The sequence below is a fragment of the Protomyctophum parallelum genome (genome assembly GCF_964188405.1).
Source record: "Protomyctophum parallelum genome assembly, chromosome: 22".
In the NCBI taxonomy this organism is placed as follows: domain Eukaryota; kingdom Metazoa; phylum Chordata; class Actinopteri; order Myctophiformes; family Myctophidae; genus Protomyctophum; species Protomyctophum parallelum.
Genome location: NC_139714.1, coordinates 18,223,339 through 18,511,696, shown reverse-complemented (window position 1 = coordinate 18,511,696; position 288,358 = coordinate 18,223,339). Strand labels below are relative to the sequence as shown.

The following is a 288,358-nucleotide window of genomic DNA, read 5'->3' as shown; positions in this document are numbered from 1 at the left end:
TAAAAGAAAAAAGAAAAATAAATGAAAATGAATGTCATAAAACCTTTAATAATATTTCTGCTCCGTTCATTGCGTGTATTAATTGTACTGCGTCTTATCCTCGATTTAGTACGTCACTGCTAGCTCTGGTCCATAGCCGCTAATAGGACTTTAAGGCTACGTTACTCTCTCCACTTCCTGCTTTTTTTTCCTTCCGGTGGAAAACAAAAATCAAGAAGACCTTAATTAAGGCTATATGGACCAGAGCTACATCACTGCATTTTAGTTTAGTAGAAATTATAGTAGAACGGTTTTCTATTTGTCTACCTCTGCACATACAGTACCTATTCCAATTCCAACAACATGTGCATAATAGTATGTACGGCCTGTATATCATATTCAATAAGAGTATTATTGTGTGGTTATTTTTGTTGTTTGATGTGCTGGCAATCTGTTTGTTTTTCCTCCCCCGTAGTACCAGAGGTACTTTCACACTCATCTGCAAGTATATTTCTCGTGTTTATTGCCTTTGTAATGTTATTGACTAATTGATTAACATATTAATATTGCAGATTATTCTCTCCGTTTTTTAAATGTTATTTTCACTACCACTGCAATAAAGTTAGTTTTTTTTTTCTATGACAAAACACGCCGTCTCTCAAGCTTATTATGTGTGGTTCTTTCTCAAAAGGGCCATTTTAAACAATGCCATGTCATATAGCGGTGGGCCAAGTGGTGGTCCGGGGACCGCAGTGGTCCTTGAGGGGGTTATGGTGGTCCTCCATGTGCAGCTAAAGGATGGAGAGTTGGTAACCAATGATTAACCTTTGAGAGTGTAAAATGTTACGCTCCCAAAAGTTAAATTATTGTTAAACATCAGTACAGCATGGAATTGTGGACAAAATCTTGCCCAACCACAACAACAAGAAATCTTTAGTTTTGGGTCTGAGAGGCTATAAACTCATCAAATGGTGCATGAACCGTGGCTCAAATGCCAAATAAATTATAATGGGCCTTGATTAGCTCTGGTCCATGGCCTTCTTCTGCTTCGATTCTGACCAGAATCGAAGCAGAAGAAGGCCATGGACCAGAGCTAGGCCTTGATATGAAAAAGGTTGAAAACCACTGAGTTATGCCATAGAGCAGGGGTCCCCAAACTTTTTCCTGTGAGGGCCACATAACTTTTCCCTTCTCTGATGGGGGCCGGGGTCAGTTTGTAACAGAAAAAGTGTGACGATCGCAGGGGTGCCTAAACGTAAACATTTATTTTTTTCCAGAAAGCCACACATAACCAAATATTAATAACCAGTGCACGTACTGTACATGCAGCACTACAGGGCTGCATAGTGCATGTACTGTACATGCAGCAGTGCCAGGGTTTCCTGGACAATGTTGTTGGCATGGCGCTGCGCCATGCTTGAAATAAATTGTGTGTGTGTGATATGAAATGTCCAGTACCTCCCCAGTGCCTCCCCAAGTGCCACCCCAGTGTCTGCCCTGCAGTGTCTGCAAAGTGCCTCCCCAGTGTCCCCCTGAGTGCCTCCCCAGTGCCTCCCCAATGTCTCCCAGTGCCTCCCCAGTGTCTCCCCAGTGTCCCCCCGAGTGCCTCCCCAGTGTCTCCCCAGTGCCTCCCCAGTGTCTCCCAGTGCCTCCCAGTGTCCCCCTGAGTGCCTCCCCAGTGTCCCCCTGAGTGCCTCCCCAGTGTCCCCCTGAGTGTCTCCCCAGTGCCTCCCAGTGTCTCCCCACTCCCCAGTGCCTCCCCAGTGTCTCCCCAGTGCCTCCCCAGTGTCCCCCTGAGTGCCTCCCCAGTGCCTCCCCTGTCTCCCCAGTGCCTCCCCAGTGTCTCCCCAGTGTCCCCCCCGAGTGCCTCCCCAGTGCCTCCCTAGTGTCTCCCCAGTGCCTCCCCAGTGTCTCCCCAGTGCCTCCCCAGTGTCTCCCCAGTGCCTCCCCAGTGTCTCCCCAGTGCCTCCCCATTGTCTCCCAGTGCCTCCCAGTGTCCCCCTGAGTGCCTCCCCAGTGTCCCCCTGAGTGTCTCCCCAGTGCCTCCCAGTGTCTCCCCAGTGCCTCCCCAGTGTCTCCCCAGTGCCTCCCCAGTGTCTCCCCAGTGCCTCCCCACTGTCCCAGTGTCCCCCTGAGTGTCTCCCCAGTGCCTCCCCAGTGCCTCCCAGTGTCCCCCTGAGTGCCTCCCCAGTGCCTCCCTAGTGTCTCCCCAGTGCCTCCCTGAGTGCCTCCCCAGTGTCTCCCCAGTGCCTCCCCAGTGTCCCCTCAGTGCCTTCCCAGTGTCCCCTCAGTGCCTCCCCAGTGTCCCCCTGAGTGCCTCCCCAGTGTCTCCCCAGTGCCTCCCCAGTGCCTGCCCAGTGTCCCCCAGTGTCCCCCCAGTGCCTCCCCAGTGTCTCCAATAGCAATACAAGAGCAATAATACAAATTAATCTTAATTTATTAATCTAATTATTTGCTCTCATCCAGTGCTAATGAAAAATAAAAAATAAAATCCTATATTTTGGCTATTTTTCTTTTTTTTTGCATGAGGCAGGCGGGCCACATAAAATGACATGGCCGTAGTTTGGGGACCCCTGCCATAGAGCCACAATTATACCATTGTAAACACAACCCACCCACCCAACATTTTATTGTTGAGGCCATAAAAACTACATTATGTACTACAAATAAAGGTCTTCGCTGCACAGTCAATGGGCCAATGGGAATGAGAGTAGCCGGTGATTGACGTTGGGACTAGCCAATAGAAGGGCTCAGGGGAGGAAATATGTTTATAACCCACCTTTCCTGCGTGGTGGAAGCAGTGTTGCCACGTCGGCGTGATTTTGGGCTTCTCTTTCTGTTAAGTAGATTGAATATAAATATTGGTGGTTGTGTTGTTATTATTATTATTTTTTTTTTTTTATTATTAACTTTTTCCCAAGATTTTTTTGATTGAAAATTTAGATTTAAATAGCTCATTTTTAAATGGAGTGGCTTATTATATTTGCTTGTTTTCATATTCCTGGTCGCTTGTTCTGTCGCAAAATCTGGCAACGCTGGATGGAAAGACAGACAGACAGACAGGACTGTTTTGTTTTGGTGAGTTCCAAAAAAAAAAAGAAAAGTTCATTGAAAAATCTTTTAAGACTTAAAAAGACGTTACATTTAGTAAGTTTAGGAACGTTTAATTGCTTGCCCCCAAAACCCAAAGGATGACAGTCCGCTCGAGACGTGACAGCGCGTGCATTTAGTTGTAGATTTATTTGCCAGCCGTTCGAAATGACATTTTTTCCATTGTTGACGTTTTGTTCCAACAGCTGCTTTTCTTTATTGCGCAAGAAGAATCGTTCGTTTAATTCGTGTGCGTTTATTGTTTTATAGTTTCAACATGGCAGCAGCGTAAACAACAACGACAGCAACATTTGACAATGGATTGATTGAAACTTGTATTCACAGTTTGTGTAGTTATGGGTTCATTTCAACGAAACTACAGGATAAAACCGATCTGACTTGTTTACATCAGCTGTCCTCCATTTTCGACAACATAACAACAACAGGCAAGTGGGTTTTTTTTCCGTCGACGTGCAACATCGATTTGTACAATACATTTGCGAGCTGTGTGTGTGTGTGTGTGTGTGTGTGTGTGTGCGTACTTTCATTGTTTTCGTGACAACAACATGATGTTTATATATATATGCTTTCTTTCGCGTATGTTTTATTGTCGAGTATTATTATTGCGAAGAAGCATTATTGTCAATGTTGTCATTCCTGCGAAATGACAGCAAAAGAGAGCCACGATACAATGCATTAAATAGTCTATAATTTTGGTAAAACATGTTTTTTTTGTACAACTTGAATTGTTGTGGCTTCGCTTCTTCTTTCTTTAGTATTGAATGAATGGGGATTCTAAGTGCGCATGCGCGCCAGATCCCAGTAAAGTTTATAAACAAGGCCTGCCATGCAACCAGAGTATTATGCAACAGACCATGATGATCACATGACGCATGCTGTTGCGAAATATATCTCATATTTATATTTATACACAGACTGAGACTGGTGCATATTTATTAATAATCCATGTTTTTTTTTTACATTTAAATGTTTCCAATGTCATTTTATACACATTCCAGTTATTCCACATAATATGGGGCAGTAGGCTAATACAGTGTCCACTAGAAAATTCGCAATTTTAAAAAATTGCAGAGTGTGGTTGCCGCAGTGGCTTACATATGCCCCTCCCACTAGTATTGCCAGCCAATTACAATTTCAAGTCACGCCTTAGATCATGCGTAAGTCATTCGGAGGGGATTTAACCCCCGAAATTCATGTTTTTGCGACAAACGGTTACATTTCTCGCATTTGCGGCGCCCCCTATGGATGAAAATGGAATTGCTTTTAGAACTTGGTTGATTGAACCACCCCGGACATGTGATTCAAATTTGGGATGGATTGGACATTCCGTTCGTGATTTATGGCATTTTTGTGATATAGGCCCCTCCTACTAACTTCGGAAGACGATTACGGCCGAACGATACGCACTACCAAAATTCTGCATCTGGTGTTTTAATCGGATATGTCCAGAGATCATGTGTGCCGATTTCTGTGAGATTTGGACGAAATATGTAGGAGGAAAAGCAAAAAGTTTGTTTTGGACAAAATTCAAAATGGCGGAAAATCCATCATGGCGGAAATGGGCGTGGCCTATATGGGGAGATGCGTCATGACCCAAGGAATCCAGGGAAAAAATTATTTTGATTTTACGAACTACGGTTCAAGAGTTATAAGCCAAAAGGTAAAGTGGGCTGTTATAGCGCCACCATGAGGCCGACCTATACAATTATAATTTTAATTAATTTTAGTCATAATTAAGAAATATCCCTAAAAGTTTTGTAACTATAGTGATTACAGTCTCCGAGGAAAAAATACTTGAATGTGATTTTTTGCCTTTTCCCATTCATGTCAATGGGGAAATTTAATTCACTAATAAATTCATATCAATTAAACTATACAACATTTCTCTTAACAAAATACAAGCACACGATTCCCGATTTTTCCGGTCAATTTGACATATGGCTCAAGTGCGTACAGCGTACAGTGTGGGAGGTATAAAGCGACAAAAAAAAGACTACTGTGAAATAATAATAAAAATAATAATAATAATAATAAAGTGTTACAATTACTAGAGTCTGGTTGCCCCTTTTGGGGCAACCACACTAATTAGTGACCCGTGTCGTGTCCCTATGCAACCCTGCCCTTGGGGGTGAGGGGTTGTAATTTAGCTGCATGTGGTGGGTTGCATCAGCCATGTATTTAGGCTATAGCTATGTTATTATTAAGAGTTGAGATTGATTGAAAACTTTATTAATTAGCAGTAGAATAATAATCACAAGAAAGCACTAAGACTGTTTCCATTGGGGCCCTTCAATCATTTTCAATTCATCAGAACATTATTTAATGACATTAACATATTTTGCTCTTTGAGAGCACTTTTGAAGGATATTCATAATCTATGTCATTATAAATTGGTGGAGCGGTGCCTGCTGGGCACTGGCCTACTTGGAACGATGCAAGTTGGAAATGGATGCCCCACCCCAGTTATTATGTTTGTGTCCCTTTTATGCCCATATATGGAGTTATTTGTCAGGCATGCCCAATAATGGACTCTGGAGTCTATATATGCAGATGTCAGAACATCATTGTGATGTCAGAACAACCATTGTGATGTCAGAACAGGCCAGCTCCATATATGGAGATATAGGGGTGATCAGGTCCAGAGCCCGGGCAGAGGCTTTTGTGCTGGTTCTGGACAACCGGCTATCCGCCGGACTCGATGCCGGGCACTGCATTACATGGAGGATTACAGACATAATTATGTTGGACTCCTGTAACATCTGTTTAAATTCTTAATATTCAATCAAAAATGTGCGTGTGTGTGTGTGTGTGTGTGTGTGTGTGTGTGTGTGTGTGTGTGCGTGTGCGTGTGACTATGCATGTGTGCGTGTGTTTCCTGCACCATGTTCAGAAAGCTCAGAGTTGCCATCTTGTGGAGGCCTTGACCATGGTGTGGGAGGTCGTGACGCCATCCGCTGACCCCAACCGCCGCGACCTTACACGTCCAGACAGTGAACACTCTGCAGGTATTATATAATATGCAACATCCTTAACCCATTTTGGGTTGGAACCCCTTTTGTTGTTTTAAGCATTATGTTATGCTTTAGCTGTTGAAAAATACATTAACATTAACATTTTCAGATGTGGGTCGGCGGCCAATTGCACATATTTTTGGGGGTCCTTGACATGAAAATGTTTAAGAACCACTGACATAGAAACATGGGTTTTTCAGAAAAGGATTTAGAAGACATTTGTAGAATGGTCCTCAGGTCTAAATGGGTAAGGTCTTTTCATACTGAGGTGAGCACCAAAACAGCGGTCACCTCATCACCTATGAATAGGCCTGCAGCGGTTCTTAACAGGCCAGTGGTTCTCATCAACAGCCATTACACATTTCAGTTGACGATTAATTGCGATTATCAATTTAATTGTGTGTTTGTTTGTTTTTTTAGAACATAATTATGATGTCAATGCTAAATGTGGATTATAAAATATTTTCTAAAGCACTCGCACTAAGAATGGACCCTGTGATGTCTCACTTAATCCACGAGGATCAGACAGGTTTTATTCAGCAGCGACAGGGTTCTGACAATATCAGAAAACTTTTTCATATCATTGAACTCTCTAAACAAATGAATGACTCAAGATTTGTAATCTCGATGGATGCTCGAAAAGCCTTTGATACAATAGAATTTGAATATCTTTTTTATACTCTGAAGCAGATGAATTTTGGTAATGTCTTTATTAATTATATTAAGATGCTCTATTGCTCTCCGAAGGCACAAGTGTTGACAAATGGTATACTTTCCAAACCCTTCCAATTGGGACGTGGAGTACGACAGGGGTGCCCACTCTCCGTATATCTGTTCGCCGTGGCCATTGAACCGCTGGCGGTGGCAATACGGAACAACAGCAATGTAAGTGGCATAAAGACTGGAACAAACGAATCCAAACTCTCACTATATTGTGATGATTTACTAATTTATATTACCCAACCAGATAAATCCTTGCCGCAATTACTCAGCATATTAGAGGCATACAGTGCCATATCTGGTTACACGATAAATTATGACAAGAGTGAAATAATGCCACTCAATAGTGTTACCACTCACAATACCCACCCATTGGTTACCCATTTTAAATGGGCACCAAAAAGCTTCAAATACCTGGGAATCCAAATATCTAACGATCTGACCCAAATATACCAAAATAACTATTTACCTATTATGGAAAAAATCAAAACCGACCTATACAAATGGAAAGACCTACCAATTTCTTTGATAGGACGTGTTAATGTGGTTAAGATGAATGTACTGCCCAAACTAATTTATTTGTTCCAGTCAATCCCACTTAGTTGCCCACCAAGCTTGTTTACATCACTGAACAAAATCATCTCAATGTTTTTGTGGTCCCAGAAACGGGCCAGGATCAGACTAAAAGCACTACAGGCACCCCTGAATAAAGGGGGCTTAAACCTCCCCAACTTCAGACTGTATTACCTAGCCTGTCAATCACGTGTTATTTGGTGTTGGCTCAACAGTGAGAGCCTGCCCACACCAGCATGGGTTAAACTGGAAGAAAACATAATCCATCCTATTCCACCACAGGTAATCCCCTATATAGACACGCAAAAAACCCTTAACTCTATCACTAAAAACCAGATTATACATCACACCTTTGCATGTTGGAAAGAAACTATTAAACTAATGGGAAAACAAAACAACTTGTTAATGAGCATGCCTCTGTGGAACAACCCTTGTGTCCCCAAAATTATTAGTGATGGAATATCTGAAAACTGGAGAACCAAGGGAATCAGTGAAATAAGAGACTTGTATAACCAAAGCATCTTTTCTGATTTTAATTCCCTGAGAACGAAATATAATTTACCTTCATCCAACTTTTTTAAATACCTACAGATACGGAATTGGATAAAAAATAACAGTTATAGCTATCCCCATATGTCTGAAACACCAATTGAGAAACTGTTTAACACAACAAAATCATCAAAGGGCCTCGTATCTAAAATTTACACACTGATGAACACTGAGCAGAAAGATGATAAAATGCTACAACAAAAAAATAAATGGGAAAAAGACATTAAACACAAATATACCTTGAAAGAATGGCAGTCATTGCTCCAGAACTCCCAAACAACTTTAACAAACTCCAACCATAGGTTAATTCAATTTAACATAATACACAGAATTTATTATACACCTCACAGATTATATCAATTTAGCCACGAGACATCACCCAATTGTCTTCGATGTCAACACGTTAAAGGAGACCTAATCCACACGTTCTGGAATTGCCGGAAGCTAAATTATTATTGGAAATTCATATTTGAACAACTTTCAAAAATTATTGGAAAAACTGTGACTCCTGACGCACGAATAGCTATTCTGGGTGATGTCTCTATGCTGAGTAACCTTGACACCTTTGAGAAGAAATTTACTCTGTTAGCAATGTCTGCTGCAAAAAAATGTATTCTTTGTCATTGGAAATCTGAACCCCCTCCCCCGACTAAACAATGGTGGGCAGAACTACTATCCTATTGCACACCAGAAAAAATCATGTATAACGTGAAAGGAAAATTATTACACTTTCAGAAGATCTGGGGTCGGGCAATGGATTACATACCAAATATGGGACATGAACTGGAGAGAAATATTTGAAGCATAACAGAGATTGTTGTTGACTTTTTGTCTGCTTGTCTTTTTCTTTTTGTTGTCACGTTTATTTTATTCATGTGGTAGCACATAACCATGGTCATGAAGTAAAACATGCATTTGATAGTTTTCTTGTACTAGGAAGGGTCGGGGAAGGGTTTGTAAATGTTTCAGTTAGGGAATGTATTTAACTTGCATTTTACAACTGTATGTAAATGAAATGTCAAAAGCAAAAAAAAAATAATAATAAAAAAAAAAAATAATAATAATTATGAATGAAAAATACATTTCTGTTTGCCTCGTAATCAAAGAAATGCACAGGGCATATGACAAATAACTGAAATATACAAAGAAATTACTGATATTGATTTATTTTATACTTAAAAAAGGTAAAAAAAAACAACAACAAAAAACAAAGCGACACATTGTAAGCTTGTAGATGTCTGCTTTTTTATTTATGAACATTTATTCAACATGCAAACATTGTTGCGATTATCTCAAGTAATTGTGATTAGACGATTATGTAATAGAGAGGTTATGGGCATGCATAAAGTGAGTGGAGAATCAAATGGCAAAGTGAGTTCAATGTCGTTTGACGTTGTTTAATACAATCAGATAGGGCTTTTCTGTTTGGATGTATGGGCTGTCAAGGCCAGAAAGTCGTTTTTTTGCCACTCAGTAGGCATTCCCGCATAACTTCCGGGTATGATGATGATGTCACGCGCATACCCTCTATAATTGTGACAGGCCTAATTTCAAGAACTCCGTTAAACCACAGACCTCCCCATAACTCTGAAAGTGTGCAAATGGTACACAAATTGTGTACATTACTGTACTCGAGTAAAATAAATAAATATCAACCATTTAGCTGTCATTTAACAGTTATAATAGGCAATAGTTCAATACTGGCCAAGTACCACCGTGTACTCCATCCTTACGGGCGGCTGTGGCTCAGGAAGTAGAGCAGGCCGTCAAATGATTCCTGGGTCGGCGGTTCGAATCCCTGCTCCTCCTGTCCACATGTGGAAGTGTCCTTTGGCAAGACACTGAACCTTACATTACCTCCAATGAGTTGGTCGGTGTGAGCTCGCCACCATTGGTGTGTGAATGTGGGAAGTGAGGATGCTGGCGTCGACTGTTCGCCGCTTCACCTCCCAATGTATGAATGAATGAACCATTGTAAAGCGCTTTGAGCACTTGGAAAAATGCAATTCATTACGTATGGTCCCAACGATCCTCCATTTGGACTTCCAGGTGTGATGCTGTAATGTGATGATGTAATGATGATGTAATATGCTGTGTTCCAGGTATGATGATGGACACAGATGGAGATGAAGGGCTTCGCTGTGACGAGCACCTGGCCTCCTCGCCCGGACGTCCTACCAGTGACAGTCACATGGAATTCGGTACAGATTGTATATACAGTCACATGGAATAATACAGAATATAATATATACCAGTGACAGTCACAATGAATACGGTACAGAATGTACATACAGTCACATGGAATATGCTACAGAATATGTCCATACATCATGGATAGTACAGTGTTTGATTTCGCCGACCAAAACTATGACGAAAAATGTTTGTTAAAAAAATAGTTTTCAGTCATATGGAGGGCAGGGTTCATGTGGTTAATGGAACAGTCCATTTGGTTACATACATCCGTACACTCTGCGTTACAAAGAGATAAATGAACACTGAGTATTCTACCGTGTTGGCTTATTTCAGAGCTGGGGGTTAGTTCCCGTTATGCTTATGCTAAAGAAGGGCCACTGTGGGTTGGTTAGTAGCCTGGACCCAGCCCAAAGACCCCGCCGACTCTCGAGTGGACAAGTGTAATGGGAATTTTAGAATGCCAACTACAGTGCCAGATATATGCATTATTGTGTATTTATCTTCCTTCCATTAAGTCTCTTTGCTCACCAATGTGCTCAGTCCAATTCATGCAGCTGTCAATCTAACAGCTGACCTGACTCCTCCACGCTGTCAGCAAAGGTATACTTATTTGTGTGTCGCCCTTATGTTTAGCACAGATCCGTATATGGACATTCAGTGTGGCATCTCTGTTAGGACAAGACTATAAGGACTGTCTGAGAATGGGGTTGAGGGGGCTGATGAGAGAGGCTGATGGAATAGGCAAGGAGGCCTGTTCCTCACTCTCTGTATGTTGTTACTCTGCTGAATCTTCTTAATACATTTTCAACACTTCACTTCGTCATTCCTTCATCTTTGCAATTATTTAATCGACAACACAAGAAAGCTACAGTCTGATAATCAGGCTAGGTTGGTAGTACCCTCACAAAAAACAGTAATCCTGGTCTCTATACTGCCTCCCCCTGGCCAGCCGGGGCGCCTGATGGAGGGGAAAGGAACTTGTTGGAATAACGTGTTCCACGTCCTACCGTGGAAACTCCCTCCTGTCAGGTGAAAAGAAGCATGAGGTTAGTCCGTTGCTCCCCCCAGGTTGGCAGAGGGAGTGTAACGCCCAGGATTACTTTAGATAATTGAGACTGGGTAAAAAAAAACTGGGTTACAAAATTGTGGGATAAAACAATGTACACTGCCTCATTATAGAAAACATTACAGAAAATAAAGGAGTGTGACTTAAAACTTGAAGGACCATAGGCTATACCGTGCTGGTCTGGCATGTCTTATAGCCCATTGAGTATGACTTGAGTGATTTAAAATGCAGACATCTGTAACGTTTGGCCTACAGTGACTCATTCAGGTTAGGTAAATTGGGTTACATGATTGTAGAGAAACTGTAAAGGCAAGCAAAATTTACAATATTTAAACAGGAAAATGGTGTGTTTATGTAAGAGATACGACTGAGCCGTGAATAGACCATGATGGTATTAGGGTCCTTTTTTTTAGGACTTTTCTCAGCCAGCCATGTCTGCTCACAGGGAACGCTTGACTTCAAAGAAAACACTGAATCATGTTCTACTAATTGGATTCAAGGTATTTCTTTGGATTATTGCTATTTACCTTGCCTGCACTATTAATCCTTTATTTCTTTTTTTTTACACAACTACAGCTTACCATACCGTATGTGAAGGATTTAGCAATACAAGAGAATCACTAGAAACCCGATGGCCTTGTTTGTATGATCTCGTGGGGCAATTCAGTATTTAAGTCTGACGTCATTTTGTAGTAGCGTTACGTCCGGGTCCAAGTGGTACCAGCTCCCGTCCGCATCTCATTGTAAATAGAATATCTAAACACGTGAATCTTTTTTCAGAAAGGAAGCCATTGAGGGTTAAAATGGGTCTTAATGCTTTCAACTCGAGTAGAATTATTAATGTTTTGTACCATGACAACAAAAATATATGATGTGGAGACAATAAAGACTATTATTATCATTATTATTGATTTGCTCGGTAAAATATTTCGGGGGCATGTTTAGAATGTGTGCAGGCTTGAGTATGTTGAATCTAGTTTGCATTAATGAGAATTTAGTTGACACAATAAAATAAAATGGCGATAGTATTCCGTGTGGGGCAGACGGCCTGTCACAGCCAGATTTGGGAGAGCAGCGCAGCTTTGTTGTTGCGAGGAAAGCGGTAAAATTAGACTTTCGTGGTTGTTTTCGTCTCAGATTTAGTCAGACGGAGCGTCACAGTATAACTCTATAACTCTACACAAAAGCGACACAAAAGTAGGACCCGGAAGTATCTCAGGAGGGGGCGCTCACGTCACAGCTAAAATACTGAATGGCTCAGGGGTAGAGGGACTCCTCCAGAGTAGCCTGGCCCAGCCAGCGTGCTTTCTGGTCTAGAGGGGTGGGTGTGCTTTCTGGTCTAGAGGGGTGGGTGTGCTTTCTGGTCTAGAGGGGTGGGTGCGCATGGAGCAAGCGCTGGAGAATATTGGTTCACTGATCCATATTTAATATCCTGGCACACTGGCGCCCCACACAACACACTTGAACTGTACGTCGCCGCTTCACGTTGAAAGTCTTGCACTCATCAGGGAGTCAAAGAAATGAATCATTTATTGTTTTTACAATTACTTATTTGAAATGACAGTATGTTGAGAATTGGTTTCATGGTCTTCTAACATGCTTTTAAAACGGAACATTAAAAGCCCATAATCGGCTGCCATAAAATCCTACGACTTGTATGCTACTGTAAAACTATAAACGTGGTTGTGAGAGACGGTGGTTCTCCACCTTTTCTGGAACATGTCAGATTGGGTCGACCACCCGGGCTGCTGTGTTAAGTGGTCAGATGGGTGGACCACTATGGCTGCCGTGTTAACCCATTCGGGGCGGGAACCCCTTTTGGTGTATTAAGCATTATGTTATGCTTTAGCTGTTGAAAAATAGCAGATCTAGTCGCGCTATGAGCTTGTACTGTAGATCTGCTATTTTTGAAAAATCGTGAATATGTGTCGCAAATCTTTGAATATATATTATTTCACACCGAAAGTTTTTAACTCAAAAATAGCAGACCTACAAGAGCTTGTAGATCTGCTATCTTTCAATAACTAAAGCATAACATAATGCTAACACCAAAATGGGTTAAATATCTATTAGGGATGTCCCGATACACTTTTTTCGTTTCTGATACCACAATTTCTGTGTTAGCCGATACCGATACTGAATACAGTGTTGTGATCTTGTGTTGTGTTTATAGCTATCTAGCTATATATCTTGTGTTGTGTTTATAGCTATCTAGCTATATATCTCGTGTTGTGTTTATAGCTATATATCTTGTGTTGTGTTTATAGCTATCTAGCTATATATCTTGTGTTGTGTTTATAGCTATCTAGCTATATATCTCGTGTTGTGTTTATAGCTATATATCTCGTGTTGTGTTTATAGCAGACTCCAGCTCACTCAAATGTGCACTTGCAGTTTGGGCAACTCCAAAGCAAACTCCACATGCCCCAACATTTTATTTATTGTCAACCCCTTACCCCTGTGTCGTATCGGTGGTTAGACAGCCATAGTGTCAACCCCTTACCCCTGTGTCGGATCTGTGGTTAGACAGCCATAGTGTCAACCCCTTACCCCTGTGTCGGATCGGTGATTAGACTGGCATATTCGCCGATTCCGATATGATCCCGATATGACAAATAAGGGCCGATACCGATACTTTTCCGATACCCGATACAGTATCGGGACATCGCTAATATCTATGGTTCCCCCCCCCCCCCCCCCCCCCCCCCAGACGACCTCCCTGAGCTGCAGGAGGTGCAGGAGGAGGAGGAGCACCGCGCCGCGCCTCCTCTCTACCAGCTGGCGGTGGGCGTGTCCCACCACCACGCCCCCAGCCCCGCCCCCTCCTCCTCCCTCCCAGAAGACACGCGCTGGCTCACGCAGCTGGCTCACATCGCCACCGGACCCCAGAGCCCCCTGCTGGTGGGGTCTCCCAACAGCAGGTCAGTGTATGTATGCACATTGATTGATGGATCGATTGAATACTTTATTGGCAGAAATGTTACACAGTAACAGAGTACGGTCAAACACTCGGTCCAAAAGGATATCACCTCCCAAAAAAAAAGGTTTATGGATGATCTGTGTTTTCTGCTGCAAGCTGTACATTATTGTCTGCTTTTGCTTTTAACTGTGTTTTGTGTCAACTGTTTTTAACTGACCTTGAGTGCCCTGAAAGGCGCCTTATAAATAAAATGTATTATTATTATTATTATTATTATTATTATTATTATTATAGAGATGTTTGAGAACCAAGTGGTCCAAGCATAGTCAAAGGAGGGCTCAATTAGGGCTCCAGCTAGAGTCCTGACTTTTGTTGACAAAAGAGGAAATTCTGCCCAGATCACACACACACACACACACACACACACACACACACACACACACACACACACACACACACACACACACACACAGTACGCCATATACATTCACACATTATATCTAGGGCTGTCACAATTACAAATTTGGGGTCTTTTTCAGGTCCTCTCCGCTGCATATCTTCGGCACCAGCAGTAATCTGCATTCATACGCTCGCCCCCCTCCCACCACTCTGTCCAGCAGCGCTCCACTGCCCTCTAGAGGCTATGGCAGGGGCCGCAGGCGTTGCAGGGTATGTATGGCCACGTTATCTCTCTCTCCCTCTGTCTCTGTCTCTCTCTCTCTCTCTCTCTCTCTGTCTCTCTCTCGTTTAATAACACACAAACAAACAAACAAATCTAAGAAACTTCATGAATTAAAAATGTAATAATAATGATGAGGAACTTCCTCATTGAGATAGAATTAGAACGTCCACATTCCATTCTTACAATGGGAGTCTGACCCATTTTGGTTATGTTATGCTTTAGCTATTGAAAAATAGCAGATCTACAAGCTCAGTGGCGCGCTACGAGCTTGTAGGTCTGCTATTTTTGAAAAATCGAATGAACGACTGACATGGAAACATAGCTTTTTCAGAAAACTGTCAGGATGTAGAAGACATTTTTAGAATCTGATCTCAGGTCAGAATGGGCTAATAGTCTATGCTAGTGACGAAGGTTTCCACGGCGATGCCAATGAGTAAATCCCATGTTTTTAACCCGTTCCATGCTGTGTACGTAGACGTCCAGTGAGTAAATCCCATGCTTTTAACCCGTTCCATGCTGTGTACGTAGACGACCAATGAGTAAATCCCATGCTTTTAACCCGTTCCATGCTGTGTACGTAGACGACCAGTGAGTGTGGCTCAGCGGTGTCCACCAGGTCCTCCCTGTCGGACGACGAAGACATGGGCTGGAGCCACAGCTGGCCTGCCACGGCCTGGCACTGCTTTCTGAAAGGTAAAGACTGGCCTGGCACTGCTTTCTGAAAGGTAAAGACTGGCCTGGCACTGCTTTCTGAAAGGTAAAGACTGGCCTGCCACTGCTTTCTGAAAGGTAAAGATTGGCCTGCCGTGCAGTGTTGTTTTCGTGAAAATAGCTGATCTACAAGCTCACAACGCGTCGCGCTGCGACGCGCTGTGGGCTTGTAGATCAGCTATTTTCAGCAAGCGGGAAAAAAGGCATTCATCCGTCATTACGACGGCATCAAGGCCCGCCAAAATACATTTTGTTCGACTAAATCAACTGTAGATTTAGTCGACTAAAATCGTATGATATTTAGTTGACTAAAACAAGACTAACACCAAGACATTCCAGGTGACTAAAATGTGACTAAAACTAAATGAAAACTATTCGAGAGACTATGACTAAAACTAAAATAGAAATTTGCTGCCAAAAACAACACTGGCACTGTTTTCTGAAAGGTGCACTAGTACATACACAGAATGTAATTTGTGTCAATTCATTGATATTATGAGAAATTAATTCAAAAGACAAAAAAACCACACTTCAACATTATTTGATTAAAACGAAAAAGTACGATAGAGTAATAACTCATAAAATAATGAATATCAACTAGTGTTGTCACGATACTAGATTTTCAACTTCGATACGATATTTGGAAATACCATTTTCGATACCACACAACCAAGGCGATTTCTGAGGGTTTAACATTTATTACAAATAAAAGCTGTGCAGCACTTTTGTTGCAGGTTTTAACATTTTTATTATTTTTATTATTATTAGGCCTATTATTATTATAATAATAATAATTGTTATTATTATTATTATACATAGTAACTATGGATTATAAACCAGTAGGCCTACACATAAAAAGTAAAGTTGTGAAGCACAACAGCATTTAATTTCTTTCTGACCAGTCAACCACATCATCTTGGTTTCTATTCCTTATTTATAACTATACTTATTTATAATCTTTATCATTTATAATTATAAAAAATAAATCTAAATAAATAAAGTTTGATAATCTATTCAGATATTATTCAATGCATCCTGTCTAAGGCCAGCCTACTCAAACTATTATTAATATCCGGAATCACGCACACACACACACACACACCCTCACACACACACACACACACACACACACACACACACACACACACACACACACACACACACACACACACACACACACACACACACACACACACACACACACACACACACACACACAGCTACATGCACTCAATGATGTGTGTGTATGTTTGTTCAGGCACTCGTTCCACAGGGGTCCTAACGTCTGTATTTCTGTTCAGGCACGCGCCTGCGGTTCCACAGGGGTCCTAACGTCTGTATTTCTGTTCAGGCACGCGCCTGCGGTTCCACAGGGGTCCCAACGTGGAGTGGCAGGACGCCGAGGCTCTCGACTCGGACGAGGAAGACTCTGACGTTGGAGAGGAGATGGTGGATTACCGCAAGGTACTGAAGGAACCATTTACTTACATAACATCAGTGATTCTCACTGGTGGTACCTGGTACACTGGTACTAGTACCACTGGTGGTACCTAGTACACTGGTACTAGTACCACTTGTGGTACCTGGTACACTGGTACTAGTACCACTTGTGGTACCTGGTACACTGGTACTAGTACCACTGGTGGTACCTAGTACACTGGTACTAGTACCACTGGTGGTACCTGGTACACTGGTACTAGTACCACTGGTGGTACCTGGTACACTGGTACTAGTACCACTGGTGGTACCTAGTACACTGGTACTAGTACCACTTGTGGTACCTGGTACACTGGTACTAGTACCACTGGTGGTACCTAGTACACTGGTACTAGTACCACTTGTGGTACCTGGTACACTGGTACTAGTACCACTGGTGGTACCTAGTACACTGGTACTAGTACCACTTGTGGTACCTGGTACACTGGTACTAGTACCACTGGTGGTACCTGGTACACTGGTACTAGTACCACTGGTGGTACCTGGTACACTGGTACTAGTACCACTGGTGGTACCTAGTACACTGGTACTAGTACCACTGGTGGTACCTGGTACACTGGTACTAGTACCACTGGTGGTACCTGGTACACTGGTACTAGTACCACTGGTGGTACCTAGTACACTGGTACTAGTACCACTTGTGGTACCTAGTACACTGGTACTAGTACCACTGGTGGTACCTAGTACACTGGTACTAGTACCACTTGTGGTACCTGGTACACTGGTACTAGTACCACTGGTGGTACCTGAGCCTCCCTCTGCTGGTACACAGAGGAGTCGCCCCAAAAAAGGAGAAAAAAGACAAAAGTGGAATGGAATATTTATATTACTACAGTACAGGTAGTTCTCCTGACCAAACAATTGGTTGAAATAGGCTGTCCAGCCGTGCTGAAATGGGTATGACAGCACACCTATAGCCGTTAATAGAAGATTTGATAACGGATTAATCACATTAGAAACATCATCAGTTGTGCTGATTAGTGATTAGACAGAGTTTTGTCAGAGCAGCAGCATTATTGGCTTAGGAATGGATCAATTAAAATGTCCCACCTGTATTAACGGTGCATAGCTGAATAGGATGGGGCAGGTATACGCTCAGGGGGGACACTACTCACAGGGGGTTTCTCCTCTCTACAGGGCTATGGCTCAGAGGGTCTTTACTGTACTGTTTCTCCTCTCTACAGGGCTATGGCTCAGAGGGTCTTTACTGAACTGTTTCTCCTCTCTACAGGGCTATGGCTCAGAGGGTCTTTACTGAACTGTTTCTCCTCTCTACAGGGCTATGGCTCAGAGGGTCTTTACTGTACTGTTTCTCCTCTCTACAGGGCTATGGCTCAGAGGGTCTTTACTGTACTGTTTCTCCTCTCTACAGGGCTATGGCTCAGAGGGTCTTTACTGTACTGTTTCTCCTCTCTACAGGGCTATGGCTCAGAGGGTCTTTACTGTACTGTTTCTCCTCTCTACAGGGCTATGGCTCAGAGGGTCTTTACTGTACTGTTTCTCCTCTCTACAGGGCTATGGCTCAGAGGGTCTTTACTGAACTGTTTCTCCTCTCTACAGGGCTATGGCTCAGAGGGTCTGGGTCTGCTGGAACACACAGAGATCGTCCTGTCGGGTCAGTCGCTGCTACAGCTGAGCTTCGACCCCGGCGCCTTCGGTCACAGCCAGCTCACCGCTCAGTGCCAACTGGACCATCCCTTCTACGTCAAAAACAAAGGTGTGCGTGTGTGTGCGTGTGTGTGTGTGTGTGTGTGTGTGCGCGCGTGTGTCACGATTACAAATTTATGTTGACGATTAAATGTTTGCCTTTTATAGGCTTCGTAATCACAAATTGGAATTGCACAAGGCAGATGATGTAGTTCATTTTCATGCGTTTTCTTTCTGTACGCGCGGAGAAGTCGAGGGGCAACAACGCAAGCGTATTTACGTGGGCGCGGTCCCGTGAAATGGTTGCGCACATGCTCGTTTCGTGCACACGCCGATTATTCCGTTATTTATTATTAGTGTTATGAGCGCATACAGGACACAGTTGATCACCGTAATCAATTGAAGGCGTCAAAAGGCGATCTCGATGCCCGAGGCCATTAGGAAATAGGCGTAAAATACACCGATGGCAGAGGAAACCATGCAAGGCACCAACCTGCTCATCGGGAGCAATTAGGGGTTCAGAGTCTTGCTCAAGGACACTAAAACTCTGGGGGAGCCCACAGGGATCGAACTGGGAACCTTGCAGTTCCCATCCGGCCACTCTACCCCTGAGCCACCGCCGCCACCCCGATCTAGACGCACAGTTAACGATCCGGTTGATGTTGTTCTCCCCAGGCTGGTCATCGTTCTACCCCAGTCTGACAGTGGTGCATTATGGGATACCGTGTTACGAGGTGGAGGTGGGAGACCTGTGTTTACCCCCCGGACACCGGGACGCTGTGCACACCGACGACTCACTGGTGTTTGACACGTTCAGGAGGTGAGGCATAAAATGACTTTGTCTTTTAGGTTCCACTGGAACTCTTTCTCTCCACTAAGTCCCTCCCTGACGTTTTAGTCTAGTTTTTATTTAGTTTAGAGAAAAAGGGTAGTAAACGAACATTTTCCGCCATTGTTTTAGTGACTCAAGTCAACAAAATCTGAATTGTTCAACAAAAGAAATTTGTTATCAAGCTGCCGGTACCAAGCGACGTCTCTCCAGGTGTACACCAGAGAACCAGCCCCCTTAACCCATTTTGGGCGGGAACCCCTTTTGGTGTTTCAAGCATTATGTTATAATTTAGCTATTGAAAAATAGCAGATCTACAAGTTCGTAGCGCGCCACCGAGTGGCGCGCTACGAACTTAATAAACTTAAAGGTCTGCTATTTTTGAAAAATCGTAAAAATGCAGCACAAATCTTTGAATAGGACGGTATATATTCTTTCAGAGCGAACGTTTTTTTTATTTCAACGCCAGGCCTAAATGTTTTAAACCCCCCCCCCCCATGTCATGTGACAGATGTCTGTGTGTTGGTTGGTTCTCAGCTATGACTTCACTCCGCTGGACTCCTCGGCGGTGTACGTGCTGAGCAGCATGGCCAGACAGCGACGTACCTCCCAGTCCAGCGGGGGCGCTGTGTCCCCCGACAGAGACGCACACCAAGGTATTGCTTTTTGGACGAGAGCCTTTTAGAACTATATAAATATCACCTATATGAGCCAGTGGGCTATATTTTGCGTGTCTTAAGTACCAGGTCTTATTACTTAACTTAAGACCTGGAGGCGTGATCAATGCCATTTGGCTATTCTGAGTGGCCAAATAGCATTGACCACGCCTCCAGGTCTTAAGTTAAGTAATAAGACCTGGTACTTAAGACACGCAAAATACAGCCCTCTGTCTCTATTGATTTGAAGTCAGCGCCAAGCCCTAGTGTCATTTATGATGCGGTGTCAACTTTAGATTGGCTTATTTTCGCCGCGCAACACCATCTTAATTAGGTCTTAATTGGTTCCCCTTGCAGACCGCCACAGTCCTGGCCCCGCCTCGCACCGTAAGCCGCCCAAGAGCCAAAATGTCACGCCGGCAGGAAGCAGCAATGCCACGCCCGTAAAGTGCAAGCGGCCAATGAATGCCTTCATGCTTTTTGCCAAGAAGTACCGGGTGGAGTATACGCAGATGTGTCCTGGGAAAGACAACAGGTGTGTGTGTGTGTGTGTGTGTGTGTGTGTGTGTGTGTGTGTGTGTTCCGTGTTCATTAGTAAGAAACCACACCACCTGCTCAAGTTTAACAGTGTTTATTGCACTAGTGAGATGTATGTGTATTGATGAGGAGCCCGAGGTGGGGCGAGACTCAGAGGGGGATTTTGACGGCACAAAGCAGCATCAAACAGGTAAGTGATGCGATAACAGGTGTATTTATACTGGTGGTGATTGGCTATGAGACTATAGAGCGTCGCAGTCCCGCCCCCTACCAGGGCCCAGGAAATGATTCTCCGTTCATTTTCCTCATAGACATTTCAAAAGGTATTTATTTAAAGACGTTTACGCCGCGGACAAAGCCAACTCTTGACAATCATGACAACAAACACAATTTTTTGGGTCGAACAAATAATTAGAACAACAACAACAAATAACGTCACTTTTTTGTTCTTCTTTGTAATTATTTGTTTGGTCCAAAATATTGTGTTTGTTGTCATGAGTTGTCACGACTCGAGTTGGCTTTGTCCGTGGCGTAACCGTCTTTAAATAAATACCTTTTGAAATGTCTTTGGGAAAAATTAATTGGGAATCATTTCCTGGGCCTGGCGTCATCATGAAAGGGGGCAGGACTGCGAGGCTCATGTAGGGACGCAGGTGTATGATAAGGTGATGAATGAGAATGGGAGTTGATCGAGGTAAGCAGAGGGTGGTCTCTACTCCTGAACCTGCGTTGAACACAACCTCATTAATGCCCAAAGTGACTTCCTACTGTAACATGAAAATAATATTCTCGTTTAACCCATTCTGGGCGGGAACCCCTTTTGGTGTTTTAACTAAGCATTATGTAATAGAGCACCGAAGTCCTGACGTAACTCGCTCATCCCTTCGATTCCCCTGGTTCGCGGAAATACTTTCTCTATGGAGAATAACATGGGGTGATCTTAATATCGTCTACTATATATATATATATATTTTTTTTTTGTGGTCCAAAAATAAACAAGCTGTCTCGGCGTTATTGTCAGGGAGGTGTCTCTGTATCGTTTGCAACAGTCAGTCACTCATATATGATACAGTCTGCTTCTAGCGAAAATGTAACTAATTCAGCAGCAGTAACATTAGCGTTTTCTCTCAGTCAGTTGATTCTTCATATCCATATGAGTGAAGCGGCCGGGATGACATGTTCATTTTTCAAACACAGTTCTTATATGAAGCAATCTAAAAATCCTCCTATGGCGATTTCAATGCAACTAAAAAAATACATGAACCTGGGGACTGACGCCCTCTACTGAAAGTGACGTCAGACTTCGGTGCTCTATACTTTAGCTATTGAAAAATAGCAGATCTACAAGCTCATAGCGCGCCACCGAGTGGCGCGCTACGAGCTTGTAGGTCTGCTATCTTTTTGAAAAATCGTGAAAATACGGCACAAATCTTTGAATATATATTCTTTCGTTTTTCGTTTTTTTTAATCTGCGTGTGTGTGTCTCTGTGGCAGAGCGATCAGCGTTCTCCTGGGCGAGCGATGGAAGAAGATGCGAAGTGAGGACCGGAGGCTCTACACCATGGAGGCCAAAGCTCTGGCCGACGAGCAGAAGAGGATCAACCCCGACTGCTGGAAACGCAAGAGAACCAACTCTGTACGAACACACTGTCCTACATTTAGTACACACTGTCCTGCGTCTCATTTAGTACACACTGTCCTACATTTAGTACACACTGTCCTACGTCTCATTTAGTACACACTGTCCTACATTTAGTACACACTGTCCTACGTCTCATTTAGTACACACTGTCCTACATTTAGTACACACTGTCCTACGTCTCATTTAGTACACACTGTCCTACATTTAGTACACACTGTCCTACGTCTCATTTAGTACACACTGTCCTACATTTAGTACACACTGTCCTACGTCTCATTTAGTACACACTGTCCTACATTTAGTACACACTGTCCTACGTCTCATTTAGTACACACTGTCCTACATTTAGTACACACTGTCCTACGTCTCATTTAGTACACAGTGACAGGCTGACAGCTATAGTGATAGTTACTACTTTCTACTGTCTAGTGGGGTGTTGGTGACAGGCTGACAGCTATAGTGATAGTTACTACTGTCTAGTGGGGTGTTGGTGACAGGCTGACAGCTATAGTGATAGTTACTACTTTCTACTGTCTAGTGGGGTGATGGTGACAGGCTGACAGCTATAGTGATAGTTACTACTTTATACTGTCTAGTGGGGTGATGGTGACATTCTGACAGCTATAGTGATAGTTACTACTGTCTACTGTCTAGTGGGGTGATGGTGACAGGCTGACAGCTATAGTGATAGTTACTACTTTATACTGTCTAGTGGGGTGATGGTGACATTCTGACAGCTATAGTGATAGTTACTACTTTCTACTGTCTAGTGGGGTGATGGTGACATGCTGACAGCTATAGTGATAGTTACTACTTTCTACTGTCTAGTGGGGTGATGGTGACAGGCTGACAGCTATAGTGATAGTTACTACTTTCTACTGTCTAGTGGGGTGATGGTGACAGGCTGACAGCTATAGTGATAGTTACTACTTTATACTGTCTAGTGGGGTGATGGTGACAGGCTGACAGCTATAGTGATAGTTACTACTTTCTACTGTCTAGTGGGGTGATGGTGACATTCTGACAGCTATAGTGATAGTTACTACTGTCTACTGTCTAGTGAGGTGTTGGTGACAGGCTGACAGCTATAGTGATAGTTACTACTTTCTACTGTCTAGTGGGGTGATGGTGACAGGCTGACAGCTATAGTGATAGTTACTACTTTATACTGTCTAGTGGGGTGATGGTGACATTCTGACAGCTATAGTGATAGTTACTACTGTCTACTGTCTAGTGAGGTGTTGGTGACAGGCTGACAGCTATAGTGATAGTTACTACTTTCTACTGTCTAGTGGGGTGTTGGTGACAGGCTGACAGCTATAGTGATAGTTACTACTTTATACTGTCTAGTGAGGTGTTGGTGACAGGCTGACAGCTATAGTGATAGTTACTACTTTATACTGTCTAGTGAGGTGTTGGTGACAGGCTGACAGCTATAGTGATAGTTACTACTTTCTACTGTCTAGTGAGGTGTTGGTGACAGGCTGACAGCTATAGTGATAGTTACTACTTTCTACTGTCTAGTGGGGTGATGGTGACATGCTGACAGCTGTAGTGATAGTTACTACTTTATACTGTCTAGTTAGGTGTTGGTGACAGGCTGACAGCTATAGTGATAGTTACTACTGTCTACTGTCTAGTGGGGTGATGGTGACAGGCTGACAGGTATAGTGATAGTTACTACTTTCTACTGTCTAGTGGGGTGATGGTGACAGGCTGACTGCTATAGTGATAGTTACTACTTTATACTGTCTAGTTAGGTGTTGGTGACAGGCTGACAGCTATAGTGATAGTTACTACTTTCTACTGTCTAGTGGGGTGTTAGTGACAGGCTGACAGCTATAGTGATAGTTACTACTTTCTACTGTCTAGTGGGGTGATGGTGACAGGCTGACTGCTATAGTGATAGTTACTACTTTATACTGTCTAGTTAGGTGTTGGTGACAGGCTGACAGCTATAGTGATAGTTACTACTTTCTACTGTCTAGTGGGGTGTTGGTGACAGGCTGACTGCTATAGTGATAGTTACTACTTTCTACTGTCTAGTTAGGTGTTGGTGACAGGCTGACAGCTATAGTGATAGTTACTACTTTCTACTGTCTAGTGGGGTGTTGGTGACAGGCTGACTGCTATAGTGATAGTTACTACTTTATACTGTCTAGTTAGGTGTTGGTGACAGGCTGACAGCTATAGTGATAGTTACTACTTTCTACTGTCTAGTGGGGTGTTGGTGACAGGCTGACAGCTAGTGGTAGCCAAGCCTACTACTATCGGATCCGCAAAACACCGCAGTAAAACCACACCAGTGTGCAACCACCTTTAACTAGAGTTTACGGGTGACCTGAAATAATGTCTTGTGTTTTTCAGGTGTCTAACATCTGTTCTCCATCCAACAGGGTTCTCAGGGAAACTGACGCCTCGGGCTGACAGAAAGACGGCAATTGGATAAAACTACAGGAGTATTCAATCGCACACACACACACACACACACACACACACACAGTTTCCCTACTGCGATGATGTGTACGCTTGCTTTCTGACCAAATGAGAGTAACATACATACATACATACATACATTACACGACATGAAGCACATCAGAAGAGAAATATGCCTAATCTACTAACTGTGCTTGAATATTAAATATATATACCGGTGTATATATATCTATATACATATTTTATTATTCTCTACTTTTAATGACCGACTTGCCTTAATCTTCCAAAGCAAGGATTTTAGTCTTTCAAAGAAGACACACTTTGTAGCATTTCCACCCAAAAGCTAAGCTACTAACTGAAATACAGTGAAACAGTGACCTGTTCCCTGCGAGCAAGTACATCACAGTACAAGTACATCACAGTACAAGTACATCACAGTACAAGTACATCACAGTACAAGTACATCACAGTGCAGTACATGTTCACAGCTTACCTGGTAGGGTGCAACACTTATTTACAGACTTACAAACTAATTGATTTATGATTTTATTTTATTTTAAACAAAAACAATTGCAGATCTATATGCTCTGTAGATCAGCTATTTCATTATTTGTGCATGACACTGTTGTGCAACTTAGTATAAAACAGGGTTTAATTGGTTAACCGATTAATTTATATACAGTACATGTAAGAAAGAAAGAAAAAAAAGAAGTGCTCAATTATTTGATTAAACTGAAAAGTAATGGATAGAATAATGGCTAATAATAACGTATAGTTGCAGCCCTTATTGTTTAGTGCCTAGAAGATAAATTGCTACGTGTGTGACCTTTAAAAAGGATTGAGCAGTTTATTCATTTCAGGTGATCAACGATATCTTATAGGCTTGAAAAGGAGGAAGTTGTGGTGCTTTAGTTTTTAGCAGACGTAGGCGTAGAGAGATGGTGAATACAGAATTATATTTTTACTAATTGAATGGAAAAATAATCTTCTGGCTTTACGTTATGTCTGTAATTGTACTCTGTGTATCGCACAATGATTTGCCTATTATTATATTTTAATACTTTGTTTTGGCTATAGAGGTGAGTTTACTGAAAGCTTTGCCCAACATTACCACCTCAGATTTTGGCCTGTATTCAACAAACTTAATAATGGGACCTTGTTTATTTAAAAAAAGAAAAGACATATTTAAATTATTGTAAAAGGAAAGGTACCATATAACTTATATAACTGCAACTTGTTATGATTGCAAATTAATTGTCCAATTATTATACTGTATAAAAGCCACCAGCATAGTACTATTGGCCCCATGCAAGAAGTTCTTATGAGACCTTTATTAAAAGGTATTACCTTTTTAATCAATCATAGTTATCAGTGGTGGAAAAGAATTTCACAATTTGTACTTAAAAAGTATCAATACGGCAATGTAGAAATACTAGTACATTCAAAATGTACTCTTGAGTAAAAGTACAAAATGTTTAGAAGTGAATTATTGGAAATTGGAAATGCCTCAAGTACAACAGTTCAACTGTACTGTACAGTATGAGTACAGTATTTGGGCAAATGTACTTCATTGTCACATTTATGATCCCACAGACTTGTACAGGGCGGTTGGTAAGCTCACCTCCTAGTGGCTGAATTGACTCATTACAGTATAAACTGCCATTTAATGCGAACAGCATGCCAAGACGTGGGGTGGGGGTGGGGGGGGGGGTGTATTCTCACAGGAATACATCCGATGTTTAATATTTTTTTCTAGTCAGTGCAATTCAATTCAGATGTAATACTTTTCACTCTAGTCTAGCGCTTGATTAAAAGACCAAATCAGGGTGATGTGGTTAAAAGACTAAACAAGAAATGACTTGAAAAGTCATATATCAGCTTCAGGGACGAATAGTTTTCACAATCCTCATGGGGGGCCCCCCGGCCCCCACAGGCTCTTCGTCCCTGAAGTTTGTTTTTGCCGTCCCATTGGCCGCGGGGCTTAGCAACAGTTCATTGGACGTGTAGTGTCAACCATTATTAAAATGAGGGCAGAATTGCGCCAAATGTGCCGATCATTGATCAGCTCTGCAAGCTGATAAAAAAATCAGGGAGTTCTGCAGTCGTTTGAGACGCACAGCAACGTGCACTCATTTACAGACTTAACCCATTCAGGTGTTTTAAGCCTTATATGTCATACTTTAGCTATTGGAAAAGAACAGATCTACAAGCTCATAGCGCGGCACCGCGGCCTATTGTCGGTATCAGCCGGCAACACGCAGGAGTCTATAGACTGCTATTTTTTTTAATCCTGAAAATGTGTCGCAAATGTTTGAATATACTGTATATTCTTTCAGAGCAAACTTTTTTTTAACAACAACATATTTTCAGAGGGGGGTCGTTGGCCAATTACATGTAATTTTTGGGGTCCTTGACATGAAATAGTTTGAGAACCACTGACATAGAAACAGGTTGTTTTTTTTCTGAAAACTGTCATGATAGACATTCTAGAATCTGGTCTCCGGTCTTAACGGGTTAAGTGCATCCCAAGTGCTATTATTAACCCATGTATAAAACTGTCAAACATTCAGCTGTCCACATGTCAATGTGGACAGCGGATGTTGAGTTCAAACATTAACACCACACATACACACACGCTGAATATGTTTTGATGTGTGCGTCAGACCAGAGTTATACAATCTGATCAGTTCTATACGTCTACTAAATCTTGTCTCAAAAGCTTTCCACATGAGGGACATATAAACAGGACTGTCCAGGACACTACAGTATAGTATAGATACTGGACTGGTAGAGTTTTTTATTTTATTCTTTCTTAACTGTGAAAATTAATGAGATTATCTTCTGGGTAATTTTATCACCTTGAACCTGATGATAATTGATTAGCCGCAGGGTGCCTGGATTCATGTTGACCACCACAATAACGTCGACGTTCAATGTATAACTAAGGGGTTCGGTTTATTACAACAACAACAACAACAACCGATGGTTTAGCACAGTGTGTGATATGTATCCAGTGCATAAAGATGCTGGTTTCCTCGTGTGGTGGCATTCGTTTTTGTTTTTTCTACACCTATACCCAACGGTGTTAAAACCCATTTTGGGCGGGAACCCCTTTTGGTGTTAGCATTATGTTATGCTTTAGCTATTGAAAAATAGCAGATCTACAAGCTCATAGCGCGCCACAGAGTGGCGCGCTTACGAGCTTGTAGGTCTGCTATTTTTGAAAAATCGAAGGATGTAGAAGACATTTATAGAATCGTTCCCAGATCAAAATGGGTTAAAAGCCTAAGACTCGAGGCTGGAATGCCAGTCCGTATAAGATCTTTCACCTGCATGCAAATGATTTGATTGCCAGATCGACACATACAGCAATGGATAACCTGCATTATACTCCTAGAATACTGGAGCCGTTTTCCCCTTAATTCACAACATAATTATTGTTGATAATGGCCTGGGTGGAATCTCAGATTCTCACTGCACTTGGAGGGTTGTCTTTATGCACTATATACACTTTATTAAGTTACATGACAGCTATAATATTTTCTGAAAGATAAGTATATATATTTTTTTTCTTCTTCTTTTGACTTGATAACTATTATTTGCATAGATATATATTTTTTTGTTTCTCCTTGCTACACTTATCACATGTGACAAATCCTCTTGAAACTATATGGCACACAATAATGCAATGTATTATAGTATAAATAAATAAAAGCATGAATCTGTTATTTCTCAGTCTGTAATGTCTCATCATATTATGTATAACAACAACAACACATCAACCTTTATCTCACCTTTAAACTATCAACTGATGATTGAAGCCTGCAGATCAGGCTGAGGCTGAGAGATACTCACACACATTATTATTGTGACCTTTCGTCACATTTACTATGAAAACCTGCATCTCGTGCACGGTGGCACAGTTGGTAGTGCTGTCGCCTCACAGCTAGAAGGTCCTGGGTTCGATTTCCGCTCTGTACGCTGTGGGCGCTGTGGGCTCCTCCGCGTTATCAGTGCCCATACCCGAAGGCGGGGTTGGCGAAAGGGCCTTTCTGTGTGGAGTTTGCATGTTCTCCCCGTGTCCCCTAGGGTAGGTACCCTCACAAAAAACATGCAGTAATCCTGGTCTCTAAACTGCCTCCCCCTGGCCAGCCTGGGCGCCTGATGGAGGGGAAAGGAACTGGTTGGAATAACGTGTTCCTTCCACTCGCTACGTCCAACCAGGGAAACTCCCCCCTGTCAGGTGTAAAGGAGCAACTTGGACACACACTCAGGCATGAAGGAAGCATCAGTTCAAGTCCGTTGCTCTCCCCAGGTTGGCGGAGGGTGTGTAGAGCCCAGGATCACATTAGATAATTGACATACAGGGGTGAACAATGGGTTACAAAATCATGGGATAAAAAAAAATATATATATATAAAAAAGAAACTGCATCTCCCGTCCGTCCGTCCGTCCATCAGTTAGTTAGTTAGTCACCCCACATATTTATACATTTCCATACAAGAGAATATTTTTATTACGGTTCTAGCAGATATTCTCAACCATTTTAATTTCAAGCACCCCCAGTTAGACCTGCATTAAGGCTGCATTGAATGGCATTTCTATCTCTGGGACCCCAATTAATATCGTCAAATCAATATTAATTTAACTCTGGGAGGGTACAAATGGAACCAAATGGACTTGTTAGGGTCCATTTGTTTCCATTTGTACACTCTCAGACCCCATTTCCACCAGTTGGTTCCCAATGGGAACCGGTTCAGTTCTTTTTGGTTTTTAGTCCATGAGCCAGAGCTCCAAAATTCGTGGGAAAAACTAGACCTATATAATATTAAATATGTTAAAATGTTTATATGATCAATACAAGTAAATTAATACATGATAACCCTTCCACAGTAGTAGCTTTTTCATATTTTCGATTATTTTGCATATTTCCCCACATAATACCTCATTTGCATATTTAAAAATATAAAATTTGTAATAGAATAAATCATTGTCTTCGTGTAAGTACTCAATTGGGGAAGTTTCATGGTGATAACAATTTAATATATGGTTTTGCACACTCAATTAATAATTAATGGAGTTTTTTTGGAGCTCTGGCTCATGGACTAAGAACCAAAAAGAACTGAACCGGTTCCCATTGGGAACCAACCGGTGGAAAAGGGGCCTCAAAGTTACAGATCCATGGGACCATTTGGTTACTAACTATCCATCACAGCTGGGTGCCGGGTGGGGAGGACCCCCTGGAACTCCCTCAATGACCCCTGGGGGGGTCCCCGGACCCCACTTTGAGAACCACTGGTGCAGTGCACCTGCAGACCTGCGCGCCGCCCCGCCGCCACCTGTCGCAGTGCACTTCCACATAACAGGAAAGTTTAGGCTGATCATGCCCTCCCAACTTTCGGAGTGGGTTGGACTAAACTGCCTGCTGGAAGTCTTTGAGGAAGGAACTTAAAAGCTAGTTCAACAGCTATACCTCCCTGAGGAGTGGAATGCAACTCCACCACCCGGAACAATATCCTCTTTAATCTTAATGATTTCTTTTAGTGATCTTTAATAATAACCTTTCTTTCGTTTTCTGTTGTTTGCTGCCTGTCCTGCATGGAGTGAAATGACAGCAGCAGCAGCGGGCACCCTAAAAAACAACATAACAACGTCTGACCATGATGGGATTTGGCTCGTTTTTTGTTTTAGGTTAGCCCAATAATAATAATAATAATAACAACAATAATAAGATGGCGTCGCAGCAGCAGGTGGGAGAAGAACTTTTTGAAATTGACCAGGAGCAGGAGGAGGGTGAAATCATGGGCTGTTGTTCTGACGACGAGGAGAGCGGAGTGTTCGTCAACTCGTCCGTGCTGTTCTCGGACGGTTTCAGCGCCTTTCAGCAGTGGAGGAGCTCCTTGGATCATAATAACGACGATGACACGCCAACGGTCCCCAACGGTCACGGTCACACCGCTGCCACCGGTCCCGGTGGCACCGTGGGACTGGACGAAGACTCGGACTGGGCGGCACGGATCGTGAACGGTGCCGGTGGCCCGCCGCGCCATGCCTCCATCGTGGACTGCCTGCTGGTGGAGCTCTACGACACGTACAGCGGCGGCGAGGGGGTCCGCGGGGGGTCCGCGAGCGGCCCGGACAGCTCCACGGAGGCGTCCAGCTCCGACGCGCCGTTCCTGGGTCGCTCCAACACGGGCTCCGGGTTCCTGCAGGAGCTGCAGGAGAGACACACCAGGAGGCACCAGATGGACTACCTGGCCAAGAAAGGTAGTGTGTGTGTGTGTGTGTGTGTGTGTGTGTGTGTGTGTGTGTGTGTGTGTGTGTGTGAGAAAAGATGTAGGTACTGTAGGTCAGTGGTTCCCTATGGGTCCTTGAGAGTTGAGAGAGTTCCAGGGGGTCCCCAGCTAAATGATAATTAGTAACCAAATGGACCCTTGTGGGTCTGTAACTCAGAGAGTGTACAAATGGACCCAAATGGACCCTTACAATATAAACTGGGGTCTCAGAGATAGAAATGCCATTGAATGGGAGTCGGTAGCCTGCTGCATATCAAACTGGGGGGTCCTTGAAATTAAAAGGGTTGAGAATCACTGGTAGAGCTGTAAAAATCTTCTCTTATTGGGGTCCCTGGCATAGCTTTTCTAATGGGGGTCATTTTGGGGATCCTTGACATGAAAAAGTTTGGGAACCCCTGCTAGGCTATGGACCATATAGGTATAGCCCAAGTAATGGATATGAATTGGTTCTATTCACTGTATGTAACATATTTGTGTACCTGGTGGTGACGGATAATTAGCCTATATGCATGCATTCTTGTTGCATCATTATCTATATATCCATCATAGATAGCTCTGTCTGCAATTTGCAACACTAGATTTTTTGTATAATTTATAATGGAATGAATCTAGAGTTGCATCATATCCTCCATTGACATCCCATTGATCCAAATAGAAATGTCTCCGATCTGCTAAGCTTATTAAACAATGTTAAACTCACCAACCTTGCAGCTGTAGTCAGTAGTTAGTTGCTGCGAGAGTGAGGTCTAGCCAACTCCAACTCAGGATTCCTGGATCACTTCCCTCCACAATTTCCTATCCAACATCAGGTTCTTGAGCTCTTCAGTGTTGTCAGCCAAGCTGTCGTAGCCGCAGCAGGTCTACATTAGATGGTATACGCTTCTTTCCCCTCCTGGCTCTGCCGGTTGGCTCCCATAGGGTCAATTTACTTGCCTCTAGTTCTGGATGCCTGACGCAGTGCCCTGCCAGCCTCATCCTTCTCTCTCTGACTTTGTCTGTGACCCGTGGTAGGTCCCCATTGAGGTCCACATAAAGGTCTTTGTCCATGACCCGTGGTAGGTCCCCATAGAGGTCCACATTTCTGATGCGGTCCATCCATGTGACTCCTAGTTTAACCCATTCAGATTCTAAAAATGTCTTCTACATCCTGAAAAAGCTATGTCGTTCTTTGATTTTTCAAAAATAGCAGACCTACAAGCTCGAGGGCAGAGCTTGTAGATCTGCTATTTTTCAATAGCTAAAGCATAACATAATGCTAACCCCAAAAGGGGTTAACAACGTTAAACTCACCAACGTTGCAGCTGTGAGGCAAGCTTGAATGATCCTCTTTCAATCTGCAAAGTGTTTGTTTCATAAAGATCCACCGTAGACATGTTATGACTGAGCTACTTTCTGTCAAGAAATTCTTTGCAGGTGATTATTTTTGCAAGTGTTGGAGTTTGGAAGCCATATAGGCGATGCGTACGGCCATTCAGCGACTTCCAACGAGCGCTTTGAAACTCCAAACTCCAAACACCGGCATAGAATTTCTTGACAGAAAGTAGCTCATAACATGTCTATGGTGGATTTCTTTCTGAAACAAACACTTTGCAGATTGAAAGAGGATCTCTCAAGCTTGCCTTACAGCTGCAACGTTGGTGAGTTTAACGTTGTTTAATACAAGCCGATCGGAAATGTCTATTTGGATCAATGGGCTGTCAATGGGCTATCATTGCAACTCTAGATTCAACTCGTAAAATAATCTAGTGTTGCAAAATGTGCTGCAAGTTGGTTAGAAACTAGCTGTCTTTCTGTGGGTCACACCAGGTCACCACCAGGACTATACAATAACAAGACAGCACTATTTGAACATGCAGCTTCACAAGCCTCTCAGACTGACAGTTGACCTTTACGAGTAATTAGTTTACTTAATTAGTTTACACACACACACACACACACACACACACACACACACACACACACACACACACACACACACACACACACACACACACACACACACACACACACACACACACACACACAGTAGGTGGCACGCTCTTCTCATTCATTGCCATTGTCTTCCTCTGCATCTTTTGGAATCCTCCTGTTAAATAAACCTACTGTTTGCCCTCCCACACACACACACTGTGACACACACTGTGACACACACACACACACACACACACACACACACACACAATTCAATTCAATTCAATTCAATTCAAAGGGCTTTATTGGCATGAGAAAACATACGTTTACATTGCCAAAGCAGAAAGAACACTCACACACACACATGCAACGGTTTACTCCAAGTCAAACAACACATGATCAGAACGATCATCGAATAAGTGTTATTTATACTTCCAATTAAACAATTTAATTATTTTGGGGGGGATGTCTGTTTGGAGGTGGTCAAACATACATATACTCTATGAGTATAGTATACTATATACTCAGACATACAGATCACAAAAATGTAGAATATTGCGGAAAGTTCATTTTATAATATAATTCAAAATGTGACACTTTCACATATTCTACATTCATTGTGCATAAAGTGAAACATTTAAAACCCATGTTTTATCTTGATGGCATACAGCTCATGAGAATCAAAAATCCATATCTCTAATGTAACTATGCAGATTTATTTTTCCAGCTGACCTTGGCACCTGCATATGCCATACAGTCACAGTGCCACAACTACTAGTAGTAGTAACCAATGCAGTGACCATGGCATTCCTGTACTGGTCAGCCAATTAAACTGGCCTGACCTGAACCCCACAGAGAATCCGTGTTGTGTTGTCAAGAGGAAGGTGTGAGACACTAGTCAACAATACAAAATAATGATCTTAAGGCCGTTATCAAAGCAAACCTGGGTCTCCATAATAACACCTCAACAGTGCCACAGGCTTATCACCTCCATGCCACGCCCCATTGTTGATGACATCCTTTGTTCAAAAGTAGCCCAGACCAAGTAATGAGTGCATACATTTACACACTTTTCAAATGGTTATACATGTAAGAAAAATAACTTTTCCATATATATGTAGGTAGGCTACTATACTATACTCCCCCTGTTTCTCTGCTCTCTCAGGACAATTTTATCTGTACAATATTTCTTTCCTGGGAGCAGAGAAACCGTGTGCGGACATCCCTTCCTTTTCATTGTACGTACTGTATATTTTTGACCAGCACCTGTAGAATTTCTGGAGATGTGCGTGCTTCCTGTTGGATCCATACTATACTATACTCACATGAGTATGCGGACACACACACACACACACACACACACACACACACACACACACACACACACACACACACACACATGGGGGGTTCTCAGCTTTGTCAGATGTAAGAAGGGGGGGCTCCAAGCAAAAAAGTTGGGAATCAGGGAATACAGGTTTTATTATTACTTTACTCATTGTAATTGTGTAAAGGGAAGTCTTTGACTACAAAGTTTCCATTGTCAGACAGACGTGTAATGTAATGGCTGTGAGAAAATGGAGAAATGGAAAGAGATGGCGAGGAAATAAGACACGATGCCTTAGTATTCAATTACTAAGGAATGTACACGTTGATTTTACTGTTGCACAATCTACCTGTAGTTCATAGTTGGTGCCTGCAGCGTTGGAAATAGTTCTGCTCTGAAGACTGATTATCCCATTCTGTACAGGAACCCCTTTGTGTGTTTCAAGCATTACAGTATGTTATACTTTAGCTATTGAAAAATAGCAGATCTACTACGAGCCTGTAGATCTGCTATTTTTTTTTGGAAATGTGGTGCAAATCTTTAAATAAATATTCTTTCCGAGCGAACGTTTTTAACTAAAAAACAAAAACAAACCCTCCCGCGCACTCAGATCAGCCAACGCAGGGAAGCTGGAGGTACCTTCACTAAAAACGCCGGGACAACGCACCACACGTCCCAAACTCTTCTCCCTTCTGGCTCCGAAACTATGGAATGCACTTCCCATCACAGTCAGAACTGCAGCCTCACTCCCAATCTTCCGCCGTAGTCTGAAAACCCACCTCTTCAGACTCCACCATGGCCCGTAGCACTTGCCCTAGCCTAGCCCCTTAGATAGCACATTATGTAGACTTAGATAGTATTTTAGACAGACTTATAGCTCGTTACGTAGACGGCACTAGAATAGCATTTTATGTAGTCATAGCACTTTATAGTACACATGTATATTGTATAATATATAATATAGTATAGTATGTATAGTTGACATAGATACTCCACTGTTACGTTCTTAGTTTATACATGATTCATGATAACTACTTTTATATATGTGATGTATGCCATGCTTTTGTTTTTGCTTAATGTAAGTCGCTCTGGATCAAGAGCGTCTGCTAAATGCCTAAATTGTGTGTGTGTGCACGAGAGTGACTGCATGTGTGGCAGGTCTATACTTCCTGGATATTATTTGCATGATTTGTGATGAAGAGTTAGTTTTTATTACTGGACTAGACACGTGTGTGTGTGTCTAGTCCAGTCCCTGTACAATTGTTATTTAATCATTCAATCGAGTGTCTGTCTGTCTGTCTGTCTGTCTGTCTGTCTGTCTGTCTGTCTGTCTGTCTGTCTGTCTGTCTGTTTAGACCCAGAGGAGCTGCGTTCCATCATCCAGGAGGTGAAGTATCGCACCGGCCTGCAGTCGGCCAAGCTGCTCCGCCAGCTGCGCAGACGCGACCGGCTGCACCACAAACTGCAGAAGAACTATGACATCATCACTGCGTGCCTTCAAGCCGTTTCCCAGAAACGACGTAAGGGGCCATCTTGTGTTGTGCAATGCATCGAATGAAGGGACACAACATCACGTTTCATGATCCGAGCATTCAATGCTCCGGTAGAAGCATCTACAGTATATTGGCCTACTGTACCGCAACCGTCTTTCTATATCGTGAGGATTTGGAGAAATTCAGCAGGCTGCATTCTGTGTGTTGAACACGGCTACCGCTTTGACAGCAACGCGCAACGTGCAGCGACCTCATATCGGTCTTAACCGGCCACGTAAGTCCCCTAACCTCATATCAGTCTTAACCGGCCACTTAAGTCCCCTAACCTCATATCAGTCTTAACCGGCCACGTAAGTCCCCTAACCTCATATCAGTCTTAACCGGCCACGTAAGTCCCCTAACCTCATATCGGTCTTAACCGGCCACGTAAGTCCCCTAACCTCATATCAGTCTTTTTTTTTTTTTTTTTTTTTTTTTAAGATATTTTTTTGCGGCTTACGCCTTTTATTGATTTTTGAAGGGACAGACAGTAGGCTGACAGGAAACGGGAGAGAGATGGGGGATGACATGCAGTAAAGGCCGTGTCGTGCCGTGTCGAACCCGCGGCACACTGCGACTGGATTACCAGTCCGGTGCCCAGACCGTTACGCTACGGCCTGGGACCTCATATCAGTCTTAACCGGCCACGTAAGTCCCCTAACCTCATATCATTCTTAACCGGCCATGTAAGTCCCCTAACCTCATATCAGTCTTAACCGGCCACGTAAGTCCCCTAACCTCATATCAGTCTTAACCAGCCACGTAAGTCCCCTAACCTCATATCAGTCTTAACCGGCCACGTAAGTCCCCTAACCTCATATCAGTCTTAACCGGCCACGTAAGTCCCCTAACCTCATATCGGTCTTAACCGGCCACGTAAGTCCCCTAACCTCATATCGGTCTTAACCGGCCACGTAAGGCCCCTAACCTCATAATATTTCATATCAAGGACCCCAAAAAATCTATGTAATATGCCTCTGCCCCCCATCTGAAAATATGTTGTTTCAGGGACCTCCCCAGAAGCAAAGATTTGAGTTAAAATGTTCACATGTTAATATATATTCAAAGATTGGTGCCGCATTTTCACGATTTTTCAAAAAATAGCAGACCTACAAGTTCATAGCATGGCACTATGTACCGCGCTATGAGCTTGTAGATCTGCTACAATTTTTCAATAGCTAAAGTATAACATAATGCTTTAAAACACCAAAAGGGGTTCCCGCCCAGAATGAGTTCAACGTGATGTTGTCTCTTTTCAATGCATTGATGGCATTGGAAACGGGTGCTTTTGGGATGTTTCTTATAAACTACTTAATCCATTTTGGTGTTAGCATCATGTTATGCTTTAGCTATTGAAAAATAGCAGATCTACAAGCTCATAGCTCGAGCTTGTAGGTCTGCTATTTTTTTTTAAATCGAAGAACGACTGACATTTTTAGAATCTGATCTCAGGTCAGAATGGGTTTAATCAGACGTGTGTGTGTGTGTGTGTGTGTGTGTGTGTGTGTGTGTGTGTGTGTGTGTGTGTGTGTGTGTGTGTGTGTGTGTGTGTGTGTGTGTGTGTGTGTGTGTGTGTGTGTGTGTGTGTGTGTGTGTGTGTGTGTGTGTGTGTGTGTGTGTGTGTGTGTGTGTGTGTGTGTGTGTGTGTGCGCGCGCAGCAGTAGAACAACAAAAGCGTTATAGGTGAAGGCGTGCTCTACTCAGGGAGTCAAGTTGATAGTCTCTGTAGCTCAGGGTTCCCCAATTAATTTTCCTCAGGGGCCTTTTTTATTGATTTTTGAAGGGACAGACAGTAGGCTGACAGGAAACGGGAGAGAGCTGGGGGGATGACATGCAGTAAAGGCCGTGTCGGGTCCGGGAGTCGAACCCGCGGCACACTGCGACTGGATTACCAGTCCGGTGCCCAGACCGTTACGCTACGGCCTGGGCCAGGGGCCATTATTTTGACCATATTTTTATTAATTCATTAAGCTTATAGAATAGATGTACCAGTTCTCAACCAGTGGTACACTGCCTTAGTGTAAAATGAATTCATTTTCAGGGCAAGACCCCGTTTGAAAAGATATAGCAGGCCAGGGATTCTCATATTTTAATTTGAAGGAGGCCCAGTTTGACATGCATTGGCTACTGACCCCCATTTAATGCCATTTATATGTGGGAGCGCCTATTGTGGAACCCTGCTGTAGCTGATGGGTGCAGATTCTTTAAGATCAATGGAAAAAGGGAATATCCGCACTCTCTTGTATACAGTATGAGTTTCTTTATTTCCTGAAAACACAATCGGCAGCAGTCCACCTAGAGAAACGAATGTTTCGGCGAGCAGGCCTTCCTCAGCGTTTGAAACGAAGGCCTGCGTGCCGAAACGCGTTCGTTTCTCCAGGCACTTTGGAACGGCACAATTGTGTGTTTTTTCTTTATCAAGGTGGTGTTCACAGATATGACAAAGAAAGAGGAACTATTAGTAATGTTATACCAACGAAATAACAAACTTGCAGTACGCCAAGAAGTTTAACTTGAACCAAAATTCTTCAAATGTGCCTCATGGCGGTGTCATACCAGCCCGTTTTACCATTTGACTTTGAACTCTTGAATGTTAGGTTGCACAATTTCACACTTAGACCCATAGGGGGCACCACAAATGCAACAAATGTTCACTGTTTATTGTAGAGATGTGATCATTATATGCCACATACTGTACATATAGGCTATAACACCATCTCCCTCACAGCTTCCTCGGTCCTGTGGCTGCAACCTGCAACCCATGACTTACACAGTCCTGCAGCAGGGTATAGGCCACCTGGTCTGGTGGAGATATGCCCTCCACGGAGCGCAAATTAACAAGCCACGTTAAATTGACTGTCACACACTCATGTTGAGCTTTGACCCATTTTGACCTGAGAAAAAAAATTCTTCTACATCCTGACAGTTTTCTGAAAAAGCTATGTTTCTATGTCAGTCGTTCTTTGATTTTTCAAAAATAGCAGACCTACAAGCTCGTAGCGTGCCACTCAGTGGTGTGCTATGAGCTTGTAGATCTGCAATTTTTCAATAGCTAAAGCATGACATGATGCTAACACCAAAACGGGTTCCCGCCCAGAATGGGTTTTAAAGGCCTACTACACAGATATCAATCCAGATTCTGAGGTGACGAGCTTTGTTGATTTCGTTGATCCCAACCTGCTATACCCTCATATCTGTTCAATATTGTTATGTGTGCTATTGTACATCTGCTTACAGATGTACAATGTCAATCACAGCTTTTCCATTCAAATTGGATCTGTAAACATGTTAATAGTTATTAGTTGATATAGATTTATGCTGATATCTGCTAAATGCAGTGGTGGAAAATGCATTTACTCAAGTACTGTAGCCTACTTAAAGGACAACTTAAATTTTTTTCAACCAAGGTTCATGTTTTAGGATGTTATTAGAGAAAGTAAAATATGAGTGTTAATTTTTTTTCATTTGCTGCTTTCTTTCGTTTTAGGGATTTTAGCTGTTTTTGACAGGGGGGGGGGGCGGGGCATTCGAGCATGGGGCTAAATTTGTATTTATTTTACAAAATCTTATAGCAATTTTTTTTATTTATTATTTACTATAGTCCTACTAGACCCCTGCAAGAAATTACATCTGGCCACGAAGGATCACAGGATCTATACTGTGAAGGTACAGTAGCCTATGGGAAGCCTGCACACTGTGTGTCATAGGCTCAATATGCCAGTTTGACACATTCAGTAGATTGTGTGATCTTTTGAGGCCAGATATAATTTCTTGGAGTCTAGTAGGACTATAGTAAATAATAAAAAAATAAATCGCTATAACATTTTGTAAAGAAATACATATTTAGCCCCATGCTCGAATGCCCCCGCCCCCCTGTCAAAAACAGCTAAAATCCCTAAAAATGAAAATAAATTACTCACCTTTTACTTTCTCTAATAACAACCTAAAACATGAACCTTGGTTGAAAAAAACTAAAGTTGTCCTTTAAGTACAATTTTGAGGTGCTTTTACATTACTGGATTATTTCCAATGTTCATTACATTTACTTCTACTTCATCTCTGAGGCAAATATTGTACTTTTAATCCACCACAATTATATGGAAACTTTAGTTTATAGTTACTTTGGAGATGAATAGCAGATCTAGAAGCTCAATGCATCGCAGCGCAGTGAGCTTGTATAGAGCCTCTAGATCGTTGACAAATCATGACAATAAACACATTGTTTTGGACCGAACAAATAATTGAGTAGCCTACCACAGTCAAAAAACGTCCACGTTTTATTCTGACCCCTCCACGAAAAGGCCTCGTTGTCCTGACCCCTTATCCTCATTTATCCATTATGGAGTCGGACTTAACTGTTTTTCGTCTGTAGTATTAGAAAGAAGACAAAAAATAATAATTTTTTTCCCTCTTTCTAATTATTTGTTCGGCCCCAAGAAATGTGTTTATTGTCATGATTTGTCAACTCGGCTGTTGGCTTTGTCCGTTATACGTTTTGAAACGTCAATGGAAAAATGAATGGGAACCCTGCCTCGTCATGTCATGATGTCATCACCCCATCCTCTATCTCAGGGGGGTTTCAACCCTTTTCATGATGTCATCACCCCATCCTCTATCTCAGGGGGTTTCAACCCTTTTCATGATGTCATCACCCCATCCTCTATCTCAGGGGGTTTCAACCATTTTCATGATGTCATCACCCCATCCTCTATCTCAGGGGGTTTCAACCCTTTTCATGATGTCATCACCCCATCCTCTATCTCAGGGGGTTTCAACCATTTTCATGATGTCATCACCCCATCCTCTATCTCAGGGGGTTTCAACCCTTTTCATATCAAGGTCCATTATTTATTCTGCATTTGATGAGATTTATAGCCTATCAGACCCAAAACTAAAGAAATGTTGGTACCATTAGGAGAGACAGGCAAACGATCAAAATAACATTTTCTTCGACATTCATCGTGTATAGTCTTCTTGTCTTGTAAATTCAGTAATAATAGATGTTTAACTCTTGAGAGTGTATAAATGAAACCAAATGGACCAGTTCATTTTACACTCTCAAGGTGTAAAGATCTAATAAGGGTCCATTTGGTTATACCGGCAACTATCCATCATTTAGCATGGGGGGGGGGGGGGGGGGGCACCTGGAACGAACTCCCTCAAGGACCACTGCTGGTCCCCGGACCACTGTTTGGAAACCACTGCTTCCTATAGAGTATAGCCTATCTCCTCCCCACATCTCTCTCTCTCTCTCTCTCTCTCTCTCTCTCTCTCCATCCATGCTAAATGCACCCTGCCCTGCCTCGTCATGTCATGACTCATGACGCCAGCAGAACGGCGCTGCATGCATGAATGCAGCATCTCGCCATCGTCAACGCGGATGATTTCTGCGGGATTTGATTTACCTTTTTTATTTTTAACGTTCACTTAAATCACATTTAATTTATAGAAGAGCGATACGTTGAAACGTGGCTGCCCGGCTTGCCTTGAGCTGACGTTATTTATCTTCCTGATATTTTTTGAAGCCGGGACTTATGGAAGAAACGGAAGGCGTTTATATTAATTATTTCTGTCAGCGATCGGAGGCAAACACCTAACCAACCATCACCGGGGGAGATTTATTTGAGAGCTCTGCTGCTATCTACGATAATCGATTCAACCGAGTCATTGATTTCCCACAGAGCTTGCTATTTATTGCATATGGCCGGGGGGTTGTCCTTGCAGCCCATTGCGCATATACGGCCGAAGATGCATTACATGTAGCCTATCGCCTGATCATCCAAGTCCAACATTGAGTCTATAGTCCACCACGCGGTGTAGGAGAATCCTTTTCGTTAACTTGGAATCATTTTTGGGACATGATCTTACGGCTTGTGGTGGTCAGTACTCGGTAGGACGCACCGTGGGCCCGGGGCATTAACATGAGGCAGGAGAGGTTCTGTGTCTCCGCTGCGGGCAGGAGGTCGAGGCCGTGCGGCGTCAAGCAGCAGCACCGCCGCTCCGCCGCGGCGGCCCTTCGGGGCTCCGGAGGGTCCGCAGGAGGAGGAGGAGGAGGGGGAGGGGGGGTGGGGAACATCATCAGCAATGTGCTGAGGAAACGCAACGGGATCTCCCGGAGCGCGCCCCGGCTGCTGTGCACGCTGGAGCCAGGTGTGTGTGTGTGTGTGTGTGTGTGTGTGTGTGTGTGTGTGTGTGTGTGTGTGTGTGTGTGTGTGTGTGTGTGTGTCATTTCACAGCTTTCTGTAAAAGTCATGGGTTTAATTCGGTTCCCATATTAAGTGCTTTTTGTGATTTATTTTATTTTATAGGCTGGCTATAGCATTAGTTCTACTACACGACTTTTCCGTGCAGCCTAAATACCAAATCACCTTCATGTCATGCTTCGGATCCATCGAGGTGCAGTTATACTGCGTAGGTTTGCATTTCTAATGCGAATAAAATCGAAATCAGATATTCAATATGCCAAATGTTTGTTGAGTTCTATAGCCCCCCATATGCAGTCTCTATTCGCTCCAGGGGCGCTGTCCATTCGATGGTGCTGAAGAGAACTCAAAAGTCAACAAAAACAAGCAAACTTAATTAATGCTGCCAGAGTAAATGACGACCTCCCCGACATGCGTGTGACGTGACACTCAATCGATATTTAATTATGTTTAACCAAATTAGCTAAAAACCGGAACCCTGTATTATGCATCGGTCATATATTGAGCAGACCTTCCTTTGTGGTTGTGAGTGTGATCTGCATGTGGAAAGGGGAAGTAGGTAGGAGGGCTTAGTTCGTAGATAGATAATCCTTTAGGCTCTAAACGGGCAGATCGCTGCATGCTATGCTGGGAGGCAGACCAATGGCGCTGGACAAAGAGACAGAGACGGACTACTGTGGTGCAGGTGCTGCTATTGTCTATACTTTTAGATAACTAGATTAGCTGTTTATCTATTTACTGTTGGTGTGTGTGTGTGTGTGTGTGTGTGTGTGTGTGTGTGTGTGTGTGTGTGTGTGTGTGTGTGTGTGTGTGTGTGTGTGTGTGTGTGTGAGAGAGAGAGAGAGAGAGATGGTAGCAACCCAGTTGTTGGCGAATGGCCAAGAGATATTTTTTTCCCCTCCGTGTTTTTCCCTTTTTTAAGTTTGGATCAAAAAATAATTTCCATTCGGACGTTTGGCCTATATATATTCTTGTAAATATTCAAAGACATTCTGCTATGGAATGAAGTGTGTACAAGAATCGAATGAGACTGAAATGCAAGGATTTCAGGACCAGATGGAAAAGGACAGCGACATCTGCTCGATCTATGCAGCCACAGGTCGCTTGTTTGGCTAAACGAATTCAGACGAGAATAGGTCATGTCTTCAATCATACTGGAATCAATGCATCTCTTTGTGTTTTACAGGAGTGGACACCAGGCTGAAGTTTACCATTGAACCCTCGGTGGGGAAGAATGGCTTTCAACAGGTGAGATCCGTGGCTAAATAAAAATGGGCTCAAATGGAATCGAAACATTTAAGTGTATATATATATCAGTGTTGTTTTTGGCAGCAAATTTTAGTTTAGTCATAGTCTTTGGACTGAAACTTTAGTTTTAGTCATGTCACCTGGAATGTTTTAGTGTTAGTCTAGTTTTAGTCTTAAAGGACCACTTCACCACTTTTCAACCTCTTCATATAATAGGTCCTCACTAATAATCATGATAAAATGGCACAACTTCTTTCTACTCAGTCTGGGTCTCATAGGACGGCTGTGGGCAGTTTAGAAACCGTCTTCCAGCACTTGACATCATTAGGCAGATTATTTTTTAAACATTTATTTTCATTATCGTGAGAACGATGGCTTCCATTTTCGCATTGCAACTTTTCAGGACTAGAAATCCTGCAGTTTCTATTAGCTTGTATTCCCCATCGATGATGTCACTAGAAGACGGTTTCTGAACTGCCCACAGCCCTCCTATGAGACAGACCGAGTAGAAAAAAGTTGCAATTTTCTTTCATGATTATTAGTGAGGACCTATTATATGAAGATAGGTTGAAAAGTGGTGAAGTGGTCCTTTACATCTACGGTTGATTTAGTCGACTAAAAGGTATTTTGGCGGGCCTTGATGCAGTCGCTATGACTGATTTCCCACTTTTCCACTAGTCCCTTCCTTACATTTTAGTCTAGTTTTTATTTGTTGACAAAATTGTCAATATATTTAGTCTTAGTTTTAGTCATCAGAGCTTACTTTTCATTTAGTTTTCGCCAGTGAAAAAAGGTAGTCGACGAACATTTTTCGTCTTAGTTTTAGTCGACGAAAACAACACTGGTGTATATGTATTTAAAATTATTTTCTTTGCTTGTCACACACTTATAGGCTAGCTATTATATATAAAACATGTTTGGCTACAGACAATAAAGCATGGATCTAGCCAAACATATTGTCATTGGATTTTGGAAGAATGTTTATTTAAAACCAAGGATCATCAAAAAGTAACGACGTAAGGTTCTGTGTTTGTATAGTATCAGTGGCAGGATGCGCTCAAGGGAAACGTTAATGTTAATATTTGTATATCTACAGTGACAGTGTTAATGTACAATGTTAATGTTAATATTTGTATATCTACAGTGGCAGGATGCGCTCAAGGCAGTGGCCAGACTCGCAACTGGCATCCCAAAGGAATGGAGGAAAAGGGTAGGAGATTTGACGCACGCACGCACGCACACAAACACATGCAACACACAGTGTGTGTGTCACACACACATACAACACACACACACACACACACACACACTGCCATTTGAATGGGAACAATTCAGTATTTAAGTCCGACGTCATTTTGTAGTGCTACGTTACGTCCGGGTCCAAGTGGCACCAGCTCCCGTCCGCATCTCATTGTAAATTGAATATCTAAACGCGTGAATCTTTTTACAGTGACGTTATTTTTCAGAAAGGAAGCCATTGAGGGTTAAAATGGGTCTTAATGCTTCCAACTCGAGTGGAATTATTAATTATTAATAATTAATTATTAATTATTAAGTGTCCATGACAACAAAAATATATGATGTGGAGACAATAAAGACTATTATTATCATTATTATTGAAGGTGGCAACAGTCCATTTGATCGGTAAAATATTTCTGGGGTATATTTAGAATGTGTGCAGGCTTGAGTATGTTGAATCTAGTTTGCATTATGAGGATTTATTTGACACAATAAAATAAAATGGCGATAGTATTCCATGTGGGACAGACGGCCTGTCACTGTCAGATTTGGGAGAGCAGCGCAGCTTTGTTGTTGCGAGGAAAGCGGTAAAATTAGACTTTCGTGGTTGTTTTCGTCTCAGATTTAGTCAGACGGAGCGTCACAGTATAACTCCATGGGGACACAAAAGCGACACAAAAGTAGGACCCGGAAGTATCTCAGGAGGGGGCGCTCACGTCACAGCTAAAATACTGGATAGAGGGTATGCGCGTGACATCATCATCAAACCCGGAAGTTATGCAGGAATGCCTACCGAGTGGCAAAAAACTATTTTCTGGCCTTGACAGCCCATACATCCAAACAAAGTCATATCTGATTACATTAAACAATGTTAAACTCACTTTGCTTGTTGCTTTGCCACTCGATGTGCCATTCACTTTAAGCATGCGCATACCCTCTATACAAGGCTCTGGGTGGATCTGTAGCTAATAGTTTTTATGCGTTCCTGTTTTAGTAAACCGGTACCTTTTTTTTATATGATTAACATGGCACTCCTTTAAAGATTGAACTAATAATTAGAAAGAAGAAAAACAACAACAAAGTGTTGTACCCTGCCATTTTATTTATTCTTTCTAATTATTTGTTCGGCCCAAAACATTGTGTTTATTGTCATGAGTTGTCACCGTCCGAGTTGGCTTTGTCCGAGGCTTACAGGTCTTGAAATAAATACTTTCTGAAACGTATATGGGGAAAATATTTATGTGAAATTTTCTCCTGCGTTCGTCGGGGGTGGGACTGCGATGCTCTATAACAGACCAGCAGTGATGTAAATAGGTTTTCAATGTAATGAGTCCCGGGATGCAGGGATGGTCTTTTAGATGTGTCCCAGTTCAACGACGTTAGGAGTCATATTTTGCCATTTTTACAAATTGCAGCATTTAATACAAATTATCTGCATAATCTGCACCTCAGGACATTGTGGTACTGCAGCTAAAACTGTGTTCAAAGTCCAGAAAGAAATGACAAGGACTGGTTATATCAGAGTGGTGATTGAGGCTCAAACCATTAGAAATAACTTTGAGGGACATAGACAATATGATATTAAATATTAAAAGCAGTTTTAAAATGCATGTTATTTGCACTTTAACTATAAACTGCGTTTTGGGATGCAAAATGTACCCTATTTGAATCTCTTGAGACCAGCACCTCCACAGCCCTCATGTATGTGTCTCACCTTTCCCTGCCTCCAGGTGTGGTTGACCCTAGCAGACCAGTACCTCCACAGCATCTCTATAGACTGGGACAAGACGCTACGCTTCGCCTTCAACGAGCGCAGTAACCCGGACGACGACTCCCTGGGCATCCAGATCGTCAAGGTAACGAGGAGAAAGAATGCCGTCGGTGCGACTGCATGGGTCAGCTGGAGCCAGCGGGGGAGGGGAGTCATGGGAGGAGAGGTTGTGTCTCTCTCTCTCTCTCTCTCTCTCTCTCTCTGTGCTCAAGGCAGATGTTATGTGTCGGGGGCAGGTCTCTCTCTCTCTCTCCCTCTCTCTTTCTCTCTCTCTCTCTCTCTCTCTCTCTCTCTCTCTCTCTCTCTCTCATCTCTCTCCTCTCTCTCTCTCTCTCTCTCTCTCTCTCTCTCTCTCTCTCTCTCTCTCTCTCTCTCTCTCTCTCTCTGTGCTCATGGCAGATGTTCTGAGTCAGCAGTGGCTCAATATTCCAGTAGCTTCCCACTGCATACGGCAGTACATTTTACAAATTAATAACAGTAAGCAAGCTAATCTCACGCATTTTAATGAATCAGTGTTTGTTGACCGACCTTTGCTGCAAATCCACCACTCAATTCAGGCTTCTGGGGAAAGGTAGCTTGGTTTCAGCTACCTTGGTGCAAAAACGCCGACCCCCATCAGAAAATATGTTGTTCCAGGGACCCCCCCACCCAGAACCAATGATTCGAGTTAAAAACATTCGCTATGAAAGAATATATATATACAAAGATTTGCACACATTTTCATGATTTATCAAAAATAGCAGATCCTACAAGGTTGTACGCACCGACTCGGTACCACGCTATGAGCTTGTATATCTGCTATTTTGATGTCTGCAGCTATATCTGCTATTAAAATAGCCTGGGGTCCACCTATGCTTTCTATGGCATAGGCAGCTCCCGGCAGGATCCGCCGGGAGAATCTAGACGCAGCTGCGCGACATGAGACTAATTAATTTGAGCGACAGAGAGAGAGAGACGAGTGTGTGTGTGTGTGTGCGCGTCAAATTAACAAAGGTGCAGACGATCAGAAATCAGCAGAGAGTGATCGACGTTTGCTCTACTCTATGCCGAATTGAAGTGGACTCGTTCCCAGAATTATTGTTTTCTCCCTGGAAATAAGAACGTCTGGGTTTCAGAGGCTACTATTAAAATGACGTATGGATGCTTTTTGTTGTAACAGCCTAAGTAAACTAAAACAGTGTCCAGTCAGCGCTGGGTGTTTACCTTCCATGACGCGTCTGAACGGTTTGAGACTCAAACCGTCATGGAAAACCCTCACATGATCGCAGCTCTTTTCTGCTGCTCGGTGACTCGGAACACACCTGCTCAGTGACTCAGAGATTCCACCGAATCATGTGTGGGAGATGGGAGAGCACACAAAAGAAGAGAGGGGGCGCACAAAATATGTTCGCATTCGGGCGGTTTCGGATGTTGTCTCCACCGTATTTAATGTCCGTCGTCAACCCTTATCAACACCATTAAATGCAGCCAGTATGGACATTTCCACATACTGACGTTGTTGTCAGCCATTGTCCGTTGGTTGATTATTATTATCTGCTGACTGTGACGTTATGCATTGCAGGACCTGCACAGGACGGGCTGTAGTTCCTACTGTGGCCAGGAGGGGGAGCAGGACAGGGTGGTGCTGAAGAGGGTGCTGTTGGCCTACGCCCGCTGGAATAAAAGCGTGGGCTACTGCCAGGGATTCAACGTGCTGGCCGCTCTTATTCTGGAGGTGACCGAGGGCAGCGAGAGCGACGCACTCAAAGTACGAGCACACACACATTGTACACGATTGACACACATACAGAACACTCTTGTGGCATGAGACAGACTGTAAACCAGTGGTTCCCAAACTGCGTGCTGACAGTAATGTATTTCTTGAGTGAACAGATCATGCATGTCTCAGAGCGCCAGCTGAATTTAGTCTGCCTCCTCTGTACAGGTGATGATCTATCTGATCGACAAGGTGTTGCCAGAGAGTTATTTTGCCAACAACTTGCGTGCTTTATCAGGTAAATGTACACACATGTACACGCGCACACATACACACACGCATAACCCAACCCGCATACACAAACGCGAACCAACACTTGTCGGCTCAAAATGTGTAACGGTGGGATACCTACAGTACATGCAACTCTGAGTCCTTTCCCACTTTGTCCCCACTCTATTGAACCTTTCTTTCTTTCTTTCTTTCTTTCTTTCTTTCAGTGGACATGGCTGTGTTCAGGGACCTCCTCCGTCTGAAGCTGCCCAGGCTGTCCCAGCACCTCCACCATCTGCAGAAGCTTGCCAACAAGGAGGCTGGAGGTGTGTGTGTGTGTGTGTGTGTGTGTGTGTGCGTGCATTTTGTTCGTATTGTTGGGGAAACCGGTCTACTGACTGGTCTAAATGGTAAACGGTGCATTTATATATAGCGCCTTTGTCTGCTTGTGTGAAGATCATCTGGCTAATCTTTTTAAAATCTGAATCTCATGCTTTGCAACATCCCTCTCTACCCCTCTTCTTTCCCTCTTAACGCTCCCTCCCTCTGCCTCTCTCTCTCTCTCTCTCTCTCTCTCTCTCTCTCTCTCTCTCTCTCTCTCTCTCTCTCCTGACCTCTCTCTCCCTCTCTCTCTCCCTCTCTCCTGTCCTCTCTCTCTCAGGTAACTACGAGCCTCCGCTGACCAACGTGTTCACGATGCAGTGGTTCCTCACCATGTTCGCCACCTGCCTGCCCTCGTCCGTCGTGCTGAAGATCTGGGACTCTGTGTTCTTCGAGGGCTCCGAGGTCCTGCTCAGAGTGGCGCTCGCCATCTGGGAACGACTGGGAGAGTGAGTACTGTAGCACCATGCTCCATCTGGGAGAGTGAGTACTATTAGCACCATGCTCCATCTGGGAACGACTGGGAGAGTGAGTACTGTAGCACCATGCTCCATCTGGGAGAGTGAGTACTATTAGCACCATGCTCCATCTGGGAACGACTGGGAGAGTGAGTACTGTAGCACCATGCTCCATCTGGGAGAGTGAGTACTATTAGCACCATGCTCCATCTGGGAACGACTGGGAGAGTGAGTACTGTAGCACCATGCTCCATCTGGGAGAGTGAGTACTATTAGCACCATGCTCCATCTGGGAACGACTGGGAGAGTGAGTACTGTAGCACCATGCTCCATCTGGGAGAGTGAGTACTATTAGCACCATGCTCCATCTGGGAACGACTGGGAGAGTGAGTACTATTAGAACCATGCTCCATCTGGGAACGACTGGGAGAGTGAGTACTATTAGCACCATGCTCCATCTGGGAACGACTGGGAGAGTGAGTACTAGCAATAGAATACAAAGGGAAGCACGCACATCTCTACAAAATCACACCCGTGTGAACTGAGTGGTGCAGATGAAATACAGAGATGGTTTCTGACTGACGGAGACCACACAACTTACTGTGAATATATGTTTGTCTCGTCCCGTTTTCATCTTCTCTCTCTCTCTCTCTCTCTCTCTCTCTCTCTCCAGGAGGATAGAGTACTGTCATACAGCGGATGAGTTCTACAGCACTATGGGATGTCTGACTCAGGAGATGCTCGAACACAGCCTTATCAACCCCACTCAACTCATGCAGGTACAACACACACACACACACACACACACACACACACACACACCTTTAGGTGTAGGTTTTAGTCGACTAAATATCATACGATTTTAGTCGGCTAACCCTACAGTCTATTTAGTCAACGTTTAGTGAATGTGGGAAGTGAGGACGCTGACGTTGACTGTTCTCCGCTTCACCTCCCAAAGTATGAATGATTGGACCATTGTAAAGCGCTTTGAGTAAAGCATAACCTCGCGTCACCAGGCTTTCCGACTCGGAGGAAAGCCTGGTCTGTGTTCCAAAATGGCCGTGTGAACCGGTCTAGAGCGGTTGGTAAAATACGTCATGTTGTAGTCACTGATTTGTAGTCATCAGGCAGGAAACCACAACTGGAAAAAGAAATACCCCAAATGATTCCCCGCGACCATAATTTTAGGGCCTACCCAATAAAATTGAATTTCCCCTGTGGGATAACACAGTCATTACAAATCATTGACTACAGGTGTATTCTATGGCTGTGTTCCCCTTCCCCCAGCTAACCTCACCTCTCCTCTCCTCTCCTCTCCTCTCCTCTCCTCTCCTCTCCTCTCCTCTCCTCTCCTCTCCTCTCCTCTCCTCTCCTCTCCTCTCCTCTCCTCTCCTCTCCTCTCCTCTCCTCTCCTCTCCTCTCCTCTCCTCTCCTCTCCTCTCCTCTCCTCATAAGGAGGTGTATTCCATGGCAGTCTTCCCCTTCCCCAGCTAACCTCTCCTCTCCTTCCTCTCCTCTCCTCTCCTCTCCTCTCCTCTCCTCTCCTCTCCTCTCCTCTCCTCTCCTCTCCTCTCCTCTCCTCTCCTCTCCTCTCCTCTCCTCTCCTCTCCTCTCCTCTCCTCTCCTCTCCTCTCCTCTCCTCTCCTCTCCTCTCCTCTCCTCATAAGGAGGTGTACTCCATGGCAGTCTTCCCCTTCCCCAGCTAACCTCTCCTCTCCTCCTCTCCTCATATAAGGAGGTGTACTCCATGGCTGTCTTCCCCTTCCCCAGCTAACCTCTCCTCTCCTCTCCTCTCCTCTCCTCTCCTCTCCTCTCCTCTCCTCTCCTCTCCTCTCCTCTCCTCCTCTACTCCTCTACTCCATGGCAGTCTTCCCCTTCCCCCAGCTAACCTCTCCTCTCCTCTCCTCTCCTCATAAGGAGGTGTACTCCATGGCAGTCTTCCCCTTCCCCAGCTAACCTCTCCTCTCCTCCTCTCCTCATATAAGGAGGTGTACTCCATGGCTGTCTTCCCCTTCCCCAGCTAACCTCTCCTCTCCTCTCCTCTCCTCTCCTCTCCTCTCCTCTCCTCTCCTCTCCTCTCCTCTCCTCTCCTCTCCTCCTCTACTCCTCTACTCCATGGCAGTCTTCCCCTTCCCCCAGCTAACCTCTCCTCTCCTCTCCTCTCCTCATAAGGAGGTGTACTCCATGGCAGTCTTCTCCTTCCCCAGCTAACCTCTCCTCTCCTCCTCTCCTCATATAAGGAGGTGTACTCCATGGCTGTCTTCCCCTTCCCCAGCTAACCTCTCCTCTCCTCTCCTCTCCTCATATAAGGAGGTGTACTCCATGGCAGTCTTCTCCTTCCCCCAGCTAACCTCTCCTCTCCTCCTCTCCTCATATAAGGAGGTGTATTCCATGGCAGTCTTCCCCTTCCCCCAGCTGGCAGAGTTGAGGGAGAAGTACACATATAACATCACACCCTTCCCTACCTCCGTCAAGACCAATGGAAGGTTGGTTTAATTCTGCATCACTATAGTACTCACTGCAAATCTATAGTACACGATGCAAATCCATATGCTAACGTGGTCTTATCTGAAGCTGCTATGTGTATATTGGGGGTGTAAGCATACGCTGTGTCAGATCACACAGACGCCACAGGGATGAAACAGGATTGTGTTCGGATGCATTGTTTTTAGGGATGTAACGATTCACTCAACCTGCGATACGATTTCTTATCACGAATACATAGAGAGTTGAAATATGGAGATCCAATTAAGGCTTCTGCACAGCAGCAATGATATGTTTTAAAGATGTTTACTGAGGTTGATTGAGGAACTGAGTGATGATGATGATGATGATGATGATGTCATTCCAGTGCTGGCCTGGGCAGCTGGGAAAGTGATGATGACGCCGACATGGACGATGAAGATGCTGTGGTGACGGCCCTCGGGTGCCTGGGGCCCCTGGGGGGTCTTCTGGCCCCCGAGCTGCAGAAGTACCACAAACAACTCAAAGGTCAGTGATGTGCACAGACACACACACACAGACACACAGACACACACACACACACACACACACACACACACACACACACACACACACACACACACACACACACACACACACACACACACACACACACACACAGCAGTGTTGAATTACCCCATTCTTGTTACTGGAATAAAACAACTGTAGTTTCTCAACACAACTTTATCTGACCTGAGATCAGATTCTAAAAATGTCTTCTACATCCTAACAGTTTTCTGAAAAAGCTATGTTTCTATGTCAGTCGTTCTTCGATTTTTCAAAAATAGCAGACCTGATTTGCTATTTTTCAATAGCTAAAGCATAACATAATGTTAACACCAAAAGGGGTTCCCGCCCAGAATGGGTTAGTCTAATAAAACGATGACCATAAATGTTCGTCGACTACCTTTTTTCACTGAAGGAAAATTAAATCAAAACTAAAATAGGCGATCTACACAAGCTCACAGCGCGGCACGTTGTGAGCTGGTTGATCCACTGTTTTCGGCACACAGCTGAGTAGATGGCACTAAAACACTAAAACTAGGCTAACACTGAAACATTTCAGATGACTAAAACTAAATGAAATTGTATTCAAAAGACTCACCCAAACTATCAGGTTCTGGTTGTGGGGGAAACAATGTGCTGTAAGCCCGACAATATATAATTGGATATACTGGTGGTGATCCTGTAATGTGTGATACTGTGTGCACGTTTAAGATTATCTGATAGAATCGTATATGCTTACGCCGTAGTGTGTGAGGTTACCACATTTCAAAAAAAGATTTAAAAAAAGGTGTGAGTCCAAGCTTTAGAGTCTGTGCATTCCCATGCACAGACTCATGGCTGACTCCATGAAGCAGGGTGTTAGTGACTATATTCTAAAACGGGTAGTCCCAATACTTGATTCTGATTGGCTGGTTACCGTCACGTGACCGGTGTAAATTCCACCGATAACCCACTCCTTCAATCACTTTATCAGCTGATTCCAGCTGAACTGGGGAAGGGGAGCGCTTGATTGCTTTACAAACACATGCCGTGCAGGTGTGTAAGCACCGCCCGGCTCATATGACTGTGAATGTGTGGCTCCCATAGAGTATTAAAAGGATAGAGACTGATCTGGCGCGAAGCTCCGCCCCCTCCGCTATTCATGTCAGTGGAAGTTGCTCAGTGGCGTTTTGAAGCACCCGGAAGGACCATCTATTTCCGCCTTTTTTCGCCGATTCAGCATTTGGGCACCAAGTTTTGGTGCCCAAATGCGGAAGTGCAGCTGGGCTTTAACATTGAGCGCTCGGTTGCACGGGGTTTCCTCGTCTAGAATCCACGGGTACGCCTGCAGTCCTTCCTCTTACCACTAGGGCCCAGCGCTTCAACGTTGGAGTGCCTCACTGGCCCCTTGGTGGCTCCAGGCAGCCACACTGGCCTACGCCCCCAGCCAGTGTAAAATACCCGGTAACCTGAGACCTCTCGTGGCTTATTGCTTAATCGTACAGTCTATTTGGCAGGATAGAATTTTGTGTTATGAGTTAATTGTCAGATGTTGATGAGAATAGCTAGAGCTAAATAAGCGATGTCATCTCGTTGAAAGCCATGCAAAGAATGTCCTTTTTATAATAGACGCTCTGAGGCCTCAAGAGCAAGACATCTTTAGTCTTGCAACTTGGGGAAAAACACAGTAACGACAACGGCAACGCACTGGCCGTAGTGGCACAGCGTAAACAAGACTGCTGGTAGTCCTGATATATAAGCTTAGCTCCATAACTGTAAAGAAATATTAGTCCTTGACTCCTTTACAATAGTTTGTTAGTATAAATATATATATGGAAATAGCGATAAGTACATATATATATTTCACCAACCATAACCATAAAACAACAATACCAGAAATAATAATAACCGTTACACTGATGGAAATCCTGAAACGGCAGCAGATAGTTCTAGATGTTCCAATGCTCCAGATCTTTGAGTTCCAGCCCAGGGTCTGTCCCGTACTGGCACAGTAAGTACACTGTGTCTCTGTTTCCTCCAGACCAATCCCTGCACTTCCTTCTCCGACAATCTCTTCCTGACAAACGGTGGAAAGAGCCAATCAGGCGAGACGTCTGGCTCAAAACATAGTCAGTGTTTCGGACACGCTTCATCAGGCTCTGCCAGAGGAGCAACTCTTTTCTAAAAACTTTAAATTGATTAGGTTGTTCGTTTTATGATTTAATCGGTTAATTTAATAGTATGGTCATCCTTGAAAAGGACAACATCGCTCAGACATTTGTTTTACGAGTATTGATATTTTTTGGGGCCACTTGTACTGTATTCACAACGATCGTACGACATCTCTATTCTGAGCATGTCGTAGTGTGTGTGTGTGTGTGTGTGTGTTTGTGTGTGTGTGTGTGTTGCACAATCTATGCAAAGCGCCTTGGATAATGGCGCTATATAAATGCACCATTTACCATTTGCCCACTTGAGCTAGATATCATAATGTGGGATTGTGGTTAACGGGCGCAGCCAAGAGCATGAACCTAAGCCTCCCTCCCAGTGTTGTTTTCGTCGACTAATGCTCTGACTACCTTTTTTCACTGACAAAAACTACGTAAAAACTAAGCGCGCGGCGAAGCGTTGTGAGCTTGTAGATTGGCTAGTTTCAGCAAGTGAAAAAAACAGTCGGCATCAAGGCCCGCCAAAATACATTTTGTTCGACTAAATCAGCTGTAGTTTTGGTCGACTAAAATCTCACGACATTTAGTCGACTAGAACTAGACTAACACTAACACATTCCATGTGACTAAAATGTGACAAAAACTAAGCTTTTCAAAAAGACTATGACTAAGAACTCAAATAAAAATTTGCTGCCAAAAACAACACTGGGGGCACAGCCACCAGGAGCACGACCCTAAAGCCCTCTCTCCATTGTCTCTCCTTTTGTTTGTCTTCCTGCAGACCAGCGCGGCGAGCAGGGCAACATAGCGGAGCTGAGCCCGGGGGCGGTGGGCGGCGGCGGCGGCGGGGGGGGGCTCGCCGGGGGGGGAGGAGGAGTGGGGGGCCGGGCGGAGCACCAGGCGGCCATCAACAGCATGATGATGGAGAGGATGAGCACGGACATCAACGCCCTGAAGAGGCAGTACGCTCGCATCAAGAGACGCCAGCAGCAGCAGGCCATGCAGCTCTACATACGCACAGGTAGGGGGCGCCAGGCCAGCACGCCATGCAGCTCTTCATACGCACAGGTAGGGGGCGCCAGAACGCCATGCAGCTCTACATACGCACAGGTAGGGGGCGCCAGAACGCCATGCAGCTCTACATACGCACAGGTAGGGGGCGCCAGAACGCCATGCAGCTCTACATACGCACAGGTAGGGGGCGCCAGAACGCCATGCAGCTCTACATACGCACAGGTAGAACAATATGTACATCCAAATTTGACTTGAGGGACTGCCATTGGATTTTTTCATGGCATATCATGAAAGCAGGGAATCATAGCTTCAAATTGACATATTGGTTGTTCAGTTTGACCCACCAGATTTGGAGATGTGGCTTATAGAGTAATGTCTTGCAGAGAAACAGCGAGTTGAGAAAACAGGCTTGAAAAGGTTCACTTCTGTGGACTCTAACATTACACCTAGCTACATGTTTAAGCATTTATTTCATATTTACTTGTCTTCTGTGGACTCTAACATTACACCTGACTACATGTTTAAGCATTTATTTCATATTTACATGTATTCTGTGGTCTCTAACATTACACCTAGCTACATGTTTAAGCATTTATTTCATATGTACATGTCTTCTGTGGTCTCTAACATTACACCTATAGCTACATGTTTAAGCATTTATTTCATATTTACATGTCTTCTGTGGTCTCTAACATTACACCTAGCTACATGTTTAAGCATTTATTTCATATTTACATGTCAATTTCAGCTCTGACACTTATTTCAGACTTGCTCTAGTATGTGAATGTGAAGAGTCTGCCTTTGCTATTAACTCATTTTGAAAAAATGGTGAAAAGCTGTCATTTGCGCGATGGCAGTCTCTCAGTCAAATCTAGTCATAAATGTCTCTGACTCTCTAGTTGTCTCCTCCATACAGATAAATGTCCCGCCACCAGCGTCCTGCCCTCTCAGCTCAACCCGTCCACTCCCGTGGTCAACCACCTCCTGCTGGGACGTAAGCCTCGCAGCGGCGGAGCCCCCCCACGGGGGGGCTCCAGGCTCTCCTCGGCCGGGACCCCCAACCCCGGGGCCCCTCTGCCCCAGAGCCCCCCGAGGGCCTCCTCCCCGGCAAGGTTAGAATAGTTTGGGATTTTACATTATAGTTTAGTTTGAGTTGTAATTAGTTTTTAGAGCGGGATTGCTAGTTTTATTTATTATTAATTTTTTTGTTTTATTAACGCTTTATAGTTTTAGTTTAGTTTGTATTAGTTTTAGTTTTTTTTCACAATTTGGGTTATTTGTCAGGTGTAGGATTAAAAAAGGTCCGACCTATTGTGAAATAAAAACTCAACAAAAGATACAATGTAATTAATTATATATTCAGTTTCTGTTGGTAACGAGGAAAAACTAAAACTAAGGGCATTTTGTCTATAATTTCAGTTTGTTATCATTTTGTTTTGTTTTTCCATTATAGTTTTTATTTAGTTCAGTTAACGTAAATGTTTTTTTTAATCAATTGTAGTTTTCGATATTTCGTGAGTTTTCGTTAACTATAACCCATTTTGGGTGGGAACCCCTTTTGGTGTTTTAAACATTATGTTATAATTTAGCTATTGAAAAATAGCAGATCTACAAGCTCATAGCGCGCCACCGAGTGGTGGGCTACGAGCTTGTAGCTTGTAGCTTGTCCTATTTTTGGGAGGATTTAGAAGATTTTTTTTAAATTTCGAGGTCGGGCCTAAATGGGATAATAATCTTGTCTCTCCCCCTGTCCGCCCGGCCAGGCTCCGCTGCAGCTCTCTGCCCACGGGCGACGTGGCCTCGCCCTGGCGCACGCACGTGCGCGTCCAGCGCAGGAACCTGGCGCGGGCACGCACACACCTGGGCCTCGACGACTCCGAGGAGAGAGAGGAGGAGGAGGAGGAGGAGGAGGAAGAGGGAGGTGGAGGAGGAGATGAGATGGAGGGAACGGAGAGAAGAGAGGAGGAGGGAGGAGGAGGAGGAGAAGAGAGGAGGAGCGAGGAGGAAAAAGACGGAGAGATGGCCGACGAAAAGACGAGCGAATCCCCCGCGGACGCTAGCGAGACGCACGGCATCGTGGGAGAGGTGGAGGACCGACTGGCCTCCTTGGACCTGGAGGGTCCGAACCCAGACCCCCCCTCCACCACCACCACCACCACGCCGCCACTGCAGTGTCGCCCCCCAGAGGCGGCTGTTCCCGTTCTCCTCCCCCCTCCTCCCCCGGCGGCATCGCGCCGTCACCATCATCATCATCGCAGAGAGTCCGACTGTAGGAGCGCCGCCTCGGGCTCCGTGGCTCCTCTCCTCCCCCCTCCTCCTCCTTCTTCCTCTCGCCGCCGGTCGCCCTCCCCGCTCCCCCCTAACCCCCCCTCTCCCATCCACCCCTCCTCCCCCCCGCTCCCCCCTAACCCTCCCTCTCCCATCCACCCCTCCTCCCCCCCGCTATCTCCCTCCCCCTCTCCCTCCTCCTCCTTCCATAATATGACCTCCTCCCCGTCCACTCCCTCTCTCTCCTCCTCCTCCCTCTCCAGGCCTCCTCCTCGCGTCGCCCTCCTCCCCTCGTCCCCGTCGAGCCCCTCCCTCTCCTCCCTCTCCTCCCCCTCCCCCAAACAGGCCCCGGGCTCCGGCGCCGCCTTCTCTCCCTTCCCGTCAGTCAAGCAGCCCCGGAGGTCCGCGGCAGCCAGGAACCTGGGCCTGTATGGTCCCACGGCCCGAACGCCCGCCGTCCACTTCCCTCAGCTCAACCTCAACCTGAACCGTGACCGCGTCACCGCCGCCACCACCAGGAGGCGATGATGATGATGATGATGATGAGGAGGAGGAGGAGGAACTCCTGTGTCGGTTGCCGAGCACCGCGGCGTATAGTCGAACAACTAGATTTGGGACTCTGGGGAACCACAGAGTTCTTTTTCAGAAACCCGGTTTCCGAGATTGATTGAAAAACCTGGAATCGTGTCCATCGTATTTTGGAACCGTTTTTTGGTCACACTGTTGGAGCTGATTATGTGGACTTGACGTCTGCTACAGTTAGTACAATATGTACTAATTGCGAATATGAATATGGTTCTCAAACGTTTTAATTTCACTCTTGAGAGATTACAAATGGTCCATTCGGTTCCATTTGCACACTGTCAGAGTTACAGTCCTGTAAGGGTCCATTTGGCACCCCCCCCCCTATAGGAATAGTCAAAGGGAATCGTTTAGGAATCGGACCGTTAAGAAGAGGGAATCGTTAAGGAATTGGAAACGTTTAAAAATCCTAAAGGTTCCCAACCCTAGTCGTATATAACGGACACGCATGGCTATCGTTCCACAGTGTCACCATGTTGCCTGCCCATCCGCCACGGAACACGACCTAGTCAGTTGTTAAACTTTGTGCCACGGTACCCCCCCCCCCCCCTTTCTGAAAAAGCTATGTTTCTATGTCAGTCTTTCTTCGATTTTTCAAAAATAGCAGAGCTACAAGCTCGTAGCGCGCCACTCGGTGGCGCGCTACGAGCTTGTAGATCTGCTATTTTTCAATAGCTAAAGCATGACATGATGCGAACACCAAAAGGGGTTCCCGCCCCAAAATGGGTTAATGTGTAGAGAAAAGCCTTCGCAAAAAAAAGAAAAATGCTTTTCACAACTTAACGACATTGATTCGCAGTCTTGACTCATTTCTGAGAATGTAAAAATTGTATTTACTTAAATTATAAGGTGAGAACACACCTGTCTCAAACACTGGTAAATGGGAATATATGATAATATATAAGAAAGGAACCATGTTTCTCTCTCTTTAAAGCAGCCTATCGCAGACCTCCCTTGGCTCTAATAGAGAAACATGATGAGTTTAAAAGATACATTTCTATTGCAAGACACGTGATTCATTCTAGACAAAAAGCCATCCATAAGATTGTGGTGCCAAGATGTTTTATTTTGTAATTATTGCTATTTTGACCCATTGTTATTATCCAAAAGTCCAGATTGCAGGTTCATCCTGTGGTCTTCTGTGTCTGAAAGAAGCCGTCTTAAAAGTCACTGTTCTGTTGAAGCACTTGTCCGCTTTAAGGACGTAAAGGTCTGTGTATTTACCATTTGATCCCAAGTGGTCTGCTTTATCTTGTAGTCTCGCGTTGCCAGACTGTTGCCTCTCGCAATTTTCGAACGCTTCCGTCATACAGTCTGGAGCAACGGATGCTCTGATCAGGAGTCAGATATAAAATGGAAGTGAAGCCTCCCTCCGTCCCACTTCTGTTTCGTCTTTATAGTTTGAATCGAAATCATCTAAGCATATATAGCTTGCTGCTTAAATGCTGCAGAAATGGAAATAACAACATAAGATGTAAACATAATTTAAGATATATTTTCGTGAACGGGTAATGCCAGCTTCCTTACTTAGATTTCGGGAGCTGTAGTTCCAGACTATATAGAATTTGGAGATTGTGGAATAGTTGTCTAGCTACGCGAGACTACTTATCTTGTCTGTCTGTCTGTCTGTCTGTCTGTCTGTCTGCCTGCCTGCCTGCCTGTCTGTCTGTCTGTCTGTGTGTGTGTCTGTCTGACTCAAGTGTTGAACACAAAGAATGAAGGAATGTAAATGTACCGGCCAGTAATTTAAGACGCTGTAAATGGAACTAAGAGCAGCTCAACCGTCAAGCCATGGCGCTTTGTGTGTACTATGGTGGGCCCTGAAATATACTTGCATAATAATATATAAAGAATGAATTCAGCATTCCGATGCTAAAGGAAAATTAAAAAGAAATATCATTATCAAACGTATACAGATCGCCATAGAGTTGCAGAGCAGAATTATGGATCGAATTTGGCCAATCTGGTCTCGCCTCAAGACTCCCAGCTGGTTTTGAAACCTTTATTTTTCTTTCTTTCTTTTTTACCTGTTTTTTACCTATTTCCATGGCAACACAATCTTCATGCCCTATGCCAGTGGTTTTCAACCTTTTTTCATGCCAAGACCCATTATTTATTCTCCATCTGAGCTACGGACCACCATGAGATTTAGCCTCGCAGACACAAGTGTGTGTTTTTTTTTTTTTTTTAATCGTTGAATAACATTGTGTCCACAGTTCCATGCTGTACCACCATAAAATAACATTTCTTCTACATTCTCTAATTGTGTAGACAATGATTAACAATAATGTAACTCTTAAGAGCAATAGAGCACTCCATTTGGTTTCATATTACGCTCTCACGAGTTAAAGATCTAATAAGGGTCAGTTTGGTTACCAATTGTCCATCATTTAGCTGCGGAACACCTGGAACTCTGTCGAGGCCCACTGGTTGTCCCCGGTTAGGTCTGATGTCAAAATGTACAGTTTTCTGAAATACCTATATGTTTCTATGCTCAATATTTCATGTCAAGGACCCCAAAAATGATATTGTAATTGGCCACCGACCCCCATCTGAAAATATGTTATTCCAGGAACCCCACAGAAGCAAAGAGTTGAGTTAAAACGTTCGCTGTGAAAGAATATACATTCAAAGATTTGCGTGAAATTTTCAAGATTTTTCAAAAATAGCAGACCTAAACCTATAGCTAAAGTATAACATAATGCTTAAAACACCAGAAGGGGTTCCCGCCCAGAATGGGTTAAGCATTGCTGCTGGATCTTAACTGGTACATTCATGATGATGAACGCTCCCTGGCTGCAGTGCTGTGTGTGTGTGAGAGAGAGCATTGTGAGAAAACACGGTATCTGTTATTATTCATCACTGAACATAACGTTCTAATTTTAGTTTTTATTTATTTATCATTTTGTATTGATTTTCTTTTTGACATCAAGTGTCTTCTGCTGTCCCAACATTGGGTCAGCCCGTAGCATGCCAAAAACAGATATAGACGACATTCAAATCGGCACCAGAAGAATAACTAAAAAGTAAAAACATAAAAAAATAAAAAAAAATGCTAAGGAAATAACAAACAGAATCCACAAAAACAGAGAAAGAAAGAAGAAAAGTAAAAATAAAAGGGGGGGTCCTTGGGTTTATTAACGGAAATACATTTTTGTTTTGTTTATGTTTTTACACCGTATAACGTATAATTGATGTCGGACAACATTATTGTCACTCCAACAACAACTGAACATCTCTGGTGTTTTCTATACACACGGAAAACAAATATTGTTGTTCATTAACATCAACATTTCAGTTGAAAGCACCTGCGAAGCTGGCATGTACAGTACATTATATACAGTATACTGTATGTCTGTAAAACGACTCCACGTCTATGTGTCTGGATGAAGAATGAAGTCACGTTACACCAAATTATTCTTGGTTAACCAACTATAGCTGGAATGACGTCACAAATTATGGCACTCTAAATAAAAAATGACCTCGAGGAAAACTACACATGACTCATTATGTCTCATTTGCATGTTCTTTTCTTTGTATACAGAATGACATTTTATTTAGTTTTCATGTGTTCTCTCTTTTTTAAATTCTAGTCGTGGCGGCATTTTCTCTGTCCACATGAGCGGTGTTGTTTTTGGCAGCACATTTTTATTTTAGTTTTAGTCATGGTCTCTTGAATAGTACATTATACAGTATACATTTTAGTCACCTGGAATGTTTTAGTGTTAGTCTAGTTTTAGTCGGCTAAATAAACTGTAGATTTAGTCGACTAAAATCTCATATTTAGTCTAGTCCTAGACTAAAATGTATTTTGGCGGGCCTGAAATGGCTGATTTTAGTTTTACACTTGCTGAAAATAGCCGATCTACAAGCTCACAACGTGTCACAGTGCGAAGCGTTGTTAGTTTGTAGATCAGCTATTTGTCCACTATAGTCCCTTCCTAACATGTTAGTCTAGTTTTTAATTGACAAAATTGTCAGTATATTTAGTCCTAGTTTTAGTCATCATAGCTTATTTTGTTTGTTTGTTTTGTTGTTTTTTCGTCTTAGTTTTAGTCGACGGCCTGTACAAAGTATTTCATGTCTGTGTGTATCACACATTATGGTTTAAAAAAACATTGTTCTGCCTGAGCAAAACATATTGAGTTTTTAGAATGACAAATAGTGCAAATTGTTGACAATAACCGATAATGTTTACAGATTATATATCTGGGTAATACAAACCATTATAATGTTCTTATTTTGATCATGGGCCTATAAGACCCAATTACTGAATGTCAAGTCTCCAGGTTATCTTATGACACTTATTTACTATGACATCATTGACATGACATATTACGAGTCCAACTAGTAGGAGCGGCGGTGGGTCAGCGGTAGAGTGGCCGGATGGTAACCCCAAGGTTGCCAGTTTGAACCCGGGCTCCCCCAGAGTTAGTGTCGAAGTGTCCTTGAGCAAGACACTGAACCCCTAATTGCTCCTGATGTGCTGGTTGGTGCCTTATAAATAATAATAATAATATATTTTATTTATAACGCACTTTACATTTGAAACAAATCTCAAAGTGCTGCCTACATCAAGAGAAGAAGCATAAAATAAAATAATGCATAAGTATATAAAAGGACTAAAATAAGGGCAATTCATGCATTTCGTGGTCAAGTATACTGCTAAAAGGTTGCATGGTTTTCTCTGTCATCGGTGTATCAATGTGTGTGTGAATGGGTGAATGTAATGCACAATCTATGTATAGTGCCTTGGATAAAGGCGCTATATAAATGCACCTTTTAGTAGGCCTACTAGTGGTTCTCAATCTCAAATGTTTTATTTGCAAGAACCCCCTTAACCGGCCATTTCTACCTGAGCTCGATTCGACAAAAGTCTTCTACATCCTGACAGTTTTCTGAAAAAGCTATGTTTCTATGTCAGTGGTTCTTCGATTTTGCAAAAATAGCAGACCTACAAGCTCGTAGCGCCGTGCGCCACTCGGTGGCGCGCTATGAGCTTGTAGATCTGCTATTTTTCAATAGCTATAAATATAACATAATGCTTAGTTAAAACACCAAAACGGGTTCCCGTCCAGAATGGGTTAACTCAGAGTATACAAATTGGAAGCAATGGATCTAAAAAATATATGTTTTATCTATTAAAACATCTAGACAAAATGACTGAATCTAACTGGTTACATTGTTGTTATTATCTTTCCTCAAACCCAGGTCCAGTCCACCATATGACCTTCTATTCTGATCAGTGTTGATTTCGTCGACTTAAACTAAGACAAAGAATATTCGTCGACTACCTTTTTCCACTGACGAAAACTAAATGGAAACTAAATTAAAACTAAGCTACGATGACTAAAACTATAAGACTAAATATAGTCAACAAATAAAAACTGGACGAAAATAAGATCCAGTATAAGTAAAAGACACTTGAAGTCATTTTACACTTATGGTTGCATGAAAATAGCCGATCTACAAGCTCCCAACCTGTTACCTCAGGGGTTTTCAACAGGTGGTCCAGGTATTGCATGTGGTCCCTGAAAATGGATTTAGTAATGTAGCAAAGTGAAGATTTTGTATTTTCTTCCATGGAACAGTGCACTAAACGTCTGTGCACTGTTCTGTGGAACAGTGCACTAAACGTCTGTGCACTGCTCCGTGGAAGTGTGTCAATGTTATCAGAATTACTGGGAAGTCTGAGGTTAGGAAATTCCACAGAAAAGGCAGTTAGAATCTGTACCAGCTTGCCTGATTGAGTCATCATTATTAGGAAATGTTAATGTGCCCATATAATCATGTCATCATGTGCTATATCTTGCACGTAATTGTCATTTTTACTATATATATATATAGTACTATTACTATTATTGCTATTATTAAAATAGTTAAAATAGCCGATAATAGCATAATGTATGGATGTAGATCTGCTAGTTTAACAATTTTAAAATATTTTTCAAGATAGTAAAATATGGGGAAAAAAAGTTTAGGGATAAAGGTTAAGGCCCAAGATAGGGCCACTTGTGTCCGTGGACCATCGTTTGAGAAATAGTATAAGACATGGGATGCATTCCATAACAAGTGTTACGAAAGCACTAATCTTAGCCCATATCCCATTACAACACAACAGTGGTCCCCAGGTTGATCCTTAGTCAAGGTGGTGGTCCCTGGTTCACAATCAGTTAAACCCCTGTGTTTACCTTCTTTATAGTTTATAGGGTCTGCGAGGCAAAATGTCATCAAACGGTGGTCCGTATACTGTTATTACTGTACGTGGCTCAAATGCCGAATAAATAATGGACGTTATGGACCGTTATAATAAATTATTATTATAGCTGCGATGATGATGACATCATTATACTGACTCATGTGCGTCTTACTCTTTCTTCACATGGTCAGCTGACTGTGGGGCTTCCGTAGGCAGACAGCACATGACCAGGAACACAGCTACACAGGGCAGTGCTGCTGCTGCTTAATTGTTTTTTAAGGAAAGCAAAAAGGCCGTCCTTCTTCTCAGGGACTGTTTCACAACATTATTCTGTCTGATCAGTCCTTTATTAAGAGCCGAGAACAACAAAAACGTCAGACAGTTGTTGTTTCTGATCCAGTGAAGATGGTTTCGGCTGATCGGCGCTTGTTCTTTCCGCCGAGGACGTCGTTGCAGCTTTCATCAGTTTTCTCCTTCATCTGCGTCACTTTGTTGTTGCTGCTGGTCGACCTGAGGGCTGTGGAGTCCTATCACAGACCCAACATAGTTCTGATTCTCACCGATGACTTGGATATCGCCATCGGAGGTCTGGTAAGTCAGTGAAAACGGATTTATAATGTAGCTCTTAATTGTTTAATCTGGTGCACGTACGGCGCAGGATCCTGGTGTAAACAAGTCTTTATAAAACTGTTAATAAAATGTCCAGGTCAATCAATCAATGAATCAATCAATCAGTCAGTTGGACTCAGTCAGTCAGTCTCTAATGCTTTTTGGGGGTGTTACATCAGTGGTTTTCAACCCTTTTCATATTAAGGTGCATTATTTTGTTTTCGGAATTTGAGCCATGCAGGCATGCACGGACCACCATCTGATGACATTTAGCCTCTCAGACCCAAGACTAAAGAATATATGTCCACAATTCTTCTACATTCTCTAATTGTGTAGACTTATTGCAAATTGAGTAATGCAGATGTTTAACAATAATATCACTCTTGAGAGTGTAAAATGAAACCATTACGCTCTCAAGAGTTAAATATCTATTAAGGGTCCATTTGGTTTTTCCAACTCTCCATCATTTATCTGGGGACCACCTGGAACCCCCTCCCTGAAGGACCACTGGTGGTCCCCACCTGGAACCCCCTCCCTGAAGGACCACTGGTGGTCCCCGGACCACTGGTTTACATCATCTGATAGATTGATCTCTCCTGTCACACAATCCACTGTGATTTGTTTGAGGGAATAGATTTCAACATTATGTTTCTTGGATGTATGTTTATTAAGATTAAACATGTTATCTCTATGTATTGATCTTCTTTATTTTATTTCAGTCTCCAATGACCAAGACAAAAAGACTAATCGGGGATGCAGGGATATCATTCACCAACGCTGTAAGTACTATTATTTATATATATATATATATATATATATATATATATATATATATATATATATATATATATACACCATCACCTTACTCAACATTCTCCCTGTTATCAATGCTCAACCACTGAGACAGGCTAAAGACAAGAGAATATTGATCCTACTTTTCTGGTGACATAACCGATTTTCTGCAGTGCCTTATCTGCAAAAGACGGCAGGAGTTCAGCTATACCTGCAGTCTGTTCTTGGACTTTGACAGAAAGTAATAGGTGTGTGTCGACTGTGTGAAAACAGTTTGTTTTTTTAATTACCCATTAGCCTACAACCGTACATGCTGTATCTCATAAAATATGCATTCATTCATTCACTCTGTTATGCTTCGCTCTCTGTCCCAACTAAGGAGGAGGAGGCAGGCAGTACCTAAGATAAGAAACTATTAATCCTGGGTGCGTTACAGGATCCAGTTTAAGATTTTAATGTTTGCTTTTAAGGCTGTAAATGGGTTGGCACCTATGGAGTTACATTTGTCTCTTTATTAACCAAACAAAAGAAAAATTAACCAAACAAAAGAAAATATGGAGTTACATTTGTCTCTTTATTAACCAAACAAAAGAAAAATTAACCAAACAAAAGAAAAACATTTGAGAGAGAAAAAATCTAAACAGAACAAAAAACTATTTTTAATTCAAACAAATTAAAAACGCAATCAAAAAATATATTTGCAAGCAAAAAAAAAAAAGATTTGAAAGAAAAGAAAAAATAATTGAGAACAAAACTTTTAAAAATTAAAAAAAAATTAAATTAAAAAAATTTAAAAATTAAAAATTAAACTACATAAAACAAAATACTTACTAAATGTTTGGGTAATAATAATATGTGTTGTGCTAAATAAAATGTTTTTAATGTTTTTTTTCCTTCGTTTGCGAATGAAAGTTTTTTTTTTCTCATTGCAAAACGCCTTCTCTCTCTAAACCTATGTCTTTGGTCTCGATTTTTTTTTTCTCTCTCAAAACCTATGTCTTTGGTCTCGATTTTTTTTTTTTCTCTCTTGGATTATTTGTGTGAGGGGTGAAAGTTCAGAAGGCGGGTCCTACGCTGAAAAGATGTAAGACACCTCTCCATTGGCCACTGTCTTAAACCCTTGCTTAGGGTGCAAATCTCAACTGTTTTGGACGGGGGTGGGCTCGTTGGAATCGTGTCGCCCCCCTGGGGGCGTCTTTGGGGGGCTCAAGGTTCAGGGACCCCCAGGGACCCCCTGGGACCCCCCAGGGACCCCCAAATGGTAACTCTGTCATTTCTCAACCGTTTTTGACGGGGGTGGGCTTGTTGTGATTGTGTCGCCCCCCTGGGGGCGTCTTTGTGGGTCTCAAGGTTCAGGGACCCCCAGGGACCCCCCAGGGACCCCCAAATGGTAACTGTCATTTCTCAAATGTTTTGGACCGGGGTGGGCTCGTTGGAATCGTGTCGCCCCCCTGGGGGCGTCTTTAGGGGGCTCAAGGTTCAGGGACCCCGAGGGACCCCCAGGGACCCCCAAATGGTAACTCTGTCATTTCTCAACCGTTTTTGACGGGGGTGGGCTTGTTGTGATTGTGTCGCCCCCCTGGGGGCGTCTTTGTGGGTCTCAAGGTTCAGGGACCCCCAGGGACCCCCAAATGGTAACTCTGTCATTTCTCAACCGTTTTGGACGGCGGTGGGCTCGTTGGAATCGTGTCGCCCCCCTGGGGGCGTCTTTAGGGGGCTCAAGGTTCAGGGACCCCGAGGGACCCCCTGGGACCCCCCAGGGACCCCCAAATGGTAACTCTGTCATTTCTCAACCGTTTTTGACGGGGGTGGGCTTGTTGTGATTGTGTCGCCCCCCTGGGGGCGTCTTTGTGGGTCTCAAGGTTCAGGGACCCCCAGGGACCCCCCAGGGACCCCCAAATGGTAACTGTCATTTCTCAAATGTTTTGGACCGGGGTGGGCTCGTTGGAATCGTGTCGCCCCCCTGGGGGCGTCTTTAGGGGGCTCAAGGTTCAGGGACCCCGAGGGACCCCCCGGGACCCCCCAGGGACCCCCAAATGGTAACTCTGTCATTTCTCAACCGTTTTTGACGGGGGTGGGCTTGTTGTGATTGTGTCGCCCCCCTGGGGGCGTCTTTGTGGGTCTCAAGGTTCAGGGACCCCCAGGGACCCCCAAATGGTAACTCTGTCATTTCTCAACCGTTTTGGACGGCGGTGGGCTCGTTGGAATCGTGTCGCCCCCCTGGGGGCGTCTTTAGGGGGCTCAAGGTTCAGGGACCCCGAGGGACCCCCTGGGACCCCCCAGGGACCCCCAAATGGTAACTCTGTCATTTCTCAACCGTTTTGGACGGCGGTGGGCTCGTTGTGATTGTGTCGCCCCCCTGGGGGCGTCTTTATGGGGCTCAAGGTTCAGGGACCCCGAGGGACCCCCCAGGGACCCCCAAATGGTAACTGTCATTTCTCAACTGTTTTGGACGGCGGTGGGCTCTTTGGAATCGTGTCGCCCCCCCCTGGTGGCGTTCTCAAGGTTTTGGAGGTTCGGGGACCCCCCGGGACCCCCCAGGCACCCCCAAATGGTAACTCTGTCATTTCTCAACCGTTTTGGACGGCTCGTTGTTATTGTGTCGCCCCCCTGGGGGCGTCTTTGGGGGTCTCAAGGTTCAGGGACCACCCAGGGACCCCCAAATGGTAACTCTGTCATTTCTCAACCGTTTTGGACGGCGGTGGGCTCGTTGTGATTGTGTCGCGATTGTGTCGCCCCCCCGGGACCCCCCAGGGACCCCCAAATGGTAACTGTCATTTCTCAACTGTTTTGGACGGCGGTGGGCTCTTTGGAATCGTGTCGCCCCCCCCTGGTGGCGTTCTCAAGGTTTTGGAGGTTCGGGGACCCCCCGGGACCCCCCAGGGACCCCCAAATGGTAACTCTGTCATTTCTCAACCGTTTTGGACGGCTCGTTGTTATTGTGTCGCCCCCCTGGGGGCGTCTTTGGGGGTCTCAAGGTTCAGGGACCCCCCCGGGACCCCCAAATGGTAACTCTGTCATTTCTCAACCGTTTTGGACGGCGGTGGGCTCGTTGTGATTGTGTCGCGATTGTGTCGCCCCCCCGGGACCCCCCAGGGACCCCCAAATGGTAACTGTCATTTCTCAACTGTTTTGGACGGCGGTGGGCTCTTTGGAATCGTGTCGCCCCCCCCTGGTGGCGTTCTCAAGGTTTTGGAGGTTCGGGGACCCCCCGGGACCCCCCAGGGACCCCCAAATGGTAACTCTGTCATTTCTCAACCGTTTTGGACGGCTCGTTGTTATTGTGTCGCCCCCCTGGGGGCGTCTTTGGGGGTCTCAAGGTTCAGGGACCCCCCCGGGACCCCCAAATGGTAACTCTGTCATTTCTCAACCGTTTTGGACGGCGGTGGGCTCGTTGGAATCGTGTCGCCCCCCTGGGGGCGTCTTTAGGGGGCTCAAGGTTCAGAGACCCCGAGGGACCCCCCGGGACCCCCCAGGGACCCCCAAATGGTAACTGTCATTTCTCAACTGTTTTGGACGGCGGTGGGCTCTTTGGAATCGTGTCGCCCCCCCCTGGTGGCGTTCTCAAGGTTTTGAAGGTTCGGGGACCCCCCGGGACCCCCCAGGGACCCCCAAATGGTAACTCTGTAATTTCTCAACCGTTTTGGACGGCTCGTTGTTATTGTGTCGCCCCCCTGGGGGCGTCTTTGGGGGTCTCAAGGTTCAGGGACCCCCAGGGACCCCCCAGGGACCCCCAAATGGTAACTCTGTAATTTCTCAAAGTGTGTGAGAGAGAGAGCTATAGTAAGAAGAATATGCAGATGAATATAAATGGTTCTCTCTGTCTCTCCCTCCCATCAATAAAGATCTATCATAAAAATGTCAAGAGTTACCATGTGGAAGTCCCCAGGGGTCCCCGAACCTCCAAAACCCTGATAATGCGCCCAGAGAGGCAACACGATTCCAACGAGCCCACCCCCGTCCAAAACGGTTGAGAAATGACAGAATTACCATTTGGGGTCCCGGGGGGTCCCGGGGGGTCCCCGAACCTACAAAACCCTGAGAACGCCCCCAGGGGGGCAACACGATTCCAACAAGCCCACCCCTGTCCAAAATGCTTGAGAAATGACAGAGTTACCATTTGGGGGTCCCTGGGGGGTCCCGGGGGGTCCCCGAACCTCCAAAACCCTGAGAAAGCCCCCAGGGGGGCGACACGATTCCAACGAGCCCACCGCCGTCCAAAACGGTTGAGAAATGACAGAGTTACCATTTGGGGGTCCCTGGGTGGTCCCGGGGGGGTCCCTGAACCTTGAGACCCCCAAAGACGCCCCCAGGGGGGCGACACAATCACAACGAGCCCACCCCCGTCAAAAACGGTTGAGGAATGACAGTTACCATTTGGGGGTCCCTGGGGGGTCCCGGGGGGTCCCTCGGGGTCCCTGAACCTTGAGCCCCCTAAAGACGCCCCCAGGGGGGCGACACGATTCCAACGAGCCCACCGCCGTCCAAAACGGTTGAGAAATGACAGAGTTACCATTTGGGGGTCCCTGGGGGGTCCCTGGGGGTCCCTGAACCTTGAGACCCACAAAGACGCCCCCAGGGGGGCGACACAATCACAACAAGCCCACCCCCGTCAAAAACGGTTGAGAAATGACAGAGTTACCATTTGGGGGTCCCTGGGGGGTCCCGGGGGGTCCCTCGGGGTCCCTGAACCTTGAGCCCCCTAAAGACGCCCCCAGGGGGGCGACACGATTCCAACGAGCCCACCCCGGTCCAAAACATTTGAGAAATGACAGAGTTACCATTTGGGGGTCCCTGGGGGGTCCCTGGGGGTCCCTGAACCTTGAGACCCACAAAGACGCCCCCAGGGGGGCGACACAATCACAACAAGCCCACCCCCGTCAAAAACGGTTGAGAAATGACAGAGTTACCATTTGGGGGTCCCTGGGGGGTCCCAGGGGGTCCCTGGGGGTCCCTGAACCTTGAGCCCCCCAAAGACGCCCCCAGGGGGGCGACACGATTCCAACGAGCCCACCCCCGTCAAAAACGGTTGAGATTTGCACCCTAAGCAAGGGTTTAAGACAGTGGCCAATGGAGAGGTGTCTTACATCTTTTCAGCGTAGGACCCGCCTTCTGAACTTTCACCCCTCACACAAATAATCCAAGAGAGAAAAAAAAAAAATCGAGACCAAAGACATAGGTTTTGAGAGAGAAAAAAAAAATCGAGACCAAAGACATAGGTTTTGAGAGAGAAGGCGTTTTGCAATGAGAAAAAAATAACTTTCATTCGCAAACGAAGGAAAAAAAACATTAAAAACATTTTATTTAGCACAACACATATTATTATTACCCAAACATTTAGTAAGTATTTTGTTTTATGTAGTTTAATTTTTAATTTTTAAATTTTTTTAATTTAATTTTTTTTTAATTTTTAAAAGTTTTGTTCTCAATTATTTTTTCTTTTCTTTCAAATCTTTTTTTTTTTTGCTTGCAAATATATTTTTTGATTGCGTTTTTAATTTGTTTGAATTAAAAATAGTTTTTTGTTCTGTTTAGATTTTTTCTCTCTCAAATGTTTTTCTTTTGTTTGGTTAATTTTTCTTTTGTTTGGTTAATAAAGAGACAAATGTAACTCCATAGGCACCAGTCTATATATCGGAACTTGTAGCTCCCAAAGTATCGACAAGGGCCCTGAGGTCGACTGACCAGTCACTTCTCAAGATCCCTAAATCCAAGCTGAAATCCCGGGGGGGATAGGTCATTTTCTGTTGTAGCACCCACACTGTGGAATGAACTTCCACCTCATGTCAGAGCTTCTCAATCCTTGTCTGTGTTTAAATCACATCTGAAAACTCACTTGTACTCCTTGGCATTTGAACATACTGATTAAGAGTTGCTGCTTCCACTGCATTGTGTCCTTATGTTGCCCTGTTTATGTACTGTTGTTGTTTGTTTTTTCTTGATATTCTAGTATTTCTTTGTGTACAGCACTTTGTTTCAACCTTGCTGTATAAAAATGTGCTTTATAAATAAAGTGGATTGGATTGGGTGGGAAGTTAGTTAAACAAAAATACACTGTGCCTTTAAACGAACCCATATATTTTGTAGGGCTGTAACTCCATTAGTCGTGATTAAGTCACTCACTGTTATGTTAATCGCAATTCATCGCATGTGTATTTATTTTAGCCATTTGGACAGTGGTTTTCAACATGTGGATCCCCAAAATTATTTTGGGAGGTCCCCCAGATGATTAGCTTAATGTGCAACTGAACCATTGTTTTCTCAGTCAACAGTAAACAAACCAACACACAGTATACTATACAGGGTATTTTAGCATGTCTGTCAGACGTACCCATCTGCTGCAGCCTGTTTAATGCAGTAGCATCATGGTTTTAGTTTATTTCCAATAAAACAATAACATACTTTCGCATAAAGCCAACATACAATATGGCTATTATAACTATTTTAATAATAGTAATATATATATATATATATATATATATATATATATATATATATATATATCCTAAAAATGTTAAAAGATATTGCACATGATGACATGATTTTATGGGAACATTAACATTTCCTAATAATGATGACTCAATCAGGCAAGCTGGTACACTTCACCCTTCTTGAGATTCTAACTGCCTTTTCTGTGGAATTTCTTAACCTCAGACTTCCCAGTAATTCTGATAACATTGACGCACTTCAATGGAAGAAATGACAAAATCTTCACTTTGCTACATTACTAAATGCATGGTCAGGGACCATTATTTGGACAGTGGTTTTCAACATGTGGATCCCTTTGATTAGCTTAATGTGCAACTGAACCATTGTTTTCTCAGTCAACAGTATTTTAGCATGTCTGTCAGACGTACCCATCTGCTGCAGCCTGTTTAATGCAGTAGCATCATGGTTTTAGTTTATTTCCAATAAAACAATAACATACTTTCGCATAAAGCCAACATTCTTTTCCAGTCCCGTGTTAATTGGGGGTATTATATAAAATAGTACTTACCCTCTCTAGTCTAAGGTACAATGTGAACCGATAAAAACGGAGGACTTATTTGCTTAAACCATTTTGGGCGGGAACCCCTTTTGGTGTTTGCATTATGTTATGCTTTAGCTATTGAAAAATAACAGATCTAACAGCTCATAGCGCGCCACCAAGTGGCGTGCTACGAGCTTGTAGGTCTGCTATTTTTGAAAAATCGACTGACCTAGAAACATAGCTTTTTCAGACAACTCACGATGTAGAAGACATTTTTTTAATCTGATCTCAGGTCAAAATGGGTTAATTACATAAATCATGCGATTAATTGCGATAAAACGATTTAATGGTTGTTCAGCACTAATGTTTAATGGTTATCTCCTCCCTCCTATCTCTCTTTGCCCCATGGGGTCGTGTCTCTCTCTCTCTCCTCCCTCCTATGTCTCTTTGCCCCATGGGGTCGTGTCGTGTCCAGTTCGTGGCCAGCCCGCTGTGTTGCCCCAGCCGCGCCAGCATCCTGACGGGGAAGTACCCCCACAACCACCACGTGATCAACAACACGCTGGAGGGCAACTGCAGCAGCCCGGCCTGGCAGAAGAGCCAGGAGCCGGCCACCTTCCCCGCCTTGCTCCAGAACTACGCGGGATACCAGACCTTCTTCGCAGGGAAATACCTCAACGAGGTGAATGAGGGGGTTTACAATTTACAATTTAGGCATTTAGCAGACGCTCTTGATCCAGAGCGACAAAGCTCTGACAAAGCTCGACAAAGCGAAAAAACTAAAAGCATGTCATACATCACATATATAAAAAGTAGTTATCATGAATGTATAAACTGAGAACGTAACAGTGGAGTATCTATGTCAACTATACATACTATACTATATATATTATACAATATACATGTGTACTATAAAGTGCTATGACTACATAAAATGCAATTCTAGTGCTGTCTACGTAACGAGCTATAAGTCTGTCTAAAAATAGGGGCTAGGCTAGGGTGTGTGTGTGTGTGTGTGTGTGTGTGTGTGTGTGTGTGTGTGTGTGTGTGTGTGTGTGTGTGTGTGTGTGTGTGTGTGTGTGTGTGTGTGTGTGTGTGTGTGTGTGTGTGTGTGTGTGTGTGTGTGTGTGTGTGTGTGTGTGTGTGTGTGTGTGTGTGTGTGTGTGTGTGTTTCACAAGCAGACTGTCATAAGGTCCAATCACAGAGTAGTCATAAGATGCACACTCTGTACAGTATGGCATTGTGATGACTTGTGAGTCATGGTTCAATGGAAACGAGAACTGACTGTGTGTGTGTGTGTGTGTTTTCTAGTATGGGCATCCAGAGGCTGGAGGTGTGGAACATGTCCCCCTGGGCTGGGACTACTGGGTCGGACTGGTAAGTGTTAAAAAAAACGCCCTCATCTTTTCCACGATGCTTTAGGCTCCCAGTTTGATCACAGGCTCGCTCCCCCATCGTTGGTGTCGAGGTGTCTAAACCTAGTGTGTGTGATCTGATGATAACATCGGCAGTTACTAACCAATTTAACCGGACATAATCATGACACCTGTCACTCTTCCACACGGAGCTATGAGCTCATCAATGCTCGACACCAGAGGGCAGCGCTGCTGATTCGTTAAAACGTGCATATGATATGCACCTACATTTTGAGCTTATGTGAATCACCAGCATAGTAATTATTAGTCTTGGGGAAATCAACGGCCACAAGAGCCGTTATGTGGCCCATAACGTAGGTCACTGTTTCTGTAGCGTGAGGCAACTGGACACATTATATGAACACCCCCATGGACCTGATGCCAGTCTGTCAACATGGCCCCTTGATGATGCCGAGTGCCAGAAGCAAAGCGGTTTATTTATTTGGTACCATTTTTTTTTAATAGTCCAGGCGGGGGATTGAACCCCTGACCTCTCAATATCTCAGCCAGGTCACACTAAACACGAGGCCACTGAGCTGGTAATCACTAGCGTAAGGGTGATTTAAAATGGGTGTTTGAGGGTTGGTTGGTTGGGGGCACAGGTCTGTAATGCCAACAACCACTGCCAGACATACCTGGGGAAGAGGGTGGCATGGCTCGGACGGTGCACGTAAAACACGCAAAACATTATTAAGCAAACACTGCTTTGCACTACTAGGGCTTGTGCGTGTACAATGGACAATGTATTGATTATAATATAGACCCATAACATATCTTAGACTGGATATTGTCTATAGGTCTAGGATTTCGGATATCGTAATATGGCATTATTTTTGTTTTAAGTAAGAAAAACGGAATTGACATTGTCATCACGATATCATCACAATATCGATATTGGGGGTATTTTATTAAACTAAGTATCATAATGTTCGCTAATGTCCATATTGCCCCAGCCCTCTAGTGTGTACTGTCATCCATGCTTTTGTAGCATGGTTGTGTGTACTGTATGGGTCTAATATTGTGATCTGAGAACACGTTGTCATGAGTTATAGTGCAGTCACATTGAGTCCTCTCAATTTGTTCTGCTTTCTGCATGTGGAAGTGGTCTGACAGACATGCTAAAATTAGACTGTAAATACTGTGCATGCTATAACGACTGACTCCCTCGGCCTCAGGACGTTGTGTGTGGACAAGAGGTCAGCTCCTCTCACTCATAAATATGACCACAGACAACCTTATCTGTACTGTTGAATATCGTATAAACCAGTGTTTTCGTCGACTGAAACTAAGACGAAAAATGTTCGTCAACTACCTTTTTCCACTGACGAAAACGACATGGAAACTAAATGAAAACTAAGCTACTGTGACTAAAACTATTTTGTCAACAAATGCAAACTAGACTAAAATGTTATGAAGGGACTAGTGGGACAATAGATCCAGTATAAGTCATTTTACACTTGGTTGCATGCTGAAAATGCAAGCTTGTAGAGCGGTTATTTTCAGCAAGTGTAAAATCAGTCATTATGACGCCATCAAGGCCCGACAAAATACATTTTAGTCGACTAAATCAACTGTAGATTTAGACGACTAAAATCTTATATTTAGTCGACTAAAACATTCCAGGTGACTAAAATGTGACTAAAACTAAATGTAAACTATTCAAGAGACTATGACTGAAACTGCCGCCATGATCATGAGTAAAATATAAAGTGGAAGTGAAGCCTCCCTCCGTCCCACTTCTGTGTCGTCTTTACAGTCGCGCAAATCTATCTTAATATAAATCAAAATCATCTAAGCATACAGTATATAACTTGCTGCTTAGCAGAAACGGAAATAACAATATAAGATGTAAACATAATTTTAAGATACGCTGCCAAAAACAACACTGGTATAAACACATTTGAGTTACAGCTATAGGCTCGTGACCTGTCAAAGGTTCATTAAGCTTGTTCTATTTTTGAACTCAAAATGTTTGGAAAGATGGTGTAGCTCTTGGTTCCCACCAGGTCTCGACCAGTCTTGACCAGGCTCTGTGGGGCATATCATATTTTACAAATAAACACCCTAAAATAGATTATTACTCGATAATCAAAATGACATGTCGGACTTCGTGGTCAAAACAGTGCTACTTAACCCGCGGCCCATGGGCCTGCATGGGTCCCCTGCTTAACCCATTTTGGGCGGGAACCCCTTTTGGTGTTAGCATTATGTCATGCTTTAGCTATTGAAAAATAGCAGATCTACAAGCTCATAGCACGCCACCTACGAGCTTGTAGGTCTGCTATTTTTGAAAAATCAAAGAACCACTGACATAGAAACATAGCTTTTTCAGAAAACTGTCAGGATGTAGAAGACATTTTTAGAATCTGATCTCAGCTCAAAATGGATTAATGAATCTGCAGCCTGTCATGGTCATACCAATAAAGATATTATTGGTTATTTTCATTGTTTTGAACAAGATATGTAGGTATAGTATTAGTATTGTTTGTCCCAAGAGAAAGTTATAGTATTAACCACTTACTTATTTATTCACCTGTGATAACTCTTCTCTTCCCAACAATATGTTTTTGTTCATTGAGGTTTGGCGTTTATAGATGGAAATCTATAATGATTTTTAGACTAGTCGTGTAGTCGAGTTACAAAATAAACGTTTCAAAAATGACATTTTTAGCTTGGACTTTTGGAATTTTGCTCAGTGGCCCCTGATATCTTAAGTTGAGTAGCCCTGGTCTAGAATGTGGACCATGACGCTCTGAGTAAGGGGAGAGTTTTGCTGTGTAGTGTAATGAAGCAAGCAAGGAAGGAAATGTGCCCAAATATTAAATGGCAAACGCAATAGGATCAAACACAGTCTGTAAGCTGCAATATTGCTTTGCGTTGTATTAACCCATTTAGACCTGAGGACGGTTCTACAAATGTCTTTGTCTAAAGTTTTCTGAAAAACCCATGTTTCTATATCCGTGGTTCCCAAACTATTTCACGTCAAAGGAGCCCCAAAAATATATGTATTTGGCCACCGACCCCCATCTGAAAATATGTTGTTCCAGGAACCCCCATAAACAAAGATTTGAGTTAACATTTTCAAAAATAGCAGACCTACAAGCTCTTGGCGAGGCACTCAGTGCCGCGCTGAGAGATGAGATTGTAGATCTGCTATTTTTCAATAGCTAAAGTATAACATAATGCTTAAAATACCAAAAGGGGTTCCTGCTCTGAATGTATTAATAATGTTTTTCAACTGGATCAAACGGTGTCTGTAAGCTATAATTTGGCTTTGGCGTTAATATTAATGTTTTGGGTGTTTTTGCAGGAGCGAAACTCAAAATACTACAACTACACCCTGTCGATCAATGGGAAGGCTCAGCAACACGGTGCCAACTACAGCAAGGACTACCTGACAGATGTGCTGGTGAGTTATGTGCACCCCTGGGTAAACATTAGAGATGTCCCGATACTGTATCGGTCTCTGGGAAAAGTATTGGATCGGCCCTTATTTGTCATATCAGGTCGTATCGGTGAATATGCCAGTCTAACCAGCGATCCGACACGGGTAAGGGGTTGACACTATGCCAGTCTAACCACAGATCCCACACAGGGATAAGGGTTTGACACTATGGCAGGTAAATAAAATGTTGGGGCATGTGGAGTTTGCTTTGGAGTTGCCCAAACTGCAAGTGCACATTTGAGTGAGGAGTCTGCTATAAACATAACACCAGAGGGGGCACGGTGGCACAGTTGGTAGTGCTGTCGCCTCACAGCTAGAAGGTCCTGGGTTCGATTCCCGCTCGGGGCGCTGTGGGTGCTGGCGGTGTGTTTCCTCCTCCACGTCATCAGTGCCCCGAAGGTGAGGTTGGCGAAAGGGCCTTTCTGTGTGGAGTTTGCATGTTCTCCCCGTGTCCCCTAGGGTAGGTACCCTCACAAAAACATGCAGTAATCCTGGTCTCTAAACTGCCTCCCCCTGGCCATCCGGGGTCGCCTGATGGAGGGGAAAGGAACTGGTTGGAATAACGTGTTCCTTCCATGCGCTACGTCCAACCAGGGAAACTCCCCCCTGTCAGGTGTAAAGGAGCAACTTGGACACTCAAGCATGAAGGAAGCATGAGTTAAGTCCGTTGCTCTCCCCAGGTTGGCGGAGGGTGTGTAGAGCCCAGGATCACATTAGATGATTGACACAGGGGTGAAAAATGGGTTACAAAATCGTGGGATAAAAAATATATAAAAAAAAAAAACATAACACCAGATATATAGCTAGATGGCTATAAACACAACGTAAGATATATAATAACAAAAAACATCACATGGATGCACCTGGGACGTGTCCTCAGTGATGTATCCTGAGGTCAACAGGGTTTCGGGTCTCGCAACATCATACCCCTCACTCAGGCGACCCAGCCGGGAGTGATCAAGTCCCGACTTACGTCCCAGTAGCTACCCTCAATCAGTCCCATTAGGGAAAAACCAGGGGCACACAATCCGTTGGAACTACTCCAGAACTACTCTGCCAGGGCTGGGAGGTACACTTCTGGCACATGGAGGGACTAGGCTCTGTGGGTTGTCTCCTGTCCGGGCCCCTCCTACGTCTCACCAGGTCCACTCCTGCTCTCACCAGAGCGAGGACCTGTGCGTTGCACCAGAGTCCCAGCACCAGACAGTTCATTCAGGAGTGGTGGGCAATGGTTTCGCAGGGTCATGGTACTGCGGTTCCGCTTGCTGCTTGCATGGCCCTCCTAAAGGCCTCACCGAGGGTTGTTGGGCTTCCTCCTCACGGAGGACACAGGCTGGGGCGCTAACCCATACTGCTCACCCGGTTGCCGTCTACATTCCGGCTGTCACCCGTCTCTCCGGTGGTCACCAGACTATACCTGGTTGTCACATAGTCTAACCATTCCTATGAGTCACTATAAATAGATGAACTATAACAAAAAACATCACATGGATGCACCTGGGACGTATCCTCAGTGATGTATCCTGAGGTCAACGGGGTTTCGGGTCTCGCAACATCATACCCCTCACTCAGGCGACCCAGCCGAGAGTGATCAAGTCCCGACTTACGTCCCAGTAGCTACCCTCAATCAGTCCCATTAGGGAAAAACCAGGGGCACACAATCCGTTGGAACTACTCCAGAACTACTCTGCCAGGGCTGGGAGGTACACTTCTGGCACATGGAGGGACTAGGCTCTGTGGGTTGTCTCCTGTCCGGGCCCCTCCTACGTCTCATCAGGTCCACTCCTGCTCTCACCAGAGCGAGGACCTGTGCGTTGCACCAGAGTCCCAGCACCAGACAGTTCATTCAGGAGTGGTGGGCAATGGTTCCGCAGGGTCATGGTACTGCGGTTCCACTTGCTGCTTGCATGGCCCTCCTAAAGGCCTCCCCGAGGGTTGTTGGGCTTCCTCCTCACGGAGGACACAGGCTGGGGCGCTAACCCATACTGCTCACCCGGTTGCCGTATATAGCTAGATGGCTATAAACACAACTCCAGATATATAGCTAGATGGCTATAAACACAACTCCAGATATATAGCTAGATAGCTATAAACACAACTCCAGATATATAGCTAGATAGCTATAAACACAACTCCAGATATATAGCTAGATAGCTATAAACACAACACCAGATATATAGCTAGATGGCTATAAACACAACTCCAGATATATAGCTAGATAGCTATAAACACAACTCCAGATATATAGCTAGATAGCTATAAACACAACACCAGATATATAGCTAGATGGCTATAAACACAACTCCAGATATATAGCTAGATAGCTATAAACACAACTCCAGATATATAGCTAGATAGCTATAAACACAACACCAGATATATAGCTAGATGGCTATAAACACAACTCCAGATATATAGCTAGATGGCTATAAACACAACTCCAGATATATAGCTAGATAGCTATAAACACAACTCCAGATATATAGCTAGATAGCTATAAACACAACTCCAGATATATAGCTAGATAGCTATAAACACAACACCAGATATATAGCTAGATGGCTATAAACACAACTCCAGATATATAGCTAGATGGCTATATGAGATCACGACACTGGTATCGGTATCGGACACAGAAATTGAGGTATCGGGATTGGATCGGAAGCGCAAAAAGTGTATTGGGGACATCCCTAGTAAACATGTACAAATGCTATTACAGGCTATTTTGATCACTCCTTCTTTCCACCGTCTCTCTCAGGCCAACATGTCTCTAGACTTCCTGGCGTACAAGTCCAACTACAGGCCGTTCTTCATGATGATCTCCACCCCGGCCCCCCACTCCCCCTGGACCGCGGCCCCTCAGTACCAGGACAGGTTCAAAGACACCAAGGCTCCCAGGGACCCCAACTTCGACGTTCACGGCAAGGTGGGGCCACTAGTTCTGTTTTCTAACCACATGAACCCCAGCTTCCCTTTTTCTGGGTGGCGGTGGCTCAGGGGTAGAGTGGCCGGATGGTAACCGCAAGGTTGCTAGTTCGAACCCGGGCTCCCCCATGAGTTAGTGTCGAAAGTGTCCTTGAGCAAGACTCTGAACCCCTAATTGCTCCTGATGTGCAGGTTGGTGCCTTGCATGGTTTCCGCCGCCATCGGTGTATGAATGTGTGTGTGAATGGGTGAATGTACATTCACCAATCTATGCATCAAGCTTTGTTTATTTTTGTTTTGTTGTACTCATGTTTAGTAGACTTATCAGCATTACTGTTAACCAGTGTAAAAAGACGTGTATATCCGAATAATTGTAACTGTATGAAAAGGTGTCTTATGAGGGATAGGCCACGAGGTGGCATGACACTTAAATAAAGTCATGCATTCATTCATCTATGTAAAGCGCTATATAAATGCACCATTTACCATATAACCCATTCTGACCGGGCACCCATTTTGGTGTTGGCATCATGTTATGCTTTAGCTATTGAAAAATAGCAGATCTACAAGCTCATATCGCGCCACCGAGTGGCGCGATACGAGCTTGTAGGTCTGCTATTTTTGAAAAAATCGAAGAACGACTGACATTTTTAGAATCTGATCTCAGGTCAGAATGGGTTAATCAGACCAGTGTGTGTCCAGTGGAAACCTCGTATGAATCTGATCTCAGGTCAGAATGGGTTAAGTGAACATTCGCCAAAAATAGCAGATCTACAAGCTCACACACCCCTCTGTTTATTCCCTAAATGTTTCCTACCAGGACAAGCACTGGTTGATCAGGCAGGCCAAGACGCCCATGACCAACTCCTCCGTGGACTTCCTGGACGACGCTTTCAGGAAACGGTCAGTCTCCTTTGTACACTTTACTCTTCATCATTAACTCATTTTGACCTGAGACCGATTCTTTTTAAAAGCCTTCTAAATCCTAACAGTTTTCTGAAAAACCTATTTTTCTATGTCAGTGGTGCTCAACCTTTTTCACGTCAAGGACTCCCAGACTTATCTGTATTTGGACCCATCTGAAAATATGTAGTTCCAGGGACCCCCCCCCCCCCCAGCAGCAAAGATTTGAGTTAAAAACATTCACTCTGAAAGAATATATATTCAAAGATTTGCTCCACATTTTCATGAATTTTCTAAAATAGCAGACCTACAAGCTCTTAGCATGGTGCTATTTTTCAATAGCTAAAGTATAACATAATGCTTTAAAACACCAAAAGGGGTTCCCGCTCAAAATGGTTTAAGCAATGTCACACTTGACAGTCGTGCCTTACTGTCATTAATGCACGTCTGCGTTGCTGCAGGAACAAGTCGATGGGCAACTTCCGCATGCAGCACACGCAAAATCGTAAATTATATGAGATAATTAGCCCACGAGCACGTGGGCTAATTATTGTGAGTTTGAGATGCGCGCAGAAACGGAACCAACTCATGTCGGTGGAGAATAATGTTGCATTGTGTCCTCACTTCCCGCAGGTGGCGCACTCTTCTGTCAGTGGACGACTTGGTGGAGAAGGTGGTGAAGAGTTTAGAGGTCAGAGGAGAACTGGACAACACGTACGTCTTCTTCACCTCCGACAACGGATACCACACGGGTACGTACACACACACACACACACACAAACACACACACACACGGGCGGGCCTTGATGCCATCGTAATGGCTGATTTTTTTCACTTGCTGAAAATAGCCGATCTACAAGTCCACAACGCATGCAACTAATTGTAAAATGACTTATACTGGATCTCTTGTCCACTAGTCCCTTCCTAACATTTTAGTCTAGTTTTTATTTGTTCTAGTCTCAGTTTTAGTCACCGTAGCTTAGTTTTCATCTAGTTTCCATTTCGTTTTCGTCAGTGGAAAAAGGTAGTCGATATTTTTCTTCTTAGTTTTAGTCGACGAAAACAACACTGGTGTAACGGCCTGCAAAGGTTGAGAACCACTGCTCTAATCAATCGCTGTGGCTGTGGCTCTCCTTTCTCTATTTGACATGGTCTTTCCTTCATGTTGTGTCTCTGTTCCTCAGGCCAGTTCTCCCTTCCTCTCGATAAGAGACAGCTGTATGAGTTTGACATCAGAGTACCTCTAATGGTCAGAGGACCCAACATCAAGGCCAACCAGACCAGCCAGGTACACACACACACACACACACACACACACACACACACACACACACACACACACACACACTTGAAATGTTTATTTATGTCCACATAATGAGAAGTACAGGAATACCTTGTACAAAGGACATAAACACTGCTAGTGCAGTTTGACAATAGGAGAGCAGCCAGTATACAACGTGCATGGACGGTAAAGCATCGTTACATACAGTACAGCTGACATGTCGGACACAGGGCAGCAGACATAAATCATGGATAAATGAAACAACGCCTCCTCCAAATTGAGCGGCTTCCTATAATGGCTGAAACTGAGCAATACCTCACTAACTGCTTGGCTCTCCTTTTGGAAAGGCCGGCCATTTGTAAGCCCCTCACAACCAACTTATGCACATGCCCTAGGCTGCCAAAGATAAAAAACTAAAAGTTTACATCTGTAGCCTAGCTGTGAGATGGTCTGCACTAGCTGCTGATACTTCAGCACTTTGGTTAGAAAGGCTTCTTCCAGGCTGTAGTCAAAGGTACAGCCGACCACACACACACACACACACACACACACACACACACACACTGTAAGGTGTTCTCCTCTCCTCTGTGTTCTCAGATGCAGGTGGCCAACGTTGACCTGGGTCCCACCATCCTGGACATTGGCGGTTACAACGTCAACAACACGCAGATGGACGGCATGTCCTTCCTTCCCGTCATGGTGATCTATTTTCACCATTTTTATTGTTTGTGATGTCTTTGCTGATCATCGCGTGCATGAATCAAAATTGCCATATTAACGACTACAAATGTCAGCTTAGATGTGCGCCGATTGCCACGCATTGAAAATTGCTCGGCTAATTTGGACTGTTTTTCAAGATTCAAGATTGCTTTATTTTGTCATTTGTTTCCAACTGTAGCAGCAGAAAAAAAACGAAATTACGTTTCTCCTAGTTAAAAAAGACAGCACAGGCTCATACAATAATAAATTATCAGTGCAAGACAATACTAAGTATAAATAAGTCCTAAAAACTACAGGGATTACAGGATTGCGGTTAAAAATGATAATACCGTATTCTATATAATATATAGAATACGGTATTATCATTATGATCAGAGTACAGCCGCTTCTCCTTCGCCTGGACAGGAGCCAGCTTAGGTGGTTCGGGCATCTGGTTAGGATGCCTCTCGGGTGTCTCCCTATAGGGAGGTCCTCAATGCACGTCCCACTGGGAGGAGACCCCGGGGCAGACCAAGGCACAGTTGGAGGGATTACATCGACTCACTGGCCTTGGAACGTCTCGGGATCCCCACAGGAGGAAGTTACTAATGTTGCTATGGAGAGGAAAGTCTGGGAGCTCTCTGGTGGAGCTGTTGCCCCCGATCAGTATATGTACAGTAGTTGAAGCATTGTGTGTGTCCTTTCAGGAGGGCAAGGTGAACAGCACCACCTGGAGGACAGACATCCTGGTGGAGTACGAGGGAGAAGGTCACAACACATCTGACCCCGCCTGTCCCATCCTGGGGCCGGGAGTCTCGGTACGTATATCTGACCCTCCTGTCCCGTCCTGGGGCTGGGAGTCTCGGTACGTATATCTGACCCTCCTGTCTTGGGACAGACCTGGAGTACCGGTCCGGTACGGCAGACCACTGTTGATTTGGACAGCACATTTTGATTTAGTTTTAGTCAGTTAGTCTTTTGAGTAAAATTTCATCTAGTTGATCTAGTTGACTAAAATGTATTGTGGCAGAGCCTTGATGGCGTCGTAATATAATGCCTGATTTTACACTTGGCTGCATGCTGACAATGGCAGATCTACAAGCTCAGATCGGCTATTTTTCAGAGTGCAAGACAAGCGTAAAATGACTTGTCTTTTAGTTCTACTGGATCTCTTGTCCACTAGTCCCTCCCTAACATTTTAGTCTAGTTTTTATTTGTTGACGAAATTGTCACATTTGGCCTTTTTGTTTTACATCTACATACAATTCAATTTCAATTCAAAGGAGCTTTATTGGCATGAGAACATACATAGCCAAAATATAATAAAACGGTACAATCTCTCACAGCTTGTAGATCTGCTATTTTCACTCATTTCTGAAATGTTTTGAAAGATTTCAACTATGATAATTATCTCAATATAGGAATAGATTATCAATAGATTAAAAAATGAATAATTGTTGATTATAATGGTTTAAGTAAGATGACTTGATTAACTGCTCCAGGCCTATAGTTCCAAAAGCTACTAGTGTTCTGAGTAGTGTTGTTTTGTACCCCTCTCTCTCTCTGTCTGTGTCTCTCTCTCTCTTTCTCTCTCTCTCTCTCTCTCTCCATCCAGGAGTGTTTCCCAGACTGCGTGTGCGAGGACTCTTATAACAACACGTATGCCTGCGTGCGCACCATCGCCTCCTCTGCCGACCTCCAGTACTGCGAGTTTGATGACAATGAGGTATGGGGGGGGGGGGGGGGGGGCGTTCTGTCCTAAAACGCCCACTATAGATTGCCTCATTCTGTGGCAGCCTTCATAAAATGAATGCACCACGTATCTGTGTGTACATACATGTGTATGTACGTCTGTAATCCACATAAACTGCAGAACCGCTTGCCGGTGTCGAGCCCGTCGGTTGTCCAGAATCAGCACAAAAACCTCTGCCCAGGCTCCGGACGGGCCGGGCCCAAATCCAGATTACCTCTAGATCTCCATATATGGACCTGGCCTGTTCTGACGTCACACTGAGTTTCTGACATCACAATGTTGCGTGACCTCGTCCCTTTATTAAGCCAATTGATCACACCTGATCACCCTCCAATGAATGGGCACTGATCACCCCTGGAACTATGGAGCTGGCCTGTTCATTGTGATGTCAGGACATCTCCATATATGGAGATCTATGGGCGCCGGTGGATTTACTGTAGGCAAAGGCAGGCAGCTGCCTGCCGCGCTGCCGCCGCCTGGAAAATAGAACTGGTTCTATCGGCGTGCCAGGCGAGGCGCCAGCGCGCGTCGGACGCCACCGGTGTGCGATAGGTTCATTGAAAATAATGGAGGCGGCTGTTTTGACGCGCGGCGGTCGCAGACGGTGTGTGATGGGCTTTACTTGGCTACGTTTCTGCCTCCCCTCCGACAACCGGTTATTTAAATTATATCGCCGGTCATTTAAATTATAGGCCGTCGCCTAGCCGCTACTCAAGGCTGACAGACAGTGTATCAGACAGAAGAATAGACATATTTATAGCGTATCATGTTGTCTTTCCCCAGGTGTTCGTAGAGGTTTATAACATAACGGCGGACCCCTATCAGCTGAAGAACATCGCCAAGTCCATCGACCAGGAAGTGCTGGAGAAGATGAACCACCGGCTGATGATGCTGCAGTCGTGCTCCGGGCAGACCTGTCGGACGCCCGGGGTCTACGAACCACGGTGCGTAAAGAACAGTTTGACTCCATAAAACGCGTAACCCGCATTTTAATCAAATATTCTACGCTGCCGAGATTGTTTTATTACCTTTAGAGCATATGCTGAAGTATTTGGGCTTTTCATCCGTAAAATGATCCGTCCGTTTGTTATGATAATCGGCACAAGATCCGCCTCTAAGAGGCAAACGCCCCGTCCACTTGCATTGGCCTCAATTTCCCAGAAGCCCTAGCAGGCCACAGCATGTGTTGATTTCCGGTTTCGTCATCATAACATGAAGGTCTCGTCTACAGCTCTGCAGCAAAGACGGAGTTTCTTTTTAATTATAAAAATACGGCGAATTAAACACATAAAACAAAAGGCGGGAATGTCCTATTACGAGCGGTGGAACCCTGGATTAAACAATTAGCGGCCGTCAAACTGTTAACATAAACTAAGCCCGGGGTCTACGAAACACTGTTTGGAAAGAGTTAACTAAAACTACGCCCGGGGTCAACGAAACACGGTGTGTAAGGAGTTAACTAAAACTCGTAATGTTCGTAATGCTATAGCTGGTGCTGGTTGCACCTCGGTGATGGCTGCGCCCCTCCGCGGATTTTGTCTATAGCTGGAAGCCTGGAGGAGAGGGGCAGTGACTTGGCCAATCACTGCTGACCCGTCAACTGGAGACCCTAGCTCTGGCCAATGGTGAGCGACGTTGCTACGTGGCGGCCATCTTACCGAGGGGCAGCATAACGTTGTGTCTATGGGGCAGCGTACTTGTGTAAATTTACCCCCAAAAAGTAGAAATATGGAGTTCTGAGGTTTCTATCATACGGCAACAATATATAGTTTTCTCTCTTTCTAAGCATCTAACATGTAGTCATCAGCAGGGGGAACTTTGATCCATGAATCGGGAACAGAGTCTCAGAAAACTTTAAAAAAATTTAGAAGACATTATGTATAATCAGTTCTCAGGTCTAAATGGGTTAACACGTCGCCGCGTCATTTTCCAGGTTTAAGTTTGACCCTCGTCAGATGTTCCCCGGCCACAGACCGAGCGTCGGCAGAGCGAGGCGAACGGCGAAGTAAAACCACAGACAGACCCACACATCAACAGAGGAGGAGGAGGGGCGGCGGCGGGGAACGAAAGACACACACGGAGCAAAAAGGAGAAGATGGAGGGAAGAAGGGCTGTTGTGTTAAAAAGGTTTTTCTTTCTTTTCAGTCTTTTTTTTTCCGGCTGCCTTGTTGTAACCCAGGCATCCTTTTGCCAGTTCGTCATGTATTGGAATAGGCTGCCTTGTTGTTGTAACCCAGGCATCCTTTTGCCAGTTCGTCATGTATTGGAATAGGTTGCCCTGTTATTTTTTTTTACATAGCAGCAGTTCTAAATTCGGAGGCCTTTCTAAAGTGCAATGCCCACCATTTGAATGTTCTTCTTAGGTGTGGGGCTTTGTTTCGTCATGGCCCCAGGGTGTTCAACAAGTTAGATTATTCAGACCGGTTGTGCAGGTTATTTTTTAAGATTTTATTTAATTTCTTTCCAGATATTGGTAACCGTCTGTGTTCATCTAGTGTCTACGTTGAAATGAGCCGGTGTGTTCACACCGAGGATGTTCATCAGAGCAGGCATACTGGAAAGCGATTTAAATCATTTAATAGACAACTCTATTTTTCCACAAACGAGCTAGATCTTACCGTACTGTACGTCTCGAGGTACCCTCCTCCCTTTCTTTTTGCCTTTCAGAATCTAGTGAAGAAGAAGAGGGACTGTTGGTCGGTTGAGCCAAACCAGAATGATGTGCCTAATGCACTGCTGATAAGAAATAGTGAGCTCATAATATACTGAGACCGAAAGAGACACTCATTACGTGTTTTGTTTTGCTTTGTTGCACCTGGTTCATTTCTCAGCTAGGAATGAATGATTGACTGAAGAAGTTTAATGAAGTCATTGGATCTTTGCTAGCGATCGTACTACCCTTTCCCGTGAATGCTTTCACACTCGTATGGAAACGACACGTCCTCTTGTCATGTGTGGAGCGCGCACGTTGTTTTTATTAGTGAAACATTTTAACACACAGGATCTTTTTTTTTGTATTTTTGCTAGTTTAGTTTTCGTGTGACTGTCGGATGACCCGGGGGGCAGCATTGGTTTGATTCATTATAAGAAAATGTTTATTTTTTTTATTTTATAATCGTGGACTAGTTGATTTATCTCTCCCAGATTGACTTTTCATTTTGTCCATCATCCCCCGGTACAATATTGCAGACAAAACTATCACTGTTGTTAACGAGACAATGCACGCAGACACACTACTGTATGTACAGTACAGCGCTACGAAGGGAATGCTGGACAGTGATATTCCACTAGCAAACATTTCATTACTCACCAATTTAATTGATACTTTACTTTCATCACCTCGTGATGTTTCCACTCATCAGGGTTATGGGGTCGTTCACTTCCAATTTAAACAAAACATCAAATCTTGGCAACAAAATTCAACAATTGTTAAATAATTATCTATCGGAGTTTACATGTTTTAGGGCATGTAAACTTATTTTTGAGAGTGTAAAATGAAACCAAATAGACCTGTAAGGATCCATTTGGTTTCATTTTTCACTCAAGAGTTGGCAATTTGGTTGCTAACTCAATCACTTAGCACTTTCTTACATTACTAGGGTTAACCCATTTTGGGCGGGAACCCCTTTTGATGTTTTAAACATGTTATAATTTAGCTATTGAAAAATAGCAGATCTACAAGCTGGCACGCTATGAGCTTGTAGGTCTGCTATTTTTTGAAAAACGTGAAAATGTGTCGCAAATCCTGACAGAAAACGGTTTATAAATTTCGAGGTCAGGCCTAAATGGGTTAATGTGGTTACATTGGAAGTAGACCGAGTGCCCCAACACTTTTTTTTGCTTTACTTTGTATAATGTGAATCTTCTAAGAAGCTTTTTTTTTGTTCTGTGTAATGAATGAATATGGTAACAGTAAAAGAGTGGGATAACTCGTACGGGGGGGCTACTTCTATGGAAGTCATTTTCACTGCCAGAAAACTAGCTGGGTTGTTTTTCTACAAAATGTAATTTACAAGGTTGGTCATCCTTTTTCATACTGTAGGTTTTAAAGAAAAAAAGGCAGTGAAAAGAACCCATTTTAAATCCTTTGTGGCCCAAATAATAATAATCACCAGCTTGCAAAAGTAACACAAAATCAGGCAAAATCATCAGATTGTATTTTTCTGGGATGAATGCATAGATTAAACATCACTTTTTGACCTACAATTAAAGACGTTTAATGTATGTAGGTCAGAAGTAAATTACTTAAAACAATCTCAAAAGTATTTTATCTCTTGATTTGAACTGATCACTTAGTACTCAGAATGAGGAAAATATATTTGTAATGATCTACTTCATTACAGAATGTCTACCCCTAAAAGACATTTTGTGAAAACGTATCATTCAACTGATTTATCTGGTTTGTCTCTGTGGTCAACATGCATCAATTTAGTATTTGTTTGAAATAATTTGTCTTTTCTTTTTTTTTTGTCCCAATTTCACCACTGTCTGAATTGTTTTGTTACACTTTTCTTGCATACAAAATGTGACACAGTAGTACACAAGCTCATACCACATTATTATAGTTCATTGATCATTCATGACCAAAATCATTTCATTACAATTCTGTGTCGGTTCTCAGACACACGTTGCACCTTTTACTGTATAAAGCAAAGGCTTTAACACAATAAATCCACACAATGTGAGCAAGTCTCTGCTAAATGTCAAGAACTCCATGCTCTAGAGTCTAGTCTATGCGAAGTCTGATTTAAGGCCATGTCATTACTTTGTCAGACCACCAGATGTCACTCTACAATCTTGTTTGAGTGACATGTTGAGAGAGATCTTCATTTTTTTTTACAGTCTATGAGAGAGACACAGTTGGACTACATAAGTTTGGAGGTCAATTTTGTTGACCATTATGACAAAATACACCCCCATTGTCTCCTCATAGACTTTGACGTTTCTAACACAACGGCTACCTTCAGGCCAGGATTGGTTCTTCTTCCATTTCTGGAACTTGTTGATTGTCGCTATATGGGGAAACTGAATTCACTGATGCACTTTCCTATCTGTCAGAACTGTTTTCTTGTTTTGGCACCTGTTGTTATTTTAGTTTGTTTTTTCCAAGAGTAGTTTTTATTATGATGGTGTTTTCTGGCTTGTGTTTTTTTGTCCAAATAAATACTCTCGAATCAAACAAAAGCTTATTCTTTTCCTCTTTATGTTTTTCTTCTTACTTTCACATGTTCTGTGTGTACATATATAGGCGAGGTTTTGAAGAGAATAAAAATGAGTGGCCTTTGACCAAAACATAAGCTTTGTCTCTAATAATGTAATCTCTCTGTCTCAAGACCATAGACTCTCAAGACACAATCAGAGCTCCCGCAACTGAATCTGTCGTTACGTGTAGAGTTTGGCCCAATTCCAATCGCCTCCCCTCAAGCCCTGCACCCTCACTGACTTAAGGTACGTCAGCTGTGGGGGCAGGGACGAATAGTTTTGGGGGCCCGTGCCGCCCAACCGCGACGTTTATAGGCTATATACCACCATGTTTTCATGTCCATCTCTATATTTGTTGCGAGTCGCAGTTGCAGTTAACTATGGAATTGTGCATTTCCCGTCAGTCTGTGTGTTGGTCGGGCACGTGACATCATCAGGGATGGAGATCCCTGATGCCATCAATATTGACCAGCACTTATTATATTTATAAGTGCTGATAAATAATCATTATACTTTATAAGCTTAATCATAACACATTATAAACTTTATTATAATGACTTATAATATCAAGTATTATAATACTTCATAACTTGCTATGTATTCCAGGTTTATAACGCATTATACAAAATCTTATGAGACAATATAATTTTCTCAAAAACATTTATAATTATATATATATATAAGTACTTATAGTAGTACTAATGATCATAACCCATTATAAAGCTGATTATACTGACTTATTAATGTAAAGTATTATAATACCTAAAACATAATATCAACATCCTAATACTGTCCAATAATTAGATACGGAAGGGGGGGGGGGGATTATGCCCTGTTCAGAGCCCGGGCCTTTCATGGTGGTTCTTACCGTGGGTCCAACCGACTCAAGGCCGGGCACGGCACTGCACTCCCAGTAGTGGTGGTGGTGCGGAACGCGTGTGTCGAATTTGAAGTCGTTGGGCGAACGGTTCTTGTCTCGACTCTGTCTGTCCCTTTTATGCCCATATTTGGAGATTTCTGTATCTGCTTCTTTAATGTTTGTTTACAGCAGTTAAACATTGACGTCATGTGGCAGCCACAATGGGCCCTCACTTTTTATACTTCTGTAAACCTGTGATGTGACACTAAAGCTACGAGCTTGTAGGTCTGCTATTTTTGAAAAATCAAAGAACCACTGATACAGAAACACAGCTTTTTCAGAAAACTGTCAGGATGTAGAAGACATTTTTAGAATCTGATCTCAGGTCAGAATGGGATAAGGCACAGAACTCCATATATAGGAATAAAGTTACACAGAGAGACAGATACAGAAATCTCCATAAAAGGGACAACAGACAGATAGGTGGAACGGGTACTCTGACACGGGTACAACGGGTACTCTGACACGGGTACAACGGGTACTCTGACACGGGTACAACGGGTACTCTGACACGGGTACAACGGGTATTGCATATAGCCGGGTGGAGCATGGATCTCGTACTTCCATCGTTATACCGACTCTGTGCTCTACAACCGGGCAGTGGTAGTACAGATGAAATGATAATAATAAAGCTTTATTTATATAGCACCTTTCAAGAACAGGTCACAAAGTGCTTAACAACAAAAGAGAACACAATAAAGAACACAGTTGCACAGTTCAGTGTGTGCATGTTTCCCCCGGTTGTCTATGGCGCCTTCCAAATATGGGCTTCTTCCACTGCCACGTCCCAAATGAACGACAGTCCTACATCACGGTGACATCACGGTGAAAACCATATAAAAAGAATGGAAACCGTGTAGCATGTCATTCCGCGTTGAAAGCACTTCCTCTTAACCTCATAGTTCCTTCACTCAAAAGTTCTACCCATGGAAGGCGATATCAACGCATTGGTTTTTGACAATGGATCCGGCATGCTCAAAGCCGGATTCGCCGGAGATGACGCCCCCCGCGCCGTCTTCCCCTCCATCGTGGGTCGCCCCCGCCACCAGGGGGTGATGGTGGGCATGGGCCAGAAGGACAGCTACGTGGGCGACGAGGCCCAGAACAAGAGGGGCATCCTGACGCTGAAGTACCCCATCGAGCACGGCATCGTCACCAACTGGGACGACATGGAGAAGATCTGGAACCACACCTTCTACAACGAGCTGAGGATCGCCCCCGAGGAGCACCCCGTCCTGCTCACGGAGGCCCCCCTGAACCCCAAGTCCAACCGGGAGAAGATGACCCAGATCATGTTCGAGACCTTCAACACCCCCGCCATGTACGTGGCCATCCAGGCCGTGCTGTCCCTGTACGCCTCCGGTCGCACCACCGGCATGGTCATGGACTCCGGGGACGGCGTGACCCACACCGTGCCCATCTATGAGGGCTACGCCCTTCCCCACGCCATCCTGCGTCTGAACCTGGCCGGCCGCGACCTCACCGACTACCTCATGAAGATCCTGACGGAGCGCGGCTACTGCTTCACCACCACGGCCGAGAAGGAGATCGTGCGCGACATCAAGGAGACGCTGTGCTACGTGGCCCTGGACTTCGAGCAGGAGCTGGCCACCTCCGCCTCCTCGTCCTCCGTGGAGAAGAGCTACGAGCTGCCCGACGGGCAGGTCATCACCATCGGCAACGAGAGGTTCCGCTGCCCCGAGGCCATCTTCCAGCCGGCCTTCCTGGGCATGGAGTCCTGCGGCATCCACGAGTCCACCTACAACAGCATCATGAAGTGCGACGTGGACATCCGCAAGGACCTGTATGCCAACACGGTGCTGTCCGGAGGCACCACCATGTACCCGGGCCTCAACGACAGGATGCAGCGGGAGCTCATGACGCTGGCGCCGTCCTCCATGAAGATCAAGATCATCGCGCCGCCGGAGCGCAAGTACTCCGTCTGGATCGGAGGCTCCATCCTGGCCTCCCTGTCCACCTTCCAGCAGCAGTGGATCAGCAAGCAGGAATACAACGAGTCTGGCGCTTCCATCGTCCACCGCAAATGCTTCTGAATAGACTTGTCCCTCTTTCCCCCTCCCCGAAACAAACGACCTCATCTCTGCTCCAACGCCATGTTCCCTCGGGCACACAGAGCTTAGTTACGGTTGGTGCTGGACTCGGAGGAGGAAAACAAACAAAAACAAAACAAAAAAACAGACGGGGTCTAACGACAGCGTGGCTCCCCATGTGGATCTCTGACCGCATATGATGTCATCTAGGGGGTATTACTTCATATGTATGGCTCTGGCTTGACTCATTCGACTCCCATAGACTTCCATCATAAAGTAAAACATACAAAATCCTTATATAACTGTGTGCATGTGTCCTCCCTACATCTCGGGAGCTGCCTGACTAATTTACTTCAAACGTATTGGGTGAAGTGCCCATATATGGCCATTCATCCAGTTGTCCAGAACTGCCAGTCTGACCGATATGCACATCATATACTGATGACATCAGGGATCTCCATATATGGGCATAAAAGGGACAAGTGCAGACACATCTCCATATATGGGCATAAAAGGGATACAAGACCACTGGTGCTCTGGCAATGTGTACAAACAGTTGGTCCGCGTGTTCCCAACTCGCTTCGTTTTTGAGTCACGTAAAACAAAATGCAACGGAGGTATTCCCTCCTCTGCCTGCTGTCGGTGTGCACAAGGACATCGGTACTGATCGGTCTAGCAGGTAGGCCAGATTAGCCCTGGACGGACGGACGGACACACCCATTTAGATGACGCGCCGCTTGAGCATGATTTAGGGCCGATTCATACTCCTATTTTAGAGCCGAATAAAAGTCGGTTTGGCGCTGTAGAGCCTACAATGTGACGTCATTTGAGGTTCGGGGAGGCGGGTACCGTCCTAAAGTCGGCTCTTCGGTGCTCTGACGAGCCAAAATCATTTCTGCACTACAGCGCCGACACAGCGGTAAAATAGGAGTATGAATCGGCCCTTATACTTTGTCGTTTTGCGCTCCCTAGTTATCAGATCTACAAGCTGACAACGCGTCACTTCTGCCACATTGTTGTAAAGCTTGTGACAGTGGCACGCGGCGAATTACAAAGTGGGCATTAATATTAGAGATATACTTGGGGAAAAATAAACACATGTAATACAATGCATTACATTAAGTAAATAAAAAAACAACGTGCTACATTATTTTTCAATCTTTTGAGCCTCTCCCCTTGGTGTGTGTGTGTTCACACATTCCAAAGGTCGCCCACATTGTGCAGACACTACAGGCTATAGAGGATATGCACAAAGTGCGACAGATTCCCACATAACTTCCGGGTATGATGATGATGTCACGCGCATAACCTCTATAAGTGGTTGGCGCATATTCTTTTTTTTCTTTTTTTTTTTCTTGAATGATTTTCACGTATAGACAGAATAAAGACGGGGTTGCCGCCGCATGCTATACAACTTTAATAAGTTATGTCTACCACGAGCCGTTATTTTTTATTTCCCTTTTTTCTTTTTTTTTGTCAATAATGAGCAGCTTATTGATATTAAAGTGCTCATGTGTGTGTTTCCACGAGCACCGCTACCAACATCTGTTCAATGAAATGTGACATTGTTTCCCCTTTGTTTGAGAGCTAGCCCCTCCTATGCACAGCTTTGTATGTGTACCACGGAATGCGATGATTTGATTGGCTGAGCAAGGAATGTGATGATGTATGTATGATGTAGTGAGCGGCCCTCACTTCACACAAGTGTGATTTTGACTATAGTATTCATTATTATGACATGATGACATAGCAGTACATTTTTTGTTTTTATTTTTGAATTTCAAATTCAATGTTTGTTCAAGTTTTGTTTATTCTCAAGATTACACTGAGTAATCAAACTCGTTTTCAGTGTCGTCGAGTAATACAATATCATATAAAAAGGAAAGAAAAAACATCACAATAGATCAGAAGATCAGGAAAATAAAAACAATATATATATGTATACATGTGAATTACATAGGTGTACAAATAAAAAAGCTAAGACAAATTTCAAAACGATCTAAAAACAGTTAAATATTGTGGCGGTCTGTATTCTCAACAAGGTTTTAAATGACTCAAGGGTACCAAATAATTATGTGGTCAGTTTCAATGTCGTTTGCAGGTCATTCCATGTATTAGGGCCACAGAAGCCAAAAGCAGATCTACCAAGTTCAGAGCTAACTTTTGGTACCTTGAATTTGGGGAAACCACTTGACCGGGTGTGGTAGGGCAAAGAGAAAAGATGAGATGTATTTAGGACAATCTCCAAGCATGGCTTTATACAAGGTGCCAACAAAGTTCTCGTCTCTCTGTCAGGGAGGACGATCCAACCTTGTTATATAAGATACAATGGTGAGTACCATAGCTATCAGCCGTAATAAATCGAATCGATGAGTGATAAACAGAGAAGGGATTTAATGCTGCTGCATGTCTATAGATTATGTCTCCATAATCCAAGACATACAGGAACACTGCCCTCTTTCTGCTAATGACAGGAAAGCTGGCCTTATTTCTATACAAAAAGCCAATGTTCTGTCGCAATTTACGAGCAAGGACCTGGCTGTATGTACATGGTGTTTAAAAGTAAGTCTCTCATCAATCCAAATACCAAGATAAGATGATATACTCTGTGACTCTTTCGATATCAGCTGTTCACACAAACACTCAAAGCCATTCATTGTCAATGACATTCAATGTTTGTGTTAACACAAAGTTTATGCTTACACAAACCTTCAAAGCTGGACATAGGAGGGGCTAGAGCCCCTCAAAAATATAATATAATAAAATCACACTCGTGTGAAGTGAGGGGCGCTCTCATCATCATACATCATTGTATATCACATTCCGTGCTCCGCCAATCAAATCATCACAATAGTCATTCCACTTTCCAGCCAATACGACTCACATTTATCTTCAATATGTACTTTGCTCAGCCAATCAAATCGGGGGGTTTATCATCGTACATCATCATGGCGTAAAATTCACACTATGGCGTAAAATTGTCCATTCTTTGTCAATGGCAATCTAATGTTTGCGTAGTGAAGGATTGATTCAACAATATGGGGTGCCAATTAAGACACGGGAGTCAGAAAGTCCCTTTAGGGTTTTTTTACTTTGACATTTGCACAGGCACGATTACAGGGGGCTCATGTCATGGTCTTGTGGTCACAGACGCACACTCTCTGGGAAAACCAAACTGAACTGGGGCCTGTTTCACAAAACTTGGATTAACTAATCCAGGATTTAGGCCAAAGCCAGGCTTTTTAAATCATGATCTTTACAGCCTGGTTTATTCCGTTCCACTAAAGCCAAGCGAGGCTCAGAATTGGCGGATTTGGCGAGCCGGGATCAGCAAGCCTGGCTTAATAGACAGTCTGGCTTTTTGTCTCTAGACCCATTATGTGGATCACAGATTTACTGATCCTTCTTCTTCATGGGGTATTAAGGCAGTTTGCATCCTTAGTTGCATTACAGCCCCCTTCTGTATATCTCATTATCTTTACTAATCTATTCAAGACTTACTGATACAAGGACTTAAGCTTCTACAATAAATACTGCTGCTGTAATTAAAGAGAGAACATACTCTCAATAGTGGATAGACTGAATGATTAACTACCCCAAAAATATAGTTTACATTTTACCACTACTATTAACTTAAAACAGAATTCTTAATAATGTAAGCATAATGATATTGTCGCATTGTGATATTTGGCCATAACTCCCTCCTCTGAGGGAGCTACCTTTGGGGAAGGGGGTTGTTGTCCAGACAGGGGCCAGACTGGTGAGGGTCATGGGTTCATGTAGCATGCCAAAGTTTGTGCTATTGCCATTGAGAATGCATTGGGCGTTTAAGTTAAATAACTCAGAAACTACAAAACATTTCAAAGTAAAAAGTTCCAGCATGTGTCTCCACAGTAAGCTGAATTTTACAAAGTGTGAATGGAGTTTCTAGGTGAAAGTGATTTTTTTAAGTGCCACTATCTGCCTATAAATGTCTCAAATTTGAAAGCACTATATTTCTAAAACTATGAAACATTTCAAAGATTCCTTTTCAGGCGCACATGTCCACCGTAGGATGAACCTAAAGAGGTTTGAAAGGTTTTCTAGGTGTAAGTATGTAGGACTAGTAGTGGGTGAAACGTTACAATGGTAATATGTTGTAAAACAATGAGTAATGGTAATATTTAGTGGTTTTCACTTTTACAAAAAAAAAATATATATATATATATATATAATATAATATAATAATTCTTCTTAACCGTGCACTTGCACGACAGCAAACCTATTCATGGGGAACATTCACCAAAAGCAGCTGATCTACAAGCTCACAAGCTGTCATGATGTTGTGCAGCCTATATATTTTGGTTATTTGATTTTATATAGTGCTTAAATTAGTCCTTTAATGCAGACCGATACAAATAAGGCAACATAAACCCATAATAATTGAATAAATCTGGAAAACATCACTGGTTTGTGATCAGTTTGACTGCTTAATGAACAGTAAAGACATCAGGATTAGGTTAAACCTGGCTGTTAGCCTGGTCCAAAGCATTAGTTTCCATGGTAACTAATGAAGCATCACTTTCATGAAACCAAATCAAGCCCCAACATATCCAGGTTAACTGGTTACGTTAATCTGGCAAGATCAACCAGCTTTCAGTTTTCCGTCCATATTTGGACAAAAGTTTGTGCTACGTCCGTGTTACGTCACACCATGAGCCTATATCAAGACGTGCAGCCGCTACCGTCAGCGTGTAGCTAACTAGTCTTGTAAAAGTAAACCCCTCTTCGCAGCTACTGTAGAGCCTTTATACATTACATATCAGAGCACCAAGAAGAGCAACAGTTTGTTTCAACCCAGCAGTCATCGAGATGGGGGCCTGTCTGGCCGTGTGTTCCCTCGCCAGCTGCGCGTCGTGTCTGTGTGGCTCGGCGACCTCCCTGCTGTGCAGCTGCTGCCCGTCCAACAACTCCACGCTCACGCGTCTCATCTTCTGCTTCTTCCTGCTGCTGGGGACCGCCGTGTCCGCCGTCATGATCTTCCCCGGGATGGAGGCGCACCTCCAGCAGATCCCGGGCTTCTGCGACAAAGGAGGAGGGCCCGGCGCCGGCGCCATCATACCCGGCGTGGCCGTGGAGGTGGTGAACCAGGTGAACTGCGACGTCATCGTGGGCTACAAGGCCGTGTACCGCATGTGCTTCGCCATGGCCTGCTTCTACGCCCTCTTCGCCGTGCTCATGGTGCGCGTCAGGAGCACCAAAGACCCGCGCGGCGTCGTCCAGAACGGCTTCTGGTTCCTCAAGTTCCTCGTCCTTCTCGGCCTCTCGGTGGGAGCGTTCTTCATCCCCGGCGACGGAACCTTCCACACCGTGTGGTTCTACGTGGGAATGCTGGGCTCCTTCTTCTTCATCCTCATGCAGCTGGTGCTGCTTGTGGACTTCACGCACTCCTGGAACCGCTCGTGGGTGGAGCGGAACGAGCAGAGCGCCGGCAACCGCTGGTTCGCGGGCCTGCTGGCCTTCACGGCGCTCCACTACGCGCTGGCCCTGGTGGCCACCGTGCTCTTCTTCGTCTACTACACGCAGCCCGGCGGCTGCGGCGAGCACAAGTTCTTCATCTGCCTCAACGTGGCGCTCAGCGCCGCCGTCTCCGTGGTGTCCGTGCTGCCCCGCGTGCAGGCGGCGCAGCCCCACTCGGGCCTGCTGCAGTCGTCGCTCATCTCCCTGTACACCATGTACCTCACCTGGTCGGCCATGAGCAACAACCCCGACCGGAGCTGCAACCCCAGCCTGCTGAGCATCGTGACGAGAGGAGGAGGCGGAGGAGGAGGAGGAGGCGGAGGAGGAGGTCGCGTGCAGTGGTGGGACCCCCAGGGCATCGTCGGCCTGGTCATCTTCGTGTTCTGCACGCTCCTCGCCGTCTTCAAGACCTCCGGCAAGGCCAAGGTGAGCAAGCTGTCGACGCTGGGGCAAGCGCGCGGCGACTCCAGCGACTCCGGCGGGGAGGAGGCGGCGGGAGAGGCGGGGCCGCGGAAGGCCACGGACAACGAGCAGGACGGCGTGGCCTACAGCTACTCCATCTTCCACTTCTTGCTCTTCCTGGCCTCGCTGTACATCATGATGACCCTGACCCACTGGTACCACCCCGAGACGTCCACCCGCGCCATGCAGACGACCATGCCCACGGTCTGGGTGAAGATCACCTGCAGCTGGCTGTGCCTGGGTCTCTACCTGTGGACCCTTGTCGCCCCGCTCATCTTCCCAGACCGAGATTTCGATTAAGCCCCTCCCCCCCATTTCTGGCTATAGCGCCCCTCCCTCCGACGTCTCTTGGCTTTCGGGAAATTACGTCATATATACTGTATATACTGTATCGCGTCCAAGTCTATGGACTTTTAATGGAGTAAAAAAACAGCACCCCACGTGATGTTATGTGGCAGCCAAGTCTATTGACTTTCTAATGTATGTTTAGCACTTGAAACAAATATAGTATTGTTTATTTGTTTATTTATTTGGATCCCCATTATCTACTACCTTAGTAGCAGCTACTCTTCCTGGGGTCCACACATGAAATACATTACAATTACATATTGAAATACATTTTACAAGACTGTAAGAAAAACAGTTAAAACAATTAAATACAACTAAATATAAAACAAGTGATTAATAAATATAACATCCCAACCATGAATACAATTTGAATACAGTATGATGTTTGTTTTATTTCAAGGACCCCCCAATGAATACAGTATGATGTTTGTTTTATTTCAAGGATATTTTATGCACTAAGGGTTAGGCCACAGGCCACATTTTTGATACTTCTTTTTTTGGGCCTCCCGGCATGCTCAACTGAATTCCCCACCAGATGATCCAGAACGCCACAGCACGCCTGCCTTCAACCCCCCCAAAAAATGTCATCGCTCCGCCCATTTGTATTCCCTAATCCCTACACTGGCTTCCGGTTGCTGCCCACACCGTACAAAACACTGGAGTTGGCCTACGAGGCAAATTGAGGGCATCCCCATGCCCAGCGCGGCTTGGGCGCGATTAGTCGTGCGGTACAAGTACTGGGAGCTGATGGTAGGTGTGGCCCTCCACCTCAGCAATCCACCTCCCAGAGGTCTAACACATCGTGAAACACGGATAGACTCCTGTGCTCCGGCTGATACTGACAATAAGCCTGTAGATCCCATCGATTCCCCTGGTTCACAGAAGTAATTTCTCTATGTAGAATAACGTGGTATCTACTATAAGCATTGTGGTCCAAAAATAAACAAGTTGTCCCAGCGTTATTGTCAGGGTGTCTCTGTATCGTTTGCGACAGTCAGTCACTCATCTATCACATACAGTACTGTATATATGATACAGTCTGCTTCTAGCGAGAATGTAACTAATTCAGCAGCAGTAACATTGGCGTTTTCTCTCAGTCAGTTGATTCTTCATATCCATATGAGTGAAGCGGCCTGGATGATTTGTTTATTTTTCAAACGCAGTTCTTATATGAGGCATTCTAAAATCCTCCTATGGGGATTACAATGCAAACTAGAACTGTTCTCTGTCGAGTGCCTACTTGCGCTTTGCACACAAGTAGGCAGTGCATGCACAAGCAGAGCACGCAAGTACTGTCGACCGCTACGAACGTTCAAATCTCAGCCTCTCTGTAAAACATTGAACTTAAGTAGGCTACTAAAACAACAAATAAACCTTTAAAGAAATGCGACATTATACAAGATACAAATTATTTATTTTATTTATTTATATTTATTTAAAAGCTATAGATAAGTGAAATAATTGTCTTGCAGCAGTCACGGGATTTGTTTTGAGTGTGAGGTAATGAAGATACCGGTATACAGTGTAGGCTACTGTATCAATGCCGGGTTATAACTGGCTTTTGATGGTGACATAATAAAGATAGATTACATACATGTATACGTACAGACATTACCTTTAATTCACCCGACACTGAAACATATCCTAATTACGTCACCATCGACAGCCAGTTATAACCCGACATTGAAACATCTTAATTACCATCAACATCGGTATACCTCCGAGCATACGCTTTTTGTTGTTCCTTTTTTGGCCAGTGGAAAGCGTGCATGTGCATATGTGTTTGTAGTTGACATATCCGAGATACACTAGCTGACTGATTATTATATGGCCTGGTTTAATGCGCTTGATTGATTCGTCAGTATGATTTAAATCGACAATCTCTCAATAATAATGGCCGCCGCTATCAATGCTAAATGGTGCATTAACGTGATATAGCGCTTTTATCCAAAGCGCTTTACACAGATTGTGCATTAAATTCACCCATTCACACACCCATTCATACACCCATTCATACACCGATGGCAGATAAAACCATGCAAGGCACCAACCAACCTGCTCATCGGGAGCAGTTAGGGGTTCAGAGTCTTGCTCAAGGACACTTCGACACCAACTCTGGGGAGCCCGGGATCGAACCGGGAACCTCCTTTCTTCTATGAATTATCCGTTTCAATTTATTGTTTCTTGTTACAGTGGCACTGTTTCTTTCCTTTATCCATTCTGGCTGTTGATTTTGCGAATAATTTATGTCATAAGTGCTCTAGTCTAAACAAATTTAACTATCTAGACTTGCTGCCAATATCACGTAATCTTCAAAAATCACACCCGTGTGAAGTGTCTTATCATTATACATCATCATACATCGCCCTCATGAACATTGGTTAGCCGATTTGCTCGTCTACATATGATTTCTTCCTTTTCATTGTCAATGGCAAATATGAGACGTGTGGGGACAAAAGCTGTATATAGGAGGGGCTATAGCGCCCCTCGATTAAAAGGACTAGCGCCCCTCAAAAAAATAAGAAAATCACCCTCGTGTGAAGTGAGGTGGCGATCTTATCATCGTACATCATCATACATCATCTCATTCCGGCCAATAAGAATTTGCGTCCTCACCTGCGTCGTCAATGTTTGTAAAGAAAATAAATCACACCTGTGTGAAGTGAGGGGCACTCTTATAAACATACATCATCATACAGGATAGAACTGAAGGTGTATAGAAGTTTGGGTCATTATAGTTAGTGTATCACAAAGAAAGATGTACTATTCGGCCTGCCGAGTACATCTTCGTGGTGTCACTGATCACATGACCACAAGTTCTAGACCTCCAGTTCTAGGTTAAATTGAAGGGGGGGAGGGGACTTTTTGAGCGGCGCTAGCCCCTCCTACAGTATATACAGCTTTTGTCCCCACAAAATGTCCGCAACACAAACATTAAATGCCACTGACACTCTTAACTCATAACTTACGATTGTTTGTTATTCATACACACTGTTCTGAAAGCTTGCAGTAGATTTCACTGCCTGCAACGTTGGTGCCAGCTGTGTTGAGCACAGAACAGTAGCTTCGCCTGGGTTATTGCTAGCCTCGGTCCCAGGCTTACTTATCTGTGAAAAGAAAAGCCTGGTCACAACGTAAGGCAGAGAAGCTATCGGCGGACTTCCGTCAGATGTATTTCCCCCGAATACGATATTTTCCCGACCAATCACAACACTTGTTTCATTCGCGGAGAATGTAAACTGATTTGTAAAGCATCAACATCATTTCCTTGGGCAAAACTTCTGCTAAAATCCTGCAACTTCCGCTGATAGTCTTTTTAGCGTAGGTCTTGCCCAGGGTGGGTTATTGCACACTGCACAGGTGTATTAGGCTCAATGTAATTGGATGTCAGTCTATGACATCACTACTATGACTCCATCTCCGCATTTGGGTTCCATTTGCCTCTCTGTTCACTTCCGGTGTAACACGTTTTATAAATGTAAACTCACTATTAATCAACTGCACATCATCTCTTCATGTGTACCGGTATATACAGTATATCTAGCCATCACGTATCTCCGAAACTTTTGACTGATCAACTTCCAACTCTGTGTGTGTATCACAGAGGAGTTTTGTATCTTTTTTTTACACTTTAATTTTAATTTTACTCATTTTCAAGAAACAAGGAAGTCAACATTGTCCCTATTTATAATCATCCCCATTGCTCATTTTAACCCCTCCTATAGAGAGTATGCACATGCATGTGTCATTTGCATTACCTCTCTCTCTCTCTCTCTCTCTCTCGCTCCAAAAATACTCTTCTATGACTTTCTATATACTTTCTATTTATATATATATATAAATAGAAAGTATATATATATATATATATATATATATATGTATATATATATATGTATATATATATACATATATATATACATATATATATGTATATATATATATATATATATATATATATATATATATATATATATATATATATTTATATTATTTATTTATCTTTATCCCCATGAGGATTATATTCATTTTCAAGAAACAAGGAAGTCAACATTCTCCCTATTTATAATCATCCCCATTGCTCATTACCGGGTTTGGTTGAACATACATTGACTTGTGTTGTGATTGGCTGATCACCCCACAGCGATGATGTCATGAAAAATACATTATTGAAGATAAACGTGAGGGCGGAAAAGTGAAGATGCCAAAAGTGCTTGGCCCTCGAATGACTTTTTGTGATGATTTGATTGGCTGAGCACGGAATGTGATGTATATGATGATGATGATGATGACACAATTGTGATTTTTCTTTTTTTTCTAGCCACTCCAACCTCTGGCCTTAAGTTTAGACTCAAGACGTCATGTGGCAGTCATTTCTATGGAGTTTTAATGTTTGTTTTAATCCATTCTGGACGAGAACCCCTCTTGGTGTTTTAAGCATTATGTTATAGCCTACTTTAGCTATCGAAAATTAGCAGATCTACAAGGTCTACGAGCTTGTAGGTCTGCTATTTTTGAAAAATCGTGAAAATCTTTGAATATTCTTTCAGCGTGAATGTTTTTAACTCAAATCTTTTCTTCTGAGGGGGTCCCTGGAATAACATATTTTCAGATGGGGTCGGCAGCCAATTACATATAATGAACCACTGACATAGAAACAGAGGGTTTATCAGAAAACTGTCAGGATTTAGAAGACATTTGTAGAATCGTCCTCGGGTCAAAATTAATGGAGCCCCAAAAAATCAGCATGCCCCCGTGACATCATGTGACAGTCACTGGGCGCCCCTCACTTCACACAAGTGGTGATTTTATTTTATTTTTTGTCACAGAGGGAGAAAAAAAAGATTCAATAAACATAAACTCTCAAACCTTTTGTACAGAGTGGAGAAAATGCCTCTTATATTATATTAGTCCATGTCTTTAATCCCCTGAATGTGCTTCTGTGTTTTGCCATTAACCACATTAACCATGGTGTCTCCATTTTGGGAATGTCATTATAGATAGACAGACAAGGAGAAATGTTTGATATGGTCGATTTGATGGCATGTTTTTGTTACATATGGGATTTGCTTTAATTAGGTCTTACCCAGTTCATATATTGTATTGCATAATCCTAATATATAAGGTTGAGCTGATTAAAAAAATAAATCTACACTTAGGGATGGTTTCTATGGCCATTATAAGTGTTCAAACTGTACCGGAACATCAGGTCTCAATTCACATTTTATACACGTTTGAACTAAAAAAAGGAAAAAAAGGGGAAAAAAAGATTCTGTTGTGGCCCCATCTCTGATACACACTGCTTTTTATTTGGAGTATTTTACGACGTTCACTTTACTTGCGACCACTGTAGCCACCACTGTAGCCACTTGGCTACCGGCATGTGGAAATATATTACCTTTTTTCCATTTTGTATCTGTATTACATACTGTTTTAAAGGACATGTATGGAATTGGAAACCAATCCGTAATGTTTGTTTAGGTGATAATTAGCACCTTTGAACTTTGAACCTCATCACACTGAAGTAACATGTATACATGTATGTGCTTTGTGTGGTTTTTGGTATGAATTTGTCAAGAGTATGCAAGTCTCAATTCTATTGTTTTGAACGCATCTCTGTGTGTTTAAGAGTCTCTCTCTGTGTCTAAGCCAGTCCGAATCCCTCCGAGCATTCCTGAATGGCCAGCAGCAGCAGGTGTCTAAGTTTGTCATAGTTCTCGTACACCGGCAGGTCCAGCTGGTTGAAGCAGGTGTGCGAAGACGGCAGACGGTCAGTGGAGCGGTCGTCGCGGTGGATCTGGAACTTCTGGATGCCATTCATGCCCTCCAGAGACACGAAGCCCTGCAGGGGCACCTTGGACGTCCCTGTGACAAACTGCAGGAACTTGGCCCGGTCCGCCTGGTCGAAGGAACGCAGGGCCCTCCAGAACCACTGGATCTGAACGGAGCCCGACTGGTACTTGTGGTACTCGGTGTTGACCTTGAGGTCTTCGATGTCGATGGTGGGCAGGCCGGAGATGAGAAGCTCCAGCTCCTGCTCGGTGAAGATCGAGATCAGCCTCTTCGGGATGATCTCGTAAAAGCCCTCCAGGAACGCGGCCATTTGCTTTCTGATCGCGCCTGTCGTTTTCATCTGGCAGACGAGGTGCACGTACTCCTTCTTGTTCTCCTCCGTGACGAGGATGTTGGTGCCGTCGGGCTTGAGCTCCCGCACCTCGCACACGCCGAACTCCTGGACCTCCGTGCTGAACGTCAGCTCGTAGCCCAGCATCGTCACGTTGTTCTCCAGCAGGTACACCAGGCCCTGGTAGAACGGGTAGTCCTCGCTCTCCATGTCCGTGTAGCGGACACTCTTGCCCAGGATGTGGTTGTAGAAGCTGCGCGTGAAGTAGCACTCGAGGAGCCGGTTGTCGTAGACGGCCTTGGCCACCACGCGGCCCACAAACTTGAAGTAGCTGAGGTGGTTGGCGTTGCAGTGGGAGGAGGGGTTGATGGTGTTGGTGACGCGGTCGCCTGGCGACGTGCAGAACAGAGCGTACATGGGGTTGAACATTTCTCTGGAGATGATCATGTACCACTCCCTGAGCAGTCCGCCCGCGTCTTGGCCTTCCTCTCCTTCGAACACCACGAACAGCCGGTTCTTCATGTCCTCGAGGCTCTTGCGGTGCAGCTCCCTGTAGGAGTCCTCAAACACCTGGTCCCTCCTGATGCGCACTGGCATCTCCTCTTTCCTCAGGCCCTCGTCCAGACGCTCGAGCGCCTGGCGGAAATACTTCCTCTTGACGTCAAAGTCGAGGACGCGGACGTGGTCGACCAGCACGGCAAAGGGCCCGTCGGCCAGGTGAGTGGTGGACTGGCGCAGGATCTGGTTGAGCACGGTGCGGTGCGTTTCGGCAAAGCGGAGGAATTTCTGGGTGTCGGGGGGCAGGTTGGAGACATACGTGGAGGAAGAGGGCTCTCTGGAAAAGAAGGGGTCGGCTGCCGGGGACAGAGGCACGACGTCCTTTATGTGGGATAGTTGACTCTCCCTGGTATCCCTTGCCAGAGGTTTGCTGTCCTGTTCTGTGGCGGAAGCGTGAACCAAGAAGAAGGCCTCCACCGCAGGCTGGAGAACCAGCACGGCATGCTCGTCCTGGGACTCTTCCAGCTCTTTCAGGCCCTCCCCGAGCACGTCCCACAGCTCGTCTAGAAGCAGCTGCTCGCTCAGCAGAGGGAGGTCCGGGAGCCTCTCCTCGCTCTCGGACTGACCGTTGCCATCTTCTTCGTCCAGAGGAGGAGAGTCCGGAGGGGACGGCTTGTCCACGTCCATGGGAGAGTCATCATCCTGGTCCGCTGCCTGGATCTCGGACCCAGACTGCACCTCCGACGTGCCAGTGCCAGCAGCCGGGGCATCGGGAGCTGGCAAGGAGACGGTGACGGTGGTGGTGGGTGGCGAGGCCTGCTGGGGCGACTGCTGATGCTGGCCATCTCTCACCATCTGGATGATGGTTTCAGCATCGGTCTCTAACTGACGCACCACGGCCTGGATGCTGGCGCCGGAACCCAGCGCGGCAGAGCCTGAGTGTCCCGGCGTCTCCTTGGCCTTATTGGTCATGCAGCGTGTCGTGTCCTCGCGGAGTTGGATGATGACCTGCAGCACGCGCAGGAAGAACTTCTGTGTTGAGCTCTTGGCGGTCAGGGAGCTCATGCAGGGCAGCTGCAGCTCACGGCCCTCCAGGGTGCGCTTTGTAGCCGCGACGATCACCACACTCTCTGCCCCGTCGAACCTGCTGGTCATCCTGCCCTTGAGCTTTGTGGAAATGGAGCTGTCCTCTGGAGGGGCATCGGTGGACTGGGCATCGGCCTGCGCCCGACTCTGCTGCTCCAAGCTGTATTCTCTGAGCTCTGCCAACAATGTGCCAATCTGTTTGCAGAGAGTGGATCCGAGGTGTGTGGCTCCACTGAGCAGCAGTCTGATCAGCGTGTCTCTAGTCGCTCCGTCTCCCCTGGACAGCTGAAGCAGGACGCTAGCAGCATCTTCCCATCCCCCCTCTGAACACGAGTGAGACGTCAACACCTCCACAGAGAGTTGCAGTTGTTTCTCGGTGAGTCCAGTGGAGGCCATCTTGGTGGGCGTGGGTATAGACAGCGTTGTAGATGAAGAGGTCTGGGAGGCTGCTATTAAGGCAGGCTCTGAGGATGATGAGCCCTGAGCTATAACTTCCACCGAGCCCCCTGAGCTTCCTGCGGCAGCCTGGACAGACTCGGCCGAAGCCGGACCCTGGGTCGCTGCCATGTCTGTGGCCACTGTGGCAGCAGAGCTGATGGTTTCTGCCAGGTCTGTGGCAGCAGAGCTGATGGTTTCTGCCAGGTCTGTGGCAGCAGAGCTGACTGTGGCCACTGTGGTGATAGTGGTTGTGCTGTTGGGGTTGGCAGCCTGTGGGGTAGCGTGGCCAGTGGCCACCTCAGCCACCTCACTGGCTTTGTTGTCGGGCAGGGCAACCGAGATGAGGGAGAGCAGTCGCAGCAGCTTCTCTGTGAGCAGGGAGCTGCGTCGTATGACAGGGTGGGAGAGCATATTCATCAGCTGGCCAAGTGGAGAGGCCTCCAAGCTGAACTGGCCCCCCTCGGCCTCAGAATTGGCCCCCAGAGGGTGCACCGTCTTGGCCAACGCTTTGCCCTTACGACTGACATTCGTGTTGTCCAGCTTGACCAGCAAATCCCAGAAGTCGGTGGAGATGCCCAAGGAATGGGGTGTGACAATACATGAGCCCAGGGAGTTCTGGGTGTTGGAGGTGTTGGTGCTCGGGTTGTTCTGTGATCCTGAAGAGGACGATGAGAGATCCTTACAGCACTGCTGCGTGAACTGGCCAGGGAAAACCTTGGCCAGCTGGATGAGTGTGTCCAGTACGTGTCGACAGACTACCGGAGCAGCCTGAGGGTGAATGTGCACGGTGGAAGCGACCCCTGCCGATGCCCCAGACATTCCCGCTCCTCCTCCTAATACTGCTGAGCCTCCTGCAGAGTGACGGTCAGCATACTTCCTACTGGACGCTCGCTGGATCTGGAAAATGTTCATGCGGCAGCCCAGGGCTGCGTCCATGGACACCGAGAGCCAGGACAGCTGGCTAGAGCTGCGAGACTCCATTCTGTTCAGTAGCTCCAAAGAGGAACATGCCGAGGAGGAGGAGGGCAAAGACGAAGACGAGAGGGAAGACACGGCAGTGGCCAAGCCTTTGGGTCCGCACCCACCCTGGGTGCTCCTCTTGCCCCGTGCGCCATCGTCGATGCGCAACGTCTCCCTGAACACATCGCTCTCGCTGCTGCGCTGCAAGATGGAGAGCAGGCTGCTGATCATCCAGCCACGGGTCTGCAAGTGGGTGCACAGGTTTCGAAGCACACGGTGCAGGCAACTGGTGTCCAGCTTGGGCTCATCCACAAACAGCAGCACCAGTAGACAGGACAAGGCCTCGTGATCCAGCAGCAGCCGGCCGTGAAGACGTAACGAGTCTGCGCTGGAACTGGATGGTCTTCTGCGGTTGCTGTATCCTCCTCCTCCTCTCTGCACAGCCAGCCGGGTGTACTGGATGCGGCGGTTGGTGCCTAATCGGCTGGTGAAGGCTGGAGAGCGTAGTAAGGCTGTCAGGGCTGAGGTCGAGCTGTGGCCAAACACCCTCTCATGCATCACCTGCCTCTGTCGGCGCTCCTGTTCTCTACGTAGCGTGGCCGCCTCTGTGGCAATGTCCGGGGGCATCACGGCCAGCACACTGTCCTCCATGTCCTCCAGGACACTGCGCCGGAGCTCTGAGGGCAGCGTCTGGATGAATGATACCGGGTCCAGGGGAAGGTCTCCCTGGGCAGTCTGTTGGGAAAGCTCCCTGCGATGCTGCTCTGCCCGCTGCTGGGCCAACACCTCATTCTGGATGGCCGGAGGCAAGGCTGCCAGGAACTCAGGGCTAACGTCCGTGACCCCCGGCCCTTCCGGGACAGAGGAGGCAGAAGGAACAGAGGGTGGCCTGATGCCAAAGTGATTCTGCAGGACTTCACGACGGATATCCTCAGGAAGTGCTGCCAGGAAGGATGGGTCCACGCCCTCTGGCAGACTAATGCCTGCCAGTGGGTCCTCCTCATTGCTAGTGAAAGGGATGAGCTCCCCTTGGATGACCTGGGATTGGCTGTCGGCACTTTCTCTCCTGGGCATCATTTCCCCAGGAGATGAGTCAGAGCTGGAGCCTGTTTCTTCATCTATCTGCTGGTGTGTCACCTCACTCTCCCCAAAGCCAGACTCCAGAATCTCCTGGTACAGCTGGGTGGTTTGGGCATGGGCAGAGTTGGCCGTGGCTTCTTCCTGTGTGGCAGAGCTGGTATCCATGGGAGAGCAGTGTAACACACCGACGTCGGGGTGTGTCAGCAGTCCTGCTGCAGGCTCCGAGGTCTCCACAAAGCCTGGACTCTGGGAGACTTCCCTGACTTCGTCAAACGCTCGTCCGAATTCCGTCCACATTTCAGAAACGCGAGTCATCACCTCTGCTTCACTGCTGGGCATATCAACTGCCAACGCGGGTGGAAGATCTGTGGCTTGTGGAAGTATGGCAGGTGGAGGTGAAGCTGAAGGTGAAGAAGCTGAAGGTGAAGGTGTGGCCAAGAGGTCTTGTATCAGCTGGTTGACTGTCACAAGTCCAGAACCCTGCAGGCTTTGTTCCCTAATCTCTGCTCCACTGGCTCTGCTCTCATTCTGCTTTGCCTCCTCCTCCGCCCGCTGCCTCCTCCTGTTCTCCCTACACTCTTCCAGTTCCTTGTCACGCAGACTCTCCAGGTGCTCCAGGATGGGTACCTTCACAACTTCCACACAGTCGTGCATACTCTCGCCGTCCAACACTTTACACTCATCTGTCCATCTCATTAAGGCGGTGGGTACACTAGAGAGGGTGGCAGCAGCTTGTCCACCTGTGCTGCTCTGCTCGGGGAATACGTAGTTTAGAGATTCATGTTCGGGCCAGTGGATGTATACGTCGTCCTGCAGCGACAGCAGTCTCTGTAGGATAAGTGGGGTGCTGGCCTGGCGGTTGCCGGTGTTCGCCGCGAAATGGCGCATACCACGATGGCTCCGGCCCACGACGCCTCCTTGTTGTGCCAGGCGGCCGCTAGTGCTCGTCGAGGGCAGGCCGGTGGAGCCTTGGTTGCGAGGCCGCACCATCAGCGGGTGCGAACTGGGTATGACGCTTGAGGAGGGATGGCTGTTGTGAGTGCGAGGGTAGTAATTGTCTACCGCTATATGGAAGTCAATGTTTCCCCGTTGAAACACGGGGACGGTTGCGGTGTTGTTGTCAGGAAGGTCCTCTCCAAAGTCCATTCCCAAAACGTCATCCTCATCCTCATCCTCATCATCATCATCATCGTCGTCATCGTCATCTCCCTCTCCCTCTCCCTCCTCATTGCTCCCGCTGGAATCCTCCTCCTCCTCGTCCTGTGGCTCCAGGATGCTCATGGAGTCCTGGCGGTTGGTCTGTAGGGCGGAGGCCTGGCTAATGTCGGAAGTGGCCTGATCCATCAGCACGTCTTCCCGCGATTCATCCTCGCCGCTGCGTCCCAGCAAAATGGCTCTGCCGTCTCCCTCCAACAGTTCGTCGATCAGATCCACAAACTCGTCCTCCGCCTGCTGAATGTCCCGTGTGCTGAGCGGCTCGGGCTGGCCAGCGATGACCGCCGTGTCTCCCGATGCCTCTCCTTCCATCAGATCACGGTCAGTAGCCCGCGCCCCGTGGATTCCCTCCATTGGCTCTGCCTCGCAGGACTCCCCGTGGTTCTGTGTGCTGCTGGTACTGTCCCTGGCAGAGCCCACTGTGTCATGTTCGGCCCTGGTCTTGCTGGAACCTCCCTTTCCACCAAACAGACTGCTGTCCTGCAGAATGCGGGACAGTGTCTCCAGAGGCTTCAGGGCTGCATTTACAGTTTTGGCCATGTTGGGACTTGACAGATCCAGGCTGTGAGGCACGCGGGCCAGGTCATTGACCAGGCCTTTCTTGAGGAACAGGCGAATTATATTATTCATGCCATTGTGCGGTGTCTTGGCCGCCGCTGTGTTGTAGAAGCTAGAGGTGGGAGAACACGACTCCATGATGGTACTGATTATGCACATCACTGCCTGCAGTCTGGCATGTTTCTCAGTGCCCTCTGTCATAGCTAGTGCGCGACCGAGTGCAGCTTTCACCTCGTTTACCAAGGCCGCCTGAACATCGGCAGTGGCTGAGCCAGCACCAGACAGGCTGGCCAAGAACAGGTGGGCCATTGCTGGAGTGTCCTTGTCCTCAGAATTCTTCTGGTTGTTGGGCAACAGGTGGTCCATCACAAAGGCCAGGACACTACAGTCCTCCTTGATGAGCTCAGATAGTCCGGCAGTGTAGCAGTAGGAGGTGATGAGGGTGGCGACGCCCACATAGGAGCGCACAAGCTCAGACAGCAATTTAAGGATTTCGGAGGTGGGCATCAGAAGTTTGCTGGTCTTAGCTGCATTAGCCTCCTCTGAGCTGACACCTTTATCTCCTTCCTGCATCTCCTCTGGTGTAGAGGTTTCACCTTGTAGTGTGCCAGACTGGGAAGTCTCAGCAAACACCTGAGCACTTATGTGGAAGGTGGACTGGGAGCCATAGTCGCTGCCCTGCTCAGTGAGTCTGTACTGCTGGTTGGCATCATCACCAACATCCTGGCGCGAGTCCTGGCCACCAGACACAGACACTACTGACTCCTCTGGATCTTCAGGGGCATGGTAGACAGCCAGAGCATTGAGCATGACATAAATTACCTCTTTGATGGTGTCAGGAAAAGGGAGCAGGGAGTACGGTTTGAGTGGGGTGGTTTTCACAAGCTGTACAGCATTTGGCCCCTTGATCTGCAGGTTCTCCAACTCCTCGTCAGAGGCTGTCCCAGCTACGAGGGATGCAGGCAGAGCAATACGGACACAGTTGCTGGCCGCATCAGTTAAGAATTCGGGGTTGCGGCAGGCAGCCGGGGCCAGGACACGCAGGATGTAGTTGATCTCCCTACTACCTGATGCAGTGTTGCCAGCTCCATTTGTCGCTGTAGACCTCACCACCTTCTCCATGGTGTGCCTAAGTGTGGCTGGGTCCTCTATTATGTGTCTGAATAGCAGTGTCACCAGTGAGTGGAAACCATTGAACAATGAGTCTTGCCTCAGCCCCAAGATAATTTGTGGGCTCTTCAGCTCAGCAAACATCATGGCATAGTCATGGGTACGTGTGAGGCGCAGGCAGAGGCGCAAGGTGGCGTGGAGTGTCTGCGGTTCCACAGGTACGCTGATCATACTGACGCAGGCTCTGATGAGGACGGTGGTTATGTCCTCCGTCAGGCCTTGGACCACAATGTCACCCTGTGGCTGGTCTGCATCCAGGGAGGCGGCGGGAGAGGAGGAAGTAGGTGGCAAAGATGGAGCCTCCTTCAGCTCACTGGAGTCATCTTTCGGAACTCCCACCTCTGCTACCGCAGAGGCCGAATCTGAGTTAGGTTGGGTGTCCTCTCCTTTTCTCCCCTCTCCCTCCTCTTTCCCGGCTTCAGTGATGCTACTCACTTTGGCAGGATTGGGTACACAAGGCACTCTCTGGACAGTGCGCATCACTGGCCTCCGGTTACCCGTCTCCTCGTTCACCTGCACCATGGTGTTGAACTGCACCGTGTATCTCCTCCGTCCAGATGTGACGCGGATACAGCTCGCCCCGCTCTTCCAGGCAGAGTCAATGGTATTACTGTTGGAAGTGCTGTAGCTGCTCCAGCGACCAGAGCGGTCGTCAAACCACTGCCAATTGTTACCGTTAGGCTGCAAGAGCGCGTTCATTTGTGCTCTGCGCCTGGAGGAGATGGCCATTTTCTCGTAGAAGTCAATAATCAACAGCACTGGGGTGATCCATTTGGGTGTCTGTACGTTCTTCTGTTCTTTAGCAGCCTTCAGACAGGGCTGCACCACCTCCAGCAGCTTAATGAGCATATTTAGAATGCCACTGTTCTCCACCACTCTGGCACCTGGCAGCTTCAGCTCTTCTAAGAGCAAGGTGAGCAGCAGAATTCGAGTTTCAAGTTTGGTGGCCTGGGGCAGCGTGGCCATCTGCCTGGTCCATTCAGTCACTGTCTTTGTGTCGCTGGTGGTTAGAGGAACGGCAGCCTTGATCAGCGCATCTGCCGCATTCCACACCTGGTCAATGACCTGGCTGAGTATGAGGTCTCGGTACTCCGGGCCACTCCTCTTGATGGCCGTCATCAGCAGGTCGGATAGACGATAGATGGTGTCAGGAATCTCGTCCAGAAGATGGAAGCAGCCGGGCAGCATGGAGTCTGTGAAGGAATTCAGCTCTTGGGGTTCCAGGGGCTCAGCCTCCATGAAGTGTTCCAAACGGCGGTGTTCCTCCTGGGCTTGCTTGTCTTCCTGCTCACATCGCCGGGCAGCTTCCTCAGAGTTGTCGGAGCACTGCTCCGTGTCGGCCTCTTGTCCCAGCGACATAGCAATGGCCCTCATCATCTGGTCCTCTTCAGAGATGGCCGGGTCCCTGACAGCTCCGCTGAGAACGGGCGGAGGGTGTGTCAGCAGGTACTCAGTTGCCTGTTCCATGGTGCTGGTGTTGACCAGAGCCTCCGTGGCATGCTCTCTTGAGAAACCCATATCCATCAACTGCTGGACTTGCTGCTGCTGAACTTGCTGTGGGTGCCTCCCTCTCCTTCTTCCTCCTCCTCTCCCCTGTATGAGCTGGTTGACCTCTCTGTGGAGGGTGGAGCTTGCCTGCATCAGTTGGTTGACCTCTCGATGGAGGGCGGAGCTGGTGGAGCCATTGGTAAAGCCTCCCACCGCCCCTCCGGCCAGCACCATCTCAGCCACTGCTATTCCTGATCCCAATGGTGCCCCTGGAGCGCCAAAGCCGAAGGCAGTGGGACCCGAACTGGTCCCCTCCTCGTCCGGATGGGCCGTGGCTTCCCTCTCCTTGGCCAGACGATGCTGGATGAGAGTCTGCCCTCTCAGGATGTGGCAGAGGATAGCCAGCATGGATTCAGCCATCCGGCCTCCATACCCCTTCAGAAGATTGCGGTTCCACAGTTTGCGGATGCAGTTGAACGCAGCTTTTTGGGTCACGATGAGGAACTGCAGGGCACTGAACTGTGGCGTGGTTGGGGTGACACCGGGCGCCTTAGCTGGAAGGGAGTGGGGCGAGTCCAGCATGGATACGGGATTCACCAGATTCTCCACCAGCATCAACCAGGCGTCTAGGAACTCACCTATGCCATTTGGATCAGTATGTTCAGTATGTTCCAGACTCTCGGAAATGGCCACCTTATCGCCACCCATGGACAAGGCCCAATTAAATGTCTCGAACAGGGCATCGTGTCCTCCGGAGCATAGGAACTTCTGCAGCATCAGATGGTAGGGGTACTTCTTCTCGTCAAATAGCATTGGAGATGTGAAGTTCACAGAGCAGATGAAGAAAGTCAGCCTAAATCGATCGGTGGGCGTGTAGTTTGGGGGCTGCCAACTCAGGCCATTGGTGAGGAGCTTGGTTAGGGAGGAGGCGGTGGCATGGGCAGCGGGCGTGGGGGCCATGCCGACATGGTGAGAACGGCGCTGTCGCACTGGGGAGCCCACGCACAGCTTGACTAGCAGGCCGAAGAGCTCAGCCAGAGCCTTACCGAGAAGAGACGAGGCAGAAAGCAGCGGCTTAATCTGTTTGATGCGAGTGGCCATGGCAGGGCTGATGTTGCACTTGGCCTTGGTGGCAATGGGTCCATCAGTCTCCATTGGGGAAAGTGTGTCACTGTCCAGCCCCATGCCTTCCACCTGGACCCCATCAGATGAATCCACAGACGCCGTCTCAAACTCGGTTCTCCTAGAGTCAGAGGATGCGCATGTTGCAGCGTTGCCAGATGACTTCTCTTCGTTGTTTACAAGGAAGATAAGTTTTTGTACAAGTTTTTGTATGTCAGCCTGGCCAAATTTGCAGCCTGGAGGCAGACTGTTGGGTGTGCAGAGAGCGAGTAGCACCGTGCTCTCCCACACTAGAGAACAGTAGAGCTGGCTGAGCTTGTTGAGAACACTCAGACCAAGCGGAGACCCCCACTGGTTCACTGCGATTGACCTGATCTCACTGTGACTCACCTTGCAAGCATGGGCAAACATGAATATGTAGGCATGGGCTGCCGCGACCGCATGAAGCAGGGGTGTGTCACGGGCAGACATTGTGGCGTCGGTGACTTGACCGGCGGTGGCCAGCTCTCTGAGCAGCACAGAGCCTCCAGGCGCCTCGATGGGCTGATGGAGAGGCTCCAGTTCTGTCAGGATGCTGTCCAACTGGCACAGACCCTCCTGGAGAACTTTGGGTTCGTGAGCCACGGTCAGGATGGACTTGCAGACATTCGCCACAGCCAGGCAGGAAGGTGAGGTGTAGAAGTCTACGGGTAGGTTAGGCAGACCCAAGATGGAAACTAGTGGAATCAATCCCTTCTGGTTTACAAACTCCTGACAGTGGGCATCTGTAGTGTTGGTGCTGAGAATGCACTCTACAAATTTCATAACATTCAGGATATAATCCATGAGAGGAATGGGTATCCGCTCCTCAGTTCCGAACACCAGTTCCCGTGGCACTGACTGTCCGTTCCTCTCCGGGTCCCCCTGTCGCTGGCTGAACGTGTGGAGAGCCTCCTCATCGTCTTCGTCCTCACTCGATGCCCCCGTGGTAGAGCATGCTGGGGCTGCCGCGATCGTGCCGTCCGCCTTTGAGACGGAGGGCTTCTGGCAAACGTACTCTGGTGCTCGGCCGAGGTTACAGACCTCCTCCAGCAGCTTGACAATGGCAGCGGTGGCATCGGCCTTCAGAGTGGGCTGGTGCCTCATCAGGTCGCCCACAGCGCTCCCCAGCATCGATGCAGTGTCGCTGACACCTATTGGGTCACGGGAGTTGCGACGTCGACGCATGGACGGAAGGTAGTCGGGGGACAGCAACACCTTGAAGAGGCGCTCAAAGGGCTGGCACTGAACGAAGGACTGCAGACCTCTTGCATTCAGACACAGTGCACTGAACACGGTGGGCAGATAGGCGAGCACATTGTGGGTTGCAGGCACGTCTTTAATGAGAAGGGCGTGTAGCGTGACATCAGTGAGGCCATTATCCTGGAGGGAGGAGAGCTGGGACGGCTCCTGGAACACAAACACCGTAACAACCTCCGTCGCCAATAGGAACAATGCAGGGCCATAATACTCTGGATTACTGATGATGTGCTTGAGTGAGGCGGGCAAGGACCCGTCCATTGCGTTGCGGACGCCATCAGAAAAGGACGGATCCTGAATGGCTTTCTTTAAGAAGCCTAGCATTGACTTCAACACGGCCATCCTTTGCTCGCTACACTGCATGTCCGTGAGGCGCGTGTTAGAAGTGCTGCTCTGCACCGCATGGTCCACCTCTGGTCTGGAGCCAGAGGACGTGGAGAGGTCAGCACCACTCTCCACAACAACGTCCGACATTTGCATGTCTGTTTCCAAGTCTTCGGACTCCACCGCTGCACCCGGCCTCTGGATCTCTGGCTTGATGACAAAGGGGCATTCTTTCCTCGACAGGTCCACTTCATGCTCCAGACGGCAGATGAAGATGGAAAGGCCACCGTGGGACTGAAAGGCAGCCATGTCCAGGTTAGTGATGATGTCCACGACTTTCACTGCCCAACACACAAAGGTGAGCTGGTCCTGCCCATCTCCCACGAACTTGATCACTTTAAGTAGGGCTTCTATCATGCCACAGGATACCAAAGCTTCTACTCCTTCGTCAAAGGTGGAGGACATATGGTAGAGGAAGGAGAAGAGTGCTGTGGCAAACTGGTGGGGGTAGGGTTCCATCATGGGATCTATCATGACTTGTATACAGTTGCGCACCAACACAGGCAGGAAGCCATGATAGGAGGCAATGCCTGTGCAGTCGATTATGTTGGACAGTTTCTGTGCCCTTTGCAGATAGATGATGGAAGTTAAAGTGCGCAAAGCTGCTGCCTTTATATCCACAAGCTGTTTGTCTGTTATTTGCAGCACATCCACAAGCTCCTCTATCAAGCCGTTGTATAGAATACTGTTGTCTGGAGTCAAATACATCAGTATAGAGATGGCATGCAGTCGGGCCTGCACAGCCTGCAACCTCTTGCTGTGATTTGAAAAGCCGTGGGCCAATCGGATGTGTGTGAACAGCTGGGTATGCTTGTCTTTAGGGATGTTGTACATTACTGTCAACGACTGCATGATCTCAGATGGACTCTCTGACACTTTGTCAAGCTGCTCGATGTGAATATAGTGCAGAGTATTGCTACTGGCTTGCTTCATCTCTCCTTTGACCTCAGGGCCCGGTTCAGTATAGAACTCAAAGTGCAGCGTGGTGGCACTGGGGGGATAAGTCACAGGCAGGTCCCTGCAACACTCCGCCAGACCAAAGCCATTGTCCTTTCCACCCCAGCTTTCTGCGAGGTGTTTCAGGGGGCCCAGCAGAGGGGTCCTCCTCTTGTCAGAATCCAGCCTGGCGAAGTATTTGGAGCGCTTGCTGAACACGTAGATCAGGTGCAGCACGGACAGGACCACCTGCATGTCGCAGGACGCCAGCAAGGCGGTCAAGTGCTCCAAGGAGCTGTAGAGGTGTCTGGAGAAGCTGTACTCGATGAGCAGTGCCGTGAAGTTGAGCACGGCCAGGAGAAGGGCTTTGAGCTGCCCGTTGTCCGGCCGGTCACACACCAGCCACCAGGACATGTTCTCCACGGTTTGGCCCGCGTTGCACAGTATGCCATCGAAGCGGTCCAGGAGGTCCACCCAGTGGTACAGCTCACACTTGCCGATGTTCCAGGTCTTGATGTGCTGCAGTTCGAACAGCAGCTGTTCGTCGTCGCATGCTTTAAGCTTCTCTATGAGGGCCCTGCAGTCGCCAGGAGCTTCGCTGTGGTTCTTCTTTAGTTTACTTCTGTCGACTTTCATTATTGCTACTTTCTAATTGATACTTGGCAAGTGACTCTCATCTGCCCATTGCCTACGCACACGACCTATGCACTGAGCAATTGCTTAAAGGCGCTACGGTACTTATGTAACAACTGTTTCCGTGGCAACACATTTGTCTATCTTCCTAATAATCCAAATATGGTAACTGTAGCGGCCTAATGAATTTGAATTGCGAGAATCCAACCAAGCAAGTTTGCCATTCGCTACGGGTAGATAGCCAATCTACAATACAGGCTCACATGGTGATGATGCAACATGTGAGCTTATACTGTAGTTTTTTTTTATGCTTTTCAAATTTACAATACTAGATACTGCAACGATCAACTCGGGCCAATGCACATCGGGAACGATACAAATTGGGAATGTATGCCCTATCCAGTATCGTTTGCAACTGTACTTGTCTTGAGTCATCTGTCTGTGTCCCTTTTGTGCCCATATATGGAGGAGTTATCTGTCTGCCTGACTGTGTCCTTCTATGCCTATATATGGAGAGCCATGTCATCAATATATATGCCCATATGGGCATGGCCAAATTTGGGCATTGCGGTCAGATCTGTTGCTTTATACCAGAGCCATAGAGTAAGACAACTTCGTTCACTTCATGGGGCCAGGGTCCCAGTCTTAGCGAAGAGCATTTCGAAGAGTGACAATGTCCTGGACTGGAAGTTGGCAGAATGCACTGGACTCAGGGCAACAGCCCAGCTTTAATGATCTTAAATTCCTTTATTTTAGATCGTTTTTTAGTAATAGTACAACATAAACATTTCAGAGACTTTAGTTGTCACTGTGCAATAAACAGTTTATTGGTGCACGTGGAGCCCAGCAGCATGCACAGCTTGATGTGCACGTGCTGCCATGACCGTGACAAGACGAAGTTGGTACTGTATAATATACATTATACTCTATATTCTATTTATGGTGACTCATAGGAATAGACTATGTGACAACCAGGTATAGTCTGGTGACAGCCACAATGTAGACGGCACCCCGAGAGCAGTATGGGTTGGCGCCCAGCCTGCATCCTCCGTGAGGAGCAGTGTTGTTTTTGGCAGCAAATTTTGATTTTAGTTTTAGTCATAGTCTTTTGAATAGTTTTTATTTAGTTTTAGTCACATTTTAGTCACCTGGAATGTGTTAGTGTTAGTCTAGTTTTAGTCGACTAAATGTCATGAGATTTTAGTCGACTAAATCTACAGTTGATTTAGTCGACTAAAATGTATTTTGGTGGGCATTGATGCCGTCGTAAGGACTGTTTTTACACTTGCTGAAAATAGCCGATCTACAAGCTCACAACGCGATGCGACGCGTGTCTGGTGCAACGCACAGGTCCTGGCTGCACCTGGTGAGAGCAGGAGACAGGAGTGGACCTGGTGAGACGTAGGAGAGGCCCGGACAGGAGTCAACCCACAGAGCCTATAGTCCCTCCACATGCCATAATTGTGCCTCCCAGTCCCGGCAGAGCAGTTCCGTATTAGTGGATCCAACGGAATGTGTGGCCCCTGGACCATCACGATCAGACCCACTAGGGAAAGACCAGGGGCCCTGGTCTTTCCCTAGTGGGTCTGATCGAGGGTAGCTACTGGGACGTAAGTCTGGACTTGATCACCCCGGCTGGGTCACCCGAGTGAGGGGTATGATGTTCGCGAGACCCGAAGCCCTGATGACCTTGGATACATCACTGAGGATACATCACTGAGGATACATCACTGAGGATACATCCAAGCGATGTATTTTCGTTAAGTATACCACCTCAGACACTATTTGGCTCTCCATGTACCACCATGAAGACAATAATGCTGCTGCTCTGACAATACTGTCTAATCAGTTATCAGCACAACTGATGATATTTCTAATGTGATTATTAATCCGTTCTCAAATCTTCTATTAGCGGCTAGCTGTGTTGTCATGCTCATTTCCAGCATGGCTGGATAGCCTATTTCAACCGCTCAGATCTGTGAACCAAAATTATCCAGCGCATTGCTCCATGAGCGACCCCTCTAGACCAGAAAGCACGCTGACTGGGCCAGGCTATAGTGTCAACATGTCCTTGAGCAAGACTCTGAACACCTACAGACTAGTATAGCTGGAATTAACCCCACATGTAAAGTGCCATGGATAAAGGCACATATATAAATATATAATATATATAATATTTGATATAATATATAATATATAAATGCAATGCACCATTTGTCCATTTTACCATATTTTACCACGGACACTGACTGTCTCATGCATCTCTCTCTCTAGTCTAGACTGTCCCTCTCTCTCTCTCTCTCTCTCTCTCCCCCTCTCTCTCTCTCCCTGTCTCCCCCTTCTCTCTCTCTCTCTCTCTCTCTCAGTCTCTCTCTCTCTAGACTGTCCCTCCCTGTCTCCCCCTTCTCTCTCTCTCTCTCTCTCTCTCTCTCTCTCTCAGTCTCTCTCTCTCTCTAGACTGTCCCTGTCTCTCCCTGTCTCCCCCTTCTCTCTCTCTCTCTCTCTCTCTCCCCCCCCTCTCTCTCTCTCCCCCCCCCCCCCTCTCTCTCTCTCTCTCTCTCTCTCTCTCTCCTATACGCACACAATCAGCACCGCGCCGCTACATAACAACAACGCGGGTTACCGTGGCAACTATGTTGTTGTGTTTTCTCAACTACAGAATGCCAAGACAACTAAACGTGAAGGGTTTTAATCGCTTAACAAAGAGGTAACTAATTAATTCATTAAGTTAGTTAGACTACTTTGTGTGATATAGCCATAGCAGCTACAGCCTACACACCTGTTTGAAAATTAGTCTACGTCATTGTTGAATTATGTGGCGTTAATTGTAGCCTAAACCAGTGGTTTTCAACCCTTTTCATATCAATATATCCATTATTTATTCGGCATTTGAGTCACGGACCACCATTTGATGACATTTAGCCTCTCACACCCAAAACTTTGTTATCGTTGCATACGACTTTGTCCACAATTCCATGCTGTATAGCCTAATGCTGTTGGTAGCCTATACCATTTAAGGAGAGGTAACAGACAAACGTTGATCAAAATAACAATTCTTCTACATTCTCTAATTGTGTAGCCTCATTGTAAATTAACAAATGCAGATAGATAACTCTTGAGAGTGTTTAATTTTACATTCTCAAGAGTTAAAGGTATATTCAGTGATTTAACTTAATTCAAATATCATCACTCCTTTTTTGTTTTGTTGTGATAATCTAATGTGTTGTCTATAGTAGGGAGGATTATATACCATGAGTATATTAAAAAATATATATTTGAATTAAGTGAAATCACTGAAGAGCTGGAGAGCTGTTACTGAACACTGAACAAACACTACTCTACAGAATATAGAGCTATTTAACACTGTTACTGAACAAACACTATAGCAATGATTACTCTCAGAATATAGAGCTATTTAACACTGTTACTGAACAAACACTATAGCAATGATTATTATTATTTTTTTATTATTATTAAATGTTTTATCCCACGATTTTGTAACGATTTTTCACCCCTATGTCAATTATCTAATGTGATCCTGGGCTCGACACACCCTCCACCAACCTAGTCCCCATATATGGGGGACATGGGGAGAGCAACGGACTTGAACTCATGCTTCCTTCATGCATGAGTGTCCAAGTTGCTCCTTTACACCTAACAGGGGGGAGTTTCCCTGGTTGGACGTAGCACGCGGCGTGGAAGGAACACGTTATTCCAACCAGTTCCTTTCCCCTTCATCAGGCGCCCCGGCTGGCCAGGGGGAGGCAGTTTAGAGACCAGGATTACTGCATGTTTTTTGTGAGGGTACCTACCCTATAGGGGACACGGGGAGAACATGCAAACTCCACACAGAAAGGCCCTTTCGCCAACCCCACCTCGGGTATGGGCACTGATGACGTGGAGGAGGAGACACGCCGCCAGCACCCACAGCGTCCCCAGCGGGAATCGAACACCTTTTAACAAAAAATAATAATGTTTGTTTTAACCAAAGAATAACACTTACCCTACCTTCTTTAACTGTGTTTCCAGTTATGTCTATGTCGTCGGACGCCTCTGCAGCAGCAGCAGGTGGCGCTAGAAGCTTCTCACTGCTGCCTCCAATCCCATGCAGCCAGCAGGTACAGTAGGCCTGTCATCATTATTACATCATCGCCTAATCACAGTTCTGTTGTTTTTCTTTGCATAATCGTGAAAAAAATGTCCTTACATTTTCCAAACGTTTTTCAAAAATAGCAGAAATAGCAGATCTACAGAAATACAATAACGTTCCAATGTTCAATGCAGTGTTGTTTTTGGCAGGCATTTTTTAGATTTAGTCAGTCTTAGTCTTTTGGAAAAATGCTTAATTAGTCTTAGTCAGTCTTAGTCATTTGAAAAAATGCTTAATTAGTCTTAGTCAGTCTTAGTCATTTCTATCCTTGATAGTTTTAGTCGACGGAAACTCCTAAGGGTTTTAGTCATTTTAGTAAAAGGTTTTAGTCCAGTTTGTCAAAAAATAAAAAGTCTTTAAATAAAATGTCTATAGCATACAGGTATTAATTAGAGCTGGGACTCGATTAAAAAAAATTAATCTAATGTATCAGAGGCTTTGTAGTTAATCTCGATTAATCACATTTTAATCGCATATCATTATTTGACCCAAGAACTGTGAGAGAGCCATTTTTTTTATGGATTTTGGTATACTAGTGAATCAATGAATAGTGAATACATAAGTTTAAGCAATAAACATTGTTTTTGTAGTAATAATATCTCAAAATTAATTTATATACAGTTTCTGAGTACCCAAAAATGCTTTACAAGGGGGACATGAATCAAAAACAACTTTATTAAAGGAAAAACACTAAGTATATAAAAATAAATAGCTGGGGAAAGTAATATTGAAGGTTTGGATGGTGGGGGCATGTCTCTGAGAGTTTTGGGGAATGCATCCTACAGGGTTTGGGGGGGGGGGGCTTCAATTGGTGCAGCAAATATGTGACATGACCATAAGAAAACACCTCTGTGTTTCTTCCGTGGACATACAGTAACAGCCATAGTAGATTTTACATTTTATTTGGCCATAACCGTTTAGTTAGAAACCATGTCATCTGGTCGGGTACTTGAACTGCTACTGGGAGTTGGAATAACGTTAGCTCTGATCCATAGTGTTAGAAGGAGGAAAGTAGGCTTTCACATCTTTTTTATGTTAAAAACGAGGGGCTGCCTGCACAGCTTCCGCGGGTGTGAGTGAGGGGAAAGGATCAAATTAAGTACCATAGAACTCATGAGTCCTAACTACACTATGGACCAGAGCTACTGTTGTTGATTGACGTTAGCTTCCAGGCTAGGCTCGGTGTAGCCTCGATAGCCAGGCTTTCATTTCGTCTGCGCGAAAGATGAAAGGCTCGGTGCAACATGTTTCGCATTGAGCCGACACTGGAGGCTTGACGAGGTGCGGTGATATGTGAATTCTTTATTGAATAATTGCACACAACTGTGCTGTAATCCACGCTATCATCGGATAGCCTTTTAAATCCTATTTCCAATCCACGGGGACAAGCAAAGTGATCATAGCGGTGCCGGCTTCCCCCAGTCTGGTGGTGGTCTGAAGAGGACACGCACACAGAGTCGAAATGGGACGGTGTGTGTGTGTGCGTGTGTGTGTGTGTGTGTGTGTGCATGGGCGTGACCAACTAGGAAAGGAGACTGGAGAGGAGGATAGCGGCGAGTGCAGTGACATTATTGGCGGAACATTTTCATGCATTTAAAACTTTGTTCGTCAAAATCCACTAACATTTTCGTGTAGCCTCGTCTTGTCAACAATAACACACACACGTCTCGTCATCGTCATCAAACAGAGCTACGGTATTTAGCTCGTCAGCGTCAGTCTTGTCCCGAAATATTTTAGGGTCGTTCGTTTTAGTCCGTCTTAGTCCTGGAAAAAGGGGCGTTGACGTCGTCATTTACGTTATCGTCAGTCCTGACGAAAACAACACTGGTTCAATGCAAATTGCAAAAAGTGTGTGTGTGTGTGTGTGTGTTTCTGGAGAGAAAGGATTTTTGTCTTGACTAGGGATGGAGCTCGATAACTGATACCTGTTAAAATCAGATAACAAGCTTATTGAGTACCCGTTATCAATAAGCTTTGGGCTTATCAAGCCTGTTATCGAGCATAGCGGCCCATGCCGTCATGTTCAAACAATCAAGACGTGGCGATCAATAAATAAATGTAATCATCCATGCTGGCACAAACATGTCGGTCTAAAAGTGTATTGATACCTGGCAACCAGTGCTGCCAGCTGGGTAAACAAAATAACACTTTTAAGTTTAACAGTTTCTTTAATATTATTTTATTGGTAAAAAGGTCAATTGCCTGTTAGAAATGTACTGTATTTGAAAGGCCCTAGTAAAAGATACTGGTTCTGTTCAGAATTTATCGTCTCCTGTCTTTCCACAAAATAATAGAAAATGGTCGATAGTGGGCTCGATAAGAACCTGGCTCGATAAGCCTGATCGATAAGGTGATCGTTATCAATAAAAAATAACGAGCTCCATCCCTAGACTTGACAAAGGGTGACAACAATTGACGGTCAACTCTGTGTACTGAGCAGGAGCACGGAGCCGCGGGGGCTAAGAGGAGGATGTTGTTGAAACACCGGAGGAGCAGACATCAGCGAGAGGAACTGCACAAGATCATGTGAGTACGCAGTGTTGATTTCATCCACTAGTCGACTACCTTTTTTTCACTGATGAACACTAAATGGAATGAAATGAAAACTAAGCTGTGATGACTAAAGGGACCGGCTATTTTGTGTAAAATTGTGTAAAATCAGCCATTATTACGACGGCTAAAATCTTATGATATTTAGTTTGACTTAATCCTAGAACACTAACACTAAACATCGTTTTTGTCACACCATCACTAAACTCTGGTATATTTTACCCAATGTAAAATATTCCATAAAACAATACTTATATATTGAAGTACAGCAATACATGACAACGTAACTTATTTAATATTTCATCATGACTTCACAAAAAAAAATAGATATCATTGGGGGGCCTTATCATAGTGGGCAGAATCTGTGAAAAACATGGGTAGGCCTATTATTTTAAAAATATTCCTTAAAAAAATTAAGGAAAATGGAGCTGGGAACTTCTCCTTTGGTCGACCCATTCCTGAGACATGTGAGAATGGTCCAGTGGGAGAAAAAATCCCATTGTGGGTGTATGGGATTTTTATCTATCACTAAACACGAGTGAAATTCACCCGAACACCTGCCTGTTGTAGAAAAAACAGGCATGTGGGCAGGGAAACAAACCTACTATGTCACTGAGCATCAAGAAGGTACTGAAAGACCCATCCATCTCATTTGATGAATTGAACAGGGTGGACCCTCTTGTAAACAAGTGTAATGCTTAATTGGGTCGTCCACTCACAGTTAACAGTCTTTGTATTGAGTTTGTGCTTGAAATGTACTGTAATTCTACAAACTGTTAATAAATATTTCAATCAATTAAATCAATCAATCAATCAGACAGACAGACATCAGCAACATTATGAAAATCACCCGTGTTTGGGTTCTAGGGTTAAAGGTATATTCAGTGGTTTCACTTAATTCAAATATCACTTATTTTTTTGTTTTGTTGTGATAATCCTCTCTACTATAGAGTGTGCTGACCATATAAGGAGTTCCTCCCTGTCCCCAGTTAACCCCTGGGGGTCAAAAAACCTTAGGTTTCGTTTTTGGCTCTCTATCCTGATTGGATGAAAAGCTTAGGTCCCAGCCAAAAACGAAACCTAAGGTTTTTTGAGTGAAATCACTGAATATACCTTTAAGTAAAAGTATCAATACTGCAATATAGAAATACTCTGTTACAAATACATTGAACATTTATACTTGAGTACAAAAGTGTTGGCATCAAAAGATACTTAAATTACCAAAAGTAAAAGTACTCATTATTATGCAGAATGTCCCATTTTCAAGTTTACAAACGTATTGAAAGATCTACTGTACAAGCTCACAATGCGTCGCATCGCGATTCCGTCATTCCTCTTATATATATTACTTAACCCATTTAACCCATTTAACCCATTCCTCTTATATATATTACTTAACCCATTTAACCCATTCCTCTTATATATATTACTTAACCCATTTCGACCTGAGGACGATTCTACAAATGTCTTCTACAGTTTTCTTGAAAAACCCATGTTTCTATGTCAGTCGTTCTCATACGGTCAAGGACCCCCAAAAATATGTGTATTTGGCCACCGACCCCCATCTGAAAATATGTTGTTCCAGGGAGCAAAGATTTTAGTTGAAAACTTTCGCTCTGAAAGAATATAATTATATTCAAAGATTTGCGCCACATTTTCCAGATAAAAAAAAATAGCAGACCTACAAGCTCGTATGAGCTTGTAGGTCTTTAATTGAATTGAATAAAATTTTCAATAGCTAAAGTGTAACATAATGCTTAACACACCAAAAGTTTTTTTTTTCTTTTTCAGGGTTACCAGTGCCATGGACACCTACAGAGCAAGACACGACCGAAGCATGGTTCCCAAGACTCCTGAGCCACAATTCCCACCCACTGTAAGTCTGTCTGTCTGTCTGTCTGTCTGTCTGTCTGTCTGTCGATCAATCAATCTATTGATCTACGTATCTAATGTATCTAAAGCGGTAGTTCAACAACTGTTTAAAGGAAGGAGACCGTTTTGGTATGCATTTTAGGCCACAGACCCCCCCCCCCCCCAAACTCTGAGAGTAAGTACCCCTAATGGGTCCATTTGGTTCCATTTGTACACATTATTTATCAGTATCTAATCTATTCTCAGTCTCATTCATTCCTGAACATTGGGAATTCTCTTAAAAATGCAAATAATTTGTGTTTTTATTATCATAATAATGTATTTTCTTTACAGATGTACAGTGAAGACCGGAAGCGGCGGGTGAGTTTGGTTTTGTAATCCTACAGTAAATGTGATATACTGTAATGGTGTAAATGTGATCATTGTCCAGTCAGAATGGTATAAATGTGATCATTGTGCAGTCAGAATGGTATAAATGTGATCATTGTGCAGTCAGAATGGTATAAATGTGATCATTGTGCAGTCAGAATGGTATAAATGTGATCATTGTCCAGTCAGAATGGTATAAATGTGATCATTGTCCAGTCAGAATGGTGTAAATGTGATCATTGTCCAATCAGAATGGTATAAATGTGATCATTGTGCAGTCAGAATGGTGTAAATGTGATCATTGTCCAGTCAGAATGGTGTAAATGTGATCATTGTGCAGTCATAATGGTGTAAATGTGATCATTGTGCAGTCAGAATGGTATAAATGTGATCATTGTCCAGTCAGAATGGTGTAAATGTGATCATTGTGCAGTCAGAATGGTGTAAATGTGATCATTGTCCAGTCAGAATGGTGTAAATGTGATCATTGTGCAGTCATAATGGTGTAAATGTGATCATTGTCCAGTCAGAATGGTATAAATGTGATCATTGTGCAGTCAGAATGGTATAAATGTGATCATTGTGCAGTCAGAATGGTATAAATGTGATCATTGTCCAGTCAGAATGGTGTAAATGTGATCATTGTGCAGTCAGAATGGTGTAAATGTGATCATTGTCCAGTCAGAATGGTATAAATGTGATCATTGTGCAGTCAGAATGGTATAAATGTGATCATTGTGCAGTCAGAATGGTATAAATGTGATCATTGTGCAGTCAGAATGGTATAAATGTGATCATTGTGCAGTCAGAATGGTATAAATGTGATCATTGTGCAGTCAGAATGGTATAAATGTGATCATTGTGCAGTCAGAATGGTGTAAATGTGATCATTGTCCAGTCAGAATGGTATAAATGTGATCATTGTGCAGTCAGAATGGTATAAATGTGATCATTGTGCAGTCAGAATGGTATAAATGTGATCATTGTCCAGTCAGAATGGTATTGTAACGCCCAAGTCCCTATACTTGGATGATACTGGTTGCAGAGGAAGTTCAGACGTGTGTGATCAAAATAACTGCCATCCAAACATTCACTGGGTTTATATTAAATTATATTTATTCTGCTCAAAGTCCTATTAAACTTCTTAGTTGTATACCAAATAAAAGTAACATAAATAAACCGCCAAGGCACACAGGATACAGCTCATCAGAACACAGTCAGAAACTGGTTTACCACCTGAGACTGATTAGGGCCAGGGTTAAATACCCTCCCCCCTGTAACCATGGCAACGTAGATTGGCGAATTGACAATGAATCATGGAAAACAATATGGTGGCTCAAATGGCTATAGAGGGTAGCTACCATGGTTTCATCTGCAGGTTTGAGTAAATGGTGGGCTGTGACTGGCCAGTCGCTGTGATTGACAGCCTATACCTAAACCTAACCCTAACCTTAACCTCAGTAAAACTATACCTAAACCTAACCCTAACCTTAACCTCAGTAAAACTATACCTAAACTTAACCAATAACCCTAACCTTAACCTCAGTAAACTATACCTAAACCTAACCTCAGTAAAACTAACGCAGTGGCTGGGGGCAGGCTCGGCTCCAGGATGAAATGACTGAGGGCCCGGGGGCATTTGAAAATGGCGAGGGTGCACATCTAATTTTTATATAGTAAAACTATGCTGTATGTACATAAAAGTGAGGGTGCAGAATTTGGAAAGGAGGGTGCTGGGCACCCTCTGGCACCCTCGTGGCGCCGGGCCTGGCTGGGGGGCGTTTCCAAGAACCCGAATCCGCAGATGAAACCATGCAAGCTAGAGGGTATGCACGTGACATCATCGTACCTGGAAGTTATGCAGGAACGCCCACTGAGTGTCACAAAACTACTTTCTGGCCTTGACAGCCCATTCATCCAAACAGAAAAGTCCTGTCTGATTGCATTAAACAATGTTAAACTCACCAACATTGCAGCTGAACGAAAAGCTTGAATTATCCTCTTTCTATCTGCAAAGTTTTTGTTTCATGAAACTCCACCATAGAAACGCTATGAGCTACTTTCTGTCAAGAAATGCCCTGCATTTTATTATTTTTGTCAGAGTTTGGAAGTGCTTGTTTTCAATAACACAACATTTTGCTGCCTCCTGCATTATGTGACATTTAGAAACGGGTGGTACGCAGGACGGTGGAGTGATTTCCAACGAGCGCTTCCAAACTCCAACACTCCATGCTGCTCAATGTTTTGCCACTCAGTCTAGATGAGGGGGGCGTGTCCTGATGGGAAAATCATGTGCATAATCTCTAATTATTACTAGGGATGCACCGATCCGGCTTTTTGGCATTCGATACCGATTTCGATACATGGGGGTCCAGTATCTGCCGATACAGAGTACCGATCCGATACCCCCCACAAAGAAACGTAATAACCTATTAAGCTGTATGCCTCACTGTGTGGAGTCTGGAATCATTATTTTGTGTAAGGCAACATCAAGGCTTGACTTAAACATTACTTTCCCAACTTTGTAAAACAAAATGTAACAAACACAGATATAAATGCACTGAATTATTTATTAAATAACTGTGCAACAATTAGACCAGGTTAATGTGTGCGCAGGCTAGCCTGGCTGCATTCCACATGTTATACTGTCAATACTACACTGCTGTGTCACAGAGGAGGTAGAGTTGTTTTCATACTGTAATTACACATAATTATCGGATCGGATCGGATCGGATAATTGATCGGCCACCGATCCGATACCCGATCTAGAATTTTAGCCTGGATCGGCGCCGATCTCCGATACGAGTATCGGATCGGTGCATCCCTAATTATTACAGGTATAAATGTGATCATTGTCCAGTCAGAATGGTATAAATGTGATCATTGTCCAGTCAGAATGGTATACATGTAAATGTGATCATTGTCCAGTCAGAATGGTATAAATGTGAACATTGTACAGTCAGAATGGTATAAATGTGATCATTGTCCAGTCAGAATGGTATAAATGTGATCATTGTACAGTCAGAATGGTGTAAATGTGATCATTGTACAGTCAGAATGGTATAAATGTGATCATTGTCCAGTCAGAATGGTATAAATGTGATCATTGTCCAGTCAGAATGGTGTAAATGTGATCATTGTACAGTCAGAATGGTATAAATGTGATCATTGTCCAGTCAGAATGGTATCCATTCATACAGTATCACTCCAACATCTCAAGAGCGTCCGCGGCCCACCCATCTGACCTCATAACGTGGTAGCCGTTCGGCTGCCATTGTAACGCCCGGGAATAATACCTGAGTTAGCCAATATTTTAGCCGCTAAGCCAGGGTTCCCCAATTAATTTTCCTCAAGGGCCATATCTTGACTAGCGTACCAGGCTGGGGGCCGAGTCTGCACGCGCAAGGTCGAGGTCTTGCCCTGAAAATTCATTTTCAGGGCAAGACCCCATTTGAAAAGGATGCCCAGTTTGACATGCATAGGCTACTGACCCCCATTTAATGCCATTTATATATTTTATATTTATTAAAATAAAATAAAATAAAAATTCTTTCATGGGCCACAAGGGGGCGCTCTGTGGGCCGCAAATGGCCCGCGGGCCGCCTATTGGGGAACCCTGCGCTAAGCCAAAGGGATATCCCTTCTAGTGCTGCACGATTCTTGCTCAAATGTGAATCTCAATAATAATGTCCTCCACAAGAGATTTGACGGCTGTTCCGTTGTTCCGCAGATGAACTACCTGTTCCTGAGGCAGAGCGTGGAGAGCCGTCCCATGGCGCCCATCCCCCAGCGGTGGCTGGACAACGTGCTGCGTCGCGTCCCCCCCCAGCTCAGGGAGGGTCCCGGCAAGGAGCAGCTGCTGCAGCGCCTCTGCCATGAGGTCAGCCAGGACTTCCTCAGCCAGATGGTCCAGCATACAGGTTTGTCTATAGAGAGTATGCACATGCATCTAGACTGAGTGGCAAAACATTGAGCAGCATGGAGTGTTAGAGTTTGGAAGCGCTCGTTGGAAATCACTCACCGCCCTGCGTGCCACCTGTTTCTAAATGTCACATAATGCAGGAGGCAGCAAAATGTTGTGTTATTGAAAACAAGCACTTCCAAACTTAGAAAAATAATCAAATGCAGGGCATTTCTTGACAATGTTGCAATGTTGGTGAGTTTAACACTGTTAAATGCAATCAGACAGGACTTTTCTGTGTGGATGTATGGACTGTTAAGGCCAGAAAGTAGTTTTTTGCCACTCAGTGGGCGTTCCCACATAACTTCCAGGTACGATGATGTCACGCACTAGCCTGGTTAATAAACCAGACTAATATCGCACGGACCGCGGGATATTAGTCTGGGGAGGCTCAGTTGGATTTCATTTCCAGGGGGGCGGGTTCAAACATTTTCTCTTTGACGCAATTGGTCAGAGCTACTGTCAGTCAAAGGTCTCAAGCGTTGAAAGTCACTGTACCAAAGCCCGCCCATATTGCATACCGTGTCCCTATTGGGCTCCCCATTTCTCTGGTGTAGCAAATGGGCGTACAATTGAGCCTCTCCAGACCGTAATCCGCCGGTAGGCAATTTTTTTTTGCCAACGGCTGATTCGGTCTGGTTTATTAACCAGGCTAGTTACGCGCATACCCTCTATTAGCTCATGGGGGCGGACTTGGTAAAGATTTGGCTTTTTGTTCTGTGTTATAGGTATGGGTATAAGGTTTTCAAAAAGCTGTGCAAAGCTGTGCAAAAAGACCAAAGCACACCCCTTAGTGGACATCATTTTAACGATACATTGCTGTTGCTGTACTTATTCCCTGCAGTAAACACTGTGCTGCAGAAGCCAGACATTAAAGGAGCTGTTCTGGAGGAACAGAGAGATATTACACCAAGGTGAGAGCACCAACACCCTATACCCTATACCAACTAGTACAGGGGTGGGCACCAACACCCTATACCAACTAGTACAGGGGTGGGCACCAACACCCTATACCAACTAGTACAGGGGTGAGCAGCTTTGACGCTGGAGAGGGCCACTATATCTCCACACTCACTCCAGAGGGCCACTATATTTCCACACTCACTCCAGAGGGCCACTGTATTTCCACACTCATTCCAGAGGGCCACTATATTTACACATTCACTCCAGAGGGCCACTGTATTTCCACACTCACTCCAGAGGGCCACTATAGTTCCACACTCACTCCAGAGGGCCACTATATTTCCACACTCACTCCAGAGGGCCACTATAGTTTCACACTCACTCCAGAGGGCCACTATAGTTCCACACTCACTACAGAGGGCCACTGTATTTCCACACTCACTCCAGAGGGCCACTATAGTTCCACACTCACTCCAGAGGGCCACTATAGTTACACACTCACTCTAGAGGGCCACTATATTTCCACACTCACTCCAGAGGGCCACTATATCTCCACACTCACTCCAGAGGGCCACTATATCTCCACACTCACTCCAGAGGGCCACTATATCTCCACACTCACTCCAGAGGGCCAGGTTGCATATTACTGTCGTAGCAAAAATAGCCGATCTACAAGCTCAAAACGCGTCACGGTGCGACGCGGTTTGAGCTTGTAGATCAGCTATATTTGAATTGAAATCCTGAAAAAAATGTGGCCATTCTTTTTATTGGAATCTTGAAAAAATATTCCAATCAAATCCATCCATTCTTGAGTTGTCCTGACTGAAATATTATTCTATATTTCTTGTAGAGTTGTAGATTTCTCCAGACCCTGGCACGAGAGCTTCATTATAATATAAATATTATTATATATTTTGTGTAGAGTTGTAGATTTCTCCAGACCCGTACCGTGGCACGAGAGCTTCGTTCGGAGCCGCAGACAAATAAAGGACAACCTGCACATCCTTCATCCGGTCATGCGGGCCGTTTTGGACCTGGGCTACGTCACGTTCTCCCCCGTGCTCCTGGCCGACCTCTCAGGCTGCCGGTAAGACCCAAAGCAACGGGAAAGACTGTTGTTTTGAGATCTGCTTTGTGTTGGTGTGCAGGCCTTCAGGGCCCGTGGACTGTGAGATCTGCTTTGTGTTGGTGCAGGTCTTCGGGGCCCGTGGACTGTGAGATCTGCTTTGTGTTGGTGCAGGTCTTCGGGGCCCGTGGACTGTGAGATCTGCTTTGTGTTGGTGCAGGTCTTCGGGGCCCGTGGACTGTGAAAGCCTGAAGAACAAGGTGGCTGTGGATTGCAGGAGGACTGAAGAGCGCCTCATGAACTCCTGGTTTCCCAGGATCCTCCACCTGCTGACCAGCAAGGACATGATGAAGGGAGTGAGAGCGGACAAGCTGGACTCCTTCTACAGCTGTGTGACCACACTCATCTCCAATCAGGTCAGATACGGCTACTGTAGGTGGGGTTGGCGAAAGGGCCTTTCTTGTGTGGAGTTTGCATGTTCTCTCCTAGGGTAGGTACCCTCACAAAAAACATGCAGTAATCTTGGTCTCTGTACTGCCTCCCCCTGGTCAGCTGAGGCACCTGATGGAAAGGAACCGGTTGGAATAACGTGTTCCTTCCACGTGCTACGTCCTACCTGGGGAACCCCCCCCCCCACCCCCCAAGGAAGCATGGTGTCAGTCCGTTGCTCTCCCCAGGTTGGCAGAGGGAGTGTAGAGCCCAGGATTACATTTGAATCTAATGCAATCCTGGGCGCTACACTTCCTACACATTTTGCAATCCATTTTTTCCATTTTTTCCATTAAAACGATCGCAATGTAAGCTAGCAATGTAAAGTAAACATTTTTTTAGTAGATTGTTTCCGGGTCGTGGGGTTTCAGAGTAAAAGCGACCGGACAACTCTGGCACCCCCAGAGCTCCTATTTTGAAGAACTTCCGACACATTGTGTTTTAATGTACGTGTATGTTGGTCCTCTCTGAACTACTCCACAGTTGAAATCCGTGCTGGAGAGGAACGTGCTGGAGTTTGCAAAGCTGTTTGAGCCGAGCGACGGCCGGCGCCTGCCCCTGTTCCGCATGGACCTGACGTTCGACGACGAGAAGATGGAGCTCTATCCCAGCTTCCAGGCCCTGGAGGAGACCGTGATGGAGATGCTGAACATCATCACAGATACTCTGCAGGTCCCACAATACATATTATCCCATTCTGACCTGAGATCAGATTCATACGAGGTTTCCACTGGACACACACTGGTCTGATCAACCCATTCTGACCTGAGATCAGATTCTAAAAATGTCAGTCGTTCTTCGATTTTTCAAAAATAGCAGACCTACAAGCTCGTAGATCAGCTTGTAGATCTGCTATTTTTTCAATAGCTTTCAATAGCTAAAGCATAACATAATGCTGACACCAAAATCTCTGCAGGTCCCACAATACATATTATATATCTTTAACCCATTTAGGCCTGACGTCGACTTTAAAAAAAATTCTTTTTAAAAATGTATATTCTTTTCTGAAAAACCTCATGTTTGTCAGTGTCAGTGGTTCTCAATATTTCATGTCAAGGACCCCCAAAAATATATGAAATTGGCCGCTTACCCCCATGTGAAAATGTGTTGTTTCAGGGACCACCTCCCAGAAGCAAAGATTTGAGTTAAAAACGTTCACTCTGAAAGAGTACATATTCAAAGCTTTGTTCATGTTCATGATTTTTCAAAAATAGCAGACCTACAAGCTCGTAGCGCGCCACTCGGTGGCTATTTTGGGTGGCTATTTTCGGTGGCTATTTTTCAATAGCTAAAGCATAACATAATGCTAACACCAAAAGGGGTTCCCTCCCAAAATGGGTTAAACAAGATTAGATTTAGATTTGTATTATCATGAGAACGATGGCTACCATTATTGCATTGCAACTTTTCAGGAATAGAAAAGCCTGCCGTTTCTATTAGCTTGGATTCCCCATCGACGATCATGTCACTGGTGGACACAGACAAAAATGGTGCTTATTCATCATGATCATTAGGTTGAAAAGTGGTGAAGTGGTCCTTTTAACCCATTTAGACCTGAGGACGATTCTACAAATGTCTTCTAAACCATGAAAAATCTGTGTTTCTATGTCAGTGGTGTTCAACCATTTTCATGTCAAGGACCCCAAAATTTTTATGAATTTGGCCGCAGGCCCCCATCTGAAAATATGTTGTTCCAGGGACCCCCCCCCAGAAGCAAAGATTTGAGTTAAAAATGTTTGCTCTGAAAGAATATTCAAAGATTTGCTCCACATTTTGAAGATTTTTCTAAAATACCAGACCTTGTAGATCTGATATTTTTCAATAGCTAAAGCGTAACATAATGCTTAACCCATTCTGACCGGGCACCCATTTTGGTGTCAGCATTATGTTATGCTTTATCTATTTAAAAATAGCAGATCTACAAGCTCATATCGCGCCACCGAGTGGCGCGATACGAGCTTGTAGGTCTGCTATTTTTGAAAAAAAAAAAAAAACATTTTTTTTTTAGAATCTGATCTCAGGTCAGAATGGGTTCATCAGACCAGTGTGTGTCCGGCGGAAACCTCGTTATGAATCTGATCTCAGGTCAGAATGGGTTAAAACACCAAATGGGGTTCCCGCCCCAAAAAGTAAAACATGCGAGTACTTATACTCTTCCCCACCTCTGGCCTATGGTTGATGCGTGGTCTGAAACTTTGACCCACAGAAAGTCCAGACGGTGCAGTCGTGGATGACAGAGAGCAGCACGTGGTTCGTTGACGCCAGGCTGGTGGATCATGTCCACGCGTGGGCTCAGACCACCGTGAAGACCGCCGTGAGCAGGAACCTGGAGGAACCGGCCAAACACTTCCACAGATACGGTGAGATTATCTTCTCTTTGTGAGCAGGAACCTGGAGGAACCGGCCAAACACTTCCACCGATACGGTGAGATTATCTTCTCTTTCGGGAGTGCATGGCATATTGTCGGTATCAGCTGGTAGCACTGTACAGAGTATAAATTAAAAAAATGGGCAAAAATGATTTTTTTCCAGCTGCAAGCTGGTCAATATGAGCTTGCCAGAGTCCCGACCGGTAGTACACACTGGAGATCATTTTCTGCTGGTTGCCAAGCCTGCATATTTCCAGCCTTACGTGGATTAATTCACAGTTGCTTGCCTGGTTTGGTTTTTGGAGGCTGCTTAGCTTATTTCTGTCACGACAGTTGCCACCACTGGCAAGTTTGGCAACAACCCATAACATCCCATCGTCTGCACGGCATGGCTAGTCGAGCAGTTCTGATTGGCTGCCTCGTCTCCAGCGATGTTGCCTCAGAATTCTTTAGGGTCACTAATATGAGCATAACAGCGGAGCGCAGCTAAAAAGTGGCATAACGTCAGCAGCAGACCCACAGATAATAATAATGCAGCTGGTAATTAATTGATTTAATCAATTTGGGCTTGTTTTAAATCACACTCGTGTGAAGTGAGTTATCATCATACATCACATTCCGTGCTCAGCCAATCAAATCATCACACATGTCATTCCGGCCAATCACTTTTGGGGTCTTCTCTTTACTGCCCTCATTCCTCAATATGTACTTTGCTCAGCCAATCAAATCATCGCTATGGTATGGGGTGATCAGCCAATCATCAGCCAATGTTCACACAAACCCTCAAAGCTGGCCATAGGAGGGAGGGGCTAGCGCCCCTCAAAATAATCCTTGCTGGCTATTACCACTATTTATTCTATAAAAACAAAAACAAAAAAAACGTATACAGTGAAAGAAAAAGTTGTCAAAGTTCCAAGTGGGAGGGTGGGGGGTTGCTATTCGTCTTGTCTTTCGTTTTGTTTTGTTTAGTCTAATTTTTGTTTTGTTTCAGTTTCAGTTTTGTGACCACTCAAACCAACTCAAAAACAATTCTGTCCATGTAGTATCAGAACTGTCCTGTTTCCTGTCTGTTCTCTGTCTATGTATTTGTATGTAAAAATAGAAAAAAGAAGCATAATATATGTACTGCATTTTTTCCTGTCCATACCCCTCTTCTATGCTCAATAAAAACTTTAAAATGGAAAATGTAATAAAAAATGTTAATTAAATATTCCAAAAGTATTTGGTATACCTATTTACCGGTAGTTTACATTTAAGTATACGGAGTCTGCGGCAGTGTTGCCAACTTAGCGGAAAACCCTCGTTTTTCTTAATTTTCCTTCTCAGCCTAAATTGGCAAAACTAAAAGTGGTCGGCGCATCTGGCTCAGTGGCTTCCTCGGCTCGGTTATGTGCACAGACTGCCACAGTGCTTCCTCCTTTCTTGCTCTGTCACCACAGTGCTTCCTCCTTTCTTGCTCTGCAAGAAAGGAGGAAGCACTGGCACCTCACTTTAGTCTGCTAAAATAAAATACACACTCAAATGCATAAAGTATTAACCTTCTAATTCCTGTATGGATCGGAACAAAATAGCATTCTAAACGTTAGTTGAATTGAGGTATGTTTTTTTTTATTAGAATGCGTTTAAACGAGCAGCGAATCTTCCAAGTTCAGACCACAGCACAGAGAGTGCCTCAGTGTCGAAACATGTTTTCCTGGGCTGGCTACATATTTTCGTTGCTAGGGGCGCCTAAAAGTCGCTAGGGACGCTAAAAAGTCGCTAGGGGCGGCGCGCATGTCCCACCCCTAGCGACTTCTAGCTACTTTCCGAGGAGCCACTAGCTACTTCGGTTACTGGAGAGTTGGCGACACTGGAAGCTGGGTGGCAGACAGCTCACTGCACTCTCTCTACCACACCTTCAGTCGACGGATCTTTCACAGAAATACTTAGACAGGTGAGTACAACAAACAATATATGACTTAAGTTTCATAGATATTCCACTGTTACGTTCTTAGCTTATGTATGATTCATGATAACAATTTTTTTTTACGTATGTGATGTATTGCCATGCTTTTTGTTCTTGCTTAATGTAAATCTCTCTGGATTAAGAGCGTCTGCTAAATGCCTACATTGTAAATTGTAAGAGTATCAATACTACCATGTAGAAAGTCCTGTACACAACATTTACTTGAATAAAAGTACAAAAGTATTGGCATCAAAATCTACTTAAAGTAGGCCTACCAAAACTCATTTATACAGAATGTCCCATTTCAAGTATTCAAAAAGATCTTTTGAAAATAGCAGATATACAAACTCACAATGTGTCGCAATGTGTATATATAGGGCTTAATGTATGTAATGTATGCTTAATGTTTTGTAATGATAAATCTACAAATAATGAAGTAAAGGTATAATATTTGGATCCGAGATGGAGTGGAGTAGAATTAAAAGTATTGAAAATTGGAAATACTCAAGTAAAGTACAGCAAGGTACAGTACTTGAGTAAATGTAGTTAAGTAAATGTACTATCATAGGCACATGCCTATGATAGCATCACACAGGCATGTGCCCGTCTGTGTATAAATATGTACCTGACTGTCAACATTTCTCTGTTCCAAAACAAACCTCAGATCGAGTTATAACCATTGAGCTGTGAGAAGTTTCATTCAAGAACTACATTTCTTTCACTTTTTATTTCCAGCGTGTAGAAATGGCGTGTGCCTGCAGCAGCCTCCTGTCTGAAGAGCAGTTCCTGTGTTCTATCTGTCTGGATGTGTTCACTGATCCAATCACCACTCCATGTGGACACAACTACTGCAACGCCTGCATCACACGTTACTGGGACACTAAGGGTGTGTGTCAGTGTCCGCTATGCAAAGAAACCTTCTACAAGAGACCAGCCTTCTCCGTTAATAAAGTCCTCTCCGAGATGGCTGATCAGTTCAGGAAGTCAAAGCAGCTGAAAACAACTTCAGCCACAACCCCAGGACCTGCTGAAACAGATGACGTCTCCTGTGACATCTGTACTGAGAACAAGCTCAAGGCCGTGAAGTCCTGCCTGATGTGTCTGACCTCCTACTGTGAGACTCACCTGAAGCGTCATCACACAGTCCCAGCGTTAAAACGACACACACTAATCGGCCCAATATTTCCCCAATATTTTCATTAATGTGAATTAATTCTTAATCAGGAAATGCAATGTTTCATTGTCACTTGTCAGTCTTGTACATTAAAGCAATTACTACATAATTGTAATAAAAATATGTAATGATGTCTGCACCAATTGAATTTCACTCATTTTGTAGTTGTAGTTAGTTTTGTAGTATTTTTAGGGGTGCTAGTCCCTCCTATATTCAGCTATTAGTGTAGATTTACAAACATTAAATTCCCATTGACAACAAACTGAGAATGTATGTGTCTGAGCAAATCGGTATTTTCGTCCTACACAAATTCCCATTGACATTGAATGGACAATTTACATTATGTGTCTGAGCAAATTAGCTTAGTGTCTATTATGTCCACACAAACATTAAATTCCCATTGACAATGAATGGAGAATGTTACGTCATAGTGTCTGAGCAAATAGGCATAGTGTCTATTTTACGTCATGATGTACGATGATAAGAGTGCCCCTCACTTCACAGAAGTTCACACAGGTGTGATTTTTATCTGCACATGTGAAACCAAAAACAAGTTGTCTTTACTCAGCGCTCCGCTCAGCGCTGTGGCCTCCTGAGTGGAGGAGGCCGACCACGTGACGCGGCGGCACCAATCAGACGCAAGCGCGAGGAGCTCGGTCGCGAGTTTCCCCCACAGTGCTACGTACGCAACGCACGAGAGGCGGAGGAGCATCCTCTCTAGAAAACTGCCTCTGTCATACAACCAGGAAGAAGGTGGGATAGAGTAAGTAGCCCTAGCAGCAAAGCCACTCTGCGGAACAATTGCCCACCACTCCTGAAGGAAGTGTCTGGTGCTGGGACTCTGGTGCAACGCACAGGTCCTGGGCCTGGTGAGAGCAGGAGTGGACCTGGTGAGACGTAGGAGGGGCCCGGACAGGAGTCAACCCACAGAGCCTAGTCCTTCCATGCGCCAGAAGCGTACCTCCCAGCCCTGGCAGAGTAGTTCCGGAGTGGTTCCAACGGATTGTGTGGCCCTGCATGGTCTTTCCCTAGTGGGTCTGATCGAGGGTAGCTACTGGGACGTAAGTCGGGATTTGACCAACCCCGGCCGGGTCACCGATTTCGGGTATGATGTTGGTAGACCCGAAACCCCGTTGACCTCAGGATACATCACTGAGGATACGTCCCAGGTGCATCCATGCAATGTATTCTTTATTTATTTATAAGGGTCCATTTAGTTCCATTTGTGTACTCTAAAGTTCAGGTTCAGGTTCAGGTTCAGGTTTATTTGTCATTTGTATAGATACAGAGTATACATACAATGAAAATGATTTTGCTCAGAGCACTCTCAGTCTTACACAGGACATAAACAAACAGCTATAGTGCAAGAAAAGACAAAAAACAGTGAAGTGAAGTGCAATACAGTTCAAGGTCAGCTGTTCAGCAGCCTGACTGCCTGGGGGTAAAAACTGTTACTGAGACGGGTGGTACGAGATTTGATGCTCTGGTAGCGTTTTTTGGAAGGGAGTAGTTTGAACAGGGTATTTGCGGGGTGGCTGGTGTCTTCCATGATGTTATGGGCTTTAACTTAAACTGAGGGTTTTTCCTGTGTATGTATTGTTGTTGGCAGTGGACAGCTATGACTGGCTGGTCAATGGAAGAGCCCAGGCCGAGGTGGACAAGTTCATGGAAGAGGAACATGCATTTGTCGAGTACACCCAGGTATGATTTTTTTACAGTGTATTCATGTACACCCAGGTATGATGTTTTACAGTGTATTCAAGCAGGTTGTCCATCCATCCATCCCTCTCCAGAGCAACATTAGTGACTTCCTCCTGGGGAATTCTGAGACGTTCCAAGGCCAGTGAGTCGATGTGTTTCCTCCAACTAACTGTGCCTTGGTCTGCCCCGGGGTCACCTCTCCCAGTGGGACGTGCGTCGAGGACCTCCCTAGGGAGACGCCTGAGAGGCATCCTAACCAGATGCCCGAACCACCTAAGCTTGCTCCTTTCCAGGCGAAGGAGCAGCGGCTCTACTCCGAGTCTCTCCCACGTGACTGAACTTCTCACCCTATCTCTAAGGGAGATGCCAGCCACCCGTCGGAGATAACAAATTTTGGCCGTTTGTATTCGCGACCTTATTCTTTCTGTCATGACCCACACTTCATGACCAAAGATTGCTCCGTAGACAGAGAGCTTTGCCTTCTGAACTCAAGCAGGTTGTCAGGCAGTGAATCACATATCAAGTATATAGTCCACTTTGAACGTTTCACTTAAGCCGTGTCGGAAAAATGCTTGACGCTGACACTAACTGCTTTGGACCGATGCATCCGATTGTTTATGTGCTGTTCCAGGAACAAAAGTGCCATTATGTACAGTATGTGTGTCCTGTATTGTAGACTATGTTATATATTATATTATTATACTATAATTGTCTTGTTTGCATGGTTGCTCACGGCTGAGTGTCAGTAAGGGCCTAAGAGCTTGTAGGTCTGCTATTTTTGAAAAATCGTGAAAATGTGGCACAAATCTTTGAATATATATTCTTTCAGACGTTCAACGTTTTTAACTCAAATCTTTGCTTCTGGAAGGTCCCTGGAACAACATATTTTTAGATGGGGGTCGGCGGCCAATTACATATATATATTTGGTGGTCCTTGACATGAAATAGTTTGAGACCCACTGATATAGAAACATGGGTGTTTCAGAAAACTGTCATGATTTGAAGAATGTTTTTTAATTTCGACGTCAGGCCAAAATGGGTTAAAAGCAGTTGCAGACACTTTTGGTAGTATGAGAACAGACGTTTAATTTAAGCTGTAGGTCATTCCACGTGTTTGATGCACTGAAACTAAAGGCTGTGTTTCTCCTATAGCGTGTGGAGGAGTTTGGTGCGCTGGCCAGGGAGATCCTCAGCCTCCCGGTGGTGGTCCATTTCACCATGGTCCACCTGCACTGTGAGGAGCTCAACCAGGGCCTGGCCAACAAGGCCAAGACGCTGGCCCGGAGTCTCCTGGAGAAGCTGGTCACCGACCACCGACAGCACAACCTGCAGTGAGTACATTCATTCATTTGAGGTTTTACCATCATTTGGCAGTGCCGTCACCTCAGAGGCAAACTACTGTTATTGGAAAACTTTAGTTACTAGATACTAGGTACTGTATTTTCATTATTATTACAAAGCATGCGCCTTAACCACTTCAAATATAAATGTTTGACTATTTGTAAATAGCAGATCTACAAGATCGCATTGTAAGGTGTGTGTGTGTGTGTGTGTGTGCGTGTGCGTGTGTGTTATAGAGATAGATTGTATACTGCTGCATGCATGCATGCAGATCTCTGGAGCAATTTATTGAGTAATCATATAGTCTTGCATTGTATTGTGTCCTGATCTAATATACTGATTATGCGTGTGACCTCAAAGGATCTGCCGTGAATTTGAAAGCATCAAAGAGAAGGCCCTGGTGGTCCCACAGAACACAGAGGACATGGCTGAGATGGTGGCTTACATCAGCCACACCAAGACAAAGGGGATCGCAGAGCTGAATAACCAGATAATGGTATGTGTACCCGTGGCCAATTTCTACACTTTTTATTAGGGATGCAACGAAACATTCGGCAACTGGAACTTTTCGTGTATAATAGTGTAAAATTGCATAATTCGGTATTCGATTCGGTTGATTTTAGTGCCGACACCGAATAGTCAAAGACTTTTAGGTTATCTTTCGTAACCTACTGTTTTGGTGTGATGACGTGATCAAAATGTAATCATGTCTTTTGCCATTATCGCCCTAAATATTATACTGCGTATGCTTTACAAATACATCCAAACTTTAGAGTTACTTTGGGGATTTTATTTATGATTAGGAATCATACATTAACCACTTCAACCCTAAATACATTTCAGCCATTTGAAAATAGGGAGCTTGTAGATCGGCTATTTTCAACTTGTGAAATGGAACTATGATATAAATAACAGAAGACATGTAACACATTATTGTCTGCTGTGTTGGTTTTCGATGTGTACACTGTGTCATTTTTATAGAGGTATCTAAAGAGCACAAAGCACCTTTCTGAATGCACCAAGTATCGCGAAACTTCCAACCGTTTCCTGTCTGGCAGCCAAATCTTGCGATACTTTGGAGCCAGAAACGATACCTGCTGCTGTGTAGATCCTCAGATAAAATTATGTACTCACTCTGTGCACATCGGAAAGTAAGTGATTAGAAAAAAACCCTGTGATATGTCTTCTGTTATTTTCCAGAAGTGATTACTTTACAAAAGGTCTCAATTGTTCATGAATAATGTTTGTTATGAGCTAGCCTGAGCTAACGCTAGACATTTCTGGCCTAGATGGGAGGGTCGCGGCTCAGAAAAACGCGCACCCTGATTGGATCTCATCGATCTGTCCGTCACCCCCGGCCCCTCCTCTCCCCCCTAGTGCAGCGCTACGTCACATCATTTGGAGCGACGCCCACCCGGAAGGGTTGACTCCCACTTTTAGACCAGAGCGGCCAATGCGTTCCTCCAGGCTTTCAATTTTTGCACCAACAAAGTGAAAGCCTGGTACCGAGGCTAGTTATGAGCTGGTCCAGCCGGCTCCATTCACTGCCATGTATTCATTGCACTTCCGGTGTGAGTTTGGCTCCCATGAAAGTGTCTATGAAAGTGTCATGCAGCAGCCCAGTCACGTGACCACTTCTCTTCCTTCTCAGAGCTTCCTTGGTTCAGCTTCCTCGGTCTCAATTGCGCATGTTTCTTTCCTTCCAGGGAGCAACATGGAGTCTGGAGTCCTCTTTTAATAGTCCTTGGGCTACGCTCAACCATCTTCATGTTCTCTTCTGACAGGAAGCCAATAAGACGTTGAACTATCTCCTGGACGTGCACATCTTTAACTCTGAGGATTTGGAGCTGATTTCCACTGTGCTTCTCTGGCCGCAGAACATCCTCCCTGCCTTTGAGCTCAATGACAAGGTATACACTTCAGTCAAAACATCAAAAATAACATCAAAACGCCACCAGATGGCGCTGTTGGCAGTAATGATAATACATCAAATACATTCGTTGCTGTTGGGAGGAAACTTCATAACTCAATTTTTTAGGTTTTTGTCATAAATCAGTGCTATTGAACACCCTTTACGTCTATGTTCAGGGTGTTTTAGAGAAGGGAGAAGAGTCTAGGACGTGTGGAGCGTTATCCACGGTGTTTTAGAGAAGGAAGAAGAGTCTGGGACGTGTGGAGCGTTGTCCAGGGTGTTTTAGAGAAGGGAGAAGAGTCTGGGACGTGTGGAGCATTGTCCAGGGTGTTTTAGAGAAGGGAGAAGAGTCTGGGACGTGTGGAGCGTTGTCCAGGGTGTTTTAGAGAAGGGAGAAGAGTCTGGGACGTGTGGAGCGTTGTCCAGGGTGTTTTAGAGAAGGGAGAAGAGTCTGGGACGTGTGGAGCGTTGTCCAGGGTGTTTTAGAGAAGGTCCCTGTGTTTTCTTACTTAATGACTTCTTTGGTCTCTCCCCATGCAGGTGATGGAGGACGCTACACACAGAGGGGAACAGGAGCTTCTGGGAAGAAAGGAGAGGTTGACGATGGAGTTGGAGAAGCTGGGACGCAGGATGGAGGAGTTTGCAGGTTGCGCCGAGCTCGACAAGATGCAGCAGGTACTGTACTGTACTGTACTGTGCTGTGCTGTACGCATTTTACGCATTTTTACGATTTTTCAAAAAAAATCTCGGTGGCGCGCTTCGAGCTTGTAGATCTGCTATTTTTCAATAGCTAAAGTATAACATAATGCTTAGTTAAAACACCAAAAGGGGTTCCCGTTCAGAATGGGTTAAAGGACGACTTTAGTTTTTTTCAACAAAGGTTCATGTTTTAGGTTGTTATTAGAGAAAGTAGATGAGTGTATTTTCTTCTCATTTGCTGCTTTCTTTCATTTTAGGGATTTTAGCTGTTTTTGACAGGACATTCGATCATGGGGCTAAATTATGTATTTCTTTTACAAAACATTATGGCGATTTATTTTTATTATTATTTACTATAGTCCTAATAGACCTCAGGAAATTTCATCTGGCCACAAAAGATCACAGGATCTACTGAATGTGAAGGAGGCCTACTGGGGGGAAGCCACACTGTGTGTCATAGGCTCAATATGTCAGTTTGACACATTCAGTAGATCTCGTGATCTTTTGTGGCTAGATGTAATTTCTTGGGGTCTAGTAGGACTATAGTAAATAATTCAAAAATAAATCGCTATAAAAAATTGTAAAAAAAATACATATTTAGCCCCATACCTGAATGCCCCCACCCCCCTAAAATTAAATGCAAATGAAAAAAAAAAAGAACACTCATCTTTTACTTTCTCTAATAACAACCTAAAACATGAACCTAAAGTTGTCCTTTAACGCATTGTTATGTTTTAGCTATTGAAAAATAGCAGATCTACAAGCTCATAGCGCGCCACTCTGTGGTGCGCTATGAGCTTGTAGATCTGCTATTTTTGAAAAATCGAAGAACGACATAGAAACATAGCTTTTTCAGAAAACTGTCTTGATGTAGAAGACATTTTTAGAATCTGATCTCGGGTCAGAATGGGTTAAATATGTAACCGTGACATCCCTCTCCTTATATGTCTTGTTCTGAGCAGTATGTGACGGACATGCGGACGGTGCAGAAGAAGCTGCAGGACCTGCAGGAGTCCATCGTCTTCATCAACAAAGAGGAGGCCCTCTTCAAGACGGAGCTGACGTGTTACCCCGAGGTGGAGCTCATCAGGGACAGCATGGAGCCCTACCACAAGTTCTTTGGACTGGTGCTGAGGTGGCAGCGCACCGAGAAGAGGTTAATATTAACACTTTATTTGTATAACTGTAGCACCTTTCATGACGTAAAATGCAGCTCAAGTGCTTTGACCCATTTTGACCTGAGATCGGATTCTAAAATAAATCTTCTACATCCTGACAGTTTTCTATGTCTATGTCAGTCGTTCTTCGATTTTTCAAAAATAGCAGACCTACAAGCTCGTAGTGCGCCACTCGGTGGCGCGCTATGAGCTTGTAGATCTGCTATTTTTCAATAGCTAAAGCATAACATAATGCTAACACCAAAAGGGGTTCCCGGCCAAAATGGGTTAAAGAGCAATAGAGAAAAAAGAAAACAACAAAAAGGCATAAAACAACATTAAATAGCAGTAATGTGATACAGTGAGGACATGCAAAACAACATGGATTTTAAAAAGCCCAACTAAAAGCAAGAGTGTAGAAGTAGGTTTTGAGCTGTGCTTTAAAAATGTCTAGACGTCTCTCTCTCTCTCTCTCTCCTTCTTTCCTGTCCATCTTCAAAGGTGCAGACGATCAGAAAATCAGCAGAGAGTAATGGACGTTTGTGCTACTCTATGCCCAATTGAAGTGGACTCGGTCCCAGAATCTTTAAAAAGAAAAACAAAGATTCTGCAGCCCTATAGCTCTGGTCCATAGCTCTAATGCGTTGCATTTAGAGCTATGTTACCGATGACTTCCGGGGCTCGCATGAATGCAGACCATAGCGTAAATAAAAATAACGTTTTTGCTACTCACCAAAACAAAGGCGGGTTGTGTCATTAGAAAGCCTATACTTTCCTTAGTGGAAACACTCTGAGCCCCCCGGCCACCACACGTATAAACGGACCAGAGCTAGCAGCCCTATATGGATACGCTGATGGTCTTCCGAACAAAACAGTCAGACACAGACCTACTGTAGACGCTATGATGGTCTCTTTGTTGTTGTTTTGCAGATGGATGGACGGCTCCTTCCTGGGCCTGGACGGGGAGCGCATGGAGGACGAGGTCAACGACTTCTTCAGGGAGACCTACAAGACGCTGAAGATCTTCCAGCAGAAGCAGAAGAAGATGGAGGAGGAGGAGAGGGAGAAGGAGAGCAGTGTGGTGAGGAGGAGGGGAGGAGGAGGAGGAGGAGGAGGAGGAGGAGGAGGAGGAGAGGAGGACGATGCCGGCCACCAGGACATTCCCACCGTGCTGATGTGCTCCACGGTCATGGAGCAGATCAAAGAGTTCAAGGTAGTACTGTTTATTTAACCCATTCTGACCTGAGATCAGATTCATACGAGGTTTCCACTGGACACACACTGGTCTGATTCAATATAATATTAATATCTGAAATATTTTGGTTTTAGTCTGTTTTAGTCGACTGAATATCATAAGAGTTTAGTCGACTGAATGTACAGTTGATTTAGTCGATTAAAATGTATTTTGGCGTGCCTTGATGCCGTCGTAATGGCTGACTTTAGACCTGTTGAAACATGCTGAAAATAGCCGCCGCGCAATCTCTTCTCCACTAGTCCCTCCCTAACATTTTTTGTCTAGTTTTTGATGAGCGCGATTCCCTCTAATGTCTAGCTTTTAGAATTACGTCTTTTTGGACTTTTTTTTTATGTTTGTTTATATTAGACTTTAGAGCACTTTTAACAAACACAGAGTGGCAGCCAAGTCTATGGACTTTTAATGTTTGTTTAGAGCACCTTAAACAAACATTACCACATAGCCCCTCACTTCAAACGCTTTCTAGTTGTCGATTAAATTCTTAGTGTGTTCTTGTGCTTGGTTTTGTCGTCACCAGGAGCACATCCCCCTGGTGGCCATCCTGTGTAACGCAGGCATCCGGCGGCGCCACTGGGAGCAGATGTCACAGATAGCGGGGCAGGAGCTGGCGCCAGACTCTGGCACCACGCTGCGGAAGGTCCTCCGACAGGACCTGTCTTCACACCTGGAGCGCTTCGAAACCATCAGCACGGCCGCTAGTAAAGTGAGACCGCCATCTTTTCTTTGTCCCTTTATACTGTGTGGGGGAAAACAGTGCTGTTTTCGTCGACTAAAACTAAGACTACCTTTTTCCACTGACGAAAACTAAATGGAAACGTAATAAAAACTAAGCTATGGTGACTAAAAAAATAAGACTAAATATACTGACAATTTCGTCAACAAATAAAAACTAGACTAAAATGTTAGGAAGGGACTGGTGGACAAGAGATCCAGTATAAGTAATTTTACAATGAGTTGCATGCTGAAAATAGCTGATCGGCTTTTTTCAATGATTGGCTGATCCCCCCCCCCCCCCATAGCGATGATTTGATTGTACACATTGAAGATGAAAAAAAAGTGAGGGCAGAAAAGTGATTGGCCGGAATGACTTTTGTGATGATTTGATTGGCTGAGCACGGAATGTGATGTATATGATGATGTATGATGATAAGAGCGCCCCTCACTCTGAATGCTGTGTGTTGACGGCTTTACTACATATAGACTTCTATTGGCGAAGAGCATTGTGAAGAGCGCCAATGTCCTGGACCGGAAGTTGGGCAGAATGCACTGGAACTCAGGCAACAGTCCAGCTTTAATGATCTTAGATCCCTTTATTTTAGATAGTTTTTGAGTGGTGCAACCACTCCAAGGAACAGCAATGTCCGTGTTCACCTACCTATGTGTTCGTTCACCTACCTATAGACCGATTCACAGAGGGGTGCCCTGGGCGCGGCCATTACTGAGGCGTAATCCATGGAGCAGGTGCTCCGTAGGCCAGGTGTAGCTAATCAGTGCTGCTGCACTCAATGGTACACCTCAGTAATGGCCGCACCCAGGAAACCCTCTGTGAATCGGTCTATACCTACCTATGTGGCCATGAGCACCAGTATGACTATGAGTACCAGTAGGGGTGCTGTTGTGCGAGAGATAGATAGTAGTATTAGAGAGATAGTATTAGTGTTGCACTGTTGCATGCTAATGAGAGAGAGGGGGAGAGGAGTGGGTGGGGGAGAGGGGAGTTGCACCACTCAGTTCACACAGGTGTGATTTTTTTAGTAATAGTACAACATAAACATTACAGAGACTTTAGTTGTCACTGTATAATACCCATTTTGGGCGGGAACCCCTTTTGGTGTTAGCATTATGTTATGCTTTAGCTATTGAAAAGTAGTCAGGACTGTCAGGATGTAGAAGACATTTGTAGAATCTGATCTCAGGTCAAAATGGGTTACTTAATGATCTTAGATCCCTTTATTTTAGATAGTTTTTTAGTAATACTACAACATAAACATTACAGAGACTTTAGTTGTCACTGTATAATACTTTAAAACAGTTGTCATGTTGCACACATGCCTAAAATGACTGATATTTGCGCCGCCCTCATTGAAAACAACGTACCGGTATTCCAGCTTGTCACTCTCCAGCGCTCGAGTGCTCAGTTTTCTGCCCCCTCAATGTCGTATAACTGTCTCTTCCTCTATGGCTCTGAGCACCACCATCCTCTAGTTTAAATATAACTCTATGGTCTGTTGACACGTCAGGAGTTTTCCCTGGAGAAGACCATGCGGTCCATGGTGGAGCTGTGGGACGGCGTGTCCTTCCACCACCACCCCTACAGAGACACCGGGGTGAACATCCTCACGGCCGTGGACGAGATCCAGACCATGTTGGACGACCAGATCATCAAGACCCAGACCATGAGGGGCTCGCCCTACGTCAAGCCCTTTGAGGAGCAGATCAAGGTGGGTGGGCCGTGAGGTTGGTGGACCTATACGTCAAGTCCTTTGAGGAGGCGATCAAGGTGGGTGGACCTATACGTCAAGCCCTTTGAGGAGGCGATCAAGGTGGGTGGACCTATACGTCAAGCCCTTTGAGGAGGAGATCAAGGTGGGTGGACCTATACGTCAAGCCCTTTGAGGAGATCAAGGTGGGTGGGCCGTGAGGTGGGTGGGCCTATACGTCAAGCCCTTTGAGGAGGAGATCAAGGTGGGTGGGCCGTGAGGTGGGTGGGCACACTGTAGGGTTCCAACAGCGTTGAGATTGACGACTAAAACTATGACGAAACATGTTCGTCAAATGACTACCTTTTTTCACTCACACACTTACGCAAAGGCTTACAAATTATTGTTAAACATCTGCATTACTTACAAGTTTACACAATTAGAGAATGTAGAATTGTTATTTTGATCAACGTGATGCCTGTTATCTCTCCTAATGGTACCAACATCAATACTATACAGCAAGGAACTGTGGACGAAGTCAATAAAAAACATTCTTGGGTCTGAGAGGCTAAATCTCATCAAAACGGTGGTCCTTTCCAAAAATAAAAAGGTCAATTGCCTCCCGTGTGTTAGAAAAGTACTGTATGTGAAGGCCCTAGAGCAAAAGATCCTGGTTCTGTTCAGATGTTATTGTCGTCTGCCGTCTTTCCACAAAGGAATAGAAAATGCTCGATAGTGGGCTCGATAAAAGCGTGTGTGTGTGTGTGTGTGTGTTCTATTGGGAGTGAGTGACTAGTAAACCCTCTTGAATCTGGAATATAAACTTTACTATTTACAATATGTATTTCAAGCCTACAGAGTTTATTTAACCATTTTGTAAATGTATCGCTTGGATACCAATTGTACACTCTCACAGTTAGAATAAACAGCTACAGTACATAGTGTGTCAATATCATTGCCAGAGTAAAGAATTTGGCTTCTGAATGGGAAGAGTGTGACTTTAACACTGTGAAGGGTTAGGTGCTTAGAGTATATGAATAGAGAAGACACCCGAGTTCTCCTTCCATCCACTTGCATTAAGTTGCTCAAAAGCGCATGAGGCAATTTCACTCCTCCTTCCTGGTAGGAACAGAGTGCATTCTGGGACGGATTGCAATGGTGAGTGGCCCCAAACACATGAATGCGCTGCCGTTGAACGCGCACGAGCGTCGTCCGTCGTGAACGTGTACAATGATAGTCAACGGAGAGCACGTTCATGTGTTTGGGGCCAGGCTGCAATACCTTAATTCGGCCACTATGTCCATTTCGCCTCAGGGTTTCCTCTGGGTGCCTTCTCTATTCATATATACTCTAAGGTTAGGTGTTGTTGCTTCTATTTTTCTTCAACCCGTGATCAAAAATGTATGTGTCTGTCTGTGTGTGTGTGTGGTGTGTCTGCCTGCCTGCCTCCTGTAGCTCTGGGAGGAACGTCTCCTGCGCATCCAGGACACCACAGAGGAGTGGCTGAAAGTCCAGGCCCAGTGGCTCTACCTGGAGCCCATCTTCTCCTCGCAGGACATCATGCAGCAGATGCCCGAGGAGGGACGTCTCTTCCACACCGTGGACAAGACCTGGAGAGACGTCATGAGCCACTGCGTCAAAGAGCCCAAGGTATATATAGCTAGATCCTGTCGGCCACCTCGCTGTATGATGGTGTGTTCAATGTGTTGTAGATCCTGTCGGCCACCTCCCTGTATGATGGTGTGTTCAATGTGTTGTAGATCCTGTCGGCCACCTCGCTGTATGATGGTGTGTTCAATGTGTTGTAGATCCTGTCGGCCACCTCCCTGTATGATGGTGTGTTCAATGTGTTGTAGATCCTGTCGGCCACCTCCCTGTATGATGGTGTGTTCAATGTGTTGTAGATCCTGTCGGCCACCTCCCTGTATGATGGTGTGTTCAATGTGTTGTAGATCCTGTCGGCCACCTCGCTGTATGATGGTGTGTTCAATGTGTTGTAGATCCTGTCGGCCACCTCCCTGTATGATGGTGTGTTCAATGTGTTGTAGATCCTGTCGGCCACCTCCCTGTATGATGGTGTGTTCAATGTGTTGTAGATCCTGTCGGCCACCTCCCTGTATGATGGTGTGTTCAATGTGTTGTAGATCCTGTCGGCCACCTCCCTGTATGATGGTGTGTTCAATGTGTTGTAGATCCTGTCAGCCACCTCCCTGTATGATGGTGTGTTCAATGTGTTGTAGATCCTGTCGGCCACCTCCCTGTATGATGGTGTGTTCAATGTGTTGTAGAACCTGTCGGCCACCTCCCTGTATGATGGTGTGTTCAATGTGTTGTAGATCCTGTCGGCCACCTCTCGCTGTATGATGGTGTGTTCAATGTGTTGTAGATCCTGTCGGCCACCTCTCGCTGTATGATGGTGTGTTCAATGTGTTGTAGATCCTGTCGGCCACCTCCCTGTATGATGGTGTGTTCAATGTGTTGTAGATCCTGTCGGCCACCTCCCTGTATGATGGTGTGTTCAATGTGTTGTAGATCCTGTCGGCCACCTCCCTGTATGATGGTGTGTTCAATGTGTTGTAGATCCTGTCGGCCACGTCTCGCTGTATGATGGTGTGTTCAATGTGTTGTAGATCCTGTCGGCCACCTCCCTGTATGATGGTGTGTTCAATGTGTTGTAGATCCTGTCGGCCACCTCCCTGTATGATGGTGTGTTCAATGTGTTGTAGATCCTGTCGGCCACCTCCCTGTATGATGGTGTGTTCAATGTGTTGTAGATCCTGTCGGCCACCTCCCTGTATGATGGTGTGTTCAATGTGTTGTAGATCCTGTCGGCCACCTCCCTGTATGATGGTGTGTTCAATGTGTTGTAGATCCTGTCGGCCACCTCGTTGCCTGACCTTCTGCTGAAGCTCCAGGACTCCAACCTCCTCCTGGATCAGATCATGAAGGGACTGAACGTGTACCTGGAGAATAAACGGCTCTTCTTCCCTCGGTACGGTGCAGATACTTTTATAATGTGTATTATTAGGTTAATAATAATATTAACCCGTTTTGGACTGAGACCAGATTCTACAAAAATGTCTTTTAAATCATGACAGTATTCTGAAAAACCTATGTTTCTATGTCGGTGGTTCTCAACCTTTTTCATGTCAAGGGCCCCCAGAATTATCTGTATTTGACCGCAGACCCCCATCTGAAAATATGATGTTCCAGTTCCAGGGACCCCCCAGAAGCAAAGATTTGAGTTAAAAACGTTCGCTCTGAAAGTATATAATATTCAAATATTTTTCAAAAATGGCAGATCTACAAGCTTGTAGCATGGCACTTGCTATGAGCTCAGTAGGGTCAGATGCTTTTATAATGTGTATTATTCTTTGACCTGTAGCTTTTGTAGATTGTTTTGTATATTTTTTTATTTATTTAAGCAGTAAAAAACAGAGACAGAAATCTCTTTTACGAGTGGGAACTGACCAAGAGGCAGAAATACATTTTCACATCAGTGCTACCACAATACATGACATTACATAATACAGACAGAGTAATATATCCATGTTTATCCTCTAGAATACCTACACGTACAAAATACAAAGAGGTACAACCCTAAATGACACAAAAAGGGGCAAAGTGCTACATTATTTTAGAAATGTACAATATATAAGTGAATAAATATATGAGTGACTCTAACCTAGAGGCTAGTACCTGTCCGAACATCTGCCAAATGTTGGAGTGTTGTATGTAAAATATACCAATGATGCAGCCTGCGAGACATTTTAATTCAGCTCCCTGCCTATATTTGCTCCATGCTGGAACTGAACGATAGCACCTATCTAGTGATTTCTTAAAGCTAAAGGTTCCTCGTACTCAGACAGCTGGTCAGTTTAAAGGAATGCTCCAAAACATTTTCAACCGTGATTGCTCCTGTTCAATTGAGTTATTTTATTTTGTTTTGTTTTGATTGACTGGCTGTTATGCTTAATTCTTTCTGCGCGATCTACGATTATACTGTACTCGTACCCTCTGGCTAGGGTACAGCATCAGCCATCTACGGACTTGTTTGTACCCCCCCGTATAATCCATAATATGAAAGCGTTGACCGTCACTTTACCTTTTAGCATTTCTGCCAGTGGCGTGCACAGCAATGTGCCCTTTTGAAAAAGAAAATAATAATAAATAGTTTTTTGGGTTTTATTTTTGTACACACACTGCACAAGGTGCCCTTTTTTCACTTGATCACCTGCCCCTCTAAATGTCTGTGTATGCAACTGATTGCTGCGGTTGCTATGGAGCTCATCCGTCCTCACCAGCTATGGGATTTTTACATCCAGGCTCCATTTAAATCCATTAAAAGCAAGATTTTCAAAGCTCTGTATCTCTGAAGCTTCGAGCGCTGTACATGGTCAGCCGTCGCGCATCCCGACGATCGTAAACCATTTTTTAAAACTTTGTATCGCATCGCTGATGACATGTAACCGCTTCTGACAAAAGCTCAAAACAACCACCCCCACCTCCAGTGTTAACCTGGAAATTAAACCGTGCGGGTCATTACAATGGGAGTGAACAGTGGCAAGGCTTAGCTGTGCTGATGCTACCACCTGCTGGGCACACATGGAGTTAAAGTTCCTTTGTAATTTACCCTGATGTATGATGTAATGTGTAATGGGTGCATTTTCATTTGTATTGTGTTGTATTGTAACCTCGGCTACATTGAAAATGAGGGCTTGCCCTTAAAGGAGAATTCCATACTAAAAGGCTTTCTTACCTTTCTTTGTAGTTGTTACGTCCCCATCAAAGAGGTCCAGGTGTTATTTTGTGCAAAAGCTCCTTATTGGCTATTTCCCCTACCATAAGCCCTACATGAATTGCATTGAATTGAATGGGATGTATGGGGTGTTGTGCTAATTCGCTTATTTCCATCGAAATAAGTAGTAAAGTGTGCCGCTTGGGTTATTATTTACATTATGAAGAGAGGATATATACAAAACAATTATAATTTTGAGCGATGGAAATAAGCGAATTAGCACAACACCCCATACATCCCATTCAATTCAATGCAATTCATTTAGGGCTTATGGTAGGGGAAATAGCCAATAAGGAGCTTTTGCACAAAATAACACCTGGACCTCTTTGATGGGGACCAAACAACTACAAAGAAAGGTAAGAAAGCCTTTTAGTATGGAATTCTCCTTTAATTGTACTCTGTACTTTGTAAATTGTACTGAGTCTAAATAAAGGTGGTGATGATGATTATGATGATGATGATGATGATGATGATGCCTTTCTTCCACCGTTCCTGACAGCTTCTTCTTCCTCTCCAACGACGAGATGCTGGAGATCCTGTCGGAGACCAAGGACCCTCAGCGCGTGCAGCCCCATCTGAAGAAGTGCTTCGAAGGAATCTCCAAGCTGGACTTTTTGCCTGACCTGGATATCCAGGCAAGTTACATTTTGATTTGGTTGTAGTCTTAGTCATTTGAATATATATATATATATATATATATATATATATATATATATATATATATATATATATTATTTTTTTAGTTTTAGTGATATTTTTGGTCATCTGAAATGTTTTAGTTTGAGTCTAGTTTTTGTCAACCCTAACCCGAATAAACCTACAGTGGATTTTGTTGACAAAAATGTGTGTTGGCAGGCCTTGGTGGCGTCATAATGACAGGTTTTACACTCTGTTGCATGCTGAAAAGAGCACATCTGCTCACGACATGTCGCAGCGTGACTTGTAGATCTGCTATATTCAGAGCGCAACAAAGCATAAAATGTCTTTTAGCTCTACTGGATCTCTTCTCCGCTAGTCCCTCCCTAACATTTTAGTCTCGTTTTCATTTGTTGACAAAATTGTCACTATATTTAGTCATAGTTTCAGTCATCATAGTTTTGTTTTTATTTAGTTTTCGTCTGTGAAAAAAATGTAGTCGACGAGCATTTTTCGTCATAGTTTTAGTCGACGAAATCAACACTGTTCGATAGGCTGTTTTCCACATTGTTCCACTCCTATCTGTCCGTCTGTCTGTCCGTCTGTCTGTCCAGGCCATGTACTGTACAGCAGAGTGTTGAAATATCTGTCAGTCTGTCTGTCGAGGCCATGTACGGCAGAGTGCTGAAATATCCGTCAGTCTGTCTGTCTGTCCAGGCCATGTTACGGCAGAGTGTTGAAATATCTGTCCGTCCGTCTGTCCGTCCAGGCCATGTTACGGCAGAGTGTTGAAATATCTGTCCGTCTGTCTGTCCGTCCAGGCCATGTTACGGCAGAGTGTTGAAATATCTGTCTGTCCGTCTGTCTGTCCGTCCAGGCCATGTACAGCAGTGAAGGGGAGCGTGTGGAACTCATCCAGCTGATCTCCACCTCGGAGGCCAGGGGAGCGGTGGAGAAGTGGCTGGTGCAGGTGGAGGACGTGATGGTGCGGAGCGTCAGAGACGTGGTGGCTCGCTCCAAAGAGGTGAGAAGAGAAGATCCCTGCCCTCTTATCCATTCAACAACACAGTTCACAGAGAAGATCCCTGCCCTCTTATCCATTCAACAACACAGTTCACAGGGTGGCAGAGAGAGAAGATCCCTGCCCTCTTATCCATTCAACAACACAGTTCACAGAGAAGATACCTGCCCTCTTATCCATACAACAACACAGTTCACAGGGTGGCAGAGAGAGAAGATCCCTGCCCTCTTATCCATACAACAACACAGTTCACAGAGAAGATACCTGCCCTCTTATCCATACAACAACACAGTTCACAGAGAAGATCCCTGCCCTCTTATCCATACAACAACACAGTTCACAGAGAAGATACCTGCCCTCTTATCCATACAACAACACAGTTCACAGAGAAGATACCTGCCCTCTTATCCATACAACAACACAGTTCACAGAGAAGATCCCTGCCCTCTTATCCATACAACAACACAGTTCACAGAGAAGATCCCTGCCCTCTTATCCATACAACAACACAGTTCACAGAGAAGATCCCTGCCCTCTTATCCATACAACAACACAGTTCACAGAGAAGATCCCTGCCCTCTTGTCCATACAACAACACAGTTCACAGAGATGATCCCTGCCCTCTTGTCCATACAACAACACAGTTCACAGGGTGGCAGTGGCTCAGTGGCCGGATTGGGGGCCGCAAGGTTCGCAGTTCGATCCCGCAGGCTTGCCCCAGAGTTAGTGTCGAACGGAGTGTCCTTGAGCGAGACTCTGAACCCCTAATTGCCCCCGATGGGCAGGTTGGTGCCTTGCATGGTTTCCTCCACCATTGGTGTGTGAATGGGTGAATGTAACGCACAATCTATGTCAAGCTGTATGAATGTGTGTGTGTGTGTGTGTGTGTGTGTGTGTGTGAACGTGCGTGTGAAAATGGGTGAATGTAATGCACAATCTATGTCAAGCTGTGTGTGTGTGTGTGTGTGTGTGTGTGTGTGTGTGTGTGTGTGTGTGTGTGTGTGTGTGTGTGTGTGTGTGTGTGTGTGTGTGTGTGTGTGTGTGAACGTGCGTGTGAAAATGGGTGAATGTAATGCACAATCTATGTAAAGCGCTTTGGATAAAATCACTATACGTGTAGATGCACATTTTACCATTTACTATTTTCATTAGTCCATTCACCATGTATGTACTAAACCATGTATGTACTAAACCAGGGGTTCTCAACCTTTTTGGCTGGGGACCCCCGGAAATGCTTTGGCCATGTCTCGCGACCAATGTTCCCTCTAATTTTTTTTCGGTCTGAGCAAACACTCAAACCTCCTGAGCAGACATCAGCAACTACTGAGCAAACATACGTCACCTTGACACTAGCCTCGATACCCAGGCTTTCATTTCGTCTGCGCGAAAGATGAAAGCCTGGAAAAAGCCGTGGGCTGAACCAGTCTAAAAGTGGGAGTCAACCCTTCCGGGTGGGCGTCGCTCTAAATGATGTGACGTAGCGCTGCACTAGGGGGGAGAGGAGGGGCCGGGGGTGACGGACAGATCGATGAGATCCAATCAGGGTGCGCGCATTTCTGAGGCGCGACCCGCCCCTCTAGACCAGAAATGTCTCTGCTTAGGTCAGGCTACCTTGACACCAACTATCCAAACGTTAGATAATGCGAAGTGAGCGCCCCTCACTTCACACAGGTGTGATTTCTTTTCTTTTTTCAAAATGGATTTTGGTATACGAGTGAATCAATGAATAGTTACATAAGGTTACGTAAGTTACAATTTTTTTATTTTATATCAAGGTGGTAGGCTAGCAATCTTAGAAATATTCAGTTAGTCTACAGTGGTTCTCAACCTTTTCAGGCCCCCAAAGTAATCATATTTGAACTGGGGACCCCCCCACCCAGACAAGCAACAGAATGGTTCCACAGATAAATATTGTGAAAATAGCCAATCTACAAGCTCGTTGTGAACTTGTAGATCGGCTATTTTCACCAGTTTGACCAGTTTTTATACCATGGTTTGCTGATTACTTTTGATGCAGTAATGGTATTTTTTCTTTTAGAGCCTTTGAGGCATTATAAAAGTCTTAAAAGTCCTTAAATTGTCACTTCACTGTCATCTGGGTTGAGAACGACTGGTATATGAATAGCGTGAAATAAAGTGTGGGCAAATGTCGACTCAGGATAGGTATTATTACTGTAATGTAGATGATACTCGGGGGGAACACCTTTTTCTTTTAAAGAAAACCTTTTTTTACACCAGCGTCGGTGTCTGTGCGCGACAGATTTCAGTTGTGCGCGAGAGCATTTGGCCATGTGCGCGCGCGCGCACGGGCGCACGTTAGGGGGAACATTGCTCGCGACCCCCCGCCCGGCACCCCCTCCCCAGTACTATGTTTCCATATTCCAGCCATTCAGTTGCACAAAAACAAAAATACTTTGGGGACCCCCCAAAATAATTTGGCAACCCCCCCGAGGGGTCGCGACCCACGGGTTGAGAACCCCTGTACTAAACCACCGTCAGTATGTTTATATGTATAACGAACACTGTGAATCTGTCATAAATCTGGATAGTTTGAGATGCATCACCATTCACCAAAGATAAATGTATTGATTTAGTCGACTAAAATGTATTTTGGTGGGCCTTGATGCCGTCGTAATGACTGATTTTACACTTGCTGACAATAGCCTACATATCTACAAGCTCACAACGCGTCGCGCTCTGCTATTGTCATCAAATTACTTATACTGGATCTCTTGCCCACTTGCCCCTTCCTAACATTTTAGTCTAGTTTCAGTCATCGTGGCTTCGTTTTCATTTTGTTTCCATTTTGTTTTCGTCAGTAAAAAAAGCTAGTCGACAATTTTTTTTCGTTATAGTTTTAGTCGACAAAATCAACACTGATTTTCATAAGAATCTGGACCTAGCGATCTGAAAAGGGATGGTGTTGTTTTGGACAGGCGTACTGTGAGACTCCTAAAGGGATGGTGTTGTTTTGGACAGGCGTACTGTGAGACTCCTCGGGGTCAGTGGGTGACGGAGTGGCCTGGACAGGTGGTGCTCTGCACCTCCCAGATCTACTGGACCCTGGAAGTACACGAGGCCATCAGAGCTGGAGCTGACGTGAGTTTTACCTGCTCTCTGTGTGTGTGTGTGTGTGTGTGTGTGTGTGTGTGTGTGTGCGACGAGTCTGTTTCTGATGAGCAATAAGTGTGTTTTGCTTCACGGCATGCAGGGTTTAAAGAGATACCACGAGCAGCTGCAGAGTCAGCTGAATGACATCGTGGAGCTGGTGAGAGGAAGACTGCCCAAACAGACCCGCACCACGCTGGGGGCGCTGGTGACCATCGACGTGCACGCCAGAGACGTGGTCCTGGAACTGAGCCAGAAAGGTACTCCATGCAGGGCATTACTTTGCTTACTATGAAAACCTGCATTTCCCGTCAGTCGTTCGGTCGGTCGGTCATGCCTCCATATATGGTCACGCCTCGTGACATCACTGTACCCATCCGGCCTCCTGATCCACTGCCGATGAGCCATGCAGCTCAGATATGCACACCTCTAGGTTGCCCTGCTTTCCCTGGTAAAATTTAAGTGAAATGAAAATGGTAATATACAGTAATTATCCACTTTTCAGGTGTTTCGCACGAATCTGACTTCCAGTGGCTGGCTCAGCTCCGTTACTACTGGACCGATGAGAACGTGCGCGTGCGCATCATCAACTGCGACGTCAAGTACGCCTACGAGTATCTGGGCAACTCCACCCGGCTGGTCATCACCCCACTCACTGACCGCTGCTACCGAACCCTGGTCTGTCTGTCTGTCTGTCTGTCTGTCTGTCTGTCTGTCTGTAATTTGGCGGACGAAGGGGGATTTTGGCGGAAGTACCGCTCAAGGAAATGACGTGGACGCTTTACAAATCTGTGCAATCTCCGTGCATGAAACGTGTTGCGATTGGTCGGAAAATATCGTATCCGGGGGATACGATATTCGTAAGATGAGTAAGGCTGGGACTGAGGCCTCTCAACCTGATCTCACCAAAACACAGTGAAATATCACAGATTGGCAATTCCGTACAAACTCTACATATTACACTACTACTGTCTCGCTCAGTGGTGGCTCTCGTTGCTCAAGTTCCCTCGAGACGCTAGTCTAAAACTATAGGGCGGTTAATGGAGAGCAGTTCAGTGTAATATGTATGGAGTTGGGGTTTTTCTAGTAGTGTATGTACGGAGTTGCCAATGCGTGTTATTTCACCGTGATTTGGGTGAGATCGGGTTGCGAGCACAGTCCGACGACTTCAAACTTTTCTAGAGGGGCATTCGCACCCGACGAGGCTCGACCCAAGTCAGACAAATACATTATACACCAATTGATTTCTACCGGACAAAAGTTCAGCATAATACAATTGTCACACCTGTGTGAAGTGAGGGGCTTCGTTATCATCCTATACAAACACATGACGATGTCTATTTGCTCAGACACTATGACGTAAAAATAGACAACTATGACGTAAGAAAAGAGACAAAAATAGACACTAAGCCGTTTTGCTAAGACACTATGACGTAAAATTCTCTATTCATTTTCAATGGGAATGTAATGTTTGTGTAGGACATAAATCTACACTAATAGCTGAATATAGGAGGGGCTAGCTAGCGCCCCTCAATAGAGCGTCGCAGTCCTGCCCCCTTGAGAGACCCGGAAAAGAAATCCCTGTTCATTTTCCTCATAGACTTTTCAGAAAGTATTTATTTAAAGACGTTTACGCCACGGACAAAGACAACTCTTGTCGTGACAAATCAACAAAAAATTTTGGGCTGAACAAATAATTAGAAAGAAGAAGACAACGGCAGGTTTAAACACTTTTTTTGTTGTTTTTCTTCTTTGTAATTATTTGTTTGTTCCAAAATATTGTGTTTGTTGTCATGATTTGTCACGACAAGAGTTGGCTTCGTACGACGCTTATAAGGTCTTTAAATAAATACGTTTTGAAATGTCTATGGGAAAAATGCATTGGAAACTATTTCCGCGGCCTGGCGTCGTCATGAAAGGGGGCGGGACTGCGAAGCTCTATAATGCCTGGTCATCATCATTATCTTGCTCGTCCTCTGTCTCAGATCGGAGCGTTCTACCTGAGTCTGGGGGGAGCGCCTGAGGGTCCGGCCGGGACAGGAAAGACCGAGACCACCAAGGATCTGGCCAAAGCCCTGGCCGTGCAGTGTGTGGTCTTCAACTGCTCTGATGGACTCGACTATCTGGCAATGGGGAAGGTGATTTATGTACTATTCCGTTGTGCAATTTAGTTATTATAGTTTCTTACTGTAAAGCGGTGGTTTTCTCAGACCCCAAAACTTTGAATATGTTGTTGTGGTTTGGATAATGCAATATCCATACAAGTCCATGCTGAATTGATGTTGGTACCATTAGGAGAGATAACAGGCCAAACGTTGATCAAAATAACAATTCTTCTACACTCTCTAATTGTGTAGACTTCTTGTAAATTATATAGCTAGATTGCTATTGCTAGATTGCTATAAACACAACATGAGATCACGACACTGGTATCTGTATTCGCTATCGGTATCGGGCTAACACTTAGCCCGATAATTGTGGTATCGGGATCGGATCGGAAGCGAAAAAAGTGTATCGGGACATCCCTACTTTCCACCAACACATTGAGACTGCAAATGAGTTAGGGCTTATTGACATGTTGCCTCTCTCTCACCTCGTGGCAGTTCTTCAAAGGCCTGGCGTCGTCGGGCGCGTGGGCGTGCTTCGACGAGTTCAACCGCATCGAGCTGGAGGTGCTGTCGGTGGTGGCGCAGCAGGTGCTGTGCATCCAGAGAGCCGTGGAGAACAAGATGGAGTACTTTGACTTCGAAGGCACCCGGCTGAAGCTCAACCCAAACTGCTTCGTGTCCATCACCATGAACCCTGGCTACGCCGGACGCTCCGAGCTGCCGGACAACCTCAAGGTCTCCTTCCTTAATTCTGCTTTTCTTTCTTGGACCAGCAGTTTAGCCCACACTGCGCTTATATAGGCTATATAGGACTGGCCACATTTTAGCTGACGATGCAAATTATTGCGATTAATTAATTCATTGTGGTTTAAAATATTCCTAAAAAAACTATATACTGTAAATAATGGAGCTGGGAACTTCTCCTTTGGTCCAGCCATTCCTGGGACGTGTGAGAATGGTCCCATACACCAGGGGTTCTCAACGTTTTTGGCCGCGGGGACCCCCGAACATGCTTTGGCAATGTCTCGGGACCCCCGCCCCGCCCCCTCCCGACCCCAATATAAATTGACTGCTACAATAACCTTAATACTAGAGACAATACACCATTAATAAATACTGAAACCAGATATAATCATTAGGGAAGGTGTATGTATGTATACTATGTGTACATTATGTAAACTCTTCATTTCCATTTTCCAGCCATTCAGTTGACCCCGAGGGGTCAACTGAATGGGTCAATGAATTCTCAACCCACGGGTTGAGAACCCCTGCCATACACGCACAATGGGCCCAAATAAAAAAATTCCATTGTGGGTGTATGGGACTTTTCTCTATCAATATATAACTAAACACGGGTGAGATTCACCGAACACCTGCCTGTAGAAAAATACAGGGATGTGGGCAGGGAAACAAACCACCATGAAGGTACTGAAAGACCCACACTCACCTCAGACATCAGCAACATTATGACAATCACAAAAATAAAAGTTTCTGAGTGAAAATCACCTGTGTTTATAGTGTCTCTGACGTTTCGCCTGCAGGTGTTGTTCAGAACGGTAGCCATGATGGTTCCTAACTACACCTGTGTCCCCCTCATGCAGGTGTTGTTCAGAACGGTAGCCATGATGGTTCCTAACTACACCTGTGTCCCCCTCATGCAGGTGTTGTTCAGAACGGTAGCCATGATGGTTCCTAACTACACCTGTGTCCCCCTCATGCAGGTGTTGTTCAGAACGGTAGCCATGACGGTTCCTAACTACACCTGTGTCCCCCTCATGCAGGTGTTGTTCAGAACGGTAGCCATGACGGTTCCTAACTACATCTGTGTCCCCCTCATGCAGGTGTTGTTCAGAACGGTAGCCATGACGGTTCCTAACTACACCTGTGTCCCCCTCATGCAGGTGTTGTTCAGAACGGTAGCCATGACGGTTCCTAACTACACCTGTGTCCCCCTCATGCAGGTGTTGTTCAGAACGGTAGCCATGACGGTTCCTAACTACACCTGTGTCCCCCTCATGCAGGTGTTGTTCAGAACGGTAGCCATGATGGTTCCTAACTACACCTGTGTCCCCCTCATGCAGGTGTTGTTCAGAACGGTAGCCATGACGGTTCCTAACTACACCTGTGTCCCCCTCATGCAGGTGTTGTTCAGAACGGTAGCCATGACGGTTCCTAACTACACCTGTGTCCCCCTCATGCAGGTGTTGTTCAGAACGGTAGCCATGATGGTTCCTAACTACGTGCTGATCGCAGAGATCTCTCTGTACTCCTACGGCTTCCTGAACGCCAAGCCGCTGGCGGTGAAGATCGTGATGACCTACAGGTAGGGTGACCCAGAGCCATCTAATAGAAGAGTTATGACCCAGAGCCATCTAATAGAAGAGTTATGATATTGAGGGGGCAGAAACCGAGCGCTCGGGTGCTGTTCATGCAGCCTGAACTGAGACAAGCTGGAGGGCGGCGCAAATAAGAGCAAATTTAAGCATGTGTGCAACATGACAACTGTTATAAAGTATTGTACAGTAACAACTAAAGTCTCTTTAATGTTTATGTTGTACTATTACTATAAAACAATCTCAAATAAAGGGATTTAAGATCATTAAAGCTGGGCTGTTGCCCTGGGTCCAATGCATTTCTGCCTACTTCCGGTCCAGGACTTGTCCCAGTTGATTGTCCCCATTCTCAATAGAAGTCTATGTAGGAGAGCCGCCATTGGACTGGCCCCATGACGTAAAAAAAAAAAGCCTGGGTACCGAGGCTTCACAAATTGAGACCACATGTCCCACATTGTGAATGTGCCAGTGGCAGGCATTAGTGTTCAAATGCCTTACAGTTAGTCCCCTAATAGTTGGCTTCATGTTCTCTCATTGTCCCCTACCTATATGTTGTTTTACCTTTAATGCCGGCTGCGCCCCCTGTGTCACATACTGTACACCTCTGTGATCATACAGTATTTGTGATGACGGCTATGGCTGTTTTTAATAACTGGCACTAAGCTACTGAATTGGACATGGCCCCCCTTCCAAAATGAAACGTATGGTGATGGAGAGCAGGTGGAAAACTAATTACGCTTCTTGCCAGCCCTGTCCACATTTCTTTTTTCTCCCTGGTTATATCCAGGCTGTGCTCGGAGCAGCTGTCCTCTCAGTTCCACTACGACTACGGCATGAGGGCCGTCAAGGCCGTGCTGGTGGCGGCCGGGAACCTCAAGCTCAAGTTCCCCCACCAGAACGAAGATATCTTGGTACGGTGTTGATTTTTAATACATTTTGACCTGGGAACGATTCTACAAAAAAGTACCACAGACGAAAAACAGACAAAGTCCAAATTTCATTCTGACCCCTCCACGAAAAGGCCTCGTTGTCCTGACCCCTTATCTATCATTTATACATTATGGATAAATAGTGTGGCATTCAAATTTCTTCAAAACCATGACATGAAAAACCCATGTTTCTGTGTCAGTGGTGGTCAACCTTTTTCACGTCAAGGACCCCCAGAATTAGCTGTATGTGGCCGTGGACCCCCATCTGAAAATATGTAGTTCCAGGGACTCCCCCAGAAGCAAAGATTTGAGTTAAAAACGTTGGCTCTGAAAGAATATATATTCAAAGAGTTGCATCACATTTTCACAATTTTTCAATATATATATAGTATATACAGTAGTATAACATAATGCTTTAAAACACCAAAAGGGGTTCCCTCCCAAAATGGGTTCATACATTTTCATTCAGCTGTAGTTTTAAAATATCATAAGATTTCCGTCGACTAAAATGTACAGCTGATATTTTTGACTAAAACCTGTATTGTGGTGGTGCCATGATGGCGTCGCAATGCCCGATTCTACACTCGGTTGCATGCTGGAAATAACAGATCTACAAGTTCCCAACTTGTAGATCACGGTGTGAACTTGTAGATCTGCTATATTTCAGAGTGCAACACCCGAGCGCAACCAACCGTAAAATGACTCTCCACTAGTCCCTCGATCCCTAACATTTTAGTCTAGTTTTAATTTGTTGACAAAAATTGTCAATAGCCTATATTTTGTCTTAGTTTTAGTAATCATATCTTATATTGTTTTTGCTTGATGGCTTGGATGGCATTTTAACGACCGCGCGAGCAACAGATTTTACAAAGCGACAAACTATGCTGTGACCTTTGCATCTTTGCATCTTTTGCACCTGCCCGTGGTGTAAGCGCATCATTGCGAATGCAATGATTGCGAATGCAATGATTGCGAATGCAATGAGCACTAACTATGAGACCTAGCAGAACATGTCTGTGTGTCACGCTGTAACACCACCCACCCGCCACCAGAGGGCGCAGCTGTATCACACACAAAAAACACACGCACAACACACACACACACACACACACAAAAACGTAACTTAACTTAAAAAAAACGTAACTTAAAAAAAAACTTTAAAAGAAAACACATGCACGCACACATACACACACAAAAAATGTACGAGCTGCGTTCGCTTCCCGCGTTCGCGCGTCTTACTTGTATCTGTCTGTGATGTCGCCTCACGTTTCCTCTCCTGACCGCCACCAGGTGCTGAGGTCAATCAAAGACGTGAACGAGCCCAAGTTCCTCTCGCACGACATTCCGCTGTTCAACGGGATCACCAGCGATCTGTTTCCTGACATCTCCCTTCCGGCGGCCGATTATAAGGTTTGTGTTTATTATATACGTTTCCCTTGGTGCATTAACACAATGCCATGTGTGTTAGTTAACCCATTTTAGGGCGGGAACCCCTTTTGGTGTTAGCATTATGCTATGCTTTAGCTATTGAAAAATAGCAGATCTACAAGCGAGTGGCGCACTACGAGCTTGTAGATCTGCTATTTTAGAAAAATCGTGAAAATGTGCCTAAATCTTTGAATTATTCTTTCAGAGTTTCAGTTTTTAACTCGAATCCTTGCTTCTGGGGAGGTCCCTGGAACTACATATTTTCAGATGGGGGTCGGCGGCCAATTACATATCATTTTTGAGAACCACTGATATGGAAACAAGAGGTTTTTCAGGATTTTTTTATTTCGACGTCAGGCCTAAATGTGTTAACACAATGCCTGTGTAGTTACACACTGCCCGTTCTCATGGGTTGTTCCTTGTTGTGTGCAGCTGTTTCTGGAGGCTGCTGTGGAGTGCTGTGAAAAGGTCAACATACAGCCAACGCAGGTGTTCCTAGAGAAGATGATCCAGACGTATGAGATGATGATAGTCAGACACGGGTATGATATATACGATACGGTATCAAACTTTATCAAATCAAATCAATCTTTATTCATAGAGAGCATGTTTAACAACAACCGAGGTTGACCAAAGTTCTTCTTGTACAGAGCAGGAGCGAAAACTATCAAAGCAAGAAAGAAAATACATGAGAGGGGGAAAAAAGTGTAGACATGAGGACAAAAACATGTGTATATTAACAAAATAAAACACAACATTGGATGAGCTCAGATGAGATTAAAAGCGAATGAAAATAAGTGAGGGTTGTGAGAGCTAAATGTTACACTAGGTCACATGCTGAAAATAGCCAATCTACAAGCTTGTGAGCTTAATGTATATTGTAGAATTGCTGTAAAAATTAACACGTAAATTCCCACATGTGACGTGATGGTGTTTTTTGCAGGTTCATGTTGGTGGGGGAACCCTTCGCTGGGAAGACCCAAGTCCTCCACGTTCTGGCCGACACTCTGACGCTCATGAACCAGAGAGGACACAACCAGGAGGAGAAGGTCATCTACCGCACGGTCAACCCCAAGGCCATCACCATGGGACAGCTGTTTGGACAGTACGACCCTGTCTCCCATGAGGTAGGCCATCACCATGGGACAGCTGTTTGGACAGTACGACCCCGTCTCCCATGAGGTAGGCCATCACCATGGGACAGCTGTTTGGACAGTACGACCCCGTCTCCCATGAGGTAGGCCATCACCATGGGACAGCTGTTTGGACAGTACGACCCCGTCTCCCATGAGGTAGGCCATCACCATGGGACAGCTGTTTGGACAGTACGACCCTGTCTCCCATGAGGTAGGCCATCACCATGGGACAGCTGTTTGGACAGTACGACCCTGTCTCCCATGAGGTAGGCCATCACCATGGGACAGCTGTTTGGACAGTACGACCCCGTCTCCCATGAGGTAGGCCATCACCATGGGACAGCTGTTTGGACAGTACGACCCTGTCTCCCATGAGGTAGGCCATCACCATGGGACAGCTGTTTGGACAGTACGACCCTGTCTCCCATGAGGTAGGCCATCACCATGGGACAGCTGTTTGGACAGTACGACCCCGTCTCCCATGAGGTAGGCCATCACCATGGGACAGCTGTTTGGACAGTACGACCCCGTCTCCCATGAGGTAGGCCATCACCATGGGACAGCTGTTTGGACAGTACGACCCGTCTCCCATGAGGTAGGCCATCACCATGGGACAGCTGTTTTAGACAGTACGAGCCTGTCTCCCATGAGGTAGGCCATCACCATGGGACAGCTGTTTTAGACAGTACGAGCCTGTCTCCCATGAGGTAGGCCATCACCATGGGACAGCTGTTTTAGACAGTACGACCCTGTCTCCCATGAGGTAGGCCATCACCATGGGACAGCTGTTTTAGACAGTACGACCCTGTCTCCCATGAGGTAGGCCATCACCATGGGACAGCTGTTTTAGACAGTACGACCCCGTCTCCCATGAGGTAGGCCATCACCATGGGACAGCTGTTTGGACAGTACGACCCTGTCTCCCATGAGGTAGGCCATCACCATGGGACAGCTGTTTGGACAGTACGACCCCGTCTCCCATGAGGTAGGCCATCACCATGGGACAGCTGTTTGGACAGTACGACCCTGTCTCTCATGAGGTAGGCCATCACCATGGGACAGCTGTTTGGACAGTACGACCCCGTCTCCCATGAGGTAGGCCATCACCATGGGACAGCTGTTTGGACAGTACGAGCCTGTCTCCCATGAGGTAGGCCATCACCATGGGACAGCTGTTTGGACAGTACGACCCCGTCTCCCATGAGGTAGGCCATCACCATGGGACAGCTGTTTGGACAGTACGACCCTGTCTCCCATGAGGTAGGCCATCACCATGGGACAGCTGTTTGGACAGTACGACCCTGTCTCCCATGAGGTGGGACTGAGTGGGAGTCGGACAACCTGTATCTGTCCAATAACCCACTCTGGGCGGGAACCCCTTTTTGGTCTTCTAACCCTTCTGGATGGGAACCTCTTTTGGGGTTCTGTACAGTATGTACAGTATTAAAAAAGAAATCACACCCTGTGTGAACTGAGTGGTGCAACTCCACTCTCTTCCACTCTCTTCCGCAGCACTAATACTATCTCTCTCTCTGTTTCTGGCACAACAGCGCCCCTACTGGTAGTCAGTCATACTGGTGCTCATGAACACATACATAGGCACATAATGGTGAACACGGACATTGCTGTTCTTTGGAGTGGCTGCACCACAAAAATCTTTTTACGCTGCTACATAAATATTTGAACTTTTTCAGAAAACTTAGGTCATACATAAATATTTGAACTTTTTCAGAAAACTTAGGTCATACGGTGTGACTGAGTGGGACGACACTAGGATTATAGACCCTGTCTCTCATACGGTGTGACTGAGTGGGACGACACTAGGATTATAGACCCTGTCTCTCATACGGTGTGACTGAGTGGGACGACACTAGGATTATAGACCCTGTCTCTCATACGGTGTGACTGAGTGGGACGACACTAGTGTTGATTATAGACCCTGTCTCTCATAAGGTGTGACTGAGTGGGACAACACTAGTGTTGATTATAGACCCTGTCTCTCATACGGTGTGACTGAGTGGGACGACACTAGTGTTGATTATAGACCCTGTCTCTCATAAGGTGTGACTGAGTCGGACGACACTAGTGTTGATTATAGACCCTGTCTCTCATAAGGTGTGACTGAGTGGGACGACACTAGTGTTGATTATAGACCCTGTCTCTCATAAGGTGTGACTGAGTGGGACAACACTAGTGTTGATTATAGACCCTGTCTCTCATAAGGTGTGACTGAGTGGGACAACACTATACCAGTGGAATCGAGGGATGTTTAATTAAGTGAAATCGTACATGCATGGATATTGTATTCCAAATCATTTTGCGGCTTACGCCTTTATTGATTTTTTAAGGGATAGAAAGTAGGCTGACAGGAAACGGGAGAGAGATGGGGGGATGACATGCGGTAAAGGCCGTGTCGGGTCCGGGAGTCGAACCCGCGGCACACCGCGACTGGATCACCAGTCAGGTGCCCAGACCGTTACGCTACGGCCTGGGCCTCCAAATCATTATCAATCCATCCATCTTCAACCGCTTATCCGTAGTCTGGTCGCGGGGCAACAGCTCCACCAGAGAGCTCCAGACTTCCTTCTCCAGAGCAACATCAGTTACTTCCTCCTGGGGGATTCCGAGACGTTCCCCGGGGTCTCCTCCCAGTGGGACGTGCGTCGAGGACCTCCCTAGGGAGATGCCCGAGAGGCATCCTAACCAGTTGCCCGAACCACCTCAGCTGACTCCTTTCCAGGCGAAGGAGCAGCGGTTCCACTCCGAGTCTCTCTCGTGTGACTGAACTTCTCACCCTATCTCTAAGGGAGGTGCCAGCCACCCGTTGAAGAAAACTCATTTTGGCCGCTTGTCCCCATTATATTTCCCTCTGCTGCTTCTTTTCTTCATGTACTTGTTGTTTTCTGCATGTACATACTGTAAGTACAGTGGGCAGACGGGTGTTGTTTCTCTTCCAGTGGGCAGACGGCATCGTGGCCAACACGTTCCGTGAGTTTGCGTCGTCGGACACCGTGGAGCGTAAGTGGGTGGTGTTCGACGGACCCATCGACACGCTGTGGATCGAGAGCATGAACACCGTGTTGGACGACAACAAGAAGGTAAATATGATGTAGCGCAATGCTACATGTAGCGCTGCGGCAGTTAATGGAAGTCATTGATTTAATCGATATTAAAACAACATATATTTTAATATATTTCCATCCATATTCTGGGCATGCCATGATAAGTAAAGTTCACAACGCATCCCGAAGGGACGCATTGTGAACTTGTACATCGGCTGTCACACAACACCGTTGTGTGACTTAAGCTTAAGTGGTTCTTTGATTGATTTAATACTATACTGTTTCTTGAACATTCAATTAAATTGAATAAGTTATCCACAGAATTATCTCTCGATGCGGCCTATACAATACTACAAGGATTTTAGACGGTCATTGAAGTTTTGCACTTAAGGTCCTTGCAGACTGGACAACTTTTTAGGAAATGTGAGAACACCTTTACTGTACGGTGTGCACTGTGCAGACACCTTTGCTGTACCTTTACTGTTCTCCCAATGCTCTTCCTCCACACACAGCTGTGCCTGATGAGCGGTGAGATCATTCAGATGTCCAGTCAGATGAGTCTGATCTTTGAAGCCATGGATCTGTCGCAGGCCTCAGTAAGTCGAGCAACGGTTAATCCAACTAATCCATGTAATCGAAGAATAATTGATTGATTTTGCCCGGCTAATTTTGATGTAGTTTTAGTCATAGTCTTTTGAATAAAACATATTTTAGTCATCTGAAGTGTTTGACCTTTTAGTCTAGTTTTAGTTGACTAGTTATCATGTGATTTTAATAAGAGTAATTCTGCAATTGATTTAGTCGACTCCTAATCTAACCCTAACCGCACGCGGGAGGCAACACAAACGCATGTCGGAAGCAAAGGGTGATTTTTGCATGTCAGACGTTTGGAGTGTGCGCACCCCGACCCTTGATGGTGTCGTAATGGCTGATTTTACATGTGGTTGCACGCTGAAAATAGCCGATCTTGTAGATTGGCTATTTTCAGAGTACAACAAAGCAACCAACAGAGCACCACAAAGCAACCAAATATAAAATGACTTTAAGTCTTTAAGTTCTACTGGATCAATTTATTCACTTTAGTCCCTCCCTTGCATTTTAGACTAGTCTAGCTTAGTTTTTATTTAGGTTTGCTAGTCGACGAACATTTTTCGTCATAGTTTTAGTCAACACTGATGCATGGAAGCGTTTAAATATGGTGACATGGAAGGTCATAATGAGAGGATTGTTTCGACAATGTGCTGTTTCAGCCCACAGCTACAGTGAGATCATATCATAATGAGAGGGTTGTTCTGTTTCAGCCCGCTACAGTGAGATCATATCACATGAGAGGGTTGTTCTGTTTCAGCCTGCTACAGTGAGGTCATATCATAATGAGAGGGTTGTTCTGTTTCAGCCCGCTACAGTGAGATCATATCACATGAGAGGGTTGTTCTGTTTCAGCCCGCTACAGTGAGGTCATATCATAATGAGAGGGTTGTTCTGTTTCAGCCCGCTACAGTGAGATCATATCATAATGAGAGGGTTGTTCTGTTTCAGCCTGCTACAGTGAGGTCATATCATAATGAGAGGGTTGTTCTGTTTCAGCCTGCTACAGTGAGGTCATATCATAATGAGAGGGTTGTTCTGTTTCAGCCCGCTACAGTGAGATCATATCATAATGAGAGGGTTGTTCTGTTTCAGCCCGCTACAGTGAGGTCATATCATAATGAGAGGGTTGTTCTGTTTCAGCCCGCTACAGTGAGATCATATCACATGAGAGGGTTGTTCTGTTTCAGCCCGCTACAGTGAGATCATATCACATGAGAGGGTTGTTCTGTTTCAGCCCGCTACAGTGAGGTCATATCCTATGAGAGGGTTGTTCTGTTTCAGCCCGCTACAGTGAGATCATATAATAATGAGAGGGTTGTTCTGTTTCAGCCCGCTACAGTGAGATCATATCATAATGAGAGGGTTGTTCTGTTTCAGCCCGCTACAGTGAGGTCATATCATAATGAGAGGGTTGTTCTGTTTCAGCCTGCTACAGTGAGGTCATATCATAATGAGAGGGTTGTTCTGTTTCAGCCTGCTACAGTGAGGTCATATCATAATGAGAGGGTTGTTCTGTTTCAGCCTGCTACAGTGAGGTCATATCATAATGAGAGGGTTGTTCTGTTTCAGCCCGCTACAGTGAGGTCATATCATAATGAGAGGGTTGTTCTGTTTCAGCCCGCTACAGTGAGGTCATATCATAATGAGAGGGTTGTTCTGTTTCAGCCCGCTACATTGAGGTCATATCATAATGAGAGGGTTGTTCTGTTTCAGCCTGCTACAGTGAGGTCATATCATAATGAGAGGGTTGTTCTGTTTCAGCCCGCTACATTGAGGTCATATCATAATGAGAGGGTTGTTCTGTTTCAGCCTGCTACAGTGAGGTCATATCATAATGAGAGGGTTGTTCTGTTTCAGCCTGCTACAGTGAGGTCATATCATAATGAGAGGGTTGTTCTGTTTCAGCCTGCTACAGTGAGGTCATATCATAATGAGAGGGTTGTTCTGTTTCAGCCCGCTACAGTGAGGTCATATCATAATGAGAGGGTTGTTCTGTTTCAGCCCGCTACAGTGAGCCGCTGTGGGATGATTTACATGGAGCCGTCCCAGCTGGGCTGGGAGCCCTTGGTGACGTCGTGGATGAAGAGGCTGCCAGAGGTCCTCCAGAGCCCAGAGCACCTCTCCCTGCTGTGGGACCTGTTCCACTGGCTGCTGCCCCCCGCGCACGCCATGCTGCGAAAACACTGCAGGGTAAGCTGCCCCGGTTTACCCCACAACAGTCCCCCCACACACTGCAGCGTTAACTGCCCCGTATACCCCACAACAGTCCCCCCACACACTGCAGCGTTAACTGCCCCGTATACCCCACAACAGTCCCCCCACACTGCAGCGTTAACTGCCCCGTATACCCCACAACAGTCCCCCCACACTGCAGCGTTAACTGCCCTGTATACCCCACAACAGTCCCCCCACACTGCAGCGTTAACTGCCCCGTATACCCCACAACAGTTCCCCCACACTGCAGCGTTAACTGCCCCGTATACTCCACAACAGTTCCCCCACACTGCAGCGTTAACTGCCCCGTATACCCCACAACAGTCCCCCCACACTGCAGCGTTAACTGCCCCGTATACCCCACAACAGTCCCCCCACACTGCAGCGTTAACTGCCCCGGTATACCCCACAACAGTCCCCCCACACTGCAGCGTTAACTGCCCCGGTATACCCCACAACAGTCCCCCCACACTGCAGCGTTAACTGCCCCGGTATAACCCACAACAGTCCCCCCACACACTGCAGGGTAAGAGCTGAATACCCCTGGTATGTATATCGTTTAATAATGGAGACTTGTCCTTCGACAGGAAGTGGTTGCGACCAGCGACGGCAACACTGCGGTGTCTCTGTGTCGTCTGTTTGAGATGCTGCTCGCCGAACCTGTGAAGGACGGTACTGGACACCAGAACATACGCACCTGGATCATGGTAACTGACACCAGAACATACACACCTGGATCATGGTAATGGACACCAGAACATACTTAACGCTATCTAACTAAGTACTACGTTGCTAACCCAGTCCCGTCCCACACAAGCAATACTGCTGTCCCTCAAAACAACAGTTTCAGATCTGGTCACCCATATTGTCATGTGCCTTCTTCACCGCAGGCGGCCTTTGCCTTCTCTCTGGTGTGGTCGGTGGGAGGAAGCTGTGATGCGGACAGCAGGGAGCGCTTTGACGCCTTCCTCAGGAAGACGCTTTCGGGGAAGACGGAGGGCCACGGCGTCCCTGCCTCTGTGGGCCGATGGGAATGTCCCATGGACCAGAGAGGCCTCGTCTACGACTACTCTTATGAGGTGCTATGATGTGACTCTGAGTTGTAATCGTTCTAAATGCTTAGACCGGTTGTAACCTATACGTTGCCTTTCAATCCGGTCTGTGTCTCACTAGTCGTCGCATACTTCATAGTCTCGCGTTGCCAGACTGTTGCCTCTCGCAATTTTCAAACGCTTCCGTCATACAGTCTGGCGGAATATACGGCGGATGTGATGCCTCCTCCCCACTTCCATTTTGTCTTTAACGTCACACAAATGTATACCTAATATAAATCGAAATCATCTAAGCATACATAGCTTGCTGCTCAGCAGAAATGGAAATTATGAAATGTAAAGACATTTTAAAATATATTTCCGTGAACGGAAATGCCAGCTTCCTTCTACTCGGATTTGGGGAGGTGTAGTTCCAGACTCTATATAGCATTCGGAGACTGTGGAATAGTTGTCTGGCTACGCGCGTGAGACTGCATATACTGCACATTACATGTACATTCAGGTTTTCAGAAAACTTAGGTTAGGTTTACAAAAACCTCTCCATCGACACGAAAACGTAGCTAAAGTGACGTAGCCAGCCAAAACGGCCGTTTGTCTTGTCCACACGGGGACTAATAAACTTTAAGTTTAAAAAAAAACTACAATGGCTGGTGTTTTTTTTAAGATTAGTTTTTCTGAGCCAAAAACACGTTCTATTTTTTGTTTCTGCTAATATTATTGTCCACCCATTCTGTACGTCTGTGGCAATTTTTTTTTATGTTGACGAAAATGTCCACCACAAGCCAACAACCAACCAGCTGGTAATGTATAGAAAATGAATAAAATCCGCACTCTCAGTGGAGTAAGAGTCTTTGTTTAATAATGATAGTGCTCCGCAGCAGCAGTCATACCAGACAGACAAACACGTTTCGGCGCGCAGGCCTTCGTCAGTGGCAAACCGCATGCAGCTGGTAATAATGTCTCATCTGTTGTCCAGTTCAAAGGGAAAGGCCAGTGGGTGCACTGGAACGAGGCCATCAAGAACGTTGGTCTGGGACAGCAGAAGACCAAGCTGGAGGACATGATCGTTCCCACCATTGACACCGTGCGCTACACCTACATCATGGAGCTCTGCATCCACCATGGAGTGTTAGTATTGAAGATATGCCATAATTATGATTTATCGCCGTGCCTGTAATTAATAATTATACGTGGCATTGTAGAGTTTTCAGCCTCTGCCCCTCCAACAATGGGCTGCCATTGAGAATCTACAGATTCCGTTCCTAGACGATGGGTTTTATGGGTAAGTCTCCGATTGGCTTAGACTGAGGTAGCCAGAGACAAGGCAGCCAATCATGAATAAGTGTCTACTAGGTCCCTACTATCACCTGTGTGAAGTGAGTGGTGCAACTCTGTGTGGGGGACCCCGGGGGGGTCACACACACACACACACACACACACACACACACACACACACACACACATACACACACACACACACACACACACACACACACACTGAGTTCAATGGAGAAATGGCGTCCTGTTCTATTCGGTTCCTTCAAGCTACTGTATACTAGCCTGGTTAATAAACCAGACTAATATCACACGGATCCGCGGGATATTAGTCTGGGGAGGCTCAGCTTGGATTTCATTTCCAGGGAAACATTTTCTCTTTGACGCAATTGGTCAGAGCTACTGTCAGTCAAAGGTCTCAAGCATTGAACGTCACTGTACCAAAGCCCGCCCATATTGCATACCGTGTCCCTATTGGGCGCCCACATTCTCGTGTGTAGGAAATGGGCGTAAAATTGAGCCTCTCCAGACCGAAATCCGCCGGTAGGCAATTTTTTTTGCCAACGGCTGATTCGGTCTGGTTTATTAACCAGGCTAACTGTATACAGTACTGTATGTCGGCAAACCTGATATATCGGTTGGGTTCTGCTACATATTATGAAAAATGATTGAAACGTTTGTCGTTCCACACAATCATTTCTTTCTCTCTCACATTTCATTTCTGCCCACAGTATGTGGCATAATCTTACAGTCAGAAGGCTTACAGACGTATCATCTCATATTATGTGAAATGTAATTAGTGTGGTTGCCCTAAGGGCAACCATACTATTGCTTTTGTGCCCTGTTTATTTTGTCGCGTTATACCTCCCACAGTTTTGTCGCACGCACTCGAGCCATATGTCAAAACGACGGGCTACATCGGGAATCGTGTGCTTGTATTTTGCTAAGACATTTGTTGGATAATTTAATTGATATGAATTAATTAGAATTTCCCCATAGACATAAATGGGAAAATGCAAAAACTCACTTTCAAGTATTTTTTCCTCTGAGACCGTAAGGGCTATAATTACAAGACTTGGAGGAGAGATTCATCATAATTATTAAAATGAATTACCTTAGAAGTATATCGTTCGGCCTCATGGTGGCGCTATAACAGCCAACTTTACCTTTTGGGGTATAACTCTTGTTTTTTTCCCCGGATTCCTTGGGTCATGACGCATCTCCTCATATAGGCCACGCCCATTTGCGTCTAGATAGATTTCCCGCCATTTTGAATTTTGTTCTCCGGACCTATCCGATTTAAACAGCACAGTCAGAATTTAGATCTTCTGTATCGTTCGGCCGTAATCGTCTTCCGAAGTTAGTGGGAGGGGCCTATTTTACACATGTCGAGGGTGGCTTAATCAACGCAGAGCCAAAAGCAATTCCATTTTCGACGGGTGCGATGTAGGCAACCACACTTTGCAATTTCCCAGAATTGCCTCTTTCTAGTATTATTCCAATTTCCGCCGCTCTTTGCAGTGATGTGTGCTTGTATTTGAATTTTTACAAAGTTTTATACTTTTTATACTTTTTTACATTGGAAGAAAGGTCCCATTTTTCACAGTTGACCTTTTTGAGATCTTATTACTCCGTCATACTTTCACTTTTAAACTTCATTCAAACTTTATATAATGTTCATCTATCTTTGAACTTTCATTGGTGAAAAAGATGTTTTGAAAAAGTTTATACTTTTTAAAATATTTAACTTTATTTATAGTTTTTTAGAAACCTACACTCGAATCTGTGGCAGATTTTACACTCAATTGATAAATGAGGGCCTAAGTGTGTGAAGTGTGAACATGCTAGAAGCTCTTGGGCTTTTTAACAGGTTAATAAGCCAAAAATAACCAGAGCTTTATCTATATCTCTGATAATAGGCTAATCATCACTTAGTCACTCACTATACAGTTTTTCATTATACAGTATAGAGCTTTTCTTCAGTAAATGTCTCCCCGTCCCTCCACCTCTTAAATAAACAGAAAACACATGTTCGGGTGAGTTGCCATTTTTCAACCAATCAGGAGAGAGTAACAAACAGCTTTTGCAGTTCCAATTTTGTCTCATTTCTTTGTGTCACCACTTTCACCAAATCTAGTTTAATCAGTAGAATGTTAAATAAAGAGTTGAATAATGCTCAATTGTCAAGTAAAGTTTTATTAAAAGCTTTCATAAAAAACAGGGTTAAAATACAGCTTTATTTTTTTATACAGCGGCTAGACCAAAATCAGCTTCATCAAAAATACCTTGTGACGCGTTGTGAACTTGTAGATTTGCTATTTTCTCAGAATGTCTGACTATTTTCTCAGAATGTTCACCTATTATGACTTTGACCTATTGTGACTAGAATAATAATAATGAATAATAATGCAAGGTTTATGTGGTTAAAGACTAACAATACGAATATAAGAAGATCAAAAAGACATGATATGATACGGTGAAAAATGACATTATAATAACAAAATAGAATGGTTGCAAGTTGTGACTTGTTGCATTGCGAATCATTGATGTAGACTGGGCTTTAGCCTTTCATGATCAGAGGTCATTCTTGAGACTATCGGGGAGCTTGGGCAAAAGAATCCCATGAGGTCTTTCAGATTGACTTGAATGAGCCCTTGTGGAGCGTTGTGATCACTTTGACTGTTCATCAAATGTGCCTCTGTATGTATGTGGGGCCTTTTTAGTTTCAGCCACTGAAATACAGGCTCAGGCTAAAGAACAGTGGGTGTACTGTACAGTAATAGTCGCATCGCGATGCGTTGTGAGCTTGTAGGGGCAGTAGGCTACTGGCTCAGGGGTTGACCGGATGGAAAGTGCAACGTTCTAAATTTCCCAGTTCGAACCCGGCTCCCCCAGACTTAGGGCCAATTCATACTCCTATTTTAGAGCCGAATAAAAGTCGGTTCGGCACTGTAGAGCCTACAATGTGATGTCATTTGAGTTTCGGGGGGGGGTACCGTCCTAAAGTCGTCTCTTCGGTGCTACTGAAGATTTCTGACGAGCCAAAATGATTTCGGCACTACAGCGCCGAAACAGTGGTAAAATAGGAGTATGAATCGGCCCTTAGTGTCGAAAGTGTCCTTGAGCAAGACTCTGAACCCCGAATTGCTCCCGATGTGCAGGTTGGTGCCTTGCATGGTTTCCCCCGGCGTCGATGTGTGAATGGGTGAATAATAATAATACATTTTATTTATAAGGCGCCTTTCAGGGCACTCAAGGTCGCCGTACAGGTTAAAAACAGTACAAAAACAGTTAAAAGCAGAACAAAACACAGCTTGTAATGCACAATGTAATGCACAATCTCTGTAAAGTACCTTGGATAAAGGCGCTATATACCATTTGTAGATAATCTATTTTAACATGTTTTTTAAAAAAAACACGTTTTTCATCCTACATGATCCTGACCTCAGGCCTCAGAGGGCTCTATTCTTGGTCCTCCTACATTTTCTCTCTACATCAAATTGCTTCATCGAAAATAGAACTACTCTGACTGGGGTCGCCCAGGCCCCAAGTCAAGGACCCCCAAATGTATGTAATTTATATGCATTTGGCCCCCATCTAAAGGTCTTCATGTCAGAGACCCCCGAGACGTTTTTGTAAACATCTAAATTATAAATGTGTAGATCTTTTCTAAAATGTACAAAAGAATAGCCTAACTGCAATTCTTTAAAAATATATATATATATCTGGCGACACACTGGAACCGCACCAATGACTCCTAGGGGCCCCCGCACCACACTTTGAGAATCTTCACTGTGAAAATAGCTGACCTACAAGCTCACAATGCATCGTGGTGTGACACGCTGTGGGCTTGTAGATCTGCTATTTTCGCAGAATGTTCGTCCCCAGAATAGGGTCAAGGTGTGAAAGCCAAATGAATAACATGCTAAAGCATCATAGTTGTTGCTTTGTGTTAAAGTGGTTATAGGTATGACATGTAGTAGGCTACTTCAAGATATATATATTTGTTTAGTTTTTATCATTTTCACTACTAATTACTGCTGTAGCAGCAGAACTGAACTGAACTGCAGTTTCATCAATGAAGTGAAAACAAACATCACTTAGTCTCACAGATTGAGACCGTTGTAGCTGAACATCCCACATTACCCCATATTCCAGGGTTAGTCCAGTGACCGTAGAGTGCACAGTCTCCATCATTACAAGGATATCCACCGGCCCAGTACCTGCACAATAAACAATGTATTTATTTAACCACATCCACTCAGTCACTCAAATAAAGTGACTTTGATAGACTTACAATGATTACAATGAAAACATGTCAAATGTCTCACTCTGTTGTCAGTGGTGTTCCATCCACCCACGTCCAGCTGCCCGGAGTCCTGGTCAGACCAATCCATGATCCACGAGACCCCCCAGGGTTCAACCCTCCGATGAATACCTGATTATTTGTACATGATTGAATCATCATTAATTCTATTCAATACACTTCACTATAATGATCGACACACGCACGCACGCACACACACACACACACACACACACACACACACACACTAACCTGTTCTTTTGTACTGTTAATGACCACCATATCAGCTCCTAGACTCTGACACTCGTCTCTACCTTCCTGCCATGTTTTCAGTCCAGTAGTTATGTAGTAACAGCTCTCTGCAAACTTCTTCCATCCACTGGGACACGACTTGTCTACAAACATCAAACAGGAGATTTACTTCAGTACATTTTCAATGTACTGAAAATCTATTATAACACACATAACACATAATAATAATAGTAGTCAGAGATGTGGAGGGTAGAACTATTCATCTACTTTATCAATGGTGTTTTCTACTCCATACATTTACTCACGTAAACATTCCTGGTATTTGTTTACTTCGGATAAGTATTTCAAGTTTGCGATGGGCCTACTTTATACTTCTACACTTCACTACTTCTCAGAGGCAAATATTGTAGTTAGTTTTGACTCCACTACATTTATGTATTTATTTTATTTATACCATTTTAATTTATTTTGTATCTTCTCTCACCTGCTGGCTGTGTCTTCAGCTGGTTTACTTCACTGCTGTTACTGCAGGGTGAACGATCTGCAAGGACAGAAATGGATGATACAGTTATTGCTACTGTTCATGATGAGGTCAAGCATCTGCGTGGACATTTTAACCAGCAATGTCCGTGTACCTGTGTGTAGACCTGTGTGTAGTCATGAGCACGAGTGGTGTGCGCATGCGTGAAATTGGAACGTATGTGACTTATTATTACCAGTAGGGGGCGCCAGAAACAGAGAGAGGGGTATGCTGTGCCTGCTGCGTGCTAATGAGAGAGAGAGAGGGGGAGAGACTAGAGAGAGAGAGAGGAGGGGGGAGAGAGGGGAGTTGCACCACTCGGTTCACACAGGTGTGATTTTATTTGAGAAGAAGAAAAAACTCAATGTTATTCTTATTTACGTGCATTAAATTGTCAACACTAGGCCAATTCATTCATCATCTGTTGGGAATTGATTACATGAAACGGTCACGCGTGCGCCCAGTCCCAATGTTTGTGAACAAATAATTACACACACACAAAAATAAACTTAAATTAAAAAGAAAAACACATTTTTTTACAAGTTCTGGGTTAATACTGTGGTGGCCTTAATACTTGTCGCATTTACAAAAATGTCAGGCAAAAAAACTCCCTGAGTGAGTGATGTGGTAGTTTAGTGAATATATACTCACAGTGCACAGTCTGGGCTATGGTCACACCCATCAGTATAAGACACAGCATCCCCAGACACACAGCAACACCCACAACAACTCTGAAAGGCCTTCTCCCTGTTAAGACAAAAACAAGATCAGAGTAAATGCTGTTAGCTAAACCCAACCGGACCAAAAAATGACCTCTAAAATCACTTCTATACAGGGGGGCAGTCAGACAGATATTTTGAGCCACAAGGAAATCGGGATTTCCTGAAAGTTCATATAATGGCCTGTTGTGGCGCTGTCATTGGGCCCAAAAAAAAACCCATAGCCCCATAGAAGTCCATGTATTTGGGCCCAACTTCACCTAGACTGTATTACCTTAAACATGGTCATGAATACTTTTTGCTTCCAGTCACTATATTTAAAGTCTCATTTCTAATGTCATAATATTCTTTTTGGAAAATTATGGTCCCATTTATAAGTTTTTTTACCATAAAGTCGCGCATGTTCTGAGGGGTGTGGCTACCGTTACAGTCTATGATCGGGATTCCCCACCCACTCGAGTCAAAATAAGAACCAGCTAAGAAGAAGGGGGGAAGTCCCGCCTCGTTGTCTGGGCCAGCCAATGGGCCAGCCGGGCCCAAACAGATCTAGAAAGATGGCGACTTACAATTCAAGGACTGACAGGCTTCATTTTACGTTCATGTTAGACCCGGGGAACGCTTTGTCCATATTTTCTGTCTACAGTCTATGCTTCTATAACTGTCCTCGGCCTCAACTCCCCTCTGTCTCACATTCTTTATGTCAAGACTGGAAAAGCATAAATATATGTAGACATCTTCCAAGGATGAGAGGCTTGAACTTTTGACAAGTTAATAAATGGTAACTATCATTTCTCTCTCTCTCTCTCTCTCTCTCTCTCTCTCTCTCTCTCTCTCTCTCGCACACACACACACACACACACACACACACAACACACACATGCACACACACGCACACACATACATATACATACTGTGGGAAAAGGAGGGAGGGAGATCAGTTTAAATCTTTGACCCTATGGTTTTAAAAGGTTTAAACGTGTTTGTATTGGTGATTTTTAGTCTTAGTAATATCTCTTACCAGACAGCTTCTTCTTGGTCCGTAGATCTCCATAGACGGCATCGCCTATCTTGTGCAGATCAAGACTCTCATAATGTCCTTCTTCAGTAGTTCTTCTTGCAGTGACGATGGTTTCATTCTCGTAGTCTGCATCGTCTTGGTCTCCATCTTGGACCTCAATGTTTTCAGAATGCCTCGCTACAGCCATCTGTACCTTTATGACTTCAATTCTTCCTGCAGGTTCATTCACAATACACTGAGTTCCTATATACAGTATACTATCTTCACTTCCCTAAACGATGACAGCACTGTTATTTTGACAGCTCACACTATGCACACACACACGCACACACACACACACACCCACACGCACACGTGCACACACACACACACACACACACACACACACACACACGCTTATGCAATTTCCCTGCTATCATGTCATGATCTCTAGTCTAAAGTTACACAACACACAACTGTCCAGTTTTAAGAACCCCAACACCAAAGGAGTATGAATCGGCCCTTATACTTTAGCTATTGAAAAATAGCAGATCTACAAGCTCATAGCGCGGCACCGAGTGCCACGCTACGAGTGCCACGCTACGAGCTTATATGTCTGCTATTTTTGAAAAATCGTGAAAATGTGGTGCAAATCTTTGAATATATATTCTGTCAGAGCGATCGTTTTTAACTCAATCTTTGCTTCATGGGGGGTCCCTGGAACAACATATTTTCAGATGGGGGTCGATGGCCAATTACATATATTTTTGGGGTCATTTAAGAATGACTGACATAGAAACAGGCTTTTCAGAAAACTGTCAGGATTTAGAAGACATTTGCAGAAATGTCTTCAGGTCTAAATGTGTTAAAAGCGTACCGGACCGCATCTCCATGATATGATCTACCGCACCACGGATATGTCAACATGAAGTCCAAATGAGTCATAGTTCTCTCTTTTTGTATCTTTTTGTCATCAGTTTCCTCCTTTAAGGGCGCTTTCACACCCAAAGTTCGCTTAGAAGGTCCGGATCAAGGACCAAGGACCAAATATTTGCATTTTGATTTTGGTCCGTTTGGTGTTCACACTGGACTTTGTAAAGCGTACCAAATATGTAAACAAATGACACGTGGACATGTTAAGCGAAGCAAATAGTGAGGGGGAAAAAAACATGAGGGGAAATCACTGTCTACAATTTTTGGGGCAACCTTCAGTCACACAGAGAGAGAAGAGAACAGCAACATGACAGGCAGCAACAACTTGCTATTGCATTCATTCTTATTAATTATTTTATTAGCCAAATAAGAGCAACAGATGAACAGAGGAGCAGGTGTATGAACAATAATGTGCTTGCTGCTGAATGCTGATGCATAAATTCACGGAGACGTATAGCCTACAACAAGGTATCCCCGATAAAAAGGACTTTTCTTCCATGTGTGCACCTTCACCCATGTTATTTCTGCGCATCAAATCGGCGCCGCGGCGGGCATTTCCATGTCATCTTATGGTTTGGTCAGTTGGTTATTGAGCTTCAAATCAGAACAGCTCCGCTGCAGCTAATTGAGTTGACCTAGTTTTACGTCTTTTGCTATAGTGATGTAATCAATTAATCATTTGGGACCACCTGTGTATAGCTTATTTAACATTGGCTTTTTCTCGATACCTGCGGCCTGCGCGACATGGATGATTTTAAATATTTATCTGTCTCTGCGTCTCTCCCATATAAATGTATGGGTCTCTCCCCCAGTCCCGTCATGTGCGTGCGCGCCCACACACACACACACACACACACACACACACACACACACACACACACACACACACACAAAAAAAAGGAGGGGACACGAGTTGAAAGAGAAACTCGCATGAAGACTCATGCATCGCAGATTTGCATACTTTGTCATAACTTTGCGTGGCGGCGGCCGGCGCATGCTTAAAATAAACAGATCTACAAGCTTACATCGTGTGCCATACCGTGGCGTACACCATTCCATGTCGATAACTTGTACATTTTGCGCATGTGAACCTCGTATGCTGCGCTGCGCCTCGACATATACTGTATGCGTCTACTATTCAAATCAGACTGTCAGCTGTCATATGATCCCCGTAAAAAAATACATGCTTTTATTAATGCAGCCTCACAACTGCCGACGCCCGACGGCTATTTTGCCTATCGTCCTGTATTTGGTCCTCTATAAAGTCCGAATGCATTCACACCAGTAACGAAGCGCACCGTGGTTCGTTTGGAAGCGAACCGAGTCCGGCCTTTTTTAGCGGACCATGGTTCGTTTCTTTGATCCGCACCAGAGTTCGTATGCACGTTCACACCAACCGAACCAAAGGGGTAAGCGGACCATGGTTCGTTTTAAACGAACCAAACATGTCCGGTGTGAAAGCGCCCTAAGTGAAAGAAAAGTAGTGTCAAAATATCTTATGTATATTCGGTTTCAAAACAGGCCGTATGCGGGTACACATGATCACAGGGGTGACGTGACATTGTAATTGGCTGGCAACATTAGTGCGAGTGGCCTATGTAAGCGACTGTGGCAACCACACTTTGCAATTTTGAAAAATTGCGACCTTTCTAGTGTATTATTGCTCTACTATTTCTTAGGCCTCTGTTGTTTGTGGGTCCAACCGGCACCGGGAAGTCTGTGTATGTGAAGGAGAAGATGATGAACAACCTGGACAAGGAGCGCTATCTGCCGTTCTTCATCAACTTCTCAGCCCGCACCAGTGGAAACCAGAGCCAGGTCAGAGGGCTTTTTTTTAACACATTCCCTGCGGTTCACACTATTCCCGACTTTTTTCCTAATGTCTCTTCCTGCGGAACACGCTGTTCCTGACTTTTGTTTTATATGATTTAGTTGCAGTTTTTTGACGGGAATCACATTTGGTGTTTATAGCATTATGTTATACTTAAGCTATTGAAAAATATCAGATCTACAAGCTACGAGCTTGTAGGTCTGCTATTTTAGAAAAATCGTGAAAATGTGCCTCAAATCTTTGAATATATATTCTTTCAGAGCGAACGTTTTTTAACTCAAATCTTTGATTCCGGGGGGTCCCTGGAACAACATATTTTCAGATGGCGGTCGCCGGCCAATTACATATATTTTTGGGGGTCCTTGACATGAAAATGTTTGAGAACGACTCACATAAAATGTGTTTTTCAAGAAAACTGTCAGGATTTAGAATGGTCAGGTCTACTGTAAATGGGTTAAGACATACATTCCGTTGGACCCGGAAAAACAAACGCCGAGGCTCGATTCTCAGGGCTTCTGGGAAATGGAGGCACAATGTAAAGTCTATGGTGCGTAATGGCAGCATGACCAGCATCCATTGAGCTCTGTTCCTCGTACAGTAGTTGTTTCGGATCGCGGTGGTGGTGGAATATTTTTCGACTGAAACTATTTTCAGGCAGATTTTCATGAAATGGAGGTACAATCGCGAGGGGGTGATTCTTCAAAGGTTAGTGAAAAACAGGGAAGCGATGTTTATTATCGATTCCCGTGGGAGGTCAATGTGTTAATGGCTGCTAGCCATCTGTGACATAGTGGTCGCATTCACACCAGGATGTTTTATGGCGATTAAAATAAATCCCGCTGCGTATTGTCAGACACTAAGTGCACTTCATTTGGCAGGTGTGAAGGCTCGTTCGAATTCAGGTGTGGCTCAACCGAACGCATTCTAGATCACCAAAACGCGCGGGGGTCTCGCTCTCGCTTCCAAGCGCACCTGTTGGGCGGATTGCCGCAGCTGTGAATGCAGTCGCTTCAAATAATATAGGGAATAAATAATGTGGGAACCAAATAATATGGAAGGAGGTAGGGCCCGCACACCATTATTTTGGTAAATAAGTACTTTATTGAATAAATGAACGAAAACGTTTCAATCTTGACAGATCTTCGTCAGGTCAGTAAACATATGCACACACGTTTCATCACTTTTATCCAGTTCCCTCAGATTGAGTCCCTCCCCCCCGGTATGTGCCACTCCCACAAAATGTGCATATGTATACTGACCTGACGAAGATCTTCTTTATTCAATAAAGTAATTCTTTACCAAAAGAATGGTATGTGGGCTTCCATAATTGCCTTATTGGCCCTGCACCCACCGTCGAGGTGTGTGTAAATATGTATCCACCAAATAATATGCCATTGTGGGACGAAGAAGTTGGTGTTTGGCAAGAGGAGGAGGAAAGAGACGGCATTATTACGCAGCGTAAAGATGTCCCGTGGACAGACGTGGTCTAACGTAGAGATAGAAACCCTTGGCTTATGGCAATATGGCCAGGCGATCACATTTACTGTATCAAATGCTGAAGGTTACACGCAAAAATCCACTGCAGTGTAGGATAGAAAAGTGAGAGAATGGAGGCGATTGCGTTCCATCGCACATTTGAACAAAGTCACCACACAGAACGTACATGGAAAGTGATAGGGCCTAAAGTAGGTTTCACACAAATTGTATTAATTGCTACGAATTGCTACGAATGGCACTAGGTGTCACCGCATCAGAAATGTGGACCTCTATGGGGACCTACCACGGGTCAAGGACGAAGTCAGAGAGAGAAGGATGAGGCTGGCAGGGCACTATGGGAGCCAACCCAGGGCAAAGCCAGGGGGGGAAAGAAGCGTATACCATCTAATGTAGACGTGCTGCGGCTACGACAGCTTGGCTGACAACACTGCAGAGCTCAAGAACCTGATGTTGGATAGGAAATTGTGAAGGGCAGCGATCCAGGAATCCCAAGTTCGTGTTGGCTACTTCACTCTCGCAGCAACTAACTAACTAATTATTCTCTCTTTCTTTGCATGTGTTGTATTGTGACCTGGGATGCTGCGTGGTTGGTCTTCTAGAGCATCATCATGTCCAGGCTGGACAAGAGGAGGAAGGGCGTGTTCGGGCCTCCCGTGGGGAAGAAGTGTGTGATCTTCGTGGACGACATGAACATGCCTGCTCCGGAGAAGTTCGGGGCGCAGCCGCCCATGGAGCTGCTGAGACAGTACCTGGACCATGGACACTGGTAGGTTCACAGCCCCCCACGGAGCTGCTATAAGACAGTACCTGGACCATGGACACTGGTAGGTTCACAGCCCCCCATGGAGCTGCTATAAGACAGTACCTGGACCATGGACACTGGTAGGTTCACAGCTCTGCTGAGACAGTACCTGGACCATGGACACTGGTAGGTGGACCACAGCAGTGTTGTTTTCGTCGACTGAAACTAAGACGAAAAATGTTCGTCGACTACCTTTTTCCACTGACGAAAACTAAACGGAAACGACATGGAAAACTAAGCTATGATGACTAAAACTAAGACTAAATATACTGACGATTCCGTCAACAATATAGACTAAAATGTTAGGAAGGGACTAGTGGAGAAGAGATCCATATAAGTCACTTGGTACACATTTTCCCCTTGACCTCTCCGGTATACCACCCTATAGGTACGACCTGAAGGACACCTCCAAGGTCACCCTGGTGGACCTGCAGCTGATCGGGGCCATGGGAACGCCGGGAGGAGGGAGGAACGCGGTGACGCCGCGCCTCCTGCGCCACTTCAACGTGTGCAGCGTGGTGGCGTTCAGCGACCACACCATGGTGCACATCTTCTCCAGCATGGTGGACACGTACCTCCGCAACAACCGCTTCCCAGCGGAGTGCCTCGCAGCGGGCAGGAACATCGTTGCCGCCACCATGGAGGTGGGTTCTCAGAAAAAAGACACACGAACGATTTTATCTATGTGACCCCTCCAACACTGTTCCTTATCCCCACACAAGGTGTACAAGAAAGCCATGTTGAAGCAGTGCTCCCCACCCCTCCAACACTGTTCCTTATCCCCACACAAGGTGTACAAGAAAGCCATGTTGAAGCTGCTCCCCACGCCGGCCAAGTCTCACTACACCTTCAACCTGCGGGACTTCTCGCGGGTCATCCGCGGCTGCCTGCTGCTCAGGAAGCAGTCCCTAGGGGGCGACAACACGCGCACCATGGTCCGCCTGTTCGTCCATGAGGTTGGATTGATTGATTGATTGATTGAGTGATTGGTTTATTGATTTAATACTTCATTAGTCAGAATTGTAAACAGTACAGAGTACAGTCAAACACTTCTAAGTCTAAAAGGATATCAACGGAAAAAAAGTCTGTGGTCTTGATTCCATTCAGGTCCTGGGTATTCAATTAAAAATCATGACATGAAACATAACGACAAGATTCAAATCATCACAATAAAATAATAGAAATCACACCCTGTGTGAATTGAGGGGCGCTCTTATCATCATACATCATCTCATTCTGGCCAATCACAATTTGCGTCTTCACTTTTATGATTTGCATTTTCTTTAGAGGTAGAGGGTCAGGGCATTCCACACATGGGTGGCGGTGCTGTAGAAGGAGAATTTACCTAGTTTGTTTTTACCCATTTTGGGCGGGAACCCCTTTTGGTGTTAGCATTATGCTAAAGTGCGAGAAACGGCGCAATCGAGAGTGCGAGAAACGCCGCAATCGAGAAAGTGCGAGAAACGGCGCAATCGAGAAAGTGCGAGAAACAGCGCAATCGAGATGCGCTAGGGCCCCCCCAATGAAATCTATTTTTTGTTTTTATGTGAAAAGTCATGATGGAATATTGATGAAGAGTAAGCATGTTGCCATGTATTGCTGTACTTCAATATATTTGGATGATTTTTTTTTTTTACATTGGATAAAATATACCCGTGTTTAGTGATGGTGTAGCCTCGGTACCAGGCTTTCATTTTTGTTGGTGCAAAAATTGAAAGCCTGGAGGAACGCATTGGCCGCTCTGGTCTAAAAGTGGGAGTCAACCCTTCCGGGTGGGCGTCGCTCCAAATTATGTGACGCAGCGCTGCACTAGGGGGGAGAGGAGGGGCCGGGGGTGACGGACAGATCGATGAGATCCAATCAGGGCGTGCGCAAATCTGAGCCGCGACCCGCCCCTCTAGACCAGAAACCTAACACGTTAGCTCAGGCTAGTGATGGTATAACAAAACATATGTTTAGTGTTCCACGGTTAAATGTCAATCCCAATTTCAGGTGTTCCGCGTCTTCTACGACCGGCTGGTGGACGACGCGGACCGCGCCTGGCTGTACCAGCTGACCAAGGACCTCGTCAGGGACCACTTCAGGGAGAGCTTCGACCAGCTGTTTGATCACCTGAAACGAGACGCTGAAGTGAGTCGGATGTTACATTTTAGCCAGGGCTGTCACCATTACATTACGTTTGACCGTATGTTTGGCCTTTTGTTCGTTTGTATCAAATCAAGTTGAAGTCATTTTCGGAATCTCTTAATTAACAGAGATTTCACGTTTTTCAACTACCTCGCTGGCAACATACAAAGTGATAAATCGGATGGTACACGACTGTTGGTTCTGATCAAGCAATGGTTGGCCGCGTGCCATGTGTTATACTGCCAGGATGTTCTCATCTCTCTCTCTCAACCTCAAACCTTGACACAGTATTTCAGTGTGTCGTTAAAACGTGAACTCAGAAGTGAATCCACATTGTTGTGTGAAAGCAATATAACACTATTGGGGTTGTGTGTTAATGTGAATAACAGTGGTGTAAAGCATACATGGGCGACTGGCGGCCCGTGGGCCACAGGCGGTTTGTTCACAGCTGGTTGAGGAGGACATGCGTGACCTGATGTCTGTGTCTTATGTTCCCATCTGGTTGAGGAGGACATGCGTGACCTGATGTCTGTGTCCTATGTTCCCATCTGGTTGAGGAGGACATGCGTGACCTGATGTCTGTGTCCTATGTTCCCATCTGGTTGAGGAGGACATGCGTGACCTGATGTCTGTGTCTTATGTTCCCATCTGGTTGAGGAGGACATGCGTGACCTGATGTCTGTGTCCTATGTTCCCATCTGGTTGAGGAGGACATGCGTGAAGTGATGTCTTTGTCCTATGTTCCCATCTGGTTGAGGAGGACATGCGTGAAGTGATGTCTGTGTCCTATGTTCCCATCTGGTTGAGGAGGACATGCGTGAAGTGATGTCTGTGTCCTATGTTCCCATCTGGTTGAGGAGGACATGCGTGACCTGATGTCTGTGTCCTATGTTCCCAGCTGGTTGAGGAGGACATGCGTGAAGTGATGTCTGTGTCCTATGTTCCCATCTGGTTGAGGAGGACATGCGTGACCTGATGTCTGTGTCTTATGTTCCCATCTGGTTGAGGAGGACATGCGTGACCTGATGTCTGTGTCCTATGTTCCCATCTGGTTGAGGAGGACATGCGTGAAGTGATGTCTTTGTCCTATGTTCCCATCTGGTTGAGGAGGACATGCGTGAAGTGATGTCTGTGTCCTATGTTCCCATCTGGTTGAGGAGGACATGCGTGACCTGATGTCTGTGTCCTATGTTCCCAGCTGGTTGAGGAGGACATGCGTGACCTGATGTCTGTGTCCTATGTTCCCATCTGGTTGAGGAGGACATGCGTGAAGTGATGTCTGTGTCCTATGTTCCCAGCTGGTTGAGGAGGACATGCGTGAAGTGATGTCTGTGTCCTATGTTCCCATCTGGTTGAGGAGGACATGCGTGACCTGATGTCTGTGTCCTATGTTCCCATCTGGTTGAGGAGGACATGCGTGAAGTGATGTCTGTGTCCTATGTTCCCAGCTGGTTGAGGAGGACATGCGTGACCTGATGTCTGTGTCCTATGTTCCCAGCTGGTTGAGGAGGACATGCGTGACCTGATGTCTGTGTCCTATGTTTCCATCTGGTTGAGGAGGACATGCGTCACTGCGTGAAGTGATGTCTGTGTCTTATGTTCCCAGATGGTTGAGGAGGACATGCGTGACCTGATGTCTGTGTCCTATGTTCCCAGCTGGTTGAGGAGGACATGCGTGACCTGATGTCTGTGTCCTATGTTCCCAGCTGGTTAAGGAGGACATGCGTGACCTGATGTTCGGGGACTACATGAACCCGGACGCGGTGGAGTCGGAGCAACGCCTCTACGCCGAGGTGGCGTCGGTGGAGAGCTTCGGCCAGGTGGCAGAGCTCTGTCTGGGAGAATACAACCACACTCACAAGAACCGCATGGACCTCGTCATCTTCCGGTAATAGAACACCCGCTTCCAATGTTACGTTGGGGATAATGTATGGCTGCGTTGGTCACTGTTGATAGATAAATCACCGACAAGGTGATTATCAACAATGACCACTCAGCTTGTAGATCGGCTATTTTCTGAACAGTGTTATACATTTGTTGTTAGACATTCAGCATAATGAATACTTTTTGTACATTCTTTTGACGCCAATACTTTTGGTACTTTTACCGAAGTACATTTTGAATTCTGGACTTTCACTTGTAACGGAGTATTTCTACGTTGCAGTATTGATACTTTTATACTTGAGGTAAAACGGAAACCTAACCATAACCCTCTCCCAACTAAACCCTTAACGCACCCCTCAGCAACCTTAATCCGGTCGTTTTAACGCACCCCTCAGCAACCTTAATCCGGTCGTTTTAACGCACCCCTCACCAACCTTAATCCGGTCGTTTTAACGCACCCCTCACCAACCTTAATCCGGTCGTCTTAACGCACCCCTCACCAACCTTAATCCGGTCGTTTTAACGCACCCCTCACCAACCTTAATCCGGTCGTCTTAACGCACCCCTCACCAACCTTAATCCGGTCGTTTTAACGCACCCCTCACCAACCTTAATCCGGTCGTTTTAACACACCCCTCACCAACCTTAATCCAGTCGTTTTAACACACCCCTCACCAACGCACCCCTCACCAACCTTAATCCAGTCGTTTTAACACACCCCTCACCAACGCACCCCTCACCAACCTTAATCCGGTCGTTTTAACGCACCCCTCACCAACCTTAATCCGGTCGTCTTAACACACCCCTCACCAACCTTAATCCGGTCGTCTTAACGCACCCCTCACCAACCTTAATCCGGTCGTCTTAACGCACCCCTCACCAACCTTAATCCGGTCGTCTTAACGCACCCCTCACCAACCTTAATCCGGTCGTTTTAACGCACCCTTCACCAACCTTAATCCGGTCGTCTTAACGCACCCCTCACCAACCTTAATCCGGTCGTTTTAACGCACCCCTCACCAACCTTAATCCGGTCGTTTTAACACACCCCTCACCAACCTTAATCCAGTCGTTTTAACACACCCCTCACCAACGCACCCCTCACCAACCTTAATCCAGTCGTTTTAACACACCCCTCACCAACGCACCCCTCACCAACCTTAATCCGGTCGTCTTAACGCACCCCTCACCAACCTTAATCCGGTCGTCTTAACGCACCCCTCACCAACCTTAATCCGGTCGTCTTAACGCACCCCTCACCAACCTTAATCCGGTCGTTTTAACGCACCCTTCACCAACCTTAATCCGGTCGTTTTAACGCACCCCTCACCAACCTTAATCCGGTCGTCTTAACGCACCCCTCACCAACCTTAATCCGGTCGTCTTAACGCACCCCTCACCAACCTTAATCCGGTCGTCTTAACGCACCCCTCACCAACGCACCCCTCACCAACCTTAATCCGGTCGTCTTAACGCACCCCTCACCAACCTTAATCCGGTCGTCTTAACGCACCCCTCACCAACCTTAATCCGGTCGTTTTAACGCACCCCTCACCAACCTTAATCCGGTCGTCTTAACGCACCCCTCACCAACCTTAATCCGGTCGTCTTAACGCACCCCTCACCAACCTTAATCCGGTCGTCTTAACGCACCCCTCACCAACCTTAATCCGGTCGTCTTAACGCACCCCTCACCAACCTTAATCCGGTCGTTTTAACGCACCCCTCACCAACCTTAATCCGGTCGTCTTAACGCACCCCTCACCAACCTTAATCCGGTCGTCTTAACGCACCCCTCACCAACCTTAATCCGGTCGTCTTAACGCACCCCTCACCAACCTTAATCCGGTCGTCTTAACGCACCCCTCACCAACCTTAATCCGGTCGTCTTAACGCACCCCTCACCAACCTTAATCCGGTCGTCTTAACGCACCCCTCACCAACCTTAATCCGGTCGTCTTAACGCACCCCTCACCAACCTTAATCCAGTCAGCCCAATGCTAACATTTCCCCCCCCCCACCACTGTGTGTATATATAAAGCTACGTGTTGGAGCACCTGTCGCGCATCAGCCGCGTGTTGAAGCAGTCGGGGGGCAACGCCCTGCTGGTGGGGGTGGGGGGCAGCGGGCGCCAGTCCATCACCCGCCTGGCCACCTCCATGGCCCACATGACGCTCTACCAGCCCGAGATCACCAGGAGCTACGGCATGAACGAGTGGAGGGACGACCTCAAGGCAGGTGGCCATTTTTTTTAACCCGTTCTGACCTGAGATCAGATTCATACGAGGTTTCCACTGGACAACACACTGGTCTGATTAACACATTCTGACCTGAGATCAGATTCTAAAAATGTCAGTCGTTCTTCGATTAAAAGAAAAATAGCAGACCTACAAGCTCGTAGCGCGCCACGCGCTATGAGCTTGTAGATCTGCTATTTTTCAATAGCTAAAGCATAACATGATGCTAACACCAAAATGGGTTTTAATAAAGCATTATGTTATACTTTAGCTATTGAAAAATAGCAGATCTACAAGCTCACCGAGTGCCGCACGGTCTGCCATTTTTGAAAAATCATGAAAATGTGGCGCAAGAATTTGGAATATAAGTATATCCTTTCAGAGCGAACATTTTTAACTCAAATCTTTGCTTCTGGGGGGGTCCCTGGAACAACATATTTAGAGATATTTTTGGGGGTCCTTGAAATGAAAATGTTTGAGAACCAATGACATCTGACATCAGGATTTAGAAGACATTTGTAGAATCGGCGTCAGGTCTATATGGGTTAATAATAATACAGCTCCATCTCAACAAATTAGAATATTCTGCAAAAGTTATTTTTCTTCCGTAACATAATTGAAAAAGTGAAACTTTCATATTCTCAATTCATTATGGATCAAGTGAAATATTGTAAACCTTTTTTTTGTTGATTATGGCATACAGCTCATGGAAATCTAAAACATCCTATCTCAATATATATAAAAAAAATATCGTTTTAATCCAGAAATGTAATCTGAAATGTATATTAATGTATTCCGTCAATACTTGGTCTGGGCTACTTTTGAACACATTATTCCATCAATGGGGCGTGGCATGGAGGTGATCAGCCTGTGGCAATGTTGAGGTGTTATGGAAGCCCAGGTTTGCTTTGATAACAGCCGTAAATGCATTTGTAATGTTCAGTCTCATGTCTCACGCCTTCCTCTTGACAATCCAACCTAGATTCTCTGCGGGCTTCAGGTCAGGCCAGTTGGCTGGTCAGTTAAGCACAGTAATACTATGGTCAGTACAGTCGTTATACTAGAAGTTTTGGCACTGTGGGCAGGTGCCAAGTCGAGCTGCATGGACAGGAAAATCAGCATCTCCATAAAGCCTGTATATGTATGAAAAAATATGTTCGTCGACTATACCTTTCATTGACGAAAACCTAAACAAAAACGAAGACTAAATATACTGACAATTTCGTCAACAAACTAGACAAAAAAGTGAAGGAGGGACTATAGTGGAGAATATATAATTTTATGTTTGGTTGTGCAGCTCAGGCAAGCAAGTGTAAAATCATCCATTATCATTATCAGACAAAATCAGGCCATCAAGTTGACAAAATCAACTGTAGATTTAGTCGACTTAGAACTAGACTGACACTAAAATGATCTCCGATGACTAGAATGAAAGGAACTTTATTCAAAAAGACCTACGACCAAAACTAAATCAAAATGTGCTTGTCAAAAAAACCAACGACTCGTTTTCCAACAACAACATCCTGTCTCTCCAATCCTCGTTCTGCACAGCTGCTGCTGAAGAACGCCGGGGTCAAAGGTCAGCGGACCGTGTTCCTGCTGACCGACGCGCAGATCAAAGAGGAGGCGTTTCTGGAAGACGTGGACAGCCTGTTGAACACGGGAGAGGTCCCCAACCTGTTCCCCCCCGACGAGAAGAGCGACATCATGGAGGTACGTAAGGTCCCCAACCTGTTCCCCCCGACGAGAAGAGCGACATCATGGAGGTACGTAAGGTCCCCAACCTGTTCCCCCCCGACGAGAAGAGCGACATCATGGAGGTACGTAAGGTCCCCAACCTGTTCCCCCCCGACGAGAAGAGCGACATCATGGAGGTACGTAAGGTCCCCAACCTGTTCCCCCCCGACGAGAAGAGTGACATCATGGAGGTACGTAAGGTCCCCAACCTGTTCCCCCCCCCGACGAGAAGAGTGACATCATGGAGGTACGTAAGGTCCCCATCCTGTTCCCCCCCGACGAGAAGAGCGACATCATGGAGGTACGTAAGGTCCCCAACCTGTTCCCCCCCGACGAGAAGAGCGACATCATGGAGGTACGTAAGGTCCCCATCCTGTTCCCCCCCGACGAGAAGAGCGACATCATGGAGGTACGTAAGGTCCCCAACCTGTTCCCCCCCGACGAGAAGAGCGACATCATGGAGGTACGTAAGGTCCCCAACCTGTTCCCCCCTGACGAGAAGAGCGACATCATGGAGGTACGTAAGGTCCCCAACCTGTTCCCCCCCGACGAGAAGAGCGACATCATGGAGGTACGTAAGGTCCCCAACCTGTTCCCCCCCGACGAGAAGAGTGACATCATGGAGGTACGTAAGGTCCCCAACCTGTTCCCCCCTGACGAGAAGAGCGACATCATGGAGGTACGTAAGGTCCCCAACCTGTTCCCCCCCGACGAGAAGAGCGACATCATGGAGGTACGTAAGGTCCCCTTCCTGTTCCCCCCCGACGAGAAGAGCGACATCATGGAGGTACGTAAGGTCCCCAACCTGTTCCCCCCCGACGAGAAGAGTGACATCATGGAGGTACGTAAGGTCCCCAACCTGTTCCCCCCCCCCGACGAGAAGAGTGACATCATGGAGGTACGTAAGGTCCCCAACCTGTTCCCCCCCGACGAGAAGAGTGACATCATGGAGGTACGTAAGGTCCCCAACCTGTTCCCCCCCGACGAGAAGAGTGACATCATGGAGGTACGTAAGGTCCCCAACCTGTTCCCCCCCGACGAGAAGAGTGACATCATGGAGGTACGTAAGGTCCCCAACCTGTTCCCCCCCCGACGAGAAGAGCGACATCATGGAGGTACGTAAGGTCCCCAACCTGTTCCCCCCCGACGAGAAGAGTGACATCATGGAGGTACGTAAGGTCCCCAACCTGTTCCCCCCCCCCGACGAGAAGAGGGACATCATGGAGGTACGTAAGGTCCCCAACCTGTTCCCCCCCGACGAGAAGAGTGACATCATGGAGGTACGTAAGGTCCCCAACCTGTTCCCCCCTGACGAGAAGAGTGACATCATGGAGGTACGTAAGGTCCCCAACCTGTTCCCCCCCGACGAGAAGAGCGACATCATGGAGGTACGTAAGGTCCCCAACCTGTTCCCCCCCGACGAGAAGAGTGACATCATGGAGGTACGTAAGGTCCCCAACCTGTTCCCCCCCGACGAGAAGAGCGACATCATGGAGGTACGTAAGGTCCCCAACCTGTTCCCCCCTGACGAGAAGAGTGACATCATGGAGGTACGTAAGGTCCCCAACCTGTTCCCCCCCGACGAGAAGAGCGACATCATGGAGGTACGTAAGGTCCCCAACCTGTTCCCCCCCGACGAGAAGAGTGACATCATGGAGGTACGTAAGGTCCCCAACCTGTTCCCCCCTGACGAGAAGAGTGACATCATGGAGGTACGTAAGGTCCCCAACCTGTTCCCCCCCGACGAGAAGAGCGACATCATGGAGGTACGTAAGGTCCCCAACCTGTTCCCCCCTGACGAGAAGAGCGACATCATGGAGGTACGTAAGGTCCCCAACCTGTCCCCCCCCGACGAGAAGAGCGACATCATGGAGGTACGTAAGGTCCCCATCCTGTTCCCCCCCGACGAGAAGAGTGACATCATGGAGGTACGTAAGGTCCCCAACCTGTTCCCCCCCGACGAGAAGAGGGACATCATGGAGGTACGTAAGGTCCCCAACCTGTTCCCCCCCCCCGACGAGAAGAGGGACATCATGGAGGTACGTAAGGTCCCCAACCTGTTCCCCCCCGACGAGAAGAGAGACATCATGGAGGTACGTAAGGTCCCCAACCTGTTCCCCCCCCCCCCCGACGAGAAGAGCGACATCATGGAGGTACGTAAGGTCCCCAACCTGTTCCCCCCTGACGAGAAGAGAGACATCATGGAGGTACGTAAGGTCCCCAACCTGTTCCCCCCCCCCGACGAGAAGAGTGACATCATGGAGGTACGTAAGGTCCCCAACCTGTTCCCCCCCGACGAGAAGAGTGACATCATGGAGGTACGTAAGGTCCCCAACCTGTTCCCCCCCCCCCCGACGAGAAGAGAGACATCATGGAGGTACGTAAGGTCCCCAACCTGTTCCCCCCTGACGAGAAGAGAGACATCATGGAGGTACGTAAGGTCCCCAACCTGTTCCCCCCCGACGAGAAGAGAGACATCATGGAGGTACGTAAGGTCCCCAACCTGTTCCCCCCCGACGAGAAGAGTGACATCATGGAGGTACGTAGTGCTGCACGATTAACCCATTCTGACCTGAGATCAGATTCTAACTAGAAAAAGTGCCCTTCCGGGCACAGGTCTCCACCAGGTTATCCACAGATCCGTGCAGTTAGAGGTAAAACACTTTTCGGCCAGTTATAGCGCCACCTTGAGGCTGAGTTGAAATTGTTCATGTGGCATTTTGTCCTCGGCCTAGTGGGAATGTGGGTGCACAATTTCACGGAAATCACGCGATGTGTTCATGATTTGCAGCATTTTGTTTGAAACTGAGCACTCCTGTGAACTTTGGAAGCCAATCTTAACCAATCAGGATGGAGTCTGATAAATCTGAAAGACCCGTTTCGTTGAATGGCTCTAGAGAGACTGTGTACCAATTTGCGTGATGTTTGGACAAAATCTGTAGGTGTACTGTGCAAAAACTTGTTTTGCACAAAGCGGCCTCCTGGTGGCGCTATAACAGGCCGTTCTGGAAAGTTTGGGGCAGAGGTTCATGGTTGGCATCCAGGGAGTGTGTGTGCAAAATATGGCATCGAAAAACTTGTTTTGCACAAAGCGGCCTCCTGGTGGCGCTATAACAGGCCGTTCTGGAAAGTTTGGGGCAGAGGTTCATGGTTGGCATCCAGGGAGTGTGTGTGCAAAATATGGCATCGACCGGGTTAACGGTGGCCGAGATTAGCTGTTCACGGACACACGGACGGACGGACGGAGTGCAAAACATACTCTCCCCACATGCCTTCGGCCTGGTGGAGACAAAAATGTCTTCTACATCCTGACAGTTTTCTGAAAAAGCTATGTTTCTATGTCAGTCGTTCTTTAATTTTTCAAAAATAGCAGACCTACAAGCTCGTAGCGCGCCACTCAGTGGCGCGCTATGAGCTTGTAGAGCTGCTATTTTTCAATAGCTAAAGCATAGCATATGCTTCTATACATATATACATATGTTTCTATATCAGTGGCGCTCAATATTTCATGTCAAGGATCCCAAAAATGATATGTAATTGGCCACCGACCCCCATCTGAAAATTCCGGGAACCCCTCAGAAGCAAAGATTTGAGTTAAAAACGTTCGCTCTGAAAGAATCTATATTCACGATTTTTCAAAAATAGCAGACCTACAAGCTCGTAGCGTGGCACCGAGTGCCACGCTACGAGCTTGTAGATCTACCTTGTAGATCTGCTATTTTTCAATAGCTAGTATAACATAATGCTTAAAACACAAAAAGGGGTTCCCGTTCAGAATGGGTTAATCGAAAAAAGATCGCAATCTAGACTCAGACACCTATGTGATCTAATTTCTAAATTTGAGCAAGAATGGTGCAGCACTCGTTGGAAGTTACTAATGTTGCCTCTGGAGAGGCAATTCTGGAGTTGTTTCCCCCGTGACCCGACTACAGATAAGCGGTTGAAGATGGATGGATGTTTAGCCCGAATCGATTTGGTCCCTGGGCGTTTAAAAGGAACCAGGTGGCTATTTGCAGCAGGCTTTTTTTTATTTTTGCCCCGGACTGCGCCAGGCCATCCTTTGGTTACAGTTACAGTTACAGTTAGGCTGAAGAAATGGAAAATAATAGCCCGGGCGGACCCACAATATTAGGCTGAAGAAACAGCAAATAATCCCAACCCCTTATACACACAAAATGGTGTCAGACCCTGGGCGTTTAAAAGGAACCAGGAGGCTATTGCAGGCCCCAGGTGCATTAGTTTCTTCTCTAATGTCTTCACTTTGCCCCCCTCCCTCTCTCTCTCTCTCTCTCTCTCTCTCTCTCTCTCTCTCTCTCTCTCCAGACGGTGCGTCCTTTCGCCCAGGCTGGCAACAAGACGCTGGAGCTCAGCCCTCTGGCGTTGTTCGCTTTCTTCGTGACGCGCTGCAGGGAGAACCTGCACATCGTGGTGGCCTTCAGTCCCATCGGAGACGCCTTCCGAAACCGACTGCGCCAGTTCCCTTCTCTCATCAACTGCTGCACCATCGACTGGTTCCAGGTAACAGTTCCCTTCTCTCATCAACTGCTTTACCATCACCTGGTTCCAGCCTGGTACACCTAGCCTGGCCCAGCCAGCGTGCTTTCTGGTCTAGAGGGGCGGGCGGGCGCGCTTGGAGCAAGAGCTGGAGAAATAATGGTTCACCGATCAGAGTCTGCCCCTCTCCCCCTCCCCCTCCGCCCCTCCCCTCCCTGGTAGAAGACAGCAGCGAAAACGGACGTCACTCTATTGAGAGAGCGATGCCCCTCTGCACTGTAGTTCACTCCCACTCCCAGACCAGAGCCTTAAATTTTTTTGAGCCGAATGCGAATGACAATAAAAAGCCTGGATACCAAGGCTCAGGCTACAGGTACACCCAATAGAACCATCTTATGTACTGTAATAATAATAATAATAATAATAAAACTTTATTTGTATAGCACCTTTCATGACATCAAATGCAGCTCAAAGTGCTTTACAGAACAATGGAGAATAAAAGAAAAGCAAGGCAACGACATTAAAAAACAAGCAGTAATGCAATACAGTGAGGACATGAATAACAAAAAAAATATATAAGATCACTTAAAAGCAATGTTGTAGAAGTGGGTCTTGAGCTGAGCTTTAAAAATGTCTACAGAGGCTGCCTGACGAAGGTACAGTGGGAGCTTGTTCCATACCGATGGCCCGTAGAAGCAAAAAGCTGCTTCCCCGTATTTTTTAGTTGCCATTTTTTTAGGCAAAGCGAGCAGGCCAGCAGTGGAAGACCTTAGCGGGCGGTTTGGGACATATTTAGGCAGGCAGTCATGTAGGTAGGAAGGTGCGAGACCATTGAGAGCTTTATAGACAAGTAAAATAAATTTAAAATCAATCTTAAAAACAACCGGAAGCCAGTGCAGTGATGCCAAAACTGGAGTAATATGTTCTCTCATCTTAGTTCTAGTTAAAACTCTGGCTGCTGCATTTTGGACAAGTTGTAATCTGTCAGTTGTTTTCTTAGGCAGTCCTGAAAAAAGTGCATTGCAGTAATCAAGCCGAGAAAAAACAAAGGCGTGGATTAGCGTTTTTGCATCGTCCAAGGACACATAGGCTCTGATTCGTGCAATATTTCTAAGGTGAAAAAAGGCATTTTCTCCTGCAGGACTAGTCCTATGTTCTCTCCTCCTGTCATGGCAGCCGTATCGTATGTGGTGTTGTGCTCTGACGGTTCTCTGTCCTCTCCTCCTGTCATGGCAGCCGTATCGTATGTGGTGTTGTCCTCTGACGGTTCTCTGTCCTCTCCTCCTGTCATGGCAGCCGTATCGTATGTGGTGTTGTCCTCTGACGGTCCTCTGTTTTCTCCTCCTATCATGGCGGCAGGCGTGGCCGGAGGAGGCTCTGGAGCGCGTGGCCAACTCCTTCCTGGAGCCGCTGGAGATGAGCCCACACGAGCGGCGGGAGATCGTCCCCATCTGCAAGACCTTCCACACGTCTGCCAAGGAGCTCTCACAGAGGCATGAGGACATTGTCTTCTTTGTCCCATTTCTGACCTGAGATCAGATTCTAAAAAAATGTCTTCTACATCCTGACAGTTTTCCATTCTGACCTGAGATCAGATTCTAAAAATGTCTTCTACATCCTGACAGCTTTCTGAAAAGGCTATGTTTCTACGTCAGTCGTTCTTCGATTTTTCAAGAATAGCAGACCTACAAGCTCGTAGCTTGAGCTATGAGCTTGTAGATCTGCTATTTTTCAATAGCTAAAGCATAGCATAATGTTGTGATGTGGTCAGGATGTCAGAACTGTGTTAATGAACACGGCGATACGTTGTGACCCGGTCAGGTTCCTGTCAGAACTGGGCCGCCATAACTACGTGACGCCCACCTCCTACCTGGAGCTGCTCGGGGCGTTCCGCATGCTGCTCACCCGCCGGCGAGACGCCGTCATGAAGGCCAAGAGGAGGTACACCAACGGCCTGGACAAGCTGGCCTTCGCAGAGTCTCAGGTATATGTCTGTATGTCCTTAAAACCCATTCAGGACGGGAACCCCTTTTTGGGGTTTACCCGTTTAGGCCTGACTTCAAAATTTCTTCTAAATCCTCCAGTTTTCTGAAATAAATATGTTCACGATTTCTCAAAAATAGCAGACCTACAAGCTCGTAACGCGCCACTCGGTGGCGCGCTATGAACTTGTAGATCTGCTGTAGGTGAATGGTGAAGGTCACTGTGGTATTAGCCTCAGTACCCAGGCTTTTATTTCCGTTGGCATCGCTGTGATGTTAACATGTCTCTCTGCAGGTGGGTGAGATGAAGAAGGAGCTGGTGAACCTCCAGCCCAAACTGGAGCAGGCCAAGATCGAGAACATCAAGATGATTCAGGTGAACGAGTGCTAATTGCTTCAGGTGAATGAGTGCTAATTGCTTCATTGAAGGTTAAAGCATAATGAAATGTAGACATATTTTGCCTTATAGGCCTATATAGGCTGTTAATGGTGGCCATATGGATTTGGCCGCTGTGGCGATCCCGAAAGGTCGCCAGCTCAGGCGCCCCTAGCTAAATCATTAGAGCATGCCCTGGGCTACATCTGTGCAAAAATGTGCTGCTTTTAGACGAATTAACGCGAAATATATATATCCTCTACTACATATCCACTTTCAACCCCACATTGATGTAACTGGCGAGTTTGTTTTCCACCCCTGCTACCTTCCGTCCTTCCAGGTGATTGAGGTGGAGTCTGTGGAGGCCGAGGCTAAGACCAAGGAGGTGCGCGTGGACGAGGAGGCTGCCTCCGTCAAGGCCGGCGAGGCCCAGGCTCTGAAGGACGAGTGTGAGAGCGAGCTGGCCGAGGCCATCCCTGCGCTGGAGGCCGCCCGCACCGCCCTGAACACGCTGAAGGTACTATACGCGCCCAATACAACCAGGGCTTTGATTGTATTATATATACATTGTGGTCCCAGAGATAGAAACGGGGGACTGTAGACTAATTCAGGTCAAACCGGGTCGACTGTGGCTCAGGAGGTAGAGCAGGTCGTCCAATGATATCCATGGGTCGGCGGTTCGAATCCCGGCTCCTCCGGGGTCTACATGTTGAAGTGTCCTTGGGGAAGAAGACACTGAACCCCAAATTGCTCCTGATGTGCTGGTTGGTACCTTGCATGGCTTCCGCCGCAATCGGTGTGTGTATGGGTGAATGTAATGCACAATCCATGTAAAAGCGCCCTTGGATAAAGGCGCTATATAAATGCACCATTTACCATTCACCAATGAGTGTCATTGTGGGGATCCTTGACGTGAAAAGGTTGAAGAGCCACCTGTTTAGATTGTGTGACAGGCGGTCTTCTCCTTTTCAGCCGTCAGACGTGACGATAGTGAACCACCTGTTTTAGATTGTGTGACAGGCGGTCTTCTCCTTCCTTTCAGCCGTCAGACGTGACGATAGTGAACCACCTGTTTTAGATTGTGTGACAGGCGGTCTTCTCCTTTTCAGCCGTCAGACGTGACGATAGTGAACCACCTGTTTTAGATTGTGTGACAGGCGGTCTTCTCCTTTTCAGCCGTCAGACGTGACGATAGTGAACCACCTGTTTTAGATTGTGTGACAGGCGGTCTTCTCCTTCCTTTCAGCCGTCAGACGTGACGATAGTGAACCACCTGTTTTAGATTGTGTGACAGGCGGTCTTCTCCTTCCTTTCAGCCGTCAGACGTGACGATAGTGAACCACCTGTTTTAGATTGTGTGACAGGCGGTCTTCTCCTTTTCAGCCGTCAGACGTGACGATAGTGAACCACCTGTTTTAGATTGTGTGACAGGCGGTCTTCTCCTTTTCAGCCGTCAGACGTGACGATAGTGAACCACCTGTTTTAGATTGTGTGACAGGCGGTCTTCTCCTTCCTTTCAGCCGTCAGACGTGACGATAGTGAAGTCCATGACGAACCCTCCAGAAGGGGTGAAGCTGGTCATGGCGGCCGTGTGCGTGATGAAGGACATCAAGCCGGATAAGATCTCTGACCCGTCTGGGACTGGACAGAAGGTTAGTGACCGTACAGTACACTACTACAGTACTACAGTACACTGACCCGTCTGGGACACCAAAAGGGGTTCCCGTACAGAATGGGTTAAAACGTTGCTATCACTTCACATCATTTTGTTTGTTTGTTTCAGATCGTTGACTATTGGGGTCCAAGCAAGAAGCTTCTGGGGGACATGAACTTCCTTCGTGATCTGAAGCATTACGACAAGGATAACATTCCAGTGAGTTCTAATTCCACTTCATTCCTAAACGTCTGTATTAACTATTTATTATTTAATATTATCTGAAACATTACGACAAGGGTAACATTCCAATTCTAATTCCACTTCATTCCTAAACGTCTGTATTTATCTTGTGTTGCTTACCCTAACCCAGTCAGGACAGGAACCCATGTTATACTTTAGCTATTTAAAAATAGCAGATCTACAAGCTCATAGCGTGGCACTCGGTGCCGCGCTATGAGCTTGTACATTTGCTATTTTTGAAAAATCATGCAAATGTGGCGCAGATCTTTGAATATATATTCTTTCAGAGCAAACGAGCTAGTCATACGTATACTATATACATAATCAGTCAAAATAAAATAGCAAGTTGTGCCTGATCTGCTGGGACAGAGTACGTGGTGTGTATATGTATGACTAGCTCTTCACCCAAACTTATATAGATAGAAACTTGAATCATACTTAATAATACTAGGTGTTTATATGCATAAAGTAGGTAGGTAGCAAATAGTTACATCTAAAAATTATACATTTCAAACGTTCCTTCACAGAGATACTGAGATTTGACAGTTTACAGCGGTCGAAAGGACTTGCGCGCTCTGCTTGCGCACTAGTTGGCCATTTATGGCCTACTAGTGTGCAACAAGCAAGTATGCACTCGGCAGAGTGCAGTTCTAGTTACATATATTTTCGGGGGGTCCTAGACATGAAAATGTCTGAGAACCACTGATATAGAAACATCGTTTTTTTTTTCTTCCAGAAAACTGACAGGCATTTGTCAAATCGAACTTAGGTCCAAATGGGTTCAACTAAAGTCTGTCTCTGTCTCTGTCTCTGTCTCTCTCTCTCTCTCTCTCTCTCTCTCTCTCTCTGTCCATATCTCAGGTCCCGGTGATGCAGAAGATTCGCACCAAGTACATGAACAATCCTGACTTTGACCCGAGCAAGGTGGCCAAAGCCTCCTCCGCTGCGGAGGGCCTTTGCAAGTGGATCCAAGCCATGGAAGTGTACGACAGAGTGATAAAGGTACGATGACCTTGAGGCCATGGAAGTGTACGACAGAGTGATAAAGGTACGATGACCTTGAGGCCATGGAAGTGTACGACAGAGTGATAAAGGTACAATGACCTTAGCCATGGAAGTGTACGACAGAGTGATAAAGGTACAATGACCTTGAGGCCATGGAAGTGTACGACAGAGTGATAAAGGTACAATGACCTTAGCCATGGAAGTGTACGACAGAGTGATAAAGGTACAATGACCTTAGCCATGGAAGTGTACGACAGAGTGATAAAGGTACAATGACCTTGAGGCCATGGAAGTGTACGACAGAGTGATAAAGGTACAATGACCTTAGCCATGGAAGTGTACGACAGAGTGATAAAGGTACAATGACCTTAGCCATGGAAGTGTACGACAGAGTGATAAAGGTACAATGACCTTAGCCATGGAAGTGTACGACAGAGTGATAAAGGTACAATGACCTTGAGGCCATGGAAGTGTACGACAGAGTGATAAAGGTACAATGACCTTGAGGCCATGGAAGTGTACGACATAGTGATAAAGGTACAATGACCTTGACCAAGCCATGGAAGTGTACTACAGAGTGATAAAGGTACAATGACCTTAGCCATGGAAGTGTACGACAGAGTGATAAAGGTACGATGACCTTGAGGCCATGGAAGTGTACGACAGAGTGATAAAGGTACGATGACCTTGAGGCCATGGAAGTGTACGACAGAGTGATAAAGGTACAATGACCTTAGCCATGGAAGTGTACGACAGAGTGATAAAGGTACAATGACCTTAGCCATGGAAGTGTACGACAGAGTGATAAAGGTACAATGACCTTAGCCATGGAAGTGTACGACAGAGTGATAAAGGTACAATGACCTTAGCCATGGAAGTGTACGACAGAGTGATAAAGGTACAATGACCTTAGCCATGGAAGTGTACGACAGAGTGATAAAGGTACAATGACCTTAGCCATGGAAGTGTACGACAGAGTGATAAAGGTACAATGACCTTAGCCATGGAAGTGTACGACAGAGTGATAAAGGTACAATGACCTTAGCCATGGAAGTGTACGACAGAGTGATAAAGGTACAATGACCTTGACCAAGCCATGGAAGTGTACTACAGAGTGATAAAGGTACAAATGACCTTGAGGCCGACACATGGCAGGACAAAAGTGACGTCAACAGCTATAACGATCTGTCTCGGAAGGTCTTCTCAAACTGTGATATCTCAACAATAATGAGGTGTAATAATAATAATGAATGAAAAAATCTTTTTTTTTTTATTCATGTTAGCTTTTTTGTTTGTTGAGAAAGTGTCTTGGTCCACGCACTTGGCACGTCTGTCAGAAAGACACCCGTGGCTTGTGTGTTCGGTGCCACTCAAAGTGAGGGAAGCCCTCGCCCCTATACGGTCTGGCAGTGGCGTGCACAGACATTTAGAGGGGCAGGTGCTCAAGTGAAAAAAGGGCACCTTGTGCAGCGCATTTTGGTGCTTAAGCTATTGAAAAATAGCAGATCTACAAGCTCATAGCGCGCCACCGAGTGGCGCGCTACGAGCTTGTAGGTCTGCTATTTTATTTATTTATCGAAGAACCACTGAGATAGAAACATAGCTTTAGATTGTGGGGGCTTAAATAATACAGTAGAAGCGTTTTCTATCAAGATTTGATCAATGTCACCGCTTGGTCCACACGCTACAAATTAAGAAAAAAAAAAAAACTTTATTTTTATTTTTATTTTTTTAAGAGCACATTGCCAAAAGGGCAGGGGGTGCTCTAGCACCCCCTAGTGTCTATCTGTGCACGCCACTGCGGTCTGGCAGAAGCCCGAAATCACGCCTGATTTCACCCATGATGCAGTGTTGTTTTTGGCAGCAAATTTCTATTTTAGTTTTAGTCATAGTCTCTTGAATAGCTTTCACTTCGTTTTAGTCACATTTTAGTCACCTGGAATGTTCTAGAGTTTAGTCTAGTTTTAGTCGACTAAATGTCATGCGATTTTAGTCGACTAAATCTACAGTTGATTTAGTCGACTAAAATGTGTTTTGACAGGCCTTGATGTCGTTGTAATGACATATTTTACACTTTGGTTGCATGCTGAAAATAGCAGATATACAATCTCACAATGCGACGCGTTGTGAGATTGTATATCTGCTATTTTCAGCATGCAACCCAGCATAAAACTGGATCTCTTGTCCACTAGTCCCTTCCTAACATTTTAGTCTAGTTTTTATTTGTTGACGAAATTGTCAGTATATTTAGTCTTAGTTTTAGTCATCATAGATTCGTTTTTATTTAGTTTTAGTCAGTGAAAAAAGATAGTCGACGAACATTTTTCGTCGCTTTCTTTCTTCCAGGTGGTGGCGCCGAAGAAGGACAGCCTAGCGGAGGCCCAGCGCTCGCTGGCCTCCACCATGGCCCTGCTGGAGCAGAAGAGGGCCGAGCTGAGCCAGGTGGAGGACCACCTGGCCTCGCTGAGGAGGACCCTGGAGGAGAAGACGGAGGAGAAGGCCCAGCTGGAGCATCACGTGGAGCTGTGTGCCCAGAAGCTGCAGAGGGCAGAGAAGCTGATCCTCAGCCTGGGTGGAGAGAAGACCAGGTGAGAAGCTCTGATAGTTGCACCACTCGGTTCACACAGGTGTTTCGGAATTACGTCACATGGCAGCCAAGTCTATGGACTTTTAATGTTTGTTTAGAGCACTTACAGAGAGAGAATTACAAGGCAGACTCCCCTCACTTCACACGATTGTGTGCTTTTGAGGGGCGCTAGCCCCTCCTATATTTTTGTCCTTACCTCGTGTCACATTTGCCATTGACAATGAATGGAGAATTCACGTCATATGTTGACGAGCAAATCAGCTATTTTTGTCCTATACACAAAGATTACATTCCCATTAACAATGAGTAAGTGCGCCCCCTCACTTCACATGGGTGTGATTTTCTATGTGCAGATGGTCTGAAGAGGCAGAGGAGCTCCAGAGCACCTACGACAACCTGACCGGAGACGTGCTCATCTCTGCAGGCGTCCTCGCCTACCTGGGAGCCTTCACCGCTGGCTTCAGACAGGACTGCACCAAGCTGTGGACCGGACTCTGCCAGGTGAGGAATGCACCACACTGTGGACCGGACTCTGACCGGACTCTGCCAGTTAGTCAGTTAAGCCAGTTATTAAAGCTCAAGTCATTTCGCACGCGACCCAAACTAGTGAAAATAGCTTGTAGTTTGGCTATATTCACTACTTGATATGATATGATATAGTACTTTATTGTCAGTTCGCACTGAAATTTGTCTTGCGGCCCAGCGGCCTTGTATGCAACACATATACACACATTTGACATAACACAAAAACATAAATAAAAATACAGTTACATACAGTACATAGAGACATAAGGGCACAGAGAATTGTCCACAACTCAGTCTAGTCCTGGCCAAAAACCTGATTAAGCCTCAAAGTCGACTGATGGAAAACAGACTTCAGTCTGACCTTATTGTATGCTGGAACACCATATCTCCTTCCTGAAGGCAGCAACCTATACTCTCCATACAAAACATGGCTAGTATTAGGGGTGATATTCCTTGCTAACCTTAGGATGCTGTTATCATACGTGGATGTATAGATTCTCTGAAGTGGTTGTCCAACAATCTTTGAACACATTTTTAGTTTAGTTGTTGCAGCATTTGTGACATTGAGGCTACAGACAAACATCCATACCAGGTGGTACTACAGTACTGAAGAACACTCATAATAACAGTGAGTGTGGAAATATAGTGGCCCTCTGGTGTGAGCGTGGAAATATAGTGGCCCTCTGGAGTGAGTGTGGAGATATAGTGGCCCTCTGGAGTGAGTGTGGAGATATAGTGGCCCTCTGGAGTGAGTGTGGAGATATAGTGGCCCTCTGGAGTGAGTGTGGAGATATAGTGGCCCTCTGGTGTGAGTGTGGAGATATAGTGGCCCTCTGGTGTGAGTGTGGAGATATAGTGGCCCTCTGGTGTGAGTGTGGAGATATAGTGGCCCTCTGGTGTGAGTGTGGAAATATAGTGGCCCTCTGGAGTGAGTGTGGAGATATAGTGGCCCTCTGGTGTGAGTGTGGAGATATAGTGGCCCTCTGGTGTGAGTTTGGAAATATAGTGGCCCTCTGGAGTGAGTGTGGAGATATAGTGGCCCTCTGATGTGAGTGTGGAGATATAGTGGCCCTCTGGAGTGAGTGTGGAGATATAGTGGCCCTCTGGAGTGAGTGTGGAGATATAGTGGCCCTCTGGTGTGAGTGTGGAACTATAGTGGCCCTCTGGAGTGAGTGTGGAGATATAGTGGCCCTCTGGAGTGAGTGTGAAGATATAGTGGCCCTCTGGAGTGAGTGTGGAGATATAGTGGCCCTCTGGAGTGAGTGTGGAGATATAGTGGCCCATCGTCAAAGTTTCCCACCCCTGCTCTAATCCCACCTCATTAATTTGACATAAACGTAGAGTTTCTTCCCGTTGCTCTTCCTCCGTCCAGTCCAGGAACATCCCGTCGTCCGATGACTTCTCCCTCAGTAAGACCCTGGGTGACCCCATCAAGATCAGAGCGTGGAACATCGCAGGCCTCCCCACCGACACCTTCTCCATAGACAACGGCGTTATTGTCACCAATTCACGTCGATGGTGAGTCCTCTCCCAAGAGATCTATCACGACAACATACTTCCCATTTAGGCCTGAGCAAAGATTTGAATTAAAAACATTCGCTCTGAAAGAATATATATTCAAACTTCAAATTTGCACCACATTTTTACGATTTTTCAAAAATAGCAGACCTACAAGCTCGTGGCGCGCCACTCAGTGGCGCGCTATGAGCTTGTAGATCTCGGGGCGCTGTGGGTGCTGGCGGCGTGTTTCCTCCTCCACATCATCAGTGCCCATACCCGAAGGCGGGGTTGGCAAAAGGGCCTTTCTGTGTGGAGTTTGCATGTTCTCCCCGTGTCCCCTAGGGTAGGTACCCTCACAAAAACATGCAGTAATCCTGTTCTCTAAACTGCCTCCCCCTGGCCAGCCGGGGCGCCTGATGGAGGGGAAAGGAACTGGTTGGAATAACGTGTTCCTTCCACGCGCTACGTCCAACCAGGGAAACTCCCCCCTGTCAGGTGTAAAGGAGCAACTTGGACACTCAAGCATGAAGGAAGCATGAGTTAAGTCCGTTGCTCTCCCCAGGTTGGTGGAGGGTGTGTAGAGCCCAGGATCACATTAGATGATTGACACAGGGGTGAAAAATGGGTTACAAAAACGTGGGATAAAAAATATATATATATAAAAAAAATCTCTATATAGTACTCATTGGTATATACTAGTCTTTGTTCAGTAACAGGAGTCTCCATTTCTGTCCAGCTTTTTATTAAACAGAAAATGCAATTTCGGCATACCAATTTTGTCCAATCAGGATAGAGAACGCAGACCAGATACAGATTAAACAAGTGGAATTGATGACACAAAGAAATGAGCAGACAATATTGGAGCTCAAACAATACACAAATTAACCTGATAAATGGCTACTATTTGACTACCCTGTACATCCTGGTTCTCTAACATCTCAATGTCATAAAAAACTAAGCTTCAAACCTTCCAGAACAAACTAATCCGACTCCTTCTAGGCCTAGGGCCCATGACCCACCTGTATGCAACACATTATGATGGCATAGGATGGCTCCGGGTAGAAGACAGAGTCAAGCAGTTGAAAATGGGACATTTGACATTCAAAATTGTAAACGCAGCTCTGCCCTCCATGCCCTCAGTGCCCATTTACTTGACTGATTACCTCACAAAGGTGAGCAACTCCCACTACACACTAAGAGGGAGCATAAATAATGATCTGGTGCCACCCACATTTAGAACAAATATGGGTAAATTCACTTTCCACAGCACTGCCACTCGGGTGGCACCACTTCACTTACTATCACTTACCCTACCTATTAAAGTACATTTTTATACCAATACATTTACTCAAGTAAATGTAGAATTGCAGACATTTACCTGTAACGTAGAGTACTTCTACATTGCATGCAGTTGGCCTATTGAAAAGGGAACCCCTTTTGGTGTAAGCATTATGTTATGCTTTAGCTATTGAAAAATAGCAGATCTACAAGCTCATAGCGCGCCACCGAGTGGCGCGCAACGAGCTTGTAAGTCTGCTATTTTTGAAAAATTGAAGAACGACCGACATAGAAACATAGCTTTTTCAGAAAACTGTCAGGATTTAGAAGACTTTTATAGAATCGTTCCCAGGTCAAAATGGGTTAAAATGTGAGCACCTTTTTCCACCACTGTTTCAAACCACCACCTCCTGACTGACTCTCCGTCCGTCCGTCCAGGCCTCTGATGATCGACCCTCAGGGCCAGGCCAACAAGTGGGTGAAGAACTCGGAGAGGGAGAACAACCTGAGTCTGATCAAGCTGACGGACCCCGACTACATGAGGACTCTGGAGAACTGCGTCCAGTTCGGGACGCCCCTGCTGCTGGAGAACGTAGGGGAGGAGCTGGACCCGTCGATGGAATCACTGCTGACCAAGCAGACCTTCAAACAAGGTGAACACTACCTGTTTTCATTCAGGCGGTATGGAGTGCATCAGACTGGGAGTGATGGAGTACTGTATTGTACTGTTTGTTTTCATTCAGGCATGTGTGTGGAGTAGGGCTTTAAGCAACTAGTCGACTATTCAACTAGTCGACTAGTAAATCCACTAGACGACCTTGTTGGTACTATAGTTGACTAGTTGATAAAGTCAGCTAGAATGCAATATTATAGTCACCAATGTTCACAGTTCTTAAAAAGTACACACATTAGTATATATATTTTTTTATTTTAGTAGTTAAACAACTAGTCGACTAGTAAACTAGACAACTAGTCAAGAAGTCAACTAGTAAAAATCACTAGAAGTGAAAGCCCCAGTGTGGAGTGCATCAGACTGGAAGACAGTGTGATTACTGTACTGTTTGTTTTTCCTCCAGGCGGTGTGGAGTTCATCAGACTGGGAGACAGTGTGATTACTGTACTGTTTGTTTTCCTCCAGGCGGTGTGGAGTGCATCAGACTCGGGGACAGTGTGATTCAGTACTGTACTGTTTGTTTTCCTCCAGGCGGTGTGGAGTGCATCAGACTCGGGGACAGTGTGATTCAGTACTGTACTGTTTGTTTTCCTCCAGGCGGTGTGGAGTGCATCAGACTCGGGGACAGTGTGATTCAGTACTGTACTGTTTGTTTTCCTCCAGGCGGTGTGGAGTGCATCAGACTCGGGGACAGTGTGATTCAGTACTGTACTGTTTGTTTTCCTCCAGGCGGTGTGGAGTGCATCAGACTCGGGGACAGCGTGATCGAGTACTCCAGTGACTTCCGGTTCTACATTACCACCAAGCTGCGTAACCCCCACTACCTCCCCGAGCTGGCCACCAAGGTGTCCCTGCTCAACTTCATGATCACCCCCGAGGGCCTGGAGGACCAGCTCCTGGGCATCGTGGTCGCCAAGGAGAGGTAGGTACAGTAGGTACAGTAGTAGGACCTAGCTCCTGGGCATCGTGGTCGCCAAGGAGAGGTAGGTACAGTAGTAGGACGAGTGAGCGTTTTTCCTTGCCATTCTTCATTCTTGTACAAAAGCATTATTCAACCTCAAAAAGTAGGATTTTCTTTTTTTTTATCCGAAAAGGTAGCGCATCCAAAATTTTAAATGAACGCTCATACTGTAGCTGAAACGCGTAAGCGTTCCTTTTTGGTGTATGCCGATAAAAAAGTGGAAATGTGCGTACATTTATTAAAATAATTAGATTATTTTTTTAAATTCCTACTTTTTGATGTATACGTCTAGCACTAAACTGAAAACCATCACTGATGCGCAACCGGACTGCGAAGATGAATATCCTTCGGGACAATAAAGATTATTACTCTGGATGATGTATTTCTTCCTGTCTGTGTTCCAGGCCAGAGTTGGAAGAAGAGCGCAACGCCCTGATCGTGCAGTCTGCGGCCAACAAGAAGCAGCTGAAGGACATCGAGGACCAGATCCTGGACCTGCTGCAGGCCTCCGAGGGCAACATCCTGGAGGACGAGAGCGCCATCCACATCCTGGACTCCGCCAAGATCATGTCCAACGAGATCTCCAAGAAGCAACAGGTACAAAGGGATCATCATGTCCAACGAGATCTCTAATTAACAGCAGGTCTGTCTGTCGGCTGGGCTAATGACCAAAGATCATGTCCCAACGAGATCTCTAATTAACAGCAGGTCTGTCTGTCTGCTGGGCTAATGAACAAAGATCATGTCCCAATGAGATCTCTAAGAAACAGCAGGTCTGTAACTGTTTTTTAAACCACCACCATCAACAGGTGGCTGAGAAAACAGAGCTGAAGATAGCCGAGTCCAGAGAAGGCTACCGGGCCGTGGCCAAGCACTCGTCCATCCTGTTCTTCAGCATCGCCGACCTGGCCAACATCGACCCCATGTATCAGTACTCCCTCAGCTGGTTCCAGAACCTCTACGTCAACTCCATCCAGGACAGGCGAGTGAAATATAACTCATTCTGAACAACACCTAGAATACAGTGTCAGGCCTAAATGTGAATAATAATAATGATATTGTCACGTGGTTTTGTTCAGTAACAAGTCCAGGATCCTGGAGAAGAGGCTGCGATACCTGATGGATTACTTCACGTACAACCTGTACTGTAACGTGTGTCGCTCTCTGTTCGAGAAGGACAAGCTGCTCTTCTCCTTCCTGCTCTGTTCCAACCTCCTACTGTAAGTATACTGTACTTATACAACCTCCTACGCTAAGTATACTGTACTTATACAACATGACAGTTTAAAGTAACTACGTACTTTTTCTTAAGTACTGCACTTAAGTACAATTTTGAGGTATTTGTACTTTACTTGAGTATTTCCAATTTCCAATACTTTTACTTCTACTCCACTACATCAAATATTGTACTGTAACATGTATAGTCTGGTATAGGACTATTTCTTTCATGTCTTTTATTTTTCCTGTGATGATATTGTATTTGTGTTGTTGCTTTTACCCGTGATTATATTGAATCTTGTTGTTATTCTTCATGTCATGTCTATGAATTGATTGCATAGGGCCTAAATGGAAACAAGGATCGCAAGGATGTTTTTTTTTTTTTGTGCTATCCCTTTTGGACTGAAGTATTCAATCAATCAATCAATCAATCAATCAATCAAATGAGTTAGTATTGATGTTTTTTTTGTTTTCTTGTTGGGCTGTGTAAAATGGAATGGCCTTCCTCTGCATATAAGGGAATGTGCTACATTTTCCTCTTTTAAATACAATCTGAAAAAATGGTTGCTTGAAAAACAAAGCTGCAACCATTCATGATTATTTTAGGTGTATTTATTTTGTATGCTGTGTTAGAGTGATTATTAGAGTAAACCTACACTAATAATTGTTTTATCTAATAGTTTAATATTTTCTTATTTCTTATTCTTTACTAGTCTTATTACATTTGAAATGTACTAGGTATTTGTATGCTATGTCCTGTACGTCAGTCCTGTTTGTATTGTTTGATGTTTGATGTCTGGGGACTGCAGATGGATATGAGCAAGTCTTGCTAAATCTGGTATATTTACACTGTATTTTTAATGTAATGTTCATCAATATACACTGTCCCGACCAAATAAACGAATAAAGTAAGTAAGGTTTTTTCATACAGGGCGAAGCAGGAGATTGCGTACGCTGACTTCATGTTCCTGCTGACGGGAGGAGTGGGCCTGGAGAACAGCACCCCCAACCCGGACCCCACATGGCTTCAGGACCGCAGCTGGGACGAGATCTGCAGAGCCTCCGATATGCTGCCTGGCCTGCAGGGAATAAAGTAAAGTAGATCTGTAGAACCAGCGACACACTGCCAGGATTACAGTAGATCATTGACACTGGGTGAAAAAGATGGGTTGCAAAATTGTGGGATAAAAATGTGTACGGTGCTTGAGTAAATGCACTTACAGTAGTTGCTTTCCACGCCTGCCTTTCCCCGTCCCAGAGAGGCGCTGGTGGAGTCCGCGGAGGGCTTCAGGGCCATCTACGACAGCACGGAGCCCTACAACAGCCGCCTGCCGGCGCCGTGGTGCGAGCGCCTCAACGACCTGCAGAAGATGGTCGTCTACCGCTGCCTGCGGCCCGACAAGGTCACGCCGGCCGTCGCCAACTACGTGACCAACAAGCTGGGCAAGAAGTTTGTGGAGCCGCCGCCCTTTGACCTAAGCAAGAGTTACCTGGACTCCAACTGCACCGTCCCTCTGGTGTTTGTGCTGTCACCGGGAGCCGACCCCATGGCTAGTAAGTGTTGTATGACCAGTATATTATATACTGTGCTGCGGTTTCAAATCAATCAATCAATCGACATACATGTCCGTCTCCTTCTCCAGGTTTGCTCAAGTTTGCCCACGTCAAGAGGATGGCCAGTTCCAAGTTCCAGGTCATCTCCCTGGGGCAGGACCAGGGTCCCATCGCTGCCCGGCTGATCGCGGCCGCCATGAAGGAGGGCACGTGGGTATGTCTGCAGAACTGCCACCTGGCCGTGTCCTGGATGCCCACGCTGGAGAAGATCTGCGAGGACTTCAGTCCCGACCGATGCCACCCGGACTTCCGCCTCTGGCTCACCAGCTACCCCTCGCCCAAGGCAAGAAGGACACAATGAAGTGCAGGCTGCAGCCATAAGGGGCTGTAGCCCGGCCCAGCCTGTACCCATGATGTCTGGTCTAGAGGGGCATGTGCCGCTGGAAGCGGTGGATCCTATTGGTTCACCGATCTGAGCGTTTTGTAGTTTGTGTAGTTTTTGTGTAGTTTCCACTAACAGCCTCCATGTTTGTAGTTTCCACTAACAGCCTCCATGTTTGTAGTTTCCACTAACAGCCTCCATGTTTGTAGTTTCCACTAACAGCCTCCGTGTTTGTAGTTTCCACTAACAGCCTCCATGTTTGTAGTTTCCACTAACAGCCTCCATGTTTGTAGTTTCCACTAACAGCCTCCGTGTTTGTAGTTTCCACTAACAGCCTCCGTGTTTGTAGTTTCCACTAACAGCCTCCATGTTTGTAGTTCCCAGTGGCCATCCTGCAGAACGGTGTGAAGATGACCAACGAGCCCCCTACTGGCCTCAGACTCAACCTACTGCAGTCGTACCAAACGGATCCCGTTTCTGATTCACACTTCTTCCATAACTGCCCCAGCAAGGAGCATGTGAGTAGCAGGCCTGTCACAGTTATAATCAATTACAATTAATTACAATTTATTGTCTAATCTAATCAATTATTAGAGATAATCACGATTATTCTTGCATAATCGTCAATCGTTTCCACGTTGAAAAATGTCCATATATTTTCAAACATGGTTTAGAAATAGTTTACATAGCTTACGCCTTACAGCGTGTTGTAATCAACTCTTTCCGCTATTTCAAGTACCGTAATTTCTGGACTATAAGCCGCACCTGAATATAAGCTGCACCAGCCAAATTTAGGGAAAATCCCATATACAAGCCGCACCAGACTATAAGCCGCACCGGACTATAAGCCGCAGCTACGTTAGCTCAGAGCCTGAGATGGCTCTGCGTTAGCTGTAAAAATCCATAGATTAGCCGCACCGTTGTATAAGCCGCAGGGTTCAAATCATGGGTAAAAAGCCGCGGCTTATAGTCCGGAAATTACGGTATATGAAATTATTACATTTGTCAGTAATTTCTTTGTATATTCAAGTCATTTGTCATATATGCCCTGTGCAATTCATGTTTGCGAAGCCTAAAAGCCAAACAGAAATTTTAATTCTATTCATAACAATGATCCAATGTTCGATGCAACAAAAAAAAAAAAATCTAATCGTTAATCGCAATTATTTGTGTGAAAATTAACAGTATCACTTACTGTAAATAAATGTATTTACACTAAGTGGTTATTATTAGGCTAATGTACAGTACAGTACAGCATATTCCATTCATGCTGTTTCTGTCTCTTTGGTTTCCTTTCCAGATTTGGGAGAAGCTTTTATATGGAGTGTGCTTCTTCCATGCTCTCGTTCAAGAAAGGAAGAAGTACGGTCCGCTGGGCTGGAATATACCCTACGGCTTCAACGAGTCTGACCTTCGCATCAGCATCAGGCAGCTGCAGGTATTCACAGAGACATAGACATTAGACATCAGACAGCTGCAGGTATTCACAGAGACATAGACATTAGACATCAGACAGCTGCAGGTATTCACAGAGACATAGACATTAGACATTAGACAGCTGCAGGTATTCACAGAGACATAGACATTAGACATTAGACAGCTGCAGGTATTCACAGAGACATTAGACATCAGACAGCTGCAGGTATTCACAGAGACATAGACATTAGACATTAGACAGCTGCAGGTATTCACAGAGACATAGACATTAGACAGCTGCAGGTATTCACAGAGACATAGACATTAGACATTAGACAGCTGCAGGTATTCACAGAGACATAGACATTAGACAGCTGCAGGTATTCACAGAGACATAGACATTAGACAGCTGCAGGTATTCACAGAGACATAGACATTAGACATTAGACAGCTGCAGGTATTCACAGAGACATAGACATTAGACATTAGACAGCTGCAGGTATTCACAGAGACATAGACATTAGACAGCTGCAGGTATTCACATAGACATAGACATTAGACATTAGACAGCTGCAGGTATTCACAGAGACATAGACATTAGACATCAGACAGCTGCAGGTATTCACAGAGACATTAGACATCAGACAGCTGCAGGTATTCACATAGACATAGACATTAGACATTAGACAGCTGCAGGTATTCACAGAGACATAGACATTAGACATTAGACAGCTGCAGGTATTCACAGAGACATAGACATTAGACAGCTGCAGGTATTCACAGAGACATAGACATTAGACATTAGACAGCTGCAGGTATTCACAGAGACATAGACATTAGACAGCTGCAGGTATTCACAGAGACATAGACATTATACATTAGACAGCTGCAGGTATTCACAGAGACATAGACATTAGACATTAGACAGCTGCAGGTATTCACAGAGACATAGACATTAGACAGCTGCAGGTATTCACAGAGACATAGACATTAGACATTAGATACCCATGTACCTGTCTAAATACTTCCTTAATGTAAACGAAGTCCACACCCACAACACCAGAGGGAGTGCAACAAACCATGTACAACCCAGATTCGGCACAAACAAGGGACTAAATTATTTTCGCTCCTATGCCACCAAAATGTGGAACGCCCTACCAACAGTCATTAAGACATGTGAATCCCTTGACTCCTTCAAAACCGCTCTCAAAGGGCACCTACGGATGGCTGCAATTCGAAACTGGCCTCTGTAAAATCTGAATCCCCCCCCACCCCCCCCCCCATTTTCCCTCACTGTATATTGTATCTTTTCCCTTTTTTGCTTCCCATATGATGAATTCCTGTTCTGTACTTTAGCTACATAGAAATGTCTATTTGTATGTCTCTAAATGTCTGTATGTCTTTAAATGTTTTGATGAATTGAACAATGTGGACCCTGTTGTAAACAAGTGTAATGCTTAATTGGGTCGTCCACTCACAGTTGACAGTCTTTGTATTGAGTTTGTGCTTAAAATGTACTGTAAATTCTACAAACTGTTAATAAATATTTCAATCAATCAAAAAACAGCTGCAGGTATTCACAGAGACATAGACATCAGACAGCTGCAGGTATTCACAGAGACATAGACATTAGACATTAGACAGCTGCAGGTATTCACAGAGACAGACATTACACAGCTGCAGGTATTCACAGAGACATAGACATTAGACATTAGACAGCTGCAGGTATTCACAGAGACATAGACATTACACAGCTGCAGGTATTCACAGAGACATAGACATTAGACATTAGACAGCTGCAGGTATTCACAGAGACATAGACATTAGACATCAGACAGCTAACCCCTTTTGGTGTTAACATTATGCTATACTTTAGCTATTGAGAAATAGCAGATCTACAAACTCATAGCGCGCCACCGAGTGGCGTGTTCCGAGCTTGTAGGTCTGCTATTTTAGAAAAATCGAAGAACCACTGACATAGAAACATGGCTTTTTCAGAAAACTGTCAGGATGTAGAAGTCATTTTTAGAATCTGATCTCAGGTCAGGTCAGAAGTCTGCTAAATGCCTAAATTGTAAGTGTAAATTGCTCTCCTCTCCCGTCGTGGATCCAGCTGTTCGTGAATGACTACGACGAGGTTCCGCTGGAGGCCATAACGTACCTGACGGGAGAGTGCAACTACGGCGGCCGAGTGACGGACGACTGGGACAGGAGGCTGCTGATGACCACACTGGACGACTTCTACAACAACGACATCATCCGCAAACCCTACAACTTCTCCCCCAGTGGCAAATACTACGCCCCGCCCAAATCCACCTATGAGAACTACATCGAGTTTATCAAGGTATAACACACCAGTGGTCTATTTATACAAAGAAGACGGGGACGGGTACTTATTCGTGCAAGCAAACATAGCAGATGTACAAGCTCAGCTCACAACGTTTTGCAATAAATTACTTTTTTGTCCTTGACAAACAAATTTGCTCAAAATAGAGATGACTCAAACACCATATTCTGGGGAAACATAGCAAATCTAGCAGAAAAAAGTAGCAGATCTACAAACTCACAACGTGTTGTGACGTGTGGTAGTGGTACTATAAGCTTCCAAGAGCTCAGAACCTATTCTTTCTAAATCTTTCTAAAATAAAGTTGTGTTTTGATGACGTACCTGGCTTACCTGCCCCTTCAGAAGAAGGGGAAAGAACCATTCTGGTTAGAATTTAAATCTAAACCAAAGAACCAATCAAAAGACATCACGGTTCTGGAAAGTTTCAGGTTAGCGGTGTGGAAGGTTTGACTTAGCCTGGCTAATAAGCCAGACCGAATCAGGCAACAAAAAAATTGCGCAGCAGTGTTGCGTGATATTAGTCTGTCTTAAGGCCTATTCATAGTCTGGATTTTCGGTGGTAAGGTGACCATCGCTCCGGTGGTGAGCTGACCACCGGAGCTGAAATAACGTTGAGCGGTGGTGAGTAAAAACAGAGAGAAGGGCTGGAGCGGTGGTGGTGGTTTTGCTCTTCACCGCGGCTCGTGACGTCATGTTGTAGTTCGGTGGTCACCCCACCACCGTAAATCCAGACTATGTATGAGCCTTTATTTGCCAGGCTAGGTTTGACTACCCTTCGACCTTCGTAGTCAAACAGAGCCACGCTGTATGTGTCTAACCTCGCATCGCCAGGCTTTCCACCTCCGAGGAAAGCCTGGTCTGTGTTACTACTTACTAAATTGCCGTGTGATCCGGTCTAGGCTGTTAAAATGTTGTTGTTTTTTTGAGTGGTGCAACCACTCCAAGGAACAGCAATGTCCGTGTTCCACTCAGTTCACACGGGTGTGATTTTTTTAAAGGAAAAATCATATTCCGGTGGGGTGGTTCCGTTTTTACCGCTGTCGCTTTGTTTAGGTCTCCCCTGTTTGTTGTTAGTCTCGCCAGTCTCTACGAGTTGGAATAAAAGGTGGATATACCAAACAAACTATTCCAAGAAGTTCTTGAAGAAAGGATTCATACGCCGTGTCAAGGCTTTTATTGGGTAGGCCCTAAAAGGATGATCCTTTGATCACGGCGGGGAATTATTTTGGGTAATATTTGGTTAATTAATTCCGGTTTGGTGGTTCCGGTCTGATGACTACAGACCAGTGACTACAACAGTGGCGTGCACAGACATTTAGAGGGGCAGGTGCTCAAGTGAAAAAGGGCACCTTGTGCAGCGCGTGGAACCGGCCGGTTTCTGGGCGGGAACCCATTTTGGTGTTTTACCCCGTCAGGCCGGGAACCCATTTTTGGGTTCTGTACAGTATGTACAGTATTCAAAAATGTAAATAATTTGATGCTGCAATATAAATATTAGTTTTTCAGAAAACTTAAGTCAGGATTTAGAGGCTTTTTAAGAATCGGCCTCAGGCCTAAATGGGTTAATAGTGTGAGATTTATAGATTTTGGGGCATACATAATATATTAGAAGCTTTTTTTTATCCACATACTGTACACTGTACAAAAAATAAACCCTAACCCTAAAAAAAGGGCACATTGCTGTCCAGAGGGCGAGGGCAGGTGGTGTCTATCTGTGCACGCCACTGGACTACAATATGACATAAGTGAGTGCTGCGTCGCTGCGCACCCAGTGTGTGTTGGGCTTCAATCTGCACGTTGTGTTCCAGAACCTCCCGCTGGGCCAGCACCCAGAGGTGTTCGGCATGCACGAGAACGTGGACATATCCAAGGATCTGCAGCAGACCAAGCTGCTGTTTGATTCGCTGCTGCTCACCCAAGGAGGCGGGGCCATGAAGGCTGGCGGCAGCTCGGAAGGAGACAACACCCTGTACGCCATAGCCAATGACATTCTTACAAAGGTAGAACACCTGACCACACTATAGCCAATGACATTCTTACAAAGGTAGAACACCTGAACACACTATAGCCAATGACATTCTTACAAAGGTAGAACACCTGACCACACTATAGCCAATGACATTCTTACAAAGGTAGAACACCTGACCACACTATAGCCAATGACATTCTTACAAAGGTAGAACACCTGACCACAATATAGACCTTTTTAAAGACCTTTTAAGCGTCGTACGAAGCCAACTCTTGTGGTGACAAATCATGACAACAAACACAATATTTTGGACCAAACAAGTAATTACAAAGAAGAAAAACGACAAAAAAAAGTGTTGTAACCTGCCGTTTTTTTCTACTTTCTAATTCTTTGTTTGGTCCAAAATATTGTGTGTGTTGTCATGATTTTTCACGACAAGAGTTGGCTTCGTACGACACTTAAAAGGTCTTTAAATAAATAATTAAAGAAATGCCTATGGTCAAAATGCATTGCGGTTCATTTCCTGGGCCACTCGTTGTTCTGAAAGGGGGAGGGACTGCGACGCTCTATTGCCAGTGACATTCTTACAAAGGTAGAACACCTGTCCACACATAGCCAATGACATTCTTACAAAGGTAGAACACGTGACCACACATAGCCAATGACATTCTTACAAAGGTAGAAGATATGAGCACATTTTTACTTTCTCTTTTGCTTGGTTAAAATGAAACCCCCGACATAAGGTCCACAACATTCTATGCCATTGTGCTTCTGTAACGAGTGACTTTGAGTTCACTGACAAGGTGGAATTGGTTTATTTTATGGAAATATGGCTTATATGGTGGCAAAATAAAATTGTTGCCATGGAGTCATGGACCTACACAATGAGTGGACTCCGAGTCAAGGGGGTCCATGCAAATAAAACATTTGATAACCACTAGTTGGACTCGTCCAAATGTGCCATATAGTGCCAATAAGTGGCATACTGTACATGTCCTAAAGAAAACCTGGAGATTCAGTAATTGGGTCTTATGAGCAAAATAAGAACATAATGGTATGTAAAGTAGAAAATGTAGAATTTGCCACACATACAAGACCAAAGTCTTTCCCACGGACACATTAATGTCTATGTATGGACATATTGATGACCTCATGACTGCCACACAGTGGTTGGAATGTTATTCTTGAAAAAACCCCGCACATCTTTAAATGCAAAAACATAAATAAATCAAGGTTTGTTTGTTGGCCCTGAGACCTTCATCGTGCATATGTTATCTTAGTCTCGTTTCTTTTAACTTTGGTGTTGAAAGTTGACTGTGGTTTGCTGTGCTGTATGTCCTTTAGCTTCCGGACAATTTTGACACGGAGGCTGCGCTGTTAAAGTTCCCGTTTGTCTATGAGGAGAGTATGAACACTGTGCTGGTGCAGGAGTTGGAGCGCTACAATACGTATGTATTATTATTATTATTATTATTAAATAAACACGCCACGGTGAAGCAGCTTTCTGCTTCTACGGCCCGACGGCTTGGAATAAACTCCCATTACACCTAAGACAGTCAGCCTCTGTAGACAGTTTCAAAGCACAGCTCAAGACCTATTTCTTCACACTTGCTTTTAGTTGAGTTTTAATTATCTGTGTTGTTACTCATGTTCCCACTGTTTTGCCTTATTCACTGCCCCTTTTGCTATTATTTACGTTGTTTTATGCTTTTTTCTTTATTGCTCTGTAAAGCACTTTGAGCTGCATGTCATGTCATGTCATGTCGTGCTATGCAAAATAAAGTTTTATTAATTTATTAGTAGTAGATCATTAACTAATTTACATTATAATAATGCACAATGTGATGTTGCTACTTGTTCTGCCTCAGGCTCTGTGTTACACTCCGTGAGAGTCTCCAGAACCTGCTGATGGCCATCAAGGGCCTGGTGGTGATGGATGGCGACCTGGAGGCCGTCGCAGGCAGTCTCATGCTGGGTAAAGTCCCGGAGAAATGGGCCAATCGCTCCTACCCCAGCCTCAAGCCTCTGGGAAGCTACGTCACTGACCTGCTCTCCAGACTGACCTTCTTGAAGGTCAGTCTCGTCTGTTTAGACCCCTGTGAGGCCGTATTCTTGTTAGTGCCCTTATCCCTAAATGTCTTTGCCTTTTTTTTACTGTTTTGAAATGAAAACCATTTTTAAATTGTTCAACTAGCTGATCTACATCGACACTTTGTTGTGAGCTTGTACATCAGCTATTTGAACTATTTAAAAAAACATATCTAAATAGTATAAAAGTATAAAGAAGTAAGTGGTGCAACTCCGTGTGGGGGTCCCTGGGGAGTCCCAGGAACTTCCAGGCCTGCAGGAACGCACCCAGGGTGCCGGCTCGGTTCCGGCCAGCCGGCCCGCGTCCGAAACGGTCGAGAAATGACAGAGTTACCGTGTGGTACAGCGGTAATTCCCCATTCATTCAGCCCAGCTTCGAGTTCAATTTGTCGGCCGTGAAGCCATAAGGAAACACCAGGCGTTTGGAAGCCAACTTCCAAATGCTTGTGACCTGGAAATGATCTCGCCAGAGCTGATACTGTCTGTCGCTGGTCTTGCGACCTGGCTGCAGCAGCACTGGTGTTGTCAGACCATGGGCAGGCGATAAATGCGAGGTACACAGTGCAGTACACAAGTCACAAAAAGCTTGTTTTCGCCAATAAATATGCCACATCCTATGGCTGGTACAGTACCACCACCATCAGTACAGCATGGAATTATGGATGGAATTGCATCCAACGATGACAACAAATATTGTTCGTTTTGAGTCTGAGAATCTGATTTCAGTCATTGGGATTCCACAGCAACCAGCAGTGTGTCTACTATAGACCATCTCTTGCACTGAAAATAGCCGATCTACAAGCTCACAACACGTTGCAGCGCAACGTGTTGTGAGCTTGTAGATCGGCTGTTGTTTCAAGATTAAAGAGTATTTGAAGTGGTCAATCTGGAAATAGAAGACATGTTCAGAAGTATCTTCAATAAAACCGCAATATCATACAATTTAAGGCTCAGTCTCGACAAATAGAATGATAGCATCTAAACATCACAGTCCTACGTATTAGTTAAAAATATAATGATAGCATCTAAACATCACAGTCCTACGTATTAGTTAATTTCTTTAGGAAACAGCACTAGTTGCTAGTTGTCAGTGGATTTGTGCCTTCGTTTTTATTTCTTTTATTTTTTTCAGACTGCTTTCCAACTGTCCTGGGGATTGTGGGTGGGGGAGGGTGGTACAGGGGATTGAACTTAATTAACTTGTGACGTAATGACATTTATGCTTGCCCCTGCAGGCTTCTGTTAAAAAAGCTTAAAACTTGAATACACTAGTGTGGAGGGAAAATAGCAGATCTACAAGCTCGTAGTGGCGCGCTACGGGCTTGAACTGTAGGTCTGCTAAAAACATTAAATCGCCTAAATGGGTTAATGCTATTTCACAAGTTACAACTCACAGATTCTGACAAAAATCCTAATCGGATTTCCGGCGTGAGATTTTATTTAGCTTTATTATTCCATGTGTTCTGTCTCTAACAGGATTGGTACCGCTCCACCAAACCCAATGTGTTCCGTCTGTCTCCTAACAGGATTGGTACCGCTCCACCAAACCCAATGTGTTCCGTCTGTCTCCTAACAGGATTGGTACCGCTCCACCAAACCCAATGTGTTCCGTCTGTCTCCTAACAGGATTGGTACCGCTCCACCAAACCCAATGTGTTCCGTCTGTCTCCTAACAGGATTGGTACCGCTCCACCAAACCCAATGTGTTCCGTCTGTCTCCTAACAGGATTGGTACCGCTCCACCAAACCCAATGTGTTCCGTCTGTCTCCTAACAGGATTGGTACCGCTCCACCAAACCCAATGTGTTCTGGCTGTCGGGCTTCTTCTTCACCCAGGCCTTCCTGACCGGAGCCATGCAGAACTACGCCCGGAAGTACCACATCCCCATCGACCAGCTGGCCTTTGACTTTGAGGTCAGAGGTCAATAATAGCCTGGTCATGCTCTGTGACCTCATCTCAGTAGAGTTATGATGTCATTGTTGTGCACATTACACATTATATTACACATTATATGTGGTGTAACGGACAGATCAGATTCTAAAAATGTCTTCTACATCCTGACAGTTTTCTGAAAAAGCTATGTTTCTATGTCAGTCGTTTTTTGATTTTTCAAAAATAGCAGACCTACAAGCTCGTAGCGCGCCACTCGGTGGCGCCCTATGAGCTTGTAGATCTGCTATTTTTCAATAGCTAAGGCATAGCATAATGCTAACACCAAAAGGGGTTCCCGCCTAAAATGGGTTAACAGCGATACGATACGTATGCATGGTTGATCAATGCGTACGATTCAATGATTTTAAATTGATACAGTAACTATTTAGCAATCTGTGTGACACATGTGGAGAGTGCAGGTTTTTTAAGGGAAAATGAATATGGATATAAATAAGTAAACGCATCGATTCTCTGGCAAATACATAGATATTATATTTGAACACATGTACAAACCGTACCAGTACCTTGACATGAACACAGAGAATAACACACATTTATCGATAGACCAAGTGTAGCGGTATCAGGTACGGTCGCAGGTACGGTCACCCCTAAACCATAGTTTTACTGAGGTTAAAGGTATATTCAGTGATTTCACTCAAAAAACCTTAGGTTTTGTTTTTGGCTGGGACCTAAGCCTTTCGTCCAATCAGGATAGAGAGTCAAAAACGAAACCTATAATTGTGATAATCCTCTCTACTATAGAGTGTGCTGACCATATAAGGAGTTCCTCCCTGTCCCCAGTTAACCCTGGGGGTCAAAAAACCTTAGGTTTCATTTTTGGCTCTCTATCCTGATTGGATGAAAGCTTTGGGTCCCAAGGCAAAAACGAAACCTAAGGTTTTTTGAGTGAAATCACTGAATATACCTTAAAGGTTAGGAATGAGATTAGGTTGAACCGTTTAAGCATCATTTATTTAGGTTACTTTAGGAATACTAGGCCAGGTTCCGCCGGCTGTACGCCCGGGGCGAGTTGGTAAAGGGGCGAGTCGTCTGGTATTCAGTGTAGCAATATTGAATGGAAAAGTAATTAAACCCCTCTTTTTCTTTTTTCTTTTTTCTTCTTAAAAATTGCTAACGCACAAGAACTTAGTATTGATACAAATGATACGATACAAAGTTCAATGTTGCCGTTTACATCTCGATATACTTTGATTCTTGAAATGAACATCGATTTTCCGATTGCAGTTACTATTATCGTTACACCCCTACCAATTTAACTCAGATTTTCAGAGTTAACCCATTCTGGGCGGAAACCCCTTTTGGTGTTTTAAGCATTATGTTATACTTTAGCTACTGAAAAATAGCAGATCTACAAGCTCGTAGCGCGGCACTCGATATTTGTTTAAATCATGAAAATGTGGTGCTAATCTTTGAATATATATTCTTTCAGAGCGAACGTTTTCAACTCAAATCTTCTGGTGGGGTGCCTGGAACAACATATTTTCAGATAGGGCTCCGCAGCCAAATACAGATAATTCTGGGGTTTTCGTGACATGAGAAAGGTTGAGCACCACTGACATAGAAACATGGGGTTTTACAGAAAACTGTCAGGATTTAGAAGACATTTTGTAGAATCGTCCTCAGGTCTATAAATGAATGCTCAGCAGGGCTTTTTGCAGTATGTGCTGATCTGAGTTTAATTTGCATCATTGTCTGTCTGCCTACTACAGGTCCTTCCTATCAGTGCTTCAGACACGGTCCCTGAAGATGGTGTCTATATCAACGGCCTGTTTCTGGATGGAGCTCGCTGGGATAAAACGGGGTAGTTCTTTATATTGGGTTAATTTCGAGGGGCGCTATAGCTAGCCCCTCCAATGGCTTTTGAAAATTACGTCAGCCAAGTCTATGGGATTTTTGTTATTTGTTTTAGAGCAACTGAAGGCTTTATTATTTTTACACAATGCACACAACTCTGCACTACACCTCAAAATACAGCTCTTATAATGTAATTCTGCTTGTGTAGACGACTGCAATGTGGTTTGACGTAAATCGAAGTCTATGGACTTTTAATTTAAGTTTGTTTAGGGCAGCAGTAAAAGCAAACGTAATGAAGAATATTTCGTTGTAGTTTTTGTCCACAATTCCATGCTGTATTGCTGTTGGTACCATTAGGGGAGATAACAGGCAAACGTTGATCAAAATAATAATTCTTCTATACATTCTCTAATTGTGTCGACTTATTGTAAATTAAGTAATGCAGACGTTTAACAATAATTTAACTCTTGAGATCGTAACATGAAACCAAATGGACCCATATACGGGTCAATTTCGTTTTATTTTGTTACGCTCTCAAGAGTTAAAGATCTTTGAAGGGTCCATTTGGTTACTAACTATCCATCATTTAGCTGCATGGGGGACCACCTGGAACCCCCTCAAGGACCACTGGTTGAAAACCACTGTGCTGGTGAAACTTAACCCATTCTGACATGAGATCAGATTCTAAAAATGTCTTCTACATCCAGACAGTTTTCATTCTGACCTGAGATCAGATTCTAAAAATGTCTTCTACTTCCTGACAGTTTTCTGAAAAAGCCATGTTTCTATGTCAGTCGTTCTTCGATTTTTCAAAAATAGCAGACCTACAAGCTCGTAGCGCGCCACTCGGGGGCGCGCTACGAGCTTGTAGATCTGCTTTTTTTCAATAGCTAAAGCATAACATATTGCTAACACCAAAAGGGGTTCCCGCCCAAAATAGCCTAAAACAAGTTTCCTTTTTTTATTTTATTATTCTCTTTTTTTCTCTCCACAGCGGAGTCCTGGCCGAACAGCACCCCAAAGTCCTGTTTGACCCAATGCCCATTATTTGGATCAAAATCAGTAAGTAGTATACTGACCAGTGTTGTTTTCGTCGACTAAACTAAGACAAAAAATGTTCTTCGACTGTATAGAAACTAAATGAAAACTAAGCTATGATGACTATAAACTAAGACTTTATTGACAATTTCGTCAAGAAATAGACTAGACTAAAATGTTAGGAAGAGACTAGTGGAGAGATCCACTATGAGTCATTTTACACTTGGTTGCATGCTGAAAATAACTGATCTACAAGCGCGTTGTGAGCTTGTAGATCGGCTATTTTCAGCAAGGGTAAAATCAGCCATTACGACGGCATCAAGGCCCGCAAAAAATATGACGTTTAGTCGACTAAAACTATCACTAAAACATTCCAGGTGACTAAAATGTGACTAGAACTAAAATGAAAACTATTCAAAAGACTATAATGACTAAAACTAAAATCAAATTTTGCTGCCAAAAACAACACTGGCACTGACCAGTGGTGGAAAAAGTACTCGCATTCTCTGCTTAAGTAAAAGTATCAATACTGCAGCAATGTGTAGAAATACTCTGTTGTACAAGCTCACAAGACTGCGCTTGTCACCAGGAACTACAACCATGTGCTTGCATTGCCATCTAGTGGCGACACTAGAAAGGAACAGCTAGAACATTATGTGGTCTGTCTCACAGTCACTGTGGTGGAAAAAAGTAGCCTACTCAATTGTTTTACTTAAGTAACAGTATCAATACTGCTATTTAGAACTACTCCGTTACAAGTAAACGTCCGGAATTCAAAATGTGCTTGAGTAATATTGCTATCAAAATGTACCAAAATTAACAGTAGGCCTACTCATTGTGCATCAAGTCCCATTTCATGATTTCTGCAAATCTTTTGAAAAGAGCTGATTTTATTATTATATATTATTTTTTCATAAAATAGTAAAGAAAAGGCAAAGACGTTTGGGGATAAGGGGTTTGGCACTGATGAAAATAGAGCCCTATGACTAAAACTAACTGTCAAAGTCACCACTGCTTCCCTCTCCTCCTGTCCAGAGAGGAGGAGCCAGTCGGGGGAGCAGCAGCCTGACGAGACTCTGTACGTATGTCCGATCTACAAGACCAGCGAGAGGAAGGGCACCCTGTCCACCACGGGACACTCCACCAACTTCGTCATCTCCATGACGCTGCCCACGGACCGGCGCCCGCGCCACTGGATCAAGAGGGGCGTGGCTCTGCTCTGTCAACTAGACGACTAGGACGATGATCGATCAGATCATCAAAAAACATTGTCTCATTGCACTGTATACTTCAACACAGGGGTGGCGGTGGCTCAGGGGTAACCGCTGGATGGTAACCGCAAGGTTGCCAGTTCGAACCCGGGCTCCCCCAGAGTTAGTGTCGAAGTGTCCTTGAGCGAGACACTGAACCCCTAATTGCTCCCGATGTGCTGGTTGGTGCCTTGCATGGTTTCCTCCGCCATTGGTGTATGAATCTGTGTGGGAATGGGTAATGTAATCTGAATGTAATCACAATCTATGTAAAGCGCCTTGGATAAAGGCGCTATATAAATGCACCATTTACCATTTACTTCAACACACCACACACTTTGGTTCCATTTCTGTACTTCAACTATAGACCGAGTGGTTTTCTAACTTTTCTACCCGTTTCATATCAAGGCCCATTTTCTTTTCTTTTTGAATATTTGTTTTTTGGCTTTTCTGCCTTTATTGATAGTTTAAAGCGAAGTTTGACAGGAAAGAGGGGAAGTGAGAGACATGCAGCAAAGGTCGTCATGAACACGACTCGAACACGCAACGCGCTGTCAGGCCAGAGCCTATATGTGGTATGTGCCTGGACCACTAGGCCAGTTGGCACCCTCAAGGCCCATTTTATTGCGGCTTTTGAGCCACACAGACCTCCATTTGATGACATTTAGCCTCTCAGACCCAAAACTAAAGAATATCGTTGAATAAGATTTTGCTGAATTGATGTTGGTTCAATAATTGGAACTCTTGAGAGCGTAAAATGGAAAGATCTGTAATGGTTTTTGATTTTTGTGGTGCATGTTGATGTTCTCTCATGTCCGTGATAAATAAAATAAATTTATTTCAAGATCAGCGAGATGACTTCTATTTTACGTTGATTTACCCTAAACAAACATGAAAGTCTGTAGACTTGGCTGGCACAAATTACATCATAACAAAAAAACATTGCATGGATGCACTTGGGACGTATCCTCAGTGATGTATCCCAAGGTCATCGGGGTTTCGGGTCTCCCAACATCATACGCCTCACTCAGGCGACCCAGCCGGGGTGATCAAGTCCCGACTTACGTCCCATTAGCTACCCTCGATCAGACCCACTAGGGAAAGACCATGAGAACACACAATCCGTTGGAACTACTCCAGAACTACTCTGCCGGGGCTGGGAGGTACGCTTCTGGTGCATGGAAGGACTAGGCTCTGTGGGTTGACTCCTGTCTGGGGCCTCTGGGCCCCTCCTACGTCTCACTGCAGGCCCAGGACCTGTATAATCATAATCTACCCTAAATAGACGTTAACATCCATAGACTTGGCTGGGACGAGTTGCATCATAATTTACCCTAAATAAACATTATGTCCAGTCATAGACTTGGGGTGCCCGCTGGCCTAGCGGTCCAGGCGCATGCCACATATAGATTCTGGCCTCAACCACGCCACGGTTGAGTCCCGTTCATGGGGTTCAGGGTCCGGGCGAACGTTCTTGTAATTACTCAGGAATAAATTTTTAATAATGAATGAATTCAAATGATTCTAATTTGTTGTTGTTTTGTTTGTCTTTTTAAATAGGACAAATGGGTACTTTTACTTTTGGTGCTTTAAAGTACATTTTGATGCCAATACTTTTACTCTTGTATATATTTTTTTAATTCTGACTTTTACTTATCTATTGCATTATTGATACTTTAATTTAAAGTAATAATAATAATAATAATAATAATAATTAAAAAAAGAAGAGTACTTTTTCCACCAGTGATAGCAGGGTAGATCTAAATATATTTAAAGCCACCAATGTAATTGTGCAATGTAAAAGGTTGCATTTTGGAGTATAGCTATTTTATTTATAGTATTTAAATAACAGGTGCGTTCAGATACAAGTATCCCAGACAGACAGTTTATACAATGACGACAGACCAAACGCACCTCGGAACAAATCTCCGCTTTATTATTGTTCACCACGGGACTGTTACGTGACGTACCATTTTCCAAGCGTCATGGCGTCGGGTCATTTGTTGTGTAGGAGGTTAAATGCTTTTACAAGATTGTCTAATATAACGACACAGCTACGGCATGGGCGAAGTAAGTTGTTCCGTGTAGAAAAATAAATGTTCATGTTTATTTAAATGAGTATAATCAAAATGTATTCTGGCTTCAACGTAAGATAAAGGAGCTAGCTCTGGTGGACTAGACAGAAGCAAGCTGACGTTAGCCAAGGAGTATGTACCTTGATCAACTCCGACATGATGTAAATAATCTATTATAATTTATTATTATTAGGACCTAGTCTGTACGGTTATGTATCAGTATGGGTATTTAACTGTCGACGTGTCAAAGCATGCATTCGGAGAAATAAGATCAATGTTTAGTAATTGTTGATTAGAATTTGATTGACATTTTTATTAACACATTGTAGAATGACTCAATCACGAGGATGAAACCATGAAAAGCACTGAAGACTTTACATCAGGCTCCTCCATTTTCAATTCAGTTCAGGAGTTGCAGTTTGATGTCAGTGGAAGAGATGTGTGATTTGTGCATGGACCATATACATTTATAGCCTAAAGATCAAATAAAATACTAAATCTTGGGCTATAAATGGACCCTAACAACCGCCTAATGTTTGTATGGTCATCATGTAACTATACAAATGCAGGACAGACATGCATCTTCACTTCCCTGTGTCAGAGACATAGAAATGCCAAAAAAATGTACTAATAACAGTTTGCTGAATTACAGTACATATCAAGCAAAATTCGATATAACAAATGTGAGTGGACGTCCCAATAAAGCATTACACTTGTTTACAAGAGGGTCACCTTGTTCAATTAATCAAAACATTAGAGACGTACGAATAGACGTACCAAAAAACGGGGGGGGGGGGGGGGGGAGATTCAGATTTTACAGGGGCCAGTTTCGAATTGCAGCCGTCCGTAGGTGCCCTTTGAGAGCGGTTTTGAAGGAGTCAAGGGATTTGCATGTCTTAATGACGGTTGGTAGGGCGTTCCACATCGCAGTGGTTCACATACAAATCTGTCCCGAACACATTGTTATGGGTCCACTTTGTTTCCTAAATTAATTTTTTATGAATTATTATTTCAAGGCATCAATGCACACAATGCGGCGCAAAGGCTATTTTCACTAGTTTGGGTCCCGGGAGAATGTGTCTAATTTCTGTTTTGGGTCACGGGCTAAAACCACTACTCTAGCACCCCAAAGGCATTAATCCATTTTGGTCGGAAACCCCTTTTGGTGTTAGCATTATGTTATGCTTTAGCTATTGAAAAATAGCAGATCTACAAGCTCATAGCGTGCCACTGAGTGGCGCGCTATGAGCTTGTAGGTCAGCTATTTTTTTTAAATCGAAGAACGACTGACATAGAAACACAGCTTTTTCAGAAAACTGTCAGGATTTAGAAGACATTTTTTGAATCTGATCTCAGGTCAAAAGGCATTAATCAATAGTATGTATTGTGCGTGATCAGAAGCTTAGAATACACTACAGCCAGAATGTGATAATCACACAGACTGGGAAACGTGGAAGTGAAACTATGGGAGCAGTTTTTGTGACAATAACGGTTGCAACTGGTCCTAAGTCAAGTCTCCCATTGTTTTGTGTATTATTGCTCCCAGTGTTGATGACTTATTGTATGATGATAGGACTGCAATGGAAACAGCAAGCCCTCTGGGCTTGTTGACTATCCTTTGTTTTTAGCATCATTGTACAATCGTACCTCTGTCTGTATTATTAATGCAATCAATATTTATTTTTTTACTGTGTGTTAACTAATAAGCTATCCCTGCATATGTGATGTCCTTGTTAAATTAGTAAAATGTATCTAACAGAATGTCACCTCGTCTTCGCAGCTTGTTTCGTGCCGAAGTTTCAGAAGTCAACACTCAGTGGGCCGTCTTTGGAAGACGTGAACTGGTATGTCTGTTAGTTAGCCTGCATAATACTGGTAATATGAACTGGTATGTCTGTTAGTTAGCCTGCATAATGCTGGTAATATGAACTGGTATGTCTGTTAGTTAGCCTGCATAATGCTGGTAATATGAACTGGTATGTCTGTTAGTTAGCCTTCATATTGCTGGTAATATGAACTGGTATGTCTGTTAGTTAGCCTTCATATTGCTGGTAATATGAACTGGTATGTCTGTTAGTTAGCCTTCATATTGCTGGTAATATGAACTGGTATGTCTGTTAGTTAGCCTTCATATTGCTGGTAATATGAACTGGTATGTCTGTTAGTTAGCCTTCATATTGCTGGTAATATGAACTGGTATGTCCGTTAGTTAGCCTTCATAATGCTGGTAATGTTTCTAAAGAATATTCTCAGAGCTGATCAATCAGTTTAGCTCCGTACATGGGCAACATGCGGCCCCCACCTTCACTTAATGCGGCCTGCAGCTTAATAATATAGTTAAATAGAATATTGATATATTTATTTCGGCTGTTACAATTCCAAGGTTCATAAAGTAAGGGCATTTCAAATATAGCAAAAATAGCAGATCTACAAGCTGCGACACGTTTTGAGCTTGTAGATTGAGCTATTTCTTTGCTATGACAGTAATGTGGCCCTCTGGAGTGAGTGTTAGAAATATAGTGGCCCTCTCCATTGTAAAAGTTGCCCACCCCTGGTTTAGCTGATCTGAGAGTTATTCTGCGTTATGCTGCGTTCAGTGCGTTCACACGGGCAGATGCAAAGCTAGAGTCATTGTCGATGTAAGCACAGCGACATGAAGATGCAAAGATGCATGCAGTTGCTGCAAAAGATGCAAAGATACAGAACAGATGAGCCGGTTTCAACTTCAGATAAAAAAAGATCTGTATCTTTTGCATCTGCCTCTGTGAATGCAGCATTGCAGTTTAAGGGGCTGATGGACATAGCTTTTCTTTGAGTATTTTTTGATCAATTCCTCTTTTGCAGAATGTCCCTTTAGTGTAACTTATGCTACATATAAAACTAATGTGTACAGATTACTAATTGTTTCTACCACCATAATGTGTAAAAATGCATTTATGAAAGTTTGTTTGTTAATATGAAATACATGCTCCCTTTAACCTAATGAATTATCACTGATTTAACAGTAACACTAGCCTTTAATTGTTATAATTTGATTGATCTCGTGATGGACAACAAAGTTACTCACCAGCGTCAAGAAGTTTCAAGGTCAAAGCATGTTAACCATGACTTTTGATTACTTAGTTTGAACATGATTTTTCTTTTTTTCTTCCCAGCTCCACTTTTATTTTCTTATGTATTTATTTGTTTTTAAATGTGGGTTATTTTATGTTGTTCACATTGAATGTTTACCCTTTTAAATGGTCATTTATTTCTCTCCGACTTCAGCAAAGTGGAACTAGGTGTGACATCTGATGGGAAAACCATCGTCTGCTATCATCCCTCTGTTGATGTCCCTTACGAGCTTACACAGGTTAGACACTCTGTTTAAATGATACTCGCTAACACACTACACGTTGGAGAAGACCAACTCAGGTGGTCTTTACACGAGAATGGTGTTCATAGAAAATGGCAAAATAAAGTATCGTTTGCTGGTGTCCCTTTAGACAGGAACGGTGTTTTCAGTAGGTGAAAACGCAACAAAGTGAAACCACCCCCCAGAGTGGAAATCTTTGAGAACGCCGTTTTATCCCTTCTCCGTGTAAACAGGCAAAACGGTTAATCCGCAAAATTTACAGTATGACATCATGGCTCACGTCGGCTCACAGCACGTACCGGTATTTTTATTACATTAATGCAGAGCCATATATAATGGAGTTCCTGAACAAGCCTCCCTCCTCGCCTACAAAGCGCTGCTCATCAGCGATGGTGAATGTAAAACCATGATGTAAATAAAAAAGCCCTGTGATAGGCGGTGGCAGCAGCGTTTATGTAGCCTAATGTATTATAAAATATATAACCATCCCGTGGCGCGCTCTGCCTGCATGCTCTGGGTTGCGTGAAGGGGTTCTTCTTCTTGTACGTGGGCGACTGGTCTAATTGGCAGTCCGCTACCCCCACCTAGCGTCATTATAGCATTTTCATAAAGTGTGCGTTCTCGTGTAAAGGGTCAATAAAAATTGAGAACGCAACAGGACTTTGCCGTTTTATCTGGAGATGGTCGCCGTCTAAAAGAGGCTTCAGACATGCTATAATAGACAGTCTGTTTTTGAGAGAATCTCAATCATACATTGTTCAAGTCCTTGGGGCTAGAAGCTAGATCGTATAGTTGGCAAATGTTTTCCATTGAAGTAGTCGGGACCATGATCCTGTAACCAGAAGTATAAACAACTAATATTTGAGACTGATGATTAATAATAATTCCATATTAAAATAAGGAATTATTTGAATATGTTAAAAGTTCTATGATGACTCTATGATGGCTCTGGATTAAGAACGTCTGCTAAATGCCTGCCCTAAATTGAAACAGACTAATAATCCCAATCAAACCCACACAGCCCATCGAGCGCCCAGACCCGCTGAGCAACGCGGCGGAGACACATGACCAGGTGTTGCAGGCTCAGCTCAGTAAAGAGGTTCTGAAGATGAAGAAATCTGGACCGACCGTGGAGGAGCTCAGCAACATGTTCTTCACCACCAAACACCGCTGGTTCCCCAGAGGACAGTAAGTACATGGTTGGGGCGAAAGGGACAGTGCTCCACGAGTCCACACGAAATTACATTTACATTACCGGCCCAAGAATATGTACAGTTTTTCCGATGTTACTAGTGTTGCTACTACTCACCCCTGGGGTATCTTGACACGTTTTATTTGTATAGTCTCTGTGTGTGTGTGTGTGCAGTTTGCACATGCAGCTCTCACACACACACACACACACACACACACACACAGATGGGTGAAATTAAAACGCTACTCTCTGACCTCGGCCTGCGTAGATCAAATAAAACAGTTGTCTTTTGTTTGTTTTTCTGTTCACAGGTACCACATGAGACGGATAAAGAAGGACCCACCGAAGGACAGATGAATAGTTCATAATTATGTAGCCTACTTGAGTTGTTTGAGTGTAATTTAGTGTTTAATAAAATGATATATATGAAGTCTGTTATGAGATTAATACTTTTGTAATTATGTGTAGTTGAAGCTACATTTTATGTATGTAATGTACAGTATGTAGTCTAAGGCCAGTAGGATATACGTTTTGTGATAAAATACAAAACTTATAAGAGCTAAATATTCCGCTACCCAACAACCGCTACCCAACAATGTCAGTGGTGCTCAAACTATTTCAAGGACCCCTAAAAGTATATATATATATTTGGCTGCCGACCCCCATCGGAAAATATGCTGTTCCGGGGACCTCCCAGAAGAACAGATGAGTTAATGTTAATGTTCGCTGTGAAATAATCAAAGATTTGCACATATTTTCCTGATTTTTCAAAAATGCAAGCTCCGAGTGCCACGCTACGAGCTTGTAGATCTCCTATTTTTCAACATGTACAAATAATGGTTAAACTGGTTTAAAGCTAATCATGCGAGAGAGACTTGGAGTAGAGCCGCTGCTCCTTCGCCTGGAAAGGAGCCAGCTTAGGTGGTTCAGTGCAGGCATCTGGTTAGGATGCCTCTTGAAAGTCTCCCTAGGGAGGTCCTCGATGCACGTCCCACTGGGAGGAGACCCCGGGGCAGACCAAGGCGCATGGAGGGATTACATCGACTCACTGGCCTTGGAACGCCTTGGAATCCCCCAGGAGGAAGTCACTGATGTTGCTATGGAGAGGAATGTCTGGAGCTCTCTGGTGGAGATGTTGACCCCGTGACCCGACTACGGATAATCGGTTGAAGATGGACCGATGGATGGATGTTAAAAAGGCCTATTACTATCACAAGAGTTTGATAACTGGAAGTGGAGACTCAAAACATACCCGTCTCTTCAAAGCCCAGCAAATGATAATACAGGCCCACAGATTTGCATGTATAGACCTCCCTTGACCACACGGTGTCACTATTTACTCTTCACACAGTGGAAAGCATAGGAAATGAACTTCACATTTAAATCAATGTCTGTGGCAACTGGCAAATTATAGATTTTCTTTTTTACACACCATTATAATGTTCTTATTTTATTGATCATAAAACCCACTTACTGAATGTCAATCTCCAGGTAGGTTTTCTTCAGAATATGTATTATGACAATGGTATATTAGGAGTCCAACTAGTAGCCTACTCGTGGTTCTCAAATGTTTTATTTGCAAGGACCCCCTTAAGGGTCCACTCCATTTGGTTCCATTTGAACACTCCTAGTTACACACAGACCTATTATTCAGGGCTATCTGTGGTTTGTGATTCTGGTATTTATTAGTGTCCACTCATTTTGTGCGTCTGTGGCAAAACACTTATGTTGACAAAAAGCGTTGTGAGCTTGTAAAATGGCTTCTACTGGATACTAGTCCCTTCCTGACATTTTAGTCTAGTTTTTATTTGTCGACAATATATTTAGTCTTACTTTTAGTCATCAAATAGGTACCTTTTGATGAATTGAACAATGTGGACCCTGTTGTAAACAAGTGTAATGCTTAATTGGGTCGTCCACTCACAGTTAACAGTCTTTGTATTGAGTTTGTGCTTGAAATGTACTGTAATACAAACTGTTAATAAATATTTCAATCAATCAATCAATCAAAACCACAACATAAGATCCCATAGCTCCAGTCGAAAGAAGGATGGCCAGTCGCGCCGTGGTTGGCTAAGTTGGGTTGTCCGCCTTGCCTCTGATTGGATAAGAGCTCGTTGCCTTGGCAACTAACCCAACTATGCAAGTAACCCATAGCTCATATGACGCAAGTCATTTAGAGTATGATTGGCGACACCTGTTTGTGTTGGAAGGAAGAGACGTTGCCCAGTGCGCTCTGAACTCTTCCCAGTGAAAGGGTGAGTGAAAACAAAACATTAGTAGTGCTGTTGTCAACTTGTCATAAGTAGGAATTGTAACTATAACGGCCTACAGAAATAATAAGACCTACTGTACCATCATCCACTACCATAGGTGAGTTCAATGTAATTATCGTTCTCATTTGAAACAAAAGCATACATGTGGTCTCCGAGGCTAATGTTATTCCTCATTGTACACGTTTTTTTCCCCCCGAGTCCATATTATTAATAATAATAATGCATTTTATTTGTATTTCACTTTTCATTCACAAGGAATCCCAGAGTGATACATGGTAAAAAACACTTAATCAATCATAGGTTAAAAACGGCTATACTTTATGAACAAAAAACACCAAACGTAACTTTGGAATACTATTAGCCCTCCAAGCAGAACCCAATGCTACTGAAGTTTCTGACATTTGTTCGACCCAGTGCATTGGGTCCTGTTGCACCACTACCATGCCACCTGGTACGCAGCCATTCTTAAACATAAACAACATGTTTAGCGCCTGTCTGATATATCTTTGACGATATTTTTTCGTGTAAGCGTTTCTGACTATGTTTAGTATAAGTACCCATACATGCCGCTGCGAATATCTCCTGTGGCGCGGAAGCCGTTAAGTATTTTTAATCTTTGTTTGACCGATTTGGTCGCTTTGATTCTTCTCTTCCTTCCTTGTTTATTGACACCTCATTGTACCGCCTATCTGGCTAGCTAGTGGCGCTATAGCTATGACAGAGCAGATCAGAGGCAGGGACGTAGCCGCACAAGCCAACCGCACACCGGGAGGCGGTACAATAAACGGTAAACAAACAAGAAGAAATAAAGCGACCAAATCGGTCAAACAAAGATTAAAAATACTTAACGGCTTCCGCGCCACAGGAGATATTCGCAGCGGGATGTATAGGTACTTAAAGTTCCCGAATTCAGAATAACTCAAGCTAAAAAAGACCGTCACACGGCGCAGATTCAATCTTAGAGAGCATTTTTACTTCCGCGTTCCGGAATTCCCATACGAAAATATAGTTATGACCAGGGACCCAACATAAAACTCATCAAAATTTCAGAAAAGCTTTATGTAGGGTCCCGAAAGGGGCTAGAATACTATATAGGCATTAAGCTACTAATCAATATATCTCAGTATTATGATTCTCACTCTGTTTTTTCTTTTCCTGCGGGCCGCTGCCACATTAAGTGATGGTGGGGGGACTGCGGGCTGCATATGGGGCCCCGCAGGGCCTCATTAAGTGATGGTGGGGGCCGCATGGGGCCCCAGGGCCACCATTCAGTTGCCCATGGCTACATAGTAAAATGTTCTTGTGTTTGTCACAGTCAGATATTGCATAATTAAATATAAAGTGTCCGTCTCCTTTCAGGTCTACTCAGAACTCCTGGTCTACTACTCAGAAGAGCTGTTGTCCATCATGGCCTCGGTCAGTTTTGTTGTAAATGGTCTCTTACTCCTTTTTCTTGTAGTTTTTGTTACATTGCAGGTGGCTCTACTGTCAATTAACTTGAAAATTAACAATAAAAACTGCATGAAAATATATTGTGATAATGTCATGCATCGTGATACAGCTGGACAAAAATATTGTGATATTATATCGTTCCATATCGCCCAACACTAGCGCAAGGCCGCCCAGAAGCTCGTGGCCCCTGGGGGTCCGGAGAGCAGGACGTGTCAGAGCCACGGCGAGCCTCTGAACATATTCTGCCGAAGCGACCTGGAGGTCATCTGTCTGGAGTGTCTGAAGACTGAGCACAAGGTGATGTGAAATAATGTGTATTTAACCAATCAGCTTAAGGGACAACTTTTTTTTAACCAAGGTTCATGTTTCAGGTTGTTATTAGAGAAAGTAAAAGATGAGTTGTTGTTTTTTTTTCATTTGCAGCTTTCTTTAGTTTTAGCTATTTTTGACAGGGGGGGCGGGGGCATTCGAACATAAATATTACCAAAGAATATGGTGATTTATTATTTTATTATTTACTATAGTCCTACTAGACCCCAAATTATATCTGGCCACAAAAGATCACGGGATCTATTGAATGTGACAAACAGACATATTGAGCCTAGGGCACAGTATGGCATCCCCCTAGTACCTCTACCCTCACATTCAGTAGATCCTGTCTGTCCAAAATAGCTAAAATCGCTAAAACGAAATAAAGCAGCAAATGAAAAAAAATGAACACTCACCTTTTACTTTCTCTAATAACAACCTAAAACATAAACTTTGGTTGAAAAAAAACTAAAGTTGTCCTTTAACACTCGCATGACTGAACTACTGAAGTAAGGCCACCTACTACACAAGCTGAATTGAGCTCAAAAATACCCTTTTCCCCCCCTGTGATGTTATTGGCTACTGTAGACCAGACACTGATGCTATTGGCTACAGTAGACCAGACGCCCACAACACCAGAGGGTGTTCAACAAACCTGTTGAACACCCTGTTTATGGCTATATAGAAGTGTTTATTTTGTACGTCTCTAAATGTTATGATGAATTGAACACGGTGGACCCTATTGTAAATAAGTGTAATGCTTTATGGAGTCGTCCATAGACGACAGTTTTTGTACTGAGTTGTGCTTGAAATGTACTGTAATTCTCCATTCTAAATTCATCAATCAATCAATCAGACGCTTTGATACCAAACTAAACATGAACAACAACAATTCTTCCTCGTCTCCCTTTCTCCCCAAATCCTGGCGGCAGGCCCACTCAGCCGTGCTTCTGGAGGAAGAGTACCAGAAGGCGCACGCCGAGCTCCGCCAAAGCAGGGACAGCGTCGTGTCCATGATCGCGGAGCGTCGGAACAGAGTCCATGAGCTCCGACAGTCCATGCACAGGACCAACGACTGCGCGGCGAAGGACAAGGCGAGCGCCTTCAAAGTGTTCGAAGATCTGGCGTCGGCCGTCCACAGCCACTGCAACGCGCTCGTCGAGGAGATCGAGGAGAGGCGGCGAGTGGCCCAGGTGCGAGCCCAGCACTCCGCGGAGTGGCTGGAGGCCGACATCGCCGCACTCCAGGGGAGAATCGTCGAGATGGAGCGGTCGTTGAACACAGAGGAGCACCACCGTCTCCTCCAGACGTTCCATTCGCTGTGCGGTGTTCCGGAAGTCCTCGCTTTGAGCGAGGTGCCGAAGACCCAAGCTCCTCAGAGACAGAGCCTGATGGCCGTACAGACGGCCATCGCCGAGCTGGAGGAGACGCTGCATTACAAGATGGAGGAGGTTCCCGGAGCCAAGCTGGCGTGGGCGAGACGGCGCTTTGCGCGTCACGTGACCCTGGACCCCGACACAGCCGCTGCCGCCCTCGTGCTCTCCGAAGGCGGGAAACAGGTGTGGGCCAGGAGGTCGACAGTGTCGACCCGACACACCAACGACCTGTTCGTCCTGGCCAGAGATTACGTCTGCTCGTCTAAGTACTACTATGAGGTTCAGGTCAGTGTTGTTTTCCTCCACTAAAACCAAGTTTTCACTGACAAACTATAATGGGAACTAAATGAAAACTAAGCTACGATGACTAAAACTAAGAGTAAATGACAATTTCGTCAACAAATAAAAACTAGACAAAAATGTTAGGAAGGGACTAGTGGACAAGAGATCCAGTATAAGTCATTTTACACTTGGTTGCATGCTGAAAATCAGCTATGAAAATAGCTGATCTGCAAGCTCACAACGTGTCGCGCTGCGACGCGTTGTGAGCTTGTAGATCAGCTATTTTCAGTCATTACGACGGCATCAAGGCCCGCCAAAATACATTTTAGTCGACTAAATCACCTGTAGATTTATTCGACTAAAAACTAAACCAACACTAACACATTCCCGGTGACTAAAACTACGTGAAAACTATTCAAGAGGCTATGACTAAAACTAACTTGCTGCCAAAAACAACACAGGTCAGAGGAAACACGGACTGGATGCTGGGAATCGTCGACCAGTCCTTCAAACACAACAGGATACGGCAGGTGGCGTGCTGGTCGCTGCGACTGGATAAGAACGGAAACTATTTGTCCGGCCGAAGCAGAAGGCCACCGGCGGTGGCGGCGGTCGAAACCACCCGTCTCTTCCCGAGCACGAGGCCCGAGATCATCGGGGTGTTTGTGGACTACAGGCGAAGCGAGGTTTGTTTTTACGACGTCGACACCAAGGCTCTGCTGCAGTGTTTCACGCAGTGCGTATTTGTGGAGCCGCTCTACCCCATGCTGTGGTGCAACTGTGACAACGCTCCTCTCGTTATCCTGTCACCTCGGGATTACCACGTTTAGGTTGACCATTTGATTGTTGCCACAAATAATTGAGCCTAACGATTTGAACGATCACTGAACATTGCCACAATGTTACAATTAGTATTTCTGTTTGCCTTTTTAGTCTTTGTGATCACAAACGGCACAGGGCAGATAATGACGAATAACTTGAATGTACAAAGGAATTATTTCCCCAAAATGTACAAAATAGCGGAAATAGTTGATCTACAAGCTTACTGTGCCGTTGTAAGCTTGTAGATCTGCTATGGGTTGTGTGCTATTTTTTAAAGAAAATTTCAGTTTTTTGTTTTTTTTCCTAAAATGATGTGATTTTTGTGTTACTGCACATACATTACTGTATGATGATTGAGCCTAGGCCTGTAGTGTACAATATTATTGTACTTATGTTGGGAACAAGCTGATATGCAGGCATGTTTGATTTTCCTATATATTTTTTTCTTTCGTTTCCCAAGTCAGTTTCTGTTATAAAGAAAGTAGAGTTATCTGTGAAACATTTGTGGTGGTGGGGGGGGGCTTGTTGCTTGATGGGGGGGGGGGGGGGGGGCTACTGTAGGCCAGTACAATATTATTGTACTTATTTTGGGAACAAGCTGATATGCAGGCATTTTTAATTTTCCTGCATTATTATTTTTTTGTAAAAATAAAATTGTCATATGTTATGGTATAATTTGCCTTGGTGTTTTTTCTTTCGTTTCCCAAGTCAGTTTCTGTTCAAGGCTGGAAATAAAGTAGGATTATTTGTGAAACATTTGTGGTGGTGGTGGTGGTGGTGGGGGGAGGGTGGTTTGCTGCTTGGTGGGGGGGGCTTGGCTAGTACAATATTATTGTACTTATTTTGGGAACAAGCTGATATGCAGGCATGTTTAATTTTCCTGGATTATAATTTATTGTCAAAATTGTCATATGTTATGGTATAATAATATGGTGTTTTTTCTTTCGTTTCCCAAGTCAGTTTCTGTCACAGTCAAAACTGGGAGGAGTAGCGAATAAAAAAAAGGTTACTAGAGTCTAGAAGAATAATAAGAAAGAAAGTGGGGCAACCAGACTAATAATAAAATACTTTTGTTTAAGTTAAGTTGAAATGTATTGCAGTGTCTGTTTTGCCAAAGTCACACTTTTGTCAGTGGAAAAAGGTAGTCATAGTTTTAGTCGACGAAAATAACACTGGTTACCTCAAAAATTGCAATTAGTGCCATTTAGTTTAATTTGTGTTAAATACACAATTAGAGACTGAAATAATTGTTATTTTGATCAACGATTGCCTATAATGGACTGGTACCAACAAACAGCGTGGAATTGTGGACAATCTTATCGAACTATAGCAAAAATATTCTTTAGTTTTAAGTCTGAGGCTAAATGTCATCAAATGGGGGTCCCTGGCTCAAATGCTGAATAAATAATGGACAATTGATATGAAAACCACTACACTACACTACACTGTAATCCAGTGGTTGGGTCTTGGGACCCCCAGGGGTACTTGAGGGAGTGATCCCCTGGTTACAAAATGATAGTTTGGAACCGGTTCTTTTTGTACACTCTGAGTTAAATTACATTGATTTTTACAATATAAATTGGGGGTCCCAGAGATAGACATGTCATTAAATCGGGGTCCGTAGACTAATGCACGTCAAACCTGGGGGTTCTTGAAATGAAACTGGTTGAGAATCACTGCTAGAGACGTAAAAGTCTTCTCTTATGGGGGTCCATGGAATATCTTTTCAAATGGGGGTCCGCGGGCTAATTAGTGTCAATTTGGGGGTAGTTGACATGAAAAAGTTTGGGAACCACTGCAATCATTACACTGACTACACATCATGAAACCACTACACTTCCCAGCATTCATTTGCCAACGTCATCAGAACCCACCGGAAGTGTGCAAGGTCTGGCCGCGCCCCCCGACCGTCACTTCAGTTCAGTTCAGTCACTCCAACCTGAAGAAGAAGAAGATTCTCCAACAAGAGGATCAAAAATTATAAAGCTTCATTATACAACATGGCCGGCTTGCCCCGAAGGATTATAAAGGTAAACTTTAACGTTTTGACAACAAGCGAAGCCCTTTTGGCGGGACTGTTTGTGTTGTTTCCCCACGTAACGTTGGCGCCCCAGACAGGCAGACAGCTAGTAGCGTGATGCTTGTTATCATCAGGCTAGCTGTTAGCTATCAGCGTTGCCATGTCAGCTTGTTATAAGCGTCTTTGGGCTTGTTTTTTCTGTAAAGTAGCTTGTAAATATTTTGTAGTTGGGGCTTGTTTCTAAAGTGTAGTTGTTTAATTGGGCTTGTTTCTAAAGTGTAGTTTTTTTGGGTTTGTTTCTAAAGTGTAGTAGTTGCTTATTTGGGCAACTGAGCTCGTTTCTAGTTGCTTATTTGGGCTTTTTCTAAAGTGTAGTTGCTTATTTGGGCAATTGGGCTTGTTTCTAGTTGCTTATTTGGGCTTGTTTCTAAAGTGTAGTTGCTTTGGGCAATTGGGCTTGTTTCTAAAGTGTAGTTGCTTATTTGGGCAATTGGGCTTGTTTCTAAAGTGTAGTTGCATATTTGGGCAATTGGGCTTGTTTCTAAAGTGTAGTTGCTTATTTGGGCATTTGGGCTTGTTTCTAAAGTGTAGTTGCTTATTTGGGCTTGTTTCCTAATGTTGTTTAAACCAGTTATTCTCATTTCTCACACATTCCCAATCCCAGGACCTCCAGAGTCCAGATTCATGTATTTGTCCAAGGACCCTACAACATGTACAAAAAAATATGTTGTGCCAGTACTGGGACCCCATACCAGCTTTGTGTTAAAATGTTAAAAAAATATTCCACATTTGTCACCTTTTTTCCATTATTTGTTTTTGTTGAAAATAGCAGATTTACAAGCTGTAGATCTGCCAGCCTTGTGCCCTATGGGGCCAGAGCGTAGGAAGGAGTTTCGCTCAGAACGGGTTATTCTGGTTGCCATTTTCCTGCCTACCAGTTGGGCTTGTTTTCATAGACCTGGATGCTTATTTCTCTCACACAATCTGGCAAAACTGCTGCTGCCAGTGCTTTACTTCCTGCTCACTCCCCTGGCTGTGCGGCTTCATTAAGACACTTATTTAGGGGAGGGGGGGGGGGGGGGGGGTGTGTGTGTGTGTGTGTGTGTGTGTGTGTGTGTGTGTGTGTGTGAAATAAGCATAGCCTGGTTTGGAGACTTCTATTATTGGCTTGAAAACTCAATAGCGATTGTTAGCTAGCTCACACACACTCCTCGCCAACCATAACTGAAATATATAAGCAATATATGATCACAATGTATATGTTATTTACTTGAATGTAATGATCAGATCACTGTACTGAACTGAAAGCCGCTTTTACTGGTCCCTAAACTAAGGCAACTTCAAGTGAGCCAGGCCCCCCCAAAATGATGCACACTCATCTTATCAGTTCCTTTACCTCCAGGCCAATATAAGATGTATTTTGTTTTACAACAAACATATTGGTCATTGGAAGCAGCAGGAGTTGGTAACAAACAAGAGTTAGTTTTCCTTGTAAGGGCAGTGGTTTTCAACCCTTCATGTCAAGTCCCATTATTTATTGGGCATGTTGAGCCAAGGACCACCATTTGATGAGTTTAAAGCCCTAACCACACCAGTGGCGTATGTATCTACAAAAACTAGACCTGAGAACTATTAGTGGACAGCTGATTGGCCGTCGCGGTAGAGGGCCTTTCTCGGCCCCACCTCTCTCCCTGTGTTTTAGGATCCAAGATGGCCGCAGCTCCAGGAGGGGGTGGCCTTACTGGGCTGCGTTCACAAATTCAAGACACATTTTGTTTGCTGGGGGGGGGGGGGGGAGGACACATCCATCAAAGCTGTGTTCAGACACAAGTCAGGTGTCAGACACAAGGCAAGTGTCTTGAATGCAGCCCAGTAAGGTCATATGTCGACCCCGCCCGCTCACCTCTGCCCCACCCCCTCCTGGTGTTGCGGCCATCTTGGATCCTAAAACACAGGGAGAGAGGTGGGGCCGAGAAAGGACCTTAATGCATGCCTTTCAGCCTTTGTATCCTACTCGTCTGGCAGGTATATCTCTTTGAAAACCTTTAGTGCTATGATTGTGCGCGGGACGACGACAATTAACAAATCTTGCCTGCCCAAAATGTAATTCCTGAAAACGCCACTGAACCACACCAAAGGGTCAAGACTGTTTTGTGATATGTGTGATATGTCTTGATGCACGTTGACCCGCGTTGACCCTAGTGATTCAACGCATGGAATGCAACGGCCCAAATCACACCAAAGGGTCGAGACGGTTTAAGGGCCGATTCATATTCCTATTTTAGAGCCGAATAAAAGTCGTTTCGGCGCTGTAGAGCCTACAATGTGACGTCATTTGAGGTTCGGGGGGGCGGGTACCGTGCTAAAGTCGGCTCTTCGGTGCTACTGAAAATTTCTGGAGAGCCGAAATCATTTCGGCACTACAGCGCCGAAACAACGGTAAAATAGGAGTATGAATCGGCCCTTAGCGTTAAAAAAATGTTTTCTAAATCCTGACAGTTTTCTGAAAAAAACCAATGTTTCTATGTCAGTCGTTCTCAAACATATTCATGTCAAGGACCCCAAAGATATATGACATTGGCCGCCGACCCCCCATCTGAAAATATGTAGTTCCAGGGACCCTCCCTGTAGCAAAGATTTGAGTTAAAAACTCGCTCTGAAAGAATATATATTCAATGATTTCAGGCAAACTTTCACGATTTTTCAAAAATAGCAGACGTGCCGCGCTATGAGCTTGTAGATCTGCTATTTTTCAACGGACACCAAAAGGGGTTCCCGCCCAAAATGGGTTAATAGTGTAGACTCTAGTCTACAGTCTACACTATTAAGAGAATGTAGAAGTGTAGACTTCCTAAATTAAGTAATGCAGATGTTTAACAATAATTTAACTCTTGAGTGTAAAATGAAACCAAAATGGACCCGTAATGGGTCTATTTTGGTTTAATTTTGCGCTCTCAAGAGTTAAAGATCTATGAGGGTTCAATTGGTTACCAACTCAGCTGGGGTGGGACCACCTGGAACCCCCTCAAGGACCACTGGTGGTCCCCGGACCACCTGGAACCCTCTCAAGGACCACTGGTGGTCCCCGGACCACCTGGAACCACCTCAAGGACCACTGGTGGTCCCCGGACCACCTGGAACCCCCTCAAGGACCACTGGTGGTCCCCGGACCACCTGGAACCCCCTCAAGGACCACTGGTGGTCCCCGGACCACCTGGAACCCCCTCAAGGACCACTGGTGGTCCCCGGACCACCTGGAACCCCCTCAAGGACCACTGGTGGTCCCCGGACCACCTGGAACCCCCTCAAGGACCACTGGTGGTCCCCGGACCACCTGGAACCCCCTCAAGGACCACTGGTGGTCCCCGGACCACCGGTTGACTGACTGACTTTCTGTAGTCTACAACTGACTCCACCTGCCAAAAACAATTGTCACCCCTTCAGATTCCTCCGTCTGCTGTTTTTCTTTTTTATATAACTTTGTTTATTGGTTTTTTCACAGAAGCATTATTTAAAGATGGAGTGCCACAATTTTTGTATTTTTCCAGCTTTTCATGTGTCTATGGGGTGACAGTACTTCATTAGACACCCTGGAGTCGTTTTTATGTGCAATGGTGTAATAACTTTGTATTTAGGGTTTCTTCCTGGAGGCTGAACCCTTGACGGTCAAACGGGCCAATGAAGTAAACACGGATAGTGTGACGTAAAAATATTGCACGCACACACGCACCTCCCCCTCTATATATATTTTTAAATACGACAACCTCTGTGGGCGGAGCTGCCTGCCACATACACACGTGTGAACTGAACGTCGCAGCCAGCCAGTTGGTTGCTCTGTGCATAACTGTGTGGCAGATTTTCAAACAGTCATTTCACACATTACCAGTTCACAGCAGAGCAGACTGTTTTCCGTTAGATTGGAAGCAAGTAAATGTTCACGTCGGGTCCTCAGGATAATCAAGGAAACCACAACAAACCAGCCTCCTACCTGCTCTGCTGTATAGTTGCTCTTGTTGTTCTCAAGGAGTAGGTTGTTTCTTTTATAATCACAGTGGTCGGGCTTTGATACAGAGTGTAGTGGCATTCTTGTTGGCTGTTGTAGTCAATATAGGTCCTAATACTTATACGAGGCTGTAAAGTCAAGAATTAGAATCTGTTGTTGTGTCGCGCTGGCGTCATGTTGCCATGTCTGGCTATTACAAGCGACTTGGGCTTGTTTTCATAGAAGTAACTTTCAGGGGAGATGTGGTTGACTTGACCAATGGTTCATGTGAAGGACCCTCAAATTAATATGTTGTTAAAAGGATTGGTGTTGTTGAAACGTTTTCATAAATATTCAAGGCAATATCTGTGACTTATTTTTGTGGACTTGGCCGCTTGTTTCTTTAAATCTGGCGACTTTTGCAAGAGTGGAGAGTCTTCTGTCCAGAGCATCATGTGCCTAGTGTTTTGGACAGTTTTAATGCCAGGGTGCTTAGCTGGAGGAAATCAATAGCCTACAATATATTGGCAAATTAATAAAATTATTCATGCTAAATGATCTATCAAATTAATTGTTTCTGCTGTTAAACTATGATTGAATTGGATGATGAGCTGAGCTGATTGTGACAATAGGGTCAATATAATTGGAGGAAATAAATAAATGATTATAGAAAAAACAGATCTGATATGGTATGGATGCGTGGATTATATGCCTATACATGGATGGTGGCAGTATAAGTGCATAATGGTGCTTATACGATATCTCAGAAATATGGGAAGTGTTCACTTCTAACATTCACAAAAACATGAGTTCTTGTTACATTACAGACACCAATTTGTCATTTTGTAAACAAAAGGGCAGAGCCATGGGCTGTCCTTTAATAAGGAGGGGGAGGGACTAGGACAAGTGGGTGGTCTTAAAGGAGGAGGCGGAGGGACTGGATTAGGTGGGTGGTGCTACGGTTAAACTCACGCATACCTAATGAACTTGTGGGTGTGTCCACATAAAGCTATCATTTTAACAAATACTGTACACTTTTTTGAAAAAGTTATACCTCATATACACCTAAATACACCTGATGATCATGTTTAAGTGTGGAAAAAAATCACGGCACTCCATCTTTAAATACTGGAGTTGAAAAATAATAAATGGTGGCATTAACAGCTTCTCTTAAATAAACCCCACAAGTATGACATACAAGAGTAAACACATTGAATTTTCACCCCAAAGAAAAAGGATAACAGGAAACAAGACAAACAAACCTTAAATATACAGGATCAGTAAAAGTTGAAAAATAAAAGGCAGACAAAAACAGACAAAACAACAGTACACAACGTCCTATAAGCAATCATAGGTACATGATACATCCATAATCCGCATTACATCACAGCAATCCAATCACAGTATAGGCTACTTTTAAATCAAAAGTCCAGCAGACATCACCCATCCCCAAGCAGAGAACGGATTCAAATTCTGAATGAATTGAAAGAATGGACCCCATATCCTCCCAAACCTATCGGAAAGAACCATTCAAGGATAGTCTAATCTTCTGCAGTTTTACACAGTATCCGTCTGCTGTTTTGACTGATTTTAAGATATTATTTTGAGGCTTTCGCATTTATTTATTTTTAATAAGAGGGATAGGGTGACAGTAGGCTGACAGGGGAGACAGGGGAGTAAAGGCAGTCGGGATCAGGAGTGGAACCCGCGGCACACTGCCAGACTGGACCACCAGCCAAGGTGCCCAGAAGGCTATGCCCGCCGCCCGGGCCTATCCCCATCATTTGGAATTGCTAGTCCCAACTCCGTATCCATTATTCTATTGTGATTAGTCATTGTTACTTTTTTATTATGTTCGTATTCATAATAGGACATCACAGGTATGTTTGATTGAATTTAACGATTGATTGCTTAAACGTTCATTCATAGTCTGGACTTTCGGTGGTTAGGTGACCACCGAACTAGTAACTACAACATGACGTCACTGAGCCGCGGTGAAGAGCAAACCACCGCCACCGCCCCAGCCCTTCTCTCTGTTTTTACTCACCACTCCGGTGGTCACCTCACCACCGGAGTGGTGGTCACCTCACCACCGGAGTGGTGGTCACCTCACCACCGGAGTGGTGGTCACCCCACCGCCTAAAATCCAGACTATGAATGAGCCTTTATACAACGACTAAAACGCCTACTTTATATTTAGCCCATTTTGAGCGGGAACCCCTTTTGGTGTGTTAGCATTATGTTATGCTTTAGCTATTGAAAAATAGCAGATCTACAAGCTCAAGGTCTGCTATTTCTTTTTTTTAATCGAAGAACGACTGACATGGAAACATAGCTTTTTCAGAAAACTATCAGGATGTAGAAGACATTTATAGAATCTGATCTGAGGTCAGAATGGGTTAATCTTCGTCTGTGAAAATGAACCCTGATTGTCTCTTATCTCTCCCTCTTTGGTCACAGGAGACCCAGCGGCTGATGGCGGAGCCTGTGCCGGGCATCAGGGCGGAGCCGGACGAGGGGAACGCGCGCTACTTCCACGTGGTGATCGCCGGGCCCCAGGACTCGCCCTTCGAGGGAGGCACCTTCAAACTGGAACTGTTCCTGCCCGAGGAGTACCCCATGGCCGCGCCCAAAGTGCGCTTCATGACCAAAATCTACCACCCCAACGTCGACAAGCTGGGGAGAATATGCTTAGACATTTTGAAAGGTACTAGGAACGTGTTTGTGTTGTTGTTGTTGCCTCGGTAGTCGGTACCAGTGTTGTTTTTGGTTGGCAGCACATTTCAGTTTTAGCCCATTCTGACCTGAGATCAGATTCTATAAAAGTCTTCTACATCTTGACAGTTTTCTGAAAAAGCTATGTTTCTATGTCAGTCGTTCTTCGATTTTTCAAAAATAGCAGACCTACAAGCTCGTAGCACGCCACTCGGTGGCGCGCTATGAGCTTTTAGATCTGATATTTTTCAATAGCTAAAGCATAAGATAATGCTAACACCAAAAGGGGTTCCCGCCCCAAAATGGGTTAGTCATAGTCTCTTGAATAGTTTTCATTTTAGTTTTAGTCACCTGGAATGTCTCAGTGTTTACTGTTTAGTCTAGTTTTAGTCGACTAAATATCATAAGATTTTAGTGGACTAAATCTACAGTTGATTTAGTCGACTAAAATGTATTTTGGTGGGCCTTGATGCCGTCCTAATGTTTTATTTTCACTTAAATAGCCGATCTACAAGCCCGCAACGCGTCACAGCGCGACACGTTGAAGATCGGCTATTTTTAGTCTTAGTTTTAGTCATCATAGCTTAGTTTTCATTTCATTTCCATTTAGTTCGGTGAACCAATATTCTGCAGCTCTTGCTCCATGCGCGCGCGCCCCTCTAGACCAGAAAGCACGCTGGCTGGGCCAGGCTACGTGGGAAGTACTAGACCAGGGGGTTTTCAACCCGTTTCATATCAATAGGTCCATTATTTATTCTGCATTTGTAGCCACGGACCACCATTTGATGACATTTAGCCTCTCGCACCCAATAGACTATCTTGTTGTCGTTGACTCGTTGGATAAGATCTTGTCCACAATTTCACGCTGTTTTGATGTTTTTACCATTAGATAAACAGGCAAACGTTTGGATGCAAAATGCACCCTACTGTATATTTGAATCTCCCGCAGGGCTTATTAACATACTCCTCCCGTTCTCCAGATAAGTGGTCTCCGGCGCTGCAGATCCGAACGGTGCTGCTCTCCATACAGGCCTTACTCAGCGCTCCCAACCCAGACGACCCGCTGGCCAACGACGTGGCGGAGCAGTGGAAGTCGAACGAAGCCCAAGCCATCGAGACAGGTGAGTCACCACGGGGTCACATGGGGTCGTTTTGGTTTTGTTTGTGGCAGGCAATGTTGATTCAAAGGCAAAGTCATACGATTTGTCACACACGTTACCGCAGTGACATTTGTTCTCCGCATTTGACCCCATCTCTTGGAGCGGTGAGCTGCAGCCGTGCCGCGCTCAGGAATCATTTGATTAGTAGATTTGACCCCCCAATCCAACCCTTTGATGCTGAGTGCCAAGCAGGGAGGCACTGGGTCCCATTTTTACAGTCTTTGGTATGACCCGGGCCGGGGATCGAACCCCGACCTCCCAGTTTCAGGGCGGACACTCTAACCACAAGGCCACTGTCTGGTAGGTGTACTATAAAACTATGACGGAAAATGTCCATCGAGGCGTCGACTATCCGAATGTCCATTTTCACTGACGAAAAACTAAATTAGAACTAAAAAAAAAAAAAAATCCTATGACTACTAAAATTAAGATTTAATGTACTGACAATTTCGTAAACTAATAAAAAACTAGACTCAAATGTTAGGGAGGTAGTAGTCGTTTGGTTGCGCTTAGGTGTTGCGCTAAGAAAATAGCAGATCTACAAGCTTGTACATCGGCTATTTTCAGCATACAACCACGGGTAGGACGCCATCAAGGCCTGACGAAATGCGCTTTTGCCGACAAAATCAACTGTAGATTAAGTCGACTAAAATCATATGATATTTACCCGACTAAAACTTGACCAACACTAAAACATTTCAGGTGACTAAAATATGACTAAAACTAAATGAAATTCCCACCGGGGGACGCTGTGGGCGTGTTCTCAGCGACTACACCCTAGGTGGGGTTGGTTACAGGGCCTTTCCGTCAATAATAATAATAATAATAATAAATTGATCTGAACTGCAGAACAAAAGTATCATTGACATTTTGAGTCAATCAGTGAAAGACAAGAGAGAGGCTGCCATAGCATGAATATGTTTATTGTTGTAAACTGACTGCAACATTTTCATTTTATGTCACATTTAATGGACAATACAGTTTTCTTTATCTGACAGCTGGCTTTGTTGGTATCCCATCATGAATATTTGCTGTCTTGGTTTTATTCAGTCACAACAATGGCTTGGCTTGCCCCCCTCCCCCTCCATTTCATCTGATGTCGTTCAGTTCCGGAATAAATGGAAAATGTTTATGAATGGTATTTCTGTACGCCCTACGAGGCTGTCAAAATACAGCGACCCGCTTGTTTGTTTTGCTTTTTTTTTGTTGCGCAACTTTAAATGATTTATAATGCAGATAAACATGTTTGCTTCAACGTCCTTTTAATTGGCTTCTGAAACTTGTGTAATGTTTGGTTAGGAGTTTGTTTATTAAGTGTTTTGACAACCCACACCGAAGCAGCTTGTTCGTTCCCACATCATCCAGTTCTAATGTTGACTAAATATTCCACTGGGATCCTCCTCCAACTCGGAGCAGTGGCGTGCACAGACATTTAGAGGGGCAGGTGCTCAAGTGAAAAAAGGGCACCTTGTGCAGCGCGTGGAACCGGCCGGTTGCCTTAACCCATTCTGACCTGAGATCAGATTCTATAAATGTCTTCTACATCCCGACAGTTTTCTGAAAAAGCTATGTTTCTATGTCAGTCGTTCTTCGATTTTTCAAAAATAGCAGACCTACAAGCTCATAGCGCGCCACTCGGTGGCGCGCTATGAGCTTGTAGATCTGCTATTTTTCAATAGCTAACACCAAAAGGGGTTCTCGCCCAGAATGGGTTAATAGTGTGAGATTTATACATTTTGGGGCATAAATAATATATTGGAAGCTTTTTTAATCAAGGATTGATCAATGTCACCCTGGTCCACATACTGTACACTGTACAAAAAAATAATATATATATATTTTGGCCAGATGGAAATTATACTGATCCCCTAGGGCAGCTGTCACCAGTACACATTTAACTTGACCATTCATTGTCACACTGATAATTGTCATTAAATGGTAAATGATATATTTATATAGCGCCTTCATCCAAGGCGCTATACATGGATTGTGCATTACATTCACACACACAATTAGCAATTAGGGGTTCAGTATCTTGACACACTTGACACTAACTCTGGAGGAGCCCGGGATCGAACCGGGAACCTTGCGGTTCCTATCTGGCCACAGTGCCGCCGCCGATTAACGATTTAATTGTGTTTTTGTCATCAGAATATGCGAACACACTCACACACACACACACAGTCACACACACACACACACACACACACAAAGTTTGCCTCGTAACTAACTTCTTATCAAGACCATTCAATGCAGCCAGTATGGACATTTCCTACATACTGCCTGCAGCGAGCAGGCCACTAGGAAACGCAGAAGTGAAAACATCGTGAAACTGATTTACATGGCTGGTTAAGATTGATACAAGGTTAAGGGAATTTCGTAGCCGGGTTAAGACTGAGGTTAGGGTTAGGTTTAGCCATTTACGGTTAGTAATTGTGCGACAACCGCGACCAACGCCACGTCGGGAAAACAATGGCTGACATTGGCATGCTGTCGATAAACCGCTGACGATGACCGGACATTAAATACGGAGATAACATCCAAAAAACCGCTCACCTCTCTTCTCTTCTCCTCTCCTCCCCGCCAGCCCGGAAATGGACCCGGCTCTATGCAGAGAACAACATGGAGGTATAGAGAGGATCACGAGAAGGGCCAGAGAGAGGTCGTCTGTCTGAATGTTCGGCTCCGTTAAAACACAATGTATTTCCTCCTCCTACTCTTGTCAAGATGGCCTCTCTTCCCCCTTCACGCTTCTCGCTTTTAATGAACTCAACAAACGACAACAACAACCTACGACGACGACAACAACCTACGACGACGACGAACGACCGCAGCTGCAGCAGCATAAAGAAATGAAATGACGCAAGTCCAAATCTAGTCCGAAAAGAAAAGCTGACAATATATTTACTGCTACAAGCCTCTTGTTGACTTATGTTCCTTACCCCCCCCCCCCCCCCCCTCCCAAAAGACATGTTAGCTGTTTGTTAGTATTTGTCCCGTCTGTCTCTCTCTCTCTCTCTCGCTGTACGGAAATGGAAATCTGGGACAGAGGCCGATGACTTCCTCCCCGCTAGACTTTTACGAACGGATCTGTTGTCGAAACGACACGAGATGTGCTGCCGTTGCTAAGCTTTGAACGCATACCATGTGTTGTCATGTTTAGAAATGTACATGGACGGCGTTTAGTGCTGCTTCAAATTCAGCATATCGTCATTCTTTCCCCCCAATACATCGGTATGTGTTTTATTATTATTATGCCGTCTGTCATCTCATGTCTTTTGTTTAAGAACGTACGTCACGGTTGACTATTCTCCCGTAAGATGCTGGTGGCTTCAATGAAAAGTGGAAATGGTGAATATAACTCCCTACTTTGTAGGAGTAGGGTTGGGGACCTGCAACCGGTTCTTTTCCACACCCCGGTTTCCCCAGATTTGAAGAACCGGAATCAGTTCAATCGTATTTGGAACCTATTTTTTTATATTTATTTTTTATCACTCTGTCAAGAGGTGATTCTGTATCACTCTGTCAGTCAGAGGTGATTCTGTATCACTCTGTCATTTGGTTCCATGTGTACCCTCTCAGAGTTACAGACCTTTAAGGGTCCATTTGGTTCCATGTGTACCCTCTCAGAGTTACAGACCTTTAAGGGTCCATTTGGTTCCATGTGTACCCTCTCAGAGTTACAGACCTTTAAGGGTCCATTTGGTTCCATGTGTACCCTCTCAGAGTTACAGACCTGTAAGGGTTCATTTGGTTCCATGTGTACCCTCTCAGAGTTACAGACCTGTAAGGGTCCATTTGGTTCCATGTGTACCCTCTCAGAGTTACAGACCTGTAAGGGTCCATTTGGTTCCATGTGTACCCTCTCAGAGTTACAGACCTGTAAGGGTCCATTTGGTTCCATGTGTACCCTCTCAGAGTTACAGACCTGTAAGGGTCCATTTGGGTCCATTGATTTGTACACTCTCAAAAGTTAGTCCTGGAAGGGAACCCACTATCCACACTTTTCCTGGGCTGTGTGTGCTCCACTTCCTGTAGATTTGATCCAATGAAATCCAATGAAACTGGTCAGATGACCAATGATATCCAATGAAATCGACAGGAAGTGGAGCACACACAGCCCAGGAAAAGTGTGGATATAGGCATCGATAAAGGGAATCGTTAAGGAACCAGAATCGTTAAAATCCTAAAGTTTCCCAACCCTAGCTGTGAGGTCTACTTTAACTGCTGTGATGAGATTAGTATAGCGTGCGTTCTTCCCCGATGTTCTATGGCGTTCGCTGCGGCGCATGCCGACGCTATAGCTGACAGGCTAGCGTTCGTACAGAATAGGTGTTGTTCTGAACGCTCCGCAGCGTGCTTGGCAGGTGTTGGGAAAGAAACACACCACAAGTGAAGTTGCTTCCGGTCACATCATTTTTACAGACAGTGGTACCTTGGATACAGAAGTATGTTGTTATTGCCAAAATGTTGGTCTGCTTCTTTTAACGGGGTGCCATAATATACAATATTAATCCCCGTAAACCCTAACCTAAACCCTGCAATGTCTTAACCAAATACCGTTTTTCTTTTTAGCGTGTGTATTAACGACGCTGTAATTGTGCAACATCTCCCAGTCCCAGCTACTGGCAAATTAAGTGTATCTTTTGAAATGAATGTACTCATCCTGACAAGCTGTTAGTGTTGAGGCAACAACGTCTCTAGACTGGAGTGTTGTGGTTCACAAAACCTTTTCAGTTCGAGACACATTTTGGCGTCTCCCTCGACGGGACTCAAACTTACAATCTTACATGATGAATTAATCGCTGAAGCCCCATTTAAATAATAGTTACGATAGCAAGTTATACATTAAGCTCAAAGTGTGAGACCTTTCATTATGAATTGTCTGTTACTTTATCCCTTGCATTTATTCTCAGCTCTGCACGAGTGCAAGTGGAGTTTTGGTTGAGTCCACTGGGGGTCACTGTTTCTACAGGCCTTTTTTCTACAGGCCTGTTTCTAACAGGCCTTTTAAAAACGCAAACCTTCCCTTTTTAGAAATTGTGAAGGTAGAAACGGATATCTTGACATTTATCTTCCCTCTAGCGCCGGTCCTGTCGCATCGCAGGACCACAGTTTCGACAAGATGACCGTCGGCTTTCCTTAAAATGCCTTATTATTATTATTATCATTATTATTATGCATCGTAGACCCACCCATCATTAACCGATGAAGCCATATTAAAAAAAAACCTTCGGAAAATTAGTCTACGAGTTCACAATGCGCTGCCTGTGTGAGCTTGTAGATCAGCTTTTTTGTATGATTGAAATGTATAGATAAAATAAATATATGCATACTTTCCCCATTAGCTATCTAGTGATTAAAAAATAATAATAACTCAAATGACATTTGAGTTTGGGTGTGTTTTGTGGGAGGTGCATTCTATGACTTGAAATGAGGTGTAAGCTAGAATCTTCTAAGCCTAAGGCAGTGGTTCTCAAGGTGGGGTCTGGGGGGAGTTCCTTGAGGGAGTCCCAGGGGGTCCCCATCTAAATAATAGATGGCTACGAACCAAATGGGACCCTTATGGGACTGTAACTGCAGAGAGTGTGCAAATTAGCATTGATTTTACAATATAAATTGAGGGTCCCAGAGATGGAAATGCCATTAAATGGGGGTCGCTAAACTCCCTATCCTAATGCATGTCAATGGGGGTCCTTGAAATTAAAATGTTAGATGCTACTAGAGCTGTAAAAAAAAAACTTCTCTTATGGGGGTCCCTGGCATATTTTTTCAAATGGGGGTCTGCAGGCTAATAAATGTAAATTTCAAAACATTTCCAATAACCCCCCCCCCCCCCCCCCCCCAAAAAAAAAGCTAACATTTTCATGGATTACAAACAAAATTCAATGATTTCTTTTTCCTTCAGTAATTTCATTAGAAAACAAATGTTTCAACGCGGCACAAAGTGATCTGCTTGTAGATCTGCTATTTTCACTAAGTTTGGGTCCCCAGGTCAAACTTCTAATATCTCTTTTTAGTCTACTTGCCAGAATGTGAACCCGGACATGTTGAGTACACCAAGGTTTTATGTTAGAAATGTATGGGTCCCCAGCATGTAGAAACTGATGTTAGAAATGTTGAGTATGGGTCCCCAGCATGTAGAAACTGATGTTAGAAATGTTGAGTATGGGTCCCCAGCATGTAGAAACTGATGTTAGAAATGTTGAGTATGGGTCCCCAGCATGTAGAAACTGCCGGATGCTAACTTGCATATGTTGAGAAAATTTCATAATTGGCATGATATGTGACCATACCATTAACAACCTATAGAAGGCAAAATATTCAAAATGTCATCATGCTTTATGTAGCATGTGACGTGTCAAACAATTGTGCCTTCTATAGGTTGTTAATGGTATGGTCACATATTATGCCAATTATGAAGATTGCTCAACATAATTGCAGTCCATCCAGTTTCTACATGCTGGGGACCCATACTCAACATTTCTAACATCAGTTTCTACATGCTGGGGACCCATACTCAACATTTCTAACATCAGTGTCTACATGCTGGGGACCCATACTCAACATTTATAACATCAGTTTCTACATGCTGGGGACCCATACTCAACATTTATAACATCAGTTTCTACATGCTGGGGATCCATACTCAACATTTATATAACATCAGTTTCTACATGCTGGGGACCCATACTCAACATTTATATAACATCAGTTTCTACATGCTGGGGACCCATACTCAACATTTATATAACATCAGTTTCTACATGCTGGGGACCCATACTCAACATTTATATAACATCAGTTTCTACATGCTGGGGACCCATACTCAACATTTATATAACATCAGTTTCTACATGCTGGGGACCCATACTCAACATTTATAACATAAAAACGTTGGTGTACACAACATGTCCGGGTTCACATTCTGGCAAGTGGACTATTTTGGGGTCTCGACTCTGAAATGTTTGGGAACCACTGCTCTGTTCTCTACTGTGTGAACTGTATTATGTCTGTGGAGCACTTGGTGTCGTTGTTTTCAGTTAAAAAAAAAAGAAAAAAAACTATTTTTGTTAAACGTCGGTTGGGGTTTCCTTCATAATAACTGTTTTACTGATTTACTTTACAATGGCCTTATTCCTGTGTAGTTTAGAGCGCCGCAGTCCCGCCCCCTTTCATGACGACGCCAGGCCCAGGAAATAGTTTCCAATGCATTTTTCCCATAGACATTTCAAAACGTATTTAGTTAAAGACCTTATAAGCGTCGTACAAAGCCAACTCTTGTCGTGACAAATCATGACGACAAACACAATATTTTGGACCAAACTAATAATTACAAAGAAGAAAAAACTAACGTTTTCTTCTCCCTTCTGATTATTTGTTAAGCCCGGAAAATTGTGTTTGTTGTCATGATTTGTCACGACAAGAGTTGGCTTTGTCCGCGGCTTAAACGTCTTTAAATAAATACTTCCTGAAAAGTCTATGAGGAAAATGAACGGGGATTTATTTTCCGGGTCTCTCGAGGGGGCGGGACTGCGACGCTCTATTTCGGACACGAACCCATGATGAGTGCAAGTAAGTACGCATTAATACTGTGTCCGTATTAAATTATTATTACTAAATGTGTGTGTGTGTGCGTGTGCGTGTGTACCTCCTCTATTCGTACTAGGACATTGTTCTGCACTTGTGTAACTTTTCTACGGCGTCATTATGAACACGAGGAGTAAAGCCATTGTGAGGCAAACTGTCAAAATCAAGTCTGTTTTTATTTTATTTATTGTTTCCTCCAAAAAGGACTTCTCTTCATGGGTTGAATTAATCAAAGCCAAAAGAATTACTGGGATAAATCTCAGATCTTGATCGAGTCGCATCCGCAATCTGAGTGATCGTTCGGCCACCCGCGTGAATAAATAAATGAATGAATAAATAAAATCAATTTAAATCAGCCGAAGAGTTGTGTTGTTGGTGATTTCGGTACGTTTGCATAAATGGCTCTTCAAACACTGTAAATAAACTGAGTTGAGTAAAAGGGTCTTGTGTGTATATTTTCTGCCTTATTGCTATTATTAAAACCCATTTAGATCTCGGGTCTAAATGGGTTAGGCTACAGATGACTATTTTGTATTGCATAAGAATATTACATAATGGCAGTGGTGTAAAGTCACTACGTGCCTTTACTTAAGTATTGTGATTAATATTGAGTATTTTCAATGTCCAATACTTTTACTTCTACTCCACTACATCTCAGAGGCAAATATTGTACTTTTACTACACTATTATTTGTTACCACATTTCCCTAATACCTGCTTTCCTTTCTAGTATCGCCACTAGATGGCACTGCAAGCACATTGTAGTTCTTGTCTCGTCACAAGTGCATTCTTGTGAGCTGCACCATATAACTTAGTGATTTTCAACCCTTTTCATATCAAGGCCCATTATTTATTGGCCATTTGATCCACGGACCACCATTTGATGAGTTTTAGCCCCTCAGTCCCTAAATGAAAGAATATTTTGTTATCGTTGGATGCCATTTTGTCCACAATTCCATGCTGTATTGATGTTGGTAGGCTATTAGGAGAGGTAACGGGCAAACATTGGATCAAAATAACAATTCTTATACATTATATAATTGTGTAGACTTCTTCCTAAAGTTAAGTAACGCTGTTCTTTAACAATAATTTAACTCTTTAGACTGTAAATGGTCTCCAGAGTAATCTATAAGTGGTCCATTTGGTTACCAACTCTCCATCATTTAGCTGGTGGACCACCTGGAACCAGTTCAAGGACCACTGGTGATCCCCGGTCCACTGGTTGAAAAGAAATCACACCCGTGTGAAGTGAGTCGTGCAATTCCGTTCAGATACCTTTATTTGCCATTGTGTAAAACACGCAGGAATTAGTTTTGACATTGCGTGTGTGCATTCCTTATTCCTTTTTTCACATATTTCAAAAATAATAACACAAATACAACACCGTGCAGGAAGTATAACTATAAAGTGCAGAGTTTATGAAACATAGTGCCTAGGGAGGGGACACTCCCTAGGGGGCGGGGTGGGAGGGAAACCAGAGTCATTTAGCAGCCTGGCGGCTGAGGGGAAAAAAGCTCAGTCTGTGGCGGACTTTTGTAGCCTTCGGCAGCCGCAACCGTCTCCCAGAGGCGAGCAGGGTGAGGAGGCCGAGGCCAGGGTGGGAGGGGTCGGCCATGATCTTTCTCGCTCTCCTCAATGCCCTGGAGTCATGCAGGGACTTGAGGGAGGGCAGAGGGCGGCCAATCACCCACTGCAGCTTGGAGAGATATTTTGCAGCGGGGAACCAGGTGATGATGGAGTGTGTGAGGATGGACTCAATGATGCACGTTTCGGCCTTGAGGCCTTCCTCGTTGAAGGAGACAATTCTTCCTAGGTGCCTTGAGCCGGTTTTGGGCGGGTTCACCTTGGGGGAGGAGTGCTGGTTTTGGGCGGGTTCACCTTGGGGGGGCGGGGGGGGGGGGGGGGTGCTGGTTTTGGGCGGGTTCACCTTGGGTGCTGCAGTAATGGTGATAAGGATGAATGGCATGGCACGGGTATACACACGGGGGGAGAGTTTTTACCGTTATTTACAAGCATTTGATAAACTCTGCTGTTTCCTGTTGGTAAACATAATAAATGGGAACCTCACCCAACAGCAGTTGCACTGTTTGGACATTCAATGATTTACTTAACGCGTCAAGGACGGTTTCCCTACCTGTGCCCTGCCTAGCCGAGTGGCAAGTCTTTTTGTTAGCCACTGCACTCATAATATAAAGCAAGAATCCTGTTGGATATAAAATGAGTGCTTGTGTTTTTGAGGGGCGCTAGAACCCTCCTATATACAGCAAGTTGTGCTTTTTAAGCCTATTAAAATAATATGAGTAATATCCCCTATACGCTACAGTACCAAGTTGGCCACACCACCCATTATCTATTTTAAAACAAAATGTGAGACGCCAGCGGGGTTTAAAGTATAGGCTAAAATATGTGATATTATAGTCCTATGGTTGAATAGGACATCAAGGCATTTAACCCATTTTGGGTGGGAACCCCTTTTGGTGTAAGCATTATGTTATGCTTTAGCTATTGAAGAATAGCAGATCTACAAGCTCGTAGCGCGCCACTCGGTGGCGCGCTATGAGCTTGTAGGTCTGCTATTTTTGAAAAATCAAAAAACAACTGACATGGAAACAGCTTTTTCAGAAAACTATCGGGATGTAGAAGACATTTTTAGATTCTGATCTCAGCAACTTTAACTGGGTTTGGATGTTCGTGTGGGGCACATGGACTCATATGAACTGGGTTTGGATGTTCGTGTGGGGCACATGGACTCATATGAACTGGGTTTGGATGTTCGTGTGGGGCACATGGACTCATATGGACTGGGTTTGGATGTTCGTGTGGGGCACATGGACTCATATGAACTGGGTTTGGATGTTCGTGTGGGGCACATGGACTCATATGAACTGGGTTTGGATGTTCGTGTGGGGCACATGGACTCATACGAACTGGGTTTGGATGTTCGTGTGGGGCACATGGACTCATATGAACTGGGTTTGGATGTTCGTGTGGGTCACATGGACTCATATGAACTGGGTTTGGATGTTCGTGTGGGGCACATGGACTCATATGGACTGGGTTACTTTGGACTCCTATTAGTGCATGAGTGCATGTGCCCCACGCGAACATCCAAACATGGAACATCTCCTATGATTGAAATCCCAGCGGGTCCGTTCTTCGCCCGGTCGGTCTCCTTTCATACAGTCTCTCCTTCTCAGCTTTCTCTTGGTGAAAAGAAGAAGCACAAAGGGGAGTCGGTGATCCGTCTTTTCCTTTTTTTTTTTAAGGACAAAAGAAAATGTCACATCTTGTATTCAAATGCCAATGTCTAGATATAGACACCATCACAGACAAACAATATCTGTTGTTGCTAATTTGCCATCTATACAAATATAATATGTAACTTTCTGAAAGGTTCTCTGCTGTTGCAACTGTCTGTCTGCGTGCAGTGCTGGAAAAATGTACTTTACTTACTTAAGTAAAATATCAATACTGCGATGTAGAGAAATAGTCTGTAGGTGAAAGTAAAGTAAAAGTCCGGAATTCCAAATGCACTTTGAGTAAAAGTACAAAAGTATTGCTATCGAAATGTACTCGAAGTGCCAAAAGTAAAAGTGCTCATTTCAAGTCTTTAGAAAATAGCCGATCTATGTTCAAACGGACGAAATTAAGTGGTTATATCTTTTGTAATAACAATAATACATTTTAAAATGAATGTAAAAAAGCACAAAAGATCCAAGGTGTAGTGGAGTAGAAGTAAAAGTATTGTACATTTTCAAGTAAAGTACAAATACTTAAAAGTTGTTGTTACTTTACACCACTCCCTGTATGTGAGATGTATTGCTTAATCGATGGACGGACGGATGGATGACAGACGGACGGACGGACAATGTGCTTTTAGTAACCACCTGTGTGCATTGGGTAATTCACGCACTGTCGCGTGTCTCATGTTTCCTTTCCTATCGCAGCCGGCCAGCGTTTTATTTCACAACATTTTTATGGTGCCTGGCTGGGTTTATATGGCAACAGTGAGTCATTCAGCGTGGTATGTACGGCCCATTGTGAGCGCTGAAGTGCAGGAAATGGCCTCTCTCTCCTCTCTCTCTCTCCATCTAATCCGTATTCTCTGCTACATTAACCCATTCTGACCTGAGATCAGATTCTAAAAATGTCTTCTACATCCTGGCAGTTTTCTGAAAAAGCCTATGTTTCTATGCCAGTCGTTCTTCGATTTTTCAAAAATAGCAGACCTACAAGCTCGTAGCGCGCCTGAGCTTGTAGATCTGCTATACCTAAAGCATAGCATAATGCTAATGCCAAAAGGGGTTACTACTAATAACTAATTACTAATTATTACTAAGACTGGCTAACGTATCTGTGTCACCCAGGCTTTTAATCACTTTTAAACCGTTATTTTATAAATACCAAAAATGGTGCACTGTATATTTTAAAGACAACATTTTTGTAACTAAAAGAATATCTAATTTGTGGGGAAATGTTTGAGAACCACTGATGTAGAGGTAGAATACGCATATCGACAGGTGGGCTAAAGAGACTTCAGATAGCACACCATACAACGTACAAAAAAAGACTTCTATGTTAGTCTTCAGATCTTCATCAGGGCACCATGCATTAATGGCCTGATGAAGACACACAGATTTCTCTGAAAAGTGTTAGAATTTAGAAGATTTTTTGTTGTATAGAATCTGGCCTCAGCCAGGTCTTAATGGGTTAACTAGTCATTGGAGAAGATGGCCATCTCTCTGAGAATAGGTCATCATTATACACACTTCATCAGCGGGAGGTCTTGTGGTGTGGTTTTGTTCCCGTGGTAACGGATATAGCTGGGTGTTACTGTGGTAACTGTTACTATTACAGTAACGGTAACGGATAGCTGGGTGTTACTGTGGTAACTGTTACTATTACAGTAACGGTAACGGATATAGCTGGGTGTTACCAGAGGACATGCAGGGAAAAGGGAATCTGCTCCCTTTTCCCTGCGTGTCTGAAAAGGGTTGAAAACCACTGGTGTAGGACAAAGACATCAGGCTGAAATACATCACATTCAACGAAGCACCATCAATAATTGATCAAATATAGTGCCTACAATATGCACTATTATTTACACTATGTACATAATATAGTGCAGGACCAAGGAATCACGAGGACTGCACACAGCATGGCTGTCACCATTACAATTTTAAATAACGATTCATTGTCACACAGATTATTGCGATCGACGATTTAATTGTGTTTGTGGCATTGAACAGTGGAACATATGAATACAAAGAATACATTTATGTTTGCCTGGTAATCAAAAAATGCACATTGCCGATAGGTTAAAAAGAATAGCTTACATGCGTCGTAAGCTTGTAGATCTGCTAAATCTAGATCTTTTTTGTAATGTATGAAGATTTCAACATGGAAATGATTTTGACAATAATGACTGCGATTAAAATGATGATGTAATTGAGACAGGCCTAACGCACAGTATAAGCATTGTCAGATAGTGTCCATTCATTGGCGTGTCAGATGCCACGACGTGATGAGATGATTGAGATCATTTTGAAATGCCTCAAAATATGTGTGAACATTTTTTTGGAAGATGTTGCCCTCCATGTCACTCACTGCATTCCTAAAATAGACACACCGGGCGGGGGTTGAGGAAGACGGTGCCCTCCATGCCTAAAATAGAGCCACCAGGGTTGAGGTGGTGATTGTGCGTGCTGCTGTTGCCAGCATCATAAATAGAACTGCATGCTGCAGCCAAAAGAAGTACTCGGATTCTTGTTTTAAGTCAAAGTAAAAGTATATCAATAATATGACAATGTAGAAAATACTCTGCGGCAGGGAGGGACGTGCAGAGAGTGTTTGAGAGGCTGAAATCCCGCAAGAGGGCACTTTTGGACTGACATAGCAGAAATTGCAGATCTATAAGCTCACAACGCGTCGCACTGCGACACGTTGAGAGCTTGTAGATCAGCTATTTTCGGGGCGCAACCCTGCACTCTTTGGCTAGCGGAGATGCGGTGTGTATACGACATGGATTTCTAGACGAATTTGTTCAACACAAAATGCTGTGTTCAAGTTCAGGAGACTTCGGGGGAAAAAAGCAATTCTCCTGAATGCTGCCTTCCAGTATAGCCTATATGCAGGCATGGAAAGGAAAGGCATTTGCATTTCTTTCACCATGCAGTAAATGCTGCATTCGTGGTCTGGAAAGGGCAGTTGTTTTACAGATGGGTAAAAGGGCAGGTGGCTGAAGCCCCCTTTGATGTCTATGTGTGCACGTCCCTGCTCTGCAGCGGCGATGTGTTGAGAGCTTGTAGATCCACAATTTTCTTTTCTTTTTTAAAATCTGTTTTCAGATATTTTTTGGGCTTTTTGCCTTTATTGATAGATGTATATAGGTTGATAGGAAACGGGGAGAGAGATGGGGGGGGGGAGACACAAAGTTCCAGGATGAAATGGGGGCTCGTAGCCTAATTCAGGTCAAACCTGGGGGTCCTTGAAATGAAAATGGTTGAAAATCACTGCTAGAGCCGTGAAAAAAAATCTTCTTTTATCTTCCTTGGCATATCTTTTCAAATGGAGAGTCCGCGGGTTAATGAGGGTCAATTTGGGGGTCCTTGACAGGAAAAGGTCTGGGAACCTGTAGTGTTTTTTAGAGTACAGGTGAAAACAGGGTTGGCACATTTCGGTGATGCGGAAGGAAGGAAGCAGCATGCGATGAGGCCATAACAGGAAGGAAGCAGCATGCGATGAGGCGATAACAGGAAGGAAGCAGCATGCGATGAGGCCATAACAGGAAGGAAGCAGCATGCGATGAGGCGATAACAGGAAGGAAGCAGCATGCGATGAGGCGATAACAGGAAGGAAGCAGCATGCGATGAGGCGATAACAGGAAGGAAGCAGCATGCGATGAGGCGATCACAGGAAGGAAGCAGCATGCGATGAGGCGATAACAGGAAGGAAGCAGCATGCGATGAGGCGATAACAGGAAGGAAGCAGCATGCGATGAGGCGATAACAGGAAGGAAGCAGCATGCGATGAGGCGATAACAGGAAGGAAGCAGCATGCGATGAGGCGATAACAGGAAGGAAGCAGCATGCAATGAGGCGATAACAGGAAGGAAGCAGCATGCGATGAGGCGATAACAGGAAGGAAGCAGCATGCGATGAGGCGATCACAGGAAGGAAGCAGCATGCGATGAGGCGATAACAGGAAGGAAGCAGCATGCGATGAGGCGATAACAGGAAGGAAGCAGCATGCGATGAGGCGATAACAGGAAGGAAGCAGCATGCGATGAGGCGATAACAGGAAGGAAGCAGCATGCGATGAGGCGATAACAGGAAGGAAGCAGCATGCGATGAGGCGATAACAGGAAGGAAGCAGCATGCGATGAGGCGATAACAGGAAGGAAGCAGCATGCGATGAGGCGATAACAGGAAGGAAGCAGCATGCGATGAGGCGATAACAGGAAGGAAGCAGCATGCGATGAGGCGATAACAGGAAGGAAGCAGCATGCGATGAGGCGATAACAGGAAGGAAGCAGCATGCGATGAGGCGATAACAGGAAGGAAGCAGCATGCGATGAGGCGATAACAGGAAGGAAGCAGCATGCGATGAGGCGATAACAGGAAGGAAGCAGCATGCGATGAGGCGATAACAGGAAGGAAGCAGCATGCGATGAGGCGATAACAGGAAGGAAGCAGCATGCGATGAGGCGATAACAGGAAGGAAGCAGCATGCGATGAGGCGATAACAGGAAGGAAGCAGCATGCGATGAGGCGATAACAGGAAGGAAGCAGCATGCGATGAGGCGATAACAGGAAGGAAGCAGCATGCGATGAGGCGATAACAGGAAGGAAGCAGCATGCGATCAGGCGATAACAGGAAGGAAGCAGCATGCGATGAGGCGATAACAGGAAGGAAGCAGCATGCGATGAGGCGATAACAGGGGTCCTGTGAATGGGGGTCACATGGCATCTGATCCGCAGCCCCGCTGCTGGAAAGATGACACCCGTGTTGGCTGGCTGGTGGAGGGTGGCACGTGTGCGCGTGCATGTGTGCGTGCGTGTGTGAAAATGTGTCGCAAATCTTCCCATATATATATTCTTTCAGCGTGAAAGTTCAGATCTACAAGCTCATACCGCGGCCGAGTCATCACACAATTCCGCTTGTATAGATCTGCTATTTTTCAATAGCTAAAGTATAACATAACGCCCTATAACACCAAAAGGGGTTCTCTCTAGTCTCTAGTAAAAGAACAACACCATTGGAGCACACGTTCCACCGTTGCAGAGCGAGTTATGCAGCCTCTGCCTCCGCATCGTCGTCAGGGTCACCGTGTTCTTGTCGGGACAGGCTTTACGTAACGTAATCCACATGATTAGTGCTTTTCACGTTTTTCTGGTTCCCCAAAACCCGTACTGTACATTTCACTGTATGTGACATACAGTGAAATGTACAGTACGGGTTTTGGGGAACCAGAAAAACGTGAAATTTTTTTTAGCATTTTTTTTAGCATTCGGCTATTGTTGTGTTTGTGTTTGTGTTGTGTGTGTGTGTGTGTGTGTGTGTGTGTGTGTGTGTAAGGGGGGAGGGAGGGGGTTGGGAGACTCCTTTTCTGCCGCTGTGAATTTTTTCATCCTCAGCCGAGAACAGACTGTGCTGTGCCAAGCCTAGCCGTCCCCTCCTCTGCCCTCCCTCTCTCTCTCTCTCTCTCTCTCTCTCTCTCTCTCTCTCTCTCTCTCTCTCTTTCATGTTGTCAAATGTATAATTTAGTTCTTGTTGAAAATAGCAGATCTACAAGCTCACAATGCGCATTCTGTAGCCGGCATGTGGCTTATATGGCCGATATGTATACAGTACAGGGCTGAAGGGGTTAATGTTTGTTTCTATGCCTCTGAGATGTAGTGGAGTATAGAAGTTAAGTTAAAGTATTGGATATTTGGAAGTACAAATACCTCAAAAGTGTACTACTACTTAAGCACGGTATACTTGAGTGGGCCTATAAATGTACTTGGTTAATTTCCACCACTGCTGGTTCCAGCTCTGTAATTGTACATCGACAGACAGACAGACAGACAGACAGACAGACAGACATGGCTAATGTCATGTGATGACAGCACAGCCCATAAAGTAGGCTACGACCAAATAGATGTTTAACGTTTGGTTCAACTGAGCGTCTAAACACGCCTTGTTTGGACCGGAACCTCCAATGCAGGGTTTATAACGCACGCACGCACGTATGCACGTGCGCGCGTGTGTGTGTGTGTGTGTGTGTGTGTGTGTGTGTGTGAGCACAAGCCCTTTTGAAAGTTTGTTAATTTTAGTTTAGTTTTGTACAGTATATGTGGCACATGGTGACATCCATCAATCCTGGATTAATATAGCATCTAATATATTATTTATGTCCCAAAATCTATAAATCTCACAAACTATTAATGTGGTTCCACGCGCCGCACAATGTGCCCTTTTTTTTCACTCAAGCACCTTCCCCTCTAAATGTCTGCACACGCCACTGGTGTGAGTGTGATCAAATCAAATCAAACGTTATTTGTATAGCACCTTTACAACAGCCAAAGCTGACCAAAGTGCTGAACAGAGTAAAAACAAGACAGTTTAGAGCATAGCAATATAAAACAATGAAAAAAGACAATAAAATATATAAAACAGAGCATACAATATCACACAGCAACGAAATCAATATACAGGTAAATCAGGTGCAGTTAATCAGACCAGTGTGTGTCCAGTGGAAACCTCGTATGAATCTGATCTCAGGTCAGAATGGGTTTTAAAGGCGAGGGAGAACAGATGATTTTTGAGGAGCAGATCTAATATGGAGGGGCAGCATGTTCCAGAGTTTGGTGATGCATTATGGAAACGGAGACTCATGCCTTTGTCAAAGTGCAGTGGGGAATAGATATAAGGACAGTGGAGAATAGATATGAGGACAGTGGGGAATAGATATAAGGACAGTGGGGAATAGATATAAGGACAGTGGAGAATAGATATGAGGACAGTGGGGAATAGATATAAGGACAGTGGAGAATAGATATGAGGACAGTGGAGAATAGATATAAGGACAGTGGAGAATAGATATGAGGACAGTGGGGAATAGATATAAGGACAGTGGGGAATAGATATAAGGACAGTGGAGAATAGATATAAGGACAGTGGGGAATAGATATAAGGACAGTGGGGAATAGATATGAGGACAGTGGGGAATAGATATAAGGACAGTGGGGAATAGATATGAGGACAGTGGGGAATAGATATAAGGACAGTGGAGAATAGATATAAGGACAGTGGGGAATAGATATAAGGACAGTGGGGAATAGATATAAGGACAGTGGGGAATAGATATAAGGACAGTGGAGAATAGATATAAGGACAGTGGGGAATAGATATAAGGACAGTGGGGAATAGATATAAGGACAGTGGGGAATAGATATAAGGACAGTGGAGAATAGATATAAGGACAGTGGAGAATAGATATAAGGACAGTGGGGAATAGATATAAGGACAGTGGGGAATAGATATAAGGACAGTGGGGAATAGATATAAGGACAGTGGGGAATAGATATAAGGACAGTGGGGAATAGATATAAGGACAGTGGGGAATAGATATGAGGACAGTGGGGAATAGATATAAGGACAGTGGGGAATAGATATAAGGACAGTGGAGAATAGATATAAGGACAGTGGAGAATAGATATGAGGACAGTGGGGAATAGATATAAGGACAGTGGGGAATAGATATAAGGACAGTGGGGAATAGATATAAGGACAGTGGGGAATAGATATAAGGACAGTGGGGAATAGATATAAGGACAGTGGGGAATAGATATAAGGACAGTGGGGAATAGATATAAGGACAGTGGGGAATAGATATAAGGACAGTGGGGAATAGATATAAGGACAGTGGGGAATAGATATAAGGACAGTGGGGAATAGATATAAGGACAGTGGAGAATAGATATGAGGACAGTGGGGAATAGATATAAGGACAGTGGGGAATAGATATAAGGACAGTGGGGAATAGATATAAGGACAGTGGGGAATAGATATAAGGACAGTGGGGAATAGATATGAGGACAGTGGGGAATAGATATAAGGACAGTGGGGAATAGATATAAGGACAGTGGAGAATAGATATAAGGACAGTGGAGAATAGATATGAGGACAGTGGGGAATAGATATAAGGACAGTGGGGAATAGATATGAGGACAGTGGGGAATAGATATAAGGACAGTGGAGAATAGATATAAGGACAGTGGAGAATAGATATGAGGACGGTGGGGAATAGATATAAGGACAGTGGAGAATAGATATGAGGACAGTGGGGAATAGATATAAGGACAGTGGAGAATAGATATAAGGACAGTGGGGAATAGATATAAGGACAGTGGGGAATAGATATGAGGACAGTGGGGAATAGATATAAGGACAGTGGAGAATAGATATGAGGACAGTGGGGAATAGATATAAGGACAGTGGAGAATAGATATAAGGACAGTGGAGAATAGATATAAGGACAGTGGAGAATAGATATAAGGACAGTGGGGAATAGATATAAGGACAGTGGGGAATAGATATAAGGACAGTGGAGAATAGATATGAGGACAGTGGGGAATAGTGGAGAATAGATATAAGGACAGTGGGGAATAGATATAAGGACAGTGGAGAATAGATATAAGGACAGTGGGGAATAGATATAAGGACAGTGGAGAATAGATATAAGGACAGTGGAGAATAGATATAAGGACAGTGGGGAATAGATATAAGGACAGTGGAGAATAGATATGAGGACAGTGGGGAATAGATATAAGGACAGTGGAGAATAGATATAAGGACAGTGGGGAATAGATATGAGGACAGTGGGGAATAGTGGAGAATAGATATAAGGACAGTGGAGAATAGATATAAGGACAGTGGGGAATAGATATAAGGACAGTGGGGAATAGATATAAGGACAGTGGAGAATAGATATAAGGACAGTGGGGAATAGATATAAGGACAGTGGAGAATAGATATAAGGACAGTGGAGAATAGATATAAGGACAGTGGAGAATAGATATAAGGACAGTGGAGAATAGATATAAGGACAGTGGGGAATAGATATAAGGACAGTGGGGAATAGATATAAGGACAGTGGAGAATAGATATGAGGACAGTGGGGAATAGATATAAGGACAGTGGAGAATAGATATGAGGACAGTGGGGAATAGATATAAGGACAGTGGAGAATAGATATAAGGACAGTGGGGAATAGATATGAGGACAGTGGGGAATAGTGGAGAATAGATATAAGGACAGTGGAGAATAGATATAAGGACAGTGGGGAATAGATATAAGGACAGTGGGGAATAGATATAAGGACAGTGGAGAATAGATATAAGGACAGTGGGGAATAGATATAAGGACAGTGGAGAATAGATATAAGGACAGTGGAGAATAGATATAAGGACAGTGGAGAATAGATATAAGGACAGTGGAGAATAGATATAAGGACAGTGGAGAATAGATACAAGGACAGTGGGGAATAGATATAAGGACAGTGGAGAATAGATATAAGGACAGTGGAGAATAGATATAAGGACAGTGGAGAATAGATATAAGGACAGTGGAGAATAGATATAAGGACAGTGGGGAATAGATATAAGGACAGTGGGGAATAGATATAAGGACAGTGGAGAATAGATATGAGGACAGTGGGGAATAGATATAAGGACAGTGGAGAATAGATATAAGGACAGTGGGGAATAGATATAAGGACAGTGGGGAATAGATATAAGGACAGTGGAGAATAGATATGAGGACAGTGGGGAATAGTGGAGAATAGATATAAGGACAGTGGAGAATAGATATAAGGACAGTGGGGAATAGATATAAGGACAGTGGGGAATAGATATAAGGACAGTGGAGAATAGATATAAGGACAGTGGAGAATAGATATAAGGACAGTGGAGAATAGATATAAGGACAGTGGAGAATAGATATGAGGACAGTGGGGAATAGATATAAGGACAGTGGGGAATAGATATAAGGACAGTGGGGAATAGATATAAGGACAGTGGGGAATAGATATAAGGACAGTGGGGAATAGATATAAGGACAGTGGGGAATAGATATAAGGACAGTGGGGAATAGATATAAGGACAGTGGGGAATAGATATAAGGACAGTGGAGAATAGATATAAGGACAGTGGGGAATAGATATAAGGACAGTGGGGAATAGATATAAGGACAGTGGGGAATAGATATGAGGACAGTGGGGAATAGTGGAGAATAGATATAAGGACAGTGGGGAATAGATATAAGGACAGTGGGGAATAGATATAAGGACAGTGGAGAATAGATATAAGGACAGTGGGGAATAGATATAAGGACAGTGGGGAATAGATATAAGGACAGTGGGGAATAGATATGAGGACAGTGGGGAATAGTGGAGAATAGATATAAGGACAGTGGGGAATAGATATAAGGACAGTGGGGAATAGATATAAGGACAGTGGGGAATAGATATAAGGACAGTGGGGAATAGATATAAGGACAGTGGAGAATAGATATAAGGACAGTGGGGAATAGATATAAGGACAGTGGGGAATAGATATAAGGACAGTGGAGAATAGATATAAGGACAGTGGAGAATAGATATGAGGACAGTGGGGAATAGATATAAGGACAGTGGGGAATAGATATAAGGACAGTGGGGAATAGATATAAGGACAGTGGGGAATAGATATAAGGACAGTGGGGAATAGTGGAGAATAGATATGAGGACAGTGGGGAATAGATATAAGGACAGTGGGGAATAGATATGAGGACAGTGGGGAATAGATATAAGGACAGTGGGGAATAGATATGAGGACAGTGGGGAATAGATATAAGGACAGTGGGGAATAGATATAAGGACAGTGGGGAATAGATATAAGGACAGTGGAGAATAGATATAAGGACAGTGGGGAATAGATATAAGGACAGTGGGGAATAGATATAAGGACAGTGGAGAATAGATATGAGGACAGTGGGGAATAGATATAAGGACAGTGGGGAATAGATATGAGGACAGTGGGGAATAGATATAAGGACAGTGGAGAATAGATATAAGGACAGTGGAAAATAGATATGAGGACAGTGGAGAATAGATAAATGAGACAGCCCAAGCTTTCCCCTCTGACAGTTTTCTTGTATCATAAAACGGCCTCTCTGACACTATAGCCTGCTGCGAATACTTGCGTAACCTCATTTGCATATTCTCCACAACACTCGCCGGGCCTGACGACGCATTTTCAAAGGTTGTCAGGGAAGTCTGCATGTTGGCACGGAGCCAAGCTTGATTTACAGTGCAAATAGCTGATCTACAAGCTCACTTGCAGAGCTTGTTGTGGAAGTATTATATAGTGTTGATTTGGACTAGCGGATTTATATTTAGTTGTTATAGGCGTAGTCTTTTGAATATAATTCCATTTAGTTTTAGTCACATTTTTAAGTGGTCTCAAATGTTTTAGTGCTAGTAGGGTTTTATCCATTCATTTTCAACCGTTTATCCGTAGCCGAGTCGCGGGGGCAACAGCTCCACCAGAGAGAGAGCTCCAGACTTCCCTCTCCAGAGCAACATTAGTGACTTCCTCCTGGGGGATCCCAAGGCTTTCTGGTTGGAGATAATTTAAGCACAAGATGAGAAATTAAATCACACTGTCTGATGGTACATTTATTCTAAGTTAAAATGTATACAAGTGATGAACGGTTCAAGCTCTCTCTTTGGAAGAGAGGTTGAGGCAGACATGAGGAAAAATGCACATTCATTGGGTATAGAGCGTCGCAGTCCCGCCCCCTTTCAGAACGACGAGTGGCCCAGGAAATGATTCACCATTCATTTTCTTCATAGGCTTTTCAAAAAGTATTTATATATAGACGCCGCGGACAAAGCCAACTCGGATCGTGACAAATCATGACAATAATTACAATGTTTTGGGCCGATCAAATAATTAGTAAGAAGAAAAACAAAACATTGTATCCTGCCTTTATTTTCTTCTTTCAAATTATTTGATCGGCACAAAATATTGTGTTTGTTGTCATGATTTGTCACGATCCAAGTTGGCTTTGTCCGCGGCGTAACCGTCTTTATATAAATACTTTTTGAAAAGCCTATGGAGAAAATATATCTAGGCACAGAATTAGCTCATGGGTGGCTAAACATAATGGGAGACAACTGGCAAGGAGCTGAGCCAGCAAGAACTAGTAGGAAGCTCTCTCTGCCTTGTGTGTTCTTGGGGGACATGAGGCACTGAGAGGTCTCTAGGACTATGGTTCTCCTCCTGCCTAGTGTCCTCCTACGTCTCACCAGACTGTTCGTCTGTGCGGTGTGCATGTGTCCGTTCTTGTCCACACTTACGCCTTACTCTGGTGTATTCGAGTCAAAGGGAGCCTTCTCTGCGTCTGTGTCACTGTCGTAGTTGTTGTCGTTGAATCTGTCCTATATCGAGTCTCTCTTCCTCCCCTCCTCTCGGGAGACTCTCTGGGGGTATTGCTCATTTGAATAAATAAATAAATGAAAATTTCCCCAGGAAGTGAACAGAGTTATATAATAATGGAGGTGGACTAACTGTGTGTGGAACTGGAACTATACGTTTACTGATAAACGCACGCTTTATAGTGTCACAATAATAAAACACCAGGCGCCACCTGGGCGGAACTCATTCGCACACACAAACACACACACACACACACACACACACACACACGCACACACGCACACACGCACACACGCAAACACCCACACACGCACACACACACACACACACACACACACACACACACACAACACGAGAAGATGTGACCATATAGTATACCAGACTCGCCCAACAATAGTGTTGATGGTTAATATTTAACGTTCTCTCAGTCATTCCATGCTTTTATGATGACTACCATAGCGTGGGTCTGTCCTCCCCTAGCCCCCCCCCCCCCCTCCCCCCCCTTGAAAACCCCACCCACGCTCACTCAGAGACTCAGAGAGAGGCTTTCACAACAGTTTTCGTTGACTAAAACTATGACGAATAATGTTCGTCGACTACGAAACTAAATGGAAAACTAAATGAAAACTGAGCTATGGTGACTAAAACTATGACTAAATATACTGTCGTTTTTGTCAACACATAAAAACTAGACTAAAATGCTAGAAAGGGACTAGTAGACAAGAGATCCAGTATAAGTCATTTTACACTTGGTTGCATGCTGAAAATAGCAGATCTACAAGCTTGTAGATCGGCTATTTTCAGCAAGTGTAAAATCAGCCATTATGACGGCATCAAGGCATTTTAGTCGACTAAATCAACTTAGTCGACAAAAATCTTATGATATTTAGTCGACTAAAATTAGACTAAACATTCCAGGTGACTAAAATGTGACTAAAGCTAAATGAAACGTTTCAAGAGACTATGACTAAAACTAAAATGGAAATTTGCTGCCAAAAACAACACTGTTTCCCAACCCACCAGCAGTGGTGGAAAAAGTACTCAAATATTAATAATAAATGGAAGTATACCCTAATATTGTCCTGAATATAAGACGTTTCTTTTTCCCAATGGAAATATCCTAAAAAGCGTCCAGGGTCATATTATATAATCAGGGACTGCCAGGGGTGCCCTAAAGGTATAGATTGTGATCTACCAGTAGATCACACAGGCTGTGCAGGTAGACCACATGACATGGCCCTAAAAATATACAATTAAAAATAAATTATAAACTATTTTTGGCATCTTCCACTTGAATTAACCCATTTTGGGCGGGAACCCCTTTTGGTGTTAGCATTATGTTATGCTTTAAAGCTATTGAAAAATAGCAGATCTACAAGCTCGTAGCGCGACACTCGGTGGCGCGCTACGAGCTTGTAGATCTGCTATTTTTTTTAAATCGATCAAAATGGTTTAAGGTGACTGCACTTGATTGATCGACATCAAAAAGGGCAGCTCAAACCCACAATGCAACAGGCCTACCATGTTTTCAAAAGTGTTTCGCACATGGCCCAGGCGGTGGCGTAACCGTCTGGGCACCCGACTGGTAATCCAGTCGCAGTGTGCCGCGGGTTCGACTCCCGAGCCCGACACGGCCTTTACTGCATGTCTTCCCCCATCTCTCTCCCGTTTTCCTGCCTACTGTCTGTCCCTTCAAAAAACCAATAAAAGGCATAAGCCGCAAAAAAATATCTAAAAAACAAAAAAAGGGTTTCGCACAAACATCAGTATTACAAGAAAGAAAAAGAAGTGCATTTGTATTTTCAGCAATGGGATAATATATGTATATATTTTTGGTAGCTCTCAAGTCTAAAACGTGGTGGGCACCCTCACCCTTGTACTAGACTATTTGACATTCAATGTTTCAATCCAATGGGTCGTCGTCTTATAATCAGAGTCGTCTTATATAGTGGCGTGCACAGACATTTAGAGGGGCAGGTGCTCAAGTGAAAAAAAAGGGCACCTTGTGCAGCGCATTTTGGGGTGGGAACCCATTTTGGTGCTTTATAGCTATTGAAAAATAGCAGATCTACAATCTCATAGGAGCTTGTAGGTCTGCTATTTTTTTTTTATCGAAGAACCACTGACATAGAAACACATAGCTTTAGATTGTGTGGGGGCCTAAATAATATAGTAGAAGCGTTTTTTTATCAAGATTTGATCAATGTCACCATGGTCCACACACTACAAATTAAGAAAAAAAAAAAAGCTTTTTTTTATTTTTATTTTAAGAGCAAAATTGCCAAAAGGGCAGGGGGTGCTCTAGCACCCCCTAGTGTCTATCTGTGCACGCCACTGCACAACACGGTACTACTCATTATGCAGAATGTCCCATTTCAAGTTTTCAAAATGTATACAAGTCTTGCATTGTGATCTTGTAGATCGGCAATTTTCAAATAATGCAAATCCACATAGTAACTAAATGAGAAAAAGAGGTTGCGCATCAGCAATGGTTTTCAGTGGAGTGCTAAACCCAAATCCAGTATACATAAAAAAATAGGAATTTAAACATTCCAAAAAGGTACACACGAGTAAAGGTGTGTCCCAATAAAGAAATGGAAATGTGAGTATACTTTGTCCACCATGCATGTATTTAATTATTGGATGTGCTACATAGTAACTATAGTAACTAAAGCTGTCAAATAAATGTAGTGGAGTAAGTGCAATATCTTTGCCTCTGAGATGTAGTGGAGTAGAAGTAAGATTACTGGAAATTGGAAATACTCAAGTAAAGCAAATGCCTCAAAAACTACTTTTATTTATTTGTATTTATTTATTTTATTGATTGAATAGTTTATTAGACAGAGCGTGTAAACGGCAACACAGTACAGTCAAACACTCAAAAAGCCTTGCATCTTGTTTCCATTTAGGCAATCTATGCAATCAATTCATAGACATGACATGAACAAGAACGACAATCAATATCATCACGGTAAAAAATAAAATAAAAATCAATATCATCACAGGGAAAAAAAATCAATATCATCACAGGAAAAAAAGAATAATACTTAAGTACAGTAGAATACTTGAGTAAATGTACTTTCCGGTAGTTACTTTCCACCACCTCTCACGTTATCAGCACTGAGAGGTCACTGAGAGGTCACAGAGGTCACGCTTGTTGACCAATGTTGATTGGTCTACCTAGGCTGCTGAGTCGAGGGTTTCAGCACTCAGGGCCGAATGCATTATCTCATACATGGCATGGCGGCCCCCGGGGCCACATGCGGCCCTTAATGTGGCCCTCAGGTTAACCCATTTAGACCTGAGGACCATTCTACAAATGTCTTCTCAATCCTGACAGTTTTCTGAAAAACCCTATGTTTCTATGTCAGTGGTTCTATGTCAAGGACGGTAAGGACCCCCAAAAATATATATTATACGCAATTGGCCGCCGACCCCCATCTAAAAATATGTTGTTCCAGGGACCCCCCCTGGCCCCCAGAAGCAAAGACTTGAGTTAAAAACATTCGCTCTGAAAAAATATATATTCAAAGATTTGTGCCACATTTCCACGATTTTTCAATAGCTAAAGTAAAACACCAAAAGGGGTTCCCGCAATACTGATATATTATTTCAGCTGTTACAATTCCAAACATGCATGACATGCATTTAAGTTAATAACGTTAACAGAAGTATAACCAAATGCATTTGAAATTAAATAAAAATTTAACTTTTCAGGATTCCAATTAAAAAAATAGCAAATAATAATAATTCAGGATTTCAATTCAAATATAGCAAAAATAGCAGATGCGATGCATTTTGAGCTTGTAGATCTGCTATTTCTGCTACAACAGTATATGCAATGTGGCCCTCATGGGAGTGACTGTCGAACTACAGTAGGGGTGATCAGGTCCAGAGCCCGGGCGGGCAGAGGCCTTTTGTGGCGGTTCTGGACAACCGTGGGTCCGACCGACTCGACACTGCATGGGCACGGCACTCCCTGTGGGGGTGTGGAACGCGCGTGTCGGATTTGAAGTCGGTGGGGCGAACGGTTCTCGAGTTATGTGGATTACAGCCGTATACACAGACAGACAGACAGTCAGACGTGGTGCATTTATTGATAGAAGATAAGACTACTTACTGCTGCCTAGCGTATAGTCAGACAGTCGTGGAAATGTTGAGATAATAACCACCCATTCAGTGCTTGCTATCACCAGGTTAATTACTATTATTACGTACGCGTGGAGTGCTGTGATAAACACTGGCGAAGCGCTTTATTTATACTGTTTATTGGGAAAGATTACCGGCGTGTATGTTTCTAAATGCATACAGCTATTCATAATGTAAGGCTATTATTGTGAGCTAATCTTCTATCTCTGGCCACACAGCATCACAATAACATTATTATGTCATCTCTTTTTCCACTCTCACTGTCATTTCTGTTTGTTTTTTTTGTTTTTTTTTACCACCAACGGCATCACACTATACACAAAACAAATCGGGATCCTTGTGAATGGCTAACGTCATGTCAATGGCATCATGTTGATGACGTCAGTCATACCAAATATGGAGGGATGGTGCAGGGGTAGACACCAGAGTCACGCAAACTGCGTTCACTTCATGGGGCCAGTCCAATGGCGGCTCTCCTACCGCCTGGAGTCCAGAAGTAGGCAGAAATGCATTGGACTCAGGGCAACAGCCCAGTACCGTACTGACCTTGAATCCCTTTATTTTTGATTGTTTTGTAGTAATAGTACAACATAAACATTACAGAGTCTTCAGTTGTTACTGTACAATACTCTAAAACGGTTGTCATGTTGCACACATGCTTAAAATAGCTCTTATTTGCGCCGCCCTCGTTGAAAACAATGTATTTCCAACTCCAGCTTGTCTCGGTTCAGGCTGCATGAGCAGCGCTCGAGCGCTCGGTTTCCGCCCCCTCTATATCGTAACTCTCTGGCAGACACTAGAGCTGAATTCCAATACCCAACATCTCGGCCACTCGCTATGTGGCCTGAATACTGCTAGGTTGAACTCTCCTAATAAACAAATGCGATGATTTACGTTCGGACGCTGACATTACGTGATTGTCAACACGATTGTCACATATTTCAGCAGGTCACCAATTTCACCGTAACACCACCATGCCGGAGTGACCGAGTGGACGAGACTTTGGGTATTGGAATTTGGCTTAAGGTGACCTGAGATCAGATTCTAAAAATGTCTGTTTGAAGATGACAGTTTTCTGAAAAAGCTATGTTTCTATGTTAGTCGTTCTTCGATTTTTTCAAAAATAGCAGACCTGCAAGCTCGTAGCGGCGCGCTATGAGCTTGTAGATCTGCTATTTTTCAATAGAAGACCCCCCCCCCCCCCCAGGTTGACAGAGGAAGTGTCTAGACAGATCTGGTGTTGTGTTTATAGATGGTTGCGTCCGCCTCTCAAACAAGCACTTTCTCGGCCGGAAGTTGTATTGACCTGCCAGGGGCAGGTGGGCAACACTTAACGTTGTATTTATCGGCCAGGGGCAGGTGGGCAACCCTTAAAGTTATATTTACCTGCCAGGGGCAGATGGGCAACACTTAACGTTAAATTTAACTGCGGCGGGACACATGAGGCAAACTTCTAATAAACTATTCAATCAATCAACAGGACGAGCTCTTCAACAGTATATAGACTGTCAGCTAATATTATGTCACAAGCTGCAGTGTGTCACAATGATGACCCCCCCTCTCCCTGCATGCCTCTCCTCTTTCTCTGCTATTCACTCTTCTCTCTCTCTCTCTCTCTCTCTCTCTCTCTCTCGCCCCCCCCCCTCTCTCTGCCTCTCAGTTTCTCTCCCTCACTCCCTCTCTTTGTCCTCGCTTATCTCTCTCTCTCTCTATCTCTCCCTCGCCTCCACCCTCCATTCATCTCTCTCTCTCTCTCTCTCTCTCTCTGTCTCTCCCTCGCCTCCACCCTCCACCCTCCATTCATCTCTCTCTCTCTCTCTCTCTCTCTCTCTCTCTCTCTCTCTCTCTCTCTCTCTCTCCCCCTCCCTCCCTCCCTCCCTCCACCACCCTCCATTCTTATCTCTCTCTCCCTCCCTCCCTCTGTCTTTTTATTGGGACCAGGTTGCATAACGTGCTCATTCATAAAGCAGCAGCACATTGACCACACCTCTCTCACCATGAGACTGCACGGAGTCACAGGGGAACACATGGACCCAGAGCACCTTTTCACTGCACTGCTCTGTTGTTTGGAGAGAGCTTATGTCACAATTTACAATGTAGGCTTTCAGCCCCATTCAGATGCTCTTAAACCATTTTGACCCGAAAACAGATTCCACTAAATGTCTTCTAAATCACTCTATGTCAGTCGTTCTCAATCTATTTCATGTCATGGACCCCCAAAATTTAAAGTTAAAAACGTTCGCTCTGAAAGAATAATATATTCAAAGATTTGCGCCACATTTTTCAAAAATAGCAGACCTACAAACCTATGAGTTTGTAGAGCTGCTATTTTTCAACAGCTAAAGCATAACATAATGCTTTAAACACCAGAAGGGGGTTCCCGCCCAAAATCGGTTAATCCAGAGGGATTTACAGTAAGCACGAACAACACCCAATAGCCATCAAGAATCATAAGGAACATAACAACCTAACATACGTCTAACAGTAGAATTATGTGTACAATGAAACTAGTAGTATACACTATAGAGTGCTACAGTTATATGTCTACATACAATGCTATCTAAAATACATAAGTTGAGCCTTTGCATACGCCTGTATACTTGAGTATACACTATAGCGTGCTATATGTCTACATACAATGCTATCTAAATTACATAAGTTGAGAGTTTGCATACGCCTGTAAGGTCGTCAGGGCTAGTGCAAGTGCTACGGTAGATGCACACAGGACACACATCATTAAAGAACATGTGTCCATGGAGAGCGGGAACACCCTGTCTTTGGTGGGGACGTAACTACTACAAATAGTTGTTTATATGGTCAATATACGTAAAATGATATAGCCTTTCCATATCTTTTTTTTTATATTTTTCCTAAAAGAACACAAACAGCCAATAGCATATTACAAGTTATTGCACCTAACCTAACTTAACCACCCAACCGACGGCAACTATTGTAAAGGTTGTTTGCTGTAGTAATAATAATTATTATTATTATATAATAATAATAATCCGGGAGGAGAAACGGGGAAGCACCGGGGTGAGTTATCCATTATTCACCCCAACGATGCATGGAGCTGCTTCCTGGCCAATTGAATTGCACTTACAATACAAAGATGGAGTGGACACACCCCCATAGGTGTGTGTGTGTGTGTGTGTGTGTGTGTGTGTGTGTGTGTGTGTGTGTGTGTGTGTGTGTGTGTGTGTGTGTGTGTGTGTGTGTGTGTGTGTGTGTGTGTGTGAGAGAGAGTGCGTGTGCGCATGTGTGTGTGCGTGTGCGCATTTGTGCGAACCCACATGGCCCTCTGTGTGCGTGTGTGCGTTCTCTCTCCCTCCCACCTGTAACTGCTCCCGTGTCTGTGAGCGCGTCTACCACCTCGTTCTCAGTCGGGGGCGGGGCCCTAGTCCTCATTAAAGGTTATTTCTTTCCATTTCTGTCCCATTTTCCTAGTCTAAGCCCTTCGTTGTTGTCACGGTCTGCTCGATTCGCACCACTTTCCCACGTGTTTTTGGACTTATTACTCCGTTCCCGTCTCACTCTGTGTCTGTGTTTATGTCCCTAATCGTCATGTGATTACAGAGCGTCTGTCTGCGGTGCGTCTTTGTTCTCGTCTCGGGGAGACAGAGACATTATTGTGAGAGAGCAAAAACATGAGACAACGAACGAACACACATGGTTTCTCACCCCCAGGTAGAAATTATCTTTTTTTGAGTGGTGCAACCACTCCAAAAAAAGGAAAGGAAAGGTACTATGTTTACCCAGTGTAACTGGACTAAGCTCTAGAACTTGTTTACAGCCAGGCCCTGCTCATAGAATTTCATAGTAGGGGTTCAATGCCTTGTCCAAGGGCACTTCAGAGGTGGTAATTTTAACGTGCAGGTCCGGGGATACGAACTAGCGACCTTCCGATATCAAGACCGCTCCGCAAACCGTTCGGAACAGCAATGTCCAGCCCTCCCTATGTCCAGCCCTATGTATGTCCCTATGTTTAGAGTACCAACAGGGGGCGCTGTTGCACCACTCACTTCAGACAGGTCTGATTTTCTTTTTAGCGGCGCTCCTATGCACATCTTTGTGTGCACGTCTGTCTGTCTGTCTGTCTGTCTGTCTGTCTGTCTGTCCGTTCTAAGCATGTGGAATGAGCTCCGCTGATTGGCTGAGCACGGAATGTAATCTATGATAAGAGTGCCGCTCACTACACGTGTGTTTTTTTAGTTTTTACTTCAGTAGTATTGTATCAATACCGCAATATAGAAATAGTCAAATGTTACAACAAGTGAGAAGTCTGGAATTCAAAATGTACTTGAGTAAAAGTACAAAAGTATTGTTGGCATCAAAATGTACTTAAAGTACCAAAAAGTAGAAAGCACTGATTATGCAGAATGTAACCGGTCGACTACAAATGTTACCTCAGTTAATGTTAATGTTACCTATGTTAATGTTACCTATGTTAATGTTAATGTTACCTATGTTAATGTTACCTATGTTAATGTTAATGTTAATGTCAGTTAATGTTACCTCAGTCGACCACAGTTAAAACTGTGATGTGATGATGAAGATTCTGATTCTGTTAGGCGGACCTCTCCTCTCCTCTCCCTGAGTACATTCATGGTGGGGTAATCTGTGCGTATATAAGTGATGTTTACCTGTATATAGACTATATTGTCCCTCACCTCTCAGGGCTAGTGCAAGTGCTACGGTAGATGCACACAGGACACACATCATTAAAGAACATGTGTCCATGGAGAGCGGGAACACCCTGTCTTTGGTGGGGACGTAACTACTACAAATAGTTGTTTATATGGTCAATATACGTAAAATGATATAGCCTTTCCATATCTTTTTTTTTATATTTTTCCTAAAAGAACACAAACAGCCAATAGCATATTACAAGTTATTGCACCTAACCTAACTTAACCACCCAACCGACGGCAACTATTGTAAAGGTTGTTTGCTGTAGTAATAATAATTATTATTATTATATAATAATAATAATCCGGGAGGAGAAACGGGGAAGCACCGGGGTGAGTTATCCATTATTCACCCCAACGATGCATGGAGCTGCTTCCTGGCCAATTGAATTGCACTTACAATACAAAGATGGAGTGGACACACCCCCATAGGTGTGTGTGTGTGTGTGTGTGTGTGTGTGTGTGTGTGTGTGTGTGTGTGTGTGTGTGTGTGTGTGTGTGTGTGTGTGTGTGTGTGTGTGTGTGTGTGTGTGTGTGTGTGTGTGTGTGTGTGTGTGTGTGTGAGAGAGAGTGCGTGTGCGCATGTGTGTGTGCGTGTGCGCATTTGTGCGAACCCACATGGCCCTCTGTGTGCGTGTGTGCGTTCTCTCTCCCTCCCACCTGTAACTGCTCCCGTGTCTGTGAGCGCGTCTACCACCTCGTTCTCAGTCGGGGGCGGGGCCCTAGTCCTCATTAAAGGTTATTTCTTTCCATTTCTGTCCCATTTTCCTAGTCTAAGCCCTTCGTTGTTGTCACGGTCTGCTCGATTCGCACCACTTTCCCACGTGTTTTTGGACTTATTACTCCGTTCCCGTCTCACTCTGTGTCTGTGTTTATGTCCCTAATCGTCATGTGATTACAGAGCGTCTGTCTGCGGTGCGTCTTTGTTCTCGTCTCGGGGAGACAGAGACATTATTGTGAGAGAGCAAAAACATGAGACAACGAACGAACACACATGGTTTCTCACCCCCAGGTAGAAATTATCTTTTTTTGAGTGGTGCAACCACTCCAAAAAAAGGAAAGGAAAGGTACTATGTTTACCCAGTGTAACTGGACTAAGCTCTAGAACTTGTTTACAGCCAGGCCCTGCTCATAGAATTTCATAGTAGGGGTTCAATGCCTTGTCCAAGGGCACTTCAGAGGTGGTAATTTTAACGTGCAGGTCCGGGGATACGAACTAGCGACCTTCCGATATCAAGACCGCTCCGCAAACCGTTCGGAACAGCAATGTCCAGCCCTCCCTATGTCCAGCCCTATGTATGTCCCTATGTTTAGAGTACCAACAGGGGGCGCTGTTGCACCACTCACTTCAGACAGGTCTGATTTTCTTTTTAGCGGCGCTCCTATGCACATCTTTGTGTGCACGTCTGTCTGTCTGTCTGTCTGTCTGTCTGTCTGTCTGTCCGTTCTAAGCATGTGGAATGAGCTCCGCTGATTGGCTGAGCACGGAATGTAATCTATGATAAGAGTGCCGCTCACTACACGTGTGTTTTTTTAGTTTTTACTTCAGTAGTATTGTATCAATACCGCAATATAGAAATAGTCAAATGTTACAACAAGTGAGAAGTCTGGAATTCAAAATGTACTTGAGTAAAAGTACAAAAGTATTGTTGGCATCAAAATGTACTTAAAGTACCAAAAAGTAGAAAGCACTGATTATGCAGAATGTAACCGGTCGACTACAAATGTTACCTCAGTTAATGTTAATGTTACCTATGTTAATGTTACCTATGTTAATGTTAATGTTACCTATGTTAATGTTACCTATGTTAATGTTAATGTTAATGTCAGTTAATGTTACCTCAGTCGACCACAGTTAAAACTGTGATGTGATGATGAAGATTCTGATTCTGTTAGGCGGACCTCTCCTCTCCTCTCCCTGAGTACATTCATGGTGGGGTAATCTGTGCGTATATAAGTGATGTTTACCTGTATATAGACTATATTGTCCCTCACCTCTCATAATAGCAGGCCTTGATGTCAGCCAACAGGCTCCCATTGTATACCTCCCATGACTGACTGTCCTCAACAGCCCAAGTCATTGTCTGTCCCATAACAACCTTGATAGTTGTAGTGTGTGTTTAACTCTTCACGCTGTTCTGCCGTAGTGTGCCGTAGTTGTGTTAAGGTACAACCACGGCCCCTCCCTGACGTCCTGCGTGGACCTATAACGGATTGACTGGAAGACGATAAACTAGTTGTTTTAGGGTTAGGGTTAAGGTTACTAACTCAGGCAGAACAGGCAGTTGCCTAGGGCATCATAATAATAATAATAATAAAACTTTATTTGTATAGCACCTTTCATGACATGAAATGCAGCTCAAAGTGCTTTACAGAGCAATGGAGAATAAAAGAAAAGCAAGGCAACGACATTAAAAAACAAGCAGTAATGCAATACAGTGAGGAACAAAAAATAAAAGATGAATTAAAAGCAATGTTGTAGAAGTGGGTCTTGAGCTGAGCTTTAAAAATGTCTACAGAGGCTGGGGAGGGGGGGCATCCACCATGCAAAAAAAACAAAAAAAACACAGCGCTTTAGAACACAAGGGGGCCATGGTCATTTTTCAAGGGGGCATCACGAAAAATCCTGCCTAGTGCACTGTGAACGGAGGTGGAATAGACCCTGTTTGGCTGGGGAGTGGGGATCCCCGGAAATGCTTTGGCCATGTCAATTCAATTCAATTCAATTCAATTTTATTATAGTGTCAAATCACAACGAGTTGTCTCAAGACACTTTACAACCAACAAAGATCCACCCAGAGCAAGCAATATTGCGAATTTGCGACAATGGTAACGAAAAACTCCCCTTTAGGAGAGGAGAAAACGTCAGGCAGAACCCGACTCTGGGGTGGGCGGCCATCTGCCTCGACCGTGTCGGGGGGGGGGGTAGAGGGAGAGAGAGAGAGATAGACAGAAATAGACAGGTGGGCTCCGTGGAGGGGTCTGGTCCACATCTGGTCGAGCTCTGTGAGGCCGGGTCCAGGTCACACTTCTGGTGGGCTCCATGAAGAGGCCTGATCCACGGTCACACTCGGCAGTCAGTTGGGAGTTAATATTAGAGGTCCACAGAACTGCGACGGGGAGGACGAAAAGAGACTCCGGGGAGAGATTCCCCGGATGTTGGATTAGTGGCAGGCCTTACTGGAGCCTATATAGTGTATATTACAAGTACTGCTGGGAGACAGACCCACACAACAATGTACGACTATGGTATCCAGCTAGACTTGGAGACAACTCTAGCTATAGGCTTTGTCGTAGAGAAAGGTTTTCAACCTAGTCTTGAATGTGCAGAGCGTGTCAGCCCCACGGACCGAAGCCGGGAGAAGGTTCCACAGCTGAGGTGCCTGGGACCTAAACGCCCTGCCTCCTATTGTAACTTTTGATATTTTTGGGACAGTAAGCATTTTTGCATACTGTAGACGCACTGGTGTTCTATTTGGTTTGTAGGGATCAATGAGATCTTTGAGATATTGTGGTGCCTGACCATTGAGAGCTTTGTAGGTAAGTAGAAGAACTTTGAACTCTATTCTGTGTTTGACAGGGAGCCAGTGTAGGGAGGCCAGTGAAGGAGTGATATGGTCTCTTCTTCTGGTACCTGTCAGCACACGCGCCGCAGCATTTTGAACTAGCTGTAGGCTTTTCAGAGACTTACCTGGGCAGCCTGATAATAGCGAGTTGCAGTAGTCCAGCCTTGAGGTAACAAATGCGTG

The 288,358-nt window shown here is 44.7% G+C and overlaps 10 protein-coding genes across 14 annotated transcripts; 9 read left to right on the top strand and 1 right to left on the bottom strand.

The window, feature by feature from the left end:
* Nucleotides 1-3,027: 3,027 nt before the first annotated feature.
* LOC310853588 (HMG box-containing protein 1-like) lies at nucleotides 3,028-28,487 on the top strand. Of its 4 annotated transcripts, none has more exons than XR_014568810.1 (14): nucleotides 3,034-3,515; nucleotides 5,981-6,095; nucleotides 10,046-10,144; nucleotides 13,913-14,123; nucleotides 14,662-14,791; nucleotides 15,386-15,497; nucleotides 16,867-16,979; nucleotides 18,573-18,729; nucleotides 19,335-19,479; nucleotides 20,026-20,144; nucleotides 20,502-20,679; nucleotides 22,176-22,317; nucleotides 24,720-25,202; nucleotides 25,235-28,487. XR_014568810.1 is itself a non-coding variant. In XM_083757971.1 (13 exons), exons 2-13 carry the CDS (start codon nucleotides 6,017-6,019, stop codon nucleotides 24,735-24,737), a joined length of 1,503 nt encoding a protein of 500 aa, XP_083614097.1. In that variant the 5' UTR covers nucleotides 3,028-3,057; nucleotides 5,981-6,016; the 3' UTR covers nucleotides 24,738-28,487. The 4 variants fall into 4 exon arrangements, 2 of the variants coding, with proteins under 2 accessions (XP_083614097.1, XP_083614096.1); XR_014568811.1 differs by having other exon boundaries at nucleotides 24,720-27,889; nucleotides 27,962-28,487; XM_083757971.1 differs by having other exon boundaries at nucleotides 3,028-3,057; nucleotides 24,720-28,487.
* A 1,878-nt stretch (nucleotides 28,488-30,365) lies between these two features.
* On the top strand, nucleotides 30,366-58,054 carry tbc1d30 (TBC1 domain family, member 30; the record flags this gene model as incomplete). Its single annotated transcript, XM_083794573.1, is given in 18 exon segments — nucleotides 30,366-31,026; nucleotides 35,646-35,810; nucleotides 43,212-43,273; nucleotides 44,418-44,483; nucleotides 46,243-46,368; nucleotides 47,845-48,030; nucleotides 48,208-48,277; nucleotides 48,477-48,575; nucleotides 48,911-49,079; nucleotides 49,762-49,867; nucleotides 51,468-51,574; nucleotides 51,940-52,079; nucleotides 55,026-55,312; nucleotides 56,158-56,165; nucleotides 56,167-56,370; nucleotides 57,022-57,169; nucleotides 57,323-57,597; nucleotides 57,790-58,054. Coding segments are annotated over 18 exon segments (3,018 nt in total). The 5' UTR covers nucleotides 30,366-30,491.
* A 6,487-nt stretch (nucleotides 58,055-64,541) lies between these two features.
* gnsa (glucosamine (N-acetyl)-6-sulfatase a) lies at nucleotides 64,542-90,202 on the top strand. Of its 2 annotated transcripts, XR_014568809.1 has the most exons (15): nucleotides 64,542-64,898; nucleotides 65,636-65,695; nucleotides 73,154-73,360; nucleotides 73,991-74,056; nucleotides 77,405-77,503; nucleotides 80,298-80,465; nucleotides 81,285-81,367; nucleotides 82,001-82,119; nucleotides 82,552-82,655; nucleotides 83,247-83,348; nucleotides 84,056-84,166; nucleotides 84,964-85,074; nucleotides 85,885-86,045; nucleotides 87,035-88,745; nucleotides 88,799-90,202. XR_014568809.1 is itself a non-coding variant. In XM_083757966.1 (14 exons), the coding sequence occupies exons 1-14, from the start codon at nucleotides 64,713-64,715 to the stop codon at nucleotides 87,108-87,110; spliced, it is 1,653 nt and encodes a 550-aa protein (XP_083614092.1). In that variant the 5' UTR covers nucleotides 64,542-64,712; the 3' UTR covers nucleotides 87,111-90,202. The 2 variants fall into 2 exon arrangements, 1 of the variants encoding a protein (XP_083614092.1); XM_083757966.1 differs by having other exon boundaries at nucleotides 87,035-90,202.
* A 1,946-nt stretch (nucleotides 90,203-92,148) lies between these two features.
* LOC310853805 (actin, cytoplasmic 1-like) lies at nucleotides 92,149-93,276 on the top strand (the record flags this gene model as incomplete). Its single annotated transcript, XM_083758268.1, has 1 exon — nucleotides 92,149-93,276. The coding sequence occupies one exon, from the start codon at nucleotides 92,149-92,151 to the stop codon at nucleotides 93,274-93,276; it is 1,128 nt and encodes a 375-aa protein (XP_083614394.1).
* Nucleotides 93,277-98,124: 4,848 nt separating this feature from the next.
* On the top strand, nucleotides 98,125-99,534 carry LOC310879745 (serine incorporator 1-like; the record flags this gene model as incomplete). Its single annotated transcript, XM_083794572.1, has 1 exon — nucleotides 98,125-99,534. The coding sequence occupies one exon, from the start codon at nucleotides 98,125-98,127 to the stop codon at nucleotides 99,532-99,534; it is 1,410 nt and encodes a 469-aa protein (XP_083650698.1).
* Nucleotides 99,535-105,223: 5,689 nt separating this feature from the next.
* Nucleotides 105,224-118,552, bottom strand: LOC310879744 (E3 ubiquitin-protein ligase HUWE1-like; the record flags this gene model as incomplete). Its single annotated transcript, XM_083794571.1, has 2 exons — nucleotides 105,224-110,829; nucleotides 110,998-118,552. The coding sequence occupies 2 exons, from the start codon at nucleotides 118,550-118,552 to the stop codon at nucleotides 105,224-105,226; spliced, it is 13,161 nt and encodes a 4,386-aa protein (XP_083650697.1).
* A 12,668-nt stretch (nucleotides 118,553-131,220) lies between these two features.
* dnah12 (dynein, axonemal, heavy chain 12) lies at nucleotides 131,221-229,691 on the top strand (the record flags this gene model as incomplete). Its single annotated transcript, XM_083794570.1, has 75 exons — nucleotides 131,221-131,410; nucleotides 132,296-132,365; nucleotides 133,277-133,441; nucleotides 133,641-133,836; nucleotides 134,393-134,581; nucleotides 136,116-136,269; nucleotides 138,966-139,337; nucleotides 139,995-140,150; nucleotides 141,007-141,098; nucleotides 142,251-142,429; nucleotides 142,800-142,935; nucleotides 144,224-144,349; nucleotides 144,892-145,026; nucleotides 146,013-146,206; nucleotides 147,138-147,270; nucleotides 147,364-147,420; nucleotides 147,980-148,165; nucleotides 149,703-149,903; nucleotides 151,338-151,532; nucleotides 152,753-152,874; nucleotides 155,180-155,315; nucleotides 156,194-156,340; nucleotides 159,317-159,436; nucleotides 159,549-159,705; nucleotides 159,951-160,123; nucleotides 161,431-161,583; nucleotides 162,049-162,288; nucleotides 163,755-163,876; nucleotides 164,674-164,797; nucleotides 166,106-166,225; nucleotides 166,676-166,785; nucleotides 167,187-167,370; nucleotides 170,337-170,477; nucleotides 170,954-171,037; nucleotides 173,034-173,222; nucleotides 173,834-173,953; nucleotides 174,137-174,325; nucleotides 175,275-175,426; nucleotides 184,980-185,118; nucleotides 187,228-187,394; nucleotides 187,819-188,074; nucleotides 188,222-188,386; nucleotides 189,423-189,560; nucleotides 191,264-191,445; nucleotides 193,483-193,675; nucleotides 195,230-195,391; nucleotides 199,739-199,933; nucleotides 201,269-201,402; nucleotides 201,731-201,893; nucleotides 202,187-202,267; nucleotides 202,608-202,784; nucleotides 203,788-203,919; nucleotides 204,051-204,140; nucleotides 205,026-205,166; nucleotides 207,516-207,757; nucleotides 208,110-208,257; nucleotides 209,654-209,799; nucleotides 211,498-211,712; nucleotides 212,462-212,654; nucleotides 213,098-213,290; nucleotides 213,503-213,675; nucleotides 213,773-213,913; nucleotides 214,843-215,004; nucleotides 215,170-215,465; nucleotides 215,555-215,808; nucleotides 216,225-216,365; nucleotides 217,148-217,285; nucleotides 219,377-219,607; nucleotides 221,419-221,610; nucleotides 222,924-223,027; nucleotides 223,448-223,652; nucleotides 225,444-225,581; nucleotides 227,331-227,422; nucleotides 228,410-228,481; nucleotides 229,499-229,691. 75 exons carry the CDS (start codon nucleotides 131,221-131,223, stop codon nucleotides 229,689-229,691), a joined length of 12,093 nt encoding a protein of 4,030 aa, XP_083650696.1.
* A 1,984-nt stretch (nucleotides 229,692-231,675) lies between these two features.
* Nucleotides 231,676-236,682, top strand: LOC310853353 (large ribosomal subunit protein mL42-like; the record flags this gene model as incomplete). Its single annotated transcript, XM_083757665.1, has 5 exons — nucleotides 231,676-231,773; nucleotides 233,559-233,622; nucleotides 235,046-235,130; nucleotides 236,155-236,321; nucleotides 236,637-236,682. Exons 1-5 carry the CDS (start codon nucleotides 231,689-231,691, stop codon nucleotides 236,680-236,682), a joined length of 447 nt encoding a protein of 148 aa, XP_083613791.1. The 5' UTR covers nucleotides 231,676-231,688.
* Nucleotides 236,683-239,806: 3,124 nt separating this feature from the next.
* LOC310879742 (E3 ubiquitin-protein ligase TRIM38-like) lies at nucleotides 239,807-242,850 on the top strand (the record flags this gene model as incomplete). Its single annotated transcript, XM_083794569.1, has 5 exons — nucleotides 239,807-239,872; nucleotides 239,961-240,017; nucleotides 240,213-240,350; nucleotides 241,295-242,023; nucleotides 242,482-242,850. The coding sequence occupies 5 exons, from the start codon at nucleotides 239,807-239,809 to the stop codon at nucleotides 242,848-242,850; spliced, it is 1,359 nt and encodes a 452-aa protein (XP_083650695.1).
* Nucleotides 242,851-244,741: 1,891 nt separating this feature from the next.
* On the top strand, nucleotides 244,742-256,246 carry LOC310853590 (ubiquitin-conjugating enzyme E2 N-like). Its single transcript, XM_083757973.1, has 4 exons — nucleotides 244,742-244,872; nucleotides 251,305-251,551; nucleotides 252,540-252,680; nucleotides 255,307-256,246. The coding sequence occupies exons 1-4, from the start codon at nucleotides 244,843-244,845 to the stop codon at nucleotides 255,351-255,353; spliced, it is 465 nt and encodes a 154-aa protein (XP_083614099.1). The 5' UTR covers nucleotides 244,742-244,842; the 3' UTR covers nucleotides 255,354-256,246.
* Nucleotides 256,247-288,358: the final 32,112 nt, after the last annotated feature.

What these genes read in the sequence shown, in the direction of transcription:
- gnsa (XM_083757966.1), top strand. Translation starts at nt 64,713, where the DNA reads ATGGTTTCGGCTGATCGGCGCTTGTTCTTTCCGCCGAGGACGTCGTTG. An exon ending in ACTACCTGACAGATGTGCTG is followed by an intron (nt 77,504 to 80,297) that starts GTGAGTTATGTG and finishes CGTCTCTCTCAG; the next exon opens with GCCAACATGTCTCTAGACTT. An exon ending in GACGACGCTTTCAGGAAACG is followed by an intron (nt 81,368 to 82,000) that starts GTCAGTCTCCTT and finishes CACTTCCCGCAG; the next exon opens with GTGGCGCACTCTTCTGTCAG.
- LOC310853590 (XM_083757973.1), top strand. Translation starts at nt 244,843, where the DNA reads ATGGCCGGCTTGCCCCGAAGGATTATAAAG. An exon ending in TGCCCCGAAGGATTATAAAG is followed by an intron (nt 244,873 to 251,304) that starts GTAAACTTTAAC and finishes CTTTGGTCACAG; the next exon opens with GAGACCCAGCGGCTGATGGC. An exon ending in AGCCCAAGCCATCGAGACAG is followed by an intron (nt 252,681 to 255,306) that starts GTGAGTCACCAC and finishes CCTCCCCGCCAG; the next exon opens with CCCGGAAATGGACCCGGCTC.
- LOC310853588 (XM_083757971.1), top strand. Translation starts at nt 6,017, where the DNA reads ATGGTGTGGGAGGTCGTGACGCCATCCGCTGACCCCAACCGCCGCGAC. An exon ending in AGACAGTGAACACTCTGCAG is followed by an intron (nt 6,096 to 10,045) that starts GTATTATATAAT and finishes GCTGTGTTCCAG; the next exon opens with GTATGATGATGGACACAGAT. An exon ending in GTGTTTGACACGTTCAGGAG is followed by an intron (nt 19,480 to 20,025) that starts GTGAGGCATAAA and finishes GTTGGTTCTCAG; the next exon opens with CTATGACTTCACTCCGCTGG.